This window comes from Ceratotherium simum, chromosome 2 (assembly GCF_057802395.1).
Source record: "Ceratotherium simum simum isolate JZ-2026a chromosome 2, ASM5780239v1, whole genome shotgun sequence".
In the NCBI taxonomy this organism is placed as follows: domain Eukaryota; kingdom Metazoa; phylum Chordata; class Mammalia; order Perissodactyla; family Rhinocerotidae; genus Ceratotherium; species Ceratotherium simum.
Genome location: NC_141901.1, coordinates 78,919,436 through 79,148,189, shown reverse-complemented (window position 1 = coordinate 79,148,189; position 228,754 = coordinate 78,919,436). Strand labels below are relative to the sequence as shown.

The following is a 228,754-nucleotide window of genomic DNA, read 5'->3' as shown; positions in this document are numbered from 1 at the left end:
AGGCATAAATACTACCATAGCCCTTTACAAATACTAACCCATTTAATCCTCAAAAAAACCTGTGAGGTAGGTTCTATTTTTGCCTCCATTTTACAGATGAGGAAACCTGTCATATAGCTGGTAAGAGGTGGATCCAGGACTTAAATGAGTTTTTGAAATTAAACACTACACCACGCTACCTTAAGTAGTAGTATTATAAAGGTGAATGAAGCAGAATTACCAAATAATACTAAGTGCTCATATGTAAGCAATTATTAAAAAATGGAGATTAAATAAATGAGGATTTAAAAAATGGAGGAAGGTTATCTAGAATGTTTATGTGGACAGGTTTTCATCATGGGCTTCTAAAATTATAGTTTACTAAGCTTTATGATATATACAATAGTAGTATTAGTCAATTGATATAAAGATAAACACCACTCAAATCTGTATGCATCTTTAAATCATCAATTATATTTATTTCTCTGAAAATAGTAATAAATGTTCACATTTGGAAGATTCAGAAAATTACATGGCAAAAAATAAACATCACTCATAATCCCACCATCCAGAAATCATCATTGCTGATATTTTCATATATCTAGTCTTCTTTCTATATACATCTTCATCCATCTGTGTCTTGATTTAGCATTTATTAAATGTGGCTGTTTGTGCCAAAGTGATGCATTATTCAAAGGAAAACAATTTACACTTTTTCTCGGTGCCCCAATGTGTACTAAATATTCTCTAAGAGTTGTGTAAGTCATAAAACCAATGCATTAAGATTACAAAAGTACTTTTAGAGTACAAATAAACTCCCAATGATACATTTGCTATAGCATTTTTAAATATTCAAATATTCAATACAATTGAAGTCATAATGATGATATTTTTCAAAATACGATTTTGTCATTATATTTTCTGCATTACCCAGAAGCAAAGTTTTAACATCAGTAGGATGAAACTTGCTTCTTAAACTTGTGCACAAATTAATTGATATGACACCTCCATTAATTCATAAATATTTTCTTAGCGAATTGATTCTAAAGCTTCTCTAAGATAGGAAGGCACAAGATAACTAAAAAGAAATACTGATTTATGATTAAAGAAATACTGCTCAGCATTTGTGAAGTAAATTGCATCCATAAAGCGTGTCATAATTACTAATCACAAAACACCTTGCTGAGCTAGGTGTAGAAGAATTCTTTTATAGGATGAAAATGAACACTATCAATTAACATACGAGGTTGAAAATTTGCATGGCTACTGGCTATGACTGCCAGCATCACAAGTGGCTTAAGGAACTCCTCAGCTGAGAGTGGACTCCCACTGGTGGCTACAATGTCACAGCCTTGAAGTCAGCTTCCTCTTGACGGTACCAGTAATTCTGCCATATGGATTATCTAATGGTAGCAAAACCTGTAGAAAAACCACATGATAACATCAGAGGCATTAAAATAGACCTCTCCTTTTTTCTATGAATCAATATTAAATCAAAAACAAAAACGACAACTTGCTAAACAGGAAAATGTACAGTCCCTATAATAAAGTTACTTCAAGCATAGTAATGTCTTATTTTTCTGGCAACAGTTGAGAGATGAGGTGATTTTCCAGAAAAGTAAAGAGTTTTTAAAAAATTTTTATCATTGGGATATAAATGTTTCTGAAATGCATTACATACCCCTGCTTTTTAAATGGAGTGTAGTGAACATAATTTGGCCTTTGCTTGATGACTCATTTGGACATCCATCATTGTCCAATGCTCTAACACCGCCATGCCCTCAGGAGCATTTGACGCCCTCGGGGCTGTTAGCCCAATGCTAAATGGCTCCAGATAGCTGTGCATTTAGAGTTCTTCTGTCTTCTCATTCTGTCATTTGTCACTTCTCTGCTGTTGTCAGTGTGTCCTGACTCCCTGCTTCTCATTTGTTGCCTTTACTTCGTGATACTTGCTGGGTGAGGACCTGAACATGGCTCCAGCCATCCCCAAAGTGCAGACACGGACAGGGGGACAGCTTGTTCAACCACTCAGGTGCCTTCATGCAGAGCCCTGGCCCAAAGGAACTCAGGCGCTCCTGCCTCCAGGTCCCCACTGCGCTCCAGGAGGCAGCTTCGAGCCTGAATTCTTAGAGCAAGGGACACTGCGGCCTCAGCCCACCGGCAAGCCTTCGAGCTGGGATCAGCACAGCCCTACGGCGTCAGGGGGCCCTGAGGAGACCCTCCTCTCTCTGCTGGGCGTCCTGAGTTAAGCACTGCTCTGGTTATGATGCCTGACCCTTCTTCTGTTTGGGGCCCATTTGTTTCACCTTTGGTAGACATGGCCAGGATTACTTTCAGGTCCCTCTCCTGCCCTTTAGAAAGTAATCATTTAAAAAAGGTTTTTACGTTCTATTTAACAGCATGCTGGTAATCAATATCCTTTCCTTTCTCCGAGGTAGAAAGTGCTGCCCCTCCTTTCAGCTGAACGAACAGCGAGTGGGATCAAGGTTGCTCTCCTCTGTGCCTCAGGGCGCTCTATCAGCTGTACCAGGCACCTGAGCATGACCTTTGTTTCACAACACTGATCGGCAGCCCCACCTACAGCCGTGGTGGTGCAGAGCCTGATGGAGCCAACAACATAATTTGCAGAACAGGAACGAGGTGCCTACCCAGAGGGGTGTGACCAATAAGGCTCCTGGGTCAGCAGGCCCATAACGTAGGACCTTCTGGACACCCTTGCATTGGCCTTTGTCCACCAAAGAATATGATTCCACGGCAGCAAAGCCACATTAATAGGTGACCCCTCCCTATCTTACTCCTCCCACACATTAAAAGAAACTACCAAAATGGTGTTTTTCAACTTTTAGAAGCCTGTGGAAGGCTGGATCAAATACAGAAATCCTCCATTCTAAGAGTGGTCCACAGCCAGAGGGACAGCTCTGATCTCGCAGGACTGAACACAATAGGCTGTCTAGTCAGACACACTGACTTACGTTAACCTTCCTCCGTGGCTAAAAACAAGTCAGGGTAAGTGCTTTTTCCAAAACAAAGTGTCCTTTCAAAAAATGAACTTCCTCATCTTGCCTTCAGTAATTGCAGTTAGAAACACAAATCCTCTTTCATTCTTTTTATGTATATTGTATGCTACTCAAATGGACTACTTAATCAAAAGTTAGAGATGATGGAAGAAAATGAAAATAGAATCTTGTTTTTCTCCTCATCGCCTCATGATGGAAGAATAACAAAGCTGTGACCTTGTGTGGCACTTTCCGGAGAAGTAGATCTCAGAGCTGTTTCCTTGGGCACACTCTGTGCTTTCTGTGTCTTTCACTGTTTGCACTTCCAACCCTCCTCTATAATCATCCACTTCTTGGGTACTCAGCCTCAGGTACTGAAAGGCCCAGAGTCTAAGAGGGCTCTAATCAGCGGCGACTGAAAATATTTCTAAAGCAACAGCTGTTAAAAGTTTTGGTCGGTGATATTATCATCCCAAGTTTATAAAGAGGGGTAAGAGAGTGGGTGGAGGGGAGAAAGTGTGCTTTAAATATTTTTAAAGTTCTCTTACCTCTTCGTTGTTGATCAGTCCCATTTTGGACATGTCTATGTTAAAGTAGTGAATGTTTGGCAGGCTGATTTCCATATCTTCTATCTGGAACTCACAACAATATGTATCACATTGGGCAACAGTGAATCTCTCTCTTCATCACTCCTCCCCCATCCCACTAGCCCATTACTCAGGCTCTACCTCTGTCTCTGAGGTTCCTCTCCACCCTCCTCCACAGCCTCTGATGTTCCTCTACTGCTCGACACTGTTCTCTCCTGCTAGCCCTATTATTAGATGGTGGACCCACTCTTCTTCCCTTCGTGTACAAAATCTGTTTCTCAGAAAAGTAAGAGATCCTTGGGTCAGAAACCTGGGAGAACTTCAGAATCCAACTGGCCTCCTGGTGCTGGCCAGTCATCCTCCTAAATTCCTCCTCAGTCATTCCCTCCTCTCCAGACCTGTCCCTAACATTTGCAGGCCCTGGAGTAAGAATATAATTGGAGGCCCATATACCAAATGCTTAAAGATTTAAAAGTCATGAATCAAACTAAAAAACTTTTAAGTAAAATATGCTCTATCCTTCTAACTTGACAAATATACCTTCATAACAACCTGGAAGGCCAGGATCTAATTTAAAGTTCTCTTATTCCTTGCAGTGCCATGCCAGGACACAGGAAGGGCCAGCCCCTAGCCCCTGGCCCCTGACTCCTGGCCCATCCTATCTTCTCTCTGTCCATAAGAGTAGACGCCTCAGCTTGCATGTCCCATCCATACCTCCTGCAAACATCTGCCCCTTTGCCCACTCTCAGGCCTAAGGGTGTACTCAGTAATGGCATGATCTGCCCTCCAGAGGATGGATCTGGGGAGGAGGCTTGCACAGGTTCTGGAAGTAGTCTCAGGGTTATTTGGGTAGGAAATTCTGGGGTTCAGGTATCCAGAGAATGGTCTAGAAGGGGATGCATGGACCCCTGAAGGGTTTATTGCCTTGGCCCCACTGACTCTTCATCCAGTGGAGACAGGCATAGCCAGAGGAAGACCTGAAGGGAGCCTCTGAAGTGCTGGGCTATGGAGGGAGTCCCTCCTGCCCAGGTCTAAAGATAGTACTTTTCCTCTCCATTCCATCACGGCCTTAGTCTGGCCCTCCTTATCAGATTTCTGCAACTGCCTCCTAACAGGTCTCCTTGTCTGGGGTCCATCCTCCTTTTAATTTATCATGCTTCTTTCAAAGTGATATTTTTAGAATGCAAATGTGGTAGCACCACACCTTACTTAAACCCCTCAGTGACTCCTAAGAGCTTTCAGGATAAAGTACAGACTCTATTAATAAGCCCACAAAGGCCCTCCTGATCTGGTTCTTGCCTTATCTAGGCACATGGAAAGACTTGCACTCCTGGAGCTTCACATATGGCAGACCCTCAACAGTAAATAATTGTTCCATGCTGCCTCCTGCCTCCATACCTACCTTGCTCCCTCACCCTTGAGTGTGAACCCAGATAACCTCTACTTGTCCCTTAAGATTTAACTCAAACACCTCTCCCTCCAGAAAGCCTTGCTGACCCTATCCCTAGACCTGAGTTAGGTGCCTTCTTCTGTATTTTCATAATACTCTATTCTCTATTGTATTGTTAGTTTACTTTTTTTCTTTCACTGGATAATGAGCTCTTTGAGGATAGAGACATAAAAACCATTCAATGATATCAAATGCATGGATGGATGGATGGATGGATGGACGGATGGATGGATGGATGGAATCTGTCTGCATCCATCCTTCATTCTCTGGCTCCCCTGAAACATAGATTCTTGGTCTAATTACCCCTCTTTCAAGGCATTCGAGTATCCTGAATATGAGGCTTAAATTGTGGCAGGTTGAAGAGACCCAAAGAATTTTCAAAAAAACTCAAGAACTACAGCAGTGGCCGGTATTTTCAGGTTGGACAGATTTTTCCATTTTTTGCTCTCTTCTCACTTGCTATAACAAGCTTTTGAACAACAACAGATGTCATTTTTCATGTGTCTTCCACTTTCTTATTTTAACTCTCAACTCTTTCTCAGAGCTGACAGGAGACACAACAAGCTCTCTCAGTCCTCAGAATGGCAAATGACAAAACATACCTCAGGAACCTGGCTCAGGGAGAGCACCTGGATGTCATAAAGGGTCTTCTGGACAGAGGGAGAGTACTCGCCTTTGTCATAGGGTCCAGCAAATTTCTCTAGGATAATGTCCTGAACTGTGTCCCTAAAACACAAAAAAGAGAACCAAGGGCTCTTACAGGGTGGTCTTTTAGAATGTATTATGAAGCTAAGAAGGGATGACCATTCTGTTCCCCAGAAAACAATTTTATTGCTGGTTTTAGAAGAGATTAATATCTTGTAATGCCAAAAACAAAAACAAAACCCCTCACTTCCTCTTCCCCTACACACACACACCATTCAACAAACATATTGAGCATCACTAGGTGATCTTCATAATCTGGCTCAGGGCCCAGTGGGCAATGCAGGGTAAATCTCCCTCCATGTTTGAAAAACCTATGACGAGGACTCCCAAGTACTCCTAACTCTCTTACTGCTCGGCCTGGTTGGTTCCTTGAGTTTTTATATATTTAGAGGTTTTATTCTGTGCCAGGCTCTGTGCTAAGTATTTTATGTGATTACTTCCTTGAATTCTCTCAATTTACCTGAGGTAGGTACTATTATCCCCAATTTAGAGATGAGGAATCTGAGTTTAAAAGTTAAATCATCCTCTCTAAGTCCCTCTTTTAGGTGGGAGGCACAACTAGTACCCTGACTCTGGTATGCTCCATTTCCTGCTCTCTTCAACATAAATACATCAGGCCACTGTCCATGGGGAAACACTTGAAATAAAAGAGGAAAAAGAAGATCGAGGTGAGGTTCTCGTCAAACATTTTCCAACCTATCACATAATAAAAGGAGTAGAGCAAAACTATACCAGTGGGAGGAAACTATAGGGTGGGGGGCAGATTCCAGCTCAGTATAGGGTAGAAGTTTCTAACAAACAGAGCTTCAGCAAAGGAATGAGATGCCAGGTCAAAAAGCAAACTCTGGGAGTCCAGGGGCCTAATTATTGTCAAGGATATTATAATCATCATCATACCTTTACATTTTTAAGGCATTTATCATTTATAAAGTGTTTCCGTGAATGTCATCTCATTTTGAGTTTAGCCTATGGTGACCCAACTGTCCCAGTTTGTCTGGGACCATGGAGTTTCCTGGGACATGGGACTTTCAGTATTAAAATCAGGAAAGTCCTTGGTAAACTGGGACGAGTTGGTCACCCTAGTTTAGCCCTCTCTACATCTAGGATGAGGGAGTGAGACCAAATATCATATCCTCACTTGATACAGTGGTTCTTACAGTGTGGCCCCTGGTCAAGCAGCATCTGCATCACCTGGGAGTTTGTTAGAAATGCAAGTTCTCAGGCCCCACCCTAGACCTACAGAATCAGAACCTCTGGGGTGGGCCCAATGCTCTGCATTTTGACAAGCTCTCCAGGTGATCTGATACACAATGATGCTTGAGAACTACTGATTTAATCAATTAAAAAACAGAGAGTCAGGGAAATTAGGTGGTCCACTCAAGGTCATTATAGCTAACAGCATCTAAGATTCAAGTGCAGATTTACTAACTCAAGGTAAGACAGTGCTCTTTCTGTTATCCAACAGAAGGGATTCTGAACAGTGAGGAGGTTGAATTGAACGGCCTCTAAGTTTCCCTTTCAGATGGAAGAGTCCGTGAACTCTGGGCCTCTGGGAGGAGGGCAGACTCTGTTGGCATAGCACCAGGCCCTAGCACCTGCTCATACCAGGTAGCGTCAAACTCCACGTCTCTGCACTGGTGGTAGCGCCACTTGCAGTACACTTGGGTGGCAAAGCACCGGTCCTTCACCTCAGGGAGGGTGGTGAACTGGTCCTTGATGAATCCTTCAAATCCAGACTGGGTGGTTTTCAAGACCTTGAGGCCTTTGATTCCAGAATGAATGACTGGAGGTGCTGTTTTAAGTAAAAAGGTAAGAGGGGATGAAGTTATAAACAAAACAGAGCATTTTCACTGATATCTACTTCTGAGGATCCTGGTTATTACCACACGGCATATTATGTTTGTATGAAGAACTACATCATTGCCCTTGTTTTCTGTCTCCATGCCTCCTCTGAAGTCCAAGTGATTAGGACCATGTGCCTTTCCCTCTCTGGATTCCGTGGCTCCCTGCCCCCTCATGCCCTAGGAGAACTGAGGGTCAGAGAATAAACCTCCACGTTGCAGTGAAGCCCACAGAAATGAATACCTTTCTCTCAGCTCTCTGCAGGGGTGTGTTCTAGGCCAAATTACCTTCCATGTTTTGAGCTCTGTCTCACTCAACAGGCGATCATGCCAAAAGGAGTTAATAAGCTTCTCAAGCGTAGTTCCTCTGTCTGCTATTTTGACCGCCTTTACTGGGGGTTAGTCCTCATGTTGATGGTCTACACTGGCTGATGTCTGCAATCTCCACCAGACCTTGATGGTGTCTCAGTTCCCTTGTGGTTATGAGCTCAGTAAAACCAGACAACTTCATGAATAGGTAGCAGCATGGGCCTGGCTGAGCCTAAACAGAGACTGGGAACATGAAACCAGTGACTGGCAAGGTATAGATCTGCCTATGTGCATACCCATAAAGACTCTGGGTTTTGACTGAATTGAAAAGGGACAAAGTTGGCTCATGGGACCTGTGGGAGAGAAGGGCGAGTTGAACACAATGGAGGAGATGATATGGCTCTCTAAGTGACCTCATGAGGTGAATGCGGGAGATGGAGGGGTGACAGGCATAATCTGAAGAAGCTGCTTCCTTGTGTGCCAGGTGTTCTAGCTCAGGGTCCAGGTGACAGGTGGGGCACAGAGTTAGGGAGAAGAAGATTCTCTCTTTCTTTTTCTATGTGGAACACACTGTAGCTCCAGCAGTTTGGTGAAGCCTGAAGAGAACATGGCTGCCATGTGACACACTGGGAAGCCCCAGGGTACAATGCTTACTGGAGAGCAGCATCCTTCCCAAGCAGCAGTGGCAACTGGCACAGTAAATGCTGGGCAGAGCTAGTATACTCAATGGGTGCAAGCTTCTCCCTCAGCACATGTGAGACAGCCCCTCCAGGCTGTCAGAGGGTGGGAGAGTTTGGCTGGAGACGTCCAGCAGTTTTGTAATGAGAGAGCTAACAAGGCCAGGAAAAATCAGAAATGAACATCACCATGGCCTTACTGGTATGCATAGGCTGATGAGGCTGGACATTCAGGGGGCACTTGGGTACAAACCCCCAATAGCACAGTGCCATGGCAGGATGACTAAGGTCACCGGTTTGTAATTCCAAAGTTAGTCCTGATTAATATGTATCCTTCTTGGCCTGTTGAGTATATAAATCAAGGGCCGAAGGTGTCAGGCATCACTATTTGTACATGGTCTTAGTTGAAGAACAACAATGTCACTCATGGTCCTCAATGAAAATCCAGGGCAGCTCTTAATTATCCAATGGTTTCTATCACCTGTGTGGTTTCAATTGCTGTGGTTAACTGAGGAGTTGTGGAGTTTCAGAAGTAGGTAAATAATGACTATATTTTAATATTTTCGCAGCCACGTGTGTGCATCTACCAGAGAGAGCAATGGCCAGTGGTTAGTGGCAGCTGTGCTAATTAAATATATGCTAATTAAATAAGGTGTTCTGGCCAGAGTGTTCTAGTGTAGTGCAGCAAAACAGAAATGGTAGTTGTTTAACATTCTGAAATTCTCATTGGAAGTGATATTTGAAGAAGGATCAAGAGAAAGACACCAGCAATGCCTTAATGCCTTAAGTTGATGGGGTTTATCAGATTCTACATGTATAAAGACATGGTTCTGCAAAATCAGCGTTTCTAAATTCACTGTAGAGCTGATCCAAGTGAGCCTAAGTCTCAAACCCAAGAGAACTGCAGAAGCAATCAATAAGTATCTGTTGAATGAATGAATGAATGAGTGAGTGAGTGCAACAAGATTGATTCACGTCAAGGAATAAGTATCTCACAACTAGTCTCTTTTCTCCTAGACAGTTCTCCTCCATTAATCTTTATCATTTGCCTTCCTGATCACCCCCCACCCCAACTCTAACACACAATGTGGCAGGCAGGGAGAGGGAGAAGGTGAACATTAGCTAAGAATGTCCTGACTATTGAAATAGATTTGGTTGCTGCCTTTTTCAGTCTTTATTTACTTAATCTTCACAACTCTATTATGTAGGTATTTTTATATAGGCGACTTTTAATCATTTGTCCAGTCACATGGCTAGAAACAGGCAGAGGTAGAGTTTGCACTCAGCACCCAATTATGAGATTCCATCCTTTTCTTTCTTCTTTTTTGGACCACTCCCCATCCATACAATGTTTCCTCCTTCCTTTAACTCTCCCCATTTCTTTACAATAAGTGGCCTTTCCAGGAGAAAAGAAAGTTGCCACCTCCCATTCCACAGTGTGCTTTGAGGCCTCAGACAAAGCTCTCAGCCTGAAAAATACCATCTCCATTGGTTAAATGGAAATTGAAGCATCACTTTTAAAAATGGCCCCTACATGTCTTGAAAATTTTTTATTCTTTAAAAATGTCCTATTGGAATACAAAAACCCCTTAAAGAAGTGACTCTTTAAGCCTTTATAAACTAATATCATTATTCACTTCCAACAGTAATTCCTTCTAGAAAAAAAAAACCCTATAAAAATGAAACATGGTTTTGCAATCAGGACTGGGGTTAGAATGAGTAGTGGGAACCCCTGAAGAGGGATAAAGAGAAGGTAGAGGAGAACCAAAGGCAAACTTTACCTATTTCATCTTTTCCTATACAGCTGGCCTTGACTGCCAGCATCTATGTAAGCCAACCAGACTTTGGCTCCCCCAATGATCTTAATCATAAAAGGATTCCAAACGCCATGATGTGTAGCGGTTGAGTCCCCAGCCTTGGGACTCAGATTCCCCGAATTCACTGCCAGTTTGTTTTGTGCCTCCCCTCCCCTATTTATGAGCTCTATTCCCGTGAGAAAATTACTTAACCTCTTCCTACCTTGATATTTTCATCTGTCAAATGGAGATAATCATACCTATATCTGAGAGTTGAGAGAGGTCTAAGATAATACACATAAAGAACTTAGTAGAGTGGCTGCCCCATGGGAAAGTCTCTGTAAAAGTTATTACAATGATTTTGCCACAACTGACTTTTTGTTATCGACGCCAACCACCTGTAAATATTTCCTATGTTTCGCAAAGGCTCATTGGGTTCTGAGAATTACTTCTGTCATGCCGTCCCTATCCACCTCCAGCCCCGGAATGAGATTTATTGATCTTAGGGGAGTGTCAGTCCTGCTAGGCTACTTTGAAATGAAATCTACTCTCTTGCTAGAATCTGAAAATGGAGAAAGCAGTTGCATTTTCTAATGTGTTTTGGCCTCAGTTTCACACAGAATAAAATGTCTCATGTTCCCAAAGACAATTAACTATTGCCACAGTTTTGGCAGAATGCAAACCATCTACTCTGGTGCGCTCATCATCCTATGAACAACAACAACAAAAAAAACACCTCTTCTCTTGGTGAAAAATATTTTTCCTTGGCACACATTAGACACTCCAGATGAAATCAGAGAGCTTATTTTATCTTCTCTGTTGGCGGTGCCCCAGCTCTGAGCACTGGTAAGAACCTGAGCCTTTCAAATTCATGGGCCCATCAACTAAAAATATGATGCCTCAAACACTCTAAAAAAGATTCCAATTTAGACTAACAAGAAGTAATTCAACCAAAAAGACTGTCCTTTTCTAGGTTACTTCCCATGAAACCACTTAATCAGCTTTTTTTTGCCTTCCTGCCATGGTTATGGAATAACGCAAAAGGAAAATTTTCACATTTTACTTTGCTAGAACATAATTTTTTCTAGCTTTTAGTGTCCTCCTACACACTTAACAGATTGTGGTTTATCTCTCAGAGAAGCATACATCTTACCCTTTAGCTCTCTAAGGGAAAGAAACTCACTGCAAATTAATGGAAAATAAGCCAAATTCCTTACCTACGCATCAGGTGTCACAAAGCGCAAAGCTTTACTGAGCCAAGAAAAAAATCCTGTCATGAAGAGGATAATTGCTTCCACGTTTAACACCTCCAAGAAGGACACAAATAGCTAAAAGGAGGATATTTTAAAACTATATTAAATCATTCTAGGAGAAAACCTCAAACTCGTAAAGTGCTAGAAAAAGTGAAAATCAATTAATATCATTTGGTTTTAAGAGGCCATTTAGCTCACGCTGGGAGAGTAAAAGCTCCCTCTGTGCAATTCTGGATGGAGAGAGATGACATCATCCAGATGGAAGGAAGTTTGTACAAGGAGGTGATGATCAAAATGATTTTAAAAGACCTTGTGTTTGCCAAGAACTTATCTTTTGGAGTAACTGAAGAGTGCTTTAGTCTTGATATCAAAAGGACATAAGCAGCCTTCTTAGCAATGGCCATCTCGGGGTCTCCCACTTTCCCCATCTCATTTCTTCCATCTGCCCAACTTGACACCTCTTAAATCTATTCTCCACTAGGACTTCGATTTCATCAACCCCCTTCCTTAAAACCATCCTCCTAGCCCCACTAGACTCCACGTCAATAGATTTTTTTCACTATCAGAAGACAGTATCTCTTATTTGAGATCTCTTCTCCATCTTCCATTCCTCTACTTAGCTATGCTTTGGTTGAATTTTTATAATTAGTATCAGATTGGGAGAAATTTGATCCTTAAAGAATTGTGAATTATAATTCAAATATTGTGTGTGTGTGTGTGTGTGTGTGTGTGTGTGTGTGTGTTGGGGGGATGCTCTGCTTAGTTCAATTAGTTCAAATTAATGACTCAACCATCTCAGTGACTTCAAGGCTTGGCTAAGCTTGTAGTTCACAGAGACAAATGAGAGAGAGAGTTTGAAAGATCCAGGTTCCTTATAACACCTAAACCCACAGCTTGCATCACACATGCAGAGCCTAATTCTCCACTCCGAGCTTGGGAAGTCACAAACATAACGCCAGTCATTTCTTTGGGTGAACGAATGTCTTTCTTTCTTCCAGATTCTTCCATGGAAATAGCAGACTTTGAAACAGCTAAAAGTACACTTAATGATGTAGCTTTAAAAGATCCACTAGAAAAATTAGTGTAATGAGAGCTTTACGGGAATTCTCAGGGCCTAAAATGGTGCCTGAGATTTTGTAGGCTTTCTATAAATGTTTGTTCAATTGATAAGAATGAATCCAGTTCACCAGGAGAAACCCAGTTACATAATCTGCTGGGAAAAGTCCCTTTCAGAAGTTGCATGGCTGAATGTGTGATTAAGTACATGTGTTTGAGGGGGCAGAATTCTCACCATCCTAGCCAGGCCCCCACCAAAAACCCTACTTAGAGGTTTGTAACAACAGCCCTCACCATGTGAATTGGCGTGTGTGTGTGTGTGTGTGTGTGTGTGTGTGATGATTATTTTCTTCAGTTAAGTGTATACAGCCAGGGCATCTTTGGTGACAGTGATTGTACATTGACTCACCTCACAATATCTGCGGTTTTAGTTCCTGGATAATAAGCGAATTAAGAATTAAACTTTGCTACCAAAACAGCATAGATCTCTACTCTCCAAAGAGGGACAGAGTACAAATGTCATCTTCATTCACACAACATAGGAAGATACACTCATATACGTGTGCACACACTTAAGGCAACAGATGCCTCTTCCCCTACCCTGATCCCTGCCAGCCCAGCATATCAGAGGGGCGCTGGACTCGAGATGAGTCAAGCTGGAGCTTTTGGGAACACTGCCACAATGATCACAATGCCCTGCATCTTTGTTGCTTTCTGCAGAAAGAAAAAGCTTTGGCCTGATTATGATGATTAGTTTTTCCACCCTGCAGCAGCCAGGTGACTACAATTCAGCCTGATGATAGCTCCTGATAATTCCTAGAAAGAACAAGGCTATGAAGAGCAGCGTGTTTTCTTCTTATGATCAGCAGAGCCCTATACTTGGCCACTCCACTTCCACCCCCAGAGCTCTGCTAAAATATTCTTGCAGAGGTCACCAGTGATGCCTGTTTGCCAAACTGCACACTTTCTCTTCAGTCTTCCTTTAACACAGCTTCTTAACCGACACAGACTGCTAGCTGTCCACTAAATCTATCTACTCTTCCTCCTAGGTACCTGGCTAGACTACATTTCCCGGCCGTCCTTGCAGTTAGGTATCGCTGTGTGATTGGGTTCTCTCCGGTATAAGTGCTATGTGCTTCTTTCAGGCCTGGTGTCATGCTTGATGTCTCCTCCTTTTGCTCCTCCAAACTCTTTTCCTCTCCTGATTATCTGGTACAGGGATCTACTCTCAAGGTAACCCCGAAAAGTAAGGATTAAAAATGTATGGTTGCATCAACCCAGGTTCCTGAATAACTTCCTGGAGCACAGCATGCCCCCAAAATACACACACACACACCCTGAATTGGACTTGTAAAAAGAGAAGTAAACTTCTTGTGTGGAGCCCCTACCGATGAGCCTATTTGTTACCCCAACAACTATCCCTGATTTCTTGAAATGTATTTTTCTTTTGCTTCCATGACACTACTGTCTCCAATCCTCCTATCTCACTGACCATTCTTCTGTCTCACTCTTTACATTGCCCAACCCTTAAACTGGGGAATTTTCCCCAGACCCTCTCATCTTTCCTCTTCTCCCTTTATATGTTTTTCTGGAATGCTCCTTCTTCCCCATGGCTTCACCTACTACCTACTGTTGATGGTCTCCAAATCTATCTCTATCCCTCATTCCCAAACTCACCAGCTTCCCCCGGAAGACTTCCTCTTCTCCTGTATCCTCCTTAGTCAACTCCTCCAGGACCCCGACTTCAGGGTATCTTTAACCACCCTCTTCTCTCTAACCTCCCATCCCTACTCAACCACTCAGACCTAGTAAGTACACTTCAGAAATGTCTCACATGATGCCCCTCTGCCCCTGCAGTCTCTCCATTTCTACTTCTACTGCCTTAGTTCAGACTCCATCATTTCTTCCTCTCTGCAACAAGTCTCCAAATGTGTCACTACTGCCTGTTTCTCCAGCCAGTTCACCATAACCTTGCTCAGAATTACTGAATAGTACACACATACACAAAAAGAGCTTTTCTGGATCTGTATTGTCATTCTAAATAATAATAATAGCTGTCATCTAAGGAGGGCTTCTATGTGCCAGGTACTGTGCTAAATGCTTTACATTAACATTTATCTCCTTTAATTCTCTGGACAATTGTTAAGGTGGACACTGTTATCCTCCTCTTGAAAATGAAAAACCACTGAAGTAGTGTATGTAACTTGCTCACAGTCACAAAGTTATTAATTAGTGGACCTCAAATTCAAATATAGTTTAGTCTGATTCTAAGACCTATGGGCTTAACTACCGTGCGAAACTGCCTCCAAGTTACACCAATCGTGTTAGTATGGCACGTGAGGGCCTTCAAAATCCAGCCAAAACCAACCTCTTCATCTTCTTCTCTGATCCTTACATTCTAAGAGCTAGACCCTTCGAACTTGCTACCATTCCTCAAATGCCTTGCCATTTCAACACTAAAATTATTGGCCCAGTATGGAGGTCAGCATAGACCAATGCTCAAAATCAGCTTCCCTCTTCCACTCCTTCATGACTCCTACCATAGACATTCTATTTCTTCTGCTTGTAATTTCTTTTCCCCTTCCTATGCCCAGCACATTCTGAATCATTTTTCAAAAGTCAATTAGAATACTTCCTCCTCCCCTGTTAAGCCTTCTAGACTGCCCTAGGAAGAGTTAGTTTTCTGTACTGCTTTGCTCCCATAGCATAACTTTAATTCCTTCATTATGGCCTTTGGCCCCTCATATTGCAATAAATCTATTTATAAATCTATCTCCTACTATTTATTTGCTGTGAACTCACTAGGGTCAGGGAACGTCTTACTCACCTCTGAATCTACAGCCCCTAGTATACATAAAAAGCCCTCAAAATCATTGTTGAATTAATAGTATTTCAGTGAATGACATAAGCATATTTCATAAATGCTCTCATTTTTTTAGTTAGCTCTCCTGAAATCTAATTCTAGCCCCTGCTACTATTTTACATAATTGAAAGTAGAATGAGAAATATGCTAAGCATCACAAAAATCACTCAAAATGGTTTAGAGTTGTGCTAACCAATATGGTAGCCACTAGCCACATGTGGCTATTAAGCACTTGGAACATGGTAAATGTGAATTGAAATGTTCCGTAAATATAAAATATGCACAATATTTCAAAGATTTGATTTTTAAAAAAGAATGTAAAATTTTTCATTAATAATTTTTATATTTATTACATACTTAAGTGGTATTTTGGATATATTGGGTTAAATAAAATGTCTTATTAAAATTAATTTCTTTTTGCTTTTATAATGTGACTACTAGAAAATGTTAAAATTCCATATGTGGCCTGCATTGTATTTCTGCTAGAGAGTGCCAGTTTAGAGTTTATGATTTTATAAGGGTAGTCAGTATGGTTTGGGTAGGAAAATACCGGTCTTGTGAATCAGGAAACCTTTCTTTCTCTCTTTCCTCCAAAGCCACATACCTAAGGCAAAAAGGAAAGGAAGAAGGAAGGAAGAAAGGAAGGGAGGGTGGGAGGAAAGGAGGAAAAAGAAAGGAAGTTACATTTTAACTAACAAACAGCTTAATCAATAAGTTAATATATCACATGACCACACATTTAGGGGATCAAAAAATCCTTATCTTTTCAACTTAATTCAACAAATAGTTATTCAGTCTCCTTTATATGACAATAATTTCTTAAGTGTTAATCAAACACTGAGAAGGCCCTGGCTGTGTCTAGAATTTAATACAGATGGGAAAAAATATTAAATGATAGCTAACACACTAGAACTTTCTAAGAGAAGGCATTATCCAATAGGACCCAGAATGAGAAGGGACTTATATTTTATTAAACTTATAATAGTTCTGACATTTATGACATGCTACCTCAAATTCTTACTGAAGAGAGCTGGAGAAGAAAGAGAAGGGGATACAGAAAGGAAAGGTACAGACAGGAAAGAGAAGAGAGGAGAGGAAAAGGGAAGAGAGAAAAGGAAAGGAAAACAGAAAAAGAAAAAAGTTCAGAGTCCACACTCTCAATTTATAATGATTATTACAGTTTATTTTTTATCAGGATAAAAACATTTCTACCACATTTGGCTGCGTGGTTCTTAGAGGTCTTCTAGTCTAACTTTTAGCCAATTATTGAACTCTGCTCTGACAACTTCAACAAATCAATGGAAGACAAGCTTTGGGAATCTTAATATTTGCTAAGTTCAATCATCAGTACTAATAAGGTCTGTATTGTAATTATGTTCCACAGTTAATTTTTTAAATTTCTTGGTAGTAGAAAGAATTATATAATTGTCATTGCTATTTTAAATGAGGTTCATTTTATAGTAATTATAATGTCAGTGGTTTTATTATTATGCAAATAAAATATCAGGGAAACTTGATTGTTATTTCCTAGATATTTCCTATACAGGTTATTATAACTATAGCATGGTATGGTACAAAAAGTACTGGTCAGAAAATTCAGAGATTTGGGTTTTTGTCAGCCTGGGCTTTTGTTTTTCTTCACCTCAAAATCAGGTAATAAAAATTATTTACCACCCTCAACCCCCCAGATTTGTTGCAAAAGGTATTATTTCCTTTTTAAGATAAAAAGCAAATAGTTCTTTAACGTAATCCAAAGTCGCAATGATCATTCCCATCTCACATAAAAAAGCCTTCAAAATTATCTATAGTTTCCTCGATGTTAATGACCTGAAATCACTACTGCGGAATCAATGCTTGAAAAATATTTCCTCACCGTTCTTCATCTGTTCTACCTCACAGAAGCGCGTTGCAGTGGGAGTGTGAATAAATGCGTGGACATGCTTAACTCCATTCTGAAAATCAGAAAAACAATTGTTTCCAGTAAAATTTCAGCATATGTCATAAAGCCAATTTCTTTAATTAAACTGAAAGCACAAATACGTGAGGTAACCTTTTCAAAACGCTTCCAAGGGACTTCTTCCATGTAGACTTGAACTCGGATGACATGGTTAAAAGAAGAAAGGAAATGCTCACAGATACTCATAGCAAAGGCTTCTATGCTTTTGATCTGTAAAAAGAAAGAAAAATGCTAGTGATCAGAAGTACTTGTCCCATTTGAAAATAATTTTTGAATACCCATGGAGCTCTCTTTCCTGATCAGGTGCTTTTTAGAATCAGAGAAACACAGACTTAGAAAGAATCTTGAGAGATGAATTGGTCCTTATCCCAATTTTTCACAAGAGCTCCTCAGTGTAGCTAATAGATCACCATCACCAGGTAAGACCCTGTCCTGTTTTTAAAAGAAAACTGTTTTACAAGAGAGGATGTGTCAATCAATGGATGAGCAAAAAATAACTTACATTCAGATTCCCCTCCCGGTGGGCTCAGTCACCACCTATGCCAACTACAGTACTACAGTATACTCCATCATACTCCCGTCTCTTTATGAGGCTGGCAAATGGGCCTCCCAGTTTCCCAAGGAAAAATGTTAATGAAGGACCACTTCAGCCTCCTTGCCTTGCAAACAGGCCTTCTATTGACCAACCGCAGCTGTCCACCCCCATAAAGCACCTCCTTACTTCTGTACAAATTCTTCATATTAATCTCTAGGCAATATTTTATGGTCCTAGCACAGTCTACAGATTATTTATGGCTTTGCTTATAATTAAAGTGGACTATTTGTACAGGTTTACTCAGGACAGTTCTGTTTTATACCTATTGTCCCAGAATAAGTATTAATAGCATCTTATTTCATTCCCCAAAGTGTCCTGGTTTGGAGAAGAAATTATATTGTCACTCTATCTATAATGAACGAATTTAAATTGTTTTTAACATCCAGGTCCATTCCCTCACTTTTCTGCACCTCTCACACAGTACAGGAAATATAAAAATCTGTGTTACCTGGCCTTCTACTATAATGCAGTATAGAAACCTATTTTCAATTTTTTTTTAAGAGAGCAATGCCTTTTTCCATTGCCCTGTCTATACTTGCTAGGCCATTCTGATTAACAAGAGAAGGTTCAGGATGGAGATAGGCCTTACAGAAATTATATGTCGATTAGTTTGTTCATTTCATGCATTATGGGTGTGGATTTCAGGCAAAAGCATGAGAAATGAAGCTCTGTGTTTTTTTAGACTTCTTAGCAAATAAAAACATGATCGTGAATTGCCCAGAAATCTGCTGCTGGTCCAGCATAACTTCACTCACATTTAAACCCAAGGAGGAAGTGCTAAAACATCAGATTCTATCAGATCTGAGACCCTTCTGAAGAGTACAATTACCACCATATGTGGATACTAAGTGGTCATGGAGGGGGAAAATTAGGAAGGCATTAAATCTTGGACAAACAGATTTCAAAATGTATCTTATACCCAAGATTTTCCCCTATAGTATCACCAGGAACAGAAATGGTGCTTTCTTCTTCTATAAAATGTACACCATTCTAAAAGAAAAAAATAAATGATAGGACTCAAAGAAATGCATGACAAAAATGTGTTAAGTTCTATTCTGAAATCCTCAGGGCTTTGATTTGCCAATGATCCTAACTAAGAGATAACAAGTAAATTTGTCAGATAGGATTTTCTACCTAAAAGATGCTGTCGTGAGTTGATAACCAAGAAAAGAAAACAACACGGTGATTAAAAAAAAAAAAAAAAAAAAAAGCAAGCTTTTCTGTAAGGCTGAGAATTTTAGAATAGAAAAGGAAAAATTTTTAATGGCTCACTGTAAAAATTGGGTAAAAAGTAAACAGAACTTGAAATAAGCAAGTAATATCCTCATGCTATTGTATAGTGAATCCTGCATCAGGATAGGGAGCATCTAAGAAGAAGGACGCATACCCCCTTGAACTTTGCCAAGACATGAACTGTGTTCTTCATGGTGTCTGTAGGGATGACGTCTGAGTTATCTCCATGGAGGTACTCTTTTTTGGAGCTCAGAGTAAGTTGCACAGAAGTTGCCACCTCTTTAATGCTGTGATATTTCCCATCTCGCTGAATATGGAGAACTTTTATCATATCCTTCCCATAGCCAGTTCGGACAAACTCCACCTCATCATTCTGCAATGAAAATATAGTTATCTTATTGAAGAAGGCTAAATGAAAGCAAAAAGTGAATTGCCATTTCTTTAAGCCTTAATTTTATCACATAATTATAAAAGGTGAGAGTCATAGTATGCATGAGACATTTCTATCAGGAGACAGAGTACTCATTTGAAGAAGAATGAGAGAAAAGAGAATCCCAAGAAACAGATGAATATATATCAGGTTGGCCTGGAGACAGACAGGTAGATGGATTTCTTGATAATAATAAGCAATAATAATAATTATAATTACATCCTGGGCCAAACTATTTACTCTGTCTTGTTTAATCCCTGCTAACTTAATCCTTATAACAGCTCTATGAACTAATATTATTCATTTTACAGAGGGAGAAACTGAGGTTCAAGGAGTTGAAGTGACTTGCCCTATTTTACACAGCTAGTAAAGGACAGAGCCAGGATTCACACTCAGGTGGGTTGACTCCAAACTGTGTAATCCTAACCACTATGTAAACTGCCTCTCTTATGTAAATTTTTTTTACTATGTTAACTGGAAATAATTATATCCCCCTTTTTTATAGAGAGTGACATTCTGGAGAAAATGCCCTGTGATCAATAAAAACAATTTGAAAATTGCTTCTTCTATACCTGCTGCCAGGAAGAAGAGTAATTAATGACAGGGTCCAGACTACCTTCAGGAGTGCAGAGCCAGGGCCGTCTGGCTGCAGGGAAAGCTATGCTTTTAGTGAAGAGACACTTAATAAAAGCATGGTGATTGATTCATTAGTACCCTTCTCTGAAGCTGGAGCCCTAGCTAGCAAATACGTCCATTTCCACTGCTAGGATCTACAAGACTTGTCCCTGGGCTTTACTGGTGTTTCAGAGAAGATGCAGGAAGGAGCAAAGGGACAGAAAAATCTATTTTATTTAGTATTGAAATTGAACATTAAAATGGTAATGAAACAAGGTGACAAAAATAAAAGTAAATCAAAACAACACGCAATGAGAGTCCGGGGAGGGTCACACAGAGAAGGAACCTCACCTGCTAATTGCACGTAGGCGATATGCTCAGATATGCCAAACACTGCCTAAAAACCTGTTTGCATAAAAAATCACCAGATCCCCTGGGAGGAATTTTAAAATACTAGCCAACATCAGAAATTTTTGTTATGTTCTTAATCAAAGTGGGGATGCAGAGGCTGTCTTAAATCTTGGGGATAGAGCCTGGTAGGGCATGCTGCTATTGGCCATTGAACATACCCTGAGGATTTGTAGTATCTGAATTTGGTCCTTCTTCTGTGGGAGGGACACATTTAAGGGACAACCCTTGGAGAGGCCCCCCAGAAGCCTCTGACCCAATCTTTGGGGGACTCATCTTCAAGAAAACGGTCAAGGAGAAAACCTAAAGGGCTGACTTAAAGAATCCTAATAAGAACCATGATACTGACAGGGAAAGAGGCACTGTTGTGTGGTTGTAGTGGCTTTGGAATCAGACCAGGTCCAAATTCTGCCTTGCTACTTATAGCCTTGTGGCTTACAACAAATAATTTGGTGTCTCTGAGCCTCACTTTCCCCATTTGTAGAAACGGAGATAACTACCCCTACTTGTAGAGTTGCTGGTGAATATGAAAGGCCTGGATCAGTTCCTAGTACTTAGTGGTGCAGTGAGGTCAACCCCAGCAATAGTGGCCATGTCAGGCCTGGCTGTGGGACTCAGCAGCAGCAGCAGCAGAGATAGCAGAGGGGACCTTGATTAAGGGCATCAGTTTTTGGAGTGGAGAACACTGTTGGCAGCAGCAGGAGGAAGGCTCTGGCACATCTTGAGCCACAAGGGATTCTACCTGGGGGAGGGAGGTACTTGGCTGGCTTGGGGCCCCTGGATGGTATGGGCTGGGATCCAGGACCAAAGGTCTCTGTGATCATCCATCATCCCCAGCACACAGCAGAACTCAACAAATGTTACTCCTCAGTCCCATCCCCTGCCACTAAATACCCAAGCTACAGTAGGTTAGTCTGTGAAAGCAAGTGGTACCTACGTGATACATAGAAAAATTAAATGATAGCCACCCTTCCTATCCCCACCCCTGTTCACCTCTCTAGCTTCATATCCTGCCACACCCTATTTCAAACTCGGCTTCGGCTATCCTGAGTTAATTGTGGTTGCCCAGGCTCTGCATGCTTTCTCTGCCTGTGGGCTTTTGAATTTGCTACTCTTTCTGTCTTGAACACCCTTTCTCTTCCTCACTAATCAATAACCAACCTCTTTACCTGCCTAACTTCTTCCAGTCATCCATCAAATCTCAAATGTCACTTCTACCAGGTAATCCGCCCCAGACCTTCAATTCTGGTGCAGGTGCCCCTTCTATGCACTCTCAAAATACTCTATTATTGCCTTATCAGAGTCTTTATCAAATTATATTGCAATTGCCTCTTCACGTGTCTGATTCGTTCAAAAATGGTAAACTATGACAGCTGAAATAATTTCTATCTTGGTCGCCATGGCAACCCCTACGCTCAGCACAGTACCTGGAACATAAATAGGTGCTTAATAAATATGTAATGAATGAATGAATGGTGCACCACCACCACCACGACACAGAATAGTTTAATGAAAACACTCAAAAGATTTCAACATAGGAAGAGCTGCTTCAGCTCAGACCCCAATCAGGAAGTTCCTCTTCCTGGGAAAGTGGGGAAGGCACCTCCTGCCCTCTGATCACCACAGTGTGGAGATCACAGGCACAGCTGGCCAGAGAACAAAGGCCCAGGAATGGCAGTATTGAGTGTAGAGAGTCAACGATGCAGCACAAAGTGTTCACGTTGCTAATAAGACAGAGTGCTCCAGCACAGCACAGCCGTCCTGGAGTTCATGCATGACGGGAAGGGGTCAGCACTCCTTAGCAAGCTCCTGACTAGGCCTTGGCACTCAAGCAAAGCTTGAGTAATCAGGTCTACTGAGCAATGAGTCAGAATAAAAAGGACATAACCATCTGAGGCTGGAGCAGGATGGAACAAAAATGGTGTGGGACACTGAGAGTCTCTCAGCAGGAACTGACAGAACAGATAATGGCCCCGACCAGAACTGAGGCTGTTCTCCTCAATAAGACCTCCCCCAGCTCTGAAGTCAGAGAAACCAGAAGTAGGTGCCAGAACCCTATTGTGTATAATGCACAGTATGGTGCAGAGATCCATGTCCAAGATAGCTGTACAGTTAAATACGAAGTTGGCTCTCATCTGGAAGGTGGGCAGGTAGCTGAGAGAATGGGCTCTGGGCTGTGGAGTCAGGCAGGGCAGGTGTGAATCTTTGTTCTGCCACCTATTAGCTCTGTGAATGGAGACAAATTTCTCCATCTATAAAATGAGAATAATAGTAGTGCCCATCTCTCAAGATTGCTGTGAGGATTATGTGAGAAAAAACATAAAGCACTTAGAAAAGTGCCTGGCAAAGAGTAAGTGTTCAATAAATATTAGCTATAATTATCATTGATAAATGATAATTACATGTCAAATTTTGCATCAAAGGGTCCTTCCAGTTACCATTAGAGATAAATATCCAGACTGTACACCAATCCAGAGCTGGAGGGGCTAAAATCAAAGATTGCTGCTATGATGAGGCCTACTTCTGCTTTCACACTTTGGTTGTCCTTCCTCAGGCTTGTGTGGCTCAAGGAAACAAAGTTACAAAAGGAAACTCAATTTCCTAGAGTAATACTCTGGACAAAATATCAACAGGAGTCAATCTCTACCTGGCTCTACACAAGAAAAATCTCCTTTTCTTAGGTATGCCTTGAAATATACAGGGATGGAGAATCATTACTTGCAGGCAACAAGAAAGTTGGAGTTGGAGAGAATTCTCAGAGACTTTATGTGAATCTTACGAATTTTCACTTTTGCAACGAGTTAGTGAGTGTTGTCTTATTTCCAGGCCCCAGTGAAAATGATGTAGTTGTCACTACAGGTCCAGGGGTTCTTATCCTGGAGTTTATTAACCTATAGAAGGCCCAGTGGATGTATTTGAGGCAGAAAATTACTAGGAAAGGTATGGTAAAATTTTTATAAATTTAAATTTTATTTTATTTATTTATTTATTTTTCCCCAAAGCCCCAGTAGATAGTTGTACATCATAGTTGCACAGCCTTCTAGTTGCTGTACTTATGACGCGGCCTCAGCATGGCCGGAGAAGCGGTGCATCGGTGCGCACCCGGGATCCGAGCCTGGGCCGCCAGCAGTGGAGTGCGCACACTTAACCGCTAAGCCACGGGGCCAGCCCTATAAATTTAAATTTTAAAATGACTAGAATTTTCTCTTAAGTCGGAGAAGAGCTTCTGTAAGCATCATCTCTATCTTCCATGACAGAGAGACATACAAAAGTGCTAGCTATTTAAGACCCTTCAAACATGCATAAATATATCAATTCAGTTGCAGCATGCTGTGATAGAGGGAAGAACTGTACACGAGACAGCCTCTCTCTCTGTCTTTGGAATGTGCTGGAGAAGTTCTTCTAATTCTCTGCCCAGGTTTTTCCTTTGCCTGGCTATTTTCTTGGGCATTCATGAACAAAAAGATTTCAGAGAAAAATGTTCAACTAATATAAGAAAAGGGAGCACTCATATGAACAATCTTAATATCACTTCGGTGGATCTTAATACATAATAATAATAACAATAATGGTGAATAATAATCTTAGAGGCAGCTGGTATTTTTTTGGCTGCCTATGATTTACTAAATGTCAGATTGAAAAATATTGATATCTAGTAGAAATGTCATGTTGCTTTCAGCTGTAGAGTGGCTTATTTTTGCTATCAAGGGAGGATATGCGCTGAGTTATGTTCAAAGTGTGACTCTAAAAGGATTTGTCAAGCAGATGTTTCAAGAACAGTATAACAACTCATACGCATAATTATGGTAGAAAGAAAGGGTGACCTGTTACCTAATGAAGATTCCATTTATAGGTGCTCACTTATTTTCATACTTGTGCCTATTACAAAGGAAGAGAAACTCATCACGAAATGCCAGGAGAAATCCTAACTTTTTTGCCAGGCTCTCCTCAGCACCAATAGCGTTAGGGCAGAGAACTGGAACAAGGCCCTCAGGAGCCTCTAGGATTGGGCGCAGGAAATCCCACAACAAAGAATTGATGGAGAAATCCAAAAATGTGGTTGGAAGAAAACTCTACGAAAATGCACACATTGAAAGATATCTCTTTCCAAATGTTTAGACTTGAAAATAAAAATAACAGTAGCAACCATTTAGTGAGGGTTTGATATGTCAGGAAATTTGCAAATATTATTTCCTCTAATCCTTTACAAGAACCCCGTGCAGTAGGTATTACTATCCAAGTTTACAAAGGAAGACACTAGGGTTAGCTAACCTGCTAAGGTCACACAGTTACTAGGTGACAGAGGCAGGAGGACAACCCAGCCCATTTGCCCCCAAATGACATGCTCTTTCCCACTACATCAGAGTCCCTATATCCCATTGATGGTCAGCCCCTCCACTCATTAGAGAGAGAAAGGAAGCATTCTGATACCAACAGAAGGAGAGAAAAGGCCATGCTACTACAGAAACTTGTATTTCTATACCATTTTTAAACTTCCCACCCATTGAGACCTACATTATCTTATCTATTTCTCACAAAAACCCTGTGATTTGGTGGAAACAATCCCTATTTTAAAGTAAACTAGCTCAGAGATGATAAGTGAGCTGCCCAAAGTCACACAGCTAACAGGCAGACTAGAATAGTGGAAAGAGCCTTGCTAAGATTCAAGAGTCTTATTCTACTTACACTATACTAGGCAGAACTTACCCAACACTGAGAAATGCCTCTTGCCCAATCCATCACTTTTTCTAGCATTTTAGTCATTTAAAAATTACAGGAGAATTCTAAGCTCAGATGGATTCTGTGTTTATTGCAGGGATGTTTAAGCTGTGAAGTAACGGGAGAATCAAAGGGTGATTGCTCTTTGGGGCAGGATGAAAATTCAGCTTCATGCCTTCAACAACAGGGCACTACATTTGAATTGAACATTGACTTCTATCTGCATAAAGACCGTTGAAAACATGAGTGATGTAGGCTTATTTGTGGCCATTAAAATCCTATCATCAAAGGACTATTTTCAGTCCATCTGTAAGGATAAGGAAATAACTGTGTCATGCAAGAAAAGGAAACAAGGTTGGAAGAAACCAGCATTTAATGAGAGCCAGTTATGTACCAGAGGCTTTGCACACAGCATCTCACTGAATCCTGACAGCACTCTATGAAGTAAAGATCATGAAGGTACAGATCATGAGTCTGACCTTTAGAAAAGGAAGCTGACACTCATGAGGTTAAAGGGTCAAAACCACGTGGCTAATGAGAGGCAGGGCCAGGTATGGAACCCAGGTCTGCCTGATTATTTTTACTATAACCAGCTGCCTCCCTAACAGAATATTATAATGAAGTTCTTTAAAATGGGATTTTACCTACATACCCACTTTTGTTTATTTCTCTGATTAGATTTAATTCATTCTAAATTCCACATAACTCCAAAATAGAAGTCTCTGAAAACTTTTTTATTCAATCCATACATTCACCTACATTTATTTAGCTCCTTCTAGGTGACAAGCGTGGTGGTACGTGCTAGAGATACAATAGCAAACAAGGTAGACACTGTTCTGCCCTGATAGAGATTATACACTAGGACAAGTTTTCAGTAAAGAATCAAAGAGTTAGTATTTTAGGCTTTGAAGGCCATATAATCTCTGTTGCAACTACTTAGCTCTGCCATTATAGCATAAAGTAGCTATACATAATACATAAATGAATGGGTGTGGCTGTGTTCCAATAAAACTTTATTTACAGAAACAGGCAGTGGGCCAGATTGGGCCCACAGGAGTTTGCTGACCTTTGCTCTCTTGAGGAAGCCTCAGAAAAGTACCAAGTAATTAGAAAACATTGTAATAATTATTCTAATTGAAAAAGTACAGTGAGCTCTGGGACTGTGCAGGGACACTGAAGCCAGACTGAGACAGAGATCAAGGATGGCTTCCAGGAGGAATTGGCATCCACAAAGCCACCTGAATGATGAGTAGGAATTAACCAAATAAAATTCTCTGGCCTTCTTCCACTTATTCTACTTATATTTTCCTTTAACTATATGTCTTATGAACAATTCTTTATTTTACAAATATCTGAGTCATTTTGCTTGTCTCATCCCTTCTCATCAAAATAATTCAAGTCTCTTCCCCTTCTTCTTGCAACAAGTATGTCAACTTTTTCCTTCAGTCTGTCACATTCTAGATTTTACTTGGTAGTACATCAACAATCTTGCAAAAGTTTGAACAAAAACAAGTCAAACATGGGGCTGGCCCCATGGCCTAGTGGTTAACTTGGACATGCTCTGCTTCAGCGGCCTGGGTGTGGTTCCCAGGCATGGACCTACACCACTTATTGGCAGCTATGCTGTGGCGGAGACCCACATACAAAATAGAGGAAGATTGGCACAAATGTCAGCTCAGGGTGACTCATCGTCAAGCCAAAAAAAAAAAAAGAAGAGGAAGATTGGCAACAGATGTTATCTCAGGGCGAATCTTCCTCAGCAAAAAAAAAGTTGAACTTAGATAAATTTTATGGTATGTAAACCATACCTCAAAAAGCTATTGAAAATAAATAAATAAAGCCAGCAGTCTGACTCCCAGGAGTCCTCACAGGATGACTGAACTTTAATGAAACCAGCACAGACCAGGGTCTGGTCCAATTTTATCTCAGTCTCAAAAAATTCTCACAGATAAAGCTTCAAGGAATATGAACTCATAGCCAAAAATCAAAAGTACACATGGTAGCAAGGTATTGTGAGAGAGAGTCATAGAAACAACACATAGCAAAGTCTGATCTGCAAAGACTTCAGATATTGAAATTATCAGACACAAAACATAAAATCATATATTGTATCATATATATGATAAAATCATATATTGTTTATTTTTATAGAAATAAAAGATTGAGCATATCTTCTTCCTGAGATAGAGCTTATCTTCTCTTGAGCAAGAAGTAAAGAATCATAAGAAAAGACCAAGTAAATTTGAAAAAGAACCCAATAGAACTTCTAGAAATGCATTAACAAGTGAATTAAGAAACAGATTAAACACAACTGAAGAAAGAATTAGTTATTTGGAAAATAATTTATCAATTAAGGAATAGATTCATGTTGCCAAAGAGAGCATTAGAGAACTGGAAGAGAGATCCAAATAAAGAATCAAGGATTAATGTTTATGCACAGGAGATAGAATATATGAAAGAAACATAAAAGGTACTAGAAAGATATGATAAAGAGAATGTGGAAGAGGAAAAATTCAAAGATATCAAGACAGAGATTTTCCAGAATTATTGAATGAATGAATGCAAACCGTCAACCACAGAATAAGAAGCCCATTACCAAGTGAAGAACTCTTCATTGTTCATTATTCTTGGCCAAATTACAATGAAGACACTTTCTACTATTTTTAGAGGTAATCATGTGAAGGTGACATGGTATTTTCATAATATTGTACTACTTGGGCTTCAAAGGTAGCTAATATTGTAAAAAACATTCTGTCCAGTTTGCATTTTCTCCATCCACCAAATTCACTGTGTTTCTTTCCACAACATTACTTTGCTATTTTCGGTAAAAAACTGGGACACACTGAAAACTAGAGTTTAGGGTAATGTTGAAATCCATGGAGCCCCTCAATGTCCAGTACAGTGTTTAACACCTAGTGATTGCATAAGGAAGGTTGTTGACTGAGAATCAGCATGATCAGGTCAGCAAAATTGGGAGATAAGAAAGCTTATTGAAAGCAACATCTGAAAGAAAGTAACCTAACGGCATTTTTCCAGACCTTGAAATAAAATTGGACTTAGCAAAGTCCATCCTAACACTGATGTTCCCCATCCCAATCACAGAAAGGGCTCAAGTTGTAGTAAAAATAATCTTAGCTAACATTTATGGATCATTTACTATTTGTCAGGCACTGTGCTAAGCATGTAATGATGAGAAAGCAGGAATTATTTTATACTCCGTTCAACAATTGTTCTTTAGCATACATAAATGAAAACAAGTTGCTTATATTCTTTAAAAGCATCAATGAATCCTAAGCCTGGTATACTCAGCTATTACCATTGTAATACCAAAAGGTATACCACAATATAAATAAAATTAATTTTATTTCACATTAACTTAGAAAAGTATACTTCATGCTATGAAATTTTTAAAAAAATTAATGAAAGGTTGGGGTTGCTGAAATCCTTTTTCCTAAATGAAGTAAAAATGTATATAAGACAAAATGATACCTGTGGAGGAATGGTCAGAAAAATGTTTCTTGGTTTATCAATTTGGTACATTGTGAATCTACCAGATACAGCATAGCCTTGGCCTCAGGGCAATGAGTCTCAAAGTTTAGAGTGCACAGCATCACCCAAAATCTTGTAAAAAATGTAGATTTCTGAGCCCAACTGGAAGGATTCTGATTTAGCAGGTTTGGGTTGAAGCCCAGAATTCTTCCCTTTTTGCAGGCACCACAGGAAAATGTGGGCGAGTGGTCCAGAATATCCCTCACGAAACTCTGTCTTAGGAGAAATGGAGCCTCAATCTCTCCCTTTCCTATGAACCCTGAGAATCCTGAACAATTCCAGCTCAACCCATCTGCAAGGGTCCAGTTTGGTCTGGATCCCTAAGTGACTCTGATCTGGACCCATAATCAGAGGGACAGATCAGAGCCATAATGATTTCCAGGCATGAGATAAACTGCTATATATTATGACAGCATCTTTAATAATTGATTCAAAAGCATCATGCACTTAAAGAAATTCTTTTCATATGCCTACCTACCCTTTTCCTCCTTCAAAAAAAGAGTGGTCTTACCTTTTTATAGTCGTTATGGTAATGGGCCATTTTCTCTTGGCCTTCAACTTCAGATTCAGTTTCAAGAATGAGAAAGAAGAGTTTGGGCAAAACAGATGTTTACAACATTTTTTATTTGACCTGAAGAGTGAGCGGTCAATATGTTTACCTGATTGCATTATAGCCAATTGGACACCAAGGCCTCTTTAAAGTAAAGCACCACGCTGAGTGGCTAAAACCAGGAGGTAGAGAGGCTATGTAAATATCTTTGGTAAAATACAACATGCTCTTACTTTGACGCAACCCTTGGAAGTGCCCTTTTGGAACTGTTTCCTTAAGATAGAGAATATTACAAGTGATAGACCCTAATTATTACCAAGACATAAGGTTTTGTCATTTCTGTTTAGTGTGTGAACCACAAGCATTTGCTCTCACAGAGAGACAATCATGAGGGAAAAAAAAAACATGAAATGTATTTAATTCAATATGTACTTATCAACAAGGAGTTCCCCTGTCCACTGAACTTCACACTACATGATGTTCACTCCAAAGAGTTAACTATATATCCCTTTTTTCTCTCCAGAACTTTCTGGTGACTTTGCAAACCAGTCAACAATTCAGCACAAAGGCATCCAGAGTCACGCTGGCCTGTTGTGACAGAATCACACAGTTACGTGGGATTCGTCCCGTTCTGAAAATGCCCAAACAGGAAAGAGCAGAGGTAAATGGAATCAAACATCAGAGCCAGCACAGCCTGAGAGAGACTTGAAACTCAGACTCCACAATCTATGGGGAAAGTTTCCTGCTGTGCCATGGAATAAAGGTGACAGATAGAAAATGACAGCAAGACTTCTAAGCACAACCCTTGCTTTGCTCTTCCTTGGCCTCCTCGGGATCCTGGAGGCGACAATATCATGCAGAAATGAAGAAGCTGAAGCTGTGGATTGGTAGGTAAAAGAAATGTAAGGATTGGTGCATGACAGCAGAAAGCCAGAGTGTCGGAGTATTGGTTCACTGCGAAGTTCCTAAGCAGAACTTTCACTCTGACTCTCTTCTCTAAAAAGAAAAGTTCAAGTGTGTAAATGGACCAAATATCCAGATAGTGGTAGGCTTCTGAGTAAGGGAGTTTCCCCCAGAGAAAGAGCTAAGCAGCCCTGCATGGGCCCGATTCACTGCTCCCAGCAAGGCAAGGCTGGTAGCCACAAAGGTGGGGAAGAGCTGACAACTTCTCTCAGTTGGCAATTTCCTTTTACTGCATTCTGGCTTTCCTAACAGAAATCTTCCAGCATCCTGTTAGATACTGACAAAGGAGAGAAGGCAGATTACTTTTTTTCTGACACTGGAGCTTGGACTTCTCCTTATGAGAAGAAGAGGGCTTGATCATACACAGCACTGTATGCTTAACCTCATTTATGAGGTAGCACAGGCAGCTGTTGGAGTGAGTGGTAGGTCACTGGCTCTTGCACAGTGTCAAAGAGACTAAACACCGTGTTGCGTCATAGTCACAGATTCCCCTGAAGCTTTGATCACTTTTTTGTTCCGTAATTGACGGCAAGCTTTGTGTACACTTCAGGCTAGAGAACACAGAGAAGCTCACTCATCAGTCTTTCAGCAAAAGTTACTGATTTCATACCAGGCCCTGTGCTGAGTTTTGAAAATACAAATATGAACAAAACATAGTTCTTGCCCTCAAGGAACTCATAGTTATGTGGTAAGGGCATTGATGGGGCACTGGGGAGCACAGAGCCCAAGAGTCTTCTCTGAGGAAGTAGTTTTGAGCTAAGTTTTAAGAACAATTATGAGTTAGAAAAACAAGGGAGATGCAAGGGCATCTCAGGCCAATGAAGGAGCAACGAGAAGGCCCAGAGGCAAGAAGCAATGGAGAAAGTTTGGAAGCAGTGCAGTATTGATGGCACTTTAGAAGAATGTGGGGAAACACCACGAGGTGAACTTAGAGAGACAGGTGAGGGCCAGGTCATGAAGGGTTTTGCGTACTGAGCTGTAGACTCTGAACTTGACCTCGAAAGGGAGCTATCGAAGGACTTCAGGCAGGGACATGATGTGGTCAGATCTGCATTTTAGAAAGCCCTCTGGCAGTACTTTTGAGGCTGGCTGGCTGGGGACCAGTCTAGAGCCATAGGGACCAATAGGACCTTTGCAGCATTACAGGTGAGAAGAGGTGTGGACCCGAGTTAAAGAAGTAGTAGTGAAAACAAAGAGGAAGGAACACTCTGAGAAGACTTGGTAATGGAAGGTGAAGATCGTAGGAGAGAGGGAGAAGTTAAATAGACTTTCAGGTTGTTGGTTTCTGTGACTGTGTGGAGGTGTGCCCTAATAGCAGGGGATGAGCAGATTTGGAATAAGATATTATAAACAATATTTCAAAATTTTTGAAACAAAGTTTCAAAAACATGAAGTGGTGGTCTCTGGAACATCTTTGCATTTAGGTTTATTTGACCTTAGCATGGAAGTCTGGGCTAGAAACAGATTTGGGAATCTTCAGCATATAATTGAAGACGGTCACCCAGGAAAAATGTTTAAAAGCACTAGTTCTCAACGGGGGTGCCATGGCACACTGATAGTTCACACACCCTTCACTGATGGGCCACCAAGTTGTGATCAATATACAAAATTTATTATTGCCACAACTGAATGGACGTATTACTTAGCAACATCTGTCAGAGAGAATGCTGAGCTAAGCAAACAATGAGACACATTCTCAAGCTGCTACAACTTAGCATGAGAGTTAAAGGGCAGAGTAACACCAAGTCAGCACCAAAAAATAATTTCATGTCTCCTCCCAAATGTGAGGACCTTGCCCTGAGAGCAAGAAAGCATGGACAGGGCAGGAAAGAGTTTACTCAAATAGAAGCATAGATGGAAGAGAACCAAGTGAAGAGTGAGAAGCTTTTGTGGGCAGTTGAGACACTGTTGTATGGTGACAGTGAATGCATTACAGTGTTTGCTTCACTGCAAGTGTTTGAGGGTTAATTGTGTGGTTTGTGCTATTAGAGAGTATTTGGCTGACCAGGTTGATTTTTGCCCTCAGAGAACTTTCAACAATGGCTGGAGACATTTTTGATTGTCACAACTGGGGAGTACTACTGGCATCTAAGGTAGAGGCCAGGGATCCTACAATGCACAAGACAGCCCCCACAACAAAGGCTGATCTGGCCCAAAATGTGAATAGAGCACATTGAGAAACCCTAGGCTAGAGGATCCAAGAATGCCTGAATGCTATATAGGCCCAACTACCTCTGCTCCTTCTGAGATAATCAAAAGAGATATACAAATGGGAGACAATAGTAAAGGAAAGCAAAGTGCCTACTTAATTAGCTGGTCTTGGCCCAGAATCCTCAATGTAGAGCATTCTGATAAACTGAGCTGAAGAACATGGCTTAGGCCAGAGGCTTAAGGGAGCCTCCACCTACCCTGAAGCCCAAATCCACATCTCAGACCCAGCCAGCCAGCTGCAAAGAGATGAGCGTGCCAAGTACTTAGGGCAGAAGAGAAAAATACATCTAAGATCTCTCCGGTCCAGGCCTGGGCCTTGGCCTTCTCCCCACTGCAGCCATATGGACTGTGGAAACAACAGAGAGAGCCACTCTGACTGTACATGCACTTCCTCTCCAGGGACCCCACCCAGGAAACCAGTTAATGTCTTAGAACATGTCCAGTTAGATTTGCATTTTCTTCTCTGGGAAGGAGCAAAGATAAGGGTGAAATAAGAGGAAGAGAGTTTGAGCAAATCCCTTTCCTTATAGCTGTGAAACATAAGAGAAATGATAAACTTAAGTGCTTAACACAGTGGCTGCCACTAGGAAAGCAGTCAATAAATGTTAGTGATTTGTAATTATTTCCTTTGTTAGGTTTACCTTTTATAAGTTACCTAAAAGGCAAGACGAGAAGAGTAGAGAGACTGGGTTAGAGTACCTATACCTAGACTCTACAACCAGAAGCTGGAGGAGGAGTAAGCAACTAATGAATACCACCAAGAGTGTTTTGGGGAGGACATTACAACAGCTGTATGAAGCATATGCCTCCAAGGTATGTTAGAGTTAATCATTCATTTGAATCATATAAAATGCATAAAACAGAATCCAAAGCCTTTAAAAGATTTTTCCTGCTCACCCACCTAATCCCAATCCTAGCAACTTGAAGTAAGATAGCTCAGAACTAGCCCAGGACAACTTCCTGAATCAACCTGACCAAGACCTCAGGGTATATATCATCAAACTCTACAGCAATGCCAAATTGTTGGTACATTTGGCACGTGTCCAATGGTATCACTGGGCAAAGTGTGAACTAGTTGCATATTGTAGTCTTCTGGTTCCCAAACTCTGCCAATTCACTCAGTACTTGCTATTTTATCTCCCTAATGGAAATATGGAGAAGAGCCCTCTCCTGTTACACTGCATATAGATTTGTGATCAACATACCATGAGTTACGGGTTGTTTATGCCACGGTGGTGATGAGTGGTGGTGACCCAAGTAAAGGGTCCCTCTCAGTCTTCCTTTAAATTAATCATTTTCAAAATGATAGGTTGAGAGCTAGGGCTCTGGTTCAAGGCCCTAGAACCTGCCTGAATGGAGATTAAACCTGCTATCTGGATTCATCAGGCAATGAGCTAACCAGCCAAAGAGACATAGGCAAGTAGGCCTGCTGGCTCAATGTGGGCAGTCTCCCAGTGTTCCAGGCACCATCTGCTGTTCAGTGACAAGATACTGCTTTCCAACCAGGAGTGAAAAGTAAAATTGAATAATAATTAACATCCAATTACACTCATGCATTTCCTAACATCATATGCATTTCCTAACAATAACTTATAAAGAAGTAAATTTATAAAATGACTCAACACTTAGAATGTGCTGGGCCTTTACATATATCAACTAATTTAATCCCCACAACAATACTGTGTTAGCCTCTACCACTACTGCACATACGTATCTGAGTATTTACTCAAAATGTACAGGTAGCTGTCACTGTGTATGCTAATATTCACTTTATTCACCTGCCATTAAGACCAGCCTTCAGAGCCAAGTGACACAATTAAAACTTGTTTGAGTACATGTGATGTGCCAAGTATGGTTCCAGGTGCTTTTAAAAATTATGTAATCTCAGCAACAACCCTGTTTTGAATAAATAGATTATTAAATAAAATCAAAACTGCTTGCCACTGCTGTTCCTTTGCAAGGTTGGAGATGGAGACCGGCAGGATAACCCACCAGTGAGAAAATCAGCACCTACATTGTCCCCTTCCCCATCGCAGAGATTGCTGGGGGAGGGGAAAGGAAAGAGCTATACCACAAAGCCTCTGTCCTTTACCTTAGTTGGAACAGATGGTTCTTAGTTCGGCAGAATATAATTGATCTTTAGAGGCGGAAAAGTAGCCCCAGAGCCTAAGAGAGAAAGAAAGCTAAACTGCTCTGCAAAATAAAAAAGGGGGAGATGGGAGCTAGGAATTAAAAAGTGTAAGAAACATGGAGGGAGACTGGGGGCAGGGCAGCATGGTGATGTAAAACCGTTGAACATTTCATACCTTCAGTAAAACCTGCTCACACAATGCCTTGAGTGACCGATTCTGGGGAAAAAAAGACAGTAAATGGGTTGATTTCCATGTCTGACTGGCATGGAGCCAAAGGAAGAGGAGCAACAGTAGTGGGTGATATCCAAGTGAGACTGGGTATTCTTTGGAAGCTATAACTATGTGCCAGAAGTGACCACGAGAGCATAACTCCCCTATCTCCTGACCTGGAATTGAGCTTCTAACAGAGAGCAGAGTGCAACATCAGATCAATTGGTTTTAAATCCCAAATGTTAAGGTGAGCCAGGTGATGTGCGTTACATTTGGAATTGTTTCCCTCTTTTTGCCTTTGCAAATAAGAATCTTCCTATACCTTCATAATATCACTCATGAAATTATATTGCAGTTGCCTGTACTTGCCTATATTTCTGGCTAGACTGGAGGCTGAGACCATGCCCCTCTTATTCAACATCCGTAGTCAAAATAATACCCAACATATGTGGTAAAGGAATAAGGTTGTCCAAAGGCACACGCCTAGATCTGCCTATTCTTTTTGTGTGTGTGTGAGGAAGATCAGCCCTGAGCTAACATCCATGCTAACCCTCCCCTTTCTGCTGAGGAAGACTGGCCCTGAGCTAACATCCGTGCCAATCTTCCTCCACTTTGTATGGGATGCCGCCACAGAACGGCCTGACAAGCAGTGTATCGGTGCACGCCCAGGATCCAAACCTGGGCCGCCAGCAGCAGAGCGAACCGCTACGCCATGGGGCCGGCCCCAGAACTACCTCTTCTTAAATCCATGATCTTTCCTCTTTATCAGGGAGCCTTTCTTCACTACAGCTATATCTGTTTAGCCTTAACTGGCTGTTACACTCCTGGTTAGAATTAATAAACTTCATCTATTATGAGGGTAAAGTTCCTCCCTGAATCTACCTAGAGCTCCTCCACTTTGCACCCCAAAAGCACACAATGGCCTCATTACCACATTCAATGCAGGCTCATAGAATAACTGACTGTCAGAGCTCTCCAGCAGAAGATATGAACACCAACTGTAGCTATGGTCAATTACGGAAAACAAGGGTTAAAAAACAGCTTACTTCCCTGGATATTCCTAAAAACAGTAGCCAAGAACGCTACACAGACTATGGCGCGCATTTAAAAAAAATATTTTTAGATTACATCAAATAATTAAGCAACTGTAAGAGACTCCATTATTGACTTTTTTTTCTGTGAGAAAAGCAAGGGACTTTTTTAAGGGAATGGGTTTCCTTTCCTGCTTTTAATTATGTTGCTGAGATTTTTTAATATCGACACTATTGACTTCAATAAAAGTCACTACTTCATGACAGAAACGAAACAGAACCACACAGAACAAATATAAGCAAGTTTCCAAAACACGACTAAGAGATATTATCAAAATAATAACTTCATTCTGACTCAGCGATTTGGCCAACTGTTTGGAGAATTTACGAGTATTTTGCCTTAACAGGTGAAATCCAATATCACACATTCAATTTTGCCACTTTTTCTAAGCCGGGAAATATCAAGTTACAAAGGTGAAGTGACACTGAGAAATAAATTAAAGAAAAATCCTCCCCTATAGGGAGGTAGGGGGAACAGAGAATGAAGAATCCTGATTAAACACAAACCTATGACTGAGTGACAAAGCAAAAAGTAGGCAGAGGAAATCAAGCCCTGAGAGCCAGTTCTGCATTGTGCCTATAATATCAATGGAAAAAAATCCAGGTGTAATCCTTGGCTGGTTGTTCCTACTTCATTTCCTGAACAAATATTTAAGTATTCCTTTATTATACACTGGTTGCCAAATCAGAAACACCGGTCCAAAACAACCAAGAGAAATTGTAATATTGCCCTCACACACACATCACAATGCATAGGGCTCCTGTCACACAGGACAAAACCGTGCACAGTTGACAATGAAATTCCGTCCCCCATCTTGCATGTCACAGAATTCATATTGATGGAGAAGCTGCCTATTAGGGGAACGGATGACTTCTCGTGTATTAATGAAAGCTCTGTACTGTAGGCTGGTTAGCTGGTAGAAATTTTGTGAATGTTTGTAAGTAGAAGATTTATGCCATTATAACTCTAATATGTTCCTGCAGAGAAACAACACAGCCTATCTAATATACAATGATGGAGTCCCTAAATCTGTGAATTATAGCAGAAAGTATGGACACACCAAAGGTATGACAAAGGCTTTTAATTTCTCTCTCCTACCGGAAATCAACAGTTCCCTAAACATCGCATCTTGAATATTCTTATATTCCACACTAAAAAGATAGTTTTTCTTCTTAATGGTTTATTTTGAGTTATCAAAATGCATGATTTCTATATCACAGGTTATAATTACATAATTTGACTTGGCAATCTCCTTTTCACAAATCTCATTTTATTTCTTAACATATTTTTTAATATATGCTTTAGAGCAGAAATCCATGTACTTACTACAGTGAATATCAGCCAGTGTGTGTGTGTGTGTGTGTGTGTGTGTGTATACACATAAATTTTAGCCAGGTTTATTGAGGTATAATTTATACAGAGTAAAACTCACTCATCTTAGTATACAGTTCCATGTATATAAACATTTTTGAAAATTACTTTTAAATAGTTTTTTATATTAGTAATTTTTGTTATATATTTTGTTATATACTGTAATATTATAGTAATTTTTATTATAGTAACTTTGGCATTTTTCTATTTATAAACTATATATGTATGTATATGTGTTACAGAAAAATTCAAAATGCCAGTAAACAAAAAATCTGTAATCCTAATACCCATTTGATAATCACACTTAATTCTTTCTACTTTTTCTATGATACATGTTTTTAAACATTTTTATAAAACTACTTAATGACTGTTTTTCAACTTAATATATCATGAGTAACTTTTCATGGCAACAAGTCTTCTTCAGAACGTTCCCAAGTCAAATGTCTTCGGGGGCAGGCAAGTGATGTCAGCAAGCAAAGTGGGCTGAACTAGCAGGTAACTGGAGAACTCGAGAGTACATACTTGGTCTAAAGGGGCAGTTACTATTCAACTTGCCCTATAGGGATGCAATTTTTCAGGAGATGTTGAAAATTAGTATTTGTGGAAAATCTCCCAGTTTTTAAATGTTGGCAATGAATTCAAAGTTTTAAAAACACTCTAGGGCCGGCCCGGTGGCTTAGCGGTTGGGTGCGCGCGCTCCGCTACTGGCGGCCCAGGTTCGGATCCCGGGCGCGCACCGACGCACCGCTTCTCCAGCCATGCTGAGGCTGCGTCCCACATACAGCAACTAGAAGGATGTGCAACTATGACATACAACTACCTAATGGGGCTTTGGGGGAAAAAAAAAGGAGGAGGATTGGCAATAGATGTTAGCTCAGAGCTGGTCTTCCTCAGCAAAAAGAGGAGGATTAGCACGGATGTTAGCTCAGGGCTGATCTTCCTCATAAAAAAAAATAAAAAAAAAATAAATAAACCTTTAAAAACACTTTGCAAGCATAATGATACATATCTGCAGGCTAGATTTGGTCTGTGGGGTGCCAGTATGCAACCTCTGATTAAGAATATAATTTGTAATGGCTGTCAAATGTCATGAGCTTTGAAAGCTTTTGATTTAGCCAAGTTGCCCTCCTGAAGGTCCTATTTGCATGGAGCCCAACAATTTTTATAATACGCCACATTCTCCAACCTCTCCTCCAACAAACTCCCACCACCACTCTTGCTCCACCCTGTTAGTTGCTACAAAGGTTTGGAGAGAAGACTGGAAAGGGAGTAGGACCTGGTGTTAAGTGAGGGAGTTCTCTTTGCCAAAATGTGCCCTGACATCCTGTGACATTTGTACCACGAGGTTAGGATTTCAGCCAAACAGCACTCTCATCTGGGCAAAAGAGAGCCCCTGAAGGTCATCCAGCTCTGTCAGGCAACAGAACTTAGAACATTTTCTATCTCAGCACAGGTATTGATTCTACATCTACTGCGAGAGCAATAGTGTGCTTTCATAAGGTGTGTTCTTTGAAAAAGAAATAACTGGCAGGCATTTGGTTTCCACTTAACAAAAGGTAAACATGAATGAGTTTTATCTTTGCAGGGTCATACGCAAACTGGAAAGTCTAGTTAGCATACCAAACTATCCTGACATATTTATAAACACAGAAATAGTCACTGATACCTGTTGGACAGGGTTCTTCTTGCCATGTCACAAGATGATGAAAATCTTTCTGTTTTCTGCCTTTCTGGCTTTCATGTTATTCTGCTCTAGGGATTTTTACTAAACACAATTAACTGGGATGCTTTAGCATGGCTTCCCTTTTTTTTCTCTTTGCCTCTTTTTTTCGGGCTTGTGGAATTGGGTGACTCTTCTGTAAATAAATGAGCATCCATTTCTTACAACAAATTACTTCAAGTACGTTTCTTCATTTGATATTTTCTCATTCAACTCTGTTTTTTAGCCGGCTTTTGAAAATAGCTTAGCTGCTTAGCAGTGAAGACAGCATCTGAAGCTTACCAGGTGACTATAGTTTAACAACGTCAAATTCCAATTTAGCAAATTTGCATTCTGCCAAAACAAATTTTCCTTGTGGTTTCAACATGAAATTCCTCTTAACTCTTCACAGGGTGGCTGCCCTAGATCCCCTTTCGTGGGGGCTTATTATCAGTAATGGGGCAATGTGATGTGTGTCTGAATTGGTTTTGAAATCTTTTAAAAATGAACATAATCCTCATGATTATTAGCCTAATATAACACTAGCCTAAAGTATAAATGGGCTTAAATGTTGCAGCTTTGAACTCTATTTTTAAATGGAGCTTTGTTTTTCTAATTTATCTGTATTAACTGTATCTTTGGTAGGTTTATTACTGTGGAACAGAGTCCAGGGGTTCTGGCTGATTCATTCTATTCCCCAATTTCCTCCAATTCCTGAAGAAGGCTATGATTATCCACCCACAGGGAGACGAAATGGACAAACTGGCATCTGCGTAACTTTCAAGTATAACCAGTATGAAGCAATAGGTAACACTAGAGTATGTAAAAAAAGAGATAGCAATGATGAAGAGGGATTTGGAGATGTATTAATAAATGTATCACTTCATTTGTTTCTCTATTCATAGACCCTCTGATACCTACATTCTATTATTGGCTTTGCCATGATGAAACCTTGGGCAGGCTCACTTACTGGACCTTAGTTTCCTGGTCCTCCAATGAAGTCTTTGAACTTGATCAGGGGCAGTAGTTTCAAATGTCTACAGGGGCCAGGCAGGTAACGAAAATGGGTGAAACAGATAGGCAGACACTGCATGGGCGGTGGGGACAAACTGGGGTGTTGCCTCCCCTAGCTAACCTCAAAAGCTTCAGCTCCATCATATTGTGGCTCTGCAGGAATACAGACATAATGCTTACAGATTTCCATCTTTTTCAAGAGGAACCAGAAACCTAGGTTGTATGTGTGAGTGAGAGAGAGAGAGATCCTGATTTTTAAGTATGGTCTCAATCTCATGTAAAAAAAAAATTGTACAGACCTCATATTGCCTATAGATCACCAACCTGACACCTCTGAGCCAGAAGACCTCCCTTTAAGATCTCAAACTCAATTGCCCAAAATACTTGGATTTGGAAAACTATGACAGGGAAGGAGAACATGGTACACTGTTTAACCAACCACTTTTTAGTGAGAGGGCTGCTAAATAGTGGTGAAGGGTGACTTGCCTCTAGATACAGGAAGTTTAGAAAATGTTTTCCATCAAAATTTCATCTTATGGCAAGGATTTCTGAGCCAAGTCAAGCCCCAGTCTAACTAGTGGAGTTCATGTAATGATTAGACAGCCAAACTCAGCATAGAGATTAGGTGTGCAATACTGAGTAGCTGATCATTCTTGAAGCTTAATGATTGGTACACGGGAGCTCTCTACTTTTATATACGTACATATAGGAGAAAAAAACATATGGCCTCCAAGGCAGACTGCCTGGGTATGAATATCAACTCCATCAGTTACAAGTTTTATAATCTTGGGCATGGGACATAAATTCTCCATTAATTCATCTGTAAAATGAAGATAATGATAAAAGTGACTATGAGGATTAAATTAGTAAACACATGTAACACTCATAGATTAATGCCTGGAAAGTAGGAAGTGTTCAACAGGTGTCAGCTATTTTAACCAAAAGTTATTTGAAGGTTATTGGCTTAAAGAATGGAATCTTTTTGTTTTTGTTTGTTTTGTTTTGTTTTCTAATTCACAACAAGATCTGTAATATCAACAAGCACTTCCATTGGTGCCTTAATTCTCAACTTTTCTTTACTGTTTTTTGATTCAGATTCTCAACTCTTAGTCTGCAACCCAAACGTTTATAGCTGTTCCATCCCTGCCATCTTTCACCAGAAGATTGTTCACATGCCCCGGCTGTGCGCCAGGTCCAGTGCATCTGAGATCCCTGTCCGGCACTTGGCCACACTTCAGTCAGCCCAGGGACAAAACTTCATCCATTTTGCAAAGTCTGAGTCTTTTCTTGACGGTATGAAAGACCATCATCAAACAACATGCTATATAACTCTGCTGTTGGACTCACTTTGGATTGCTTAGAGGAAATATTCTGACCATTCAGGGGAAGAGAAATTGAAAAGAAGGGAGGAAAAAGGAAGGAAAGGGAGAAGAGAAGTCAAGGATCAATTAAAACATTCACCTGCTCCACTTGAATAGCAGGGTTGCTGATCTAACCACAAAAGTATCTCACAACCATCCAGCCAGGGGCCAATAAAAACACAGTCTCTGGCCTCTGTTGGGCATGGGACCACAGCTGTCTCCCTCTTCTTCATTCCCTATGCAGTTATTTTAAGCCTTCTTTACTCTCAAATCCTTTACATTACTTGGCCCCCTCACTCTCAGCTTCACTATTTCCTTCATAGCGAGAACAGAGATCACCAGGGACAAACCGCTTCACTAGCACACACAACAATCTTATCTGTTTCCATTCCTTCTTACTGGGTTTCTCCCATCCCAATGGAAGCAGTGCACCCGCTGTGCCCTGGAGCCTATCCCAGCGTCAGAGAATACTTTGATTCATCTACTTGATCTGTTGTCTATCTTCTACTTCAACTCTCCCACTCTACAAGCTCTGTCCCCTTAGCACACAAACACGCCTAAAAACCATCCCTCAATCCTAAATCCCCTATATCTCTGTTTTCCTTTTCTTCCAAATTTCTTTTTAAAACTCTTCAGGGCCTTTACTTGCTCAATATTCCTTCACTACAGTCTTGCTTCTCTGTCTGTAGACACTCCAATCTCTCCCCAGGCACCAATGACTGTCTTAGTTGACCTCACTGTTTCCTTGCTTGCTTGCTTCCTTCCTTCCTTTATACATTAAATAAAATTTACTGAATGCCTCAGACTTGCCAAGCCCTCTGTTAGGCACTAGAGATCCAAAAATTAACAGGACAGAAATAGCCTCAGCAGAATTTGGCACTGTTGAAACCCTTTCCTTCCGGAAACATTCCCCATCACTGATTTTGAAGAGTATACAGTCTCTTGGTCTTCCTCCCACATCCTGTAAGTCTCTTCTGCCAAGTCCTCCTCTTCTATCTACTCCTTAGGTGACTGGGTTTCCATGTGGGCCTCAACTCTTCCTCATCTCATTCTATACACTCACACTGGGCAATTCCAGTGAGCCCTCAGGTGATTTCTAAGTCTAGATCTCCATCCCATACCTCTGTGCTGACAGATGTATTCCACAGTGAGTGGGACATTTCTACTTGAAGGTGGCACAGCCACACCAAATTTGACATTCCAAACTCATCATTATCCCCCACAAATCTACTCTTTTTCTATGTAATCACCTGGGCACTCTAGATCCCTCCTTTTTCCTACCCCTCTATCAAATTATCTAAATCAATCAGTTCTAGGTCTTTAGTAACTTCTATATTTATCTTATCCTCTCCAAACTCTGCCACCACCATAGTCCACGCCTGTGTTTATTATCACAGTTATCGTGACAACCTGATGTTCTCCCTATCTCCAATCTAACACGCCCATCCCAATTCAGCCTGCACATTGCCTCTCAGTTGAAATTTATGATCACAAATCAGTTTCTATTAATTACCCACTAACATTCCTTTAAAAATCCCCCATTGATTTCAGAAAAATCCAAACATTTTAGCATGGCTTACAAAGATCACAAGAAGCTAGCCCCTGGTTACTTCTCTAAACTTATTCTTTCCAAAGGTCTTTTCAGGGCAAAAATATATATTGCTCCCTTGTTTGTGTGGAATAGAAGACATTTGCAGACACCTATATCATCATAGTAATGATGATAACTTTTATTTGCCTATCACTTTAGCATTTACAAAATGTTCTCCCATCCACTATCTCAATTATGTTCTTATTATTGTGCTTGTGACATCCACATATCAGGGGTGAATGATGATTTCCATTCCTGAGGATATTTTCAGGGACTTATCTAAGTATAAATACCAACCTCACTATCTTTCTCCTTGTAAACTCTAGACATCTTTGCAGCCTGGATGGCTCAACGGTTGAAGACGCACTTGCTAACAGAAACCTGGCAGCAGAAGAGACAAGAGCTTCCTTCAAACTGCTCCCTTCCTTACCATGTCTACAATGTCAAAGCAATTAAGATTTCTAGACAATCTTATTTCAGTTCTCATCAGGATCACGCCAAATGGTGTATTTCCCAAAAGGGCACCAAAAATCACTGGACATGTATTGGAGACTTAAATCGGAGCCCATATCAAGCCTTCAGAAGTGGAGGATTCATTTGTACCCAGAATCAGCATATTTACCAAGCATTTCAAGGATTAGTTTTGTATTATGAGAACTGTAACTAGGTGAAAGGACACGTACTATCCTTTTGAACATTGACAATGGGTCTTCTTCCATTAGATCCATTCTTTATATATTAAAAGGCTGTGAATGTACTTACAGTCCACATATCAAATAAAATACTTTTCTCCCATGTTTTCCATTTTGTCTTCCAACTAATGGCAATTTATCTAATTTGCATTTATATGCCATAAACATAAACTATTATATAACTAAAATGAGAAAGGAAAGAATGAAAGAAAAAATATTTGTCCTAGATTAGTCAGCTCTCAATCAGCTCTCACGATTGATTGGCCATCCCACAGATTAAATTTCACCTCCTTCACAAAACTTCCCTGACTCTCCTCCCCACCTTTTCTAAAGAAAAAAAAAAAAATCTCTCTTTCTGTATTTCATACTATTTAGCCATATTCTTCTTAAAGTTCTTTCTCACTGGTTTATGGTTAAGTCTTATCATTCTTGTAGCTGCTACTTACTAACTGTATGATCTTGGGACATTCACTTGAAGTAGTACTTAGTGAGTATTTATTACATAGTAAATATTCAACCCACATTTTGTTATTTAATTTTCTTAACAATGTTATGCAGTAGGAACTATTACTACCCCCATTTTACTGACAAGGAAATTGAGGCCTATGGAGTTTTAGTAACTTACCCAGTATCACAGAGGTCTATCTGACTTTTAAGGCTAAGCTCTTAACTTCAATTCCAAGAAAAAATAAAAGAAAATGATGCAATATAGAGTAATATATATCTTGATATCTCAATACCAACCAAAACTCATGGGACCTAAAGGCACTGGTTCAATGACTAGCAGAGAAAAAGCTAAGTTTATCTTCCCGTCAGAAGCAAGCATGAGCTACGGGTATGGTGAAGACTAACTAGCTAACTCACATGCTTGAAAATATGAAGAAGCTTGAAAAATATGTTTTGGCTGCTCAAAGAGCACCTGAACATAAATAATTCCAATAAAATAGAATTAAGAGAGAAATTTAAAAGTATAAGACCCTGACTTTAAAGGTGAAGAGGTTCAAAACTTGATCCAATGGTACAGAGAGGAATGAATGAATGAAAAGGAAAAAGAGAAAACAAAGGTAAAGAAATTCTATTGGCCTAAAAATACACAATAGGTATGAGCCCCCTCCCCTAAAAGGTAAATCCATATCTTCTAGAAAATTGCTTTCACCCCAAACTCAATAGAACAGTCTGAAGAGAAGAGAATCAAAATCAAAATCCATAGAATAAAGAATATAGGAATGTGACAGAGAGAAGAAAAAGAAGATGCTGGCCCACTGGAGATGCACATTAAGGATGTGGTTCCTGCTGAAGGGGAGATGGGAAGTGGCTAGACCCCCTTTGAGGAAGCAAAAAATGCTGGAAAGGAGTTGAATATCCCTGACACTTCAAAGATACCGAATACTGACACTGGGAGGAAGGAATATATTTTGGTGTTGGTAGTTCTGTGTGGTGGAGCTTAGAGGTAGCCACAATAAACCAAAGAGCACTATTATTGCTACTTTTCTCAAGTATATGCCCAGGAATGCTACTCAGTGATGCTGTAGAGAGAGTGGGGAAGTATCTTTAGGAAAATGACATCATTGGAAAGAAACTGAAACATTTGAGAATAAAGAGGGTGTTTTTATTGATTCCACTTGGGAGAAAGGGGAAGATCTGAGAGAGATCAGCGAATAAAATTTAAGTTCTAAACCACGGCTTAAAATACTGTAATGGAAGACCCATATCTAGGATGGGAGTGTATCTTACAAAGAAGTATAAGATTGTGTTTGGCCGGAAACTACTCAATGTGATTGTGGAGGAAAGAAATTAAGAACAGAATAAAACCTATGGCACTAATAAGAGTGGAGGATGGTAGTTCTAACATGGAAATTCCAAATCATTTCTGCTACACCCTCACACGCTTCTTAGAAAAGCTATTTTCCACAATATGTTGGTATCAAGTGATCCTTTCCTCTCCAGCTCCAAATAACTGGGCCAAGCATAGGCTTGTAACACCGAAGAAAATAAGCCATAGGCCAAGCCAAGGCAATCAGATTTGGGGGAGAGTTTAAAGCAGGGGTACCAAGACTGAGTTTTGGGACTAGGGCACTTGATCTGAAGGGTCATGTCCACTGGAGATATCATCACCATTTTCTGCCTTGTGAAGCAGAGAATGCTGGCCTGCAGAAGTTGGAGAATGGTGCAAACATACCACGAGATCAAAGGAGCACAGAGAGAATGATATCAATTGCTAACTGTTCAGATGTCAGTTGAGTTCCTTGTGGAGCCCAGCTATTCTCCCTGGTCACATATGCTATGACACACCTCTATATTCTTTCATTAAATGACCCATTTTTAGCTTAAGATAGTTTCAACAGGTTTCTTGCAAGCCAACAATTCTCGTCTAAATCATGTAGAAACAAGAATGACAGTATGAGTTTGGTGCCAAATAATTTCAATTAAAATAATAATTGAGAAAGGGCCATAAACAATTCTCACAGTCTCACACTCTCAGGTGTTTTACATACCAACACAGACTATGGGTTATAAAGAAAGTAAACTTGATACAGCATGGCATGGTAAATATGCTTCACAGGAGCAACAGGAAGGACTTGGTGGGATGGAATAAAAGTAATGATAGAACTTCACATATTCAGACATTTACTAAGGGTCTCATTCAGCTAAAATAATTCTTGATTAACTTTTGACTTAACACACTGACAATTTTATCTCCCAAAGAGTAGATGAAATGACTAGAACCTAAGACTTGCAGACAAAGAGGAGTTTATTGGTGAAACGGAAGCAACGATGCCCCAGGAGAAAAGTGTCCCTAGATGATCATTAGGGAAAGAAAAGTTGAATATAGCCCAAGTTTAGAAAGTCTGAGATTGAGGTACAGAAGAAAATATGATTCCATGGAAGAAGACTCTTAAAGGGACTGCAGCTCAAGAGGTTAAGAAGTTATCAAAAATGAAATTCTGACTATGTGATTTCTCTATCAGGGAGGAAGGGAAAAACGGGTCTAGAGAAAGCAAGGTAACTACACCCGCTTTCTCACAAGCTCATATATAACTTAGGTGCACACAAAGCATGGGACAAAAAGGACAATGAGCAACGAAGAATAAAAGAATGGCACGAACCCATATACAGAATTATATGAAACCACAGTGTCTACTTGTTACAAAAATGAAGGTTAATGAAAAATGTTTTATACAGGATTACATTGAAACTAATAGTAGTTCTGAATGCCCAAAAAAAAACTTTGTCTCTTTTATTTCTATCTTTTCAGTAAAGATGAATGGTATTCAAACTAAGAAGGTAGAAAAAAATGGTCAGAGAGAACTAAATCCAAGACTACTGCAAAGCAATTTTAAAAGAGCACACAGATTCCTACAATGAATTCATGTTTCCAGGTTCTATCAACAACAGTGAAAACTACTGGAAGACCAAAGATCTTTTTTTTTTCCTAAAAAAAAACACTGTTCTTTTTATTTTTCTGTGCAACACCATTTTTTTTTTTTGTGAGTGTGTGAGGAAGATCAGCCCTGAGCTAACATCCATGCCAATCCTCCTCTCTTTGCTGAGGAAGACTGGCCCTGGGCTAACATCTGTGCCTATCTTCCACCACTTTATATGGGATGCCGCCACAGCATGGCCTGACAAGCAGCACATTGGTGCGCGCCCGGGATCCGAACCTGGGCCGCCAGCAGCGGAGCGCGTGCACTTAACTGTTATGCCACAGGGCCGGCCCCCAGACCAGAGATCTTTGAGGAAATACAGAAAACAGATAAATATCATTTTAATTTTCAAAACTAGATGGAAGATGTAGTCCCAAATGTAATCCCCAGCATAATTCTTCAGTGGATCTTAAAAGGGCCAGATTGTGAACACCTAGAAAATGATCAACTAGACAATCTGCAGATGTCAGCATGAACCAGGTTCTATAGGAGTCAGGCATCTCTGACTACCTCATGTCCTTTTTGTGACAAAAGTTACAAGATTGGTGGATCATAAAATTGTAGTAGGTATAGTATTCTTGGGCTGCAAAAAAACAAAGGTCTCTCTTGATATCCTTATGGTCAAGATGATAACATTGGATGGATTAGAGTACAGTCCAGTGAATTTATGCATTATTTGTGTCAATTTGAAGGGAGGTTCTTGGTGTCATAACAAAGAGCTCAAGCATTTTCTCCAACTTAATCCATCAAACACACTCTGTACTAGACACTGTGAGGAGCAAAAGGAACAACAATGAACAAAACAGTTTCTGCCCTTATAGATCTTATACTTGAGTCTGTCCTTAGTCCTGTTCCATAAATATTTTTAGATGACTTTGGTGAGTATTCAGAAAATACTTTTATTAAGATGTTCAAAATCACTAACTATCAGGGAAATGCAAATCAAAACTACAATGAGATATCACCTCATGCCCGTCAGAATGGCTATAATTAACAAGACAGGAAACAACATGTGTTGGAGAGGATGTGGAGAGAAGGGAACTCTCATACACTGCTGGTGGGAGTGCAAACTGGTGCAACCACTATGGAAAACAGTATGGAGATTCCTCAAAAAATCAAGGATAGAACTACCATATGATCCAGCTATTCCACTGCTGGGTATTTATCCAAAGAACTTGAAAACACCAATTTGTAAAGGTACATGCACCCCTGTGTTCATTGCAGCGTTATTCACAACAGCCAAGACTTGGAAGCAACCTAAGTGCCCATCAAGGGACGAATGGATAAAGAAGATGTGGTATATATACACAATGGAATACTACTCAGCCATAAGAAACGATGAAATCTAGCCATTTGCGACAACATGGATGGACATTGAGGGTATAATGCAAAGTGAAATAAGTCAGAGGGAGAAGGTCAAATACCGTATGATTTCCTTCATTAAGTAGTAGATAATAACAACAATAAACAAACACATAGGGACAGAGATTGGATTGGTGGTTACCAGAGGGGAAGGGGGGAGGGAGGAGGGTGAAAGGGATAATTCGGTACATGTGTGCGGTGATGGGTTGTAATTAGTATTTTGGTGGTGAACATGATGTAATCTATGCAGAAATAGAAGTACAATGATGTACACCTGAAATTTTTACAATGTTATAAACCAATGTTACTGCAATAAACAAAAAATTAAAAAAAAAAAAGAAAATACTTTTATTAAATTTGTATATGACAAGCAGGTAAGATGAATAGCAGATCCAGCAGATGATGAAATTGCATCCCAAGGGAACTTGAAAGGCTGGTATAATGGGTTAAATCAAATAATACTAAATATAATAAGGATAAATGTAAGATTCTGCCCTTGAATCCAAAAAACAAAAAAAAAACACCCAGCAAAAACCCACAATGGCCATCACAGAGATATGGTTGAGGGGATATACAGTTTAGCAGCAGACGATGTAGAAAATGATCCAGGGGTTTAGCGGAAAACTAAATATGACTAAACAGTGTGATTGGCTGAAAAAAGAAAAAAAAATGAAGCAGTTAATACAATCTTGAGATGTATGAATAGAACACATATTAGAAAGAGTAGAGAAACAGACATACTCTATCCTGTGTTGGTGGCCTAGGTACCACCTTTATGAGGAATATCGAAAGAGAGGAGGATGTATAGAAGAAATTGGCCAGAATAGTGATGGCTCCTGAGACAGTAGAAGGAACAGTAGAAAGAAATGGAAATGTCTATCCGTGAAAGGGCTCACTGGGGACAAGATAGATATCTTCAAACATACAAAAGACTATTCTGTGGAGGAGGGTCTATACTTGTTCTACATGACATCTAGAGGCAGAGCTAGGGTAAAGAAATGGAAAATAGAGTGATCTATATTCAGCTCAAACTAAATACAAACTGTTTTTCAAACCTCTTGCCACGCATGGTGTATGAGCTCCACAGAATCTACCCTGGGCTCCCTCTCCAGCTGCTATCCCACCTCTCTCCACACACTCACTGCACCTCACCACTGCCATTCTTCCTATTCCTCAAACTCACCAAACCCAACACTACCTCACAGTCATGAACTTGCTGTTCCTGCTGTCTGAAAAACTTTTCTCCAAGATATGCACATGACTGGCCTCTTCTTATCATTAGGCCCTCAGCATTAAAGTAATTTCTTATGAGGGGCCTTTCCTGGTCCCCTATCTAAATTAGTATCTCCAGTCACTCTCTAATACAATACACTATTTTATTTTCTTTTAGCATTTACCACTATATGATATTTTCTTCATGACAGAACATAGATTTTTGTGTTCTGTTCACTGTCAAATTCCCAGTCCCTAGTGCAATGCCTGGAACGTTAGGTGCTCAGTAAATATCAGCTGAATGAATGAATGAACGTAAAGATGGCAAGATCTGCCTAGATATGTGTTTGAGTGAAGAGCAAAAGCTCATTGGGAGGGCTGTGCTAGAGGGGATTCACATGTAGATTGAGAGGTAACTGGATGATCTTTAAATCCTTTTCAACACTGAAATTCTATAATTAATCACTAAATTGTGGGATGAATTATAACTATCGGTTCACATAGGGACCATTAGTGAAGATTGGAACAGTCAAGAAGTCTTCAAGAAAGAGGTGGAGGGCTGGCCCCGTGGCTTAGCAGTTAAGTGCACACGCTCCGCTGCTGGCGGCCCGGGTTCGGATCCCAGGCGTGCACCGACGCACCGCTTCTCCGGCCACGCTGAGGCCGCGTCCCACATACAGCAACTAGAAGGATGTGCAACTATGACATACAACTACCTAATGGGGCTTTGGGGGAAAAAATAAATAAATAAAAATTATTAAAAAACAAAAAAAAGAGGTGGAAACGGAAGGTTCTCCAAGGATAGGTGGAATTTAGACAGTTGGAATGGGAGGAAAGATGTTCTGGAGAAAGGAATAGCATGAGCAAAGTCTCAGAGGCAGACCTGAGCACCATATAAGGAAGAGACAACTGTAAGGAGTGAGGCTTGACTAAAGAGAGGATGTGCTTTGGGAACGTAAGAAAAATGAGACTAGACAGGTACAGTAGGGCCACAATGCAAGGTGGGACCTTAAAGCTAAGCTGTGAATTAAACTCAGTGGGCCAACCCTGCATATTCTTGAGGAGATAGATGAACACCATGATAAAGGCAATGACTCAAGGGAAGTTAGTCTCTGGTAGGGTCTGAGCCTTGTTATTGATTTGGACTAAATGATGTCCCTCAGCTCTAAAACAATTTATTCTTTCTTATTCTTCCATTTTAGGAGGCTCTGACAATAATTCTGATATGAGATATGAAATCCTGGCCTAAGATTCTAACAAGCGAAACAGGAAAAGATCAATGCGAGAGACATTTAAAAAAAACCTGTCAGGATTTCATGCCTAAATTAATAACTATAGTTATTTCCATAATGGGAACATGATATATAGTAGGTGCTCAATAAGTATTTGCTTACATACCATAAAAAGATCCTATTATTGAACATTGGCAAGATATCTACAAGCCTTTGTGTAAGAATGGCAACGGATTTACAGATCCTCTCATTCAGATTCCTTCGTCACTGGTGTCCTGCAGGTGGCTGGCTGATTATGGTCAAGTGGAAAAGATGTCCTCTATTGTAAACAGACAGCCTCTATGACGGATATGACTGTGACCTTATTAGAATCAAGCTCCAGCCAGACCAGTTGTTATGTTACGAGAGCAGACCAGGCCTATATGAGGCAGCACCACAAAGGGATTAAAATGACTTCTTATCCATCTCATCAGCACTTATACATTCAAATGAATGTAGTCGGGCCGGCCCTGTGGCTTGGTGGTTAAGTGCGCGCGCTGCGATGCTGGTGGCCCGGGTTCGGATCCCGGGTGCGCATCGAGGCACCACTTCTCCGTTCATCCTGGGGCCGAGTCCCACATACAGCAACTAGAAGGATGTGCAGCTACAACATACAACTATCCACTGGGGCTTTGGGGGGAAAAAAAAAATTAAAAAAAAAAAAAAATCTTTAAAAAAAAAAAAAACAAAACAAATGAATGTAGTCCTTTTCAATTAATCACTTTAAAAGCTCATCCTTTAGTCTCATTCTTCCAACCCTTTCTGACACTTCTCTTTACAAAAGACTTTCAGAAGCCACACACCAGCCAAACAATTAAAATGTCTCATCACTCTGTAGGCAGTGGCCCATGACATGGAACTCTCTGCCAAATCCCCTTTAAAGCCTCAGTATAACTCCCTGCATTAGGCAGCGATGGTCAGAGGTCAAGATCCTGGCTGTCCCTAACCCCACTTCACTCCCTCTTCCTTGTTAACTGGCTTCTCTTTTCCATTTGACTCATTTATTTCTAATATTGCTTGATTTTTGTTGCTGTTGTTTTCTCCTCACATGTTTTTTTTTTTTTTGCAAAGATCTTTGAAGGAAATGTTCAATATATTAGTGTTATTTGAATGAATTCAGTATGCCACCCTATGAGAGCCCAGTTAAATTTGGAAAGGAGCATGGTAGAGTATAACAGCTCTGGAATCACACAGCCTGGGTTTGAAACCTGGCTCTGTTGACCTTGAGCAATTACCAGCTGTGTGACCTTGAACAAATTATTTAACCTCTCTAAGCCACTTTCTAAACTGAAAAACAAGAATGTTAACAATAGGAATAAGATAATCTATGTAAAACACTTAGTGCCTAGCACATAAAAATGTTCCCCTATCTTCAATTTTCAACTATCAACACAATAAATATTAACTATATTAATTAATCTTATTAATTCAGAGGTTGAGGGAAAAGCAAATGCTCTGTCTGTACCACATTCTAACAACTACTCAATGCCGTGAAGAAATCAGTCTAACAGATTGATGTAAAAAGAGTAAAGGAACTGAGAATGCTATTTCAATTGTTCCCTTTCTCCATGGTGACAGTGACTTCTCAATAATAAATAGACAAATAAATAAAAGGCAATCATTTTTTACTTTATCTAACACTTGAGGAATCAAGAGGAAAAGAATGGAAGAAATATACTCAGAAAAGAGGAAGGTACAGGCATAAGCCTTACAACCAACCATGAGGATTCTTTGCAAATGCTTTCAATACAGCATTAACAAGCAGACTAAAGGGCTCCGCTGCCATTATTTGCAGAGCAAACAGGCATGAGCCTCTTCATGAGAGCAGGGCTTAGGGGGTTTAAATTCTAGTTCTGCCACTTTCCATGCAGCCTCGGGCAATTTACCTAACTCCCCCAAAGCCTTGATTTCTTCATCTGTGAAATGGAGAAAATTAAGAAGACAAATATATGTGAAGTTCTTCCACACAGTAAGCAGGCAGTATATATTGTATCCCTACTCCCTGAGGACAATGTTAGCTAAATAAAATTGTCTGTTCTAATCAGGGTTTCTAGGCTGCACCATCTGAAGCATACATGGTGTTTTGGATTTTGTATCTGGATATTTGGCAGGCATGTGCCCAATAAATACATGATAATTTCTTTTGGCTTTAGTGGAAGTACTTTGTGTACCCGATACCCAGTCTAGGATCTCCTTCATAAACTTTTTTGTGTGTGTGTGAGGAAGATCAGCCCTGAGCTAACATCCATGCTAATCCTCCTCTTTTTGCTGAGGAAGACCGGCTCTGAGCTAACATCTATTGCCGATCCTCCTCCTTTTTTTTCCCCAAAACCCCAGTAGATAGTTGTAGGTCATAGGTGCACATCCTTCTAGTTGCTGTATGTGGGACGTGGCCTCAGCATGGCTGGAGAAGCGGTGCGTCAGTGTGCACCTGGGATCCAAACCCAGGCTGCCAGTAGTGGAGCACGCACACTTAACCGCTAAGCCATGGGCCGGCCCTCCTTCATAACGTTTGAAGGTAGAAAAGCCACCAGCTTCCTAGGTCTGCAGCATTCTAACCTAATTCCAAGATCCTGTCTATTTCATTCGTTACTGTTTTTCTTCATTTCCTGTAGTCTCAGCAAGTTTCCAGTGGTTTGGCAGGAAAGCTATCCACGGAAGGCAATTTTTTTGATAGATTTGGACTGTGTTAAGCTTCCACTATGTTTAATTATCACTCTATGGCTGGGAAGTACTTCAAACAGAACTGAAGAAAGAGGAGTAATTTAAACAGTTGTCCTAAACAGTAAATTGATATCAATGTCATATATCTACAACCTTCTGAAAAGGGGGTTGACTCCTTTTTTTCCATTTTGGGTGAGAAGATTGTTATAAACCCTAGAGGCCACTGATTCATGAGGGGGGTGGGGAGCTGTCGCCTTTGGGGGCAGGGTTGGTCTGAGTGACTTTGGGTCAGCCAAATGCCTGGAGGGTGGGTGGGTGGGCAGAAGAGGGGAGGTCCTTTAGAGTTGGGGGCAAAGCAGGAGATAGAAATCCCACCCGTTGTTGTATGTGTTATAGGGGAGAGATATATAAATCAATTTTGAAATAACTTTATCTCATAAATTAATGTTTTGCATTTCTTTCCAGTTTTTTAACATAGTTTTAAAATTATTTTTAAATTTAAAAATATCTCTTTTTCTTTATTAAAAAAAGAAATATGTGTTCACTGGAGAATATTACAAAATACAGATAAGCAAAAGAAATAAAATTCAAAGTACTCTGCCAAAAGGCAGATCAGTCAGTGGTTGCCTGGAGCTGGAGGTTGGGGAAGGCAGAATTGATCAAAAGGAGCATGAAGAAACTTTTGGGGGGAGATTTAAATGTTTTGTTTTGATTGTGGTGATGATTACAAATGTGTATATATTGTCAAAATTCATCGAACTGTATATTTAAGATGGATGTATTTTATTGTATGCAAATTATGCCTTTATAAGCCGATTAATACTTTTCAAAGTACTTCTGGTATCACCCATACAAAACTACTGTTAAAACACTTATGTGCATTTTTTCAAATGATTTTCTATGTATCTATACATACACATATTTGTTTGTTTACACAAAAATGATATCCTTTTTGTGTGTGTGTGTGTGTGAGGAAGATCAGCCCTGAGCTAACATCCACACTAATCCTCCTCTTTTTGCTGAGGAAGACCGGCTCTGAGCTAACATCTGTTGCCAATCCTCCTCCTTTTTTTTTCCCCAAAGCCCCAGTAGATAGTTGTATGTCATAGCTGCACATCCTTCTAGTTGCTGTATGTGGGACGCGGCCTCAGCATGGCCGGAGAAGCGGTGCATCGGTGCACGCCCGGGATCCGAGCCTGGGCTGCCAGTAGCGGAGTGCGCGCACTTAACCGCTAAGCCACAGGGCCGGCCCGTAAATGGTACCATTTTTGACCAAATGTAACTGGGTTTTATCAATTTCTATTTTTTACTCTCTTACCTGGAAGTAGATTTTACCACCATAACCAACCTTTCCCACCAAGTTTATTACATAACACCCAAGGGAAAAAATTGCTTTGAGGAGAGAGAAACAGGAAGCTATTCTGACTTTTACAGCCTCCAGGATCTCATTATTGATGATTTAACAATCTCTGCACACTTAATAGTCAGGATCTTGCTACATAAACATTGGATAGCAACATGTGCCATCAGTAATTTAATGGCAACTGACTGCTGAGAAACCTACTGGCAGCTCCTGCCAACCCCTTGACTACATTACATCTGCCTCTGAAAATGTGATTCCACCTATATGTTTGTGCCTAATATACAACTATACAACCCTCTGCACCTAGAGTTTTACTAGCCATTTTAAAGGAGAGGACAACAGAATATTCTAACCACTTCTTCCAGAGACAAAGCTATCATTTTCCAGAAGTAATTATAAGAGAGGCAAAACCTTACCTCTACCCTCTTAGAGTCTCCAGCTGGGTCTAGGAATCAAACTGACATAAAACAGATTAACAAGAGAAAAGCATACGAGTGTTATTTAAAATAGGTTTTACGTCACATGGAGCCCTCAGAAGGAAATGAAGACCCAAAGAAGTGGTAAAATCTAAATGCTTTTACACTAGGTTGAACAAAGAGAGGCAATTGTGGAAAAGTAACTAAAATATACGGGGCAGGGGGGAAGAAAAGAGTTATTTTAACAAGGTCTGTTTGTACAGAATTCTCTGGGCCTCAACCCCCAGAGAATGTTTCTTTCCTCCTGGTACAGGGAGGACATCTTTCACACGGGACTGTTTTTAGGAACAAAAGGGGCAATCAGAGCACCCTTCTTGCACCTGCTGTTGTTCAGGTGCCTTTAGCTCAAAATAATCCTTAAGCCAAGGTGGCATATTTGGGAATGACATATTCTGGTTTCCTTCATAATTCTGAACCCCTGAGAGCCAGCTCCCTCTTACCTATGTGAGACCTCAGGATAAGGAAGGAGCCAGAGGATGTGAAGTCAAAACCATCCCTGCAGTTAATATGGATGTCTCCATAAAGGCCCGACTGCAGGGGAAGCAGCAGCAGTTATCACTGGCTTCTGCCTCTGCTCTTGTGGTTACCTATATGCATGTGTGTGCAAGTGGGCTACTCAGCCAAATAGAGAGGTGTAACTTCTATTGCGGGAGTAAGACAAAGACGCTAGCTATGGAGTAATCTGTCCCGGGAGCAGCCGGTTCTTAGAGAACAGAAAAGGAAGCCATAAAAATCCAGCCACTTTTATCAGGGACAAAATAATTTGGGCCCATTGACAGAAAAACTAAAACAAAAATAAAACACTAGTCAGATTTCATGACTCATTTATAGCAGTGCCTCTTAGCTCAGGACCATACGCAGATGAGGGTTTAATCAGAGCCTCCTGATGACTCAGGTCTACACACTTCCAGGAGAAGGAAGATGACTCGTGACCAAGGAGAGGCTGGGCTAACCTGCAGGGCTTGCCAGTTGTGTCTCTGCATTCAAGAAGCCAGACTTGCAGTTTTCTCAGCTCCCTCCTGGAGCCCAGTGGGGACCTGGAGGCAGGAGGGCCTGAGTTCCTTTGGGCCAGGGCTCTGCATGAAGGCACCTGAGTAGTTGAACAAGCTGTCCCCCTGTCCGTGTCTGCACTTTGGGGATGGCTGGAGCCACTCTCAGGCGGTCCTGGGTGTGCACAACGAGAAGCAGGGAGACGACACACTGACAACACCAGAGAAGTGACAAATGACGGAGTGGGAAGACAGAAGAACTCTAAATGCACAGCTCTCTGGAGCTATTTAGCATTGGGCCAACAGCCTTGGGGACCTCAAATGCTCCTGAGGGCATGGTAATATTATAGCATTGGACAATGATTGATATTCAAAGTGAGTCACTGAGAAAAGGTCAAATTATGTTCTGAACATTTTGTTTAAGAAGGCAAAGTAAAGCATTTTGGACAAATCATTTCCAAAATAAAATTTTAAAGTTGGCATTTAAGTTTGGATTCTATTATGTTGGCTAATAATAGTACTTTCACTTAAAATATTAGGTATATTCCGTATTACTATAGTAAAAACCTCATCCAGTGAGAATTGATTTTTATCTAAATAGTCTTACTGATATATAAATATATATATATATATATTTTTTTTTTTTAATCAAATCCCATATCTTCCTACCTCTTCCAGGACCTGATTCCATTATTTGTGGAATATCCTCCCACATCTTCAGCCACTTGCTTTCTACTAAATCTTTCTCTTCAGCGTATAAACATGTTCAAGTCTCTCCCACCTTGAAAACAAAACAAACAAAAATATGCCTGGGTCCTACAGCACCCCACCCTCTCCCAGCACTGATCTATGCCTTTTCTTTCCTTCACAATTAAACTTTTAGGAAAAGCTCTGAATCTTGTGGCCACCTCTCCAAGGACTCTTCTCTTGTTAATTTCTAATACTTTCTTTTTTTAAGTTTTAATCTTTGCACATTTGCATTTGCACATTTGACTGTGCCCATCCTTCTTAAGCCATGCTTTCCTCCAGGTCCCTGTAATACTGCTCTGCTTTTTTCTCTTCATACCTTTGTCCTACCAGGGTCTCCTTTCAAGATTCCTTTCCCCTCTCTGAACCCTCAATGTCAATATCTCTCAGGGTTCTCGGGGCCGGCCCGGTGGCATAGTGGTTAAGTTCGCCCGCTTTGCTTCGGCGGCCCGGGGCTCTCAGGTTTGGATCCCGGGCGTGGACCTATGCACCACTTGTCGAGCCATGCTGTGCCAGGAGTCCCAAATATAAAGTAGAGGAAGATGGGCACAGATGTTAGCGCAGGGCCAATCTTCCTCAGCAAAAAGAGGAGGATTGGCAACAGATGTTAGCTCAGGGTTAATCTTCCTCACCAAAAAAATATATATATATTTCTCAGGGTTCTATCTCTAGACCTCTTCTCACTTGAAACATTCTCCCTGGGCACTCTTATCCACTATTGCTTTGATGAGACCCACATCTATATTTCTGACAAAGTTCTCACTTGAGTGTGAATATGTGCATGTGAGTATGTAAAACAGTGTAGGGAAGATCTTCACCTAGAAGGCACTTAAAATGTCCCATAGTCAAGCCTCCTTCGTGCTCATCAAACCTGCTCCTCCTTGGTTTTTACCTGTCTGGGAACCACTCATCCAATAACCTAACTTTGGAGACACCATAGATTCTTCCCTTTCCTTCATTCACTCATCCAAACAATCACCACCTTCTCTTGATTCTGCTTCCTTAACATCTCCCAAATCTATTCCTTCCAGCCTGCTTCCCATGCGCTGCTCTACCTGCATGTTGCATCACGAGATGTCTTCAGTCATTGCCGTCACACTTCAGTTCTTAATTCCTAAACTTTGTGCTCATACTCCTTGGCTCCCCTTTGGAATTTTGGATTTATTCTCACTCACAATCCAGGACATGAGGTCCCTGGTTCTGGTGTACAGTCCAAAGACCATTCTTCCCCTCCTCTTATCACCACCCCCACAAGGGGGAAAGAAACAGTGTCTCTTTATTGAGGACACTCCCCCACAAACCATAGCTCAATCATAAGCAATTATTACTTTGTATTGGAATTGGTTCTTTTGCTGGCCTCCACTTTACGCTCGGAATTATTTTACAGTTATTGACTGTTGATTTCAATATCTAGATCGTCAATGGGCCTGCTTCTATTATCTGCCTTTTCTCTTGGTTATTAGCCACATTCTACCGCCTTATCACATGTCTATTAATTTTATACCATATGCCAGACATTAGGCATAAAAAATATCAAGATGCCAAATCTTACCTTCTACCAGAGAAGGTTCCCCGTTTCCTCTGTTAGGCAGAGAGGGTAATGAGTTGGTTCTCAATTACATGAGAATTTGAGGTGGATTTCGGCTTGAATTGCAGCTTTACTAAGACTTGCTCTACCACTGATCTGCCCCTGTTCCTAGGGCATGGCTTTCCTGGGCTTGTGATTGTAAGCCCTGAAAGACTGCAGGAGATCCAGCTCTGCCCTTCAGAAGTTCCAGCCCAGCTCCTCAGCCTCCTGTCTCCCACAGCTTCAATATCTGGTAAATGTCTTGAGGAGAGACTGGAGGCATTTTGAGGCAGTGTCCTCCCCAGAGGGCCTTTGTTTCCTAAGTGTTTCAAGACTATGGGAGGTAGATTTCACTCTTTCTTTTAGAAGCTTTTGCCCTGGCTCTGTAGCCTCCTGCGCAGTACCAGAATTCAGCAAATACATTACGGGGAAAATCAGCCATGTGTTTGAGTCTCCTCCTCCCTATTAGTCACATCATCCCTTTAAAACTGCTAAGACCTTCACCAGTTTTTCTTTGCCCAGCAAAGGTTCTCTGCCTAAGCAAACCCCTCAACCCACACTCAGAATCAGCAAATGCCCTATGGAAAAAATATCAGATAGTGTCAGCTCACTTCGGAAAGGATTCTACTCTCTCTGGAATTTTAGTTCATCTAATCCTCATTGCTTCTATAGCAACTTGATGCCTTTAAAATACAATTTTTGTCATTTATCCATTTTATCCTACTTGTTGCACTAGGAGGATCATTGGCTTGCCATGGCCTACTACATCTTACCCAGAAGAGACAGTCTCATATAAGACTTTTTGATACCTATCTTAGTATTTTGTGTATAATATACAATAATTTGTCAAGTGAATTTTTAATTAATTTGCTAAGTTAATTTTCTTATCATTATTTCCTCCTAGTGAGACAGTAATACTTTATATGGATTTAATGCTTAATGGTATGCAAAATATTTTCAATTCAAGAAAGAATGTGATTCATATTCCATATTTATTTAATTCTTACAATATCTCTTTGGTAAGAGTTAGAATAATGATAAGGAGATAAAGATAGCTACTATTTACTGAGTGCTAACTCTGTGTCAAGCTCTGTGCTTAAGTATTTTACATACATTATCTTAATTCCTACAATTAGCTGGGAAACAGGTATTTCTCTCCCCACTTCCAGGAGGAAATTGAGGCTGCAAAATGTTAAGTGACTTGTCTAAGTGCCCAAAAGTGATAAAGGGAAGAGCTGGGATTCAAATACAGTATGTGTAGCTCGCAATACAGGATATTTTTCACTGCACTTCAGCTTTTTGTCTGGTATGATATCAGTGTTCCTATAGAGTTCAACTAAAATATCTGGAATTCTTCAACCTATAACGTTTCCTAAGCACTATATGAATATAAAATACAATTATGAATGAGCTGTCACAAGATGATACTAAAAACACTTAGAAGTAGGGTAACAGACTTGAGTTGGATGGAGATAGTTTTGCCTTTTTTAGATGACATTTCATTGTCTGGTCTCAGATCTGAACAGCAATAAAAACTTCCAGGATGAATGATTAGTTAGGATTAGGGATGTGTCTATGACCATAGTAATGAGGAAACTCAAACGTCAAAAGAATTAAATTTATTATTTTGACTTCATTAGCACCTCACTTTGAACCTCTGAGTTAACCACCCACAGATCAAATTGCACTTTCTAATGGAAGAATATCTTAGTAAAAATGAGAGCTATTCCATTTGTATCTTTAAAATTCACTACTTAAAAAAACAAGAGTCTGAATGTCACAGGTTAAATTATTTGTTGTCATTTGGAAAAAGAGATTTACTGAAAAAAATCAGCCATTTTAGGAGCTAAGTGAATAAAATGCACACTATATATTATGCCACATTAGATTTATCTTTCTTCAGAATCATGTAAATTTTTTAATCATTTACTCCTCTTAAAATGCTTACAAAAATATATGATACCATGCTTCCCTCCAGGGTACAAATGAGACAAGGGAAAAGTAAACTGGGAGAGAATTTAATCAGACATATTATTAGATAAGGATGGGTTTGTATTATAAGCTTTAGTTAAAGCATCATCTCTAATTCTTTCCTTATAAATTTGTGCATGAGAAATAAAAGATACAAACTTCTCCTCACCAAATAAGAATGTTAGGAAGTAAACAATTATCAATAGATTGTTTATTTTCTATATTTCTTGGATTCTTTATTATTCTGGATTCTTTAGTATTTCTGCCTGTAAGTTATTATTATTCTCAGTTAGTGAGTGGAATAATTATTATAAACAGTATAATACTTTCAGAAATAATTGTCTTTACCTGTTTACCTCCTATATGTCTATAGATTTCATATATACATAGAGAGAGATAGGTATATCTATATGTCTATAGTCTATCTATATATTATAGATATAAGATATATCTATAGACTATAGATAGACGTAGGTTTCTATAGACATATATATCTTACATAAATATTATCTATTTAGCTACATATACATATACACATACATACACAAATATATATGTGTATACATATGGTATATGTGCACTATATATGCATCTATAGCCTATATGTACAGACATATATGTGTCAAACTAGGTTGTTTGTGTAAATTTTTATACAGATATTTCCTGGTGTTTCAAGGTGTTTTCAGATCTTTTATATATATCATTTCCTCTTCTTAAAAGTGTGTGATGTTAATAAAAGAAGAAATCACGGTACAAAGAGTTAAATAAAATGTTTTGTCCATGATTACAATGCAGAATCCGGATGAGAGCCTGGTCTCTTGACTCTTCCTTTTCATGGTGCTGCCACTCTTCCTTGATAGGCTTCACTCCAGCTGAGTCTGGGAAGGACACCATGTCCCCATTTCGATCTCCTTGAATCAATTCACTCAAACAAAAGGTCACTTTAGAAATGTGGTTTGACTGATTTCTTTCACTGAATTGACCAGTTTAAATAAAATGAGCAAATCAGTGTCTGTTTCTGTATCATATTGACACAGCCTAAATACTGACCAGGTGCTGTAACACTAGCCTCCGTGACCCATTTTAAAGTCTGTCTCCTGGATTAAATAAACATATCTCTCTCTAATCAGAATGTGACTGAAAGGCAGGACAGAGAAGATGAAAAGACGGCAGATGACCCCTTTCTAAGCGAACACTACTGAATTACAAAGGCGAAAAAAGCTATTTTTAAAAATTGCAACCACGAGGGAGCAAATTTATCGATGCTATCATTGTTTCTTTCCTCCTCGTTGCTAGGATGTGGTCTATATTAAAGATAGTTGTTGCCTTGGTGAAAATCTTCCCAGAGCAAAGTAGTAGTGCTCCCCCTGCTGACCAAGAAGCTCAGGTTGTTTTGTACTGTTTTTTTCAATTTAAAACAAAACAAAAAAAAATGAGACAATTAGATGTCTTTAGTAAATAGCTTTGGACTTTACCTGAAAAATTGTATTCCAAGGATATTAGAAACTTATTTAAATGACACTGGAAATTTTCCTTCTATATATGATGAGACACAGGCAAATTCTGACCAGGTGCCAGATTTCTCATTGTTTGGGGCTATTCTTTGTTTGCTCTCTTTTAACTCAGGGTGAGTGTGGTGATTAAGACCATTCTCACCTTGATATAATTATCAAGTTCTTTGGGTGCCATTTGAATTTTTGAAAAGGCCTGGGGGCAGGAAATTGTTTATAAAATTACCCAGCGATTTTTGCTAACCATTAGTCACTTGTAACAGAGGAGAGGGAGAAAGAAAAAGAGTTCTACAAAGGTCTTAGTTTCTTTCACCATTGAAATTACTGAAAGCATCTAACATTAAAGTTGAGAAATGGTAGGGATGGGGTGGTCAGATTATGAAGGGGCAGGTGATCCCCTCTGAATTTGAAGTGCCTTCAACCTACCAGTTACCTATTATCAGAGGGAGTAAAGTTTAGGAGAGAGATTGGCAAATGAAGTTATAGATTTAAAAATCATTAACCTATATGTCAGAGTTGAAATCATGGGTATGGGTGAGATTATCCAAAGACAAAATATAGGAAATAAAGAGAAGAAGGCTGAGCATGGAAACTTGGGGAACATCACCAATATTTAAAGAATGGGCAGAAGAGAAACCATTAGTGGAAAGTGAGACAGAAGCCTCAGAGACTTTGGAGGAAAACTAAGAGGAATTACTATCACATTGACCAAAGGAGAAGAAAAATTTAAGAAGGAGGAAGTCAACAATGTCAAAAACCCAAGAGAAGCCAAGAAGGGAGAATTTAATCCATTAGCTTTGTTATTTAAGAGGTCCCTGGTGACCCCAAGAGAGTTTCAGTATAGTAGTGGAGTGAAAGCTCAGTTCAGTGACAGTTTAAATGATAAATGAGAAACAAAAAGTAAAGCAGATAAACAACACTATCAAGAAATTTGGCAGAGAAGAAGGGAAAAACAGGGTGGTGCCCAGAAGAGAGAGTGGGGCAGGAGAAATTATCCTAAGACAAGCTGACTTCATCATGTTTGAAGGTTAATGAGGAAGAGCCAATGAAAAGGGAGAGACAGACGAGGGAAGAAATGATTGGTTCAGACAGGTTCAAGAGAAGTTGGGAGGGGAAAGGATCAAGAGCACAGGTGGAGGCTTGGAAAAAAGTAAGAATACATCTTCTTCTGGGACAGCTGGACAGTAGGAGAGGATGTACAAACGACTTTTGAATGGTGGTGGAGGGTGGTGATTTCAGGAGGACAGCATTGAGGTGAGGGTTTAAGGAGACTGGTAAAGGTTTATGCTAGAGCAGTTGCTACAGGAGGAAAGGAAAAGCAAACCAACTAAAGATTTGTACAAGACTCCCTGGGCAGTATTGAGGGGACAGTAAGACTGGAAATATAAGCTGAAGGAGATGAGGATTGGAATGGCTGAGTGGTTTTCTCCAGCACAACAGGTAAACCAAAGGCATGAGAAGAAAAAACAAGTAATTGGGCTGATTCACAGTTATAGATTTCCATGTCCAATGGAATGGACAAAAGAGTAACGTCCTGGTGAGACTGTGGCAGTGAATGTTTGGCTGTGGTGTGCAGGAGGAACACGAAAGGAAACAAAATTGGCATGGAGAGAAGGGATGGGGTGGAGGATGGAGGGGTGTGACTGACAGTTTGGGAAACTATGATGAGATCCAGAGACCAGACATACCAAAGGACTGAAAGGCCCATTTAGTGGGAAAGTGAACTGAAAAGAGAGATTGAAGGACAAAAGCTGGAGTCTAGAAGGGGTTTTGAGAATTCAGGATCTCTGGGATGGAGCAATTCTTGGTCTAAAGGTTGCTGAAGGGGAATGTTCACAAGGATCTCTGAGGCAGAATGAAACTAAGAGCTAAAACCCTCAGAGAATTCCTCATAGAATGTGGGAAGATAAATATCAGGTTATAATGACTATAATGATGGGACTGTATAATAGGCTACCATTTTTTAAGCCCCTACTATGTGCCAGGCACTCTATAGAGGTAATTTTCACATTATCTCATTTAATTCTCATTTAATTATTGCTACTCTGTGAGGATTTACTATAACTCCCATTTTATTTTTTTTGAGGAAGATCAGCTCTGAGCTAGTCCTCCTCTTTTTGCTGAGGAAGACTGGCCCTGGGCTAACAACTGTGCCCATCTCCCTCCACTTTATATGGGACGCCGCCACAGCATGGCCTGACAAGCGGTGCATCGATGCGCGCCTGGGATCTGAACCCAGGCCGCCAGCAGTGGAGCGCGTGCACTTAACCACTACGCCATGGGGCCAGCCCCTATATCTCCCATTTTACAAAAGATGAAACTGAAGCTCAGAGAGATTAAGTGATTTGCCAAAGGTTTTTCAAGTAGTAAATGGCAAAGATGGAATGTGAATCTTCCCCAGGCTGTAAGCACCACATTGTGTAATTCAGTGTTGGGTCCCCAGTAGCTAATAACACCAAGCACATTTTAGGAGCCTACAGAATTATTGAGAAAAGAAAGAAGGAAGAAAAGGAGAGCACAAATTAATGACAAAGGACTTGAAAGCCCAGATGGGTTCCTCTATACCCCACTGCCTCCCTAGAAGGGTGCAGTCTGATAGGATGGCAAAATCTAATTACCAGCAATAAAAACAAAGCAACCTCCAATTCCTCCCTCCTCTTCTCTCACCATTAAACATAGAGTTTTGTTTTTAAATCAGTGCCTAAACTAAATTAAGTTTCCTACATCAAGCCTTCCTGATTATCTTCTATCTGTCCTAAATTGTCATGTGGGCCATGTAAATAAAACAATCTGTTCTTCTCTAACATGGATCTTTCCAAAAATGATCACCACTTTCAGCTTCGTGCCAATCCTCGCTCCACTTCCATTAAAGTAATGAAAATGGTCTTAGATTCCTCTGAGGATAGAGACAATTGATAAGAAGGAAAATTCAGCTGGATTTTGCTGGTCAAAGCTGAAGTGAGAATGAGAAATATTTTGTGTTTTTGCAAACTCAGAGGGAAGTGCTTTCTCACCACAGTCACTGGAAAGAAGAACATTTTCACAAGTCTCTATTTTTGCTAAATATTTTTAAGAGTGTAATGTAATAAGAGAAAACTTAGCACTTGTGTGCAGGCTCTTGGAATAGTTTCAAGGACCCTTATCCATCCAACCTAGCCTCATGACACTCACTATGGTGAAGTGTTGCTAGGCCTGTGACTGCCAGGGGGCTGGCACCTCGCCCTCCAAATAGGTTGGGGGCAGGTAGATAACAGTCTCAAGTTCATGAGAACAGAGATCAGACCTCCAAGAGGCAGGAGGAAGTACAAAATTAAGCTCTTAGGCAATCCTCATCTAGTAAATCAGGCAGTTTTCAGAGGTCTCTGTGGGAGAGTGTTTCCATGGTGTATCCGGGCTGCTTTCGGGGTGTGGAGGGTGAGAAGTTAAAGAACAGTGGGGACCCACTGCCCCTCCAACTAGCACAGCTCTACCCTTACTTGTTTTATATACGGGATTTCCAAATAAGGCTTCTTTTAAGCAAAGATCATGCTAATTAAAAAAAAACAAAAACAGAAAAGCTCTAAGGTTCTTTCTAGTTCTAAAAATATGCTGTGATTACATATCTATGGAGCAGCTACCACAAAGGTGGAATACTGCGATATACTGTGGTTTGAGGAAATCCACAAGGATTTGTTTGCTAAAAAATCTATCCTACAAAATTCTAGACAGACGATTGAAGGAGGAAAGGTTCAGATTGTTCTGGGGAGGAAGAAGTCCTATCAAGTGATCCTGAGGGAACCTAGGGGCATCATAGGGGCCCTAAGGGCCTGCAAGAGAAAAGGGCCTTGAACAAGGCTCTAAGCACCTAGAAAAATTCCATGCTTTAGTAAAGACTGGCCCTAAACCCAGCTTAGGCAAAAGCTTGAATTTTTTTCTGGTATCCAAGGAAACATAATTAAGGGGACACGGGTGGTAATCCCTTCTTGAATTGACAGAGAAATTCCTCAAAGGCTTGAATACTGGGTGTGCATAAAACAAACAAGCTTGGCTCATCAGAGGGAATCAGCAACTATGGCCAGAGAAGATGAAATACTGTAAATGTTTAAGAATTTTGGGCGTGGATGAGAAGTGGAAGGATAAGGGACAATAGATCCTTGTCTATTCTAAGCTTGAGGAGAAGAGAAGACAGTAATTCTCAAATCCAGGGTCAATATAGAAAAGATAATGTTCTATATTTGTAATATTTTAGCTTTTGGGGTAATAATGTTAAAGTTTCCAAAGCATTAACTACAAAAATAAAATAGAGCACAATGGCAATGCTCATTTAAAGTAATTTTAGGAAAACACAGACAGTTGCAACCTAAATAAAGACCCCTGGAAAGCAGGACTGCTGCGAAGGCTGAGTTTCTATATAAAAAAGAAAAGAAAGCAAGTTTTTATTCTGTTTTTTTGTCAAAAGATCTTCCTAGTTGAAATTTTTAGACTAGATTAACACAGTCAGGAAGGGGCTGCTCTCTTAGAGGATGAACTATTCCTAAATGTCCTAAATTTATTTCTGCATAAGTCACAATGTTGGAAAATGGGGTAAGTTTCTACAAACAGAATATTAATTAGAATCAATTTGCATTTCTATTCTCCAATCTAATCATTCGTTTGTTTAAATAAAAATCTTGATGATTACTGTTGAGCCAACTGTTTAATATTCTAAAAATTATTGCCTGTGTAGTGTTCAACTTTTTTATAATATGGTAACTCATTATTAATAACAAACCTTGATCATGGCATGTACCCCTGTACATTACCAACAAATTCTCAGTTCATGACAATATGCATATTCTAGAATAGATGATGGGATGATTATAAAATCAAAATCCAGTCTTCTAGCCAACCACTCTATTTTCACTTACTCCCACTTTCATTCTATTCTATTAAAAAAGAAGCCAGAAGATCTCACTCCTGCTCAAAACCTCACAATGGCCTAAAATCCCAAATCCTTACAAAGTCAATCAGATCCTATCTGGCCTCATCTTCTATAACTCTATGCTTGTTCACTCTGCTTCAGCCATGCTAACCTCCTAGCTCACTCAAATAAGCTAGGCACACACTCCCTGCTCAGGACCTTTGCACTTGCTGTCACATGTGCTTGTAACATTCTTCTCCCAAATATCCTCGTGTTTGCACTCTCTGCTTTTGCACAACTTCACTCAAATATCACCTCCTCAGTAAGGCCTTCCCTGCCACCCTATCCAACATTGTAATATTACTCCTCACTCTGGATGTTCCCTACTCCCTTTCTCTGTTTTATTTTTTCTCCTTAGCACTTACCACCTTCTAAAATGATATATATTTTACTTTAGTATCTTTCTTATCTGTCCCCTCACTAGAAGATAAGCTCTACAAGGACAACAATGTTTCTCTGTTTCATTCTCTGCAGTATCTCCAGCATCTAAAAGAGTGCTGGGTACCTAACAGATACACATACATATTTGCTGAATGAATTGCCTGAAGCCAAATAGCACCAATCTCCTGAACCAAGAATAAGTAGGAAAAAGGTGAGAAAATATATAACTTAAATTCATTAGGCTTTACTACTTTGGATCAACTGCTTTTGATCAAGTTAGAACACCTCTATGATTTGAATCTGATTAGTGAATTTTTTAATTTATCCAAAGGTTTCTATCTTCTGTTGACTGAGGAAAAATCACTACAATTTAAACAGCAGATATTTATTTGGGCAATTAGAATTGCAATTCAGGAGACACATTCAGGTAGAAAGCCAAAATGTGTTCCAATTTCAGGAGAGGGGGTTAGAGTTTTTATGGGAAAAAGGGAGAATGAGAATGAGGTGTGTTGTATTAAAGAAGAGTTCATTGGTGCTAGATGAGGTATGGCTAGACTTGCACTTCATTGATTCATCAGTGACTCGGTCATCAGCAAAGTCCAGTTTTATCAGTCCTTACAAACAGGATATTCTTGTCCTTACTGACTTCTTGGAATGTTGGCAGTTTGGTCCAGTTTGGAAGATAAATAAAACAGGATGTGCAAGGCAACTCCACTGAAATGGCTGCTCCAATTCTATTTTAATATAACTCCACTCATGTCATCTTTCACATTTCTTTCCAAGGAAAACTTCCAAAGATGAGTAGGAAAAATATTGCTTTGTATTTCATCCACTTTCTCTATTCCTTTTCACCACTTTAAAGGCATAATGAGAGGGATTAGGAGTAAGAGGAAAAAATATAGGTAATGTCAAATTGGGCAAACAGTCCCTGAAAAGAAAGACAGTTGGTCTTACCAGTGGAAACTATCAAAAGTGAGATTTTCTTCAGTGAGGCAGCCTTTCTGGCTTGGGTTGTTTAAGCCATTAAATTCAAATGACAATACTTCTAAAAAAATTATACAGACTAATGGACTAGAAGGTAATTCTCATTACACTAGGAGGCAGTGTTGCTCAGAAAAACTAAAGATTCCACCTCCTTAGCTAAGTCACGGATATGAATCATCATCATATACCCAAAACCACTACAGAAAGAGCCAGCATAATTTTCCATATGATTACTAGTCCAACTTCTCCAAAACTCATTACCCTCTGAATGAAAGTTGCAAGAAACTCAACACAAATGCATTTATAGAACCCCACTGGAAGGTACTCTGTTTGAATATTCACTCAATACAACCTTGCTTCAGATCAGGATTTTGCCTTCCACAGGATCTTCTATAAGATTTTCTTTCAAGAGTGCTTTTAAAAAGGTAAGTTTAAATGAAAAAAGTAGCCATTTAAATTCTACAGCTTTTGAAGTGTTAAACTTGTTTCAGCAAGAATTGAAGTTTTACTTCATTTAAATTAAGTCTTCAGGTATCCAGGGCTTTGTTGGAAGTGCCAGTGGTGAGGACTGAGGATTTCCCTTCCCGTGGTCTATTAGTATCTTATTAATTCACTCTTAGAGATAAAGGTATTGACGAGTATGCCATGGAGATTAGAGTTACAGCTGAACAAAATCACAAAGCAACTCGAGTAATGGATTTTGCTTGTAAAATCAACTCTCAATTATTCCCTATGTGGATTACTATTTGGTATATTTTCCACATGGAATGTTAGTACCAGGCTGGCTTTTTCCTGCTATCAGCATTCTCCCAAACCTACTAGGCCTACCCCCAGCTGGTGGGTGCTTCTCAAAGTAAAGTCATTTTAAATGCCACTCACCTAAAGTAAATCATAATTAGGAGGGGAATTCCGTTCCAGGACAAGAATAAAATGCATCCCAAGCCAAATAAGCCACTCACTTAAAGTTTTGAATAATTAGCACCACACTCCTGCTTCCTATAATATGGAAAAACCGGTTGCTGGTAGAATTGTACGTTTCTCGAAGACAGATATTTTTTAGGCATACTCCTAAAAGCCTAATCCAGGACCCTGGTGACCCAATAACTTGCATTTTGACAAGTAAGTTCTAGAGAAGAACAGGGCGTGTTTATAGCCCTCTCTGAGGGCAAAAGGGGTAACGGCACATGTGTAGGGTAATGGATGGTAATTAGTCTTTTGGTGGTGCACATGATGTAGTCTTCACAAATTGAAATATAATGATGTACACCCACAACTTATATAATGTTATAAACCAATGTTACCTCAATAAAAAAAAATAGAGCCTTTTCTGGATTCTCAGAAGTAAATTCAAGGAGCATTCTTCCAAATGTTGCTCATCTTCTCCTTTTTAGTTCCCTCTATTCCAAATCAAGGTTGATACATGTATTAATTTGATGAAAAGTAGATTACAGGAAACATTTCCAATCTCAAGATAACTTGGGCATGCCTTACTATCAAAAAGCAGGGTTTTTAAATAAAATTGAACACTCAAGATACTACAAATCCATTGAGGTCAGATATAATTATTTTTTCTATTATGCATGAGTAAGAGAGATTAAACATGTGCTCTTGACTAAAAAAGACAAGGAAACTGGGGTGTGTGGAAGAGGGGAATACAGAGATATACAATACTTTGTTTCAACATATAAATCACTAAAATTCAAGGAATGAGCCACCGAGTACAGGAACATCCTAGTGACTGTTATGTGACTCTAGGTTGGCCCTTCAGTTTTTGTTAGAGAATATTAACATTGTCCTTTGCACCACTGACCATCAACGAATGTGTATCTGACCATAACTGCAACATTATTTGCACTCCAGGTTCTTTCTGGAAATATAATTTTGCACATGCTGCTGCCGAATTCACAATGACAGCTCACTGACTAGAAATAAAATTTAATAAGAGTTGCCCCCAAAATATGCTATTCATTTCTATCAGTGATTTTTCACTTTTTAAAGGCAAAAATCTCTTTCTTCAAAATAAATCCTATTCAGAATCCCAATTTTTAAATAGATAAAACAAGGCCATACTGGTTGAAATGGGAGTAGAGGCTCACAGCCCCTTTTACATCCATCACTACCAGCTCTCAGACTCCAGAAAAACCTCTCTGCAACCCTAGAGCTCTGCAGGGAGTGGTCTGAATCCATTGCTCAGATATTCTTAATTGTATTGCTAGATCAAACCAAAGCATCAGAGAGATATGCATTTGAACAGTGATTTGGGCCTTTACAGAATTAATCGTCTGAAAGTACTTGAATCAAATGTATTCAAATTGCATTGAGGTACCTTATTTTTAAATTGTTAGATTTACTTAAAAGGTAACCAAAAGACCAAGAGTCATGTTTAGTACACTGGCGAAAAGTGTAGACTTTGGAGCTAGACTGCCCGGATTTCAAATCCCAGTTCTACCATTTATTAACTGCATGATCTCATGCAAGTTACTTCACTTCTTTGTGCCTTTCCCTCCTCATCTGTAAAAAATAGATGAGGACAATAATAATAGCCACCTCAGAGAACGCTGTGAGGAATAAAAGAATTCAAGTGCATAAAGCAATTAGAAGAATGGTATTTTTGAAGAGCCATGGATAATTCTTGTTTTCAGCCCTCAGTATTAAGAAAATTTATCTTTCACACTGAACTGTATATTTTTATTATGAAAGCATTGTGATTCGTATAAATGACAATGACTTCTTCTTTATTATGGCAAAATAAAAGGATATGTCTCCACTTCTCCCTCCAGGGCCCATGGGAGGCAAAATGAGCCAACCTCCCACTGAAACCATACAAAGCCTCAGAATATTTTACAAGTAATCCAGGTAACTACCGCTAAGTCAAAGCTGGCAGGTAAGTAAAATCTATTACGCTCCCTGGGCTGCAAGTACTCTTTCCATTAAACCAGCCTACATTCCAGGTGGAAGGAACAGAAACACCAAAGAAATGAATACAGGGCATGTTATGAAATAGCAAATATAAGAAGCCAGCATAAGTTTTTATTTATCAAAAATTAATATTGAGTTATTGTGTGCCAGGTAGTTTAAAATATTACCTATTAATATTAAATAATATAAACCTCATAATAACTCTTTGAGATAGATACTATTATCCCTATTTTACAGATAAGAAAACTGAGGCAGAGAGAGAAGTTAATAAACTTATTCAAGATCACTCAGCTAGTAGATGGTAACACAGGCACTCCAGCTGCAGAGAATAATTTTAGCCACCCTGCAATGGGGCCTGTCTTTGGGAGTAAGGAAGAGAGGATGTCAGAGCTGGGCTTTAAGAGGATTAACATGCTAGCAGGAAGTAGGATGGACAGGGGAGGTGAACAGTAATAATCACTATCATGTGTTGAATACTTACTAAGTGCTAGGCACTCTACTGAGTATTTTACATACATTCTGCCATTTAATTCTCACAACTCTTTGAGGCCAATACAATTGTGATCCCCATTGTACCCCATGTATTCCCAGTTACCCCAGATAAGGTAACTAAGGGTCAAGGAGGTTAAACAATGACACATAGGTAGTAAGTGGCAGACTAGGACTCAAACTCAGTTCTGCCTGACTTCAAACCCACGTTCTTAACTGCTCACAAAATATGACTATATGTGACATATGTGAAAAATAGAAATGAAGCAGGAAAACTTATGTAAGACATATTGCAAAAAAGGAATCCATAGAGTTTAGCAACTGTTTCAACGTATCAATGAAAGGGGAGGAGTCAAAGATGATTAAGTTTGAAGTGTGAGTAACTTGGAGAACAGTGACACTGCTCAAAGAGGTAGAGAAGTCAGGAAGAGCTAGCCTCTGGAGAGCCCGAGGAGTTCATACTTAGACACCACTCATTCCAGACCAGGAAAACAGTGTGTGGAGCACAGCATTATCATTTTCACATTAGTAGATGCTACTCATCCATCAGATTTTCCAAATCTCATGCAGAGGCTGGACTGGAACTCCTAGTTCTTGCCTGTCTGAATGGATTTTTAGGACCTCCTTACTATTTGAATAATGAGCATGATTTTAAAAATGAAATCAGAAGGAAAAACTAAAGAAAGGTGTTAGTTTCTTAAAAACAGGGTGGTCTTTTTCTCCAGGAGTTTCTGGTCTGTGTTTAATCCTAAAGCAACCAACACACACTTCTGCACAACAGCAACCAATGTTTTGGCATAAGATATGCAGGGAATATCAAAATAGGCAATGCCATCTTAGCAGAAATAGCAGTTACACTTTGTCATGAAAACTTATGTTTCTTCTACACCCATCACCACCACCACCAGCACCACCATCAACAAAAGATAATGGGGGGAATTTTTCTGAGAAAAAATTCATGATTAATAAAAATCTCAGGTTTCTGCTATTAATTAGTTGTGTGACTTAGGCAAGTAACTTGACTTTTCTGTGCTCACGTAGTTCCCTCCTCTATAAACTAAGTCTGTTGTCTAGATTCAATTTAGCTTAGACAACTAACGTTTACTGGACTGATGCTAGGGTTCTTTCCAACACTTCATATTACATTATTCAAAAAGGTAGCAAGGAGGGACAAAAGGTCTTGAGCCGAAATAGAACATTAGAGCTGAAAGTGCTGCTGCAGTTCATTTCATGCAATTCTCTTAGTTTATAAACCAAGGAAATGAGGCACAGGGTCTTGATTCATTCTGGGTAAAGAGCTGGTTAGCAACAAAGTCCAGTCTAGAACTGAGATCCTGATTCTCAATCTTGTGTTTTTCCCACTACACCACAAGGTCTTTTCTAATCGGCTGGTTTAGAAATGTTTGCCTTGGATGAACTCAGAGTGAATTACAAGAAAAGAAAAAAAAAAACACACAGCTTCGCTGACCTAAGACAGATTTATGTGTTGGACTTAAAGTTCTTATAAAATGAAATACCGTAACAGTCCAACTGTGACATAAAAGTATTAGACTATGTTATGTGCTTTTTATAGTGCAGTATAATGGCTAAAACCTCAGACAGAACTGCTCTCGCTGCTGCAGGCACAGCATAACCTGTGAGGTCACTCTGAAGTCAGGCTCCTGAGACTACAAAAGGGAGGTGATGGTGCCCTCTTAGCTGGGGAGTGCTCTCGGCCAAGTCTGTATTTGGTTCCCACTATGACTTTGCTGCTAGAGGAGCAAAGAATAAAAAAAGATATTCTGAGCTAGGTAGACAGGAAAGAAGTGGGTGACAGAGGGTAACAGCCAAGTCCTCTACCAACATTCCAGGTCCGCATCTTCAATTCCCCCTGTCTTTACTGCTGGCCCTAGGAAGGATACAGAAATAGAGGAACAGCAAATACAAAATTCAAAACCAGAAACTAGTGAGAGTTGGCTTGGCCCTGCCTAAGGAGCTGTGTGCAGAAGCGCACACCGCCCATCCCAAAGGCTGGCTCTGCTCACAACCTCTGTGCTGAGCTGTGACGTTTAATACAACCATTTGATGGATACTTTGGAATTCTTTAGAGATAGGCACTACATGAACACAGAAAAGACTAGTAAATAAAACTAATTCATTGTTTTTATAGATCAGAGTCTTTTTACCTTCTAAGCAAGAGTGAAAATGAAAAGATGAAATTAACCACATGCCTCGTCAGAGGCAAAAACAATCTGGATCATAAAATAGCTGCCCACTATGAACATAAAGGAGCATATGTCCTCTGACAGTTGGGTGCTTCAAGTCTTCCTTGGGGTCCTTTTCTGAATAATGGGCTTTACGATGTTCACAATTCCAGGTCCAATATACTTAGTATATCTCTTACGCTAAAATAAATTTCTTTTTTAAACAATCACACTAACATCCATTCATTCATTTATTCATTCATCAACAAGTATTTATTGAGTGCCTCCTATGTGCCAGGCATTGTACTGAGTGCTAGGGATACAGCAGTGAACGAAACAGACTCGTGCTCATGAGCTTACATTCTGGTTGAAATCTCTCTCTCTTTATTTTCAAAGTGCTCAATAATAGATGTTTGTTGAAATGCATGAATGACAAACAATATTTGGGGTAATCTGTGAGAATCAGATGTATTATAGCATAAAGATGGGCTGTGAGCCATATAAAACCTAAAGTAAAATGTTTATATTTTATAAATCAATCCTTGAATTTCATCTCCATTTCCCTTCAGCTCTCCTTTTTCTTTTTGGCTAGACTGCTACAAAATAAAATAGAGGTAATTCCTAGGAAGTGTTTCTCCCAACGCACTGAGCATAAAACATCAACAAAGGAAAAAGAGGGTCTTATAAAGAGGAAAGAAGGGAGAGCCTGCTAACGATCACCCTCATTCAGTGAAGTCCTACATTTAGAGACCTCATGCTTCTATGCTGAGCATCAAATTTTTAAAAACCCAATGAAGTGGCATCTCCAAAACAACACTAAAATAAGTAAAAATCTGGCTGAAAACTTACTTCAAGGAGATTCAAAGATGACCTTCTACAGCCTGGTCTTTGGGGTTCCATGTTGGTTTGAGTTCATCTGAAGCCAGCAGATTACTGCTGACTCCTAGTCAGTGGCAACTTCATTTTCATAGTGTCCTGGGTGGTGCAACCTGTGGAGGGATAGGCCAGACAAACCCAGGTGTTTCATAATGCACTCAGGCAGAGAGCATGTCCTTTGCCTCTGGGAAGTAAAGTTATGAGGCTAAAAAGTTCTGAGAGAAATTACCTCTATTATTAAGGAATGACAACAAATATGGAAATACAGACATCAAAGCCTGGGTAATTATTAAAACAAATCTCCAAAAGAAGAAATGCCATCCTTGGATGTAACTGCCTCTTACCTTCCCCTTCTAAGCTGACTGGATGAAAGAAAAAAGAGATTTATTATTAAATCAGGAAATAGAAAAAAATGAAATACTAGAAAAACACAAGCACATAACATTTGCTAGCATAAATAATGGTACCTTCATCTCAGTGTAGCCTCTCCGTAGAAGAAAAACCTATAATAAAAAGAATGAACTAGGCTTTCTTTGCCATCACTCTTGAGCAAAGTACCATTTGTATTACTATCAGCTCCATTTATTTCCAAGAAAACAGCTGAAGCCAAACAAAAATTTTCAAATAACACCAAGGATATGCAGGTAAAAACAAATCATAAAAAACAAAACATAACCATGAGCAAGAAAGAAAACGACCTTATGAGGTCTAGAGTACAAGCTACCTCCATGCCGAGGATAATGTAAGAGGTGGGTTCAAATCTTGATTCCCTTCTTGGGTCATTCTCTCAGACAGTCCCTCGCAAGAAGGATAACTTTACTACTAGTAATGATAAAGCAGTTAGAAGCAGTTCTTGTTTGATTAGAGGAACCCAAGTAATGATGAGCAATAGCTCTAAGACATATATTGAAAGAACATGTTCAAAACCATTGTGACTTTTGTGAAATGTCCTGTATCAGAAAGGTTTGGGGAGGGGGAGATGGATGGTGGTGGGGGTGCAGATGTAAAAGGAGGAGAGGAGGATAAGTGACACTTTTTTAGTATTTTTGTTGACTAATTTTAGTCTTTTGTTTTTGAATACTTACAAAATATTTTAAGAGTATTGGTTCCTCCTCTTTCAAATTTTCATTCTTCTCTCCAGCTTCCATTACTGGCTTTTTCTCCTTTTGGTGCTTTTTCTCTTCCTCTTTGCCTCCACCTTCTCTGTTCTGCAAAGCTCCAAGTTTCTGTGGAAAAGAAAGGAATGACATGAGAAGGGAGAATGAGAGTGTAATGAAGATTAGAGGAGGAAACATTTATCCCCCTTGAGGGTTCTAGGAGAATGTACAATCTGGTGAAAATTATCACAGAATGTGGCAGAGATGGAGATTTAGGAAAGAAAGTCCATCATATAAGTTCCAGTCATGAAACATGTTAAAACACTCACAGTCATTTATTGCACCTCCATACATTCCACCATCTGAATTTGATATTACATAACTACATATAGGAAGCTTTAAATGACAGAGGTCAAAAGGTGTGCATGAATAAGACAACTAAGGACAACACCTTGCCAGTGACCCAAAAGCCAGAGTCTAAGATGGACAGACTGTGTCCCAAGCGTTCTGATGGGAAGTGTGGCTTCCGAGAGCTCTTTCAGATGACTTGGAAAATGTAGGAAGATTGTTCAGCTTTGGACACAAGCATAACCATTGCTGGCATTACAGTGACTAAAAACAGCCACTATGTATCCAGGAAAACAACCCAATACAACCAGTAATAAATGTTCACTCTCCATCCATGAGTAAAATATAAAATGAAACAAAATATACAAACAAAAAATACAATAAAGAACGATAATAAAGATATCTTGAAAAGTATCGTTATTTTTATTATTAAGCTACTGGAGTATTTTGAAGTGCTAACTTCTTTTCTTTTCCTCCTTTGTGTCTTTTCATTTTTCTTCTGCTTCCAACCTACTTCCCAATTCAAGCACATAGATAATTACGTGTTTATTGCCTCTGAGTAGCTTTGGGGAAGGTGGAAAGTAGAAGAGGCCTACAAATCTTTTTCAGTACTCTTCCAGGGCCTTAAGAGAACATAGTGGTTTTGTGAAAGGGATGAATGTTTCTATGCTAAACATAGAAAGAGTGTCTTGGCCAGAAATATAAAGGGACGAAGACTTTCATAAGTAGAGATTCCACTGTTCTAGGTTGGTGGCTGTGGGGAGAAGAGAATGAGAGAGAAGGAGGTTTGCAGATTCTGAGAGTAAAGCAAACCTGAGCCCACTTCTTGCCAGCATACTAGTGCAGCATCAAGACCCAGAGAGAAAAGAGCTGCCTGCTGTGTCTAGGCTGGTAGGAGTACAACAACCTAAGCACAAAATTTCCAGCTAATTTCAGCAGGTAAAGGTAAGCAGATCATCCCCACAGGTGATGTACAAATTAAGGTTCTTAGCTTGGAAGGAAATTGCACCTAGTTTGAGCAAAAAAGAACGCATTACTTCAAGCAAAAATGGAATTCATTGGAAGGTTATGGGGAAGTTCAAGGAATCAAAAGCAATCTGGGAAGACCTAGCTTCAGAAAGGGGAAAACTAAGGTAACTTGGATGACCTGGGTAAAAGGAAGTACGGGCTTCCTTCAGGGTGCTGACACCAAGTGTATCAGCTATAATCTTTTCCCATTCTTGAGTCACTCCTCAGAAAATTTCAGTTCCTGGAAGAGGTGGAGGAAACTTGCTTAGATCCCTTGCTCAACTTTCAGCTAGGGAAGGTAGGATAACTTTTTTGATAGTTGTAGGAGACTGTAGGCACAGGGGGAGGGTTAACCCCCCAAAGGAAAGTCAAGGTGCTATTACAAAAAATGAAAGAGGGGCTGGCCCAGTGGTGCAAGCGGTTAAGTGCGCGCGCTCAGCTGCAGCCGCCCAGGGTTCGCCCGTTCGGGTCCCCGGCGCGCACCGACGCACCGCTTGTGAAGCCATGCTGTGGCGGCATCCCATATAAAGTAGAGGAAGATGGGCACAGATGTTAGCTCAGGGCCAATCTTCCTCAGAAAAAAGAGGAAGATTGGCATCAGATGTTAGCTCAGGGCTGATCTCCCTCACAAAAAATACAAAAATTAAAAAAATGAAAGAGGGCCGGCCCCGTGGCTTAGTGGTTAAGCGAGCGCGCTCCGCTGCTGGCGACCCGGGTTCGGATCCCGGGCTCGCACTGACGCGCTGCTTCTCCGGCCATGCTGAGGCCGCGTCCCACATACAGCAACTAGAAGGACGTGGAACTTTGACATACAACTATCTACTGGGGCTTTGGGGGGAAAAAATAAATAAATAAAATCTTAAAAAAAAATTAAAAAAAAAAAAAAAAATGAAAGAAAGAAAGAGTGGATGCTGGGCAGGCATAAACAGTATTTGCCCACTACAGATGGCCACTTTAGATATATGAAAATCTCGTATGCTTGATTACTTTTTAATACATTGTTCATGTGTGATAATCAATTGGAAGAAGTTGGAGAACAATTTGAGTATTAAATTCAGCGTGTCAATCCCCGGCTGACAACTATTCACTGGCTCTCTATTCTCTCCAATAAAGTTCTAAATTCCTTCATATTCTTCTAGTCCTTCCCCATCCCTCCAGCTTCATCTCCAATTCCCTTCCTTTCCTGTACAATATGTCCCTATAATACTAAGGGATTTGCAGTTCCTTGAACACATTATCCTATTTCACATCCATGAGTCTTGACACATGTCACTCCCTCTGCTTGGAATGGCCTTCCCTATTCATTGTCTGCCTGCAGAACTCACTAACCCAATTCAAACACTTCCTCTTCTCCCTGTCATCCTGTCCACCACCACTTCTCTTCTTCATCTCAGTATCCCCACTATACACCTCGCACATGCCTCTATTTTTTCATTTATATTACTGTGTTGTAATTATTTGTTTACATGTTTGCCTCCCCTACAGACCTATCAGTTTTGGGGGGGTATATTCTGAATAAATGGTTGTTGAATGAACTAATGAACTTTCGAATCAGACACCAGTACTCACTGAGGGTCCACTCTGCTTGGAATCATATACAGCAGGTGTAGTAAGGAGTCACGCAGAATGTTTACTAACGCAGTAATTCTCTACTCTCTACTAGGGATATGCAGACCGTGAGTGGGAAAGGAAAAGCGTTCTAGGTAGGACACAAGGTTTTTATTAGAATCTTCGAATATTCATTCTTCCTAATCCCACTTGCAAGCATAACGCACCATTTTCTGCCCACTTTACTTGCTGATATTACCTTTGAAAATTTTTATTTATCTTCATTTCAGTGCTGTAGTGGTGAAGTTCAGACTCCAAAATAGTAGCATATTTTTAGTTACTAATGAAACACTTGGTTTTATATGGTGGATCATTTTGTAGCATAGCCCCTAAGAATGTGGGTGCAGGAGCCAGATTGCCTGAGTGTGGATCCTGGCTCTGGTCAGGTGACTCTGGGCAGGATATTTAACCTCTCAGTGCCTCAGATACCTAATCTACAAAAACGAGGTCCATAATAGTACCTGACACACTGGATTGTTGAGAAGATTAAATGAGTCATAGATGTAAAGCACTTAAAACATTGCTTGGCATGTAAAAAGTGCCAGATAAATGTTATCTGCCATTATTATTGCAACAAAATATGCTCCCTACCATATTACCATAATTTTTGGTCATTAAAATAATACAGGAAATGCGAAGTATAATAACAGAATGCATGTAAACATGAGTTTATTTGTTTCCATCATGGTAGGATTCAGGTTCTTTGGTGAAGACACCAGAAACAATTCAAAACCACTGCAACAGAGAATGACCCTTAAGGAACTGATAAATTAATGGGGGAAGTAGGATAGACACAAACCCAAATCCACTCAGGGACACTTGAACATACTCTCAAGAGCTTAGTGACTAGAAAATAATCAAATATGAGTCCAAAGAGGTTACTTAATTTGAGGTGGCTGAGAGAGGAAAGGGACTGCCTTTTAGTTTGGGAGGAAGGCAGGAGTTAAAAAATCTTGAACTTTGTTGAAAACAATTTCATCCCAGTTAGCGTGGGGAACTAGAACTAATTAATGAATCCAGTTAATCCATGAGTCAGTATTTACATTTTAGTCAGTCTTATTTCCTGGGATCAGAGCTACAAGGTTTACTAATCAGTCATGTATCAGAGTCCCAACTCATTTACTCTGAAACTGACTTTTGTTAAAGGAATTTAAATAACTTACCTACTCACCTAAGTCTGTAAGTAAAACCAGTTGAAACCGGTTTTCCTGGTTTTCTAAGCATGCTGGTCACTTAGTAAAAATTATATAATGACATATATTATAAGCTTTTCAGGAGTTTCCAAATTGTCACTTTGTTTATATGGGAAGATGCTTGGAAATCCAAACTTATTTCTGTAGTTTTGCTTATTACAAGTTTTGCCTATTACAAGGACACTGTATTTTTTGGTAGTCATGAAAATAAGCACTGGCCCTAAAGTCCAGGGTCAAAGCCAAGTGATCTTAATGATAATCAAGCCTCAAGACTACTGAAATCACTGAAATACTTTTTCCTTCTCCCTAATCTCTTGGGGTTTAGCTTTTGATGAGATGTGCATTAATGAGTGAAATGAGATTAATGGCCACAGAAAGATAACTGTGCTATTTCGGCATGTCTGGAACTATGTGTGAGGATGCCTTGAAGGGTGAGAGAGACATGTTACCTTGGAAAATGTCAAGTCAAATGGAATTTGGAATCTAAAGTCTTCTACAGATGATGGTAAAGCAGTAATAATGAATACGCTTGCTTTCGGTTTAGCTAAAATCTCACCTTATGACCTTACCTCTACTACACAAAAGGGTCAGAAACGCCCTCAAGTTCCCCAAAATGAAACCTACACATCTACATAAAATTACAGCAATCCTTTCCTACTTTCCTTGTTCCTATCTAAGGCCATTCCTCTTCCTGTGCTCTGGATCCCACCCCAAGTGCTTTCTCTCTAATGTGTTCAATTCTTAATGCCCCTCTGTATTGGATCCTTCCCATCAGTTTTCAAACCTACTCAGTCTCTTCACCTCTAAAACATCCTCCCTCAACTCCACTTCCTCTACTCACTACCACCCTATCGCTGTCCTCCCCTCCACAGACAAACTGATAAAGAATTTGTCTACTCTCTGTCTTCCTTTTCTCACTACACACTCCTTTTTAAATTCACTTTGATCTAACTTCCATTTCTACTCCCCTGAAATGACTATCACTAAGGTCACCAATGGTCTCTAGGTTGTTAAATCCAATGGATAATTTAGTCCTCAGCTTATCTGATCTCTCAGCAGCGTTTAACATGTTGATGACTCTCTCCTTTATAAAACGCTCTCTTCTCTTAGATTCTATTCCACCAGACACTCCTTGTTTTCCGTCTACTATTCTTCCTCAGTCTCTTTTGCCAACTCATCCTCCTCTATTCACCCTTTAACTGTTGGAGTTCCTAAAAAATCAGTCCTAGACCTACTATTCTTCTTATGCTATATCCTCTCTAGTTGGTTACATGCATATTTATGTCTTCAATTATTATCTTTACAACAATTACTTCCAAATTTACACCTCTAGTTCAGACTTCTTTGAGCTCCAGGCCATAAGTCCAACTGCCTATTTGATAACTCCAGTTAGATGTTCAAAAGGCACTTCACACTTGAAATGTGCAGAATCAAACTCAGGGCTTCCCCTCTACCCTAACTACCTGGTCCTTTCTTGACTTTTCTCTGTCTCACCGTCCATCAATTTTATAGTTCAGAAATGGGGAATCATACTTGACTCTGTTCTCTCTCACCTCTCATATCCAGTATTTCAGGATGGTAAATTATTCCCTCCCTGAGTTCTCACAGGGATATATATATATATATATATAAATATATAAATACTAGAGGCTATGAAGGGAGTTCCTGGGGGCAAATGATGTACCTCTTTCCCTCCCCACAACCCAAGTTAGGAAACCCAATCAAATTACTTATAAAGACAAGAAACTCCTGTAAGAAGGAGACCAAGCATCTCATTGCTGGGTTGGAAACCTACTTAGGCAGTGGACTTGCTAATCTGCTCTCAGCACCACTCCAAGCAGCAGAAAAACAATAAGTAGAGAACAAAGAGAAGTGATAGCAGTTGGGGTGGCAAGACACTTAGATTTCCCAGAAGACACTACAGAAGAAAGCCAAGCTTGAAGTGAATTGCTGGTACCTGCCCAAGAGGGCCACATCCCAAGCAAGGCGACCCCAACACCAAGAGGCTGTGGGATATATTGCTAAGGTAGGGTATCAAGAGAAGTGACCCCTCCCATATCAGAGAACTATGCAGAGGCCCTTGCAGGGCCTTCTGAAGAATGCCTCAACAGAAAGAGGCAGCATTTGGATGCCTAACAAAAAGAGCATATCAGCAGTGGCTTCAGATAAATGGGAGACATTTGCAGCTTTACCCCAGCCCTCCACTCAGGCCACACAGGCCAGGGAACAAAGGAAAACCAATAATAGAGAAGGTAAGAAAACAGACCACATGCCAACCCCACTTCCAGGGAAGTCCCTCAGTCTTTGGGTCATGAGTGGACTGTAAGGTCATTGGGGGTAGTAGTGGGCAGAGAAAGATTTAAATTGGGTATAAGATTGGACTAGGACAGACAGGACTTTTTAATAACAGAAAACAATCTAGCAGCTATGATAATCTGCTAGAGATGTTGTTAAGGAATTTGAAAGGAAATTATATCAGCACATTTGAAGACAATGGTTAGCAACAACTGTGGAATCTTTTCATGTTTATACCCCACTGAATTCAGTCCCTTCAATCACATGGTCATATAACCAGTCACTCCGCTCTACTTCCAGCACTCTCGGCCTACCCACGCTGCAGCCACAGTGCTTTTACAAAACATAGATCTGATCATGTCACACCCCTCCTTAAATTCTTTAATGGTTTACCATTAATACACTTGGGATAATGATCTAAATCCTTATTACTGCTCCCAAAGCCCTGCTTCTAGTCTCACCTGACCCGCCTCCCCTCTCACTGCACTCCACCCACACTGGTCTCTCCCGTGTCTGGTAGTTTTGCTGCAAGCATCTTTGCCATAAGCATTCTCACTGCAAACATTTCTGCTGCATAAATAATTGGCCATAAGGCAATTTTGCCATAAAAGACAAAATAACTGGTTGACAATTTTTTGTTTTGATCATTTCATTTCTCCATTGATGAAGTTCTTGTAGTTACTCCTGTTTTTATATGATATAAATCTTAGCTAGCCCTCACAATGGTCTATACAGTGACATGTAGAGGTGGTGGTGGTCTTAAAATAGTTAGCATTTCTTCCAGTTAGCGAAGTTATTGATGGCTTTATCCAGATGATAGATGATGATGATTTGTCCCAAGAGTTGCTTTCTTATTTTAAAACACACTACATTGGAGGCAAAAGAGGGCTGAAGTCCTCTTTGAGGGCACAGAGTTGACCTACAGTTCCAGTATAATGAAGACAAGCACTTAGGTACAATCCACAAAAAATAAAATAAAATCAGTTATTTATGCAGTATTGTCATGAATCTACATACACACATTTTAAATGTATTCAAATATTTTGTACTTTTCTATCAAGTCTTTTTAATTTTGTTATTCATTTTTTCATGTTTCATTATGTCTTTTTTAATTGATGTCCCTCTTTTATTTTTTGTGATTTTATCTTTTATAGCAAAATTGCCTTACAGCCAGTTATGCGGGGAAAATGCTTGTGACAGCAAAGATGCTTGTGGTGAAACTGCCTAGACCTGGTCTCTCTAGGCCGCAGGCACACCAAGCTCAGTCTTCACATATGCTGCTCCCTCTGCCCAAATACCCTTCCCCACCCCTCCCTTCCCACTTCCGACTTCTTTACAGTTCAGCTCATACATCACTACCTCAGGAAAGCCTTCCCTGAACTAGGCAGGTATCCCCTTGCTACATACTCTCAGAGAATGGTATATATCTTCATAACATTCATTATAATAACTATATATATTTATCTAAGTATTTGTTCAATGAAAGAAGGGCCTGAGTGTTTTTACTTACCATTATATTCTTGGCATCTAGCAGAGTAGCCAGCAATGAGAAGACAAACAAGAAATAATTGATGAATGAATGAGTGAATGAATGAATGAATTTCCATGTATTTACCCAAAGTCATTCAGTAAATTTCCAACTGAGGCATCACTGATCATCTCTTTTCCTCAGCCTCAGAGACAAATGAGGTAGCACTTGTACTCAACTCAAACACTGAGCAGGTCTACCTTTGTTCTTATCTTCTCTGGGAAATCTTCTCTGATTATAATAATAAACTACTAATAATAGGAGGTACTTAGTGAGAGCATACTGAGGGCCACACAGATTGTGCTAAAGTTGTTTCATGCATTATCAATCTCATCTAATCATCACAACAACTCCATGGGCTAGGTGCTTTTATTATCTACTTTTTTTAAAGGGAAAGGAAACAGAGGCTTAGAGAAGTTAAGGGACTTGCCCAAGATCACACAAGTAATGCAGGTAAACTGGGACTGGAACCCAGATCTGGCTGGCTCTAAAACCTGTGTTCCTCAATAGCCAAGATATGGAAACAACCCAAATGTCCATCAACAGATGAATGGATAAAACAGAGGTGGTACATATACACAATGGAATATTATTCAGCCAGGAGAAAGGAGGATATCCTCTCATTTGTCACAACGTGGATGGACCTTGAGCACATTATGTTAAGCAAGATAAGTCAAACAGAAAGACAAGTACTGTGTGATATCACTTATATGTGGAATCTAAAAAAGTTACACCTGTGAAAAAATAGAGAGTAAAATGGTGGTTACTAGGGGTGAAAGGGGAGATAAGAGTGATGGTATTTAAGGGTACAAACTTGTAACAAGCAGTAAATAAGCCATAGAGATCTCATATACAGTATAATGAATATAGACAATAAAATTATACGATAAAAAAATAAAACTTACGTGCCTAACCATTATAATACATTGCTTTCAAAACACAGGGCACTCTCTTTATTTAATATCACGGCACTTACTCGTAGATATAATCTTCTAACTTCTACAGGACTGTTCTTTTCCAGTGCTATTTAATGCCTGGATTAAGACATAAGATTTCTTGTTTGTATGTTTTGATTCTTCATTAAATTTTAAGTTCCTTGCAGAGAGGGGCCTTATGTTGTGTTTTGCTTATTTGGCTTCCTCATAAGGCCCGTGCTTGGTTGTGGCAGCTCAGAAAAATTTATAGAATGAATGAATAAATGAGTAATGGAATCATCTTACTTAATAGTTTATATGGAGTAAATGTGCTCTATTCATTAAATACAATTCCAAGTTAAGGGAGACTTCCATTTTTAGTGAAGATGGCTATGGATCAATACCATGGCTCCTATTTAAATGTGTGATATGACAATACAATGTTCCTCTGGAAAAGATAACACACTGTATTTCCTTATCTAGGACACCAAACCCTGACTGCTCTATGTTAGATGCTAGTTTCACAACAAATGCAGAAATGTTTATGCTAATTTGAGATAAAACATGAAATAGATGGTATCTTTTATCAGCTATATAAAGTACATTAGGTACATCTTCATTTTCCATAAAGCTAGAAGGCACAGTCTCCTAGCAGTTCAAATGGTAAACCTCTTTTTAGCAGCTCAAATATTAAAGCTCCCTATAAATGGTTTGAATGTGAAATCTTATTCAGGTATTTGAAAACTATTCTATTCCTAAGAAAAAAACCTGGAAGAAAAATCAATAATTCCCCTGGCATCTGACCAATAATTTTGTAATTGTGTCAACCAAATAATTTTCAATTTATTACCTCACCTCAGGAAATCATAAAGATAATTCTTTCCCACTTTCTATAATTGGGAACCCCTGAGGTAAGTCTAATTATAGATACAGTAAATGATATGTCAAATATATATATTTTTTGCTTAAATTCACTTTGCCAAAATGGTATCAAGCTCTACCATCTCCACAATAGAAAACATGGGTTGAAATATGTAAATTAAAAACAAATATTGCTCTTACATTCACTGCTCCAAACTTCATGCATCTGCCTCTTTTAAAGGATCCACATTGCACGTCATCAAGTGCTTTGTTGCTGAACATACACTGCAGAGTCAAGAAAAGAAAATGAGTTATATGCAGATGCATGTATGGGTTGTTTTCACTTAATTCACTCTAAGTAATATGGATCTAAGGGCATGATACATGATTACTTGGAAGAGCAATAGTCTAAGAATTACGATTTGTAGTTTAATCTGGGTGCTGTTTTTAATCTCTTTGAATTTCCATTTTCTCACTGGAAAAATGGTGACAATTCCTGCCTTGCATCTATTTACAGGAATTTTAGGACTGAGATGATACATTGGAAACACTTTGAGAAGCTCTATTGTTAGATGTACCATAATTCTTGGTAATTTTAAGTAGCTTTGAGTTTAGTTTACACAGATACTACTGAGGAAGATTGGAGCGATAAGTGGTTCCTTCTATTATAGGCCTTTTTAAGAATTTCTCAACATGTATCGACAGCCAGAACAAGACAATATTTGCGATCCTTGATTACCTTAAAAAACAAAATACAATAAAATGAAAGCTTGAAAGAAGTAACAAATGGTAACTTTCTGTTCAGCCCAAAATTTATTTTAGAAATGTTAACTTCACCATGAACTATTCACCTTCAGTCTTGAGAGTATTTCATATGGATGATTTAAGTTTTTGATATTCTGGTTTCCACTGACAAATTCTGCATTTTGACAAGTTTGATGAAGTCTATTCACTCTACACAATTTATGCAAACCTACCTTGAATAGTTGATTTTGACTTTATCCCCTTGAGTTCCTAGAACTGCCCTGATTAAATTTTAAAATACAATTACAGGTAGCACATTGAGTCACTCAGTTAGTCAGAGAAATCTGAGTTCTGAATGCCTGCTTCCTGCAGCACACTGCATTAAGTGCTCTGAAGGAGGGCGGGGGTGGATGGGAACAGTCATCCATGAAATGATTTGAGCATTATTATTAAAACAACATATCACTAAGTGCAAAGTACTCAAGTGGAAACTCTATACATAAAAGTTCAAGGAATGGAGAGTAAAGGAAGCACCTCTCCTGCTTTAATTGTCTGTCCTATATATTTAGCAAATGCATTTTGTAACTGTTAGTAGCTTTGCTGTCACCCCAACAAAACAAATTAAACAATGTTGGTCTACCTACAAATGGGAAGCCTGAGTTGGTGTAGAGAAGTTCTTTGATTTCTTTTACCTGATAATACTTCAGGGGCTTTGTTAAGGGAAAGGTCAGGGAGAGATTTTTTTTTTTTTTAATTTTTATTTTGGAATAATTTTAGATTTACGGAAATGTTGCAAAAATAATACAGAGAGTTCCTATATACTCTCACCCAGTTTCTCCTAATGTTAACATCTTATATTGCCATAATACCTAAGAAACAACACTTACATTAATATTAACTAAACTTTGGGCTTTATTCAGATTTCATTCATTTTCCACAAATGTCTTTTTTCTGTCCCAGGATTCAATCCCTATACCACATTGCATTTAGCAGGAAGAGACTTTAATGTCTTCCTGCTGAGATTCAAAAATCAGCCATTTCTGGGCAATGAAGCCAATCAGTGTCAAAATATTAATGTAAGCAGTAATAAAAAGGAATTGAGTGTCTAAGAGCCACCTTAGTGTCAGATTCTTAGCTAACTTTAGCAAAAAGTAAACATGACTCATGCACACCTGAGTTGGAGACCCACTGGTCTGGATGCATTATTATCTTCTGATGCATACAAGCAGACCATTTATGGTTTTGTTTCTCTAGGGTCTATGGTAAGCTTCTCTAACTGGGAACCAAATCAGTCTCTTCCTGTGTCTTCATATAGGAAAATTAGGTGCCCACGCTAGGTGATACCATAAGAATTATTTTATCAAAATTTTCTCATGGGTATACAAAAACCAATAACAATGATGGTAGATGTGTCTCTGGTCTGGGTGATCTACTCACCACACATGGGTTAATTTCTATGAAAAATATAATCCGAGCTACCACCAAGGGACTTACAAATATACCTAATCTGGCTCTTTGAAGAAGAGATAAGAAGATGTCATTCTAAATTTGGTCTTGATTATACAAAAAGGTAGCAGCCATAGAACCTCTCACACTTTTTGGATTTGCTTCTATGCTTGTTGGTCTCTCCCCACTGGAGTGCTTTGGGGGCAGGGAGTGGTTTCTTCTTGACTGCTATAGCCAGAGGATCTGGTACAAAGTATAACTTAATAAATATTTGTTGAATGAACGAATCAACAGAATAAATACTTAGACACACAAAAGCCATTCCAGACCAATATTTAAATTATATTTATGGTTGCCCCATAGTCAGAAATACCAGCCAGAGGCACCATATACATTCCAAAGATATAAATAAAAGCTCCTTTGATGAACTCAAACAACTAGAAATCATTTTAGGAGATGATATTTTAGTGAAATTGCAATTTGATTGTGGTGTTGCTTTTCCTGGTCAGGTAGGAATCAGAAATGTGTATCACCAGAGAAAACACATGTGGAATTATACATGCTCTGGAAATATTAACAGGCAGAAAAACTCCTATTTATCCCAACAGCTCGCCTTATTACTACGAATCAAGCTACTTGGAAAATATAGTGAGGACTGCCCTTGCATCCTATAGCATCATGGCCAAGTTTAGAGTCTGCTGAAAAAAGTTATATACCTCAAGGAAATAATTAGAAATTATTCTAAAGACACAATCTGAAGACTTATTTCTGGAAAAAAACTTCTAGTTTCCTAATATATTTCTGGTTTCTGGAAAGGCCAGCACATGCATTATGTCTATTTCATAGTGCTTAGTATATAGCGATGATAGTATTCACCGTACAATTACCCATTGGGGTCGGCCCGATGGCTTAGCGGTTAAGTGCATGCACTCTGCTACTGGCGGCCTGGGTTCGGATCCCGGGCGTGCACCGACGCACCGCTTCTCCGGCCATGCTGAGGCCGCGTCCCACATACAGCAACTAGAAGGATGTGCAACTATGACATACAACTAGCTACTGGGGCTTTGGGGGGGAAAAAAAAAAAGGAGGAGGATTGGCAATAGATGTTAGCTCAGAGCCAGTCTTCCTCAGCAAAAAGAGGAGGATTAGCGTGGATGTTAGCTTAGGGCTGATCTTCCTCACACACACACACACAAAAAATAGAGAGAGCCAGTTCCTTAGGATTAGTGGGGTAGTTAAAAAAAAAAAAAGTTATTACAGGGATTTATAGCATCACCAGCACTCTCACAGTGTCTGCTTTCTTTCGAAAGAAGTTAAAGTCAACAAGAGTAGAATTAATACAATTTTGTGAAGAGAGATTAGAGCTACACCTCCTCCTGCCCAAACTGAATTAGAGTGACTCAAATACAAACACTTTTCAGATATTGAAAATCTGTCGAGTAATTGTATAGTTGCGCATTTATGTGGTAACTGACAAATAATAATGTACAACTGGAATCTCACAATGTTATAAACTATTATAACATCAATAAAAAAATTTTATAAAAAATAAGTGTTTTATTTTAAAATAACACATACTATATTGGGAATGGGCCTTGAAAACAATGGACAATGAAGCAATTAGTTAGAAAGTAAATGGCTGAAATGGACCTCAAGTTAAGGATCACTCTATACCGACCACTACTCAATACTTACACTTGAATTGTGCTTCATCTTCTTCTAAACTGTAAGCTACATGAGAGCAAATATGATGTCTTTTTTCCTCCATGATGTTTAACACAGTCTCTTATACCTAGAAATATAAAAATAGCTAGTTAGTATTTATTGAGTGTGTTTTTTTTAATATACATTATCTCAGCAACCTATGTGGCAGTATAATTAGCCCCAGTTAACAGATGAAGAAATTGATGCTCCCAGAGGTTATGTGACTTAATTGAGATTTTATAGCATCTAAGTGACTAAGTGAAGATCTGAACACAGATCTGAACGTGGAGCCCACTGTTTCCATCATACTCACTCACTCTGTTCTTTTATTGAGTAGCTTAAATATATATTTGCTGAATTGATCAATGCTTTTGTGACTTCTTCAGAATAAGGATTTTATTCTGATCATAGAAATCCTTTCATTCAACTCACACAACTGTTACTACAAATAAGCCATGAAAGAAAAAAAAGGAAGTCTCTATGTTAAGCAGCTTATAGTCTCATTTGTATGGTACCTCTGAATAAATTTAAGATAGTTATCTAAATCCAATTCATGATTATTTTATGTTCTTATGAGGAAAGGATGTATTCTATGCAAAGAGATAAAATATTAAGGCTAGAAGAGACTTCTAAAATATTTTTTCAGTCTACATATTTTAAAGGATGGTTTGTCTGTTCCTGCTTCCCCTCTTCTTCCTCCTTGTTTTTGATCTGATTATTCCTCTTTAAATAAACTACACAAACTTCTATGATTTACTGCAGCCAAACCCATATGTCAGTGATCTTTAAGCTCAACACCATTTTTTCCTTTCTGCTGTATAGTATAATTCAAATCCAAACATGATGGTTTTAGTTTTCTAGTCACAATTTTGGACTTTTGGTTTGACAGTGGTTTTGATGGGGCTTGTAGTCTGGAAGATGCAGTTTTGATGTTTTTAACATCCTGTTTAAAAAAACTTGAAAGAGTAAAAAACGCAGTATGGATATCAAAATATTGGATTATCAAAACACCCAATGTTAATATTGAAACATAACTTGAAATTAAGGTAGCTTCTGCAAAATTGACTCCTAACCAAAAGGAATTCTTTTGTCTCTCTTTGGAGGGCATTTTCATAAAATTAAATTGAGGAATATAGCAAAATTTAACCATTGGGGAAACACCTTCTTCACTTGCTTCCACAACACTCTCTTGATTTCCTCTTCTCATTCTCCTTTACTGGGTCCTCCTTTTCCCTCCAGCTCTTCACGTGGGACTGCTCCCGAGTTCAGTCCTTGGTCTGCTTCTCTTTTTCAGTTCTTTAGCTACATTCACTATAATGGTCTGAAATACCGATGACTCCCAAATTTTGATCTCTAGCCCACACCTTTCTCTCCTGCTGCCAAATCATACATCCCAAGTGACTACTTGACAACAACGATCAGTTGACTAATAAGTGTCTCAAATTTAGTATCTCCAGAACTGAAATCTTGATCTTAACCTTCAAATTTGCTCCACCTGAAGACTCTCCCATGTCAACCGATGGTAACTTCATCCTTCCAGTCGCTTAGTTCAAAAGTCTTGGAGTCATCCTTGACGCTTCTCTTTCTCTCATGCCCTTCACTCAACTGTACCTCCCAAAAGAATCTAATCACTTCTCACTACTTCCATTAAAACTACTCTGGTTCAAGCCACTGTCATTTCCTCCTTCCTTTCACTTTCCCTCCCGTAAAGTCTATTCTCCAAAGAAGAGTCTGAGCGATGCTTTTAAAATGTAAGTCAGATCACTCCTTTTGTCAAAATCCTCCAAGAGATCTGCATCTCGTCTCACATAAAATAAAAGCCAAGGTCCTTACAATCTGTCATTCCTAACCCCTGCCCCACCTCTCCTCCTGGCCTCCACGGAGTTTCCAGAACACGCCAGGCTTGCTTCTAAGGAGCCTTGTTGTTGTATCTTTCCTTTTCCTGGACAGCTTTTCTCCTAGATAACTAACTTTTCTCAGATTAGCAGCTCTTCCCCCAGAAAACTGCATAGTTTACCCCATTACCTCCTTCAAATCTTTGCTCAATGTAACTTTTTAAAAGAAGCCTACCTTGAGAATCCTATCTAAAAGTTGCAAACTGCCCCTCTACCCTCACCTCATCTTCTTTTTACCCCGTTCTATTTTTTCCATACCATACATTACCCTATAGCTCACCATACTATCTATTTGTGAGCTCATTTTAGGTCTCTCTCCAGCAGAACGTAAACTCTACACAGCAAAGACCGTTTTGTTCCAATATTCTGAGGGCTTGGCACATAGCAGACGCCCAATAAAGGATTCTACGAACTCAGCATTTCACTTTCCACACAGCTAGAAAAGCCCCCTAATCTTTCCTCAAGCCTAAATTTCAGCACCTTCTTAAAGGGCTAAAGCGCATGAGGCATTCCACATTTTCCTTTAAGAACTTTTCCACCCGGAAGTAAAAGCTTAAGGAAAGAGGTCAGAGGACACAGCTATTTCCGTTTCCGTAGACGCCAAGGAGCGAACACCATGGCGAAGACCGGGGATAAGAGAGGCGGCAGCGGGAAGAAAGGTCTGAAACGCAAAGCCGCTACCGAAGAACCTCAGGAGGCCGCAGTCGCTGAGGATGGGGCAACGGAAAGCGGGGTCCAACCCCCCAGAGCGGCTGCCTTTCCCCCAGGCTTCAGCATTTCGGAGATTAAGAACAAACAGCGGCGACACTTAATGTTCACGCGGTGGAAACAGCAGCAGCGGAAGGTATGAGAGGGGCGGAGGCGGCAGGACGCGTGCGCGCTGTTCTCGCGCGGGCGCGGGGGTGGCTGGGTGGTAGTGTTGCACATGCGCGGTCACCCCTACCTGGGGGCCCGGGCGACGGTGATTTAATTCGGGCGGGTGAGGCTAAGGCACTTGTGTTCTGGTCCCCTCGCCCTGCTTTGGGGACTCGCTCTAGGTTTAGGTTTTTGCCTGAGCGTCAGGGATTCCCTTCGTTACCAACTCCTTCCTGAGTCCAGGGCTGAGAATGAAAGCAAGACGTCCCGCCCTCCTAGTAGTGAAAATTACCCTCTCTTGACACAGGAGGTAAAAGACTCCTGCTTACCGCTTCACTGCATCCACTTATCGTCCACCTACCGCCGGTTAATTCCGAAAATCTGTAATGCTGGCAGTACAGAAATCCAAAATGATGTTTCTCTGATTCCTGCAGCATCTCTTACCGAAATTAGTACTGTAAAGTTTCTAGTAACTGTCAGCGTCATCCTCATACTGTTCTGGGAGGTAAACAAATATGAGGAGATAAATCAAGCCCAAGGTCACAGTGCTCATTTGTGGTTAAATTGCAAAATTAGAAGCAAGCATTTGCTTATTTTTGCACATCATAAAAGTTCACACACACAATGCTCTTTTTGTTTGCCTGCCTCCTCTTACTAGACTTTTTTGAGGCCCTGGAGTGAGTCTTAATCATCATAAGTACCAAAGCGCTATTGAAGTACAGAGAAGGAGCATCTGACCCATTCTGGTGTGGGAGTATGGGAAAAGGGTGTCCTAGAAGACCTCTTAGGACTATAATTTCCAGTCTGAAATGGATTGAGGGTCAATAGGCAGTGGGGAAAAAAAAGTATTTTATGTTGTGTGTCAAGCGTTCTGTTCAGAAATCTCCAGAAGATACAAATTTACGGTACAGACAATCCTAACTCACAAGTTCTTAATAATTTTAAAAGTATATTTTGATTATGAAATACTTGGATAACTAGTGATGGTTTTATTGGAAACAACCTGAAAACTCATCTCTCATTCCCATTTTTAGTACTTTCCAAGAGAAGCAACCAGCATAGCCATGGTTTTCTTTAGGATGCAACTTGTTAGGAATGCAAAACAAAACAACAAAAACTTAAGTTGTTTAGATACACATTTTGCACTTTCATTTGATATGAGGTTTTACAGTAAAAGATAAACTAGTGAAATTTTAAATATTCAGACTTGCCAATTTAGATTTTTTTGAAGGAGCAAGATTTTTGCTAAAGAAATCCTATTGCTTGGCCAGCTCATTTGGTTTATAATAATTTAGGCATGAAAATCTGTCAGGATGTTTATTTTAAGACATTACAGAGATTGCTCAGTTTGAGTGTTCATAGCATTAGTAATTTGTAGCCACAGTACGTGTTTGTGATGTAAATGGTGGTTTCTTAATATTGTTCTTTTTTTTAAACCCTTTAGGAAAAGTTGGCAGCTAAGAAAAAACTTAAAAAAGAGAGAGAGGCTCTTGGTGATAAGGTAAATAAAATTTTTAGCCATCTGCTTTCTGTCTTATATTAAGGAATGCTCCCTGATAGTGTTGAATCACTTTTGTTTTAAAATTTATTGTGAAATAGTTCAGATGTATAAAAATAATATAACAAACCCTTTTCTATCCTTTACTCAGCTTAAGAAGTAATGCATTCACAAATAATATTCAAAGCCCCTTGTGTACTCCTTCCCGATTGCTTTCCCCTCCAAAGATAACCACTCATGAAATTGCTGTTTATTGTTCCCATGTACTTCTTTATTACCTTTACTGTGTATGTTTGTGTCTCTAAACAATAAACACGATGATGTTTTGCATGTTTTCAACATTTCACATAAATGGTATGTATACTTCAACTTGCTTATTTTACTTAACTTTATGTGTTTGAGAGGCAGAGACACATCTCCCTGACTTTGGGAATGAAGAAACTCCTCAGTTTAGGCCTATAGCTGGAGTTCTTGTGACTTGAAGCAAAAACTCTTTGTCAGGCAAGGCTGGGGAAAGGCAGGACAGAGCCTCTTCTGTTGTAGGGTTGGGGTGTGTAGGAATGAGAGGTGACACGGAGGATATGAATCTGTGAAGAGTGAGAATGGGAAGTGGGAAGCAGGTGAGATACCTGGATGGATATGGCAAAGAAGAGAGCAGAGATAATGCATCAAGAAAGGATTTGGCTATTTTTGTGGTATTGATAAGAAGTGAAACCTTTCTATTGAAAATTTTAAAAAGAACTACTAAATACTTCTACATTATGGCACAGCTAAGTTATTTTTATTTTGTTTCATTTTATTTATAATTAGTTCTAGGTTATGATTTATACTTTTAAAATTTTAAAAACGTGCAACTCTTCCACCCTCATCTCTTATGAGGTACCAAATAAGGATAAGTGTTTTTGAGGAAGGGAAAAATATAAAGACTGTATACAAATAAAACACTCTGCTCTTTCATGCATTTTCTTAATAGTATTAGGTTAAATCACATGAAATTACCAATATTACACTGTTTTGACTTGCACATCCGTAACAAGCAATGTTAGTCTCTCTTTTTTTTTTTGTGAGGAAGATCAGCCCTGAGCTAACATCCGATGCCAGTCCTCCTCCTTTTTGCCAAGGAAGATTGGCCCTGGGCTAACATCCGTGCCCATCTTCCTCTACTTTATGTGGGACGCCGCCACAGCATGGCTTGACAAGCAGTGCGTCATTGTGTGTCCAGGATCCGAACCTGCGAACCCTCGGGCTGTCGAAGCGGAGCTCTCGCACTTAACTGCTATGCCACCCAACCGGCCCTGTTAAGTCTATTTTTAACTCTCAGTAATCAGTCAGTTACAGCAAATTAGTATGCTGATTACCATTTGAAAATATCACCATTCTTGTTTTTTGGACTGAAAGATGACTTCCTAGAACTGCCTTGTTTAAAAAATTACTTAAAACTTAGTATTGTTTCATAGAGTAATAAAAAACAAAATCCTAAATAGTTCATCAGTTCATATTTCTGCGTATCTCTGCTAGTGTACATGTGTCTTGAATTAGTTTTTGTTAGCATATGCTTATAGTTCTGTGTTCCTGCTCCTTAGCATTTCATTTGCACAATTATCTGGTCTAAGTAAGTGTGTGTGATTGCTGATTCTAACAGTATTCCTTTTGTTAAAGTGCCACAGTCGTTACCCTGTTGTTGGACATTTGCCCTGTTTGCTGTTCATTTCCATTAACAATAGTGATAACTACATATTTCTTTGGATAAATTGCTCCCTCCTTTTGTTCCTTACCATAAATACCCCAAACTAGAATTACTAGTTCAGCAGAGAGAAACAGATTTGTAGCTTTTGTTATATATTTCTGAATAGCTTTCCGGAAGTATTGGAACAAAGCTACGTATACATGTAGTTTTGTAATTTTTTCCATTCTGTTTGATATTTTTCTTCTTAGCGGATAATTATTTTGATCCCAATTTCTTCTCTCTGCTGCTTCTGCCTGGTTTTAAGCCATTTCATTTGGTGTTAGCAATTCTTCCAGTATGTGTGTGTCTCTGCTCAAAGCGTTAAAAAGCCGCTTGGTCAATATCGTTGTTAGGATTGATGTAGCAGTGGGTTGAAATGAGGAACAGATTGAGTTTTTGAATTGTTTACAGATTTCTGTTATTCTTCCCCAACCATAATGAACAGTTAATGTAAAATACTTCTAAAACTTAATCTTTTTTCCCTTATTTAGGCACCACCAAAGCCTGTACCCAAGACCATTGACAACCAGCGAGTGTATGATGAAACGACAGTAGACCCTAATGATGAAGAGGTAGTGTTAGAAGTCTTAAATAAATTTGGATGGCCACACTTGATAAATTATCTGTTCATATGTTGACGTTTAATTTAAAGTACTGGCTGGTGAAGTTGTATAATGGACTGATTCAGCTATACTGTTGGCATATTAGTATTTGCTGTAATTATTTCATAATTAAATTTCCCAATAATGGTATAGAAAAAAGCAGTAATTATTTATTTTCTAGAAATGTATTATATTTTACACCTAGGTAAAGTTTTTATTTGTCATTTAATCTCTGTATAGTACTTCAAATTTTTTTTATATCATTTGAAAAACATTCCTCATACTATAGATTTTTTGCAGTACTTGTTAGACATTTTAATACCTGAGGATAACATTTGGTAGTATTTTTTGTGTCCTCATAAAACTCTTGGTTCAAGATAATCTTCCCCTTTTCACATTTTCCCTTTAAATAGTTTGCGACAATACAGTGAGAGAATCAAGGTTTTAAGAACTTTGTATATATTTTTTTAATTTTTGTACAGGAAACTTGGTTTTGTTATGTTTGTTTGCTTTCAAACAGTGCTATTATCAACATTCTTTCACATCTCTCCTGGTATAGTCATTCATTCAGTCAGTCGGTTCTCCACTAAATATTTATTGATTGCCTGCTATGTATTGGGATCTCTTTTAGGGACTTGAGATCCATCGGTGCACAGAACACTCTCAAACTCTCACACATAGACACATGAAATTTCTGCCTGCTCAGAGTTTACATTCTAGGAAGAGAGACAATAAGCATAATAAATAAATTGTCATACGTTAGCCGATGATAGGTTACTCAACTTAAAAAATAGGGTAGAGGAGCTTCAGGACTACCTGGAATAGAGAGAGTTTGCAATTTTATATATATAGGAGTGCATGTGTGTGTACATTTTATTTTGACATAATTTCTGACTTAATAGAAAAGTAGGAATTCGTGTATATCTTTCACCCAGATTTCCTAAGTGTTAAATTGTACCATACTTGGTTTTCATTTATATTCTCTCTGAAATGCTTGAGAGTAAGTGGCAGACATGAGACTCCTTTACTCTTATATACTTTAGTGTGTTTTACCTGTAAACGAGTGTGCTTTTTAATAAGCACAGTGTACCGTTATCAAAATCAGACAATTAAAATTAATATAATCTGTATATTAGATTTATTCAGACGCCACCAGTTTTGACCCAATGATGTCATTTTTAGCAAAAGAAAAATCCAAGCTCATGTATTCCTTTCCATTATAATGACTCTTTAACCTCCTTTAATTTGGAACATTCCTCAGACATTTTTTGCTTTTAATGATATTGACTTTTTTGAAGAGTACAGACCAGATATTCTTGTAGAATCTCACTAAATATGAGTTTGATGTTTGCTCGTGATTATATTCAGTTTATGTACTTTTGACAAGAATACTACAGATGTGATGTTATGTTCTTTTCAGTGCCTCTTACTAGTCACATATTGTTGATTTTCCCATTACTGGCTATGTTAACTTGCATCCATTGATCAAAGTAATGTCTGCCAGGTTTCTCCACCATAGCTACTATTTTTCCCTTTGTAATTAATAAGTATTGGGTGGGGGGAGATACTTTGAGATTATGTCAATATATGTTACTCTTTAAACTTTCACTGAAGATGTTGCAGTTACAAATAATTTTTTTCCAGCCTGATAGGTAAGAAATTATATCTCAGTGTAGTTTTAATTTGCTGTTTTCTAGTTATGAATGGGGTTGAACATATTTTCATGTTTTCTTCCTTTTTAATCAATTATTTGTTCGTGTCTCTTGCCCATTTTTCTGTTGGTTAGAGTTGCAATTTTATATGCAGCGACCAGGTAGGCTTCATTGAGAAGATGACCTTTTAACAAAGACTTTTAAGGATGTAAAGAAATTAGCCATCTTTGGGTGAAAAGTACTCCAGGATGGGGGAGCAGCCAATGCAAAAGCTCTAAGGCAGGAGCATGCTTACTATGTTTTTGAGGCACAGCAAGGAGGCCAGCAGGGTGAAATTAAGTGAGCAAGGGGAGAGTTGTAGAAGAGGTGCCAGGAAAGTATGGGAAAGGGAAGAGGCCAGATCAGTGACTTGCCTGGCCATTTTGAGGACTTTGGCTTTTACATTTAGTGAAATGAGGAGCCATTGGATGGTTTTGAACAGAGGAGTGATGTGGTCGGACTTAATTTTTAAAAGTTAATTGGTTGCTGTTCTGAGAATATAATTAGAGAAGTAAACAGACTAGTTAGGAAGCTACTAAAGTAATCCAGGAAAGAGGTGATGATGATGATGATGACTTGGACCAGGGTAGTTACAGTGAGTGTTGAGAATTATTCTGATTCTGAGGTTTTGGGGTTTTTTTCTGGGAGTGTCTTGAAATTAGAATCACTAGAATTTTTTGGATATGGGGTGTGAGAGAAAGAGGATTCAAAGATGGTATTCAGATTTTTAACCTGAGCGATTAGAAGCATGGAATTGTCATTGACTAGACATGGAGGACGTCTTGGCTGGAGACAAATTGGGAATCATAGGCATATAAAGGCTACATATTTATAAAAGTTTCTCTAAATATTTGCTTAAGGTAAGAATTTGTTGGGTCGTGGGGTGTGTAAATGTTCAACTTTACATGATGGTGCCAAAATGTTTTCCAAAATAGTGGTTGTATCCTTTTGTCCTCCGTAGTATAAGAGCAATGTTTCTGGTCATCTACATTCAGACGAGTGATAAAGGGCTGACTCATTGTGGTTTGAGTTTGCATTTCCCTGATTCCTAATGTGATTGAGCATCTTTTCATGGGTATATTGTGTTTTCAATAGAGAGATGGCCAGCTTATGTCTTTTGCCCAATTTTCCATCCTGTATTATATTTTACTGATTTGCAGAACTTTATAATTTAGATACTAAACCATTACGTGTGTTACAAGTATCTTCCAATTTGTGGATTCTCTTTTTACCTTCTCTATGGTGTCTTTTGATGAACAAAAGTCCTTAATATAGTTGGGATTTAAACTTTTTAAATATTTAATGCTTTTTGTCATATTTAAGAAATCTTTCTCTATCCTGTGATGATATATTCTCATATTTTTTTTCCTAAAAGAATTGAAGAGTTGCCTTTCACATTTATGTACTTAAGCATTTCTCTGTTTGGTGTGAGAAGGGAAACCAATTTCTTTCTTTCTTCCCCTGCCCTCTCTCTCCTCTCCCTACATATCACCAGTTTCCCCAGCCCTCTTTTTGGAGTAGTGCAACCTTTCCCCACAGTGAATTGTAATGCTGTGTCATATATCAGGTATCCATATCAGCTGGGCCTTTTTCTGGGCTTTCTATTTTCTTAAGGCAATTGGTCACTGTATCAGTTTTTCACTTTCTTAATTATTTAGCTTCGTGATAAGTTTTGATATCTGTTAGGGCGAGACGCCTCTCCCCACCCCTATCCTCAGATCCCTGTCTACAGGAGTGTTCTCTGCCTGCACTTTTGCTCTTCCATATAAAATTATAAATTGCTCTAAATCAGATCAGTGATTTTAAGGATCTCTCTACATATTGCTTCATTTAGGTCTTTAAATACTGAAAATGTATTTCAATGAATTTCATAATTTTCTTCATACAAGTTTTACACATAAATCTTGTCAGAGATATTCCTGCTTAACTTACGTTTCTTCTTATTAGTATAATACTAATCACATCTTTTTGAAAATTGTTTTATTTGCTGGTTTATAAAAATAGAGTTGATTTTTGGATAGTGGTCTTCTAACCAGTGGTTTACCAAATTCATTTCTAATAATTTGTTTGAATATTGTTTTCGTTTCATGTTTATTCATTTCTACAAGTAAATTTTGTTTCTTACTTTCAATCCATTAACAGTTTATTTCTCCCCCTACCCCACTTTTTTGCTGACTGGAACCTCCAGCATAATGTCAAATAAATAGAAAAAACAATAATGGCGTCTGTGCCATGTTCCTGATTTTAAAGAGAATACTTCTAATATGTCATCATTAATATTTTGCCATTAATGGTAGATTCTCCTTATGAGTTAAGGAAATTCCATTTATTCTTTTTTTGCTGGGGATTTTTTTGTTTGTTTTGTCATGAATGGATGTAGAATGTTATCAGATGCTTTTTCTGTAAATATTGAGATAATTATGCACTTTTTCTGCAGACATTGAGACGAGTATGCAGTTTTCTCCTTTATTGCACTAATGTAGTAAATGAAATAGATTTTCTAATGTTAAACCTCTTTTGCATTCTTGGGATAAATCCAGTTTACCTATGATGTTTTATCTTTTTTTTATGCATTGTTTCAGTTTGTTAATACTTTGCTTAGAATATGTATATCTGTGTTCATGAGTGAGACTGCAGTAATGTCCCCTTTTCATTCCTTATATTATTTACATGGGCTTTTCACCAGAGATGTATCTATTTTGTTATTCTTTTCAAACTACTTTTTTCTTTGATCCTCTTGTTGAATCTTTGTTTTCTAATTCATTTATATCTCCCCTTATCTTTATTGTTTTTCTTCTACACTGTGAGTTTATTCTGTTTTTATTTATTTGATTGATTAGCTCATCTTTCATCTTTTTTTCTAATTTGAGCAGTGAAGGCCACAAAATTCCCTCTATGTACCACTTTTTGTATAGCCTACAACTTTTAAGATGTGTTACTTTCATTATTGTTCAAATCTTCGGTATCTCTTTTTTTTTTTTTTTTTTTTTTGGTGAAGATTAGCCCTGAGCTAACATCCGTTGCCAATCCTCCTCTTTTGCTGAGGAAGATTGGCCCTGGGCAAATATCCGTGCCCATCTTCCTCTGCTTTATATGGGACGGCACCACGGCATGGCTTGACAAGCAGTGTGTCGGTCCACACCAGGGATCTGAACCTGCAACTGGGCCGCCAAAGCGGAGCATGTGAACTTCATCACGCCACTGGGCCGGCCCCTTCAGTAATGTCTTTTAATGGAAGATTTGCTGATTTCTTATAATTTCATTAGTTTTTTGTTTGATGTATTTTTTTATTTCATTAGTTTCCCCCAGATCCTTATTATTTCTTTTCTTCTGCTTACCTAGGGTTTCATTTGATCTTCTTTTTATAGCTTCTAAAGATGGAAGCTTAGATTATTGATTTTATACTTTTCTTTCTTCCTAATATAAGCATATAAAGCTCTTGTTTTCCTCCTGAGCATTGCTTCAACCACATCCCATAAATTTTGATATGTTTATTGTGTTTTCATTTTCATTCTGTTCAAGATATTTTCTAATTTCTCTTGTGATTTCTTCTTTGGCTCATCGATTTTTAAGTGTATTCTTTAATTTCTAAATATTTGAGGATTTCCCAGATTTCTTTCTTCTGTTGATTTCTGATTTAATTTTATTGTGGTTGTGGAACATACTTTGTTTGATTTTAGTCCTTTTTAATTGAAGAGACTGTTTTATGTCCTGGTATATGATCAGTTCTGGACAATGATCTGTGTGCCCTTGGAAAACGTGTATTCTCCTGTTTTGAGGTAGATTGCTATAAGAGTTGTTTCAAGTTCATTGATTATGGCTTCTATATTCTTGCTGAATTTCTGTCTAGTTTTATCAGTTACTGAGAGAGGAGTATTGACATTTCCAACTATAATTGTTGAATTATTCATTTCTTTCATTCCTTTCAATCTTGCTTCATGTTTTTTGGGGGATTCTTTTGTTAGACGCATATACATTTGTAATTATTATATCTTCCTGATGTATTGACCCATAATCCAATATAAAATGCCCCTTATTTTCCCTAGCAATATTTCTTTTCTTAATGTCCATTTTGTCTGATGTACATATAGCTACTTAACCTGTCTTATGGTTACTGTTTGCATGGTATGTCTTTTTTTTCCTGTGCTTTTATTTTCAACCAATTTGTGTCTTTGAATTTCAAGAGTCACTTACAGATACCATGTGGTTGGATATTGCTTTTTTATTCAGTCTAACAATTAATATTTAATGTTAATTATTGATGTAGATTTATATCAGCCATTTTGCTTTTTTTTAACATATGTTATATCTTTATTTTTCTTCTATTCCTCCTTGACTGCTTCCTTTTTATTAAATAAATATTTTTTAGTATGCTATTTTAATTCCTCTTAATCATTTAAGCTATATATGTAGTTATTTTTTTAGTGCTTGCTCTAGGAATTACAGCATGCATTTTTTATTTATCGCAATCCACCTCAAGTAAATATTGACATAATTCTCCTAAAATATAGCAAGTTTGCACCAGTATAGCTTCTTTTCTTCCACTATTGTTTGTGCTGTTACTGTCATTTGTATGTCTGTGTGTGTTGTAAACCTGGTGTTGTAATTACTGCTTTAAACAATCTCATGTTTTTTTAAAGAAATTAAGAGTGTACAGACACCCAGAGTCTTATATGTTTACTTTCATATTTACCATTTACAGTGCTCTTCTTTCCTTCATCTGGATCCGAGTTACCACCTGGTGTCATTTTCTTTCAGCTTGTAGGATTTCCTTAGGTCTTTGTTTATATAGAAGATCTAATAGCTAATTATTTCAGTTTTTGTTTATCTGAAAATGTGCTTATTTTGCCTTCATTTTTGAAAGATAATTTTGCAGGATATAGAATTCTTGGTTGACTTTTGTTTTTCTTTTAGTGCTTTGAATATATTCCATTGTATTTTGACCTTCATTATTTCTGATGAGAAATCAGCCATTAATCATCATTGTTTCCCTGTACATGATTTATTTTTCTCTTATTTCTTTCAAAATTTTCTCTGATTTTGGCTTTTAGCAGTTTGACTCTGATGTGTTGGGGTAATTTTCTTTCTTTTCATCCTACTTGGGGTTTGATGAGCTTGGATCTGTAAGTTATAGAGCTTTTCATCAAATTTGGGGAGTTTTCAGCCATTATTTCTTCAAAATATTTTTTTCTGCCCCTTTCACTCCTCTCTTTATGGGAATCCCTTTTCACACACTGTTGAAATGGTGAACATTGTCCTACAAGTTTCTCCAGCCTTGGTCCTTTTTCTATGATTCTTTATTGTACAGATTGGATAATATTTATTAAGCTTTTTTTAGTTCATTGATTTTTCTGCCATCTCAGATATGCTATTAAGTCCATATTTTCCTTTAATTCCTTGAATATATTTATTATAGCTGCTTTAAAATTTTTGCTAAATTCGACATCTGCACCCACTCAGAATCAGTTTTTATTGACTGCTTTTTTCCTGATTATAGCTCATACCTTCCTGTTTCTTTGCATATCTAATTTTTTGGTTGAAAATGGGACATTTTAGATAACATATTGCAGTATCTCTGGATTGTTTTATTTTTTAAGCATTGTCAGGTTTTTTTGTTTTAGTAATTTGCCTAGACTTAAACTGTGGAATCTGTTTCCCTGACAGTGGCGCTATGTCTCTACTTGTTTTTTTTTTTTGTCATTTTTAACCTGACTCCCTAGGGATTGTCCCTGTGTGTAGGTGGCTTAATGGTCAGCCAGTGATTTGGACAGAGGTTGTGTTGAGACACCTTGAGCCACTAAGACATACATACCTTCTGCCAACTGAGCTGTGTGTGTTGAGGAATTCATCCAAAGCTGGAGCCAGTTCTCAAGTTTCCCTTGCCTTTCATGTGCACTGGATTCTCACGTCTCTCCCATTGGAGTTTAGCTGTCAGCCAGAGATTTGTGGGGAGATTATTTCAGCCCCTCTATGGCTCTTTCACTTCCAGAGCTCTCTTTTAAATTTCTGGCTGGTCCACACCTACCCTGAACTAGGCCTATAACCTTAGACTGGCAAAGCTAGGGTTTTCATATGTACACCCTCTCCCACCCTGAATCGAGTCCACCACCTATGGATTCAAGATTGCTGGTTCTTGTCTACCATCAGACCTGAAGTTGGTAAAGTTAACTGTTTTCACCAACCCGTTGATGGGGGAAATGGAATAGCTCTAGGCAAGATTCCTGATATTCGTGTCTACAGCTATAGCCATTTTTCAAGAATAAACACATCTCAGTTTGTGTCCTGAAGTTGTTTTTGATAGTTTTTTCCAGTTTTATACTTGTATTCTACAGAGGGGAAGTCACGCAATGTCTTCATGTTGCTATTAAGTCCTACCTGGTCTTTCTTTTTAAATCCTTTATCAGCTAGGTAGTCATTGTCATAGATTCCTTCTAGAACTACTTTTAAAATTCTGGCCCAGTAGAGTATTTGATGTAAAATTCTCTCTTTTTCTGTTCTCAGGTTGCATATGATGAAGCTACAGATGAATTTGCTTCTTACTTCAACAGGCAAACTTCTCCCAAGATTCTCATCACGACATCAGATAGACCTCATGGGGTAATAAATACATCAATTAGTACAGTTCTTGAATCCCTAATTTCCTTATATTACTTAGACTATTTAAAAGAACTCTGTTCAGAAGAGTTAAATTATTAGTAATTGCCTTAGATAACGCCTTCGAATAAGCCAAATAAAATGTAGTACTGGTGATTTGTGGTTCGCTAAGCACCTATTCTTCAGGATAGAGTTTCTCAACTTTAGCAATGTTAACATTTTGGGCTGTATAATTTTTGTTCCGGGGGTTGTCCTGTTCATTGTAGGATGTTTAGCAGCATCCCTGGCCTCTCTCCACTAGATACCAGTAGCAGCCATCCCCCACCCCACCACTAGTCGTAACCACCAAAAATATTTTCAGACATTGCCAGAAGTCCCCTGGTGGGGCAGAATCACCCCCAGGTTGAGAACCATTGCTTTAGGATGATCAGCCTTTGATAAAGGATGAAGCACTATTCAGCTTTCATTCTTCCCCTAGCCTTGCTCTCTGTTCATAACACTATCGTACAATAATCATTACTCCTTTCCTTACAAATGTATGCCGTATAAGATTTTTCTTTTTCACTTGAGGATTTTTGTAATTTTGTTTTACAGAGAACAGTACGACTCTGTGAACAGCTATCCACAGTTATACCAAATTCACATGTGTATTACAGAAGAGGACTGGCTCTGAAAAAAATTATTCCACAGTGTATCTCAAGAGATTTCACAGATCTAATTGTTATTAATGAAGATCGTAAAACACCAAGTATCCTTTGTTTTTTAAGGAAGGGGTCCTGTCTTACCTTCACTCCCATTTAAAATATGTTTAAAAGAATAAGGAAATATTCCCTATAACTTTCAAAACATAATTTTTTTAAACCAGAAAATTATGTATCTCTAGCCAAGATTCTATGAACTAGTTTTTCCTTTTCATTCAGCAAACATTCATCAAGCACAGCCTCTAGGCAAGACATAATTTTAATCTGTAGTAAAAGATATAGAGATGAGCAAGAGACAGCTTCTGGGAATTCATAATTTAGTAGGAGAAAACAGACATATAAACTAACAAAAATATAGTATGGGTAGTACAGTTAAAGAGAGAAATACAGGATACAATGCATACTCTGAGTGGTAAAATCTGCCCTGGAGATGTCAGGGAGGAAGGACTTGACAGAGAAAGATGCTTAAGCTCAGTCTACGTGGATAAGGGTGAATGAGGTGAATAAGGTAGAGGAAGAATGTCCAGTGCAGAGAGAAGACCAAAATTGAACGATAGAGGCGTGAAAGAGCTGACCTAGTTGGAGATCTGCAAATAGTTTGATATGGCTAGATTTTATGTTGCAAGAGGTGGTATCACAGGATTACATTTTGAGCACATATTATGTATTTGCCAGTGTTTCAGATGCCAAGAATAATCTGTCCTTTTTCTATGAGTCTCAGATTCAAGGTGAATGTGTCACCTGAACCCAAAGTACTACTTGTTTTGAGATAAGAGATCACATAAAGGATGCCTAGATTTGTTCTTGTTGCTGTTGTTTTATTTATCGAGTGGTGGCTGTGAATTCAGTAACTTTAAAGATGATCAATTGAATGGGTCAAAATTATTAAAACAAAATTATTAAGAATTTGCAAAAAATATAAATGACTTTCCTACTGTCAGGATAATATATATATATAGTAAATATATGTATAAATATATATAAAAGATGTATTAAAAGCTATTTTTTAAAAATCTAAATAACTTTATAGCTTTTGTTGTTTTCAATAGAAGTTAATGACATTATCCACTTGTACTAGTTGCTCTCCAGAAACTAAAACAGACTTAAACTAGGTTTGTAGTGTGGTGTCTTGTTGGCCAGATGTTGATTTGGCTTGGATTGTGGGTTAATGTACCAAAGAAAACTAAAACTTCTTAAATACTTAACTATTCCAGAAAAGATCTGTTTTAAGGTAGTTGCTGCCTTTTTAAAACTACCCCCTAAAATAAAGTGGCAAGGTCAGTTTTCCTCTCTTTTTATTTTTGGCAGTTCAAAAATCATCATCATTTCAAGGCTGCTAGTAACTGTTTGCTAAGAAGCAGATATTCATCAATTCGATAAACATTCTATCCTTGTTTTATCTGAGGCATTTTATTATAGGTATACAAGTTTTGCTTATACCATCTATTGCTTTTAGAAAGCTTACATTCTCTTTTCTTTGTAAAATTGTATTGTCTTTTTACCTAAAATGTATTAATAGTTTTCTGTTTACCATATTGGACACCTTGTAGGATAAGTTAACCATCAGGTAATTAAGGTACCATCAGTATGCAGATCTGATTTATATTAAGGAAATAACTAGGCTAATTAAGTAATTTAATCCAAATATGAAATTGCCTATTCCCATGCACATAAACATACACACACACACATTATGTGTATATCCCACGATTTTTGGATACAGAATTATACAGCAGTTTCTAAAAGTCCTAATGAATGGAATTTTATAAATATAATCCTGCCTGGATGTGTTGATTTTTATAATTTCAAAGATACTTACTTTACTTTCTTTTTTTTTTTTTTTAATTTTATTTATTTATTTTTCCCCCCAAAGCCCCAGTAGATAGCTGCATGTCATAGCTGCACATCCTTCTAGTTGCTGTATATGGGACGCGGCCTCAGCATGGCCAGAGAAGCAGTGCGTCGGTGTGTGCCCGGGATCCGAACCCAGGCCGCCAGCAGCGGAGCGTGGGCACTTAACCGCTAAGCCATAGGGCCGGCCCTTCACTTTCTTTTCTGATTGATAGCCAGTAATACAGCTGATGGCAAAGTATTGGTGAAAGATGCTGGGAAAGCAGATCTCTTAATTTGCTTTTGTCTTCTCTGTTAACAGAAAATGAACTTCAGACTAATAAGGACATTGGTAAGAGGGGATTGGAAGTCCATCTTGGATAAAGAGATTGTAAGATAAGGTCTAGAAACTCTGAATGAGGTCAGATATCCTGGCTTCAAAGAATATCTGCACAAACTTGTAAATGAAGACTGTGCTACTCTGAGGAAGATATGAGACAGGCAAATGGAGTTAGGGTTTTTAAAGGACGGAGGGGGAAAGAGGACTACTGGTTAATCTTTGCCATGATCCAGAAAAAAAATGTAGAATAATTAAAGAAAGAATAATTTGTAAGCACCTAATAAGAATAGTGGTGATTCTTAGAGACTTAACATGGGCTCAAAATGACAAATCATGACTCCTAATGATGACACTTGGAGAAAAGTTGAAAGAATTGAGGACATTCAGCCTATGGGTGATTAGAATCTGGGAACATGACAGCTGTCTAAAGATATGGAAAGTGCTGAATGGTGGAAATTTAGAGGAATATAAATTTTGACTTATTTTAGAAAAGAATTTTGTCAGCTAAACTGTAGCCTAGTGGCTTTGGGTCAGACAGATGTGATGTCAGATATAGACTTTATTACTTGCTACTTTTGTGACTTTAGTAAAATTTCTTAGCCACTCAGTTTTCTCATATTTTAAATGTAGGAAATAATACCTATCTTCAGGGTTCCCACAAGGATCACATTAAATGTGTTATGTTTCTAAGGCATAGTGCCTGGCCTGTATTAGGCATTTTAGTAAATGTTGAGGTGTAGTGGGACCATGGAGGCTTTTCCTGGACAGACAGTCATCCTATATTCATTATTTCTAAATGGAAATTTGAGGTAGGATAATTCATTGTGCTATACTCGTGACAGCTTTGGATGTTTTGCATTCCTGGCCAGTTTCACCTCAGTCATCATGACAAACAAAATGCCTCTATACATTTCCAAATTCGAGCAGCTGCCAGTCAAGGGCTTGGGCACTGGTGTAATCCCACCCCAGTTGAGATCTACTGCCACCTGCCTCTGAAACTTGGACTAATTTACCTGACCCTTCTCAGCCTCTTTTCCTCATTACTGAAATAGGGATAATGACTCCTATTTTGCATGGTTTGTGTTGGAGATTAGCAATAATATAAATAAACCTTTTCATACAGTGCAGGTACTTAGGAATTGGTAAGTTTGGATTTTGTAGTTTGCTTTTGACACAAACCACAATTTAGTGGGAATGTTCTAGAAGGCATTCAAGCATTGATTTAGGTTTCAAGAAATGACCTTTACCTCTCTTAATCCCCTTAAAAGATTTTTATGATTTTTTTCAATGTGCAAGTGATACTGTTGACTGTACCTCGTGCAGTTGAACCTGTGGCAAATCTTTGAAAAGGAGGAAAGAATTCAAACAATTACTGATAATCTGCTATGCGGTAGGCACTAGTATCTGTCAAAAACAGATCTGTCTTCCAAGAGCTAATAGATTTGTTGGGAAGAAAGGCATTTACATGACTATAACTCAAATAAGTGACAAGTGCTCTAGTAAGTAACAGTGAGCTGAGAAGATGTAGAGCTTAATTTTGACTGTGAAGAGAGGTGGCATTTGAAGTGGGCCTTGATGAGTAAAATATTGCAGGTATTTGAAATAGCATGAGCAAAAAATACATGATAGGATTAATGTGTATGGTGTATAAGAGACTGTGTCAGTGCCTACCAGTTAGGAGAAACAGCATGGGGAGATACAAGTTACGAACGTAGTTTGGAGCCACATTAGGGGTGCCACACTGATGTCTTTATTCTGTAGATGAGTGTGGGCTGAGAGTAGTTTGAAATTGGCTACAGCTGTCAAGACTCAAGGTTATCTAGTTTGTTTTTCGCTTAGCATGTGAGAATCTATGGTGCAGATACAATAACATAGCCAAGTCCCATAGCTTGTTACTTATAGAACCAAGGCCTAAATCCATACTTGATTTACAGTCTGTTTTAGAAGATGTACTTGAAATGGTGAGAGAGAGGTAAGACCAACCAGGATACTGTTTTAATAATCTAGGTGGAAAATCTCAAGGACCTTAATTAAGACAGTAACAGTAAGGGTGAAGAGGAGACGTAGAAGGTAAAAGCAATAAATAGGATTTGGTGGGAGAGGAGGAAACTGAAGATAGCCATAGTTTCATCTCTGGATGAATGGAAGAGTGTGATGCCATTATAAAAAGATGGCAATGTTTTATAAAACTCATTGTGTGCACATGATCTCCTTTTAAGGAGATGTGCAAAAGATCTCCTTTTACGGTTCAGTATTTGAAAGAATCAAATTGTGCTACAGAGATTTGAGGAATGTTATATAGGTAGTAATCTTAGTTTGCCAGGACTTTTAAAACCCTTGGGCTGCTAACCCTGCTGAGTAGATAGGTGTCTTATATTTAATTTGTAGTTTAGAGTGTCTAGCACAATTCTGTGTTCATGGTAGACAATCAGTAAATACTTATTAGTTGGTTGATTTTCATTTGTGGTACAGTAATCTCAAGAGTAAAAGCTTGTCTCTTAAACACTAATAACCTTGGTTTCAAGAAGAGAACTTAGGAGTGTCTGGTCTTTTGGGATGATATTCAAAGCTGACAGCATATCCTTATCTTACAAATATATGAAACAAATGTATATACAAACATATAAAAGGTACATCTTTAGGGTTTTAAAGCCTCTGAACATTCTATTTACAATGCTACAATTATTCTAGAATCCCATCCTGTCTTATCATTCTTGTTAGAGTAGTGGACATTAAATAGTTTTTTTCATCTGCTTTAGTTGAATGCCCAACATAACCCTATTGAGGGTGATGATGAGCTATTTATCATATTGTGAAAAGAGAAACAGGACAACTATAGGTTAATCTATTTTTCTGAAAAATTTAGGTTGACTTATGGGTCTTGAGTTTGGGGTACGGTAAGAAAATTTCCATTAACCCAGAGGAATACATGCACCCACCTATTCCTAGCTACAGATTTTTAGGAGCCTTTGGGCATCCAGAGGACCAATTATTTAAACAATTTAAGATTTAGATTACAGAGTTCAACGTATTCTTAGCTTTATGAACAGATGGATTAATTTTGAGCCACTTGCCAAATGGCCCAACTGCTCATTTTAAAATGAGCAGTGTTCGTCTGCGTAAAGAAATTAAGGTAAGTTTTAATTGCATTCCTTGACTGGCATTGGTCTCCTCATAGTATTTGACTGGTAGGTAATTTATAGATCTGATTGATTTTAATAATGGCATTTGCTCTCCTGATTAAAGCAATAGTTTTATCTACTGACAGTTTTCTTGTGAGATTGTAATTGAGTTAAGGCAGACAGGCAAATAGCCTTCATTACTAGAAACATGTTACTTTTCTAATAGGATTTTCTTTATGTTGCATTCACGGCATATAAAATAATTTTAGATACATCTTATTTCATGGGTTTGATAAGCCATCTGTGGTAGTTGGTCATTAAGCAGGAGAATAACTTTCAAGTTTTTCAAATTTGTCTTGTAAATTCTAAAACTTTAAATTGCAGTGAGATATGGTTTTGCCAATTAACTTAGTTATTATGATTTTTCATCATTTTTCTAGAGAAGAGGCAAGGACCCCACAGAACACAGACCTGAAATAATTCTGAATAATTTTACAACACGGCTGGGTCATTCTATTGGACGTATGTTTGCATCTCTCTTTCCCCATAACCCTCAGTTTATTGGAAGGCAGGTTGCCACGTTCCACAATCAACGAGATTATATCTTCTTCAGATTTCACAGGTGAGGAAGATACTTGACCTCCTTGGGCTTTGACTTCAATCATGAAATAACATTTTCAATATAATCCTGTTTTCTAATGTATTGTGACAAGTATTGTAGATGAGAAATAAATTATCTTTTGAACCTTGTCATAATGTGAAAGAAATAACAGTTGGGTTCATTCAGACTAATTTCCTTAAAACTCTCTTATCTTTGAAGATACATATTCAAGAGTGAAAAGAAGGTGGGAATTCAGGAACTTGGACCACGTTTTACCTTAAAATTAAGATCTCTTCAGAAAGGGACCTTTGACTCTAAATATGGAGAATATGAATGGGTCCATAAGGTATGTGCTTACTCTTTGAAAAGCCATTTAGGTAATTTTTAAAGTGTGGAATGAGAAGGAAACCATGTACTTTAAGCTTCGGGTGTTTATCCCTTAAGTTACACTTTTGAATTTCTTTCCCCACGAGCTAGAAAGAACCAATCTCTGATACGGTGTTTGGGTCTGGTGACTAATCTTGGTTCATCCGAAGTATCCCAAAGATCAGTGGTTCTCAAAGTGGGACCAGCAACAGCACCTAAGAAACCTGTTAAGAAGGCAAATTTTGGGGCCACAGACCTACTGAATCAGCAACTTAGGGAGTGGGACTCAGCAATCTGTTTATAAGCCTGTGTTATAACATGATTCTGCTGCATTCTTGAGAACTATTTCTATAGAGGTTTTGTAGAAGTTCGGAGATCCTCCTCCTAAGTCATAAATGAAAACTTCAGTATTTTAAAACATGTCCTCTTTTTTGTCTAGTAAGCAGAATTTCACTTAAGTATGATAAAATTTTATACACAAATATATTGGAACAGTAACTTCCAATACCTTTTATATTAGACCTAAAGACTGACTATTCAGTCTGAGACAAACCCATCGTTTTTTAGCATTGTTAATTATGGATTGTTCATACTAACTTTTTTTTTCCCTTTCAGCCCCGGGAAATGGATACAAGTAGAAGAAAATTCCATTTGTAAAGTACTGAGGGAATAGTATTAGAATTTACTGAACAGGCCTATTTTCATTTTGTGACAGAAGACCCTTTTCAAAATGGCATTTACTGATTGCATAAACCTTCTTTCATGTCTGGACAAATTACCAAGTGCCATGAATTGCTATTCCCTGTTTATGTAGCAGATACAAATAAAAGTCATTTTGGTAAGAGTTTAGAAGTTGTGATTTAGGTTTCCTAAAACTTGTCTTAGGTTGGAATCAGGATTCAAACTAACTTTCCCACTTGTGCTTTCCCAGAACATGTGGGCTAGAGAGAGACAGTACTTGGTAGATACGTGTAACCCACTGGTTTTCTACCATACTAATCTTGGATCAGGCACATAGTTTTTTTTGTTTTCTGAATGAATATACATTGGAAGCCAGATTTCTGGGATGTTTTAACAGTCCCTTAAGCCTTTCAGAAGGGTAGAAGTTTTAAAGCAAGTGATTTACCAAGGACTTAAAGCTGTAAATTATTGAAGCTAATCTTTGGTTCCTTTTTTCTTGCTCCTTTGTACCTCATTATATTGTAGTTTAGTATTCCAATTAGGAATTGTCTCAAGCTCTAAAGTTTTTCTTAGATCTTCTAATGGAATTCTATGTCCAGTGTTTTCTCTACTATTCTCACTAGGAGAGACATCTGTTCTGAAGTAATTAACTTTTAGGTGTAATGGTAATACCCCTAACAAAGGAGTTTATTAGAAATATTTATTATTAAAGGAAAACCCTGTAAATAGCTCATGGATAGAAACTGTAGAATTATTAGCAGCCTCTTCCTGACCCTTAAAAGAATAAAAGTTTGCCATTTACCTTTAATTCCCTAGCAGTCTTGCAAATGTAAGACAAAGTTATGTGAGAAGATTTGGTGGAACAAACACTAAAAACTTAACCCCTTTCTAATGACAATGGGAAAATTGCCATTTCTCTTAGGTATTCAAAACAAATACATAGTATATTTAATACCAATAATTAAGCAAAAAACCTTTTATACTAAGTATTTTATTATATGCTGCTGCCAGTGTATATAAAATAATTACCCTTGTGAAATAGAAATTCATGAAAATTCAGAGAGGTAGATGTTAAGGACTGACAAAGCAGAAGTTTGTATAGTATGGCACGTGTTACAGGGATAAGCTTTTATACAGGCTTCAAATTCAGCTCTCCTTTGAATATTCACTGGTTCATGAAAAGTGGTTTAGAAAACCTGAAATGGAAAAAGAAGCAAATTAGGGCAAAAGTATCAAAGAACAATAGTTTTTTCTGAATAGCAGTACATCTTGTATTACTTTTAGGGCATTCATATGAATGTCAGTTTATACAAGTACTTTCAATTAATCTAAGCCTGTTAAAAAAAAAACCAGACACGTCACAGGGTTTCTAAGAAAAATTGGGAAATGCCTATAGTGTAAAATGTAATTTATTTTTCACAACCACACTGAAGTATGTATCATTTATGGTTTATAAATAAACAGACTTAAAGATTAACTGGCCAAGATCATTGCCAAAATATACTCTGTATCCTAATAAAAAAAGTTAATATAAAAAAAATTAATTAGTATAAATTAATAATTAATATTAATTAATATAAAAATCTTCAAGCTGAGAAAAGTCTGAACATCCCTAGAAAATGAGCAATAGTATTGAGGAAAGCACTTCTATTTACCTAGATAAACCTATACACAAAGAGAAACGTGTATGTGGATATTAACTATAGTGGTGTTTTATGAGCAAAAAACTGAAAATAGCCTAAATGCAACTCAGTAGGGGAATGGATAGATAAACTAAGGTTTATACACAGGATGGAATACTAACACAGCCATTAAAACAACAACAATTTACATGGATCAACACAAATCTCAAAAATAATGCAATAATAGTTATGCCCTAAACACTGGCTATGTTTTAAAACGATAAAACACAATAAATATATGTAGTAAAAAGTAAAAACGTGGTCATAGCAACTTTAGGATAAGTTATCTATATGGAAAGGTAGAAAAAGTGGATCTTGCATTTTTAAAAATTAACAAGGTAAACCATTTAATTCAAGATGGTAGATACATGGTTCATCTTTATACTTATTTGAAAATTTGAGATATTCCATCCAAAAATGTTCAAGAGGCTGGTGAAAAAACACAGTGTTTAACCTCACTTAAAACATATTTGAATCGGTACAAATTACAAGACGAGATAGAAAATAGTAGCAAATGGGCTCAGGTCTGTTTGGCAAGGGCTCAGCAAAAAAAACACTCTCAAGCTCCAGGCAGAATAGCAAAGTTTAATATAAGACTAGTGTTACCCATTTTTAAATGTCATCCCTTATTGAGTAATTTTATTTCTAGAAATTTATCTTAAAGAAATAGAGAGGCAGAGTATACATACAGGTACCAAGATATTGGCCTCAGTGAAGCCTCAAATTTGCAAACTTCAGTATTCAATGAAGTATAATTAAGTTACAGTACAACCACTAAACATCTCATTTACAAAGAATACTTAATGAAATAAGATTCATAAGTGTTTTTAAAAGCAGAATGAAAAAATTGTACATACTATGATCCTCATTATTTTTAAAAAATAAATTGTTTTCTCTTAAAAGAGAAAGAAATATAATCTGTTAACTGGTTATTTCTAGGTATGCTGATCATGGTAATTTCCGTTTTCCTCGTACTAGCTGTTCCCAAATTACATATGCTTTTTTTCTTTTTTTAATTATAAAAGCCATATATTCTTAAAAGCTATGAGTATAAAGACTCAAATATAGATTCTTTACATCTATGCCACTCAGTATGGGCCTCGGACCACAGCACCAGTATAATCTGGGAACTTGTAAGAAATGCAGATTCTAGGCCCTCACCCCTGGACCTACTGAATTAGAACTGGCATTTTAACAAGGTGATTTGCAGATACATTCAAGTTTGAGAAGAATGCTTTTACATCCAAATATTCTTTTCCTAGCCCCAAGTGTTTCAAATCATATCCACAAAGCTGTTTTATTATACTGCCAGGATTAACAGCCATTATTTTACTTTGACATCTGGGTTCTTATCCCTGCCATATTTATAACCTTAAGCAAGTCATAGACTCCTGTGCAATGAAACTATTAACAGCCAGTTAAGAAGCCAGACTTCTTAACTGTATTTTATATCAAATGAAAATAAACCACTTTGTAAAGTGAATACAACAGGAACAGAGGTTTAAAAAGGATCTTTAGTAAACCATAAAAATAAGAAATGTCCAAAAACTGCCATGAAGAATTAATGTTGCCAGAAGCAAGGAACTATTAAACTGTTAAATACGAAAGTGCTACACTTAAAAAGAATTGCTTCCTTATGAAAGACTGTTATTCAAAGGTGGTCTTTTTCCCTGGTGTTTCAAAAATCTTAATCAACTTAACCAATCATTGTATTTACTGGAAACAGGTCATACTTATAAAGACTTCCTGGACACTCCCAAGTCTACAAAGCTTAATTAGGGAGGGCACAGCTATGTAACATAGTATTTTAGGAAGCAGCTTCCTGGACTTTGAGGTGTTAGAATGTTTGTAAAGGGCGTGTGCCACAGAGTCATCTTTCTTTTCTTTTTCAAGCACTACAGTCATGCTTCCCATAACGATGGGGATACCGTCTGAGAAATGTGTCGTTAGGCCATTTCATCCTTATGTAAATACCATAGAGTGTACTTATGAAAACCTACATGGTATAGCCTACTACCTACCTAGGCTATATGGTGCTAATCTTATGGGACCACCGTTGTGTACATGGTCCTCTACTGACCAAACCCTTGTTATGTGGCACATGACTGTATTATTTTAAGGTTGCTTCTCATAGGTCAATACTGGTGAGTATACACCCTGATTAAAGTACTATGGATTTATAAAAGGTAGTACCCTTGCATTACATTTTTAATTATCCACAGCATGTTTTTGGTCACATCTCTTTTAAACCTTACACATTTTTGCACACTAACATTTGAACTGGAAGGTACAGATTAACATACAGAAGCATGCTTTAAACCAGCCCATCCTTTATTTTCTTAATCCTCTGAAATTCAATCCACTGTCTGTCACCATGAACTCATACACTTCATTTCTCTCGTTTTATCTTTACCTAACAAATAAGAATAAAAAGTAAAACCTGTTATTCCCAACTCCAAATGCTGACACATCAGCTTACTGAACTATCTCCTGATTTTCTCGTGTTCACAAATCCCAATTCTTTGCTATGCTGCCCTGTAGCTGGGTTCTATTAGAGCAATAACATCAGAATTAATCCAAATTAATTGGTAGTACTTTAAAAGTCATCCCCATAAACACTGCAGATTTTTTTAATGGGCTAAATATTTGCTAGATACACAAAAATTAAACTAGTATTTGGGGACCCCAAAATACACTATTAGGCCAATGCTATAAAAGGTAACATGTCACAGCAGTGAAATTTTCTAGTAACTCTCCTATGCCCTCTTTATGGTTATTAAATCCTCTAACCCTCTTTATGGTAAAATAGAAACAATTCATCTTCAAGACCACTTTTCAAACTTCATCAATCCTCACTTTGCTCACAAAACAAAGAGACTGGAAACTTAAAGTGCTAAATAAAAGTGCATGGGATGATCTTGGTCAACCTGTAAGTGCTGCAAAGAAAGAGACTTGACTAGTTATTCCTACTATGTGGGGTTTTGTTGTTTTAATTTAAGGAAACTTACCTTCCAAAGATTTGTTTTACTACAAAAAGGAACAGACTTTCTGGGGTCTGAAGGGATTCGTACTTGAAGATACTCCAGTCAGCAGGGGGTCATGTTGAGCGTTCTGCAGACAGAACTGTTTCAAATCTGCAGCTGCCTGGGAAACCTATACATAACAAGGGGAGGATGGGTTAGTGAGAATGTTTTAACGAAGGTTTTCTCAAATCTTTCAAAATACCCACAATGAACACTTTTCTTAACTCAGAGGAAGATATATACTAATTGAAGGTCAACAGTCATACTGAGCTCTTATACTTAAAACAATGCATGTAAATGATTCTACTTTATAGTATGTTTTCTTTTGCTTATTAGAAGCATCAAATGATTCAGTATAAGCAGGACAATTCTGTTTAGCTGCATAGCATAGCACATCTTGCTAGTTTATTATTAAATACGCTGTTCAAGTGCAACCTTGAGGGTACTCAACATTTTGTTTTTTATTAAAAGCAGTACACAATATTAGAGGTTAAACAAAAAGTGTTAAAATTCTAGCAAACTATTACTTTGTCTTGAAAGCAGTTATCACTGCAAAAATGCTGTGAATGAACATAATGTTCTAAATCTGAACCATTCAGTTCACTGTTTTGGTATTATGTACCATCAGTTGTTTAATGTTATAAAACTGGACAGTGACAGCTTTCTGCTCAGTGTCCTGTGACTGAAAGGCAGATAGCAAACCTAGGTTTAACTTCACTGAGCAGCCTGCCTTTAAGAAACTGTATATTTGTCTTAAATGTGATTTAGTAATTTTCATATATGTATGCAATGCCACTCAAATGGGACTTAAGGAACTTCTGTGGCTTTATAGTTATTTTGTTTATATCCTATAGCACTTAAACATCTACTATTTGTATATATTCTGGTTAAGGTGATGCAGGATACCAAAACAATGAACTGAATGGTTCAGATGTAGACCATGAATGACTAAAAGATGCCCCAAATGAACACAATATCCTAAGTCTTGAATTGAGGTTTAGGAAGATGGGAAAACCATGTATTTTATTCTCAGTTTTAACTATCTCCAAGGACAGTGAGAGCAGGTGTCCGGTCCAGCTCGGTTTTTGGCCTTTGAACGAGAGGTAAGAGCATCACAAATGCTCTCTATACCAAGAAACCCTACAGATTACAGCTGTTACCTAGACATTAACCTGATAAAAGGATCCATCATCCTGAGATGAATCCAAACTTCTCAGAATCTGTTTGTATGGTTGGCTTATACAACAGTCCACGGAAATGAGTTCCACAGGTTTACTTAGCGACTGTGTCAACAAGTAGTTTTTTTTTTTAAAGATTTTATTTATTTTTTGCCCCCAAAGCCCCAGTAGATAGTCGCATGTCACAGCTGCACACCCTTCCAGTTGCTGCATGTGGGACTCGGCCCCAGGATGGACAGAGAAGCGGTGCCTCGATGCGCACCCGGGATCCGAACCCGGGCCGCCAGCATCGCAGCGCGCGCACTTAACCACCAAGCCACGGGGCCGGCCCTCAACAAGTAGTTTTTAAATACCTGGTAACAAGTTCTACAACAAATGGCCACCGTGCTCCCCCAAAAGAATGTGTAGCTAAAGTGGGGGAATGGGTGATATCATTTTTCACAATGTTATAAGTTGGTTTCATTTACATGAACCAGCAGTAAGGATAGAGTAAAATATCTGTTAATTTTCTGCCTAAAGTGTAGGAAGGCTCCAACCTAACTCCCTTTCACAAACATCTCAAGCACCACTATGTGCCAAATATACTCGAGACACTGAGAATATGTAAGAACAGCCAGGTCCCTGCTGTTAGGGAGCTGACAGTTCATGGGAAAAGACAGGTGCTCTGCAGAAAAAACAGTGGTTTGTGACACTGTAACCTAAGGGAAGGTGTCTCTGAGGAGGTGACATTTAAACTGAGATCTCAATGACAACAGATCCAGCCAAGTAACCATCAGTGAGAAACTAATTCCAAGCAGTGGGGAGAACTGAGACAAAGGCTCTAAAACTGGAACAAGCTTCGAACCAAGGCACTGTAATAATCACCATCCAGGAGATTGAAACCCTATAATCGTGGCATAATTATTAGTGTCCTGGGTTGGCAATAAAGTGTATGGTCACCCTACATATGGGAGAGTTTTCAAGCATTTGTGATAATTTCTATCAACTGTACTCAAAGATTTAAACAGTAAACTTATGCTAGTTTAAAAATAAAATATCACAGGGCCGGCCCCGTGGCTTGGTGGTTAAGTGAGCGCGCTCCACTGCTGGCAACCCGGGTTCGGATCCCGGGCTCGCACCGACGCGCTGCTTCTCCGGCCATGCTGAGGCCGCGTCCCACATACAGCAACTAGAAGGGTGTGCAGCTATGACATACAACTATCTACTGAGGCCTTGGGGAGAAAAAAGGAAAAAAAAGGAGGAGAATTGGCAATGGATGTTAGCTCAGGGCCGGTCTTCCTCAGCAAAAAGAGGAGGATTGGCATGGATGTTAGCTGAGGGCTGATCTTCCTCACCAAAAAAAAAAAACCCTAGCAGAGAGTCATAGATAAAATAGATGAACAAAATGAAATCAAACTAACCAGGTTTTGCAAAGTGTCTAAAGAAAAGCTCATTTCAAGTTCAAAGGTGTGATGCCCTCCCCTCCTTGCTACATGCCCTAGCATCAGACAGACAGAACTCTAACACCCAGTCACTGCTGGTGGCTTGAATGATCCCGACCAGAAGTCTCCTAAAGAATTAGGTGTATGAGGCAGGCATCTCTCTGGGGAGCTACTGGGGAGACTAGGGTTTTCATGGTAAAGCTCTCAGAGTACTGTACTTTAGTCTGAGGGCTTCATCTCATTTTCTTCGGAGACTACGAGTAAGTACCCCTATTTATACTTACTGCTTTCAACCAGCCATTTTCTGCCCCCTCCCCCCATTTTTTTCTTTCCTGGGCCATTCCAATCTACCATAAAGGCACAACTGAATGATAATGTAATGATTAGTTAAGAAATATCTAATTTAAAATTTCAGTGTTAAATCCAGCCAAGATGACCATAAACCACTGGGATGAGGTAAGAATCTGGAGATTAGAGAAATGATTCCAAACAGCAATGGAGTCTACAGCACTTAAAGGACAGGAAGGGAGGGGAATCCCACACCAAGACTATCGGGAATTTCCCTTCCCTCCTGAGGTGACCACAACTGAGTCAACTAGGTCCCTGACATTTCTACTTAAGGAAGTAGGTAAATGGGACACCACCTTGCTCCACAAAACATTTCAGGGAGAAGTGAAGACTAGCCTGATGAGTACAGAATCAAATCATCGTGGAAACCGGCTGCTTCTTTCAACAGAGCGCATGATTTATATTCTTCTCTGTTTCTTTTTTTAATTATAAGAAGTGTTTCACATGTAAAATGACCTGCACCAGAAAAAAGCCAATCCACTTGGGATTTAAAAAATCAAGAGAAACTTAGAACAGCACTTGAATGTCAGGTTATCATATCAACACACACACAAGGCTTTCCCCCAAAGTAAATACCCAAGACAAGGGCAATGCTAACCAGACGCCAAAACAAACAGGACTGGTCCACCTAATCACTTTCTCGGGTACGCGAACCAGGAGATGCCCCAAGGTCAGATCACAGCCAACTGTGCCAAACAGCCATGAAATGCACGCTTTGTACGAGGCTGTACAGGGCATCTGCGGTAACCTCAGACACCGGGAACGTTTCGAAAACAAACATGCTTCTTTAACCTATAGCTGAAGTTATGCAAGAATTCGTTTTTAAGTGTGTGTTAAGTAGATGAGAGGAGCTGGAGGTAAGAATCTACTATAAAGGGACTGGGTTTGGGAAAGTTCTGAGAAGAAAAGAAAAAATACGTCTGTTTTGAATCAACAGTCAGATGACACCCTCTCGGGTGACAAGAAGCGGAGGCTGGTAGAGGGACGGGGAGGGTGCGGACGGCGCGCGGAGGAGCAGCTGTTGCGAGGCCGGCCGCGGAGTCACTGCGGAGGGAGGCAGGGAGGGAGAGAGAGGGAGGAGGACCGGAATGCGGAAAGCCACCGTTCAGCCCAGGGCCAGCCCGCCATCGCGAGTCCTGAGGCGGAAGGGCGCTCTAACCGGCCCCCCAAAGCCCAGCGCCGACGCGCCGCTTCTTCTCCAAAGCCGGCCACTGCCCGATCGCCCACGCCGAGCGCGCGTCCTCCCAGGGGGAAGCGAGGGCCGGACACGAGTCCCGCCCGCCCCGGCCAGCTCGGCCGCCGAGTCCCACCCGCCGCCGCCCTCCCCTCCCCCTCGACCGCCCGCCCCCGCCCACCTTCACGCGGTTGAGCCCGGCCTCCAGCCGCAGCTGTTGAACCACTTTCTTCATAGCGGCGACGCTGGAGGAACCAGACATGGCGCACGCGAGAGCCGGGCCGATTCGCGGGTCTGTGGGTCGGTCGGTTGGTCGTCGGTCCGCGGGGCCAGACGGCGGGGCAGCGCGGCAGGGGGCGGGGCTCGGAACTTCGTTTCTAAGTTTCCGGTTCTTCGCCCAGCGGCTCCACCCTCGGCGCGCATGCGCGCCCTCCTCCGCCCGCGGTTCCAGCTTCCCGCGGGGGTGCGAGAGAAGGGAGCTAGAAGGGGCGGAGCGGACAGTGGGCGTGGCGGAGGTGGGGCGAGCGCGACCGGACGTCCAGCTTCTACTTCCGTCTGCGGAGAGGCTGGGTCGGGAGAGGTAAGAAACGAGCTTGTGAGCCGCCCACACCTGCGAGCGATTCTGAAGAGGCCTGGTGAGGGAAGTCGTTGCTTGAGGGCGTTTATAAAAGGCCTGGTGGCGGGGCGGCGAGGGGTCCCAGCTCTCTCCACCGAGTTGAGGGGAAGGGAAGGAGAGAGCCCCGCCGGGGCGTAGGAGCTAGAAGGGTCCCGCGCGAGGCACCCTGTCCCCTTAGAGACGTCTCTCAGGGACCCGAGTTTGTCCGGCGGGTGGCTCGTCCGCAGCCCGCTTCCCCGCCATCGGACCCCCGAGGCCGAAAGAGAGCGCGCAGGAGCTGTAACCGACCGAGGGGAGCCGGCGGCGGGAAGCAGAGAAAAGAGGATCTTCTCGAGGTTTCGCTTCTATCACCTCTTACCTCTTGGTTTTCCGGAAGAGGTTGTGAAGAAGCCAGGGTGCTGGCTGAAGATGACGCCTGTCTCGTTATCCATTTCATTTGGGGGATTCACGCTTATTTTGTACTTTAAAAAATAAAACTTCTTTCTGTGTTTCGGGAAAGTTTGTTCTTATTTGTAATTTATTACCTGCTCCTTGAAATTGATCTTCAAAGGAGTTTTCTGGAGAGAGAGAGACAGTAGGATCTAACCAAAATAGATTGAGCCAATGCATGGTTCACCCATGGAAACGTATGTGTTATGTCACAGCGCTTAGGACGAATGTTTCCTATTCTGTTGGGCGAGTCCATCAACGAATACACTAATGTTTTCTATAAACATCAATAATTTCATCATTAATGCATTTCAGATTTTTTGTATAGTGAGAAAATCTGTGTATAATTTGCTTTATGTCAACAAAACCTAACTTATTTACTAAACAAAAAATATACAGTGTAGTTTAGTATTTTACTTAATTCGTACAGTGTAACTTGTATAACTTGCCCACAGTTATACAGCTAGTTTGTGGCGGAGACAAGATTGGAACTTAGATCTGATTTTTATCCCATTATATGTAATAATGTATTTCTTTCCATGGAGCTGCTCATGTATTGCAGTAATAATTAGTTTTCATAATTGGGTATGGAACTATAGGAGACTTGGTTATAAGAAGCCACAAAAAGAATTAAAGTATCCAGTAAAAAGGTCATAAGACTTTATTGTATTTTTAACTCGACATCTGTGGATGTATGGAGGTACCATTAAATATCCTTTAATTTTAAAGTTTACATTTTTTTCTGTTACTTGTTCCGTTACCTCTTGTATTACCCTTCATTTCAGTAGTTGTAATTCCGGTCCAAAAAATGATAGAAACTGTCTTATCTCTGTGCTTTGTTCCCTTTTGGAAGGTTTCCCAGAGGGTACAGGAAGTGAAGGAGCAGTTTTTTCTTTCATCACAGGACATGTGTATAGTTCAGAAACTCTATATTCCTTCATAGGGAAAGAAGGAGATGGGCGAAAGTGCATTCTTTCTACCTCTTCTTATATACCTGTGCTGTGCTTTCATTGTGTGTTAATAATACCATATTGACTGATACTTACAATCAGGAAGAATGAGACAAGGTTTTGTTTTCTTTGTTTAACTCTAAATATATTTGAAACTCAATCATTTCAATCTTGAACTCTTTTCCTATTTTTGCAATACAAACTTTGAGATACTCTGTAACCATACATTCAAATATCACTTACCAAGAGAAACATCACTGTAATGTTCATCTTAATAGGTTTTATGCTGGGCAAGAAGATATCTCTTGTCTCTTTGAAAATGTAATAAGAGATAATTTTTGAAAAGAACAGAGATTTGTTTAAAATGTCCTGTTGCTATTTTATGATTATGAAAGCTACACTCGCTCAAAAGACCTAGAAGGGATATAAGAAAAGAAAACATAGTCTATAATTCTTTTTCTAACGTAGATTCTAAATCTATATTATTCTGTTACTCTTTGGGAAACCCTTCTCCACCCTAAAATGCCCATATATATCCTGAGAGTATGCCATTTTGTCAACGCTAGGACCTGGATGAAAAACAAACTTCATTCCTCTACTACTCTTACAAATCTAAGGACTGTAAAATTCTTGGGAGTTCTGGAGTGCCCTCAGACATTTTAATCGATTTACCTAAAACAGGTAACCCTTTAAATGGATTAGAGAACTTTATTTACAGGTTAACCATGAACTAGATAGAACAGAATTCTCAAGACATATTTATAACCTGAATTTATCCTGATCAGATAGACCTCATTTCTTGGTGATTTAAGAATCAGGAATTATGTCAAGAAGCACTCTCATCCTCTGGCATGAGGTTAACTATATAATGATTTCTTTTTCCAGAATAAAAGTTTCCCTATTGCTTTTTGCTTTCCTCAAGCAATCAAGTAAGCAAAGAATTTTAGAGCTGCAAAAAATCTTAAAGAATCCAAGCCACTTGCTTTACAGACTAAGAAACTGAGGCAAAGAGTAAATGACTGGTCTTATAGGTTATAAAAGATTAGAAACCTGCTCTCTGCCTCCCAGTCTGTTTAATTACTTTGTATGAAATTCTACTATATTGGTATGTTTAAACATGGCTCATTTCAGGTTTCCAAACTTGAAAATCCTAAGGATTTTCTCAAGTCCACTGACTGTCTTTCTGTATGCCCTATTATCAGATCAGGTAGGAAATAAAAATTACCATGAATCCTTATTTCTAGGCACTAAACAGAGTATCAGAAATTCTTAAGCTTGTTTTTCAGCTGTGCTACTGACTCCCAAAATCATTTTGGAAAAGTGCAAAGTATGATAGCTAATTCTCTTTAAAGATTTTATTTATTTTATTTTTCCCCCCAAAGCCCCAGTGGATAGTTGTGTGTCGTAGCTACACATCCTTCTAGTTGCTGTATGTGGGACTCGGCCTCAGGATGAACGGAGAAGTGGTGCCTCGATGCGCACCCGGGATCTGAACCCGGGCCACCAGCATTGCAGCGCGCGCACTTAACCACCAAGCCATAGGGCTGGCCCTGCTAATGCTCTTTAAACTAGAGACTAGATGAGAGATAGCAGGTGGGTGGTATATCTACTTTCAGTTACTCCCCCCAAACCCATAGTTGACTATGATAACTCATTTCTGCACTCTTTCCTACTGAGGCCGGGTGTAGCCTTGGGAACCTTTTCAGTATCTCATTTTTGTACAGCTGGTACCAGTTGATGGGAGTTAGTATGCAAGATAAAGCCAATTTTCCGTTCCTGGCAGGGGGGGTTGTAAAGCAAAAGTATGCAGTAAATGAGAGATTAGACCAGAACTCTACAGTCACTTTATCTTTGACTATGGAGCTATCAGTCTTCTTTTGTTTGAAAATTAATTAGTAAGAGGTAAAGAATTTGAAAATCCCAAATATTATATGTTAGGATTCAGTATGTGAAATGTGATTTGGTTAGGATCCACTACAAAGCATGCCTAAAGGGGCTAATTAAGCTTACTCTTTTGTTTTGATAGCAAAGACTTACTCAAGTTACCACAAGCAATCAGGAGATTATTGTAAAGATCAACAAAGTGCAGTAGTAGAGATAATGATCCCATGGAAATCCAAAAAGACAGGAACTGTTGCACAGATAGGCCAAACTGGGAGCAGACTTAAGGCTGAGGATCTCAACAGCAAAAATTTTTGACTCTTCTTGCTAGTGCTTAACTATAAACATGAATCAGCTGCGTATCTCCAGTTTGCTTCTCACTACCAGTCCACTTAGTCATTCTCTCTATTCTTTATCTCTTTTTCTTTCTCTGTTTACAAAGCATTATAGCTTTCTCATAACATGGGCTTACCTCATGGCTATGATGCTACTTCGTAACTTCCCTTTCTCCCTTCTTCTTCCTTCAAGATCTGCTAACTACATACTTGAATCTTGAGTTCTCCCAGTCTAATTCCTGAGGGCTCATCTTTTCATGCCAGGCCATTTTATTTATCTCTGACCAGCACAGGATTTGGTCTTCAGCATTGATGCAGTCAGAAATGACAAAGGAAGTTATAGTTCAAAACACGGCTTCTTTGCTGTTCCTTTAAAAGAGATAGTATAGTGGGCCAGTTTACTTTAGGACAATAGTAAAGCAGACCTTGATTGATCTGTCTTGAGTTTGCCTAATTAAAAATTTGTTCTGTGTACAACAAGGTAGTACTAGATAAATAAATAAGTACATCAGAAAGGAAATAAAAGTAAAAATTTCTTCTGAAGGAAAATATCAAATTTTTAATGCATCCACAGAAATTGAAAATTCTAGCCTCCCAATTTGCATACCAGTTAATGATGCCCATGTACTCTAATTATTATAGCTTATTACCACTAACTTCCTCTAATAAGGAAGTTACCATATATGAAATGAATTGTTTAGAATAGTAAAATATGTCCTGGTTGCAATGTAATTACATTATAATGTAATTACCACTTTACTTAGTTGTATGGCATGTTCATGTCACTGCAATTACCAGCCCTATTTACTAGTAATATGTCTTTTTGAATTAGAATAATAATGTGATTGTATACATTCCTAAATTTTCATTTTTAATCTGTTTTAAAGCCTTTTGTGTTTTTCTTTTCACTTTTTGAACAAATCAGAGACCAGAAGTGAGTGGAATGCTATCTTAAGCCAAAAATCTGTTACAACCTTTATTAAATACGACTTAAAGGAAGAGAGATTTAAAAAAACACAAAATTCCACTGATAATTAACCCGTTCGGACCTTGGTAAATATGTCCCTCAATCCAAGTCAACCTTCCTCATCAGAGGTAAGAAACTTTTTTTATACTAAAATATAAGAAAAACCTGCTTACCGTTTTTGAAAAGTTTTGATAAATCAAAAATATAGATTATATAAAGTATTAGGTATTGACACCTCCATGAACCTAACTTCATATATCCCACTGTCTGATTACAGTTCTTGTATCTCTAGCTCACTTCCTCTAAGTACCCCAACTATACTGGGACCTCCAATGCACTGACCTATCACCTTGTTTATTTTACTATTCCTCACCTTGTGATGCCCCTCACAGCTGCCTTAAATACTATAGGGCAGTCTTGATCATTCTCTTCACATACTTGTGACTCCTTGCCCCTCTCTGTTTCATTGTACTCCTCGGCAATACAAAAGCCCTGGTTAATCCAATTCTTCACTTATTCTACACCTACATCCACAGCTGGACATGACTGGAGAAAAAAAACCAACATAAGGACTATTCTCACTTTAAATTCAGACCATGAATCTCAAGTGGAACCTTTTGCTGGTAGGCAATTAGACTGTCTTCCACCCACTCATTTACTCTTCTAGACAATTATTTCATACCTTCTCAGGCCCCAATACCTTCTCCCCATTTTCTCTTTAAACCAACTCCAGTCAAGCTTTTACTCCACTTCTCTACTGAAACTGCTCTTGTTAAATTCACCTCTACATTACTAGATCTATCGCTAAATTCCTATCTTAAACATACTTGATCTATCTGTGCAGCACAGTTGACCCATTGATCACTCTCTCTTCCTTGACATAATTCCTTCATTTGGCTTTTAGCAAACACTTTATCTTGGTTTTCCCTCCTGCCTCCCTGGTTATTCATTCTCAGTCATCTTCGCTGGGTCTTCATTTTCTCCTGATTTCTTAATATTGGGTTCAGCTCTTTGTTCTCTTCTCTATCTGCACTCATTCCTTGGTGATCTCATCCAGTGTAATAACTTTAAATACAAACTTTATGCTAAGGATTCCCAAATTTGTATCCCCATCCCAGTCCTCTTTCTCAGACTCCAAATTCATATATTCAGCTGCCTACTTGACATCTCCACTTGGATGGCCAATAGACATCTCAAACTTAACATGTCTGAAACTGAACTACCTTTTCCCCCCTCCCAAATACCTGTACTACCCATGACTTTCCCCATCTCAGGTGATGGCAAATCCATCCTTTCAGTATCTGAGGCCAAACACCTTGGAGTAGCACTTGACTTTGTGCTCTCAAACCCCACTTCTAATGGATTGACCCTAGGTTTAAATTAGATACAAAATGTGACCACTTCTCATCATTTCTACTGCTAGCACGTTGGTCTGAGCTACCATCATCTCACACTTTAATTATTCCAATAGGTTCATAACTGGTTCCATTTTCTTACCCCTTACAGTCTATTCTACTATCCCTTTAAAAGTTATTAAACATAGTAGATTTGGAAGTAGAACATTATGTATGTCCTGCTGTGAAGCAATATGAAATACAGGGCGCCATTTATAAAGTATTCTTGCCCCACGTGATTAACTTGTGTCAAGTGAAGGCGATACCATTAACAGTTTATAGGAGGCAGAGGGATTGGAATAATAAGTTAAATGATACCTTAAGGAGTTAATGAGATAAATTTAGAATGCAGAACATTCTGTTAGACAAATTAACCCAATCTCTTTTAAGAGTCAATGTTGGGGCCGGCCTGGTGATGTAGCGGTTAAGTTCACGTGCTCTGCTTTGGTGGCCTGGGGTTCGCAGGTTCGGATCCTGCGGGCCCGGACCTACGCATTACTTAAGCCATGCTGTGGCGGCGTTGCGTATAAAGTAGAGAAAGATGGGCATGGATGTTAGCCCAGGACCAATCTTCCTCTGAAAAAAAGAGGAGGATTGGCAACAGATGTTAGCTCAGGGCTAATCTTCCTCAAGAATGAATGAATGAATAAATAAATAAATAAATAAATACATACATAAATGCATAAATAAGTAAGAAAGTAAGTAAGTCAATGTCATGAAGAGAAAAAAGCAGGTCTGGGCAACTCTTCCAGATTAAAGTTTTTAAAAGACACGCAACCAAAAGTATTGTGTGATCCTTGATTGGGTTTTAGGTGGAAAAAACATTCTGGGGACAATCAGACAATTGGGGAACTTGGAATATGGACTGGATATTAGTTGACATTAAGGAATTTGTTAATTTTCTTAGATTTGAAAATGGTATTGTGATTGTTAGAGAAGTCCTTATTTTTAGGAGATGGATGCCAAAGTATTTATGGCTATAATGTGATGATGTCTGATTTACTTTGAATGGTTTAGAGAGGGGATGGCTGAGGGCATGGAGGAAGTAAACATGGCACAATGTTAACTTATGAATCTAAATAGTAGGTACTCAGACATTTGTACTATTATTCCTTTTATTTGTATGTGTCTTTAAAATTTTTCATATTAAAAAAATAAAAATACAAAATAAAAGATGTCATGTTCCTATTAAAACCCTGTATTGACTTACCATTTTATAAGGTGAAGACCTTACAATGGCCCAAAAGACCCTATTTAATTTGTTGCTCATCCTCCTGGTTTTTCTGACCTCATCTCCGTGCTCTCTCCCCACGATCTCTGCTTCAATCGTACTGGGATGCTCCTACCTTAAGGCCTTTGCTTTAGCTCTTTCTGGAACTCTCCCTCTATATCTTCACTTGGCTAATTCTTTCTTCACTTGCAAGTCTTTACTCAGATCTCACCTTTTCCATGAGACCTACCCAGACTATTCTATTTAAAACTGAAACCTACTTCCTCCCTCATCTTCCCCATTTTCTTTACCCTGCTCTACTTATTCTTTTTTCCTAGTACCAAGTACTTTTTAATGTACTATATAATATATCGGTGTTTTATATTTATTGTTTATTATCTGTGTCCTTCATGGGATGGGGGCTAGTTTGACACAAATGAGGCACTTGTCTTGGGTGCAAAATTTAAGGGGCCACCAAAAATTCAGTAATCAAGATAAATATTTTAATACAATATTTTCAAAAATGAAAAATTAATGTAAAAAATCATGATGAACAAGATATCAACATTTAAATAGAAACAGAACCCAACAGCGCCATGCTTAGCTACTTTGGAGCCTGAGGCAAAGGGAAAAATATGTGCCCCTGTATATATCTTTTAATGTACTTTTAAATGGTTATTGGTTTTAATGAAAATATTATTGATGAGTCTGCTTCCATTAAAGCCATGGAAGAAAAATTATAATAAATGTCAGGTTTTGGTATAAATAAAATATTTAACAAAATAATGTGAGTTTTAATATATATGTTTAAATTTTTCAATATTTTTTCAACTACTTTGTTGTTCTGGAAAAATTTAACCATTATTCTTAATGGTTAAAATATATATAGGGGTTCATATTTTTCCTTTTTCCTCAGGTTCTAATAGTACTATTGAATTCTGTCTTTATTTAAATTTTTGATATTTTGTTCATTATGAATGTTTTGCATTGAATAGATTTTTAAAAATGTGATCTGTCTTGATTATTGGGGTTTTGGTGCCCTCTTAAATTTTGCACCTGAGGTATGTGCCTCACTTGCCTTACCCTCGTTCTTGTCCTGATCCTTCATTAGAATGTAAGCTACGTGCAGGTAAGGATCTTTGTTTTATTCACTGATATATCCCTGGTGCCTAGAACAGTGCTGGCATACAGTAGGCACTCAGTAAATATTTGTTGAATGAATGGATAAATCTAAACTCACCATAAATGAATTTACATCATAACATGTTTCAAAGACCAAGAAATGTTTTATTAACTATATTTTCTTTGTATTGCCTATTCATTCAATTATGGAATTAACATCTAAATTAAATACTTTGAATTGTAGTTAATCAATTGTTATAAAAAAAATTGAAGTAATTTACTTGGTAAAAAAAATAGGGCAAAATGTTTAGTTTGAGAAATATTTTTTCTCCTGTAAAACATTAATATATTTATATAAAGGATGAGGTCATATTTGCTTCAAACTTCTTAAGATTTTGCAAATATTTAATAGTATAGCTATTAAATATTATAGTATTAATATTTAGTATTATATAGTACTATATTATATGGTATTAATAGTATAGTATGCTATTAGGTATTAATAGTGTAGTGTTAACTAGGGAATAATCTTTTAAATGCTCCAGTGTTCAAAATGTAGCATAAGGCAAACTTCACTATGAAGTCTATACAAACATCTTAAATTTCTGATTAATATTCTGTCATCAAAAGATTAGAAGTAATTTACTTTGTCTATAAAAACTACTTGAGCAAAAAGTTCAATTCAAGAACCATTTTTATCTCCTATTAAAATTACTAATCACTAATTGCTGACATTAATAGTAGGTCATATTTACTTTAAACTTTTAAAGGTTTTTCAGATATTTAATGTTATATATTAATACATAAATTTATTATAGAGTATAATCACTTAAATGCTTTAACTTTAATATGCAGTGAATATCAAACTTTATTAGACTAAAAGATAAGACTATATTTGCTGTAATTGTCCTCTTTGTGTTGTAGTAATCTAAATATTCTTCTAAATAGAAGGATTCTAGTTGAGGTCATAACAAAACATTAATGGAAATGAAGATGGTATATATAAGCACAGAGAAGCTTACAGATATGCCTTATGTAAGAACAACCATTTCTTTCCCCATCACTGGTCAGGAATAGATTCTACCTGGAATTCTGGGAAACAAAAATATTCCCCAAACCACAGTCTTCACGCCTTTGCAGGTGCTAGGAACTAGTGATCATCACAACTGTGTCAGGGAGACAATATATAAAGGATAAGGATCTCATAACAATAGAACTGAGTAGGTAGGAGGCGGGGGAGGGGGAAAGTTCGGTGATAAGAAAACTGGTCTTGGTCTAGTATTCTTACTGCAGGCCACAGAAAGAACTCTGTATATCAGAGATGTTAGGGTGATAAAGGACCACATCTATGACATAGTTTCCAATGGAAAATGTGCTCCAAGTCCCAACTTAAGAACAAATTTTTGGCTCTTCATTTTGTTTTTTGTTTGGAAGGATGCCTGTATTCCATGTTTATTTCAATTATGTTTAACTTAAAATTCTAGAGGACATCAATTGATTTTTTTTCACTTTAAAAATATTTTAACTGACATTATTCTCAATTTATTCAGTTGGTGGAACTTCATGTTTTTTATGTCCCTGAAGGATCGTGGAACTATAAATTAAATACCATTTCAATAGGAGTTGTTAATGAATTCATTTCAGCTGGATTTATAAGGCAAGTATTTTGTGGTCATGTAACAAGGTGCCTGAAAAAGCAATCTTTTTTTCTATAGAGAAAAATGCTTTCTGGAAGTTTAAAAATTATAAGTGAAAAATACCTCATCCATGTGGTATTCCTAACTTAATGGAATACTATCAATAACTAGTGCTGTATAACAGTGAAATCAAATAGTACCATAAGAACAGATGTCACTTAGCCATGGTACTGCCACCCAAAAAACAGTGTATAACCTGTGTATTACTATGGTTATACACAGAGAATTAAGACAGAAATTATCTGAAATTAGAAAGCTGTTAAGAGCTATGAATAGTGGTTAAACCACTATATCCAAAATGACTTTTTCACTGAACCGTTTAAAAATAGAAGCAGAGAATATATGTGTCTGTATGTATGTACACTTTTGAGTATATATATATGTATTTTCACATTCACAGAAACATCCATGACACTGTGTGATCTGACTGCCTGTTATTTCTCTTGAGCACACCTCAGTCTTCCTAGTCTTCCCCATCACTTTCTTCAAACATACTAGCCTCCTTCTGTTCTGGAACATGTCACACATAGCTCTATATCGGGACCATTTTACTTGCTGTTCCTTTTGTCTAGATAGTCTTTTTGCCTTTATATATGTTATTCCATCTCCTTCAGGTCTTTACTCAAATATTACTTTTTTGTTCAGATTTTCTCTGATCACTGTATTTTAAATTTCAGCTACAGTCCCTTTCTCTCCTCCCTACTTTATTTTTCTCTATAGTACTTAGTAGTATCTTATGAATTATATTTTTGTCTTACTTATTTTGTTAGTTTTTCTCTCCGGCTGCTAGACCATAAGGTCCTTAAGGGCAGAGATTTTTGTCTGTTTTATTGATTGCAGTATTCCCATCCCTTAGATCAATGCCTGACCCATAGTGGATGCTCAATAAATACCTATGGATTCAATTAATTATATAATGTTTCCATAAGATCCTAGAAAAACAAGAACTCAGAACAGTAGCATAAATGATAACTTTAGATTTTAGACATTGAGGAATGAACTATCCCTAATGAGAAAGATATGGAGTCTGACAACATTTGATCATCAATGAAATTTTTAGGTACTAGCTAATCCTGTCAAACTTCCAACATATTTGTGGCCAAGTCATTCTTTAATGTATGTATAAAAGTATATAAATTTCTTAGCAAAGTTTTGTTTTATCATTAAAGTTTGGAGGTGGATGAGAAAAGTAGACAAGCATTTTCCTTTTCAGTACAAAAAGGAGTTTGTAATAAACAATGTTCATTTGCATAATTTTAAAAAGCAGACTTTTAATCATTTATTTTAAAAAATATTTACTGAAGACCTACAAAGTGCCAGGCAATGTAGAAACATAATACATTAAGCTATAAATGATATATTAAATTGGTATTTCTGTTTGAGATAGCTGACTAAAGTTACCAAATCTTTAGTATAGCCGAAACCTATTTCATTTTACATTATAAAGCAATGTCATGATATTTCAGAGTATCTCCTCACCTTACTTTACAAGCCCTGAGGGAGCGTCTCGGTGAGTTCCTTGGTGAAGATGCTGTTGCAGAAAAATTTTTATTTCTGAAATGCATTGGAAATAATCTAGCTGTGGTAAGTTGCTTTTTTTTTCCTTTTGATTAAAGAAAAGCATACTTTAACAAATTAGGTTTCTTAAATGCATATCAACTCAGCTCCTTAACATACTGTGAAATATGTAATCTCATAATGAAATGGAAATATCACTAAGTACATAAATCATCAAGAAAAGATGAGTCGTATTGGCATATTATCAGGTACTAAAATGATATGGTTTGTTTTGTGTGTGTGAATTTCCTTGGGAAAAAAAGGAAGACAAAGTTAAAAGATGATCATATAAGTAATATACATATTTTAATTTAATGTTAGTGTTTAAAAGCTTTTTAAACAAGTACTTATGTTCTGAAGAAAAATGGGTTCTCATGCTTGGGCCACAACTAGCCTCGTTTGGTGTGAAATGATCTGGCTCCAACGTATTTTTTGGGGGTATCAGCTATTATCTATTGAACACTCCTATATGTAGTTTCTATGATTTAGTGGTAGGATTTTCTAAGTAGAAAGTTTTCCTGGCCGAAACTCTCAATCCAGCAAGCCATCAGATCTCAGTTTCTCATATCTATATAAGGTTTATTTCTTTAATCAAGGTTTTCCATATTTAAACTCTTTAAAATGCAGTATATTCCTATTCCACTCTAGTGAGCATATTATATCATTATAATCTATTTATTTATGTGATTATTTGTTTAGCATCTAACTCTGCCTTTAAACTGTAGCTCGCTGTGAGCCAAGACTTTATTTTATTCACTATTGTGTTTATAATCTGTGCCTAACGAAGTGTTTAGCACTTTGAGGCATTTAAATGTTTATTGAACAAACTAAATAATGAAAGATAATGGAAAAAAGTAAACATTTCCCCCCAAAGTATTACTATAAAGGAATTTGCCATGTGGAATTCTTGGGATCAGCAGCTAGATTTGAAGTTTTTGTCATTAAGGATTTAGTATGCCAGAATATTAATTTAGTGATCTGTAGATTAGTTTTCCTCAAACGAGGAAGAAAAGGAACAACTCTCAAAACTTTTTGTTCTTCTTCGTGATACGTAAAATTACAAAACAGTCACAAGATCCTAGATTGGAAGGGAGCTTAAAGGTAATTTAAGTCAACTTCTAAAATCCTTCTACTATTTTATTATTTTCAACAAATATTTATTGATGTTTTTCTATATACAAACTGAGAAAAAAGAATTGGATACGGATCCTGCCCTTAAAGCGTATTCAGCGTAGTAATAAAGATAAAATACATAAATAATTAAAGTAGCATATTTTGCACATTCAGAAGAAAAAGAGATTACTTTGAGCAGGAGAAGAGGGGAGATAGAGAACTCTGAGGAAGAAGAGATATTCAGTTTGGATCATGAAAGATAAATATTTGATCTTGCAAAGATGTTGGGTGGGAAAAGGTTTCAGAGCAGAGAAAATAGAATGAGCACAGAAGTGGAAAAGCAGGCAACTAAGAAAAAGTAGTGGTTCATTTTGTACTGGAGCATTGACTGTGTGAAAGGGAATAACAGAGAACAAGCTGTATTGTTTATTGAAGGTCTTGAAGGCCAGATTAATGAGTTTGGAATTTTTTCTGAAGGCTTGGAGTTTTTGAGCAAAAGATGACATGATAAGAGCCTTAAGAGACTAGAGGCGGAGATTGTAACCAGATAACTTTTACAGAAGTTGGGCAAGAGATAAGGAGGGCCTAGGGAACAGGCTGCCTCTCAGATTTCATCTACTACTATTTTCTCCCTGGTTCTACACTTCAGCCTCAGAAGTCTTCCTTTGGTTCTCAAATACAGCAAACTCATTTCTGATTTATGGTCTTTGCCTGGAAATCACTTCCCCTGGATTTTCAAATAGCTTGCATCTTCTTTTCATAGTTCAGGTCTCAGCTCAAGTATTCTCTTTTCCAAAGAGCCTTCTCTGCCTGTGTAGTTTTTAGATATTCTTTTTCTAAGTTACTCTCTATTACATCACTATTTTATTTTCATAAATCACATACCACTATCCTAAATCATGTTTATTTAACATCTGCTCCCCCAAGAAGAATGTAAGCTGCTTGAGAGCAGAGACTTTGCCTTGTTTACCATTGTATTCCCGCCATATCTAACACTGCCTGGCACATAGTATGCCCTCAATATTTGTTGAATGAAGGAATGAATAACAAATGAACTCTATGGGTTGAATATTTAGGAAATAAAGTTTATAAGGTTGGACTTTGAATCCCAACTTGGAAACTTCCTAGTTATAAAATGTTGGGCAAATTACTTAACTCTCTTTGCCTCAGTCTCATTGTCTGTGAACTACAGCTAGTATATGTACCTATCACATGCAATTGTGAGGATTAACTGAACAAATATATGTGAAGCACTTAGAATAGTGCCTGGCACATAGTGAATCCATGCAAGTGATAGCCATAATTATTATTATTAAATGACATAGAATTTCTGTTATGTTTAGTACAGTGAGTAGAAATAGGATTATATTCTACATTTTCTAGAATCTAGTCTTAGTTACCAGCTTTTAGATTTGATTTCTATGTCACAGATATGCACCTTCTGCAAAAAAAGTAGAGGTAAGGAGCCAGCCCCGTGGCCTACTGGGTGAGTTCAGCGTGCTCCACTTCAGCGGCGCAGATTCAGCTCCTGGGCACAGACCTACACCACTCGTTGGCAGCCATGCTGTGGTGGCGACCCACATACAAAATAGAGGAAGATTGACACAGATGTTAGCTCAGGGCAAATCTTCCTCGGCGGAAAAAAAAGTAGAGGTAAAATTAATTGAAAAATGTTACAAAACTTTCATTTTTTTCTCATTTATTTATTTCTAGGTGAAGGCAAAACAAGAATCAGAATTGAAACTCAAATCATTTGCACCTCCATATGTATGTCATGTGATATTTTAAGCTTATGTTTTAGCTTACTGTTTTTTTAAATTACAAACTAATTTTTTAAAATTTCCTATATGTTTTAGGCTCTTCAACCAGAATTATATTTGCTTCCTATAATGGATCATTTAGGAAATACTTATTCAGCATCATCAACTGTTTCTTTAGATGGGCTACAGACTAATAATGGTGTTGCTGAGGCTGCAGAAATAATCCACAGACCAGTTAGTGTAACTTTGTCAAAGGAAGAACCTGGAACAGATCCCAGTTTTTCAGAAAACGCTTTGAAAGAGCTTCTTAACAAGAATCAGGAAGAAGGTGATTTCAACTGGAATGGGAAAGACAAAGAGGTTATTATAGTACATTTTAGCAGTCAGGTCTGTGAGCAAATTCTGGGCAAATCTATCCTTACAAATGTGGACAGTATAAAAAGAGAGCTACAATTCAAATTGGGGATTTTTAAAAATAGTTTTGCCAGATGGCAGAAAAAAAAATAAGTACTATTCTAAAATAAAAACAAAATCATAATACTTACAGCACTTAAACTTTACCACTTTTTCTTCTTTTATAATAGTTTCAGATAAACTTAAGGCTAAAGGAGAAGAGAAATGAAGTGATTACTGCATAAAACCTTGGTGTTATTATTATAAGTCCTGAAGGATCTTCACCAGGAAAACAATGTCAAACCAAAGCAAAACAACTTTAATATTGGGAGACATTTGTATTTCAAATAATTTAAAATTTTTATCTGATTACATCCATCAGTTTAATGATAATTCAGTTCTTAAAAAGCAGTAGGTAATTAAAAAATCAAAATTAAACTTATATAGATAAAGCTGGTACTACCCTCTAAGAATCAATTGAAAAAAAAATCAGTTGAATTTTTTTTACCTTATTGCATACAGGAAATAAACTGTTTGTGATAGAAAAGCAAATATACTAAACATTTATAAATGAAATGAATTTCCCCCCCAAAGTAATGACAACATCCATTACAGCTGCAAAATACACTTGTTCTTCAACTGTTACCTTTTTCTTCATCTTTAGTTATAGCAATTATATTCTAAGTTTATGCTATACCCAGAGATATTCCAAACTTAGCACTTTCTTTAATCTTAGGTGCATTTAGTAATTAACTGTTCTGATGTGATTACTATTTCTGATGAGACATGTGGATGAGATCCACCTATTTTATTACTTGATACCAGTTAGATGCTCAGTGAGCATCTTCACCTCCTTTATCTAGGCGTGTCTGCAATGTTAAATATTGCTTTCCAGTCATATTACTTAAAGGTTAATGGAAAAAAACACCTGGGGAAAAGAAATGCAGAGTGAAATCCCACTGTTTCTGGAAAGGACAAGGTCGAGTGGCTAATAAAGTAGGCAATTGCCCTACTTAAAGCTGTAAGTAGTGTCATATTTCATACCCTGGGCTACCGGCCCCATTCCTGAACTATGCTACTTGCACAAAACCCGAAAAATCTTTGGTGAGAGTGCTTAATCCTATGAGTTTTGTGTAAATGTAGCTTTTAAATGGTATTAATTTCTTGGTGCATCACTCCAAAAAAATTAACTATATTTTTTTTAATTGCGGTAACCTTGGTTTATAACATTATATAAATTTCGGGTGTGCATCATTATACTTCTATTTCTGCATAGATTACATCATGTTCACCACCCAAATACTAATTACAATCCGTCACCACACACATTGTGCCTAATCATCCCTTTTACCCTCCTCCCTCTTCCCTTCCTCTCTGGTAACCGTCAATCCAATCTCTGTCTCTGTGTGTTTGTTTGTTGTTGTTTTTATCTTCTACTTATGAATGAGATCATACGGTATTTGACCTTCTCCCTCTGACTTATTTCACTTAGCATAATACCCTCAATGTCCATTCATGTTGTCACAAATGGCTGGAATTCATCATTTCTTATGGCTGAGTAGTATTCCATTGTGTGTATATACCACATCTTCTTTATCTATTCGTCCCATGATGGGTGGTTAGGTTGCTTCCAAGTCTTGGCTATTGTGAATAATGCTGCAATGAACACAGGGGTGCATGTATCTTTACGCATGCATGTTTTCATGTTCTTTGGATAAACACCCAGCAGTGGAATAGCTGGATCATATGGTAGTTCTAGTCTTAATTTTTTCAGAAATCTCCATACTGTTTTCCATAGTGGCTGCACCAGTTTGCACTCCCACCAGCAGTGTATGAGAGTTCCCTTCTCTCTGCATTCTCTCCAGCAATTGTTGTTTCCTGTGTTGTTAATTATAGCCATTCTGACAGGCTTGAGGTGCTATCTCATTGTAGTTTTGATTTGCATTTCCCTGATAGTTAATGATGTTGAACATCTTTTCATGTGCCTGTTGGCCATCTGTATATCTTCATTAGAGAAATATCTGTACAGGTCTTTTGGCCATTTTTTAATTGTGTTAGTTTTTCTGTTGTTGAGATGTGTGAGTTCTTTATATATTTTGGATATTAACCCCTTATCAGATATATGGTTTGCAAATATCTTCTCCCAATTGTTAGGTTGTCTTTTCGTTTTGTTGATGGTTTCCTTTGCTGTGCAGAAGCTTTTTAGTTTGATGTAGTCCCATTTGTTTATTTTTTCTATTGTTTCCCTCGCCCAGTCAGACATGGTACTTGAAAATATGTTGCTAAGACCGTTGTTGAAAAGCGTACTGCTTATGTTTTCTTCTAGATGTTTCATGATTTCAGGTCTTATATTCAAGTCTTTAATCCATTTTGAGTTATTTTGTGTGTATGGTGTAAGATAATGGTCTACTTTCATTTTTTTGCATGTGGCTGTCCAGTTTTCCCAGCACCATTTCTTGAAGAGACTTTCCTTTCTCCATTGTATGTTCTTGGCTCCTTTGTTGAAAATTAGCTGTCCATAGATGTGTAGGTTTGTTTCTGGGCTCTCGATTCTGTTCCATTGATCTGTGTGTCTGTTTTTGTGCCAGCACCATGCTGTTTTGGTTACTATAGCTTTGTAGCATATTTTGAAATCAGGCAGTCTGACACCTCCAGCTTTGTTCTTTTTCCTCAGGATTCCTTTGACTATTCAGGGTCCTTTGTTGTTCCATATAAATTTTAGGATTCTTTGTTCTATTACTGTGAAAAGTGTTATTGGAACTTTGATAGGGATTGTTTTGAATCTATAGATTGTTTTAGGAAGTATGGACATTTTAACTATGTTAATTTTTCCAATCCAAGAACATGGAATATCTTTCTATTTCTTTGTGTCTTCTTCAATTTCTTACAACAATGTTTTATAGTTTTCAATGTACAGATTTTTCACCTCTTTGGTTAAGTTTATTCCTAAGTATTTTATTCTTTTTGTTGCAATTGTAAATGGGATTGCATTCTTAATTTCTCTTTCTGCTACTTCATTGTTAATGTATAGAAATGCAACTGATTTTTGTATGTTGATTTTGTACCCTATAACTTTACCATATTCATTTATTACTTCTAAAAGTTTTTTGGTGGATTCTTCAGGGTTTTCTATATGTAAAATCATGTCATCTGCAAATAGTGACAGTTTCACTTCTTCCTTTCCACTTTGGATCCCTTTTATTTCTTTTTCTTGCCTGATTGCTCTGGCTAGGACTTCCAATACTGTGTTAAATAGGAGTGGAGACAGTGGGCATGCTTGTCTGGTTCCTGTTCTTAGAGGAGTAGCTTTCAGTTTTTCACCATTGAGAATGATATTAGCGGTGGGTTTGTCATATATGGCCTTTATTATGTTGAGATACTTTCCTACTATCCCCATTTTATTCAGAGTTTTTATCATAAATGGATGCTGTATCTTGTCAAATGCTTTCTCTGCATCTATTGAGACCATCATGTGATTTTTATTCTTCGTTTTGTTAATGTGGCATGTCACATCAGTTGATTTGCAGATGTTGAACCATCCCTGTATCCCTGGAATAAATCCCACTTGATCATGGTGCATGATCTTTTTAATGTATTGTGGTATTCGATTTGCTAGTATTTTGTTGAGGATTTTTGCATTGATGTTCATCAGTGATATTGGTCTGTAATTTTCTTTTTTTATGTTGTCCTTGTCTGGTTTTGGTATCAGGGTAATGTTGGCTTTGTAGAATGAGTTAGGAAGCTTCCCCTCCTCTTCAATTTTTGGAAGAGTTTGAGAAGGATAGGTATTAAGTCTTTTTTGAATGTTTGGTAGAATTCACCAGGGAAGCCATTTTGTCCTGGACTTTTATTTTTTGGTAGGTTTTTTATTACTGTTTCAATCTCCTTACTCGTGATTGGTCTATTCAAATTCTCTATTTCTTCTTTGTTCAGTTTTGGAAGGTTATATGAGTCTAAGAATTTATCCATTTCTTATAGATTATCCAATTTTTTGGCATATAGCTTTTCGTAGTATTCTCTTACAATCTTTTGTTTTCAGAGGGGTCCGTTGTAATTTCTCCTCTTTCCTTTCTAATTTTATTTATTTGAGCCTTCTCTCTTTTTTTCTTGGTGAGTCTAGCTAAAGGTTTGTCAATTTTGTTTATCTTTTCAAAGAACTAGGTGTTACTTTCAGTGATTTTTTCTACTGTTTTTTTAGTCTCTATTTCATTTATTTCTGCTCTGATTTTTATTATTTCTATCCTTCTACTGATTTGGGGCTTTGTTTGTTCTTCTTTTTCAGTTCCTTTAGGTGCACTGTTAGATTGTTTATTCAAAATTTTTCTTGTTTGTTGAGGTAGGCCCGTATTGCTATAAACTTCCCTCTTAGAACCGCTTTTGCTGTATCCCATAAATTGTGGCATGTTGTATTTTTCATTGTCATTTGTATCCAGGTATTTTTTGATTTCTCCCTTGATTTATTCATTGACCCAATCATTGTTCAGTAGCATTTGTTTAACCTCCACATATTTGTGGCTTTTCAGATTTTCTTCCTATAGGTGATTTCTAGTTTCATACTATTGTGGTCAGAAAAGATCTTAGTATTATTTCAATCTTCTTAAATTTATGGAGACTGTTTTGTGGCCTAATATGTGATCAATCCTGTGGAATGGTCCATGTGCATTTGAAAAGAAGGTGTATTCTTCAGTTTTTGGATGCAATGTTCTGTATATATCTGCTAAGTCCATCTGGTCTAGTGTGTCTTTAAGGCCAATATTTCCTTATTGATCTTCTGTTTGGATGATCTATCTATTGGTGTAAGTGGAGTGTTCAAGTCTGCTGCTATTATTGTGTTACTGTCTATTTCTCCTTTTATGTCTGTTAATAATTGCTTTATATATTTAAGTGTTCCTATTTTGGGTGCATAGATATTTACGAGTGTTACATACTCTTGTTGGATTGTTCCCTTGATCATTATGTAGTGCCCTTCTTTGTCTCTTGTTACAGTTTTTGTTTTAAAGTCTATTTTGTCTGAAGTAAGTATTGCTACCCCAGCTTTCTTTTCATGGCCATTTGCATGGAGTATCTTTTTCCATCCCTTCACTTTCAGTTTGTGAGTGTCTTTAGGTCTGAAGTGTGTCTCTTGTATGCAGCATATATATGGGTCTTGGTTTTTTATCAGCCACCCTATGCCTTCTGATTGGAGCATTTAGTCCACTGACATTTAAAGTAGCTATTGATAATATGTACTTACTGCCAGCCTTTTACTTCTTTTCTGGGTGGTTTAGTAGTTCTTCTCTATTCCTTTCTTTTTCTCTTGCTCTCTTCCCTTGTGCTTTGATGGCTTTCTTTAGTATTATGTTTGCGATCCTTTCTCTCAGTTTTTTGTGTATTTATTATAGGTTTCTGGTTTGTGATTACCATGAGGTTCATATGTAATAACCTATATATACAGCAATCTATATTAAGTTGATGGTCTCTTTAGTTTGACCTCTTTCTAAAAGGTCTACTCTTTTATTTCCCTCATCCCACATTTTATATTTTTGATAACATATCTAACCTCTTTTTTGTACATTTGTATCCGTTACCCTCTTATCATGGAAATAGATAATTTTTTCTTATTTGTGGTCTTCTCTTTCCCCCTTAATAAGTCCCTTTAGCATTTCTTGTAGGACTGGTTTCTTGGTGATAAACTCCTTTAATTTTTGCTTGTCTGTGAAACTGTTTATCTCTCCTTCCATTCTGAATGATAACCTTGCTGGGTAGAGTATTCTAGGCTGTAGGTTTTTTCCTTTTAGCACTTTAAATATATTGTGCCACTCTCTTCTAGCCTGTAAGGTTTCTGCTGAGAAGTCAGCTGATAGCCTTATGGGGTTTCCTTTGTATGTAATTTGTTGCCTTTCTCTTGCAGCTTTTAGGATTCTCTCTTTATCTTTAATTCTGGACGTTTTAATTATGATACGTCTTGGTATGGACCTCTTCAAGTTTATATTTTTTGGTGCTCTCTGTGCTTCCTGTACCTGGATGTCTGTTTCTTTCCTTAGGTTAGGAAAGTTTCAGCTATTATTTCTTCAAATAGATTCTCTGCCCCTTTGTCTCTCTCTTCTCCTTCTGGGACACCTATAACACAGATGTTACTGCACTTGATGTTGTCCCAGAGGTCCCTTAGACTGTCTTCACTCTTTTTAATTCTTTTTTCTTTTATCTGTCCAGCTTGGGTGATTTCCTCTAGTCTTTCATCCAGCTGGCTGATCTGTTCTTCTGTATCATCTACTCTGCTTTTGAGACCCTCTAGTGAATTTTTCATTTCCAGTATTGTATTCTTCAATTCTGATTGGTTCTTTTTTTATATTTTCCATTTCTTTGAAAATTAACTATACTTTAAATGGAAAGCCAATGTATGCTCATTTAGAAAGTTCTAGAAACATCAATAAGTATAAAGAAGAAAATAAAGATTAACAATAATTCCACCATCCAGAGATAGATTCTCTTACTATTTTGGTGTATATTCTTCCAATTATTTTTTCAGTTCTTCTATAGAATTATTTTTTAACTTTTAAAAATGACACAAACTCTTTTAAAGCCTCTTCTTTCATTTTAAAATCTATTATAAACATTTCATATCAATAAATATAGATCTAAATCATGGTAGTATTTCCTTGTGGTATAATTTATTTATTCAACCCTATATTAATGTTTTTGCTATTATGAATAGTCCTGCGAGCAACATTTTTCTAAATACAGCTTCATGCATTTGTCCTGTTATTTTTTTAGAAGTTTAATGGCTGTTTTGAAGGTAATGGTTTTTTGTTCTTCTTCTTCTTAGAAGAACTTTCCAGTCTTGTGTGACTCTCTCTGGCCACATCCGCTGCCTTTCCCAATAGAGATAACTACTACTTTGATTTTTTGAGCTAATTGTTTTCTTGCTTTTCTTTGTAGTGTTACAACCAGAATATATATTCCTTAACAATACTTTAGTTTTGACTGTTTTTAATTTTATTTAGATGGAATCATATTCAAAGTGTCTTGTTTTTGACTTGCTTCTTTTACTCAACGTTGTAATTTTAAGGTTCAACCATGTTGTCCCATATAATACTATTTCGTTTCTTTTCATTATTGTATAATATTCCATTATATGACTATATCATAATTTATTTACCTATTCTGCAGATGGATGTTTGGTTTGTTTCCAGTTTGAGCCTAATATAAATACGCTATTATGTACATTTTTGTACATGACTCCTAAATGTACACATGCAAGAGGATCTCAAGGGAGTATACCTAAGATTGGCATTGTATGCACATGTTCAATATTCCTAAATAATGTCCGTGTGTTTTCCAAAGTGGTTGTACCCAGCAGCAATGTCTGAAATTTCCTATTGAACCATAACCTTGCCATTCTATCAGATAATTTCTGTCTCCCTATTTCTGTACTCTACATCATGGATAATTTCTTCAGATCTTTCTTCCAGATCTATCTTATTGCTTCTCTCTTTAGCTGTGTTCTAATCTGCTGTTAAATCCTTAAATTGAATTTTTAATTCCAAATATTTTATTTTTCTTTTCTAACTGTTCTCTTTGGTTAAACAATTTTTCATATGTTTACTGGCCATTTGGATTTGCCTTTAATTCAAGTTTTGCCCATCTTCTGTTCTTTTAAATATTTATTCATTTTATATACATATATGTTTTTTTTCCAGCGTGTGTGTGTGCTTGTGTATGTGTGTAAAATTCTTTCTAGATTTTAGTTTTTGGCTTGTCTTTTTATTCTCTTTATGATTCTTTTGATGAAAGAAATTCTTAAATTTTTTCAACATGCTCTAATAATTTTAGAGAGAAGAGTTTGATGCCTTCAACTATGTATCATTTTTGCTTTATGTATTTTGAAGCTCTTTATGTATTTTGATGTGTATACATTTAGGATTATCATGTCTTCTTGATGAATTGACCCCTGTATTATTATGTAATGTTTCTCTTTATCTCTAGTAATACTTTTTATGTTGAAGTTTACTTAGTCTAATGTTAAGATAGCCACTCTGGTTTTCTTTTGACTAGCACTTACTTATTATATCTTTTTCCATTCTTTTACTTTTATCTATGAATTTATATTCACAATGGGTTTTTTGTAGATAACATATATTTAGATCTTACTTTTTAATCCAATTTGACAATCTATGCCTTTTAATAAGGGTGTTTAGACCATTTACATTTAATGTAATTATTAATGTGGTTGGTTTTAAATCTACCATCTTACTATTTGTTTTTATTTGTCTCATCTATTTTCTTTGTTTTTCTATTTTCTTGCCTTTTTTGGGCGGGGGATTGAGTAGTTTCTTATGATTCAATTTTATCTCCACTATTGGCTTATTAGTTATTCCTCATTTTAAAAAAAAACTACAGTGGTTGCTGTAGGGTAGAGGTCAGTAAACACCTATGATTGTATTTTATTTTATTTTAATCCATGCCCTATGCCTTGTTTTTTGTAAATAAACTTTTATTGGATCATAACCCTGCCCGTTTATTTACATATTGTTGGTGGCTGCTTTTGCCCTACAACAACAGAGTTGAGTAGTTGTGACAGAGACTGTATGGTCCACAAGCCTGAAATATTTACTATCTAGCCCTTTAAGGAAAAGTTTGCTGACTCTGCTCTAGGGTATATATTATACACCTTTAATTTGAAGTCTACTTTCAAATTATATATAACTTTATATATAGTATAAGAACCTTACGGCAGTATCCTTCTATTTCCCCCCTCACATCTTTTGTACTATTGTTGTCATACATTTTACTTCTACATATGTTATAAACTTTACAACACTTTGTTACCATTTTTACTTTACACTGTCAGTTATCTTCTAAAGAAATTAAAAATAAGGGGAAAATGACTTTTTATATTCAAGAGAGAATTTCTTTCCCCCCACCCACTGGTAGTAAACCTAGGCTTTGTATCAGTGCATGATCCTGAGCCCAAGATGATCCTGACAACTTTTGCTTCTACCCTTCCTTCAGCCTTTGCCTAGGACTGGTGGTCGGAGGGTTTCCTATCCCCTCCCCAGTGGTAAGACTGTTCAAAGTGGGAGGGGAGTTACCTGTTCTTCTCTCTAGGGAAGATGGCTTTTGCTTTTATCCCTCCTCAAAACCAGTGGATTTTTGCCTCTGCCCTGTGATGGAAGAGTTTCCTGTTCCTCCCCACTTGGATTAAGACTTTTACTTTGTGTGATAGAAGACTGTTGAGAAGGATGGGATTTCATGCCTGTGTGCCACTGATGTCTCTTTAAGGTCTCCTGCCCAGTTTTTCTTGTAAACATATGATACAGGCACATGGAAAGGATCTTACCATTAAGTATTTACTCCCCTTTGTGTCTGGGGATCCTAGAGATTCCAAACTATCTTGGTAGCCCACATTGGCCTTTAGAATTACTTAAAATTTTAGCAGTTACCTCTTCCTTCTGTGCTCTGCCAAAGGTGAAACATTTCAATTCCTTACAACCTCAACTCTCTGATGAATTCAAGGAAAGTTATTATTTTATAGATTATTTACCTTTTTCTCCTTATTCAGGTGGGAGCACTCTTTTGTCTTTCTATATCTTAAGCAGAAGTGGAACTGAAGTTCTTAAATTTTAATATAGTCAAGTTTATTAGCATTTTCTTTTATGGTTAGTGTTATTTATGTTTTCTTTAAAAATCCCATTTTTACTCTGAGATCATGAAAATAGGGTTCTGTATTATTTTACAAACATCTTATGGTTTGCTTTTCACATTTACTATGTGCATCTACCAGGAATTAATTTTTATGTGTGGTATGAGATAAAGTTCTTTAATTTTTCCATATGTACACTACCATTTATTTATGATAGTTGTGCAGTTTCTTAAAATGGCCCAATTGCTCTTTAGTAGTGCATGATGATGCAGAATATCTGAGCTCTAACATTGCAGTATTATCAAATATGACTGATAAAAATATGCACAGTGTGTTTTACAAGTCCTTTAATGAGAAAGTAAAGAAGTATTTCTTTACCCATTTTTACATATAAAAATTGGTATTCCCTTCCATTAGTTATCTTCTGTTCTTTTCCATAGGTCTGTGCTATATATCTTTACATTTTTGACATGCCTCAGCTTATAACATGTTTAATACTGGACTCCATCCTTGCCCCCAAACCGGTGTACTTTCTTGACTTCTTTCCTTGGTTTCATCATTCTTCCAGTTGTTCAGTCGTTAGGCTTTGAAATTTTCCTTATTGTAGAATAATAGATTCCTATGGAAAAGGAACCTTTAAAACCATCTTGACTAGCCTCCTTGCTTATAATCTCCTTTCCAATCTATCCTCTAGGGTGCTGTCATAATCATTCTTCTTGTTACAAGTTGGATTATTTATCTCCCTGCTTAAAAACCTTTGAAAGACTCATTGATTACTATTTAAAGCCCAAGTTCCTTAACATGGCGTAGAAAACCCTTCATACTCTGACTTCAAACCCAGGGTTGCAAATGTTTGGCCATGCAGATTCTTCACTGCCTAACTCCCGAAGGCTCCCTTCACATAGATCATGATATGAATGGAGCTTTCAGGATTTGCTTAACGTGGTAGTTGGTTCAATAATTTTTAGCTAGGAGTAATATAGTGCTATTATTATTACAGTTTGAGGGTAGGAAGGAGAGGAAGAAGTTCCATGGAGTAGACTTGGAGAAGTAGGTAGGGACTTGAACTGCAAAAGCTTTGCTTGCAAAGCTAAGGAATTTTGTAGGCAATGGGAAGCCATTTGAAGTTTTTAACAAGGGTGGCATGACTGGATTTCAGTTCTAAAAAAACAACTTAGATGACAATATGGAGAAAAGAGTGAAGTAACAAAGACCTGAACCAGGAAATGCAGTGGAATAGAAATCAGAACTTGAAGGCAAGAGACTTGTAAGGACTGGGCCCTGTGCTGGGTGCTTTACATGCACTATGTGATTTTAGAGATAAGGAAACTGAAGTTAGAGAAATAACTTACCTGAGCTCACACCTGCCGTGACAATGCCAGGGCTTGAACTCTTGTGCGTTTGACTAAAGCTCATGCTTTACAATACTGTCCAAGAGTCATTCTGAACTTGTCACTATTGCCAAAAATGCTACATACATTGTACTTTGTGTCTTGCCATTTTCTTTGCTTAAATTCCTCTTACCCTCTTCTTTGCCAGGCAAACATCTCACAGTTCAAAACATAGTTTCATAGTCATCACAGCCTTTTCTGTGGATCTATAATACTTAACATATATTTACTATAGCTCTCAAAACACTGTATTATGATTTTTTTCAGAAGATAATAGACGTGCTTTCTTTTTGTTATTAAATTGCATAGGTATTGAATGGTGCTGTGCATCATGCTCTAAGCTGTTGCTAGGAATGAGAGATACATATCGTGTATGCCTATAAAAATGTAACTTAGAATCTGTTGAGTTTTGCTTTGTTGGTTTTTTGGGGGGGGTGGGGGGGCAGTATTTTACTATTAGCTTTTAAACAGCTGGTATATCCATTTTTTGTTCATTTTGCATTGAATATATCTTTTAGAAAATCCCTGTTTGTTGTCCTTAAATAACTATTCCAGCACCAGCTGGGAAATAAATGGTAGCAGCCAGTCTAAAATTAAACCAATATGGGCTTCAGGTTATAAAATATTGTGGCAACCCTTGTAAAATGACTTTTAAAGTATTAATTTGATTCATTCCTTTTTTTCTATATTAAGAAAAATTGATTTTTCCAAGGGAAAAAAAATCTATATTAACACTGCCAGGTTCATGGATCTTTTATTCATATAGATCATAGAGAACATTAATGTTAGCATTTTAGTGACAGATTGTGTAGTTTTCCAATATGGAGAAATCTGTTAAAATGAGGGGAGATTTTATAAATGGAAATGTATGTGAAATAAAAAATGACATTATATGCTCTATATTTACAACAGCATTTTCCTCAGAATACTATTTCAAAAGATTGCTTTTGGCAAAAGCTTTCTGAAGACAATTAAGTTTGAATATAACCCAACTTACTACACCTCTTGCAGATTCACATTGTACATAAAAACAGAGAAATGCTGCAATAGGACTATGTGTGTGTGAGAGTGTGTGTTGTGTATGTACGGGTTTGTTGTCCTGTTAGGGTTGCTAATCCAATTTTTCCCAAACTAAATTGACCAAAGAATTCTCCTTTCACATAAACTAATGTTTCATGAAATTCACTTTGGAAATTGTTGCCTTGTATCACGTATAGTAGAGTTCCTGGAGATTCTGAAGCGTAGGACAAGATTATAGTATGTACATATAAAAACAAAATTTTATTTTAGTATTTTCTTAATATTATGAACTTTATTTGCTATTGGATGAACATCACCATCAGCTGGGGGAAAAGCCACTCCAAAAGAAAGCCAGACTGGAAAAAATCAAATTGGAAATTCTGAATTGCCAGGATCATTGGAAGATTCAAACAATGATTATTTTAGCAACAAAAAAAGGTAATTAGTATAGATGTTGATTCCACATGTCATAATCTAAACTATAAGAAAAAGAATGAGATATCCAGCGTACTGTCAAGAACTTCTAATTAGAACAAAGATACAACTGAAATTAGTGATCTTTTTAATTAAAATTACCTTGATTCTGATCTTTACTGTTATATACCAACATTCTTCTCCAATATAATGAAGAATAATCTATTGCTTAAATTTATTACTGTTGTAATCCTTTTGTCATCAGGGGCAACCTAATGGCAGAAAAATTTCTGTCTTTGTTTGCCTTTCTTAGAACTAATTTTTCTGCCTCTCTTAGATTCTTAATTATGGCTAAACTAATCAGTATGCTGGAGTTTCACATTGGTATCATTTCATTCAGAATTATAGTACTTAGCAGTTTTGCATATAGTCTTTTGAAATTGACAAGGGATTTTATAGACAATTACTCACAAAATAACTATGAAGAAAATATGTTTACAAAATTTCCGGTTATTTTGCCTTGCTATAGACATTCACTATGATTTGAATTTAGCTATAATATAGTGAAATATGATTTTATTATTCATACTAAATGTAGTTTATGTTTGTCTTTGAGTTTGAAAGATAATATGGTAATAGTCTCAGGCTGACTTTAAAAAATTTTTAATGTTATATTTGTGTTGACAGAATATCAAATAAAATATATGAAATATGAAAAGCTAATATTTATGGAATCATTTTTTAATATGACTTTCAAATCTATCATTCCCTTTAAGTCAGGTTCTTTGGAAAAATGAAGATGATAGAGTTAATACCATTAGAAGAGAGGACAAGCAGGTATGATTTTAAAATTTTTGTTTAAATGTGGTATTGCAACATGATATTTATACTGAAATTGAAATGAAACTGCAGATTAAAACAGTAGAACAACAACGATTTGCTGAAGATGCCACGCCTTTGCTCCAAAACCCAAGGGCTCTGAGCTGTGATTCTCCTACCAGGGCTTGTCATAGACTCCCTTCGGCATTCCAGTTTACTACGCATCAAGCGTCACTGGACCAGCACACAAACACAAGTGGCAGTACTGCTTGCAAACCCTTTTGGATCGCCTTGTGAGCCTTCTCTTGCTTTAAGCCCACTCAAAGTTGACAGTCTTTTAGATTATTTGATTAAAAAAAGAAGATTGGAGTGGCACATCCACATGTGGTAAATGCCTCTCCAAATTCCAAAGAGGTCCATCAAGTGACTCATTCTCAATGGTAGCTGAGGCAAGATACAAAAACCTGATTTTCTCTTTAAAGGGGATATCTCAACATATCCCAGACCGTGGAACTCCCAGAAATTTCAGTGAATTGACAGGCTCCTGAATTTTCTTGAGGTTTATCTCCCATCCTCCAACTTCTAAGGTTAGAAAAATTTTATTTCAAGAATGTTGTCTGAAATAATAATTTTAGAAAACAATTTAAATAACAGATTTGTTCCACAAGATCACAATTAGTCTTGTCTTAGATCTTCCTTACGTTTTATATCTATCACTTTCTCTCTGATCTATTTTACTGTTTTCTGTGTGTTTCATTTTCTTTACTCCTTTTATTACTATTCTCCACTCCTTTTATTTCTATTCTCCACTATCTTTACTGTATTTTTGGTCATATCTTTTCCTTCTTAGATACCTGCTAATTTATTCATTTCTGAGACAATTTTATTTTTTCTTTAATTTCTTTCTTCAGTTTGGCCAACTTCCATTTCACATCTTCCTGTTGTTTTTCCATTTTTATTCTGAGTTTTTAAATTTCTGGCAAATGTTTGCTTATGCAGAAAATATGTTGGGAGTATTGTTAAGTTTTTCTCTGCTTCATGGCTGCCTATTTTTGTTTTGTTTTAGTTCTCAACTTTGAGGGTTTTTTAAAAGTAACTTTGTGTAGATGCCAAATTATTTTGTAGCTGTTGTCCATGTTTATTTCTGTTGGATTTTTCTGTATTAGTAACTACAGGTGTTCTTATAGAGGAACAAGGAGGGGTGTTTTGGTGGCTTATTCTGCTTCTTAGATCAGAAGTGCCCTCTTCTGTTGATATAGTGAAATGCAGTTATTTATTTATTTATTTTGAAATAAATGGGGCCTTTTGGGGAAAGAGTCTGTTTTCTTTGGATTCTTTTCTAGCTTGATTCAGCAGAGCTTTTATCTTGGCTGCTGCTTCTTTTCTCTTAGCATCTAGCCCTGATGGAGCACCTTTTGCTTCCAAAGCATTTTTCTCTCTCCCAGAAGCTATGTCTTCCCATGAGTACTGACCACCTCTGGCCCCTTACATTTTAGAAGCCCCTTTCTTTTGGATTCCTCCTAGAAAGTGCTCTCATTTACCAGATCTTATCCTTACTTTCAGTATTTCTCCACTGCATGCGGGTCCCTCGCCTTCCAGACTAAACCATGGTTGATTTTTACTGTCTTATCTGTGTATAGTGCCCTCCAATGCATAGTCCACATCTGACTCTGCTCAGATGCGGGCTCGTGGGCACACTCTGCTGGTCTAGGGTGTTTATTTCCCCACTTACATGTAAATTAAATATGTGTAAATTAAAGGATTCTGTGTCCTAGTTATACTGTAGACATAAATTATGGGTGATTTTATTTGCATTCCTTTTTTTAGTAGTTGCAAGGATGTGTGGAGAGATTCTAATTTAGGTGGTTGCCATTATCCTGTGGGAACCTGACCTTAAAAGTTAAGAAAAGAACGGGGCCAGCCCAGTGGCATAGTGGTTAATTTCTCATGTTCCGCTTCGGTGGCCCAGGGTTCATGGGTTTGGATCCCAGGTGCAGACCTACACACTGCTTGTCAAGCTATGCTGTGGAGGCGTCCTATATACAAAATAGAGGAAGATTGGCACAGATATTAGCTCAGTGACAATCTTCCTCAAGCAAAAAGAGGAAGATTGGCAACAGCTGTTAGCTCAGGGCCAATCGTCCTCACCAAAAAAAAAAAAAAAGTTAAGAAAATAAAGTAGAAAAATGATAACAAAACAAAGGAGGAGTAAGGGCTTAATGAAGACAAAAGTAGAAATTAATAAGTTAAAGAAGTAAAAAACCTAGCAGAATTAAAAACAATTCAAGATCTATACAGTGGTAGTGGAAGAAATATCAATGTTGGTAAAGATTGAGGTAGTTTATCAAAAAAGGGTAGAAATGCAAAAATTAGGAAAGGTGAAGGTGATATAAACACCAATATATACAAATAAAATGTATGCTAAAATTTGAAAATGTGATAGAATTTCCAATTTTCTAAGCAAATATAAATTATCAAAATTGGCTCACGATGAAAAAAAATCAATAGCCATCCTAGAAAATTTTAAAAGTTATCATAACAAGTAACTGAGATCAGAAATCTTGGAAGAAAATCATATTTAGAAAGGAATAACGGATTCTTTTTTTTTTTTTAATTTTAAGTTTGAAGCACCTGTGTATAATGTCCAAGTAATGGTGAAATGGAGAAACTGGAGCACAAGAGTCTATAGTTATAAATACAGATTTGGGAGTTCATCACCACATAAGTTAAAAAATGCATTGCTGTTGTGGATTATCAAATGCTTACAGATAGTGAAAAATAACGTCACCCTACCAATTCTTACTGATTTTCATGTTTCCTTACAGATAGGTAAAAAAGAATGTGTCACCCTACCAGATCTTATTGATTTTCCTTCATTTCCTTGTCAACTTGCTCTTTCTCCAGGAATAGCTATCTCTTTATTACAGATTGAGAGTAAGTATGATGACACCGTAAGTACAGATGATTCTGTGAGGTAGTTAAATAATGTTAATGGGGAGTTATTGTTTAATGGGTACAGAGTTTCAGTCTGGGAAGATAAAAAAAGTTCTGGAGATGGATGGTGGTGATGGTTGCACAACATTGTGAATATACGTAATGCCATTGATCTGTATATTTAAAAATGGTTAAAATGATAAATTTTATTATGTATATTTTACTGCAAAAATTAAAGTATATGAATTTTATGTTGATTACTGCATATGTTTAGTCACTATTATTCTTTTGCTTTTAAAAATATGCTCTAAAATATACATTTTCCATGTAAGATTTAAGTGCAATAACTTTGGGCCCAAGATAAATTTACCAAAAGAATTAAACCAAGAAGTATAACTACTTGAGCTCTACCCAGTTTCTACACGTTTATGTAAATGCAGAAGACACATACTGTATTCTTCTACATAAATGTAAATCCCCTTATGTTTCACTCTTAGAAACTGAAATGACTCCTGAGTGCTTTTCAAAGTGGAAAATGCTATACTGCAGCAAGAAAAATAGAGTTTTGGGTAAAATTTATTCTTGATGTTTTAATAACTTTTAAGTTTTACCCTCTGTATTTTAGGATATGAACCATCTTTTAGCTTTTAGACATTGATGAGTATGGGTTGTAATCTTTTTAGGAGAGAAGATTATCGAACAAATGAAACAAGTAAAGGAAGAAAGAAGATGTCTGGAAAGAGTTAGAGAAGAACTAATAAAAAAAGTTGAAAAGCTATTTGAACAGAGCAAATTGAAGCAGTATCATGGTAAAGTTCATTACATATCTTTTATCACTATGAAGAAAACTTAAGTTTTATATAATTTATGCTTTTGGAATAAATAATAAAGTTATAATTAATATTTACTATTTTACTGTTATGGTTTAAGCAGTACACTATTGATATGAGTTCAATATAGAAAACATGAAATCATTGTTCATCTCTTTATATAATAAATGCAACATGCTTTACATAGGATTTTTTAAATTAAAATTCAAATTTTTTTATAACTGGCATTCATTTATTTGTGTATTCATTCTTCCACTCATTTATTAAATATTTATTAGATGCCCTCTGAATTGAGCCACTGTTCTAGGGGCTGAGGAGATACTAATAGGGAGATACAATCTTGTCCCTGCCCTCAGATAAGAAATCATAATCAAGTTAAGCAGTAATGACACATCCTGATGAATGCTGTGATAAAGGAATTACAGAATTCTGTGCATGGGGGAACAGAGGAAAAACACCTAAATTAGAAGGACGAGATCAAGAAAGGCTTCCAGGAAAAGTGTTAGATATGCTAGAATCTGAAGTGTGCCTCCTCTTGGCTTGTGCCTCTTGGCTGCAGACCTTCAGGCACGCTTTTCCCTTTGCCATCTACATCTTCTTTTCCTATCATCTCCTTCTTTCCCTTTCTTCCCAGTTCACTTGGCTATTTCCTACTAATCATTCAATCTCAGCTTAGATATCACTTACTTTAGAAGCCTTCTTTGTGTCCCTGAGTCTCCTCTAGGTGCTTAATTTTTTGATATGTATTCTATCTGCTTTGCTAAACTGAATGAATGAATGAGAGAAATTAGGTAGCAAAAGTAAGTAGTTTTCTTGCAATAGAATTAGAAACAGTGTTGTTCGGACTGGTGGAAATGAAAAAATGAGCCAGAGTGGAGAAAGTCTAAGATAATGGTTTGGGAGATGTTAAATGATTTGAGAGGCCTGCATTTTGAGTTGTGTTTGAGGATTATAAGGGTAAAAGGTATATATGGAATTGACTGGTTTTAGGATTCTCAATTTACAGCAAAATTACTGCTCCAGTACTTCAGAACTGACTGAAGGTTATAGACAATGTCAAGAGATATTTCTGAAGGTTCCACCTCATAATATTAAAATGTTATCCTGGAAGTGGTGGCAATGACTCAGCCTTGTCGTACTGTTAAAAGAGCAATTTTATCAGACAAATTTGAGCAATGGACTAGAAATCACAGGACCAGGATTCTAATAGCAGATCAATGTTTTGCTTACAAAACTTATTTCTCCTCTTTGTGCCTCACTCTGCTTATAAAATGAGAATGATCAATTTCTGTTTTGACAGGAATGTTTCAAGATAAAAGGCATGTATCAGCCATCAAATATTTATTGAGCCTACTATGTACCTCAATTCCCAGCATTGTTTTAAATGCTGAGGATATAGCGGTAAACAAGACAGACATGGCTCTGCCCTTAAGGAGCTTGCCTCTAATGGGAGGAGAGAGACAATAAACAAATAAGACAATATCAGTTACTGATTAGAGCTGAGAAGTCAATTTAAAAGAGCGGAACAAAGAGTGATGGGGCAGGAGAGATACTTTGAGGAGAGATAACTTTCAAGGAAGGCATCTCTGAGGAGATATCAAGATTTGATTAATAAGGAGGCAGGCACGTGAAGAGAGAGGGGAAAAACAGTCCAAACAGAAGGAACACTAAATGTCAGCTGCAGAGATAGGAATGAGCTTGTGCCATTAAGGACCTGAAATAAGGCCAGTGTGGCTAGAGCATGAGAAATAAGGACGAATGTAGAGGGAGATGAAACCAAAAGGTCAGCAAGGGACAGGCAGGCCAATTCCAGGAGTGTGGATTTTATTCTAAGTAAGGTGGAAGCCACTGGAGGATTTTTAAGCTAGGGATTTACATGATTTTTAAAATAGTTTAGGAAGAGCAGAATAACTGCTGTATGGTATAGCACATGGAGGGGCAAGCATGGAAGCAGAGAAAGATAATGCAACTTTCAAAAGATGATGGTGGGTTGACTAGGGATGTAGCATTGAAGAAGGTGGGATGTGCCCGATGCTGGACGTATTTTGGCAGTAGTACCTGTAAAACTTGCTGAGGGATTGGATATAGGGCATGAGGGAAATAAATAGCTAAAATCTTAAGATAAAGTTCCATATTGTTATATAATTTTAATCAAATCACCTTATAATATAGAATTTTTAAATTTGGGGGTTACCTTTCTTTGATATTCTAAAAAAAATTAACAAGGGCATATTCTGGTAGATTAGCATATAGTTTGTGTTCCTGTTAAGTTTATATTTAGAATCTAATTGGTGTCAAAATGATTCCCTAAACTGGCAGTGTTTAATTTCTACTTTTCTCAACCAAGGGTCTCAGGTTTAAGAAATTCTACCCTATAGAAGTTTTGGGATATATTTGGAATAATTTTGATAAATGATGAGTCAGAATCAGCTGATTTCACAAGACATAAATCATTTTAGGGGCTGATAAAATAAGGAAAATCTGGAAAAATTATATTATGCCTTTTTCTTTGATAGTTTTAATTATATAAATAATGAATTCAAATCATTATGGAAAAAAGTAATCAAAATAAAAAATATACACATTTTGCTTTAGGTAGTATTTTTAGTAAAGAATTTTTAGAAATAACTACAAGCTTAAAGAAGAACTTGGTTGTGGTTCCTGGATTTACCACTATTTTACTATATTTGTAGGCAAGTCTTTTCATTGTTCAATAAACATTTCACTCCTACCTGTAATTTCCTCAGCATGTGAAGAAGGAAGAGGAGAGGAGGAGAAGGGTTTAAATTAACTCTACAGTCCTTTCCAGGTTGAAAAGTTTAAGCTGTTAGTCAGACTCAAAATATATAGGCTTTGCTCTTTTTGTAGCCTGTGATGGTTGGAAGAAAAAGTACTTTGAGTCAAAGAAAGTTACAGCATCGTTGGAGGAGGTTTTAACAAAACTTAGAGAAGATTTGGAACTGTACTATAAAAAATTGCTCATGCAACTTGAAGCCAGGGAGATCAAAATGAGACCAAAGAATCTGGCAAACATCACAGACTCTAAGGTACTACTAAATGTGTTGACATTCTATTAGAGAAGTTCTATTCAAAATATATGCTTTATATTTGTTAGTATTATCATATGTGGGATGCTTTGGGCTACAGGTAACAAAACCTTGACTTAAACTGGCTTAAACAATAAGAAAATTCATGATTTCATGTAACGGGTGCTGAGGAGATATAATCAGCAGCTTAATGATATCTTTAAGGGCTAAGGTGCTTCTGATATTTTCTCCCCATTATTTTCAGGGTTGGCTTCACTTTAAGACTGCTTTTCCTCATGGTAGCAATAAAGTTACCAAAGGCAAGTAGGGCTATATGCCTCCAAAACAGTAGAGAACCTCTCCTAGGTGCATGGAATATATAAAACTTTCCCTTTAGCATGGTGGGAGATCAAGCAGGCCTATCCTGGATTGCTAATAGTTACCAGGGAATGCTGTGTGCTGATTTAGACTAATTAGGATCTACCTCTGTACCTGCGGATTGGGTCAATTTCCCTGATTCTATGGGAAAGAGATGAATACCTGATGAAGATGACAGGGGACTAACAGTGTTCACTATATTCCTTTTTTTTTTGTAGTTGGGGGGGGGTAGGTAATAACACCCACGAATCTAAAGGTATTGATATTCTAAAGAAGTTATTAAATTATGTTAAATTTTGGGGCTAACTGGGTGGGATAGTGGTTAAGTTTGTGTGCTCTGCTTCGGCAGCCTGGGGTTTGCCAGATTCGGATCCCAGGCACAAACCTAGATACCACTCATCAAGCCATGCTGTGGCAGCATCCCACATACAAAATAGAAAAAGATTGGTACAGATGTTAGCTTAGCGACAATCTTCCTCAAGCAAAAAGAGGAAGATTGGCAAGAGATATTAACTCAGGGCCAATCTTCCTCACCAAAAAAAAATTATGTTAAATTTTGATCAACTCATTTTTTTCTTGAGATAGTCTTGAATCTTGACAGATCAGAGATATGAAGTTTATTTTTTAATTGAGTAATTTCACCATATAATTAAACAACCAACAAATTCTAGAGGCCAGTTATCAGTTTAATTTTTGTTGGCTGATCCCACTTATACAAAAAAGATTTTATAAATATGTTAATTATGATTAAGAGTAGGGATTTAACTTTAGACATGATGAAATATTAAAAGTTTACTATTTTATTTTTTCCCAGTTTTATTGAGATATAATTGACATGTAACATTATATTAGTTTAAGGTATAGAACATAATGATTTAATATATGTATCTATTGTGAAATTATTACCATAATAAGTTTAGTTAACATCCATCACCTTACATAGTTACAATTTTTTTTCTTATGATGAGAACTTTTAAGATCTACGCTCAGCAACTTTCAACTATACAATATAGTATTGTTAACTATAGTTACCATGCTATACATCACATCCCCAGAACTTACTTATCTTATAACTACAAGTTTGTACCCTTTAACCACCTTCACCCATTTCCCTCACCCCCCACCCCCTACCTCTGCCAACCACCAATCCATTCTCTGTTTCTATGAGTAAAAGTTTACCATTTTAGATAAATTTAATGTAAAATCCAAATAGGCTCAAGTATGGTTTGTCCATATCAGCTGATACTTTTTTTTAGCATAGCTGATACTTTTTATCTTACTGGTTAAGTTCAATATATGATGTTTTTCCCACAAAGGTGGCTTAAAATTTTAAATAATTTCTTTGTTGACCATTATACCTCATATACTTTTCTGAACAAAAGTAACCAAAAATCTTCTCATATTAAATAGGTTTTCTTGTATTAAATAGGTTTTCTTATATGAAATATAGTATTTCATTACTAAATATTTTAAAGTAATTCTAATCTGTCTCAGCTAATAAAGCATTATGCCAATTTTTAAAGCCTTGCTAGTATCTTAAACCTAGCATATTCCTTTCATAGTAATAGTTGTTGGCTTTTATGGTGCTAATTTAATGGTAACATTTACAAATATCTATTTATTTTTATAATGCATGAATAATGGTAGTAGAATAGAAGAGAAAGTGGTCTCTAAAATATAAGAAATCAACAGTCAATAGTAATTTACTCCAAAGCAATAAGTTTATTTTATGGAATAGGTTATTTTCATGATTTGCTTTTTTAATATTTGTTATCACATCATAGCTTATGTTTGCAAGGCAGTTAAAAATAAAAATGAATAGATGTTATACTAAATAAAGATGTCTTTATATATCTCAAACAGAATTACCTTATAATCCAGATCACTGAGGTACAGCATGCAATTGACCAACTTAAGAGAAAATTGGATACTGACAAAATGAAACTCATAATAGATGTTAAGGTAATTTGCATTTCTCCTAATCAGATTATAACATATATCTTGAAATAAAATATTTTGGTGTTTGAACTTTGGGTGTTCATAGCATAAGAGTAGTAAGGATTGACTGTCTTAAAATTGTTACCTTGACAACAAAGAGCATGAGTGAAAAAAATGCAAGAATATTCACTAAATCATATAAAAAGGTGCATAACAAGGCCAAAGTAAAATTTCACTAAGGATTAACGGAAAAAGACCCTGTGAATAGGTAGTTTCAATAAAATATTTTAAAAGAAGTAATTTTCATATATTAGAATCATTCATAAATAAGTCTGACAAACCACTGAGCTCTCTGAGTTCCCATTTAACTTTTTTTTTCCCTCTCTTGGGTAATTATCTCATTCTCTCTGGTTATTTTCATATATATATAATTATATGAATGCTTTCAACTCACCTCAGAAATAGCTTTATGACATAGAATAATGACCCTTTTCTAGAATCGGCACTGTCCTATAGAACTTTCTGAGATGATGGAAATTTTCCATACCTGCACTGTCCGATATGGTAGCCACTAGCCACATAAGGACATTCAGCACTTTAAATGTAGCTTGTTGTATGACTGAGAAATTGAATTCTAAACTTTATTTAATTTTAGTTAATTTAAATTCAAATAGCTATATGTGGCAAATGGCTACTGTATTGGTCAGCACAGTTCTAGATTCTTTTCACTGGCAGTGTTCTCAAGGCTAAGCCCTGCCTTAACACTGAGAAGCTCAAACTTAAAATACAGAAAAGGCAAAGGACAATTTTTAACAAAATATGAGTTATTTAACATTCTTATACGGTATGCACTCAAAAAAATAATTTGTTCAATGAATAAAAACTCAATGTATTCAAAAAATGGCTCAGAGAAGCCAATGCGGAAACTTGTACACTTAAGAAGAGTTGAGCGGTTAGAAGGGAGCAATAAAAATGCCCCCAGAGCTTTCAGTTACGACTCTCTCGGTGCTCTTTTTCCCTGGAAAGCATGCACATTAGATCTTACAATCTTTGTATTTTTTAACCTTATAAATATCACTTATCAATGGTTTGAACCCAAATTAGAATTATTAGTGCAGGGGCCGGCCCCGTGGCTTAGCGGTTAAGTGCGCGCGCTCCGCTGCTGGCGGCCCGGGTTCGGATCCCGGGCGAGCACCGACGCACCGCTTCTCCGGCCATGCTGGGGCCGCGTCCCACATACAGCAACTAGAATGGATGTGCAACTACGACATACAACTGTCTACTGGGGCCTTGGGGGAAAAATAAATAAATAAAATCTTTAAAAAAAAAAAAAAAAAAAGAATTATTAGTGCAAAAACAGGAAAGACAAATAGAAAAAAGAGAACCAAGTTTTCAGCTTACAGACTAGGGGAAAAAATTCCTACATTTAACCACAGTGCCTAATTGGCACATAGTTGGACATTATTAAGTATTGGACATTCTTAAGTATTTATTATTGACTTCTGAATTATTTGCTGAAAACTACCTATAAAATTCAGAACTTAGGGGCAGAAAACCTAGCCTGAGTCTGTTGCAACTATATCCAAGATAGTATCGTATAAACAGGATGTCTTAAAGTTAAATGAGCTGTCAGCTGGGGATCCTGTTAAAATTAGCAGGATCTGACTCAGGAGGTCTGGAGTGAAGCCTGCGATTTATTCGTTCCTTACAAGCTCCCAGGTGATGCTAATGCTGCTGTTCCACAGACAATACTTGGAATAGCAGGGGCTCTGGTACCACATGGGTTTGAGTTTGAATCCTGGCTGTGCCACTTACTAGTTTTATACCTTGACTGAGTTACTTAACTTCTAGGCATCTCACTTTCCTCCACTATAAAATGGAGAGAAATAATAGTATCTGCCTCAATAAGATGTTTGAAAGAATCAAAGGAGTTAACACTTCTGAGTGCTTGCCACAGAATGAACACAATTATATTTCTAAAGTACCTATTTAGTTTCTAAGGGCTAAGAATTAAGGTTTTTTGTAATTTTGTTTTTGTTTTTTTTTACTATTTTCTTTACACATTGAGAACAACAGATTTTGAAGCTTGAGCAAAAGATAAAATTCTTTCTCACTCTAGTTTTTCAGAACAGTTTAATTTTATTATGCCTGTATACTAATAAACGAAATTATTTGATAGCCTATCTAGCAGTTAATAAGCATGCTTGTTCAACAAGACTTATGACCTATGCATTTACCATGGGGACACAGTGGGAGTAAAAGCATTGAAGGCAAACGAGAGAAGACAGTTAAAGCAGTTACAAAAACCCTTATTTATATGATAATTACATAATTTTAGAAGGGTAAGATGAAAGTTCATTTCTGAAAGGTAATTCTTTTTATAGATGAGAAAACAAGCAGTTTCAGATTTACGCACATTGAAAGCTGAACTGGCACAGAAGAAAATTAATACATCTTTACAATCTCAATTAAGTATGTTAATTTAAAACTTTTATTTGTGAAAAAATATAAATATTTATTTAAACAGGTTTGTTTAATCATTGTTCTCCTTGGCAATATTTTAAATAAATCGTAAGTTTTATGTTTTTTCACTTTTCATGTGGATATTACAAGGTGTTGCAGGAAATATTATATGTAAAAAAGCAAAATCGTGGCTATTTGGTTACTTTTGAAGGTTTCAAGTATATCACGTATTTTAAAGTACTATATTTTATAATTTTCATTTTTAAATAGTCTTTAATAGCTAATAGGACTATAAAATCAAAAGTCATATATTTTAGTAAATGTGAATTGATTTCATGTAAATAGAGACAATATAATTTGTTTATTGTATTTTAATTAAAAGTAATCTGGAAATATAAAAGAACAGGGATATTGAACTTGCATCCAGAGATAAAATAGAAGTTAGTGTCTAAAAATTTAATTTTTTAAAATTTATTTTAGAAATACAAAGACAATAGTAATTCAGCAAATACTATGGAAAATGGTTGGTTTTGCTCTGCCATAAAGAATTGTGTATGTAGGAAATGAAATAACCTGATGACTGAATCATCATTTATTCCAATTTGGAGGGAGGAAAATGTGCAGGGAAGGCAGGATTTATGTTTAATCTAAGTATTTATAGGAATCAATATAAGTGCAACACAATGTTCTTAATTGCCTTGAAAAGAGAACAGAGACCTCTGTACATTTAGAAAAGTTCTTTGCACAAAATTTCTCTTTGAGGAAAAGAAAATAGTTAAGAAACCAATGTCTTTAGATAAAAGCAAAATGCAGAAAAATATAGAAAAAGAAAAAATTTAACCATGAAAAGAAAACTAGTCAAGAAATAAATTATAGATGTCCATAAATGAAGGAATATTAATAATTGGAAGGGTAAATGACAATGAATAGAATCAGGTTCAACACCAAGTTTTTCCTAAAAATTTCAGATATAACCTCCTAAAAAATAATTTTGTTGAAAAATATTAGGTAGCTCTAACCTACTCAAAATATTACTAAGTTATCTTCTTGTATTTTGTGAGTATTTTAATCTTTCACTTCCTTCTTTTTCTCTGGAGCCTTTTTTTGTGTGTGTTTGTGAGGAGATCAGCCCTGTGCTAACATCTGCCAATCCTCCTCTTTTTTTGCTGAGGAAGACTGGCCCTGGGCTAACATCTGTGCCCATCTTCCTCTACTTTATATGGGACGCCGCCACAGCATGGCTTGCCAAGCAGTGCGTCTGTGTGCACCTGGGATCCGAACCGGTGAACCCGGGGCTGCTGCAACAGAGCGCACGCACTTAACTGCTTGCACCACCGGGCAGACGCCTCTCTGGAGGCTTAAATGAGTTAAATTCAAGTGCCTCAGAGAGCATGAGTACTATATGGAGTCAGGAAGCAGAAAAATTATTTGCATCAGTTTGATGAACCTAAAGAGGAGACACTAAATTGCAGATTTTAAATTTAGCTTTATTGAACAAAAAATACAGAGCAAACTGCTTCTCAAAGACTAGGTTTTTAAAAATCTATCCCAAGCAAACAATTTCCACTTCAAATTATACATATTTTAAAAATTAGCATTGATTTGTAAGCATATATTTTAACATTATGAGGGAAAATTTAGCACAATAAAATTCTGAAGGCAATTATTCCTGATTACAGTATTAAACATCTTACAGAGGAATATTTAATATAGTAAGTTGACTTCTTTCTTATCCTTCTTACCTTTATGTTTCTAGACACTGAAGATACATGTGTATTTTTCAAATTCAAAGCATTTCTTGATCTGTTTTGAGTATACTAATAACTAAAATGTATAGCAACATGACAAAAATGTATACATTTTCTATGTCTTCAAGAAACTAGATTTATACAGATCATTTTTGTAAATCTTAGTAGTTTGACAAAAGACGCTCATCTCTGTCACAGTTTTGGTTTTAAGGCTTTCCACATGTCTTCAGTTTGCTGTTTGGCTATAGGGTCTGCAGAGTAGTCAAGACAGTTTGCATTCCACATGCCAATGCCGAGTAAGCCATGGCTTCGTATATATGCTGCCTTTAAGGAAATGCTCTCAGGGTTGTCAAACCACACTTGATGAATACGGCCATCAGAATCCTATACAAATACATCAAAATAGAAATTTAAAGTATTCAGTACAATAACAGGGAAAAAAGCTTCTTAAATCCAATGATTCAAAAAGGATATAATGAAATAATAAAAATTTTAGGGCACAGTACTTTCCAGCTCTGATTCTATGGTTCTGTATATGATACTTTCTAGATGTCATTGCTTGTGGCACTTTTACAACAACAAGAGATTACACAAATGAACCTCCTAATAGAGTCTATTTAAAGTCCTTCTCATGCCCTAAGATTCCTTCCTTGCTCTGATCTGATGATTATCAACCAAGATGTACATCTGAATCACTTGTGGGGCTTTTTAAAATACCTGGGACCCATACCATATGAAACCTACTGGATCAAAATCTTCCAGACCTGGTGCTAGGACAAATATTTATTTGTTTATTTTCCATTTTAACGTTCCATTCAGTAATTCTGATATGATCCAAGGTTAAGGAGGATCATTGCTCTGGTCCTCTAAAACCAGCTTATACACTTTTTTGTATTCCCTACAGTCCCTGGAAATGTGCCTAGTTAGGAGCTCAACAGATGATTTTGTTTATGATGAATCAGCCAAATCAAAAGGTAATGGCAATGGATGAGGAAAATATCTCCTTTTCTAGGTCTTATAGAATTGATTCTAAGAGCCTGTCAGATCTGGACTCTATGGGTGACTTACGCACACACCTGATTAAGAACCATAAACTAGAAAATGGTCTTATGCTCATTTTCCACCCTGTAAGTCCTTCTCCCCAGCAACACCTGCCTCTGTGTAGTACTAACACAGTCTCTCTTAGAAGGTATATAAGCTACTGGATAAGGGATAAAGAAAGGAGGAAAAGGGCAGATCTAGGCAACAGGGTAAAAGAAGGGGAAAAAGATATGAGGTAAAAACAGAATGACATGATTAAAAATAATTTAATGATTTTTATATACATCTGGGAAACTTGAAAGGCAATTCTCAATGAATGCCAGTAACATTTTTATTTATGGTAGCACCACTGGAATTAGAATAGTCTCCTAAGATGACTACTTTGAAGGACAGTAGTCACTTAGTAAATGAATAAGCTGTGGCATATTTAAGTATAGTACACTCATTACATACAAACATATCTCATACTGTATCTTCTATTCCGTTCTTTAAAATCTTTAGAACTAGAAAAGCCATGCATGCTCTAGTAACAATTGTGATTCACTATTAAGAGGCAACTTGCAAAACCTGTTCCTAAATATAGCAAGATTTATATTTGAAGATTCAGGGGCAAACCCAAAGACATATACCTTTAAATTTTGCCATCATTCTAGCTAGTACTTTGAGCCTTTTTGATACTGTTAAGAAATTTCAAATGCCTCAGAACAGTGAAAGATCAAAGGATGAAACTGAGTATATGTAAGCTTGATATATGCTTGATCAAGGCACACATGCCTTCAAGAATATCAAGTATAAGATGAAGCTGCTGTTGCTGAGAGATCATAAGAAGGCCAAATGAGTCTCTTCAATCACAACAGAAACTTGATTTTGGTTGCTACAGAATTTTACAGGGAACAAAAGAGAAGAACAAAATAGTTATAACTAGATTGATGTCTAAAGTGCCATTAAACAAATGGCCTTCAAGGCTCATCAAAATGTTTCCTGAATTCTACAACCTTAGAGAATGTGTCTTCTTATTCATTAAGGAAAAAATAAGTCAAAGATTACAAAAAAACAGTACATCATAATGTAAACTATTATTCTATAGTATATATTTCTAAATTATGTATAATTGGTTACATTACTTTTACGAAACTGATATCCATGAAACACTGTTTCCCCTGCATGTTTCTAAGAGTGCTGTGAAACAGGGTTCTATGTTAAACAATTAAATGGCTTTATGTACTGCCACACTTCTCAAATCCTTTAATATAATGTTGTACATTGTAACATTATAAATCTCTAAGAGGGACATACAGTATGCAGTGTTTTCCAAATATATTTGGCCATGGCACATGTGTGTGTATTTGTGTGTGTGTGTGTGTCTGTGATATTAACAGTTCCCAGAACAGAGTTCTATGAATACTGTTTGGCAAAGACAGGATTACAATATACCTTAGTTTAATTTATAGGTATATATTTTAGATTCTAAAGTTTAGAAATCTCTACACTAAAGCTTTCTAAATAATTGATATACGGGCCTGTACACATATATCAATTATAATTTATTAAATATGTATGTTTGCAGTCATTTTTTATAAATGAGTATTATCAGACCATTAGTAAGGAATATAAATTCTTGCTGAAATTAACTTACATCATTATCATTTTAGGGCTCCTTTTACAGTAACATAATCCAAAGTAAATTCAAAGATGGTTTGTAATTACGTTTTTGAGGTTTAAAAAAGTTTTTATTATGCTAAAGGTAAATTATGAAAAATATAACTTTCCTTTGCCTCTTTGGTATGGTAATTTCTATTTATCAAACACTACCTGACAGAATTACTAATCATTTACTCTGTTTCTTCAAGTTTCTGTTTGTAATAGTTTTCTGTCTCTAACTTTTAACATTTTTTATAATTTGTTTGTCTAATATCACATAGTTTGACTGAATTGTGAAACCTGAAATGATACCATTTTGCATTGTAAAGTCCATGATAACGCATCGCCTGTTCTCAGCCTCATTCCTCCCTGTATAAGAGCCTCATCAGAATCTTTAAGCTACTTTGAAATGGAGGCTTTCAGTGCTGGTAACCTATTTTGGCCCAAAGCCCTTTCAAAAGCCATAGTCATCATACATAATTGTCAACTATTAAGGAAATCCTGTTTGTGATATGCGTGTTTCGATAACATCATCTAAAATGACAAGTGGCCCATGCGGAGCAGTTCCGCTATTAGCATAACTTGAATTGCACACCAGGGAAGTAAAGTTCCTGATTACACAGATTGAAAGACAAGTTTACTAATGTAAACAGCAGTCTGTATGTTGTACCCTAAAGGAAAACTAATAGAAATTCTTAATATCAAATATGTAATTATGAAAATATGCAATTATGAAAACTAATAAATGTTCATAACTTGTGAAAAGTCTTACTTTATAGTTATAGTAAGGAGACTTCTGATCTTTATTCCACTGGATTCCAGAAAGAGACCTATTTACTTGCTTCATAATAATTTTATAGGGCACTTGATGCGTGGAAACACCACGACAAGGTGGAGAACGGGTTGTTGCAGTGGCACAAACATGATCCTAGAAATGCAAAAAGGTTCTTGTTATAGATTATCAATTAAGCAAATCTTAAGATCCAAATCAGAAAACATAATTAAAAACTATTTATTAGAAATAAAATATATACTATAAATAGATAACCTGACTATATAGAATAAAAGTTAAATTTTATTATTAAATGGAAATATATGACATTCAGAAACATTCATGGGATTAAATAATTAAAAATAAACTACTTCTTAGTTTCAAACTATATTTCAGAAATTCTAAATAAAGTTTATATATTCTATATATATAGAAGTTTATAAATTCTAAGTAAAGATGATAAATATAAAATAAAAATATAAAGTTTAAAACAAATAAATATAAATAAAAATGTATATTTAATATATTTAGATATTATATCTTTATCTATTATATTAATATATATTTAATATATAAAATATTTATAAAAATATAAATAAAATAAAGACTCTAAAAAATATAGTAGAAAGAGAAAAACATTACATAAGAAATGATCTGTTCTTACCTCTGAAAGACTCAGGCAGGTATAATCATAACCATACCAGGGAAGACCCATTACAAGTTTCTTAGGGTTAACGCCCCTCTTGATGAAGTCATCGTATCCTAATCAAATAGGGACAGAAAAAGCATATTTTTTCCTCTTCATATTTCTACTGATGTGTTCATATAAGCTATGCTACCACTCAGAATCTAAGTTTGTAAAACCAGGTACATTTATGCAAAATACTAATACAGTGTTTCTCTGATATGATGTTATAAAAGTGTCATCCCTTAAGAACTATAAATTCTGTATCACTTTCTAAACCATTTCTTTTTGAATAATAGAAAACATTCAAAACAATTAAGATCAAATTGAAGCAAAAAATTCACAAAATTTAATTCCAGGAAAAATGATATATTTCAGGAAAGCATGCTAATTGTGTCTATTAACTGCTAAGACATTATATAATTGATATTCTAGATTCTAAAGTTTCAAAAAACGTTCTATAAGTCTTAAACTTTCTGGCAGAAATGGTCTCAGAATTTCTTATACAAAGTACAAGTGTTCCATGTTTTACAAATATCCTGTATGAATTACAGCTGGCGATAAGAAATGTCCCCCCCTCTTAGTCTATAGTCGATAATCTGTAGTTCTAGGAAACAAAGAGAAAAATTAACAAATTCCTGGTACTGTCAATCCCTGTTTTGCCCAATGCTGCAAATTATGTTTTCCCACCAAGAGATGTTCCAAGATTATCTACAATGTTGAATTAAGTAAGTATGCTGCTTTTCAGAGCCTTTAAAGTTATTGTGTACTGTTGAATATCTAAGAAAGGGGTGGGATATGCATCATTTCCCAAACATATTTGATGATGAATCTTTTATTGATAGGACACAATTATCATCTCTTCGATGAAACAGAGTTTGGAAACACTGGATTATATACTTTGTAATATTACAGAATTAAATTATTTTTCATATTTTAAATAGTATATGCTTACGATTAGACTATTCCATACAAACAATTAGCATATGTTAAAATGAGGCCAGATTCTAAGGTTTTATCTCTATATGAAAAAGAAAAGATATTTTTATTTATTAATCAATCAACAATTAAATCAACGCCAACTATCCCAGAAAATTTCAGTTGAGTCCAAAAGATAGCAAGCAATCTTTTGTTCAGTTGGCTGATGGGATACAAACCAATCTAAACGTTGGAAAGGATAATGCAAAGCCACATCATATGAATGACAGATCAGAAGTAGTCTTAATTCTAATAGGGATATAATTTTTAATACAGCATGGGTGCTAATATTAAATGCCAAATAAAATAAAGCCAGTCCTATCAACCGTGCATAGTAGGTACTCACATCAGAACTATCTTTGCTATTAAGTTATTTAATATTGGTTATTTCAACAAACATATCCTGTCAAATTCTAGATAAGCAAATATCTTCTTCGTGTAATTTCGTGACAAGAATGTTGACTTGAAGTTAGAACACCTGCTTGAGTCCCAACATAATACTTAATAGCTGAGCAACCATGAGACCTTAACTCCCTTCATCTCATCTATAATAGAGGGTTAATAATAATACATCTAACCCACAAGATTTTTAGAACTAAGTGAAAACTTAAAAACGTGTTGTAAACTTTAAAGGTCTCCAAATTAAGTGATTTTTATATGTTTCAAGAAAGCTTTACAAATGGAAAAGTATACAAATGATTAGAAATACTAAAGAATATCTTAATGTTAGAGGTTCTGGAATTAATATCACCAATAAGTGATCACTTGTGGATTCTTACCAGTTAATGTCATATCATAGGGAGCATTGGCTGCTGCAATACATTCTGACCAGACCGGATTGTGTTCATCATAAGACATCACAAAGACGAAGTCACAAGCATCTGCAATTCCAGTATAATTATAGCACCTGTCTGTGTACCTTGGAGACCAATTTACATCAAAGGTTACCTGTGGAAAAACACATACTTTTTTATGTAACATGATCAAATATACATATTACGTCAGATGTTTTGTTGATTATATATTCTCTTGCCTCATACTACCTAAGAAAAAAGAACTGCTTACATATATAAACGTAGAGTTTGACGTGTATAGAACTAGAACAGTTCTAAGAAATATATTTTTGCCTACATAGACTGACCCAGACATATATTTGGACAATGTTTTTGACATATATTTGGACCCAGACATGTCTGGACATATACAAAGTCCAGGAGCAGGGCACTGTGTAGAAGTTTTAAACACAAATGTCTTGAGAGGCTAGACTGGTAACTCAACGAATTGAAAGAAACAGGTGTAATGACAATAGGGTGTGGCGGGGCCCCTAAGCAACTGGAGAGGAAAAGCACACTAAAAGAACTCAAATACAGAAGTTTTAAAAATATTATGCAGGCTAAATAGGTCATCTCTGGCACAAGCTGACTGGCCTGTGGTGGGACTTTGAGCCCCTGATTTACAATTACGTTACGTGTAGGTTTAGTCCAATATAACAATTAAAGGATAGTGGTGGTTTATGGCTACAGGTACACATTAATCAACTCAAAGTGTTGAATAAATCACTTAAATGATTTTATTTTATGGAAATATTCAAATAAAACTTGAGTGATAAATTATCTTCATTTTAAATGATGAGCCAGTCTTCGACAAGAATGAATCTCTTTAAAATATTTATTGCCTTAACCAGATAATAATTAGCCTTATTTTACATGTGTGCAAATGTTCTAAAGCTTCATTGAAAGTTGGTTTTTTTTCTTCATTAAGCGCTCAATAAATACATTGAGTAATTATTACAAAAAACTGAGATACTTTCATTAAAATTTTTACATTTTGGCCCAGTTCATTCTACTATAACTCTTTTTAGGACTTTCTCAAAGTTCTCTCTATAATTCTCTGAGTATTAGCACTAAGGGAAGCTCTGCTTTACAAGTACAAGCTTTCCTCAATAGCTCTCCAGCAAAATAGGTTATAAAGTGAAATTTTTACATATTGGATCCTCTATCCTATTACAAAATGGGAGGTATATCATAGTAACAGAGAAAATAAATTATTACCTCCAAGCAGGTAAATTTCAAATCCATTTTGTAAGTCTTTACCTCTCTCCTGAGCATTAAGAGTATTTTCACCTGGATTTCCTATCATAGTTAATCTCATATTTTTGAGAGGGCAGTATTAGTATATTAGACAAGAAATCAAAAGACTTTGGTTCTAGTCTTGGCCCTGTTATAACTAGGTCTATGTCACTTAAAACATCTGAATCTTTTTTCCTACCTGTAAAAAATGAGAGTGTAGAAAAAACTCTTCAAGAGCATATCTACCTTTAATTCTATGACCACAATTCTGTAAACTTAAATTATCATCTTTTCCCCAAAGCTCATTTCTCCTTCCAGACTCTATTTAGTCATTTTCTTTCTGGCCACCTGTTTAAGAACCTTTGGGCCACTTTCTCACTCTTCTTCTCTCACACCACATAACTAATCTCACATTTTCCTTTGGGTGGCCTCTCACAATTGTTCTGCCCCTTCCTTTCCATTAATTAATTAATTCAATAAATGTTTATTGAATACTTCCTGAGGGTTACATCATCATCCCAATCCAAATCATAAATCCCAAGTTACTAGATTATTGGATTAGTCCTCACTGGTCTCCCTTTCTCCTCCAGACTATTTTACATACTGCTATAGAATCTTCCCCCAACACTTTCTACACATGTAACACACCACATACAGAATGAAATGCATACTCTTCAGTCTAGCATTCTGGATCTTCCACAATCTGGCCTATTTCAGCAAGTGTAGCTCCCACTAACTTACCTAACATGAACTTGACATAGGTAGCCCAAATTGTTCTACTCATCCCTCAAACTTGGAAATAGATATTCCTACTGCAAAGTATTTGCTCAATCTCTTCCTCCTTGCCTTTTCATTATAGCTTCAGCAGGACTAGCAAATATGTTGTTTCCCACACACCAATTTAACCTATTAATAACAGCAATCTAGAGAATGAAGGAAAAGTTTCTGAGACCAAAATTTGTGAAGAGAGGAGTATGATGACCTGAATATCAGATATTTGCTGTTCTTGGAAAAGCTGAATTCCACATTGACAGGCCTTCCCTACTTGCATAAAGTTGAAGAGATGTCAATCCCGATATCATTTATATTTATATAAATCCTTATTTATATTTTTCCAATGATTCTCAAATTCATGTTGACCAACTGTACCAGAATCACCTAGAGCACTTGGTAAAAATACAGTTCCTAGGCTCTATCCCAGACCTACTGAATCAATCTCTGGAGATATTTTTAACAAGCACTCCCAGGTGATTCTGAGAGAGGTTAGAGCCACTGGTTTATACTACTTATATATACTACTCACATATACTATTTACATGTACCACTTATAATATGTATATGTTTACAGCTTTATATATATGTATTTATATTTCCTACTTAACTAGATTTTAAATTTTGAAAGTGATCATTCATTCACTCAGTAAACAATTTTTTTTTTTTTGAGGAAGATTTGCCCTGAGCTAACATCTGTTGCCAACCTTCCTTTTTGTTGCTTGAGGAAGATTCACCCTGAGCTAACATCTGTGCAAATCTTCCTCTGTTTTGTATGTGGGCCACTGCCACAGCATGGCCACTGACCAGCAGTGTAGGTCCATGCCTGGGAACCAAACCTGGGCCGCTGAAGTTGGAGCACGCCGAACTTAACCACTAGGCAACCAGGGCTGCCCAACAATTTTTAAACGTTGTGTTATACATCAAGGAGTTGGTTTCCGCCTTCAAAAAACTCACTGTCTAGTCTAGTAGTTCTCTTTTATTCCCAGCTTTATTGAGGTATAATTGACAATTAAAATTGTAATATATTTAAAGTGTACAACATGATGATTTGATATGCATATATATTGTGAAAGGATTACCATCATTGAGTTAATTAACACATCCACCACCTCACCTATGTACTTCTTTTTTTGTTATAACAGTTAAGTTTTACTCTCAGCAAATTTCAATTATATAATACGGTATTATCAACTATAGTCACCATATTATACAGTAATCTTCAGACCTTATTTATCTTCTAACTGAAAGTTTACACCCTTTTACCAGCCTCTGCCTATCTCCCCCATCCCCCAGCCTCTGGCAATCACCTACTCTTTATTTCTATGAGTTCAATATTTTTTTTTAAGATTCCATACATAAGTGATAGCATTCAGTGTCTGTCTTTGTCTGGCTTATTTCATTGAGCATAATGCCCTCTAAGTCACCCCTGTAGTCACAAATGGCAGGATTTCCTTCTTTTTTTAATTTCTTTTTTAAGGCTAATAATATTCCAGTGTATATATAGACCACATTTTCTTTATCCATTCATCCATCAACAGGCACTTCGGTTGTTTCCATACCTTTGCTATTGTGAATAATGCTGCAGTAAACATGAAAATACAGATATCTCTTCAAGATAAGTGATTTTGTTTCCTTTGGATATATATCCAAAAGTGGGATTGCTGAATCATATATTAGTTCTATTTTTAATTTCTTGAGGAACTGATTTCCATAGTGGCTGTACCAGTTTACATTCCTACCAACAGTGTGCAAGGGTTCCTTTTTTCCACGTCCTTGCCAGCATTTGTTATCTCTTGTCTTTTTGATAATAGACATCCTAACAGATATGAGATGATATCTCATTTATTTGCATTTCCCTGATGTTTAGTGATGTTGAACACCTTTTTATGTGCCTATTGGCCACTTGTATGTCTTCTTTGGAAAAATGTCTATTCAGGTCCTTTGCCCATTTTTTTAACTGGGTTATTATTATTATTTTTTTTTTTTGCTATTGAGTTGTATTGAGTTCCTTGTATATTTTGGATATTAACGCCTTATCAGATATGTGGTTTGCAAATATTTTCTCCCATTCCATAGGTTGCCTTTTCATTTTGTTGATGCTTTCCATTCCTGTGCAGAAGCTTTTTAGTTTGACGTAGTCCCACTTATTTACTTTTGCTTCTGTTGCCTTTGCTTTTGGTGTCAAATCCAAGAAAATCATTGCCAAGACGAAAGTCAAGGAGCTTATTCCCTATGTTTTCTTCTAGGAGTTTTATTGTTTCAGTTCTTACATTCAAGTCTTTAATACACTTCGAGTTGATTTTTGTGTATGGTGTAAGATGGAGTCCAGTTTCATTCTTTTGTGTGTGGCAATCCTGTTTGCCCAACACCATTCATTGAAGAGACAGTCTTTTTCCCATTGCATATTCTTTGCTCCTTTGTCATAAATTAATTGACCATATATGCATGGGTTTATTTCTGGACTCTTTTTTTCTGTTTCATTGATCTATGAGTCTGTTTTTATGCTAATACCATACTATTATTATTATTATTATAGCTTTGTAATGTAGTTTTAATTCAGGAAGTATGATACCTCCAGGTTTGTTCTTTCTCAAGATTGCTTATATTATTGAGGTTTTTTATGGTTCCTTATGAATTATAGGATTTTTTTTCTATTCTTGTGAAAAATGCCATTGGAATTTTGATAAGGATTATGCATTGGCTACTATAAGCATTTTAACAATATTAATTTTTCCAATCCATGAACATGGAATATCTTTCCATTTATTTGTATCTTCCTCAATTTCTTCATCAATTTTTTATACAGTCATGCGTCACTTAATGACCAGGACATGTTCTGAGAAATGCATCATTAGGCAATTTCATCATTGTATGAACATCATAGAATATGCTTACAGAAACGTAGATGGTATAGCATACTACACACCTAGGTTACATGATACTAACCTTATGGGACCACAGTTGTATATGCAGTCCATCATTGACCGAAACATCATTATGCGGCACATTTCTGTAGTTTTCAGTGTACAGATCTTTCACCTCCTTGGTTAAATTTTTTTTTTTATATCTTTAATTTTTATTTATTTATTTAATTTCCCCCCAAATCCCCAGCAGATAGTTGTATGTCATAGCTGCACATCCTTCTAGTTCCTGTATGTGGGACGTGGCCTCAGCGTGGCCGGAGAAGCAGTGCATCGGTGTGCGCCTGGGATCCGAACCCGGGCCGCCAGCGGTGGAGCGCATGCACTTAACCGCTAAGCCACGGGGCCGGCCCCTCCTTTATTCCTAAGCATTTTTTGTTTTTGATGCTATTGTAAATGAGATTTTTTTCTTAATTTCTCTTTCTGATAGTTCCTTGTTAGTGTATAGAAACACAACTGACTTTTTATTGATTTTGTATCCTACAACTTTACCAAATTTGTTCATTGGTTCTAATAGTTTTTTGGTGGAGTCTTTAGGGCTTTTCTGTATATAAAATCATGTCATCTGCAAACAGAGAAAATTTTACTTCTTCCTTTCCAATCTGGTGACTTTTATTAATTTTTCTTGCCTAATTGCTCTGGCTAGGACTTTCAGTACTATGTTGAATAAAAGTGGCGAGAGTAGGAATCCCTGTGTTGTTCCTGATCTGAGAGAAAGCTTTCAACCTTTCACTGTTGAGTATGATGTTAGCTGATATTTTGGTTTTCATATATGGCCTGTATTATGTGGAAGCACATTCCTTCTATACCCACTTTGTTGAGATTTTTTATAATAAATGGATGTTGAATTTTGTCAAATGCTTTTCCTGCATCAGTTAAGATGATTGTTTGACTTTTATCCTTCATTTTGTTGATGTGGTGTGTCACATTGATTTACATATGTTAAACCATCCCTGCATCGCTGGAATAAATCCCACTTGATGATGGTGTATGATCCTTTTAATGTACTGTTGTGTTTGGTTTGCTAATATTTTCTTGAGGATTTTTGCATCTATGTTCATTAGGGATATTGGCCAGTAATTTTCTTTTCCTATAGTGTCCTTATCAAGCTTTGCTAGCAGGATAATGCCTCATAAAATGATTTTGGAAGTGTTTCCTCCTCTTCTGTTTTTTGGAAGAGTTTGAGAAGAATTGGTAGTCATTATTCTTTAAATGTTTGGTAGGATTCACCAGTGAAGCCATCTCGTTCTGGGCTTTTCTTTCTTGGGAGGTTTTTGATTAATAATTCAATCTACTTACTAGTAATCAATCTCTTCAGAATTTCTATTTCCTCATGATTTAGTCTTGGTAGGTTGTATGTTTCTAGGAATTTATCCATTTCTTCTAGGTTATCTAATTTGTTGGTGTATAATTGTTCATAGTAGTTTCTTATGATCCTTTGTATTTTTGTGTTATCAGTTGTAATGTCTCTTCTTTCATTTCTGATTTAATTCTTCTTCTCTTTTTTTTGGTGAATCTTTGTCAATTTTGTTTATCTTTTCAAAGAACCAGCTCTTAATTTTATTGACCTTTTCTATTGTCTTTTTAGTCTCTATTTCACTTAATTCCACTCTGCTCTTTGTTATTTCCTTCTCTAACTTTGGGCCTCATTTGTTCTTCTTTTTCTAGTTCCTTGAGGTGTGAAGTTTGGTTGTTTGAGATCTTTTTTTTTTTTTTTTTTAATGTGAGCGTTTACCGCTATAAACTTCCCTCTTAGAACTGCTTTTGCTGCATCCCCTAAGTTTTAGTATGTTTGTTTCTCTTTTCATTTGTCTTAAGATATTTTTTTATTTCCACTCTAATTTCCTCTTTGACCCATTGGTTGTTCAGTAGCATGCTGTTTAATCTCCACATATTTGTGAATTTCCAGTTTTCTTCTTGTAACTGATTTCTAGTTTCATACCATTGTGGTCAGAAAAAATGCTTGATATGATTTCAGTCTTCTTAAATTTATTAAGACTTGTTTTGTGGCCTAACATATGATCTATCCTAGAAAATGTTTCATGTACACTTGAGAAGAATGTGTATTCTGCTGCTGTTGGATAGAATGTTCTGTGTATATCTATTAGATCCCTTTGGTCTAATGTATAGTTTCCTTACTGATGTTTCCCTATTGATTATCTGTCTGGATGATCTAGCCCTTGCTGAAAATGGAGTATTGAAGTCCCCTACTTTATTGTATTGCTGTCTATCTCTCCCTTTGGATATATAAGTGTTTGCTTAATATATTTGGTTGTTCTGATGTGACGTGCATAACTATTTACAGTTGTTATATCCTCTTGCTGAACTGACCCCTTTATCATTATATAATGACCTTCTTTGTCTCTTGTTACAGGTTTTGGCTTAAAGTCTATTTTGGCTGATACAAGTATAGCTACCCCTACTTTCTTTTGGTTTCCATTTGCATGGAATATGTTTTTCTATGGCAAGAGTGTGTCTCAGTCTTTCCTACCCATTTGTATGTGGTTATTTTCTCAGTCACCCTATGTGTAGGAGTCACTCAGCTAGTTTCTGAATTTCTCTCACAGGAAATTGCTCCATGTGTAGCTGTACATTCCATGCATCCATGGGAGGAACCTCCTATGTCTCCATTTGGTCCAGAATCTCCTAGCCTAGTATTTCTAACCGTAATCACCTATGAAACTTTTTAAAAATATGGATTCTGGGCTTATCCAAAACCTTCTGAATAATGATCTGTAGAAGTGGGTTCCAGTGTGTATGTGTGTATGTTTACTTTTTTTAAGACCCTTGGTTATCTTGATATGTGGCCAGGTTTGAGAATCACTGATCTGGGGCCACATTATCCTATGTTACTCATACATTGCCTGGCAAGATGCCTTGTGCTATGTGTGATCTTCTGCTCTAATCATGCTCATTATGGCAGTGGGGAAGTACATTGCCTTTTGTCATAGCTCTGATAAGTTCTATGGAGTTAGCCCTTTGAGACTTATTGGGCCTTGGGTGCTCTACAAGTAATTCAGAGTCTATGAAGTGAGACACTTCCCCAGAACAACCTCTACTCTTAGGCAAGAGCTGTTTCTGCCCTGCACTAGTGAAAGCAGGGCCTAGACAGCTAAGCCCTTCCTGATTCTTGCTGATCCCATTGCCTATCTAATATTTTTAACCCTGCCACAAGCCAAGTAGGTAGGGCAATCCCAGTATTGTATTTTGATGTGAATAGAGAACAGATTTAGCACCTCAAAATTCCCTAAAACTTCTCTAATAAGAACTCAAATATTCCAGAAATTTTTTTTAGGACATATGTGCTGAAATTCTTTCCTACTCCACTCCTATAAAATTGAGATTCAATTAGTCATACTTTCATGAATATATTTTGATAGGGAAAATAAGGGGTTTCAAAAAAATAAGAAATAAATTTTTACCTGTGATCCCTCAATTTCACGATGGAAAGCATCTGTGGTTTCTTTGACTAAAGCAGTTAATGCATTATATGCAGGTGATGAACAACTAAGTTCTTGCTCTATGTCTAAATTAATTCCATCCATATGTTGTGCTTTGGCCAACTGAACTTGTTGAGCTATCCAGGATGCTCTAAAATTAGGATCCATGATAGACTTTAAGGATACATCTCCTGTGGAAGAAATATACATCTTTTGTGCATATATGCTTTTCACAGTTTAGTGACATTTTCTTCACACACCCATTTCAAAGAGATCAAAATATCTTTAAAACATCTCATTATTTTGGAATACTAAGCCCCTAATTTAAGTTTTCCAAATGGATAAATAATATACTAAAATAATAGAAAGTCATTACTCATTAATCTCCAAAATAACTATTATAAATAATTAGTAAAATCCTTCTCAAATTAGAAGCATAAATTGTGAACTATGACTAGTTAAAGGTCATCATGCTAATTAGGAGTCACATTTTGCTCAAAACCATACAGTGGCTTATTTAATTCTTTTAAAATATCTGTATCTATGAAATGAATTAAATAGTATATAAGATGAATTTTAGGATGCTAAAAAATATATCAGATAAACATGAAAGGGGAATTTTTTTGAAAGTCAGGATAGCAAACTATGCAAGTAAACTTACCAATTGGCTGGACACATCTGGTAAAAACTGTAACTCACCTTTTAGCACTACTCTGGCTCCTTTTGAATGAGCATAGCACATAAGTTCTGAGTCATATGCTCCAAAAAGTACAATAGTTGTAATCTGTGACCAGTCGTAAGATTTCCAAGTTTTCTCTCCAACATGAAACACAAAGACCTGCCAGAACAACAGGGATAAGCACCATCACTTAAAGCTAGAATATCATGCTGACCACTCAAAATGACATTAAACACCAACCACATGCCAGGCACTAGTAGGCACTGAGAGTACAACAATGAATAAGATATAACGGTCCCAGTATAATTGATGACAAAGAAATTAGCCAGGCCTGGGAAGCAGGGAAGGGTAGGCTAGGAAGAAATAGTGGCAAGTGCCAACGCCTGTAGGCAGAGAGAGCATGGTGGTTGTCTAATTAAATATTGAGTATGGCTGGTGCCTAGAACTTGGAGGGGGACAGTAGTGAAGAACCAAGAGAGTGGTAGGCAGGATTAAATCATGAAAGGCCTTGTAAGCCCTCTTGAGAAATTAGTACTTCATCTTGAGGGAAAAAGATTTAAAAGGAGAAGGTATGAATTTTAGGTATGCATTTATGTATGCATTTTAGAAAAATCCCTTCAGCTGAAGTGGGAAATGGATTAAAGAAAGGCTAAAACTGGAGGCAGAGAATATCTAATAGGAAAGCTGTTGGAAGAATCCAGGCAAGAAATGATGGTGACCTCAACTAAAGTTGTGGAGCAGCAGAGATAAGTGAGATAAATGAACAGATCTGGAAGATGCTAAGCAGGCAAATTAACAGGACTTCATGACTGACTGTATGAGTAAGGTAAGTGACAGGGAGGAGGTTGGTAATACTCAAGTTTCTGGCTGCTGCAGATGGAGCCATAGATACTGTATTTACTGTGAATGATTTTTGGTAAAGCTGACTTCTTAGAATAGTAATAGTACTCAAGTTAAATTCTAAGGCAGCTGATGTTATGTTTCTTCAGTATTTCCCCCCACAGATAATTCTAGAAGCACAGAAGTCTCACTGATCATTTTTATTTTATTCCAAATAAGGTGTCAATTCATTGATTCAGCAAATATTTATTGAATTTCCAATAAGGTATAGGTATAAGGAGGGTATATTTCTAGGCATTAGTGACAAAGTTAAAAAGAGAGACCAACCAGGTCCATTAGTTACTTAATTACAATAGCCTTAAGGTGGGAATGCAGGGGGAGGGGGCCATAACAGCATATAAAGGGGATCTGCTACCTGGTAGGGCAGGAAAACTTCCCCTGAGGACTACACACTTTTAGGGGAGGACTAAAATCTGAGGAATGACCTGGACAGAATAGAAAAGGGGTACTCATGGACAAAAAAGATCATTCTCAGCAGAGGGAACAAAAAAGGGCAAAAGTTTCAATATCTCAGGAAAATTGTGAATTTCTGGAACCAAAAGAATGTGGCTGGAGCACAGAAATCCTGAAAGTACATGGAATCAAATAAAACTAGTAAGGTAGGTGGTGGCAAGATCAAGTAAAGCTTTGTAGACCACCAAGGATTTTGTATTTTATCCTGGAATCAATGGGAAGCCATTAGAGGGTTTTAGGCATAAGATTTGCATGAAAAAATAAGAGAGAGAAAGCGAGCGAGAGATATCACTGAACCACTGTGGGGAGAATGGATGCGAGGGGGGCTGTGGCAGGATGGTTACCAGTGGTGGGGAGAGCTAACTATAAAAGTTAAACCAGACATTCCTTAATTTTCTCAATCTCCTTTTCTTTTTTTTTTTTACTTTGCAGAATTTACACATAACTCATTTTTCTGCTAAGCAATTGCCCACTGAAATAATAAAAATTACAGAATGTGAAATTGAATAGCTCATTATTTTTAGACTCATATTAATATTACAAACCTTATCCCCTATTTTAATTCTGATAATTAAAATGGAATTTGTTTAAAAAAAAATACTGAGAGTTGTGATATAATGGAAATCCTAAAAAATAGCTGGATGGATCAATTGAAAATAAAAAGGAAAAAAGCAATGTAGTCTAGTCTTTGTGTTTGAAAATATAGAAAAGGTCAATAGAGAAAAAGACCATTTACCATGAATACACAAATGAACAAAATTTTGTTTCTTTGCATAATTGGTTTTCCAAATGCCCACAAACGCTGCCTAACCCACTAAGAGGTATCAGGCACCACAGTAAGTCTTTCAGATGTTAGTTGGGCTTCCAAACTAGGCAGGTTCTCCATAAACACTTTCACCACTTTTATTTCTTCTTCTAAGCAATGTGCACGTACCTTTTCATTGGCATTTAAATGCCCCTGCCTCAAACTTAATCTGCTAGAACTGGCAGTTGCCCCTATCTTTACAAAAGAATTGCAGTTTGGACCCTAAGCCTTTCCACCTTTCTGATGTAGTCCGAGTCCTGCTGCAGTCATCAAACTCCAGGCAGCCAGGTGGTTTTAATATTGCCTGAGAAAGAGTGTTTGATTAAAGTCGCCAAGGTCTTATAAATCGTTAGGTGGGTAGAAGGAAAATTTACTGAAAGACCTATTTTTACCACCCTTCTTGGGTGGTTTTGAGGTGCCTAAAGGAAAGGGCTGGTAGATATAGAAGAGAAAAGGTAAGCAAAATGTGCTGCCTTCCAATGTACTGTTGGAGTGCTGAGAGTCTTTCAAATAAAATCCTCATTCCCTTGGAAAACAGTGGGTCTTGCTACTTAGGGAATATCTCACTATCCTACCTCCTTGCTTCTACACCTGGAGCCCAGAGTGCCACCGGAGAGGCACGGCAGGGTAATGAAAGCAGCTTGACTTTGGAGTCAGATCTGGGTTTGAATACTTGTCTAGCTCTTCCAGGCAGGCACTTACTGTGAGACCTGGGAGAAGTTGCTCAACCTCTCTGAGTGCGAGGAGTTTCCTCATCTATAAAATGAAGGAAATCCATAAAAGTAAGGCCCTCAGCAAGTGGTCAAAGTAGGTTTTGGCACTCACATCACCTCTCTTTAGGACTTAGTTCTACTCTAACTTCTCTTGGGCCTTGAGGACTAGACCCGGAGGGGCAGGGGAGAGGCACTGACCTCGAAGTCCGGGTGGTGGCTGATCGGGCGGCACAGCGCTGGATCCTGGCAGGGGCAGTTGGCCCCAGCCCAGACTGGCAGTGCCAGCAGCAGTGGCAGCAGCAGTGGAACGAGCCCGGGGACACTGCGCAGTGGGCGGGCGAGAAGGTGCCGGCTTCCAAGCGGTGGCAGGGCCATGCCAGCAGGTCACTGGGTGCTAGGAGCGGTTCCTCCGGCTGGACAGGGCGAGCTGGTGCTCCCCAGGCAGGCAAGGGAGGGGCTGGGCAGTCTCCAAGGCTTGGGGTGTGGGGCCTGGATGAAGGAGACAGGCTCTGGTGAACATCTACCCCAGCGAGCCAGCGCCTCCCGCACCCAGCAGAATGGTTGACTCAATCAAGTAGATGTCATCTGTACCATTTATACTTTGACTTTGTGTAATAGTTGTTTGTGTACTCCTTGTGGGTCTGAAGTTGGAAGGAGCCCTAAAAATGGAGAAGTAGTGTGTCTTAGAAGAGATGATTGAGCAACATGGTTGGAATGGGCAAAAGATTTGGATATCCCTTCTGAATTAAGATGGCAGTTTTTGAATATAAGTATCTAATTTCCCTTCCTCCTATACTTAAAGGCCCTGTTTAAAGCCCACAAGGACCCAAAGATGACAGCAACAAAATTTTGGAGCTCGAAAGCACGAGCAGTGGGGAAAGCTGAGAAACAACCCAATTTAAACCATAGAATCCTCAAACGTTTTGTCAATGCAAATAATCATTAATCAATCTATAAATCAAAATTGGGCTGAGTTATTAAGTGAGCCAGTTTTGAGAACTATATAGAAACTGTACCCCACACCCACAAGGTTAAAGTAAGAAACAAATTAACCAAAGTTTCTGAGCTTGTCTTGCAAAGTAACAAGGCCACTGCAGATAAGGAAATAACTTGCTGACAACCCCTTCGGCCAAACATTGGGCAGGTGCATTGAGGGACCAGAATGACTATCAGTGAACTTTGGATAACACAGGGCAAAAATCCACACGTAACACACAGAAACCCCCAAATTTACACATGACCCATGAAGACAGTCATGCCTGTGCAGAGGACTCTTGAAACTTCCTCTTACCCTTTCTCAGCCCCCAACACCCTTCTACTCCCTACTCCCTGATAAATATTGCACACAAAAGCCACTCAGAGAGACAGATCTGAGCCTTGATGCCTGTCTCCTTGCTTGGCCACCCTGCAATAAAGTCTTTGTCTTTCTACAAAAGGACCTTTGCCTCAGTATCTGGCCTTTCCATTGTGCATTGGGCAAACGGACATGCTTGCGGTGGATAACAATAGCCCAGGAGAAACGACCTTCACCAGGGAAGGAAGCACTCAGAGGAAGCGGGGTGTACAGAGTGGTTATATACCATCTTCGAATAAAGAACATACATCAAATATGACAGGAGTATTCCTTTTACCACAGTCACAAGATGCTTTGCTAGCACAGCAGGTCAGTGGTCACAAGATTAGCATAGCAGGTCAGTAATTAATCCTTAGTTTCTGGGAAGAAATGCTTATCTATAAAGAAATGCTGATATGGGGGGAGGGCAACATCTCTATCTTTAAGGGCATCATTCTCAGCTTTGAGACATTGTAAAGTTTAAAGCAGATGTACAATGCATGCTCGACAGCCATGTCAGGCCTTCCTGGAAAGACAAGGTCAGGCTGAATTAGTTTTAAAGCAAATGGCTTCATGCTTTTCTCCTCATATTTCAATATATCTTATTGCTTTTTATTTATTCATCATTTTTCCCCTTTAGATCAATAATTTTTCTATAGAAAACATTGATGATCAAAATATTGTCCCTTGGCACCAGAGTGGTTGCTGCCTGCCCTGGGTCCATCATGTCCCTCAGTGCTAGGCTTTTATTTCATTGATTTGCCCAGTTATCCACATTGGGGAGAAATAGTTGGATATAGGGGACAAGCACAGAGGTATATATTAATAGGAGAAGCATTTCCCCTATTAGCATTACATAGGTCATGTAATATCTGAGTTAATTTTAGGTTGCCACACATTGTACATGTGTTTTTATATGACTCCTTATACTTACATTGTTTATAATTATAGAACAGGTACAGTGACAATTATGATAATTCAATACTTGAAATGATTAGTTTAAAAATGAGTTCTTAGTATAGTCTTTTTCAGAAAAGGAAATTCATCCAGAGTTGTAAGGTGGACTGACCATTTTAAGTTGTTGACCAATCATTACTCTAGCCTGCATGCCAGTCTTACAACACCAAGTAAAGAAAACAGTGATTAGTTTGAATATTACGATCAATACAAGAATTCCAAGGAGTAATAGAAATAGGAATTGCAATCTAGATTGCAAAAGGGAACCAATACTTGAAGGGAGCCAACTAAACAAATCAAGGCCAGGTGTTGGATCACTTGGGGGATACACCTGCTTTTTTCATGTGCTTTAGCAGAGATGACACATTGGAAGATTTATCAGTTGTAAAAACAGCATTGAGTTTGAATGATTGCACATGTACCACCTTGGGATGCAGTTAGAATATCTAAGACCATTCTATTTTGAAGGACAGCCTTTTTCATTAAAGACAGTTCAGTATTTAATAAGGCTATTCCTGATTGACAATCATTAAGGTCTTGTTGAGTAAATTTAGTCAGGTCTTCTATATGTGATATGACATTTTGTAGCCCCAAGGAAGGAACAAATATAACTGGTAGGTCATACCAGTGGAACACTGAATGAGTGCATCTGGCCTTAAGGAAAGGAAGATTGGCAACAGATGTTAGCTCAGGGTGAATCTTCCCTTGCATCCAAGGGAAGTCCAGGGTACAGTGTTCTAGCTATACAGGCAGTAGCCAAGGCCAGAGGTTTATTCCACATAACCAGTGAGTTCCATTAGGAGCCACCCAATAAATACCTGGCCTTCAAGACCAGTCTGTTCCAAACCAATCACTTTCTTTAAGTATGATAGCATTCTGAAAACCTTAAATGTAGCAATTATAAAATGGGTATATGGTTTAAGTATTACAAGGGTTTAAATGAGATGATATAAGGTTTGAAATACAGGCTGGTCCAGAGTCTTGGGACAGCTGTCTATAACAGATGTCATCTTCTTCTCATCCTGTTTTGGAGGTATTTGTCTTTGTCAGTTGAAGTTGGGTATCAGAAACGGGAGCTGAAACCCTCTCAGGTGGAGAAACTTGATATGGTCCTTTCCAACAGGGCTGCAAAGAGTCTTTTATCTGGTGTGTTTTCCAGTAAACAAAATCTCCAGGTTGTAGTCCATGATCTTTAAGGTCTTCGTCTCCTGGGAGCTCGCTGTAAAAGGAATCAGCTGCCAACCTTTCGTTTCTTTTATGTGTCTCAATGAGACCTTAACAATAATGTAAGATATCTCCTTTAAGCAAAGTTGGTTCATTCATTCCTTCATCTAATTGCATAGGCCATCCAGTTATTATTTCAAAAGGAGACAGCCGATGTTTACCAAAGGGTGTAGATCTAAGATTGAGGAGCACTAGCAGAAAAGCTTTTGGCCATGAGAGATTAAGTGCTTCTGAAAGCTTTGCCAATTGAGTTTTAATTGTGCCATTAGTTTTTTCCACCAATACTGAGGATTGGGGAAGGTAAGTGCAGTGGAAATGCTGCATTATTGGTCAAACACCACAAATAGATTTAATTATTTTTCCAGTGAAATAAGTTCCCTGGTCACTGTGTAACTCAGTAGGAATTCCCCAAACAGGTAATATCCTTTCCAATAATAATTTACCTACTGCTAAATCTGTTGCTTTTCTGCAAGGAAAGGCCTCAGCCAATGTGAGAACATATGGATCATTACTCAGATATATTTATATCCTTGAGATGGTGGCATTTGAACAAAGTTCAATTGTCATACCTCAAAGTGTCCCTTAAGAAGGGGAAAATGGCCTTGTGACCCATGAAGTGGTTTTCCTGGGTTACAGTTTGTGCATATAGTACAACGAGCATAGGCTTTATTAGCAACTGTGGGAGAAAGTTTCCAAAAGTATTGTTTTCCCCATAAATCATCTTTTCAGGTGCCTGTAGGGTTTATATGCTGGAGCAATGGCAATTGTGCTCCAATAGGCACTATGAGTTTTTTATTGGGCCTGGACCATATCTGCATGGTGATGTCAAAAATTCCCCATTTTCGTTGCCATATTTGTTTTTCTTCATCCATGGCAATTTCTTCAACCTGTAGAAGGAAATCTTTATTTATTTATTTATTTATTTATTTATTTATTTATTTATTTATTTATTTTTTGCTGAGGAAGATTAGCCCTGAGCTAACATCCTTTGCCAGTCCTCCTTGTTTTTGCTTGAGGAAGATTAGCCAGCCTTGAGCTAACATCTGTACCAATCCTCCTCTATTTTATATGTGAGTCATTCCCACAGCACTGCTGATGAGTGTTGTAGGTCCACGTCCAGAATCCGACCCTGTGAGCCTGGGCCACTGAAGCAGAGCATGCCAAACTTAACCACTATGCCACAAGGCTGGCCCCCTAGAAGGAAATCTTTTGCTGGGTTAGCAGAGTTAATAGGAAGTAGTGGACATTCTCGAGGCTGGACAGTATATCCAGCCCAATAATGTCCTTGCTCATCCTTCAAGTAAGACCCATCTGTAAACCAAATTAGATAATAAAATGCAGTCATAGTCATTTACCTCCTATGGTGCTGAAAGCAAGGTAGCAGGGTTAAGACAATGACTAGAATCACAAGTAATAACATTATACCATTATACCATATAATTTCTAAAAAAACTTAATAACATATACGCATGCAAGGATATTCACAAGGGAAGCTTAGCGTTGCTTATTTGACAATGCTTCCCAGTTAATATACCAAACAAGCCTAATTAGTTTAGCATCTCCCTCTTTATAGGAAGACAGAACAAATTCTTTGAGAAGTCCCAGGGATCCACTGTAAATTCTCAAAGTTACTTTCAGGTCAAGAGAAAGACTTCATTCGAATTTGAATTTGGGGGAAGCTTGTCAAAAATATCAAAAGGTTTTAAAACACTTGGTCAAACAAGACCCTAGGTCGCTGTGAAACAATGCTTAATTATCCATTTAACCATGGTGACAATTAAAGATTTTCAGGCAAATACAGAAAATTAATAGCTGTAAGAAAAATCTTAGCTCCTGTGATTAAAGACCTCATAAAAACAATGCAGGAAATTTATTTTGATAAAACATAAAATCCCTACCCTTCTGGTAAACTACTTAAAAGTAAAGAAAATACTTTTCATCATCTTTTTATCAAAAGCAGATTAAAAGCCCAAGAAAATTATCCTTTTAAGAGAAAGAAAACCAAATTTTAATTTTTGAACCAGCTTACTTTTGATATTAAAAGTTATTCACTTAATTAAATTCATTTTAATTTTAGCCAACTTGACCATGCACAAAACTCTTTCCTCAGGGTTCCTCTTCCAAACCTTCTATAACTTTATTTTTTTTTTATTCAGAATTTGTCCCATGTCTTCCCTCTTTCCTAGTACTTTAGGACAAATTTATCTTTCTTAACAAAACAAACAAAAATATTTCCTTTCCTTATACCTTCTTTACTGAAAATACACATCTTACTTTCCTTAATTTTTTTATATCGGCTTCCTGTGGATTGGCAGATCCACAAATACTCTCTAGAAACATGTGCTTTCTCATAGAAAATTTCTCAGCATGGCACAAAATATCTTTATCAATAAACCCAATTATTTTTCTAGAAGCCAAATATAGATAAATCTATGTTTAGTAATATATATCTAATATTTTATCTTATGTGGAAATAACCTAGGTACTCAATAAATTTTATCATTTAATTCAGCAAAACTCTAAGGTTTCAAGTTACCAGAAGGTTTTGAAGTTATTTTAAGTACATATACTATAACACACAATTATTGTTAAAAAGTTCACCCAAAACTTTTATCTTTTTCACATCTATTTAGTTAACTTGTTCCCAATAATTATTTAGATTGCCTACAAAACTTCATGAGACATTAGGCAAAATCAGCTATTATTCTAAGTTGTTATTTTTTTTACTGACAGATTTTTATAACAGAGATAACATGTCTGTATCATATCCAATGCTGATAACTCTGGAAACGTGTTTATTTTAATCAAACCATCAAACTTAAATAAGCTTTCATTTACCAAAGATTGTTTTACATACACGTTAACTTAAAAGACATTTGGGTTAGTTTCTATTACATTTATATAAGCATTTACTTTAAGCCAATTAAATAGAACTCTTTTAGAAATTATACCATCCAGAGGTAAAAATATCGCACATATATAGACACACATACACAGAGACTCCACAGCTATTGTTTTAAAATTACTGCCATGAATGAGGTACAGTAATCTAAGCTCACCAGTTAGGAAAGAATCCAAATTTTGTTTTAGGCTTTTTCTACTGATATTTGTGGAGAAGACTCATAAGATGCTAGACTTTAGGTAAAAGCACTTCTATAGCTGTTTTTCTTTCATTTTCCCTTTTTTTCCCTTCCAGTTCCTGGAGAAGTTAAAAGCTTTTTGAGATAAAGGACATGGGTGGAATCTGAACTGCCTCTAGAGCTGCATTTCCAGTTTTGCCAAGATTTGTAAGTTAAAGACAGCTGCTCTTAATTCCTCAGAAATTGGATTGTGACTGAGGTGACATTATAGGTTGATCTACCTGTCCAGCTACATCACCTCTATTTTGCTTCTTTCCCTCTGGGTACTTAGTTTTGTTTTAACTTAGGGAAGAAGGCCTAAAAAACAAATTCCTATCAGGATCTGTATATCAGCTTCCGGTTTGGCCAAATTTCTGATTTAGAAACTAAATCAGTTGCTAAATCCTTTCAAATATCTTGTCAGGTTGTAGCCAGGACAAACAGTAATTATACCTGGCAATATTGAATAACTCCATTAATCTTTAATGTAGCAGTTTCTCAGAGTCTTGTGAACTCTGGGAGGGGCTCATATTGGGCCCTCTTTCGAAGGTAGATTATGGGGGTGTCTGTAAAGCCATGACCTAATATACTTTTCTTTTAGGTACCTCTTTTAACTTAATTTTTTAATTAGTTTTTTGCAACAAAATTTTCAATAAGTCTATTTTGAAGACTTTGATTTTAAGTGCACTTCTTAAATGATCTTATCTAATTGGAACATTCCTTCCAATGACCAATATAACTCCCCTGAGGCTGATGGCAATTTAGTGGGACTCTTAGCTGCAAATGGAGTGCAGCCTGCATTTCTGTCTGACCATCTCTGACCAAAAAATGGGGTAGAACTGCATTTTTGTCTCACCATATTTTGGGACCCTCAACCTGATAATTATCAAGCCAAGCCCTCAGGACACAAAACAAGCTTAGTAAGATTTTGCTGTTCTTTGTAAATATTTACAGCTTCTAGAACCTTTAGTTTTTAAGCAATTGTGCCAGAAGGTGGTGTGCTTGACTCTTTGAAGATTAAAGATTTCTTTGTTCCATGGCTCTTAAACCTAGTGCACAAAAGACAAGTTTTGGAAGCTCAAAAGGAGCCCCAAAGTGGCCACTGTAATTTTACGTTATCCTGCGTTGTATTGCCAGCCTTTTACAGTTATCCTCATTTTGTTAAGCACTTGCAAGTGTCAGCCAGCCAGAGTTCCAAGGGGAGGCTGCCTGTTCGGGATCTGGTCAGCTTTTAGAAGCATGACTTCCCACTTTTCTTTTAGTTTTATTTTACTATAAAGTCTGAACAATTTCTAGGGACAGTGTAGTGGGTCAGAAATGTGCTGTTTGTGAGTGTCACTCCCCAAAAAGGTTATGGACACCCTCTTTTGTGCCTCAGTTTCTCCCACTGGCAGCTTAAAACTGCTGTGGGGGCTCAGAGTGCTGGAAGGCCAATCCTTATGTGTGTGTCCTTGGAGGAGCCTTTAATTAATTAACGTGAATGACAGTGGAGTTCCCTGTGGGACCGTTGTGCATCGTGAAGGTGATCTTCTCATGCTTCCACGAGGTTCTCAGTCACCTGAGAACGCCATTTGGCTGGAAGGAGGTGGTGTCCCTTCTCTTTGGGGCTGAACAAGTTCAGCCTCTCATTTCTCCATCAAACAATTTGTTCAGACTTTATAGACAAAATTCTTTCCAATTTAAAGCCAAATTAAAAAGGTCAGCCTGCCCCATTCACTCCAAAGTTCTCCTTAGGCTCCTCTGGCCTAGGATATTCCCCCTAGGTTCGTTTTACCTAGGATATGTACCAGTACACCCTTAAGACACCTAGTCTTAAGGCTTGAAACAGCTCATATAAACTCTGGACCATCGACTTAAAATAAGGAGGTCTGGGTTTCAGAACTCACCTGGGTCACTCAAAGAATGCAGTGAAGCCAAGGCGGGGTTCAGCGGGCCCCTACGCCAGGTCAATGTGGATTCCAGGTGGTCTCCGGTGGGTTTCTCTGAAATCCTGCAGAGACTATGCCAAGAAATGTCAATGCAAATAACCAGTAATCTACCTATAAATCAGAATTGGGGTGAGTTTATTATATGAGCCAGTTTTGAGGACTATAGCCTGGTAGAAACGACCTTCACCAAGGAAGGTCGCACTCAGAAGCAGGGTTTACAAGGTGGTTATATACTGTCTTGGAACAAGGAACATACATCAAATATGACAGGAATATCCCTTTACCACAGTCATGAGATGCTTTGCTAGCAAAGCAGGTCCGTAATTAACTCTTAGTTTTAGGGAAGAAATGCTTATCTATTAAGAAATGCTGTTATGGGGAAGGCAACATCTCTATCTGTAAGGGCATCATTCTCAGCTTTGGGACATCATAAATGTTTAAAGCAGATGTACAATGCATGCTCGACAGGTCATGTCAAACCTTTCTGGAAAAACAAGGTCAGATCGAATTAGTTTTAAACCAAATGGCTTCCTCATACTTCAATATATCTTATTGCTTTTCATTTATTCATCAGTTTCCAGAACTGCAAGAGATGCCTCAGGAATTACGAGTGAAGTGGGGACAGGGAGAAGATGTCTCAAAGTAAGTGGGATTAGGTGAAAGTTCTTTGAGAAGCAGTTAGAGCTCTAGATCCTTTCTTCAGCCTTATGTCTCCAGGTAGCCGCCTCCTCCCACCTAGGCTGAGGTTTGGAGGTTTAATTCTCTGAAAAGGGTAAAGTCCCTAGTAAGTACATGGGTACTATACCTAAAATGAGAAATAAGTGACTTGGTGCCTGACCAAAGATATTGATATCAGGATTTTTCTCAAAAAACCATATGCCCAGATCACCCTGTGGTAAAATTCAAAGTCAAAAGCCTCTTGGTTTCACTTTAGTTTCAATCATCTTTGCTTTTTTCCTCTCCTGTTGCACTCAGGCAACATCGCACAACTCGAGAGACTTAACTGATCTCTAATTGTTTCATGTGTGTCAGTCATAGCTTCCCAAAAAGGGGCTCAGAGCCTATAAAGCAGTGGTTCTCAAAATGTGGCCCTCAACCCGAAGCATCAGCTTACCTGGAAACAGGTTAGAAATGCCCATTCTTGGGCCTCACCCCAGATCCACTGCATGAAGAACTCTCTCAAACTTTAGCATGCATCAGAATCACCTGTAGGGCTTGTTAAAACACAGACTGCTGGGCCTACGCTTAGAGTCTCTGATTTAGCAGGTGCAGGATGGGGCCAGAAAATTAGCATTTCTAAATGGTTCCCAGGTGCAATGTGAATGTGTACCCCCCAAATTCATATGTTGAAATCCTAACCCCAGTGTGATGGTATTAGGAGGTGGGGCCTTTGAGAGGTAATTAGTTTATGAGGGTGGAGCCCTCATGAATGGAATTAATGCCCTTAGAAAAGGGACTCCAGAAAGCTCTCTCACCCTCCTTCTGGCATTTGAGTGTACAGCGAGAAGATGGCTGCCTATGAACCAAGAAGGAGGCTCTCACCAAACACTGAACCCGCCAGCGCCTTCATCTTGGACTTGCCAGCCTCCAGAACTGTGAGAAATAAGTGTTTATTGTTCAAGCCACCCAGTCTATGTTATTTTTGTTATAGCAGCTGAATGAACTAGCACCAGTTGATGCTGATGCAGCTAATCTAGGAACCCCACTTTGAGAGTCACTGGTCAGAGCTTAGCATGGAGCTTGCCTCAGTAGATACTTGCAACTGGAACTTGAGTACTTAGGTGGTTGTCCATCTAAAATCTGATTTATTTTTCAAGGATTGATTATGGCTTGGTGGGATGACACCTCAGGTTTGAATCTAGGTATCATTTCCGTGTGTTGAAGTCATTTTAGAGGCTAGTTGGAGTAAACATCTTAGTGCAGGTGTCAGCCTGGGGGCAGATAGGTTAAAAATAGAATATAAAATGTGTAACGGTGGATTCCGTTTAAAGTATGTAACATCCCTTTGCTCATTTAATTGTCACAACCACCCATGAGACAGGTTCAATTATTATCATCTCTAGTTTATAGACAAAAGGACACCAGAGGTTACAGAATAGTTTCACACAGATAGTAAAGTGTGGAGCTAGGATTTGAACTTAGGTAATGTAGCCCCAAAGCCCATGATCTTAACAACTATGCTGTGCATTCTCCGTCTTACAGCTGAGAAGAACAAGGCTCAGGCCAGGAAGGTACCTGGGAGCTCCATCCCTCACTGCCTTTGAGCAAGTATCTGTCAGTTCACATGGAGGGGCACAGCATCCCAGGGCCATTTGCAGCAACCACAACAACAGTATTTTGGTCGATGATAATTTAAATTAGATAACAAGTCTACAGTCTATTTTGCAGGGATGGAGAAAACAGAGTCACCATTAGGGTGACATAGCCCAAGACTCTGCCAAGAGTCAGCAGCATGGGTCAGGATGGCTTCCGGAATCTCCATGGGCCGTCCTCACCACACCTTTGAATAGCAGCCCTCAAAGTGCCACCCTACACCCATCTTCCCCTCCTATAACAGGGTGTTCATCTTTTGCTTGGGTCTTCCAGTATAACAAACTCACCATTCCACTAAGCAAGAAGCCCAGCTTATTTTAAGGAAACTAATAATTACAAATAGCTTGTTAACCTTGAGCTGGCAATTGTCTAACATTACCCTGTTGCTCCTGGTTCTTTCTCTTGGGGACCTCCAGAACAACTATGATCCCTTTTCCACATGGTACCCTTCATGTATTTGAAAATGAACTACCAATATTTCCTCCTCCTCTGCTTCCCAAATCTTTCTTTTTTTAGGCTAAATAAATCAAGTTCCATCAACTGTTTCTCATATAACATAGTTTCCAGAATTTTCACCATTCCACCCACAACTCTTTTTGATGCACTTTAATGATGTGATGCCAAGCTAATCTGTACATTTCAGGTCAGGCATGATCTGGCCAATGCAGCATACAGCAAAATTGTTGCTTCCTATAACATGCCTTAATGCTTTCTGGGCATTAATGATTTCTTAGCTTTCTGGGTAGCGATAGCCCTGTTGGCTCATAATAACATCCATGTCTGTTTGACAGGAAGTATTGTTCAACCAGATCTCTTTCCTCTTTTACCTATACAATCAATTTGTTTAACTAAGAAAGGACTTGACACTCACACTTGAAACTGTATCTTATTTGAGCTAGTCCATCCTGAATGCAAAGACTCAGAGGCTATGTGTCCTAACGTACTCCAATTAGAGAGGTTTAGAAGACAAGCTGACAACCTGTACACGTAACATTTTAAAATAGCTTTCGTCTGTATGCATGGACAACCTCTGAAAAGGTGTCCACTTACCAGCTGGCGTACAATGGAGACCAACAGAAGCAGATTGTCCTTCTGATCACGCTACCCTGTCAACACACCAGAGACTGAACTGAGAAGCAAGTGAAAGCCTTCTTTTCATAGCCTATGTGTATCTCATCTTTATGACTTTTTGCTGTAGCCCACATACGAGGGAGATAAACACAATATTCCATTTGGTGTCGGTATTCATTTGCTAAGGCTGCCAAAACAAAGTATCAGAAACCAAGACACTTAAACAACAGAAATTCATTGTCTCATAGTTCTAGAGGCTAGGAACCCGAAATCAAGGTATTGGCAGGGATGGTTGCTTCTGAGGGCTGTGAGGGAAGGATCTCTTTCAGGCCTCTCTAGTTAGCTTATAGGTGGTCATCTTCATGTTCACATGGTGTTCTCCATGTATGCCAGTCTATCTCCAAAGGACACCGGTCATATTGGATTAGAGCCAGCCCTAATGACTTCATTTTAACTTGATAAAGATCCTATCTCCAAATAAGGTCACATTCTCAGGTACCAGGGGATAGGACTTCAACCTATGTATATTGAGGGAATACAATTCAACCCCTAACAGTATTGACGTACCAACTGCTTTGCAATGTCCATTTCTTCAACAAGGCTCAAGATACAGAACAGGACACTCCCATATTCTGTTGATTTTAAAATATTAGAAATTTGCTTTAATTGTCATATAGACTATGATGATGGTGAAGTTGATGGTGATGGTGACCATGGCAGGGATGGTAGTGGTGGTGGTGGCAATTTTACTGAGAAAACCTGCATTTCAGTCCTGTGCACAAAATAGTATAATGGTGGCTTAAAAGAACTGTCATACTTCAACATGCTCCACATGTTTCTACAGCCAGAAACATATATCCCCATTAGTCAAGGGCCAGATAAACTAATCAGACTTATTTTGTAGGGAGCTAATTTAATTTTCTCTTGGTATAAATTAAGCATTTGGGATATTGGCAAGTCAAGGCTAAACAAGAGATACATTTCCCTTCATACCTGAATTACAGGAACTATCTGCTAACATTCAAGATTGAACAAAGCTCACTGTATCCTTAGCTCAGCGGCTGTTGGGCATTTGGAATTCTGATTTTTTCAGCATCAGAGTTTCCACACATACCATGGATTTTTCCAGTCATCTAAAAAGAAAGTTGGATCTTTGTTTTTAAAAAAGGACGAAGGAAAAATGATTATGTATTTTTAATAAGCAGACAACCACAATAAAGATAATAATAATAATGGTGATGGTAAATAGCAAAAAAAAGGAATACCTTGCATGTTTTCCATAATAAAAAATTTTAATGCCATAATCATTCAACTTTTGGCTGTTAGTGTGAGACCATTTTTCTCATTTCAACTAGCACATTGGGCTTTATAATGAAGAAGAAAAAAAATTCAAGTAGAATATTTGGATTCTAACATTCCCTTATAAGTGTCTATTATGTTAAGAAATATTAGACATAAAAATGCTTTCATTGCTTAAAAAAACAAAATTTGAAAACTACAGTGTGACTGGGCACCCTCTCAACCTGGATAAACCTTCTTTTAACTCTTGGTTTTGTGAAGTGGTCTTTTGCTTTAAGGCCACCCGCCCACATTTGTTAGACAAAGGTACAGCCAGAGCCCCTCCACTTGGCAGCGCCTGGAAGAAGCTGCTTTCGCTGCTGCTGTGGCCGTTTGTTTGGCTGCTGCTGTGGCGGCTCGTGTCCATGGCTGCGGAGTGGCCTCTGCGGCTGCTGGTGCCGGAGCTCGAGGTGTCACAGCAGCGGCTGCTGCTTTGGCCACTCTCCTTGCTTTTCCCATCTTTCATCTCTGAATCCTAAAACAACCAGAATAAATGTCAGGAAGACAGTAGGACACAAAACCTTTTCACAGAATTTACAGAAATGCCTCTTACAGTCGGCAAACGTTTCTCTGACACAATTTATGTGCACCTATGGGGGACGCTGGTATTTTTAAAGTTTTTCGAGTGTAATTTCTTATTTTCAATGAAGACACACTCCTTAAAAATAACTGGTCTTGGGGCCGGCCCATGGCATAGTGGTTGAGTTTGGCAGCCCAGGTTCATGGGTTTGGATCCAGGGTGCAGACCTACACCACTCGTCGGCAGTGCTGTGGTGGCATCCCACATGTGGAACAGAGGATGACTGGCACAGATGTTAGCTCAGGGCTAATCTTCCTCACTAAAAAAAAAAAAAAAAAAAATTTTTTTATCTAATATAAGATCAAACCTTTAGAAAACAGTTTATAATTTATGGTTTGCCTTTACTAAGAAATAAAAATATTTTACAATGCTATGTCATACTGTTTTTGTTTCAAAATCAATTTTAAAGTTCATCTTTTTTATACTTGAAAACTGTGAAAAAATAATAAGTTATCCAATTCTGGCTCATAGCTGTTTTTTTTTTTTCCTCATATTCCTTTCCAGTGCATGAAAAAAAGTACCATGAGTCGTTCTGGCATGAATGAGAACTAGACAGCAATGGCTCTAACTGTACATTCCTTACACTCGGCCTCTACTGCCTGGGTGATCCTAGCTGGGGCATGCTGTCTTCATCAAAGGGAGATGTGTTCCTTGCAAAATTAGAATTCACTTGAGGAATAAGACCCCTACCTTATATTTATGGGACGATTTGAATTTTAATTGCTAGGTCTTTGGTAGAATCTTTGAACTAAGGGAAATAAACTAATAAATATAACACCTTTTGATAAAATAGAACTCTACACTGCGGTAATTTTAAGTGGAAAAACAGAGCCCAAGATATCACAGATCGAATACAATTTAAAAATAGTGTCTACTCTATAATCAAAACTGAAGCCTCATTAAATGCCATCTAACAAAAAACTAAGGATGTAATGGGAAACAAAATGATCATTTGAAGAATTCTGAAGACAGGCAGACTCATTTTGGAAAGCATAGGAATGGAGCAAAACAAAGCAATGGGATCATATACAGAATAATTAGCCTCATTTAGCCCAGATTTATTTGATAAAGTCCAGTTGGTCATCCTCACAACATAAGTACCTTACCATATGGTGATTATTCACAGCATTAAAAGGATAGGAAGTAGGGCCCACTTAAATTACATATTGAATTAATAATAGCCAAATGACCAAAAGCTTCTTTGGTATGGATAAAACAATTTGACAGTTTTAGTTACTAGCAGTATTATTTGTGATCATTATATCATTAACAGCAACAGTATAATCATTTTTAGTTGCCATGTTGCTGTTTACAAAGCACTTTAATATATATCATCCCTTTGAAAGATGTCCAGTGAAGCATCATAGATTCAGATTATAGTATCTATCTAGTATATTCCAAATAGATTTCTGAAGCCCAGTCCTTGAATCTAGTGGCGGGATTACAACCAACTGTAGTCCCTTGCCTTTGCGAAGATGCCAGCGAGTTCCCTTTTCCTCCTCAATCTCACTGCCCCGAGGCTGCTTATGCTCACTTGGCTTGTGCACAGTGCTGCTGAGGCTGCTCTTGGCTGCACTGCTGTTATCGCAGAGTTTTTGTTTTTTTATATTCATTGTTGTATTTAATCCATAAACCCTACAAAGTAGGTATTCTCATTGTCATTATTATTATCTCCTATTTTATAGATGAGGAAACTGAACTCGGCAAGGTTTAGTAATTTGACCAAGACAGCTAGTAAGAGATAGGTAAGCGTTGGGAAAGGCAGCCATGTGCAGTTTATTGACCCTTGCACAGCTGCTGAAGGGTGTGCCTTGGGCCTGGAACATTCCTTTACGTGGAGATAAAGAGCCTTCACAGCCTGTGCTGGGTTTATCGCCTTGTTTGGGAATATCTTTCCCTCCTCTGGGTTTGATGTGTATGTCTTTGTTCTGCTTAAAGTGTGTGCATCATACGGGACCTGGCAAACCCCACTACCATATCTGTTCCTGGTGAGGAGGGAATGGGGTACTCCACCTGCGGCACAAAACGGGTGCTTGCAGAGCATCTTTCTGCATCAGCTACACAGCAATGGGGACTGATGGGGGCCATGGGGACCCATGCTCACTATTGGAGCAGATCTTGCTGTCTCTTCTCCATGTGAATAAAGCATTGTTCCATCCAGTGTCCGTGTGAGTTGTGTCTTTCTTGGTGACTCCAACACCCGCAAACCATGCAGTGGGTTGACATCCTGGGGCTGCTGCTCCCGGTGGTACGCATTGTCATGCTCTTTGCTACCCTCCACGCAGTGGGACTCCTCCCCTGGAGGTGGTAACAGGTATTACTTGCTCAACAATAAGTAACTAAGCTAATTATCTCCAATCTCAAAGTGCTACTCTTAATCATTACGGTATATTTCCTTCCTACCTCTTTTCTAAATACAGTTGATTCTTGTTATTCACAGTAGTTATATTTTACAAAGTCACCAGAAACACTGAATTAGCAAATATTGAACCATCGTTTTTAGGGGAAATACAGAGTTAAGTTCCTGGTCACAACAATTTCTTCAATCGATCAATACATAATCTTGTTTTACGTGTGTTTCTGTTTGAAGACACGTTATCTGAGATATACTTGATTCATTAACGTGGAGCACATGGCCAACATCACTATACCACATGCCTGAATGAAGCTTATCTAACACACGTATTTTCTCCATAAGGCGCATCACAGCCTTCTCGTGCTTAGGAAGGAGGCCATTTTAAATAGCAAAACCACCAACATAAAGCAGAAAAATGCACAAAACGAGGCACTAAATAGATTGTGAAAAGGCCATAGTATGAGAGCTGATGCAAGATGGCAAAGGATTGCTGTGTTTGACCTCAGCTGGGAAGGTGCACATTGGGCAACTCAAATTTTTCCTGCATGTTTGTGAATGACTGTGAAAGTGCTGGGAGTGTTCCAAATATATTTTAGTGCGTAGGTGAATTCACAAATACAGAATATGGGATAATAAGAATCAACTGTAAATGCCTCTTAACCACTTTGGGGTTACAGATTCCTTTAAGAATTTGAGAAAAGCTTCTAACTAGAGAAATGCACAGTGAACACACATACACAAATCTTACATGCAATTCATTTGTGTACTTCCAAAGAACCCCAGGTTAAAACTCCTCTCTTCATGCATTTTGTCTCCTTTGTCTTCATAGTATTTCTTTGAAGTTGGTAGGGGTAGAAGCATAGAGTGATGAGTTCACTTGCCCAGATTCCGTAATTGGTAGCAATTACATAATTGCCCAGGATTACATAAATAGCCTCACCTAGCCAGCCAGAGAGACCACTACTGGAAATTGAAGTGCTATTTTAAGAGCACTTGCCTTTATTATGAAGTAGTATCTTAAACATTTTATCAAGTCCTAGAATCTTCTGCAGTTTCATTTGGACCACACTACTTTGGGAATCATCATCAACATTCATGTGTTCATTGGTCTCGTGATTGCAAGTGGACAATTGGATAAGTTTTCAAGTGGCCTGAAACCCAACTTTTATGTCAAATTCAATCTTTTCAATTTTACAGTCTGTAAGAACTGCACACCAAATACAGGCATTAGCAAATAATCAGTCTCTTTGAACTTCCTCATGTTTCTGCTAATGGAGGGTGGGGAGATACAGAAGAGGGTAACAAAAAACATCTACTCTATTTTTGCAGTCCACTTTAAAAGCTGGTTTCCTTTTCTAATTTCTTCTTGTCCATGTGAATAATTTCCCTGGAAACAAATCATGCCTGTGGAAGCAAGTCATCTCATCTCCAAAATGAGGGATTAAGTTTAGAGTTCCTGGTGTCTCTTCTGTTCTAACATCCTGTGATTGTGCAATTCTACTTGGAAGGGTTTTGGAAGTCAGAAAGAGGCCAACCAGGATTTAACATGTTCTTCAGATAATCAACTGTTTGCACTTGAGCAATTAAATATGAAAAACTTCTGTTCTCAATCTCTTACCGAGTTGCACAAAACAGTGAGAGCATGATTTCCAACAATGTTGTAGAAAAGAAGAGGTTTGCGAAATGAAATACCAAGGTGTTATATAATGATGCATATTTCTTGAGAAAACTGGCATATTCTGAAACAAAATATCCATGTGAATGACTTTCCAAGGGCAAAGTGATAAACTCTTCACTAGAATCAGAATATTTCTTGGACATCATTACAACGGACACATTGCTGCATTGAATATATTTTGGAGATGACAATGTTACAATCATGTTGAGAGAGAGCAAGTGTGACTTTTGAAAAAGCAGCAGCAATATCATCAGTGAGTACAATACCATCAAGCTTCTATTCTCTAGAAGTTAATTCTACTGATTTAAAAAGATCATCCAGAATATTATTTTAAATGCTGTCAGGAATAATAGGAGTTTTCTAAGTCCAATTCTTCTAAATTCCTGGAGACAGCATGAACTATATACCTGTGTATTCAGGGGAAAAAATATCTTATTCACTCACATGGTACCAGATTTTTGAGTTAATTCCCCATATGTTCTATGACCGACTTTGTAACAATAAACAAATCACACTTAAGAATGGAAAAATCTTAGCAATGGGATAATGGAGTTATCTGGAGCCTTGGCTGAACAGCTTGCAAGATTTTATTAGAACAATTTTAGAGACAACCTCGCCCTAACATCCCCCCTACACATGTAAGATAAGGATTTCAAGAATGCTAACTGAAGAGCCAATTTACAAAGTGAGGAGAAAGGTCCCTGGAGTACTCCAGGCAGAAGTAATAGCAGGTACAAAGGCCCAGAGGGGCCTATTGTTACAAAGGCCCACACTGGGGCACTGGAGGCAGCTCATGCCAGCTCACCTGATCTAACTGTTAAGTATTCAGAAATTTTGCAAGGCAGTAACCGTTGGTAGCTCAAAATTGGCCACAGTAGGACTATTTATATTTTGGAAGTTGGCAAATATCACAAATCAACCAGACGTGCTTTTGTTTTTTTGAGAGCCAGTGTATCAGCACACCACTGATCCTGAGGTATAGGAAATAATAACCTGCCAATGAGGGTCACTAACCACTCTATTGTGAGCCTTCTCTAAGGTCCTTTCCCAAAGATTTGATTCTTATCTCCTGGAGACCAACCAAACAAGGTTTATTAAAGACATGAATATGACTAGAAAACACCTCACACCTTGACTGCATTACCGTCATTTTATGTTGAGTTGGAGACATGTCCAACCTGAAATTCATTGTTTACATGTTTATCTTGGCATCAAATTCCATGGGCAATTTTTTTAATGAAGTTCAAGGCCATTTTGTTGATGGACATGGTTACAATGATGTGCCAATGTAAATTTAAGGGGAGAAAAATCGTGGCATGTTAAAATATCATATGAAAATAATTTAACATTTCATTGACATTTTGACCCAATTTAAACACGTAACTAGATCCCAACATCGTATCTCAAATATATGTAACAACCTCCATCTCAGTAGTTTAAGCTAACCTAGCCCTCTCAAATTATAAAACCAGTTTTGTTGTCATAATGCCATAGATAACAGCAATTTCTGTAGCCAGATTAGATATAGAGTCTATGAGTGAAGCACAATATTCTTAAAACTCTTAGGAAATCATTTAGGACAAGTTGAAAAATGCCCTCAATTCTCTTTACCTTGAAGTAACACTAAAGTGTGTATCTATAGCAGATGCAAGAAGCCTTGAGAGGCAGAAATTTTCACTTATTGAGAGCAATGTTTTAAATTTAACTGAGAAAAGTCAGTGTGTGAAATGAAAAGTCTTTCCAAATTTGTGGCATAGTCACCAGTTCCCAAGAGAGAGCAGGGCAGTTTAAAGAAGGGCCTTGAGTGACACACCCTTGGTCATTCCAAACCAGGTAAGACAGATAATTTAATTTAAACACTAACTTTTCTGATCAATACTCACAATGAAGGCTATGAACTGACATTATTTTATTGAGTTTTGTGGCTGTTATTAGCATTGTACAATCGGAACCAGAAGGACTCAGTGAATTACAGATGACTGATCTAGTAAAGCACAAATGATAAGAAGGTGGATCTGAGAGGACATTTGAATGGATGTGTTTCTAAGGAAATCCACCAACACATCCATCAGGAGGGCTTTACACTGAAATTCAGGTGGAGGATGATAAAGCTGTACAGGCAGGTACTGTGGCCAGAGGCGGTGGTGTGACAGAGGTCAAGGGCCAAATAATTGCCCCCAGTTACTGAACAGCCCTGCATATTTAGAAGGGATAGTGTAGCACAAAGGTTCTCTTCACAGGATCTGGCACCAGATGGCCTGGATTCAAATATTTGCTCTACTTATCACCTGTGTGCCTCTGGGCAAGTTTCTACACTCTGTGCCTCACACTCCGTGTGACTCATCTATAATGTGGGGACAATAATAGTACTAGTTCATAGGGTTAAATATGTTAATAGTGTATTAAGCTTTTGGAAGAGTGCTTGGCTTATATTAGGAACTCAATATGTGCTAAGCTATCGTTGTTAATCTTATGTAAAGGACCACTGTTGGTGAGCTTTTGAGAAATCGTGGAGAGCAGAAGATGTGCCAGAGGCAGCAAATATCACAAATATTTTTAAGTTATAAAAGACAGAGTCTGGGAGATTTAGCAGAACATCCATCCTGCATAAAAATCTGGAATAGATTTTGAAGCTGATGGTTTCAGAACACTTCAGAAAGAGATAATCACTCAAACCCTGCAAGGGTTCACTGGCTGCGATTCATAGGAGGTCTGCTCATTTCCACATCCATTTCCACATGATGGGGTTGCAAGGTCAGGAGAGTGAAGTAGAGGTGGTGTATCTGGCTCTCAGCAAGGCATTTAATAAAGTCGTTTAACATTCACAGAAGCAATTTAGAAAGATGTTAGTGCGATTAGTCAATGAGTAAGGGAACGGTTGGTTAGCACAGCTCTACAGCTGTACTCTCTCCCTAGTTCATCCCAAAAATTTTTCAAATAATAACCTTCTCCCAACATTATAACCTCAAGACTTCCAAAAAACAAAGCATAGCATAACTTACCCTCATAAAATTGTAGTGTCCTTTGAAATAGAGCATGATTTTAAAGATTTGTTAGCTAGAGAGCATATTTTGTCCACATGGATTTGAGTTCTCATTTAAAAACCATTTCAAAACTGAAAGAACCATTGGTTGTCCTAATATCCTAAAACTTTTTTAAAAGGCCTAAATAGTTGCCTAATGAGGAACTATTCCCTCTGTTGTACCCACTGTGGCCACTTTTAGAAGCTGATCATCAGCCTTAACAAAATGGTAGATCATGGAGAAGAGCAAACTTCTTTCCATGTAGTTGGGTTCACCACCAGGAAGCTTAACTATCAGAAAACCTAAATGTGTCCGAAATTCCCTCCATTAGCTGAGCACTCAGCTGCCAGTGCCTTCACATCTATAGAATTCTGTTAATTTATCTCATCATGATCCATTATAAGAATCACTGATTAAGTAATATAACCTTAATCTAGTTTTACCTGTATTGAATCTTATCTCCAAACTGCTTGTAAATATTGTCTAAGGTCTCCAAGGTAGAGTGAGAAGGACCAATTCTAGGTATCTGTATACAACATCATTGCGGATTCCACACTGGTTATTCTCCTCTAAATGTTGGAAGGTGTCCACTATCTATTTTTTAAAGCTTCATGGTATTGTACTCATTGATGATATTGCTGCTCCTTTTTCAAAAGTCACACTTGCTCTCTCTCAAGATGATTGTAACGTTGTCATCTCCAAAATATATTCAATGCAGCAATGTGTGTCTGTTGTAATGATGTCCAAGAAATATTCTGATTCTAGCGAAGAGTTTATCATTTTCCCCTTGGAAAGTCATTTACATGGATATTTTGTTTCAGAATATTCCAGTTTTCTCATGAAATATGCATTATTATATAACACCTTGGTATTTCATTTCCCACACCTCTACTTTTCTATAATATTGTTGGAAATCATTCTCTCAGTTTTGTGAAAAGCAATTAAATTTCTTTATTGCTGTGGTACCACATGATGACTTTCCATCCCCAGTGTAATCAGTCAAAGATCTTATTAACTTATGTAGTCCAAACTTGTATTTCAATGTTTTTCATTTTTCTTCGTTGCATTGGCGTCTGGCCAAGTTCTTTAGGGACATCGTAGGGTATGCCTCCAGATTTCTGCGTACGGAAATCGGATGTTATTGGTCCACCATTTATTTCCATCAGATCAAGTGATTGCCTGGCAGGAACAGAGGATCAAAGAGTTATGTATTAAGAGAATAAGGTCTATTGTTTATGTGAAGGAGTCAAGAATAATATAAACCTTTGTTGATCCTATTATGTGCTAAACAATTTACCCATCTTCTTTCATTTAATCCTCACCACAAACTGCAAAGAAAGTGGATTTAGGCTCATTTTACACATGAGGGTGATAAACTTGCACAGGATCACATATCATTCAATCATTCATCCATTCATCCAACATTAAGTGCTCACTGTGAGCTAGGTGTTTGGTAAACGACAGGTGTTGGTTTGGTTAAACAACAGCAAACAAGATATGGTCCGACTTCAGGTTTTTTTCGGTTTTCCTGCAGTGAAAGTCACAGGAATGGAAACTCAGTCCCAAATGTTTCAATCTGGAAATGAAGTTCGGAGAAAGCAATGCCTCATCAGTCTAATGAGCATTTGTGAAGTGCCTACAGGAAGCAGGGTCCCATGTTAGAACCATCAGAACCCTTATCCTTGGACTCATGAGCTACCATTGTTGTTTGAAGAATGGAGCATTACCTTCTGGTAAAAGAGTGGAAACCTAACACACAAAATCAATTAAAAAACAAAAAGCAGGGCTGTTCAATTTAGAGGAGGGAGTGCTTGAATTTTTGCTCACACATCATCCCCCACCAGGGATCCTGGGCAGAACATCTCAGACTGGGTAGGACACAGTTTGAAAACCACTGATCAAATCAGTACAGCATTAAGGAGAGTGGGCACTGGGTGCCATGCCCCCTGGGGTGCTGATCCAGGAAAGGTGCTGGGGGGCTCTAGTCCTGGGACCGACCCGACTGTAGACTGGGAGGCCATTCATATCTACAGTCCCACTAGTCTTCATAACGTTCTCTTGGGGAGGGCTAACGTCCTGGTCTAGCTTACAATCACCCAGTTGTGCTTTTGGTCTTTCTGGAAGGCATATCTGGTAGGTAAACTCCAGAAATGCCGATGGTAGACAATGAGTGCGAACAATCTATCATCTGATCTCCACCTCGCAGCTGAGAGGAATGTCAGCAAGCCCTGTGCAGTGTTCACACCCACCCCTGCAGGTCAGAGACTGATTATTTTTATGATAGTCAGATGCAGCATGTCGAGAAGCTTCAGGATATGAGGACTATTTTCAGGGGCAAAAATGTTTCCAGTCTTCCCATTGGTGTGCTAAGATGTAACAGGGACAGAGATGGGAGACCATCATAGCAGTCATTTTGCTGATGCTATGAAGGGGTCTTCTGGCCAGTAACCACTATATTCGTCAACCTGGGGAGACCAAATCTGGAAACAAGATTGTGGGAAATGACTAAGACGTTTTTCGAATCAAAACGTGTGGAAGAAAATATAACGAACGTCCCTAGTATTTATGGAGAGTTTATTTCTTTCTAACCATCTGCTTATTCATTCATCCTATAAATATTTACCAATATCTGCCTGGTGCCAGGCCCTGTAAAGTGTTCAACCTTGGGATAACTTTCAAAGAGCTGGAGAATATTTCCATGATGTCATACCTGAAGACATTCCAGGGCACTTTAGGCCTTCGCTTTCTATAATTTCTCCCCAATTCCCTACCACTCTATTTCTGAAAAACTACAAGCCTTCGGGAATAGCATCAGGCCCAGGGCAGCAGGCTGACTGCCCTTTAGGAGAATGCCCAGTGGCCCCGATGGTCACCATTGCCGTTTTGAGCCAGCCTCCTAACCCAGACTAGAAGAAGCAGATCTAGTGTGGACATCATAGGGTAGGGTTTTCTCATCTGCAGGCAGAAGCCTGGCTGTGTTCCTCCAGAATGAGAAAGGGAGAACTGAGAAAGCCATTTTCAAATTGAGTTGGCAGGAACCAGCGTAAAGGAGAAAATACTCTGGCAGTTTTTAAACGAACTCTAAAATATTTTGTACTTGAGAGAGCAACTAAACCAGTAAGATAAACACTTGGGGGGCTGGCCCCATGGCTTGGCGGTTGAATGTACACGCTCCGCTACTGGCGGCCCGGGTTCGGATCCCGGGCGCACACCAACCCACCACTTCTCCGGCCATGCTGATGTGGCGTCCCACATACAGCAACTAGAAGGATGTGCAACTATGACATATAACTATCTACTGGGGCTTTGGGGAGAAAAAGGGGAGAAAAAGGAGGAAAAAAGGAGGAGGATTGGCAATAGATGTTAGCTCAGGACCAGTCTTCCTCAGCAAAAAGAGGAGGATTGGCATGGATATTAGCTCAGGGCTGATCGTCCTCACACACACAAAAAAAAAACCCCAAGAAAAAAACATAAACACTTGGATTTCACTGGATTACCTCAAGTGTGAAATCAGGAGGCCAATTTTCTCTTTTGATTTGGGGATGGTTGCTGGAGATGTGGGGGACAGAGGGCGCCTCCTCCTCTCTATTCCCTGCCCCTCCCCCAGCTCTGTCTCACTGGGCTTCTGGGGCTCCTTCAGGAATGCTGCATGGCCTCAGCTCTACCTGCACATTTGGGGGTGAGTCTCCCCCAGAGTGAGCTCTCTGGGGGGTTCGGGAAAGGGGAATATGGGAGCTAAAATCACAGGCTTTCTGCTCTGTGCCCCCTAATCAAATAAAGTAAATGGACTCAGAACTGAGTTTAAAAGAGGAAGTTGCTTGCCCTAAAAAGAGAGAAGCCCTTAATCCTAGAAGATTCTGATAATGATGGAAGAATTTCTGGTATTCTCACTGATGAGAAAAATAAAATTAGTTTTGCTTCCAGGCAAAATACGAACAGTTAAGAAAGCTATGGATTTTTGCAAAGTCACAGTAGGAAGAAAGTGCTTAAAAAAAACATTTAAAAGGAGCAAACTTATTGATAAGAAATGAGCTTCTCTGCCTGGTTTCTATAACTTCTTAGCTCTCCTGACTCATTGACATTATGAAAGACATCTGCCTGAGTCAGAAACTTATTTTAGAGATATTTCAAGTCCCTCACTGTTGCAAGACACCTGTGAAAAGACTATGTGGCATCAAGGATTTACAGCAGATATATAAATGGTCCAGAAGAAAGGGAAAAGTTCAAAACAGAAGTGTGAAATCTCTGGCTATAATCAAGACTCAGAAAACAGCCTGTTCAGGAAATAAACCAATCCTGTTATACATCCAAGAGCTTGAACTGGATTCAATGGATGTTCCATGTTTGTTTACAACATTTGAATGAACAGCCTTTAAGAGTAGGCTTTGCTGATGCTCCAAGGGTCCAACAAACCCCATTTTAATATCAAGCCTTGAAAAAAGTTAAAAATATAAAAACAAATGATGGACAATTCATGGACACTTCATTACAGTAATTAATACAAAGGTGGATTAATTCGTTTCTAAGGAGCAGAGATGGACCAGGAGGGCATAAGACATACATCTCTATGGAATTATACTTTACATAAGTTTCTATTTTGTTTTTATTTCATCCATTTAGACAATCTGGGTTACGTTGGCTAAGTTGGGAACAATAATATCTTCCCATCACATAAGGATTTCCTGTAAGCTCTTTTGAAATAGAAAGGTTAATAAAGGCTTGGAGGCTTAAAAATTCAATTCTGTTGTGGCATTTTCAACATTTATTAACTATTTTTGCTGGAGCACTTCATGTGGGTTTCTCTTAAGACATTTTGGTGGTAGTAGGGGTGACACAATTAAAGCAAATGAGAAAAACTAATCTGCTGTTTCACTGTTTAGGCAGATGCAGAATGAGAGTGAGGGGTAAGGACCAGGTGTGAAGAAATGGAGCAGGTGATAACCATTCACTGAGAAGTTTTTGGTTAAAAAAAAAGATCAATACTAGCAGTGCAATGGAGCAGCTGGGTAGTGTGATTTCTGGAGCGCTGTATGTATTTGAAGGTTTGGCTTGAACTACGACCAACAGGAAGGGCGAGCAGGGAGAAAGGCTGGAGATGTTTGGAAGAGGGTAAGTCCAGAAGAGATGGTGTGATGGATGGAGGGCAGGGGCGGAAGCTTTAACTCTGGAAATGAGAGATGCCTCTTTTTCTCTGTGATGAGGAGAAAGGAGCAGCCAGAGGAGAGAGGCTTGGGCTGAGAGGCTAGGACGTGGCACAGATCTGGGCTCTGTGCCCAGCTAGTCACAGACCACCCACAACTCACCTGGATTCAACTCTTCACGTGTCTTCCTTCTGAAGTCATGTGCCCTTAAAATCCACTTGTGCCACCTAGATCTGATTGCGTACTCTTCTACTTAAAACACTTCTAGAGATTTTTGTTGTCGTTTTTGTTGATAAAATCTATCTCCTGAGCTAGCTTGTGAAGCCCAGCTCTACTGCCCGCTGTTTCCTGCTCCCAACTCCCACCCTGGGCTCTGGCCTCCTGCGCTCTCAGAGTGTGGTCCCAGACTGGCAATGTGAGTACCACCTGGGAACTCGTTAAAAATGCAAAATCTCAGGGTCTACCCCAGATTTAATAAATCTGAAACTTTGGAAGAGGGGCCCAGAAATCTACATTTTACCAAGGCTTCCAGGGGATTCTGATGCATGCTCTTGTGAGAACCTTTGGCCTAGTTTTACTCAACCACTGGCAGTTCCCCAAGCTCACACTGTGTGTTGGACACCTCCAGGCCTGTACACATGCCATTCTTTTGCTCAGAAGGCTCCTCTCCCTCCCACTCCTCTTTTAAGAGTCATCTCAAGGATCACCCCCTCTGTAAATCATCTCCTGACTGGCCCTCTCCCCACTGCCCATGATGACTGAGTACTGGGCTAAATGCTTCACAGGGACTGTGTCATTTAATCTCACCAACACCCCTGTAGGTGTTATGGGACTCATTTAACAGAGAGGTCACAGAATATGCCCAAGATGCCCCCAGCACCCCAAGGTGCATGGCAGAGCCGAGATTCACACACAGGCAGTTCCACACTGGGTCTACTCTTGACCCTCCAGTCTGAGAGAGGAGGTGGCTTTGTCTGGAGCCATTATCAATATTCACTAGTTCAACAAACATTTCCTTAGCACCTGCTCTGTGCCAGACTGAGAATACAATAGAATGCAGAGGAGTGCACAGATACAATGACAGTCACTTACAATCCGGCCCTTGAGGAGCTCACATTTTAGCAGAGAACAGAGACCTGTCAACCAGTAAGCATGATTCACCTAAGGACAATTGCTGAGGAATATTCCAAGTGCTCCTTAGACCCCAAAGTAGGCAGAAGGATTTCCTCTGCCAGGGGTGGCATTGGCTTTGGATCTTGAGAGATAAGGGAAGTGAGAGAGGGGGAAAGACAAGACTCAAGGCAGAAGGAAATGCAGAAATAATGTAAAGGAGGCACGAACGTCTCGGCAAGTCTGTGGAAGGATGAGATGTCCTGGACTGGATTGAGGAGTGTCTGCTGGACACTCTGGGTTGACTTCCTCCACATCCATTCCCAGTGTGCTTGACTGGTCTGCAGAACTGGAAATAAAGCCACATTTCCAGGATGCCTCAAAGCTACAGTTCTGGATGTGATTCTGCCGATCAGATGCACTTTGCAAAATCCACCAGTCTGTGGTATGCAGCGGCAGAACAGGTGTTTAAATTATCACTTGTGGTCACCTGAGGGAAAAGAGTATCTATGGAATCCAAAATGCTGCAAGTCCAAGTGGCTATGGTAATAAACTTTTATGGCAAGAGTAAAGAATTCAAAGACCGTGGGGTTAGCTGACTTCTTGAGTCCCTACGGAGCATAGAGAAAGAAAAATATAAGCGTGGAGTTACCTGCAGCATCCCCTATCTGGTACCAAATTCTACGTCAGTTAGGATTAGGCTCAGCAGCAAGGGACAGAGACTCAGAATAACAGTAGCTTAACCAAGTTAAAAGTTCATTTCTCACAGAAAACTCCAGAGGTAGGTAGTCAGGGCTATGGCAGTTCTGCTCCATGGCACCTTCCAGCATGCTGCTCTTCCTTCCTTGGGGTGTGTCCCTCACCTTCATGGTCCAAGATGGAGCCATCACATCTGTGTTCCAGCCCGTAGGATGAAGGGAGCAAAAGAAAAGGGGCAAAGGATGTGTGCCATCTCCCTCCTGCAAAAGTTCTTGGAAACTCTTATGTGATGCTTCTGTTTACATCCTATAGTTTTGAACTGTAGTTCTGTATTCCCTATTCTATAAGTAAACTCTATAGGTCTATGTTCTATAGTTCTATATTCTACCTGGCCACATCTAACTGCAAGAAAGACTAGGAAATGTAATTAACAATTGTTATTATTTTAACCAGAAAGAAGGAGAGAATGTAGTCCCTCCCACAGGAGGCATGGTGGAGAGTGTCAGAGGAAGACACTGGCATGGATAGGAGGCAGATGGGGAAGGACTTGACGTGACACTCAAGTAGTTTGGACTTTACACTACTGGCAGAAAGGAACCGTCAGCTAGTTTAAGCAGGAGAGAGGTGGAAACTGAGCTCTGTTTTATGGAGATCTCCCTAACAGCTGTGTGGATAGGTTCTGGTGGGGTTATACTGTGACCCGGGGACCAGGTAGAAAGCAATTGCCCCAGACCAAGTGACAGGGAGTGGACTAGGGCAGTGACAGTGGGATGGAGAAAGGAGAATGGAAGAGTGAGACATGGTAGGGTAGAAGAGGACAGACCCTGGTGACTACTAGGAGATGGGGATGAAGGAAGAGGGATGGAGTTTAGGACGACACCAAGGTTTTCAGCTTGAGCAATTTGGTAAATGACAATGTGGCTAACCAAAATAAAGGAATACAGAGGGCGCAGAAGGTCGCTGCTGGTAGAGGGGAGAATGTGATCTGCGTGATTTGCGATATGCTGAGTTTTAGGTGCCTGTTGGGTGGGTGATGTTCAGCAAGCAGACAAAACTGTGTCTGGAGCTCTGGAGAGAAGTCAGGGATAGAGGTGCCAATTCCCGAGTGCATGAGCCTAAGTGACAGCTGCAGACACAAGTTCGGGTTGGCTTGTCCAGAAAAGAATGAGGGAACAGGCTCAAGGCTGAAGCCAGGGGAAGTGCCAATGTTGTGTGAATTCTCTACAAAGTCCATTCTAATGGAAAGTTCTTTCGAAATTGTAGCTCAAGAAATTTGAGGCTGCAAATGTATCCTATTCTCAGACATCCAGGACCTGGGTCAAATCTCTCGATTTCAAGACAAGGTAAAACCGCTAAAAGCTTTTTCTTTCCGTGGCTGAAATACTTGAACACCAGCTAATTTTAAGTTTGGGGAAAAAGTTGTATTTAAGATTAAGGTTTCTGTTACTGCTCTGTAATACAGTAGAGCCTGTGCCCAGAAAAACCCCAGGGAGCTGCCTTGTAATTACTCCACCAGGCCTGGGGGCTGCTGACGGTGTCAGCAGGTTGAAATATGAGTTATAGGCGTGACAGATCAGGGGAACCCGCTCCAACAGACCGCTTTCAACTTCTGGGTGATTTAATGCCCTTCCGATTGCTTCCAAGAAATGGGAGGTTGATTGCTGGTCCTAATATCTGCTTTAATTCTAGAAAAGGTTCTAAAAAAAGATCTATTTGTACACAGCACCCCTTTCATTTCAGTTGATTCTTATTGTCCTTCCTCTTCTCTGCTTCTATCTTTTATTCTCTCCTCTCCCTCCCTCCCTCCCATCCTCCTCCTCCTTCTTATTTTCAGGAGTTGGCTAGTATAACCTACCTTCAAAACATTGCTTTCTTGAAATTCAACGATTATAATTTGGAAAATACTTTAGGCCAAAGAATATGACACCTAAATGCTCACTTCTCTAGGTGGTCACTAGCAGAGCGTCTTCAACTTCAAGAATCCAAGTAAAAGGACCTCCAATTATCTAGAAAGTACTAAAAATCCAAACCCAACAGAAATGACAAAAACAATTAAAATTAAAATATATGGTGGTATACTTGTCTAAATTGGAAAGTTTGGGTGCAGGATTAATATAGGATCCTAGGATTAGTATAAATTCAGGATAAGTATAAATTCAACCAAGTATCTAAATTTCTCATCTCAATGTACTTGGCAGTATTCACTAATATTCAGCATTATCGCCCTAAATAGTGTAAGAATAGCCCCCATCAAACAAAGATTCACTTACAGCCCTTGCGCTCTAGTAACTAAAACAGGAAAGTGGCCCAAATGCAAGTTGCTAACAACAACATTTTCACTTTGGAAAAATGAAAAGTTAAGGAAAATGTGGTAAAATATTTTATAAAGCAAAATTTATTTTTAAAGACTGTCCTTTATTTTGAGATCATATCCTTTCTGATGTTGTCAATGTGTCCTTTTTTTAATAAAAACAGTAATGCCAGTAGATGCATTTCCCACAAGTTTAGAAACAAATTGGGTTTTCTGTAGATCCCCTGTCAGTTGGGCTGGTCTGGTTCTCTGTCCTCTCTCCCTGTGCTAACGAAGTAGGTGCTCAATAAGAATTTATTGGAAACAGTTGATCTACAGGGAATGGAGGGCTTAAACAAGGTTCTTGTTTGTTTTCTCCATTTATTACCAAATGTTAAACATCTTACTTTTAAGATTGTGAGTTTTTATATTTGTATATTTAAAAAATCACATTATTATACTTTTGTTACATGTACAAAAGTCAAACCAGAAACCACCCCCCACCCCCAAGTGTCTCGGGGAGTCCTCACATCCTCAGGCTTTGCGCATCCTCCCCTCACAAACATCCCCAAAAGACCAGGTTTGGGATCCATGTATTCAGAATAGAGCACCAAACCCTTTCCTGCTTTTCAGAAACCCAGAAGGAGGAGGAGACTTGTAACCACTACATGACTCCCAAAGACAGTAAGATTCAGGCTTGGTGAAGACAAGCTTTTAAATTGGAACTTGGGTTCTCTGGCCTCCAAAATCAAAGAAAATTTTCAAAATCGCTTTTCAAGAATTACATACACAAAAATGCTCCTTCATATAGGCTCTTAATCCACAGAGTATTGATAACACCATCATCATGATTTTATTGTTACTTCCCAGAAGCCAGCAGCAAATATTTTCCGATTAATCTTTCTTGAAACTGGTAAAAATGCAGGCAGTAGCCAAGTCCGTTATAGTCATTAATCACCGAGACACAAACCTCCAGCGCTGTGACCAGGAGACCCAAAGTGAAGCCGGGAGATCATGAGGATGGTGAATCTCCCCACGCGAGATTCTCAGCGCTGCCACCAGAGTTAGTCCGCTTATGCAGGGGTGAGGGCGGCCTTGAGAGTAGATGGGATTTAAAAAGAGTAACAACTCTCCTCCTACACACATATTTTCATTGTAGAACATTCAGAAAACCAGAATCATTCTAATTCTGCCACCTAAAAATCACCAACGTTAACATTTTGATTAGTATTCTTCCAGGGATGGGTAGATGGATGGATGAGTGGATGGATGGACAGATAGATGGACAAACATACAGACTCCCACAACAATATACTTAGTATATGTATACGAATGCATTTAACAATCTATTACCAGTAGTTCTCTTGAAGAGGGGAGTTGGTAAGATGGTGGTGAAGAGAGACTGATTATTTAATATACTTTTATTTTATATTTTAAAAATCACATTATTTAGATTTTTCACAGCTACATATTACTATGTATGTATTACCTCCCTAATTTTTTTAACTTGCAGAAGCCAATGCAATCACTCTTCGGGGCAGTGGGCTCTCGTCACGTACTCCCCTGGGCGCGTCCTGGGTGCGCAGAGGTGACCCTGGGCCGCCTCCGGGCGAGACTGGAGCCCCAGGGAGAGAGAATCCCGCGCAGAAGCCTGAAGGGGACAGGTCGGGGACAGCCGGGCCTGCCTGCGGGTCACCCCCGGCGCTGGGATCGTCCCCAGGCCTGGGCGAGCTGTCCGGGCGCCCTCTGCGGGGAGGCGGCGGGTAGGTATTCCCTCGGTGCTCGGTGGGCGAAGTGTGGTGGCTCTTCCGCCGCCTCCCGAGCCCGCTTCACTGTGCACGGGTGTCACCTCGGCGCTGGCCGGGGGAGAGCATCTCTCCTCGCTTCGCAGAAGAGCACACGGAGCGGCCCCACACCAAACTCGCGAGGAGCAAGGACGCGGCGGCGCGGTCCCAGGGCGCCCTCTGGCGGCCACAAGGTGCGGGACGCAGAGCAGGGCGGCGGGAGGGGCTGCAGACTCACCGAGCAGGGATGCAACGGAATGAGTTTGGGCAGCCTTTGTGGGCCTTCCGAGATTAGATTTTGGTCGGGTTTGGTTGGGTTTGGGTTTTCGTTTTCCACCTCCTTGACTCTCCATCTACATTTCCCTCCATTGGTGTTGGTTTTTTTGTGTGTGTGTGTGAGGAAGATCGGCCCTGAGCTAACATCCGATGCCAATCCTCCTCTTTTTGCTGAGGAAGACTGGCCCTGAGCTACATCTGTGCCTATCTTCCTCTGCTTTACATGGGACGCAGCCACAGCATGGCTTGACAAGCGGTGCATCAGTGCACACCTGGGATCCGAACCTGCGAATCCTGGGCCACCAAAGCGGAGCGCATGCACTTAACTGCTGTGCCACCGGGTCACCCCGGTGTTGGTTTTTTTTTTGCAACACCAATTATTATTTCCATTCTCCAAAGTAATGCTTATTCATTGTAAAAAATTTTGAAAAGCACAGAAAATCATAAAGAAGAAAACACCTTTACACTCATCATTTAGAGATAAGCATATGTTTAAAGTATTTCTTTTTTTCTAGTGTCTTTTTCTACACCCCACGTTATATATAACGATAAACGTGTATTGAAATAAACTGGACAGTGCTATTTGAGGAGTCAGGGCTGGTGCTGAACTGGCCCTACGAAAGAGAAGACAGAAAGGCCAGAGGGCAGAGATAAGGGCCTCCTGCTCATAAAAACCAGGCCTGGCTGCCTCTGCTTGATAAACCAATTATTCTAGTCCAAGGAAGCTTGTCTTTCCCTGTCAGCTGCGGGTCACAAAAGCTAAAGTTGCCCCTTTACTGGGGGCAAGTAGGTGGCAGTGGCTAGTGGGGCTGGGAAGGAAAGGAAAATTGGTCTCACTGTTAGCTTTAAATAACTAGAAGCTTCTAAGAGAGTGTTTTGCCATGTGTGAGCCCCTGCCCCTGCACCTGGTCCCAGGCTTCCCCCTGCAGCTGTTTCACTCATCCTGTGTGGCTTCCTGCCTCCCTCTCCAGGCTGTGAGTTCCCTACAGCAGCAATATTCTTCAGGGCCTTAGTGCCCTTTCCCTGCACCTGGAAGAATGCTAATGTCTGTTTGGTCACTATCTTTGTCTCCTTTTTCCTGCACACAAACACTTTGTCATATATTCATGGTCCTAGTTTGCCACTGTCACCCCAAATAAGCACACAAGCTAAATGGAAACAGCATGCTGGCTTTGCAAATGCAACTTCAAGACACCCCCTCTCCCACCTTCCAGCTAGATTGGGGCCCCCAGGCAAGACTTCCTTATGGAAATTCCCAAGTTGTCCCTCTCTGCTGGGCATGGTTAGTTTTGGGTTACGGTCATGGGCTTGGGAGTGGAGAATCCGCTTCAGAGTTGACATGTGGCATCACGGTGCTCCTCTCTTCCTCCTTTCTGCTCTCCTCCCTCCCTCTCTCCAGATCACCTCTCACCTGGCCGAGCTGAGGCACAGAGAGGAGACTGTAAGAGAAGGCCCGACTGTGGGGGTGATGATGTTGTGGCGTGTGGCGGTGCAAAGTCAAATCCTCTGGCCTTCATCTCCCCGGGGAATTGAAATGAAACCTCTAGTGAGATCTACATTGCTCAACAGTGCATAGTAGAGTAGAGTTTCCTCTGTGGAAACGTGAAGAAGGGCTGAGCTCCCCTTCAGGTTCTGCTTGGGTGAAGATAAAGGCTTCAGGAAGTAAAAGCCACCATGTAGGTGACACTGTTAAGACTGGCTGGGAAGTGCCTGGGCTGGCCTATTCTCCTATTCTGTAGAATCAGTGAGTGAGGTAGAAAGTCAGTGGTACTCAGAGTATAAGGCCTGGGTTCTTATGCCTAGTATGAGCTGTGTGCTCACGAGCAAGTTCCCTGACCTCGCCCAATCTCAGTTTGTTCATCCCTAACAGGAATGGTAAGATTACCTGGAGGTTATGCTTCTATGATTGTTGTGGGACTCAAATGAGTCTTGAAGCTGCATTTGCAAATTTTCTAAACTTGAAAGTGCCATACCTCCTTACGTTTGGCTCTCCTGCATCAATGTTGAAGGCTCTGAGCTATCAGTATTGGCAGCTTGATGGAGGAGACGTGACTCAACATTGAACTAGCGATCCCTCCACCATGTAGTGGCAGTCTCACATTTGTCAATCAAAGGCTGAGCTGGAATCGTCTTTATTGCAGTTAAAAAAATCAAGGCTCAGAGAGATTAAACAACTTGCCCAAAGGCACACAGCTTGGCCATAACAGAGCCAGGAGTGGAATATAGCCCATAACCAACCTGTCCCTGCGCTATCTCCAGTAGGAGATGGGAAAGGTGTGTTTCCTTGGAATTGTTCCAGGGCACGACTGTTCCCATGCAGGAGACACAGAGGAAGGGGTAGAGGATCTCAGACTCTGCTCTAAATGTTCAGTAGTGGGAGGAGGAGCCCGTTATTCTTTATGCATTTAGAATCTTTTTCTTTCTAAAAATGCTCTTCACATGCCATAACAGAGCTGAACATGCATTTAGAAGCTGTTTGAAAATTTTATACACCAGAATTTCAAATAGACAACTTAATAGGCTGCTTCTACGCTAAATGAGTCACTTGAAATTAAGATTCTCTCTATATTTCTTGGAACTAGTGGGATGATTGCCTCTCTCAGGGACTGTATGGAGAGATACTCTGACCTGAACCTTTACAAATATCGAATGACCAGTTTGATGCTAACCACTCTCTGGTCTGCAGACTGCAGCTTTCTAGATCAGTTTCAGAGACTAAGCCCTGAGCTGGGTTACGACACAGAAGCAACTTATACTTGACCCCACAGGAGGTGGTCATCTAATTTTGACCTGGCTGAGCAACTGGTAAGAATTTTTCCATTAGGTCACATAGTTTATGTCTTGCCCTTTTCTTATTTGTGCACATGTTGGGTGTTCATACAGCACACACTCAAACGTAAGAGAATCGCATCCCTCCCATTGGCATAATTTGGTAGCATCATCCTACAAGGGCAGACTGACACCTTTCAGGGGTCTACCTGGATGGCCAGGGCACCTGTCCTCTGCCCCCTCCCCCCACACCCAAGTTTCTCTTGGGGTGCATGTGGGCAAGAGGGAGACAGGTCTTCTGAACTTGAAAACAAGACCCAGAAACATTTAGAGATGACTATTGGGGGACGAGACAAGGGGAAAATACAATGCCCTGGAAGCAAAAATAGACCCTAGAAATGAGAGCTGTTTTGGAATCCTCTTGAGGATTTTATTTTTGCCTTTTATTTTGTTTATTTCAGTAAGTCACCTGAAGTGAGTTTTCATATTAGGATTAGATCTTCTCTTTGAAAGAGAAACGGTCAGTCAGTTCCCAGGTGCAGAGGATGATAAACAGCTTTCTTACTCCCCTGCCAAGGGCTCCATTGTATTCAGGGGTATTTTGCAGGCTGTGGTTCCTGTCGCTGTGACCACAGATTCAAGGACCGGTCTGGAGTCCCTGGTCACTGGGAATGGAGCTCGAGCCATCCTGTAGATCCCAGGGGGACAGCCTTTTGGCTACAGCCTTCTCAGAGGCCCTCCTCTCCCCCCACCCTCCAGCCGAGTTGGGGACAGGTGAGAGAGAGAACTCTGCTGACACAAAGACATGATGAGGTCTTATCCTGCCCTTGGGGAGAGAAGAAAATGAGGCTCCAAGAACAAGTCCCACCAAACTGAGCCAACGCTAGCTCCGTCCATTCCCCAGATATTAAATGGAGCCAATTATGTAACACAAGAATTCATCTTCTGAAAATTCATGCAGCTTTGGGGAGCTGGAGATATGATTTCTGCACAGGTGATTATTTGAGGAGATAGTCCGCTTCTCCCCTCTACATGCAGACAGAGCAAAAGGTGGGGTTTGGCGGCTGAACTGCCAGGGCTGCTTCTGTAGCTCCTGCCGTCAGCACCACCGCCCTGTTCTTCTCACTTTACTTCGCCATAGTGCATTAGGAAGAGTTTCCCTGGAGGTACACAGGCAGCTTCTGGAAAGTAAAGACTTAGTGCAATCCCAGTATCCTGGCTTTGAAGACCTCATTTCTGACCACTTTCCCCTGCCCAGGCTCAGGCAGCAATGGGTCAGGCAGACCACTTTCTGAGGAACTCCAGGAGAAAATGCAGACCAGGAGAAAAGCTTTAGACAACTCCTTCCAACCCTCAATGAGAAGAAGAGTCTGTGACCTTGAGGCAGAAGTGATAAACTTCAACGTGTAGGTTGAGAGCCATCTAGTTCTGCAGCAGACGTGACCAACCCCAGCAGACGTGACTATCCCACCAGTAGCCTGAGATCCAGGGGTACGTGGGGTCCAAAGTGTCTTGCATTGCCATCACCACAGTCTCTGGGGTGGTGAGCTCTGGGCTCCTACGGGATTATTGCAGTGGGATTCCTCTTGATAGAAATCTTGCTGCCCAGTCTGGTGTTTTTTCCACCAGCCCTCACCTGGTGACATTCATGTGCACAGCACATACCTCACTTGCTAGCAGTTGGTCCACACCTTTCTCTTGCTCTCAGAAATCTAATGAAATGCAACTATGTGGGAATGACAATAGGGATAAAGCTTGAATTTGCTCTAAATAACATTTTAAAAAGGAATTCATTTGCATTCAAAGCATTAATACTTTACTGGAACTAATTTCTTGCTACATAGCTGTGGATGAGAACCACTGGCCTGGTCCATGGAATTGGGTTTCTGCTCAGATGCCATGGGGACTGGAGTCTGTCCCTGGGCCTGGGGTCCTGACCACCTCCACAGGCCTCACCAACTCCTTCTCCTGGTGGGAGGAAGATGGGAGGAAGGTGGGAGGAAATGCCCTGCATTTCCAACTAAAGATTTGGCATCCTGTTCTGTCAGGGCACATGGCTAGTGTTTTTTTCAATGGTTTGTTATACAAGTCGCCAAATTCTCCTTTGGCCTAATTACTTCCATTTGGGTTTCCATCATTTATATACAGAAGATCAAACACAAGTTTGCTATGATGGGACCGGGACTGCTGATTATGCCCCTGGCGGACCAGTCTAGCAGCTGGGATGGTGACCCTGTGCCTGGTCAATCTCACTCAAGTCACCCTCGAAAGAAGAATATTTTGAGGCATGTAAAAATTACATGAATTTCAATTTCGGTGACCAGAACTAAAGTTTTATACTAACACAATCATTTTCATTCACTTACATACTGTCTATGACTTCTTTCATGCTAAAATGGCCGAGTTGAGTCACATCAGTATGTGACGCTCTCATTGCTTTGCTCTATTGCTCGGCTATCACTGTGTACTACAAATTGCAGTTAAAACTTTACATTTCAAGGGCCGGAGGGTTCACCATACAGTGACACTCAAAAATTCTTTTTATTACCTGTACATACCCATCATGACAAAACAATAAAAGGAAAGTGAACTTTGAACGTTGTACTCTTAAAGTACAGTAGAATTTTGTTATCAAATTAGATATCAGAGCATGGCTTTATTGTGCAATGACACCCTTAGCTGTGCTGAAAGAATACAATGCATGTTGACATCGTTAGATGAGCACTCCTCACAGTATTTCCAACCCACAGGAAAGCTGTGGTGAGAAAAATTAGAAAATTTAAAATGGAATATCTTATCATAGCAGAATTTCTTCACAAAAATTAAAAATGAAAAGGAAGCTGCAACCAAACTAAGTTTGTAATGGGTTCATTTGTTAGCCAAGCAAGAAAACTGGTTTACCAGTGGTGAGGTGGTGAGTTACATTAAACAGCATTTTATTGCTGCAGCTGAGGATGTGTCCAGACAAAACAAACCTGTTAAGACTATTAGCTTTTTGGCAAGGACAGTTACTCAAAGAGTTGAGGGCACTGGGAGCAACATCAATAGTCAATTTAAAAACCAAGGCAAGTGATTTTGAGTGTTCTTCCTGGGTTCTTGATGAGTCAACAGATATTACTGATACTGCCCAGTTGTTGTTTGTTTGAGGAGTCAATGACAAGTTTGAAGTGACGGAAGAATCAGCCTCTATGAATGGTTGGCATGGAACAACTGCACATGAGAATATTTTCAAAGAAGTTGAGAAAACACTAATTCAGTAGAATCTGAAGTAGAATCTGTTAAGATGTGTTGCCGCGGATGGTGGTGGAAACGCGTGGACCAGCAGGTACTTTGCAGAAAGGTTTGAATCTGAATCTATTATGCAACGACACTATGGCTGTGTCCTTGAACCAGAGGTCCCACTGGTGAATTTCCTTCATTCTCATGGACTAAACCATCGCCAATTCTGTAAATATTTGTCAGATATAGGAGTTGCCTGACTTTCCCAGCCACACGGCAGTTTGATGGCTTAACAGGGGTAAAGTTTTATTATAATTTTTTGAGCTCAAGGCCAAGATTGAAATTTTTCTAAACAGGAGGAACCACCCTCATCCACTACTACTGAATATTGAATGGCTTTGTAAATTAGCTTTTGCTGCAGACTTGTTGTTTCTTAATGAATCCAACCTCTTTGCCTTAATTTCCTTGAAATGCTCCCCTTCTTAAGGATGGTTGATGAGAGCTTCTTGATATTCACTCTCAAAATCCTGGCTCTTCTCCTTCCACATCTGTCTTTTAAATGCCAGTGATATCCAAGTCTCTGCCTTCTGCTTCTTATTCTTTTCTCTCTCCTTTTTGACTTCATCTGTGCCCATAGCTTCAACAACCACTGATGGTCTGATTCTCAGTAGCCCAAACCTCTGTTGATTTCTAAACCTATATTGCCAGTTGCCTACTGAACACATAAACTTGGATGTCTCTGAGACCTTAAATTCAACATGTCCAGAATAATCCATTACTCCTGCATCAGGGTGCCCAAGACCACTCTCAGGCTTGATGATTCACGAGCACTCACAGGCTCAGAAAAGCTGTTATATCATGGCTGTGATTTATTACAGCAAAAGGATATGATTAAAATCAGCAAAGGGGAAAGGCACCTGGGCAGAACCAAAGGGCACAGGAGAAACCAAGCACAAGCTTCCAGATGTCGTCTCCCAGTGGAGTCACAACGATGTGTGACAACACATGCAAAGTGTTGCCGACCAGGAAGGCTCGCCCATGCCTTGGTGTCCAGGGTTTTTATTGGGAGTCAGTCACATAGGCATACAGCACCCATATGACTGCCCTTAGCTACTCAGACACCAGCCCCACGGGGCAAAAACAGGCATTCACCATAAATCACATTGTGAGCATAAACTTACGAGGTCACACTGACACAGCATGGCCCAAGGCCTCAGGCATACAAAACACTCTTTTCAGGCAGAATATTCCAAGGGCTCAGAAGTTATTCGCCAGGAGACAGCCAAGGGCTGGTCCTAAAGAGAGAACTTTCTTGGGCCACCCAGGCCCAAGAAATGGGCGAGCCACCCAGTAATGTGCAGGCCACCCAGGTCTGCTGAGTTAACTCTGTCCTCCACAATCCCCAAAGCTGTTCTTCCTTACACTCCATCATCCATCATTACCTGAGCCAGAGATCAGCCTAGATGGTTTCACCTAACTCCAACATCCAATCAGATTCTCCCTGTAAACCCACCCCATCCTGTCAATCACTTCTTACTTGGATCACTGCAACCTGCTCTCATCTCCATTTTGCTTTCCTTCCAGCAATTCTCCATATCTCTTCCATCTGGGAATTAGAATTGTGATAAATGCTGTGACAGAAGTGTGCACAATGAAGGCATTTGTCATACACGCTTTAATAAAGGAAAGCTCGTGGTGCTATGACAAGAAAAGGGGGGAACAATCTTTTTGTGTCACATTCATGCTTGAATTATTCAATAGCATCACCAAACCTTCAGGGTAAATTCAAATCCCTTGTATCTGAAACCCTTTTCCCCTGCATACCCCTCCCACTAGTCTCCCCTCTTCACTCTGTCCAACAGAACCATTTGTAGTTTCCCTAAAGGTTGTGTGATTTCACACCTCTGATCTTGACTGTTCTCTTCCCTCTACCTGGAATGTCTACTCTTCAATAGTTAGCTCAGACATCCTCTCTGATCCTCTCCACCCCAGTTTAACATGCTGCTCCCCCTGATCTGCTCTTCAGAGCATTCTGACACCTCTATCGTAGCGCTTATCCAGCTGATTCAACTTGTTCATTTACTCGTTTCCCCAGTAGCTTGTTAGCTTCTGATGACAATGGCCAGTCACCTTCAATGTTACAGCCCCAGAGCCTGGCATTATAATCCTAATGTTTAGGACTGCAAATCCTAAACATTTGCTAAATGAATAAGAGGAAAGTTAGTTCAATTCTGAGGGCAGAGAGGTGACTGCCTGCTTACAGAATCAGGGACAGCTGTATAGACATATGACCATCTAAGTGGGTATTAAAGGAAAATAGACGCTTATCAGATTAAGCAGAGAATACACCATAAAGTAATTCCACTGTGGCTCCTGTGTTCAGTTGCCAGCTCCACCACGTGTTAGCCGAGTGACACCGGGCCGTGTCTCTACCTGTCCCTCTTCAGTTCCTCCTCTGTACAGTGCACGTAACCACAGCTCCTGCCAGAGCGCTGTTGGGAGAGGTAAAAGAAATTGCTTTTTGAGGCTTAGTGTGGTGCCTGGCACACAGTGAGGGCACGAGGCATTTTCGATTGCTATTGGAAATTTGAAGTTTCAGCCCCACAAATAACAGTTGTGTTACAGATGTGCAGACTGAGGACAGTTGGCATGGAACTGTGAGCAGCTCTCCAGCAGTCGGTTATAAATGGGGAGACAAAAGGCTGCTCTTTTTCATCAGCTTTGCTTTCATACAACATATGCACTCCCCAAAATCCCCGTGTTGTGCAAATCACACAATAAAAAACCACAGGACTTATGGGCCATATGGGGAAAATGGGGTTGGGGGCACAACGCTCAAAAGTTTCTTCAGTGACAAAAAAAGAGATAGGATGTACCAGTGGCAGAGTTTTATACAAGTTAAATGGTTAAGAAACATTTAAACACAATAAATACGGCAATTTACCTTGAAAAAGACCAGAAGTTTGCTTGTGGAAGGGGTGTTGGAAGGTTGCAGCTTGTTACTGTGTAGCCATGGAAGGAGGGTTGTCTGAAATAGAAGGGGAAGCTATAATGCCAGATAGGGATGGGCATTGCTTATAATAACGTGGTAAACTGAGGTAGCCGGTAGACATTTGAGATGTCTGAGTGTGTTTTGTGTATTTCTACCCAGCTCAGTTCATCAGCTGGGTGCAATTTTCTGCATTCACCAAATGTTTCTCACAGAATCGTGCATAAGCAAATGGAAATTTTGCGTTATGCTCAAATCATTCCCTAATACATCAACTGCATTGGGACAAACTGTTCCTTGTGTGTGTTGTGCTTCTAAAACAAGTGTTATAGGAGAACCCACTACAACTTGATTCCATCTTTTAGAAACCGTATCTGAGGCATGAATTAAAGGGAGTAGTTTTGGGGGGATCAGAGATCAACAATCAAAACTCAAGTCAGAGTCCTGGTCCCTTGGAGGCCTCAGCCACACATGGGATGACCATCCAGCTCACTTTACGCCTTGGTCTGGGCCTAATTATGAATAGCTACCCCCCCCCCCCGCTTTCACTATCGAAAACTTCTCAGTTTGGACAATAATTTATAGATTTTTAAATTAAAAGCATGTATCAGACATTTCTTCAGCTCTTTGCCTTTGATACAAATGAGCAATAGTGCTTTAGAAATAAAGGCTCAAAGCTGAATTTTCAAACTCAGTTAAAAATTTCTATGGATTCTTTAAGATCAAAATAGTTTATCTTAGGGCCGGCCGGTGGCTTAGCGGTTAAGCGCGCGTGCTCCACTGCTGGCGGCCCGGGTTTGGATCCGGGCGTGCACCGACGCACCGCTTCTCCCGCCATGCTGAGGCCGCGTCCCACATACAGCAACTAGAAGGAGGTGCAGCTATGACATACAACAATCTACTAGGGCTTTGGGGGGAAAAAAAATAAATAAAATTAAAAAATCTAAAAAAAAAAAAAAGTTTCTCTTAGAACTAACATATGCCAAGGCTTTGTGTGGCTAGTTGGTGACGGAGTTTTATTTTGCTTTAGGGCATTAAACCCAGAACAAATAACTGTTTAGAAAAGTTTGATTTAACTGAGAGCGAATAATTTATAGAGCTTGTCACTAGTTAGTACTTTTTGTTTAAAAAGGAATGAAACTACCAAAAATAATCTATCAATTAGTTACTTTTCAAGGTAAAAGTGATTGGTAAAGAAAAAAGGCTAAAAGAGTTAATTAAGTTGATATTCACAAAAGCATCACACTCGGGCGACTCTGAGAATTGCATTTGATTGAACCTCTTCACTAATAAAAAATTAGGAAAACAAAAGGTTATTCTGAAAGTCAGTTCTAGGCTGAGAATTAAAGAAAAAAATCTCAAGGTATTCAGGGTAAATAATTACATTATAATCAATTAATAACTGTACTTAGAGGCTAACAGAGGACTAGTTGCAGATACTGTCAGGGCTAAGAACTCGCAGTGTCCTCCCCATCTCTGCTGGCATGAACGATTTCCACCTCAATCTAGACATCAGATGTAATAGAGAATTGGATCCTCAGAACTAGAATGGAGGGCAGGTTCCAGGCTATCAGTCTGAGGGCTTTAGGGAACATGCAAAAGTCTACTTTTTTCTAATCGGCACACTGGGCTGGGGCCTGGTTTGCTTTAATGGAGCATTATAACCAGGAATACAACTGTATTGAGGGGCCAGAAACAAGACAACTAAATATCTAAATGCAGGTACAGCAGGGGAACTAGAAGATCTCCAGCTGCCCTGCAAGCTGCTCTTCTCCTTTTTAAATTGAGTAAAAACAGTCATATACGTTATTTAATTCCATTACTTTCACATTTTTCATGATGAAATATCTGTAAAGGGTTACTGGACTTTTGGACAAAGTGTTTTTGGTCACCGTGACTGTAGTCACAGAGGGACATGGTGCACATGCACTAACTCTGCCAAGAGAGAACAAGACAGGGCAGAAAAAGAGGGCTGTCTAGGTATATCTTGGGATTACTCTGTGGCCTTTAGTTAGAGTATTATTTGCTGCTAAATGAGCTATTTCAATGAGATCCTTAATGCCCTCATCTTGAAAAGGTAGGGGTCCAACTCTGAATAGGATTGCCATGGTAACCATCCACAAAAACAAGGGTAAGCCTTGCATGTGGACCAAATGATCAATACCTTTGGTGTAGATTATAGGGTGGCGGATTATGGGTTAAGAATTGAACAGTTTCACTTAAAAAGCCATACCAAAATGCACTGCAACAGTCTGGAATAAGTTGGAAATTTAGAGATCAGATCTGGGTTCTTAAGTTCTGATTTTATCACTTACTAGTTACGTGACCTTGGGTTCTTCACTTAACAGCTGAGTCTGTTACCAACTCTCTAAAAATGGGAAGGTTAGTCTTCTCTCTTACAGGGTTAATGAAAGACTCAAATGAAAATGTGTGTTTTGTGCCCTGTAAGACATTGTATAACTGTGTAAAACTGCCATTTGAACATTTGAAACTTCCTATTATGAAAAGGTTAGGGAGGGTGAGCACCAACTACACCGCAGAGCGGAGATGTCAGTGCTCACCAAATTAGCCACGTTCTCTCTCTCTCCCAGTCGTGTTTGTAGTCAGGCTGGGGCTGTCGGCCTAGGTTCTGGACAAAGCAATGCAGGTGGAAAGCATGTCTTTCAGGTTTGGTCCTTAACATCCAGCATCATCTGCCAGTCTGCTCCTTCCCCAATTTGACAATGTTGGGGACCACGTGTTCCAGATGGCATAAAGATGGATGAAGACTGCCCAATCCACATTGGACATCTCATGACCCAGAATTAAACTTCTGTATTGAGCCACACCAATTTAGTGTTTTTTATTTGTAACAATGGCCTATTCTATCCTAATACCCTGTGCAAGGAACCAAGCTAGACAGGGTTTGGAAATATATCAAAAAAGGTTCCCACCCTCCTGAGAAAGAAAAGTTTTAGGATTTTGACCTGAAATTTATAGTCCATTCGTGCCAACGAAGCAATGTGCTATTTGTTTCATTAGTGTTTTGTATTTCTCATCAACAAATACTATGTGCTACTATCTGCTAAGCATCATACTAGGTATAAATATTTCTGAATCTAAAATATATGAATATTGAGGATCTTTACTAGGATCTTGATGTATCACTGGCATTACAACACCTCCTGAGACCTCTGAAATCAGTTATTTGTAATTGTTAAAAAATTTTTTTTTAAAAATTTGGGGGCCAGCCTGTTAGCATAGAGGTTAAGTTCGCGTGCTCCACTTTGGCGGCCCGGGGTTCAGGAGTCCAGACCCCGGGCGCGGACATACGCACTGCTTGTCAAGCCATGGTGTGGCAGGTGTCCCACATATAGAAGAAGATGGGCACAGACGTTAGCCCAGGGCCAATCATCCTCAGCAAAAAGAGGAGGATTGGCAACAGATGTTAGCTCAGGGCTAATCTTCCTCACCAAAAAAAAAAAAAAAAAAGTCTTAACCAGTCAAGTGAAATAGCTTTTTTTATATAAATCAAATAATTTAATCAACAGTCCATTCCACTTTAATTTACATCCAGCCTAAAAAAACACCATATTTAGAAAAAGGACTAAAATAACCTATTTCATTATCCTTATCTACTTGGCCCAAATCTTTGTAAATGCTTTTTCTATTAGGTAATAATACATGTTTTTGTGGGCAGAAAATCATATACTGCTTTGCAGGTCAATATTGTGATTGTAGAAAGCAAAATAAAAACAAAAGCCAGCAAAACAAAACGATAGTAATAGATTAATTACATAGTACTTCCCATAGGAAATAATGCAGAGACTTGAACCGGGAGCTGACTCATGTCACTGTTATGAACTGGACATACGGTCCTGGAACAGAACAGCCACTCTGAGTTTTATGAACAGACTGAATGTCTGTCAGCATTTACCATGTTCATTACAGTTTAGGTTTACGTAGCTGGTCGTCCACTCGACCCAGACTCTCGGTGGCAGGGAGTGTGCGCAGCTGTCTTCCTCTCCCCAGCGACTAGAACGTAGTAATAAACCCTGACATACAGCAGGTACCTTATAAATGCTCATCAAGATTGAAAAAAATTGAGGACAAACACGGGGAAAAGTATATTTACTAGACTTCCATGCCCAATATTTACTTTAAATCCAATCTAGAAACAAGAGCATGATTTACATCAGGCAACATGCTTTGAAGATTTTTACAACAGGGCAATCACATAAAGGGCTTGCTGGCTCACAGCGTCCCAGGCAGACACACTGCGAGACCTCTCCTGGCACCCCAGGGGTTTTCACATGCTCCACCAGGGGAGGTCAAGACTGGACTCCAGGGCGCTCTCCTCTTCATGCACCATGGAATCTGTTTTCCCACAAAAACCGTGTTACCACAAGCCCATGAACAAGTCTGGGAAGCTAAGGTAGGAAGTAGGGAACTCTAAGTAACAAGAGTATTTTAACTATACCACGAGAAAAGTAATTTGCTGTGGACTGTTCTGTGAATCTAAACATTTAATACATTGCTTCTACAAGAAAATACCTATTAAGTTAAATTTTAATTTTCTGGTTTGATGATTCTTCTATTAAGTTTCTTATCACCATAAATTGAAGATACAAAAATTTACGAGTAGGAAATAAAATTATCTTAAATTTCCTTTGCCACTTTTACGCTTTGAAAATTCAAAATGGATACGCCATGTAAAAACAAACTTGAGGTACAAAATACCTCAGATTCACATATTAATAAACAAGAAAAAGTTTAATCAGGAGGACTTTGAAGCTAAAGGACACTATGGTACCATCATCTAATGAGGGCTAAATTGAAGACAGCTGCACAGCTGGCTTATTAGCACATTGCAAATACCTAGAAAGGGAAGGGAAACAAAATCCTAGTCGTTTTATATGTGGAGGCAGGAGTTTTCCAACACGGAAGCCATTTCAACATTCTGGGAAGTTTAGCGTGCCTGCGAATCATTTTGGAGTTGGAATGTACAATAAAGCAAAATTGACACTCTTCTTAGGGGCCAGCCCCATAGCCTAGTGGTTAAGTTTGGTGCACTCCGCTTCAGCGGCCCGAGTTCACAGGTTTGGATCCTGGGTGCTGACCTACACCACTTGTCAGCCATGCTGTGGAGCATCCCACATACAAAATAGAGGAAGATTGGCACAGATGTTAGCTCAGGGTGAATCTTCCTCAGGCAAAAAGAGGAAGATTGGCAACAGATGTTAGCTCAGGGCTACTCTTCCTCAACAACAATGAAAAATATATCGACACAGTTTGTACAACATACAACTTCTAGCATATCTATGCAGACTTTTATCAAAAGTACAACGAACCCAGAGGCCAGCCTGTGGCCTAGTGGTTAATTTCGGCATGTTCTGCTTCAGTGGCCCGGGTTCGGTTCCCGGGTATGGACCTACACCAATCATCAGTCATGTGTGGTAGCGACCCACATACAAAATAGAGAAAGACTGGCACAGATGTTAGTTCAGGGGCAATCTTCTTCAGCAAAAAAAAAAAAAAGTACAACATACCTGGCTTTCACTTGACTGTTTCTTTCACATGTTAGATTTCAGTTAAGTCTTAAGGAATTTTTCTTTCCAATATGAGAATTCAAGCAACATTAAAATGGAAACAACAAAAAACAGATGCTGCTTTGTAGAAATCCATTGTCATGGAATGCAACATTCCCTAAAGTAAGAGATGTACTTTAAAAATTAGAATGCTTGTTTCTGGCAAAGTATATCATGGCAACTCCTAAAAATAACCCAATTTTTGACAAATGTTTCATTGCCTATTTAAAAAATTTCTGATTGCCTTTCTTTAATCATGTTATTGCTCAATAGCAAAAGAATTCTAACCTAGCTGTTTCTTCGTTTGGAATATGGTACTCTCTGAAATTCTGTATCATTTCTAACAGTTTAAACAGTAAAGAAGGGACCATGCTCCAAGCTGAAGGCAGCGAGCAACTAATTTGCTTTTGTTCAAGAGGCAGCTTTCTGAGACTCTAAATGTGGTTCCTTTGTTATGAGCAGTTTCATTAACGTCTTCTAAGATACTCGACAACATCCTATCACCCCTGAAAAAACGGCTGCTGCTACACAACTCCAGTTATATAGTGAACGGACAACAAAAACACTTTTTTTTAATATGACAGATTTAAATGCAACAGGCACAAGAGCGTGAATGCAAGTGGTGGAACTGCTGGAAGATGGGGAGGCAGAGGCTAAAGTACAACACCCAGCAAGGCCTGGATCTGGGGGGCTTATATGTACAGAGACAAACAGGGTGAGGCACTTAAAGCTTTTCGATGAAAATCCTGGGAAGGAGCCTGGGCCTGCATTCCTTCTTGTTATTACTATCAACAATAACAATATA

At 38.4% G+C, this 228,754-nt stretch overlaps 6 protein-coding genes across 6 annotated transcripts; 3 read left to right on the top strand and 3 right to left on the bottom strand.

The window, feature by feature from the left end:
- Window positions 1–438: 438 nt before the first annotated feature.
- On the bottom strand, window positions 439–92,479 carry LOC101407785 (uricase). The gene is made up of 12 exons (XM_087448352.1): window positions 91,141–92,479; window positions 89,971–90,067; window positions 86,287–86,370; window positions 76,319–76,459; window positions 75,207–75,346; window positions 19,452–19,670; window positions 17,563–17,679; window positions 17,386–17,464; window positions 7,323–7,509; window positions 5,615–5,738; window positions 3,524–3,607; window positions 439–1,398 (listed from the first exon to the last, which is right to left on the bottom strand). Exons 5-12 carry the CDS (start codon window positions 75,255–75,257, stop codon window positions 1,324–1,326), a joined length of 936 nt encoding a protein of 311 aa, XP_087304478.1. The 5' UTR covers window positions 75,258–75,346; window positions 76,319–76,459; window positions 86,287–86,370; window positions 89,971–90,067; window positions 91,141–92,479; the 3' UTR covers window positions 439–1,323.
- DNASE2B (deoxyribonuclease 2 beta) lies at window positions 30,346–43,879 on the top strand. Its single transcript, XM_004431547.3, has 6 exons — window positions 30,346–30,455; window positions 33,378–33,555; window positions 37,160–37,241; window positions 39,892–40,053; window positions 41,356–41,553; window positions 43,539–43,879. The coding sequence occupies exons 1-6, from the start codon at window positions 30,346–30,348 to the stop codon at window positions 43,877–43,879; spliced, it is 1,071 nt and encodes a 356-aa protein (XP_004431604.1).
- RPF1 (ribosome production factor 1 homolog) lies at window positions 92,474–112,644 on the top strand. Its single transcript, XM_004431549.3, has 9 exons — window positions 92,474–92,718; window positions 94,174–94,230; window positions 96,445–96,525; window positions 104,748–104,843; window positions 105,435–105,588; window positions 110,762–110,844; window positions 111,274–111,455; window positions 111,654–111,780; window positions 112,416–112,644. Exons 1-9 carry the CDS (start codon window positions 92,491–92,493, stop codon window positions 112,455–112,457), a joined length of 1,050 nt encoding a protein of 349 aa, XP_004431606.1. The 5' UTR covers window positions 92,474–92,490; the 3' UTR covers window positions 112,458–112,644.
- Window positions 112,645–113,454: 810 nt separating this feature from the next.
- GNG5 (G protein subunit gamma 5) lies at window positions 113,455–121,666 on the bottom strand. The gene is made up of 3 exons (XM_004431550.3): window positions 121,489–121,666; window positions 117,172–117,316; window positions 113,455–113,677 (listed from the first exon to the last, which is right to left on the bottom strand). Exons 1-2 carry the CDS (start codon window positions 121,567–121,569, stop codon window positions 117,191–117,193), a joined length of 207 nt encoding a protein of 68 aa, XP_004431607.2. The 5' UTR covers window positions 121,570–121,666; the 3' UTR covers window positions 113,455–113,677; window positions 117,172–117,190.
- A 4,757-nt stretch (window positions 121,667–126,423) lies between these two features.
- SPATA1 (spermatogenesis associated 1) lies at window positions 126,424–161,721 on the top strand. Its single transcript, XM_004431584.3, is given in 13 exon segments — window positions 126,424–126,613; window positions 131,762–131,868; window positions 133,375–133,492; window positions 136,292–136,345; window positions 136,435–136,666; window positions 149,088–149,202; window positions 149,955–150,015; window positions 152,823–152,931; window positions 153,615–153,740; window positions 156,630–156,808; window positions 159,029–159,127; window positions 161,488–161,543; window positions 161,545–161,721. Coding segments are annotated over 13 exon segments (1,323 nt in total). The 5' UTR covers window positions 126,424–126,577; the 3' UTR covers window positions 161,576–161,721.
- Window positions 161,722–163,506: 1,785 nt separating this feature from the next.
- Window positions 163,507–181,560, bottom strand: CTBS (chitobiase). The gene is made up of 7 exons (XM_004431551.3): window positions 181,384–181,560; window positions 178,335–178,473; window positions 177,618–177,826; window positions 169,211–169,379; window positions 167,433–167,530; window positions 166,769–166,924; window positions 163,507–163,698 (listed from the first exon to the last, which is right to left on the bottom strand). The coding sequence occupies exons 1-7, from the start codon at window positions 181,558–181,560 to the stop codon at window positions 163,507–163,509; spliced, it is 1,140 nt and encodes a 379-aa protein (XP_004431608.2).
- Between the last annotated feature and the right edge of the window lie 47,194 nt (window positions 181,561–228,754).

What these genes read in the sequence shown, in the direction of transcription:
- DNASE2B (XM_004431547.3), top strand. Translation starts at nt 30,346, where the DNA reads ATGACAGCAAGACTTCTAAGCACAACCCTTGCTTTGCTCTTCCTTGGC. An exon ending in TAACCAGTATGAAGCAATAG is followed by an intron (nt 40,054 to 41,355) that starts GTAACACTAGAG and finishes TTTTTGATTCAG; the next exon opens with ATTCTCAACTCTTAGTCTGC. An exon ending in GTCTGAGTCTTTTCTTGACG is followed by an intron (nt 41,554 to 43,538) that starts GTATGAAAGACC and finishes TGTAAACTCTAG; the next exon opens with ACATCTTTGCAGCCTGGATG.
- LOC101407785 (XM_087448352.1), bottom strand. Translation starts at nt 75,257, where the DNA reads ATGGAACCCCAAAGACCAGGCTGTAGAAGGTCATCTTTGAATCTCCTT. An exon ending in CATCTTTGAATCTCCTTGAA is followed by an intron (nt 19,671 to 75,206) that starts GTAAGTTTTCAG and finishes TTTTCATTGCAG; the next exon opens with AATGATGAGGTGGAGTTTGT. An exon ending in CCCTGAGCCAGGTTCCTGAG is followed by an intron (nt 3,608 to 5,614) that starts GTATGTTTTGTC and finishes TGTGAGTTCCAG; the next exon opens with ATAGAAGATATGGAAATCAG.
- RPF1 (XM_004431549.3), top strand. Translation starts at nt 92,491, where the DNA reads ATGGCGAAGACCGGGGATAAGAGAGGCGGCAGCGGGAAGAAAGGTCTG. An exon ending in GGAAACAGCAGCAGCGGAAG is followed by an intron (nt 92,719 to 94,173) that starts GTATGAGAGGGG and finishes TAAACCCTTTAG; the next exon opens with GAAAAGTTGGCAGCTAAGAA. An exon ending in AATATGAATGGGTCCATAAG is followed by an intron (nt 111,781 to 112,415) that starts GTATGTGCTTAC and finishes TTTCCCTTTCAG; the next exon opens with CCCCGGGAAATGGATACAAG.
- GNG5 (XM_004431550.3), bottom strand. Translation starts at nt 121,569, where the DNA reads ATGTCTGGTTCCTCCAGCGTCGCCGCTATGAAGAAAGTGGTTCAACAG. An exon ending in CCGGGCTCAACCGCGTGAAG is followed by an intron (nt 117,317 to 121,488) that starts GTGGGCGGGGGC and finishes TGTTATGTATAG; the next exon opens with GTTTCCCAGGCAGCTGCAGA.
- CTBS (XM_004431551.3), bottom strand. Translation starts at nt 181,560, where the DNA reads ATGGCCCTGCCACCGCTTGGAAGCCGGCACCTTCTCGCCCGCCCACTG. An exon ending in CTATGATATGACATTAACTG is followed by an intron (nt 167,531 to 169,210) that starts GTAAGAATCCAC and finishes CTATTTGATTAG; the next exon opens with GATACGATGACTTCATCAAG. An exon ending in CCTGCCTGAGTCTTTCAGAG is followed by an intron (nt 166,925 to 167,432) that starts GTAAGAACAGAT and finishes TTGCATTTCTAG; the next exon opens with GATCATGTTTGTGCCACTGC.